Source organism: Chrysoperla carnea, chromosome 2 (genome assembly GCF_905475395.1).
Source record: "Chrysoperla carnea chromosome 2, inChrCarn1.1, whole genome shotgun sequence".
In the NCBI taxonomy this organism is placed as follows: Eukaryota; Metazoa; Arthropoda; class Insecta; order Neuroptera; family Chrysopidae; genus Chrysoperla; species Chrysoperla carnea.
The window spans coordinates 41134262-41422619 of record NC_058338.1 but is presented as its reverse complement, the minus strand read 5'-3'; the positions used below and the strand labels follow the sequence as shown (position 1 = coordinate 41422619).

The 288358-nt window shown below is 28.6% G+C and overlaps 15 protein-coding genes across 20 annotated transcripts; 9 read left to right on the top strand and 6 right to left on the bottom strand.

Annotated features, from left to right (window-relative positions):
• The first annotated feature begins 105937 nt into the window (after window positions 1–105937).
• LOC123292700 lies at window positions 105938–109812 on the top strand. Its single transcript, XM_044873414.1, has 12 exons — window positions 105938–106232; window positions 106291–106450; window positions 106508–106567; window positions 106638–106767; window positions 106838–107071; window positions 107130–107194; window positions 108050–108342; window positions 108400–108559; window positions 108616–108678; window positions 108760–108889; window positions 108957–109187; window positions 109700–109812. The coding sequence occupies exons 1-12, from the start codon at window positions 106022–106024 to the stop codon at window positions 109808–109810; spliced, it is 1848 nt and encodes a 615-aa protein (XP_044729349.1). The 5' UTR covers window positions 105938–106021; the 3' UTR covers window positions 109811–109812.
• A 1477-nt stretch (window positions 109813–111289) lies between these two features.
• On the top strand, window positions 111290–113797 carry LOC123293282 (7-methylguanosine phosphate-specific 5'-nucleotidase). Of its 2 annotated transcripts, none has more exons than XM_044874047.1 (6): window positions 111290–111557; window positions 111627–111786; window positions 113067–113129; window positions 113189–113318; window positions 113383–113616; window positions 113676–113797. In XM_044874047.1, exons 1-6 carry the CDS (start codon window positions 111344–111346, stop codon window positions 113781–113783), a joined length of 909 nt encoding a protein of 302 aa, XP_044729982.1. In that variant the 5' UTR covers window positions 111290–111343; the 3' UTR covers window positions 113784–113797. The 2 variants fall into 2 exon arrangements, with proteins under 2 accessions (XP_044729982.1, XP_044729981.1); XM_044874046.1 differs by having other exon boundaries at window positions 111297–111563.
• Window positions 113798–116860: 3063 nt separating this feature from the next.
• LOC123293161 lies at window positions 116861–187015 on the top strand. The gene is made up of 19 exons (XM_044873886.1): window positions 116861–116969; window positions 118106–118211; window positions 118274–118524; window positions 119594–119768; window positions 120176–120344; window positions 120421–120615; window positions 121466–121619; window positions 121824–121942; window positions 124828–124907; window positions 125598–125757; window positions 125917–126002; window positions 169819–170207; window positions 171762–172075; window positions 181003–181133; window positions 181197–181431; window positions 182657–182823; window positions 184886–185179; window positions 185249–185398; window positions 186706–187015. The coding sequence occupies exons 1-19, from the start codon at window positions 116876–116878 to the stop codon at window positions 186986–186988; spliced, it is 3552 nt and encodes a 1183-aa protein (XP_044729821.1). The 5' UTR covers window positions 116861–116875; the 3' UTR covers window positions 186989–187015.
• A 1274-nt stretch (window positions 187016–188289) lies between these two features.
• Window positions 188290–191079, top strand: LOC123293159 (splicing factor YJU2-like). Its single transcript, XM_044873881.1, has 3 exons — window positions 188290–188411; window positions 188486–189054; window positions 190417–191079. Exons 1-3 carry the CDS (start codon window positions 188388–188390, stop codon window positions 190841–190843), a joined length of 1020 nt encoding a protein of 339 aa, XP_044729816.1. The 5' UTR covers window positions 188290–188387; the 3' UTR covers window positions 190844–191079.
• Window positions 191080–192795: 1716 nt separating this feature from the next.
• LOC123292699 (myosin-13-like) lies at window positions 192796–202223 on the bottom strand. The gene is made up of 16 exons (XM_044873413.1): window positions 201991–202223; window positions 201267–201314; window positions 200651–200804; window positions 200455–200563; window positions 199976–200096; window positions 199775–199913; window positions 199272–199717; window positions 198281–198450; window positions 198093–198224; window positions 196999–197234; window positions 196787–196932; window positions 196388–196500; window positions 194763–194904; window positions 194417–194656; window positions 193464–193692; window positions 192796–192879 (listed from the first exon to the last, which is right to left on the bottom strand). Exons 1-16 carry the CDS (start codon window positions 202135–202137, stop codon window positions 192809–192811), a joined length of 2643 nt encoding a protein of 880 aa, XP_044729348.1. The 5' UTR covers window positions 202138–202223; the 3' UTR covers window positions 192796–192808.
• A 4568-nt stretch (window positions 202224–206791) lies between these two features.
• Window positions 206792–210755, top strand: LOC123291964 (speckle targeted PIP5K1A-regulated poly(A) polymerase-like). 2 transcript variants are annotated; one of them, XM_044872446.1, is made up of 3 exons: window positions 206792–206936; window positions 207802–207912; window positions 208475–210755. In XM_044872446.1, the coding sequence occupies exons 2-3, from the start codon at window positions 207831–207833 to the stop codon at window positions 210478–210480; spliced, it is 2088 nt and encodes a 695-aa protein (XP_044728381.1). In that variant the 5' UTR covers window positions 206792–206936; window positions 207802–207830; the 3' UTR covers window positions 210481–210755. The 2 variants fall into 2 exon arrangements, with proteins under 2 accessions (XP_044728381.1, XP_044728382.1); XM_044872447.1 differs by lacking the exon at window positions 206792–206936 and adding an exon at window positions 207685–207740.
• A 472-nt stretch (window positions 210756–211227) lies between these two features.
• On the bottom strand, window positions 211228–214943 carry LOC123292277. The gene is made up of 4 exons (XM_044872864.1): window positions 214753–214943; window positions 213338–213794; window positions 212601–212910; window positions 211228–211684 (listed from the first exon to the last, which is right to left on the bottom strand). The coding sequence occupies exons 1-4, from the start codon at window positions 214773–214775 to the stop codon at window positions 211524–211526; spliced, it is 951 nt and encodes a 316-aa protein (XP_044728799.1). The 5' UTR covers window positions 214776–214943; the 3' UTR covers window positions 211228–211523.
• A 101-nt stretch (window positions 214944–215044) lies between these two features.
• Window positions 215045–216580, top strand: LOC123292698 (tRNA 2'-phosphotransferase 1). The gene is made up of 4 exons (XM_044873412.1): window positions 215045–215056; window positions 215131–215409; window positions 216069–216408; window positions 216483–216580. Exons 1-4 carry the CDS (start codon window positions 215045–215047, stop codon window positions 216578–216580), a joined length of 729 nt encoding a protein of 242 aa, XP_044729347.1.
• On the top strand, window positions 216296–219795 carry LOC123292276 (poly(A) RNA polymerase, mitochondrial-like). Its single transcript, XM_044872863.1, has 3 exons — window positions 216296–216408; window positions 217153–217310; window positions 217682–219795. Exons 2-3 carry the CDS (start codon window positions 217187–217189, stop codon window positions 219652–219654), a joined length of 2097 nt encoding a protein of 698 aa, XP_044728798.1. The 5' UTR covers window positions 216296–216408; window positions 217153–217186; the 3' UTR covers window positions 219655–219795.
• A 1850-nt stretch (window positions 219796–221645) lies between these two features.
• Window positions 221646–226452, bottom strand: LOC123293255 (monocarboxylate transporter 6-like). Its single transcript, XM_044874014.1, has 8 exons — window positions 226161–226452; window positions 224903–225029; window positions 224695–224838; window positions 224285–224572; window positions 223708–223774; window positions 223359–223651; window positions 223088–223279; window positions 221646–222642 (listed from the first exon to the last, which is right to left on the bottom strand). Exons 1-8 carry the CDS (start codon window positions 226281–226283, stop codon window positions 222512–222514), a joined length of 1365 nt encoding a protein of 454 aa, XP_044729949.1. The 5' UTR covers window positions 226284–226452; the 3' UTR covers window positions 221646–222511.
• A 2973-nt stretch (window positions 226453–229425) lies between these two features.
• Window positions 229426–231998, bottom strand: LOC123294106 (N(4)-(Beta-N-acetylglucosaminyl)-L-asparaginase-like). The gene is made up of 5 exons (XM_044875192.1): window positions 231601–231998; window positions 231162–231544; window positions 230876–231081; window positions 230710–230817; window positions 229426–229707 (listed from the first exon to the last, which is right to left on the bottom strand). Exons 1-5 carry the CDS (start codon window positions 231827–231829, stop codon window positions 229470–229472), a joined length of 1164 nt encoding a protein of 387 aa, XP_044731127.1. The 5' UTR covers window positions 231830–231998; the 3' UTR covers window positions 229426–229469.
• A 1473-nt stretch (window positions 231999–233471) lies between these two features.
• LOC123294108 (clathrin light chain) lies at window positions 233472–240744 on the top strand. Of its 3 annotated transcripts, XM_044875194.1 has the most exons (7): window positions 233472–233654; window positions 234043–234150; window positions 234383–234436; window positions 237185–237280; window positions 237815–237926; window positions 238077–238088; window positions 240440–240744. In XM_044875194.1, exons 1-7 carry the CDS (start codon window positions 233516–233518, stop codon window positions 240627–240629), a joined length of 711 nt encoding a protein of 236 aa, XP_044731129.1. In that variant the 5' UTR covers window positions 233472–233515; the 3' UTR covers window positions 240630–240744. The 3 variants fall into 3 exon arrangements, with proteins under 3 accessions (XP_044731129.1, XP_044731131.1, XP_044731130.1); XM_044875196.1 differs by lacking the exon at window positions 234383–234436; XM_044875195.1 differs by lacking the exon at window positions 238077–238088 and having other exon boundaries at window positions 233473–233654; window positions 240440–240742.
• On the bottom strand, window positions 240677–245776 carry LOC123294107 (protein AMN1 homolog). The gene is made up of 5 exons (XM_044875193.1): window positions 245443–245776; window positions 243054–243328; window positions 242777–242994; window positions 242556–242721; window positions 240677–240913 (listed from the first exon to the last, which is right to left on the bottom strand). The coding sequence occupies exons 1-5, from the start codon at window positions 245484–245486 to the stop codon at window positions 240846–240848; spliced, it is 771 nt and encodes a 256-aa protein (XP_044731128.1). The 5' UTR covers window positions 245487–245776; the 3' UTR covers window positions 240677–240845.
• Window positions 245777–245834: 58 nt separating this feature from the next.
• LOC123294109 (mitochondrial import inner membrane translocase subunit Tim8) lies at window positions 245835–246319 on the top strand. The gene is made up of 2 exons (XM_044875197.1): window positions 245835–246044; window positions 246119–246319. The coding sequence occupies exons 1-2, from the start codon at window positions 245919–245921 to the stop codon at window positions 246284–246286; spliced, it is 294 nt and encodes a 97-aa protein (XP_044731132.1). The 5' UTR covers window positions 245835–245918; the 3' UTR covers window positions 246287–246319.
• Window positions 246320–251922: 5603 nt separating this feature from the next.
• On the bottom strand, window positions 251923–264402 carry LOC123293232 (LIRP-like). Of its 2 annotated transcripts, none has more exons than XM_044873981.1 (3): window positions 264256–264402; window positions 253242–253452; window positions 251923–252696 (listed from the first exon to the last, which is right to left on the bottom strand). In XM_044873981.1, exons 1-3 carry the CDS (start codon window positions 264328–264330, stop codon window positions 252485–252487), a joined length of 498 nt encoding a protein of 165 aa, XP_044729916.1. In that variant the 5' UTR covers window positions 264331–264402; the 3' UTR covers window positions 251923–252484. The 2 variants fall into 2 exon arrangements, with proteins under 2 accessions (XP_044729916.1, XP_044729917.1); XM_044873982.1 differs by having other exon boundaries at window positions 264251–264380.
• Window positions 264403–288358: the final 23956 nt, after the last annotated feature.

Below are 288358 nucleotides of genomic sequence, written 5' to 3'. Positions count from 1 at the left end.
GTTAAGCGAAGGCTTATGTACTTTTGTATATACAAACAATTTTTTTTTTCAAAGTGCAGGTAGTTTTTTACAGAAATATATTAAAAGTAGTATAAAAGAATCATTGCCTCATTTACTTATTTGATAATTGTAACGAAAAAGATAATTTCCGAGTCAATTTCCTGGGGGGTACAAAATGGATGCTACAAGGCTGGAATATTGAATATTTTAGATTAATAATTCGAATGACAGATATATTTCTACTATGTCAAACGGTTTATACTACGAGTTCGAGTACAAAAGTCTCCCAGGATAGGTCAGTGAATTACGGAAGACGAAAGAGTTTTAAGGAAAATACATTATGCAAGCGCAAAAAGCTCTGAGTTTGGAATTAGAAGCCGGTTCGATAGGGATTTTAGCGAGTTAAGTACAACAATAAAATTTAAGATGGAACAAAGAAGTATCAAGATAATAAATTAGCGACGCGTGATAGTTTTTTTTATAATAATTTTTAGTACAGAAATCTTTTAAATCTTTAAAAAGCTCAATAAACATGTAACACAATAGAGATTGATTAAATTTTCCCTAGTGTTCCGTCGCTTGTTTCATTTCAAATTAATAATTTCAAGAATTATTTTATAAAACAATACTATTATATGAATTGTAAACGCAGTGCACTAATTAACTTATTGTTCGATATTTACATTATGCCACGAGATGTTGGAATTTTACTGATGATAGAATACCTACAGATAGATGTAGATAGGTGGTCTTATAGATATTGTAAGATTGATAAAGTCAATACAGGTCGAAAATAATGTTTTGGAATAATTTACAACAAGTATTTGCATAGAAGTGTTCTTTGATGAGTCTCCCAACCAAAAAAAGGCAGTATTAAGAAAGCGTCGCGTTTTGAGTAGAAATCTAGTCAAATTCGAATTGCACGCTAACCTGAATATTAATGAATGTCAATTTTTGTTGTTGTCTTAATAAGCGGTGCGACAACAGATGCGCTGCTTTTTTTTTTTTTTTGTTCGGATAATTTTACCATTGCTATCTTTTTAATCTGCTAACATTTCAAGCCAACTAGCTTAATTTATTAGGACTAAAACTAAATATGCCGTATCTACTTTCCTGACGTGATATGATTATGACGTGATAGCATTTTTAAGAAAATTGCCTAAACTGAACTTAAACCTTTTTTTTTGTGTTTTCATTATGACTTTCAGCCGACTCCATAATTACAAAGTTTGTTTAATACCTACACTGTAAAATTTTTTGTATCATTTTGTCGAATTTTTGGACCGATTTAAAAAACTTTCCTAAACTAGGAGTTAAAAATCAGTCTGTATAATCAACTTTACGTTCTTCACACTAACAATAAGTTATATCAAAGATTAAATTCGTCGTTGTACCTATTATGATGGTTAGATACTGATGCTTATTCTTGTATTGTGTGACAAATATGATGATATAATAAGTTAAATTAAACATAGCGCTGACTCATATTCAGTGTCATACAAATTAAATTATTTACGAGTCTCTGTATTTTATACCAAACGGGAAATTTTGTATTCACACATTCTCGTTGTCGTCAATTAGGGTGAAAAAACACATTCCTACAAATTTAAAAAAGCATTCGATCATTTTCTATTGTTTGTAAGTATTTAGTTATTATTAATTTAAAAATCTCCGACTAACAAAACAGAGTATTTTTAGGCTGTATCCTAAATCACGCCGCATATCTTGGGAATAAGTTCAAGAAATTAAAAACTCTTTTTCGATTCGATGTACCATTGAGGTATGTATCATTGATAACCGAATGAGGCCTCGTTAATTATAATTTTAAATTTTACAAAATGGATCACAATAATTTGAACTGCGAATAATTTGAACATTTTAAGTGGGTACCAAAAATTCGGTTGAAGCCTGGACAAACAGTTAATATATCTTCCCAATTAACTAGAATACCAGAAAAAAGTGTAGTTAATTAGAACGATATTCAAATAAAAAAACTTTATCAGGTTTCAAAAATTATTGGTTATGAACGTCTTCCCAAGATTTTCTTGAAAAAATCGGATTTAATTAGCAGGTCTTTCTTTACTATGACTGCTGTTTGTGCTTAGAACAAAGTTTGGTTTGTACTTAGGTCCAGCCCACGAACAAAATCTGGCTTGTTTGGTATCTATATTTGAAAATTAGTTTGTTTTAACAACATACTGGAGCCTCATTTTACTTTTATATGATTTAAACTACTCTCGTGTCCATATTTCAATTAAAACCTCTCCAAAGGTATTTTTATTTTAGCTATTTTAGCAGGTAAAAAACGTTTTCTACCAACTTTCAGTCTGTTATCAATGTTCTATTTCATCACGTATTTTCATTTATATTACGCAGCTAGGTAAATGAAGTCATAACTTTATATTGCATTTACTTTTTTTTTACTTTCTCGAACTCACTTTCTGTCCAATATTCCAATATTCCATCAATTTTTAAAACTATCGACAATCAAAGTGAGGTCGAGTACGTAAATGGGCATACGTCAGTATAGGTCCATTCGGTCTTGGGTCCGAGGGACCCGTCTTGTAAACCGTTAGAAATAGAAAAAAAGTTTAAATGTAAAAAATGTCCTTCATAAAAAAATAAACAACTTTCGGTTGAATCATTTTTTCGTAAACATCACTGTTTACCCAGGAGTGTGCAAATGAGGCTCAAATTATATAGTAAGTATTATGTGGAAATTTCAGTTATGAATATGTGACATGTATGTATGTGTAATGTGACAGTGTAATCAACACTGTCTATGTAAGGTATTTCAACCATTAACTCATTCAATGGTAAGTTTTCATTTATTTTGTTTAATTTTCAACATTTAAAAGCTTAATAATTACGCCATAGAAATGACACTCACTGCAACGCTTTAATTTCAAATAGGTTAAATCATTTTTCAAATTCTTTTTTATTCTGTAGAGAGTGCAATAATATATTTATTTTGTTACACGAGATAATTGGTCAACTTCTGAATACATTCTCAATTGAAAATAATGTTTTAAAATGATGATTTGATTGAAGAATTTCATAAATCACAAAATTGTAAAAGTTTGTAGCAATAGCCTAGACTGTAACATTTAACTAACACCATCGTAGAGTATAGATAGAGTATTGAAATTAAATTATAAATGAAAGTATGTAATACTATGAAATAAACACATAGATTCATATATACATAGATTCATATATTATACGTTCACAAGTGTAATAATTTATAATATAGACATTGAGCATATTACATACACAAACATATACATGGTGGTTTTTTTACGAAAATATCCATAAGTTAAAGCTGATTTACACAAAATCTAACTTAGGCTTCGAGTTCCTATAGGGTCTTTTTAAAATCAACTCATGTTCATAACTGATAATCAAATAAATTTTTAATAGGGAACTAATTCTTTATAAATTAATCATCAACTTTTGTTGGAAACATTGGTTTGTATACATAAAAAATTAAAAAATTGGTTTGAAATAAATTTTTCGAACAAAAGTAGTTCATTTTTAAAATCAAACTTTGTAAGCACCCCTTAATATAAGATAGGAAAATGGCTGTCTGTGAACCTTTTTCTAACTCACCATAACATTTTCTTTAGATCATACTGATTAAAACCTTTAACGAGTAGTTTTCGAGCTACGGGTGTTCAAAGCTACACATGGCTTTTTATAATACTTTTTCAAACCGCCCCCAAAATGTTCTTTGGATCATTCTGATTAAAAGCTCTTAAGGCCACAGCTCGGGTATTTCGAAAACTATACGCTAAAGAATTTTTTCAGGGTGAAAGTTTTTGATCAGTAACGATCCGAAGAACATTTTGGGGGCGTTTTAAAAAAGTTTTACAGAAAGCCTTTTTCCTTACCAAACACTAAAACTATAACATATTCGTAGCTTTGATCACTGTAGCTCGAAAACTACTCGTTAAAAATTTTTGTGGCCGTGAGAGCTTTTGAGCAGAATGATCATTTCAAATAAGTATTTCAGACGACAAAATTTCTTCCAACAAAAGCTTTTTATTATTTTATAAAAAATAACTTCCTAATCTAAAATATCCCTTTATTTCCTGAGTTATGGACATGAGTTTTCAAAGCACTTCAAGCATGTTTAAAATGTAAGATTCCGAGTAGAACAATCTGGAGTTATGTTTTCCAAAAACAATTCATTTTTTAAATATTCAAGTGGATTATCAATATTCATATTTGATTACTTTACTGCGAAAAAGCAACTCATAAGTTTTTAGCCAATATAGATCTTTTTCTCAGGAATTTGATTAAGGCAAATTATTGTACTCAAAAATTCGAGACGCAAATAAAATTATCATTTTATTGCCCCTCTGCGCCAATACCACGCACCTGGAAGGGGAACCGATGGTATCAATAGATAGTATTTTAGAAGCTCACTTCCTATGGATAATTTTTCTTAAACGAAGTAAGTGAAAGCGGAAACATAACTTTAATTAACCTTGCGTATCTATATATACCGCTCGATCCACTAAAGATACATTCAGAGTTTCTGAAACTGTAAAAACTGCACTATCAATTGATAGCCACCACGTAACTCTCAAGCACATCGTTTTGGCACAGACAGGCTAAAAAAATTGTACGTTTTCGTACAATTTTTTCGTACAAAAAACTCGTGCCATTCGACACGGTCCATTAAAAAGAAGAGATTTACATGACTTAAAAAAATAAATAGCAAGTTATCAATTGGTATGGTCTTGCACCTCTCGGAAGTATTTTTACGTTAATTTTATTTGGAAACAGCCTGTATTATAAACACACATAAGGCATATAGTAATGTGTATGTATAAAGCGCATATAAGCACCAAGCACAAGCAAGTAAGCAAGTAAAGCATGGTTCTGTCTACAGTGCAAATTTAGACATTTCACACTTCAGTTAACTCGTTCAAATACCTCTTCTCTAAACTATGTATAGAGACTTCTCTATCATATTATTATATATGTATACAGTATACACATTAGGAGGATTGTATATGTAAAATCAACGAGATAGCTACCATCCGAATTACAAGGTGAGTCACCGCCAAACTATTTAGATTGGTGATAATATTTTGCCACTTTAAATCTTTGATTTAATTACAATGATTTTTAGTCATATGTAAATCGATTTGGTTAGATTTGTACATTTCTTCAATAGCGTTTTACTCAAAATACGATAAATAGCTTTTTCATAGAGAATTTAACGCATTCTAAATAAATAGAAATGTATTTGGAGTAAAAATAAACATAAAGAGCTTAGCTTGTTGCAGACGAAAGTCACTTGATTTTTAGTAGAGTTAAACCGATCGTCATTAAACGAGATTGCTTGCATTTTAGCTAGATTTAATTTTATGTGGTTATTACTAAACCAATTCAATAAACAAACAAACAGATATATAACCTATGTTTTAATATCAATGGATTTTGGAAATCTCAATATGACTGACGTATCGTCTGCATACAATACAGCCTTATACTTTGAATGATATCAGATATAATTTAATTATTTCCATTGATACACCTGGTATATTTAGAATGGTAAGGGATACAAACATAAAGTAACGAAGAACAAGGCAAGTTTAAAGCAAGCAGCAACAATTCAACCATTTCATGTAATATTGGACTATATACAACATACGAATGGCAAATGATGGAACACAAGGAGAATGTTCTCATTCTATAATAATATATACATACTTACACCTTAGTAGACAATTCTATATATGTACATGGTTCAAATATATCTATATATGTGTATTATACGTTATATTACGGTTAGCTTGTGCTAACTAAACTTTTAGCAGAAGACGGAAAACCACAATTGTTGACAGCTTAGCTTGACTGACAATCAAAAATTTAAATTAAAATTCGCACTGAATTATTTTCCATAATGCTTAGTTACCTCGTTATGCTACTACTGTAACTGAAACTTTTTATACATATTAATAAATTGTGTTTGGTTTGTACCAACGTACGACCGACACTGTAGCGATAGTGACATAACGATAGTGTACGTATGTAAGACAAGATTATTTTAACTAAAGTTATTTTAACAAATTTATATTTTATGGTTCTAGAACTGAAAAAGAAAAAATTAAAAATAAAGTGTTGATGGGCTACGTTAGGAATATAGTTGTCAAAAAGGCCCGCTACAAAAATATGTCGAATTATCATTTAATTGCGTTTTCTTTTTAATTGCCCAAAAAAGTGGGTGTAGGCCATCTTTGGCTTATCCAAACTCAAAATTGCTACAAAACATAAATTGTTTTCTTAAATCAAAAAAAATCACACACGGTAAGGTCTATTAGATATTATTGGAGGCCAATCAAATACAATACTAATTTTTTTATCATGGTTGAAGAGGTAGGCGGTGCCATTTGAAATTTAAAAGTTATTGTGGCTAGAGGTATATGTGAAACCTAAAATTCTCGAGGTACCATTTTTGAACTTCCCCTTCGATATCTAAGTCGACCTGTTTTCACTCAAAACAAAATTCACATCAGGTCAAGAGTTATTAAGGGTGGATACTTTTGAAATGAACACAGTGTATAATAATTAATAATCATTTTTGTTTTTATTTATATTAACATTTTTATTTGATTTGTCCATTTAAGAGTGAAAACACCGGTATAGTACAGTAGGATACAGGAAAGTAAATAAACTAGTTGAATATCTGCCATTTATAAACTCATATTCGATAATCATTGCTATTGAAGTTTTTTTCTCCTACTACCAATCACATTCTTCAGCGTTGGTTTTTTAAGGTCCCGTTTTTTTTGGGATGCGTCGTGCTCAGAAATTTTATAGGATCATGCTCATATATGTTTTGTTATCCATAAGTTAGGCAAAAACGAACAAAATTGAAAATTTAAAGAAAAAATTGTCGCCTGACGTGCTCATAAAATTTTATTAATTATTTAATGGGCTGAAAGGGGTCTGGAGTAGGAATGTAACATTTGAATCTACCTTTCTTTGCAAAAGTCTAAAGCTTGGAATAGTTAGAAATATTGAGTTAAGTATAAATAGAGACTGTTTATCAATTTCTACAGGCCTTCCAGCAGAAAAATGTCATTTTGATTTCGAAAACAAATCGAATTTGGCTATTTTGAGTGGCTATAAATGTCTTGTAGTAAATAACAATAAGAAAATACAATAACTTGCTTTAGAATCTCATAAGCTTCCAATTTTCCCAGAAATTTCTTCAAAAATGTTTGACTTCCAAGATATTCGCACCAGCTATATTTTCTTCCCCTAGTATTTTCTTTAAGGTAGAGATAATTTACAGCAAGCGAATTATTGAATTCTTCTTTAGTTAAATGGTATGAAATAAATTAATTTCTATTATGCTTTTTGAAAAAATAATTTGTAATGTTCACTAATATTATTAATGAAAATTTTTTTATGGAGGTTAATAAATGTGCCAGGGGTAGCTTAGGCTATATAGCGTTCCGGCAAATAGGACCTTCAATAGAATTAACTAGTGACGATAGTAGGCAACTAAAATTTAATAAAAAGCCCTACTATTATATCAGATCATCCGAGCTAAGTACTTACATTTTTGGGCTAAACGGGTTTCTTTTCACTCCCTCTAAAGCCTCCAGAAAGTTTTCGATTTATTTAAGAAACACTTATATAACACGTATTTAAAAATCAAATTAGTAATAATGATTTTGAAAAACTAAACTAACCTTAAGAGGTCCCTTATCTAAACTAAAAGATCCCAAAAATAAGAGATAATTAATTCTATACCAAATAAAAAAATAATATTTAGATAAAATAAACAGGACATAAGTGATTTTTGAACAGATTTGTTATCTCTGACTGATTATATTTATTATAGCTTCGTGAAATTTACCAACAATAATTTCTAATACAAACATTTCTTCCATCATGTTCAATTGTATGGCATATAAAAGTAAATGAAAAAACCTACTTTTTCACAATTCACACAAGACCAGTGTGTTATAGTTTGTAATCAGTTCTACAAGCTAATAGACAGTCAAGTGTATAATCAAATCATGTAATTAACAAACTTTTTAAATAAAAAAAGGTATAGGTGCCTACCTACCTACAATTGGTAAAGGCAATAATAACTTGTAGATACTGATACAGGTTTTTTTTTTTACTGAATTTTGTAAAAGTTTTCAAAATAAAAATTCAGTTAAGACTTGGCGGTTAAACTTCCTTTTATTAAGAGGCTAGGATTCAACTTTTTAAAAAGCAGCACATTTATATAGCAGATTCTTGTTTTTGTCTTTAAACAAGTGAAAACAAACAATTGACTGAGTTAACTGTTGAAATACCATGTATAGACAGTGTTGATGCGCAATCGTATAGACAGTGTTGATGCGCAATCGTTTGTTTTTTTGACGTCACGTAAATAATAAAAGATATTCACTTTTAAATACACAACACACACACAACTGATATTCCTATATTAATACATACTATAAAATTTGCACCTATTTAACGCCCTCGTGGGTAAACAGTGATGTTTACAAAAAAATGTTTCAAACAAAAGTTTTTTATTTTTTTATAAGGAACATTTTTTACATTTAAACTTGTGTTCTATCTCTAACGGTTTACAAGATGGGTCCTACGGACCCAAGACCCAATTGACCTATGATGCTCATTTACGAACTTGACCTCACTTTTTACGTCCTGAGTACGCTGTAAAAATTCAGCTCGATTTCTTTTTTCGTTTTTGAGTTATCGTGTCCACAGACGGACGGACGGACGGACAACCGGAAATGGATTAATTAGGTGATTCTATGAACACCTATACCAAAATTTTTTTCGTAGCATCAATATTTTTAAGCGTTACAAACTTGGGACGAAACTTAATATACTATGTATATTTCATATATACATGGTATAAAAACACTTTAGTTATGGTACCTGAATTAAGATGTTTCCATGTTAAGAAGATTTCTCAATGAACAGTTATAACCAGCAAATTCTCAAATTAATTTTTTTTTTTTTAACCAACAACATTTTTCGACAATTCTTAGGCTACAAAATCCGTAAAATTAAGTGCCGTAAATTTAGGTCTAAGAACAAGAAATGGTTATAAAAACATGTATTTCCATTTAAAAAAGCAAGGTTGGCTTGTGTTTAATCATGTTGGAATCCGTAACAAAAAACTGAATGGCATTATCAATTCCCCGAAAAATTATGTAATATATGCTAACGGGTCTATTGGTTTTCCACTGGGGTTTCGAAATGTTAGGGTAGAAACTTATTAAACAATCACCTCTATAAAATGGCTTTGAAATAAAATTTTCATTGGTTTCCTTCACTTTTTTATAATACAAATCTCTTTTTTTTTAATTACTTGAACATGGAATGATTTTTTAAAAGGAAAACTTGATAAAACAAAATTTTAAATACGAAATTATATAGGCTGTCACAGAAGACCTGACAAAACATGAAAAAATTAAATATTTTTAAATGTAATGCTAATCAGACTTGATTGCCATCATATAAGGGACACAGATTTTTCTGTTTAGATATTTCTGATCCAAAATAGCGGCAAACGCGTAAGCCAATATAAATATCTTAAAATAATATCTAGCAAATAATATTAAGCACATCAAATATTAGCTTTTGTTAAATAATGATGTTTTTTCATTTTTTGACGTTTCAAAAATGAAATTCTTAGTAAAAGAAAATTTTAACGAATTTTTGCTTAGTGAATTTTTTACAGACTTTACAGACTCCAAAATATCTTGGAACCTTGATTTGATCTTTTAAACAGTTTATGTAAGCATCGTAAGTGGATTGTTCTCTTTCTAAGTGACCTGATAATTGTCAATATTGGCAAGTATACAATGTTTGAGCATACGTTATTTTGTTTGTTCTAATCTTTTTTCCAATTAACCCTTGGAGGACGAAGAGTGTTCGTAGCTTTGTTTCAAGTGTTTCGTATCCGAAACATTAGTCATTATATTTGTTACGATATATAGTCTCCTTATAAGAACACTCATTTCAATAATACTTTATTATCAATGCATGCGAAATGTTTTTATTACTTTTATTTTTTCATCTAGCATAAGCAGTATTTATACTAGTTGTACCACAGGATACTTTTAAAGATTTTCATGAAAATAAATTGTTTTTGGTGGTGCCATGATTTTTTTCTTTCGTTAATAGCAAGAGACACTCTTGGGCAACAAATATTTGATAAACTTTTACTCTGTGTACCTGCCAGTAAAATTATTTAAACATTTTAGATGTCATTATAAACGAAAATATTTCATTTAAAAATGATAAGTAATTAATCGAAAAGATATTTCACATAACAAATTTTAGTTTCTCTTTTCTTATTTTTATTTCACTTGTTCTGAATCAAAAAATCCCTCAATTCACCCCATTTGATTTCGGATTATTTATTTATATTATTTATATAGCTATAGAAAATATAAAATATCACTAGTTGTTAGTAATAAGTATTTGTTTAAATCGACGAAATAGTCTCGAGTTGACTTCTTGGACCGCACAGCCCTATCTATGTGTATTGTGTATGTTTATGTGTATGAGCGTAGATGTATATGTGTCTATATGATAAAGGTGCTGTGATGAGCCTCCTGGTAATGGAACTCGTATCTCATGGTTATTCGTGCGTATGTCCAGTGAAACGTGTTTAGTTTTCAAACATATAAGGAGATTCTATTCGTATACAAGATGATTTTAGGAAAGTAGTAAAATTACATAGACTTCTTGGGCATTCTTTTAGTATATCATGCAAAGACAAGTTCAGAAAATTTTCTGTAGTTTCGATAATTTTAGGGATAACGCTCGCCATTCTACTTATAATGTCTCTTGTATTGCCTGGACTGTTACCACAATTCCACCGATATCTCATTTGTTAAAATACAATCATGTATTTGTTCTCCACTTCAACTGAACTGGCCTTTCAGACATTTGAAACACAAACATCCACAGTAAGTTGGATAAAAATTGAATTACTTCATTTAAATATGAAATAGAACGTATTTTGAATAAAGCATGAATCATAGCTTCACATTTCGAAATGAAAAGAAATATAATTTTACCATGTACTAAGCATAGTTTGTCGATTCTAATGCCGACAACCAAATATTATTAAAGTGGCACACCATCGCTACATGAGTAACGGTGAATTGATTGGTGTTTGCGAAAATTTTCCATAGTTTATCTTTACGACAGAAATATATATTTGTACTAAGAAAGGGTAATGAACTCAAGTTCAAATCTTCCACTCACCAAGATCACTTTATAGACATTTCAACGCGTATACATGTAGAATTGACTTTCATTTTGTTTTGATTTGTCAATAATTTAAAGGGAAAGGCACTTTATAAGGTATTAAGACTGAGCTCATTATCGATCACTATTTTTTACTCAGATTAGCCATTACTTATCATCCGACAAACATTAACAAAAGAAGAAAAATATTTTTAATAGCTCATTATAATTCGTACTCTGGGGCTGAAAACCGAAGGGAGGAAGACTACTTGTCATTCCCGACCCTCTTTGAAATATTGTTAGGGTTTTAAACTTAAATTTAAAACGAAGGGTTTTAAACCGAAGACCGGCATCAGTTTCACCGAAATTATTTATGCTGTCAAAAAGATGAAATTCAAGGAAGCCCTTCGGAATTAAAAAAACAAAGAGAAATATTTTGTAAAACGAGTAAAACAACTTATGATTTTGTGACCTCGAGCATTAAAAATTTGATCAATTAATTTTTTACATAAAAATCCATTCCAAAAAATTCTAAAGAAAGAGTGTGGATTGAAAGTAAATCATTCTGTACATATTTTGCAGTAATATGTTAGATCTTTTCTTTTCTGTATGTAGCTACGTAGTACCTACACTATTTACGATGGAACTAGTTGGTCGAATGGACCAGAGTATTAGTTCTATTGATGATTATTCAACCTTAAAAATTTCATAAGATACATTTATAAATACAAATGAAACTTTATGTAATTAATTTAATATATATCTTCTATTTTATTTTCAATGTATATCGTCTGTCAGAAATGAAAGTTGTTGTACCCTCATTAATTAATTTTGCATAAAATGACCAGCCATTATATTTAATTGCGGACTTTCAAGTTTTCAACTATTATCATTTTTGCAAAAGGAAATTTTGTTATATAAATATATATTTGAATTATTTTGTAAGTAAAAGTGTATTTAGTTTCTCAACCAATTATATAGTTAATAACAATCTCAATACTGAGGAAGAATCATCTGAATTTTTTGTCAAGATCGAAGGTACTGTTAGGTATAGGTACACAAAAGCTCCTTTTACCGATTCATTAATAATATACTACTAAAATAATTTGTAATTTAATTTTTATACCATGCATATATGTAATATGCAAGGTATACTAAATTTAGTCCCAAGTTTGTAACGCTTAAAAATATTGATGCTACCAACAAAATTTGGGTATAGGTGTTCATAAAATCACCTAATTAGTCCATTTCCGGTTGTCCGTCCGTCCGTCCGTCTGTAGGCACGATAACTGAAAAATGAAAAAATTATCAAGCTGAAATTTTTACAGCGTACTCAGGACGTAAAAAGTGAAGTAAATGAGCAACATAGGTCAATTGGGTCCGTAGGACCCATCTTGTGAACCGTTAGAGATAGAACAAAAGTTTAAATGTAAAAATTGTTCCTTATAAAAAAATAAACAACTTTTACGTAAACATCACTGTTTACCCGTGAGGGCGTAAATTGTATAGTATGTATTATATAAATTGTATATGTATGTGCAATGTGGTAGAGTAATCAACACTATTTATGCATAGTATTTCTACAATTAACTCAGTCAATTGTTTGTTTTCACTTGCTTAAAGTAGTATTTCATTAAAATAATTCTGGCTAGATACGCAGTAGACCTATCTAACACCCCAATTGTCAGTGCATTTTAACGAATTGCCGAATAAAATGAAGCTATTGCTTTTGTACTGATGGTGGAATTCGGGAAAATTTCTTCAAATGTCGATCCTATATATTATATATACAATGTATGTATGTATATAGATATGTATCGATACGTTTATGTGTCTGTAAACTCTCTAGCGGTCGCAATTTAAGTTCGATTTGAATAAAATTTGGTATTTGAAAGGTCAAAAGGTCACAAGGCTTTTGGTATTTGAAAGGTCAAGTTCGTTAATGAGAAAACTCGACCGACAAGCAAGGTGGGAGCATGCGCAAAGTACAAATTATTTTTATATTTTTTAGTCAGTTTTAAGCAAAAAAGTACTCTTGTGATTTTTTCTCAAGACGCATAGTTTTCGAACTGAAAATTCTTGAAAAATTAAAAATGCCATATTCGATTTTAAGAAATATGTGTTATTTTTGAATTTTGTTTAATAATTTAAGCGTCTATTATTAGGTCTGAGCATCAGTAATTCATTTTGATTACGTCCATCCAAGCGTTAATTACCTTTAGGTGATTAGTTTAATAGTTGACCCACCGAGAATACCCCAACGGATTACAAATTTTCAATGCTACGTTTTTAGTATTTTGATCAATACAATTTTCTTGGTGTTAATATTGAACATTTTAATACTTTTCAAAACTAATTTTTAATATTTTCTAACATTAATTGAGTTATTGAGTGTATCATCGCTAATCGACTCATTTCTATCACTGGGAAAATAATACTGAATTCCTGTCACTTGACGACCTCGGCTTAGAGCTCCGAATGATGAAATAACCGCCACTGTAATAATGAATCCAAATAATATGCCTCATCCTATACGTTTAAAAAGAAAACTATTTTTATTGCTATCTTCCTGCATTACCGCAACTTGAATGTTCCCTTACATAATATTATAAGAAGGGTAACAAGTAAATAGATACACAAAAACCCATTAGATAATATTGTTATAAAGAATAATAATTTTAAAATCATAAGACATAAATCTAAGAATTGTTTTTTTCTATTCTTAGAAAACAAAGAAAAAAGTATTTAAAATTTATATTCAAATGAAAGATTTGGATAGATTGCATGAATCATTTTAATTTTTATTTACTACCACTTTAAAAAAATATATAGATAATAAAAAGAGAAACAAACAAAAAAGTATAATTACATGCTAAATGATTCAATTTTAGCTTTTAGGGTAGGAAAAAAAGATTAAAAATATAAATTATTACGGAACATTAAAGGAAAGCTTCAATTTTCCATAAACTTTTGGTAATACTTAAAAAAGCACATATAATTTCGACAGTCAAAATAGAAAAATAAGAAACATCAACATCAAGTTGATTTATTCCCACCGTGTGTGAGTTTTATTAGAGGCATTTCCATGGTAACGTTAACTATTTTAATTATAGAATTGTATGGATGCATATATAATTGTATGGATTGCATTTTTGATCTACATTGAAAATTTAATCTTTTAGTGTCTCAAAAATTTAAATTAATAATTATGATAATTTACATCTGAAAAATAATATTTGTGCAATTTGATTTCTTATTTTCACAATTTTAAATATGTACAAGTTTAATTAATTAGTGTTTTTCAATAATTTTAATTTGACATTTTCTATAACATTAACATGTAAAGAATTGCAAATTAGTCATAACAGCCTCCTTTATCGCCAAAATTTTTCACTGGAAGCGCTGGCATCGATTTTATTGTCCCTACCTTGACTACGCACACAATGAATTCGATTTCTTCAATAATTCAAGTAAAGTAAGTGGGTTTGTGCATATTTCAAATGTATTTTTTATCATATTTACTTATTCTGAAATCCAATTTATAGTGTATAATAAGCAAAAAAATTTTTATATGCCTACGATATACATTTAATTTTGTAAAAACAAAATTTTTGTAAATAATGAACTAAAGCCCAGCATTCACTGGCGAACCATCCACGAGGCGATTGTACTCGCCCAACACCCGCCAATCCGAACTCGTGCCAAACCGAAGTTTGTCTGGCGTAATCTTGGTTGCATATATAAATAAACTTTTTAATTATATTTTAAACGTCTATCTGTCTTATAGCATGTACATTAGATATAATACAGTAGAACCTCGATAACTTAAACCTCGGTAACATAAAAACCTCTGTTACTTCAAAAAATACTATGCTCCCTTCCCATCAGAGCCCAAAACCTCTATAACTTAAAATACGCAACCTCTATAACTTAAATAAATAATCTCTGTATAGGCCCTCAGTAACTACATAGAAACATGTACATACCTCTATATTAACTAGGGTACATAGAAACATGTACCTCTATAAAACCTCTATAACTTAAAATATTTTGTGTTTCCCTTGGACTTTAACTTATCGAGGTTCTACTGTATACAGTAGAGAGTGGGACTATCTATGAACTTGATTTAACTATCAGGTACAGGCAAGTCAAAAATTGAATAAAAATTTTTTAAGTTTTTGTTTATTTGAGACTAAAAGATTCTAATAATAAGCCATAAAATATTAAAATTTGTAAACCACTCATATTTTTCATATTATATTTTAACTAATAATATTGTATTTTCTTCATAAATAACAATATAAGGTAATTTTCATTATAAAGATTTTTAAAACTATTGACCTCTTTAACCGCTAGTGTAGTTTACAATCGTTTTGCTTGATTGCCAACCGCAATTATTAACAAGAGCACTTTATTTTAATTTTTTACACATTCGTGCCTTTTTTTAATTTTTATCACAGCCATTTTTTTCAAATTTTATCATGGAATTATTATTTTATTTTCAATTTTTTTCATCTATTTTTACGTATCTACACGGTAAGAAATTTTTTGTAGATATTCCTATGTCAGTATCGTTGTGAATAAAATACTGCATCGGTGTAAACGCCATATTGTGTGCCATACTGTATAAGGGAAATAGTAACCTTAGCAATAGTTATGGTAGGCGAGTCAATGCAGTCAGGTCCAAACTGGTTGTCGAGACACGCAATACTTCTGGTGGATAGATCTATTTAATTTGCCTTTATACCATGCTAGCATTGCAGTAAACGCCATGCATTTCTTACCGTGTACATTTTATCATTCCTACTTTCCACTCCATTACACGAAACGGTGTATAATTATGATTGTTTTAATATAATATGAAAGCTTTACGAAGCACAAGCATTCACTACTTAAACAAAAAATGAAAACAACATACACAAATAATATACAAACAAGAACAACAACAATTTTTCAAAATTTATATCGCTTTCTTTCCAGTTTTTATATTTTGTAACTTTATCCATTTTATATACAAGTTATTTCTTTTGTTGTGTGTCTATACATATTTACAAATATTTTCTAACATTTTAACTATTCCGTGTTTGTATATTTTATACGATACTGGATGTCAACACAATATAATTATGATATTTTCTCCAACAAGAAGTATTTACCTATGGATGCATAAATTTAAGTTTTGAAAAAGTGTACCCCTTACTTAATTATCCCTGTTAATTTACATCAGGTTTCACGCATACCATTTCTCTTTCTCATCTCTATGTATTTAACTTAAAAATGTCAAACACAAACCATGATGGGGTTGCATTTAGGAAAGTATTATAAAATAAGAAACACCTTTACAAAGATCTGCAATCACGTCGTTTATTCCTTGGCGGTCACGTGTAGTGATTAATCATGCGTTAAAAGATTTACTTAGAGAAATGCACATGGCTTTTTTTCAAAAGCGCAAGTATTTATTTATGAAGCGCAAGAAAGGAGTTGCGTTAGATAAGCAAATTCCCTCAGAGATTGAAAAAGTAACACATTTATCTTAAAATCGAATATTGCATTTTTAGTTTTCCAAGAATTTTGGTTTCGAAAACTAAGTGCCTAGAGAAAAAACACAAGAGTAGTTTTTTGCTTAAATTCATCCCCTCTACCCGCCTCTTGTTTATCTTTAAATTTTTCTCATCAGTGCCTTGACCTTTAAAGTACAAAACCCTTCTTGATACCAATTATTATTCAAATCGGACTTAAATTGCGACCTCTACAGAAGGGAAAGGAACAATAAAAACATAGATACACCGTATATATATATATATATATATATATATATATATATATATATATATATGACAGAGATATATATATATTTTTATTTTTGACATCTATAAGGTAGGATCGATGAACATTTAATGAAATTTTTCAAAATTCCACAATCAGTATTAAAGCTATTCATATTCTATCACCAGCTAACAAGTGTGAAACGCATGAAAGGTTCACGCCTCGAGTAAATGTTTCGAGAGCGGTCGATTATATCATATTCCGACTGCAGACTGGAAACTGCTTGAACTTTAGCGTAAATGTATTTGATGTATTTTTTAAACGCTAAATTTTCCAATTTAATTGCTAATTACATGAACCCAAATATTTGATTTGAAAAACTTTGAAAATTTTCGCTTTTGGAAACTTTTCTCATTACTTTAAAATGATAAATAATAGTAAAAAACAAGTGAAAACTATCAATTGACTGAGTTAATGTTTTAAATACCATGTATAGATAGTGTTGATTACTCTGTCACATTACACATGCATACATATCACACACATATAATTGATATACCCATATAATACATACTATATAATTTGCGCTCTCACGGGTAAACAGTGATGTTTACGAAAAAATATTTCAAACAAAAGTTGTTTATTTTTTTATGAGGTTCATTTTTTTACATTTAAATTTTTGTTCTATCTCTAACAGTTTACAAGATGGGTCTTACGGACCCAAGACCCAATTGACATATGTTACTCATTTACGCTATAAAAATTTCAGCTTTTTATCTCTTTTCGTTTTTGAGTAATCGTGATGACAGACGGACAGACGACAGACGACAAACAGTCAGACAACCGGAAATGGACTAATTAGGTGATTTCATGAACACCTATACCAAATTTTGTTCATAGCATCAATGTTTTTAAGCGTTACAAACTTGGGACTAAACTTAATATACTATGTATATTTCATATATACATGGTATAAACATTCTTAACGAGTAGTACATTTTTTTTCAACCCAAGCCGAGTTCTGTTGGTTGCAAACACAACAACCCTTTTTTCACACTGTAAATATACAACAAGTACTTATAATATTTCTTTATATATTTTTTCTGTCATCTGATAATTATTATGGCTTTCCATTGTTTTTTAACGCCATCTAAAAAACCAACTTTTTTTTTGTTTTTACTATATCTTTTTGTATTTGTATTGTTTTTTTTATTTTCATAAGAGTTATATTTTCACGATAAGCGTGAACAATATTCTTTTTTTTCTGTATGATGACCTGTTTTAAATTTATAAGAACCATAATTTATTGTAAATAAATTACTTTTTATTATTGTTTGTTTGTTTTCAAATTCCTTTTATTATTTTCAATTGTGTTGTTTTTTTTATCACTTTATGAATAAGTTAAAAAATTTGTAAAAAAAAGTAAGTATTATCTACAATTGATAGTGATTATTTTTAACGTTATTTAAAACCAGTGAAAACAAGCACTTGACTGACTTAATTGTTGAAATACCATGCATAGACAGTGTTGATTATTCTATCACATTACGCATACATATAACACATACATAACTAATATAACTGATATTCCCATATAATACATACTATACAATTTACGCCTAATTTGCGCCCTCATTGGTAAACAGTGATGTTTACGAAAAAACGTATCGAGCAAAAGTTGTTTTATTTTTTATAAGAAACATTTTTTATATTTAAACTTTTGTTCTATCTCTAACGGTTTACAAGGGACCAAAGACCCAATTGACCTATGTTGCTCATTTACGAAATCGACCTCGCTTTTTACGTCCTGAGTACGCTGTAAAAATTTCTGCTTGATATCTTTTTTCGTTTTTGAGTTATCATCTTGACAGACGGACGGTCAACCGGAAATGAACTAATTAGTTGATTTTATAAACACCTATACCAAAATTTTGTTCGTAGCATCAATATTTTTAAGCGTTACAAACTTATACATATATGCATGGTAGAAAATTATATAAAACGTAAGATTTCATTGCCGGTGTTGGCAGTTCAGAAAAATTGATCGGTATTCAGTGAAATGATGAATTTTATTTATGGCCATGAAAAAAAGGTTTAAGTAATAAAAATTCGTAGCGCAGAAACTGCGTTAGCTATGCGAATTCCCTCAGAGATTGAAAAAATACCACATTTTTCTTAAAATCGAATATTGTATTTTTAATTTTTCAATAATTTTTATTTTGAAAACTAAGCGTCTAGACCAAAAGAGTACTTTTTTGCTTAAAACTGGTCAAAAAATACAATAATACCCCTGTTTTTTTATGGGGCGATTTTTCACATTAATGAACTCGATCTTTCAAATAACGAAACACTTTTCTTGACACCAAATTTTATTCAAATCGGACTTAAATACCGACCGCTAGAGCTAGGGTACAGACACATAAACGAATGGATACATGTACATACAAACATACATACATATGCAGGATATCTAGCTAAGTTGATTTCTTGAACCGTTTCCCTTATTATCTGTTCAAAATACTCTACATTTCGAAACGAACATTAACATGCCTATCGAACTTTCTCAATTTGCGGACACCCTGTATTTTCGAAGTCAAAAGTAAATAGCTGAATGTTAAGCAGAGCTTTTTATTAAAGAATAAATTTTGATCAAAACCTTATAATAAAAAAGTTTTCTATATGTAGCCAAGTTAAAGGTTTTCAAAATAAGCTATATATAAGCTTGTATATTATTCCTTTAAAACATAATCGAAAGTCCCCGAAAATTTAAAATTTTAATTAATCATGTTACCTACAAAATATACCCATTTTTCGCATATCGCACTTTTACCGATACATTTAAATACAGCTGACACGTATCGATATGAATTCATGTTTAGATTTCAATAGAATATTTTATTAGAATATCTTTGAATCCATTTTAACTAGTTAAAAATTTTAAGAAGTTTCCATATAATTTTATGTGTTAAACAAAAACAAACAAAAAAATCCGATTTTATCTTCAAAATTCTGAAGTTAGTTAAAAAAACATACAATTTGTACTTGAACAAAAAGATTACATTGAACATTGTTTGTGTCAATATAAATAATAATCTGCCAAATTATGATTTACGGACAAACAAAATATGATTTTCAAAAAATAAAATGACGACAAAAAAACCAGTTTATATCCTTGACAAGAACTTGGCTGTTACAAGCCACCCATATGAATACATCCCATCACTACACTGCTATACTTTTTTTTATACAAACAATATCTCATTCTACTTATGTAAAGTGGTCCCATGGGTTATGAACTATAACAGTGAATATAATTCAGTTGGTCGATGGGAGGAATAGATGGTATATGTTGTAAATAGGGTAAAATTTAGTACCTTGGGAACAATGTATCTTCGATCAATCTTCATTTTTTTGAAAGGTATTGATATCTGAAACAGTAAATAATTGGTTTTAATGTATTGGGTTTCTGTATTAAATTTGACTTTGAAAAGGCTGCTTATCAAGGGGCATTTTTTACGTCATATATTTCAAAAATAACATAAAATATGAGGAGATAAAGTTGGAGTAGACAAATCCATAATCATACATGTAAACACTAACATTAATAGGTTAACGGCCATTTAATGTTCACCGGAGTCAATAATAATTATAATAAATTTATTTCTTATTTGTTATAATATGGATCTGCGTTTATCATGCATTGAAGGAATGTAGATATATTTTAATACTAAAAGAAACAAGCCTTCATGAGTTTGTCGAGGGGCTTTTTGTAGTGAGTGAACTTCATGGTATAAAGTATAAATGGATTAACGAAATGTAATAAAATAATAAATATAGCATTAGAGTCAAATATAATAAAAATTAATATGTACCTACCGGTGGAGTGAAGTCGCAATTACCAGACATTCATTTAGAACCAACCCTCTTGAACATGGTTTTCAAGAAATTTTTTTTTTCGCATGAACAACAGTACTGTCTGATTTTAAACAACATTTGAAGACTTGATGTCTGATTTACCCATCCAACAGAAGTTTAGCATTTATTGTGTATCCATAAGCGAGGTGCAGGATCGTAGTTAAAGGGTTTATTTAAATTTCAATCACGTATCTTCTGCACTCCTTGTCCTCGCAATCAGTGGAGGCGATCCAATGTCTATCGATAGATGTTCACAAAAATTACATGGCGTACTAAACCGACAGAACTGTGAATGTAAAAAAACCCTATTTTCATTTATTATGTTTTATAGTTTTTTGAAATTTAAATAAATATAAATGTTGGTCTAAGGCACGATACTCTTTCCTATATGCTGTATAGCTCCTGATGTTTGAGTTGAGCTGCTTGTTGGCCCAGAAGGTTACCCTAATAAACTTTGAACTAGCAATAAAACAAATTTGCATATGAATAGGAGATTAAAAGCGGTATGATTCTGTATGTATGTATGTATGTATGTATGTATAGACTTGTATATATAATGTTATCACTGTATTTCTATATACTCGTATTTATATATACATTCAAAATTGACCTCATCGCTTATATTCATTCAACTTTCTTATTTCATTCGAAATGAATAATTTTACCAAAATTGCATTTATATAAGAGAAATTCAATTTTTGTTTATTATAAAATATATAATAGTAATTGTATGCATAAAACTAAAAGCTACACCTACTAGAATAATGCATCAAAAATGCTATTTCGAATAATTAAGGATGAATTACAATCTGACGCTCAATATAAAAGTAAAACATCATTGAAGTAGTTTAGATAAAACGTTATACTGAGACATTATACACTAGTAAAATCTTATTTCAAAAACAGCTAAAATCGTAAATCGCGACGTAAAGCTGTTTTTTTTTATATGTTATTTAGACCCCTTAGAGGAGTGTAAAACTATGCTTTGAAAGGAAAGCAAAAAGTTGTGATACCTGCGTTACCCGTAAAACACTGCAAAATTTTCGAAATGTTAAAACTTGAGTTTTACTTAAGTAAAACCGTTAGAGATAGAGCAAATGTTTGCGATTTTAATGTAGAATTAGACTGGCGTAGTATTATTACTTCTTAAACATAGAAAAACAATCTTTTTTTTATCATTACGATCACAAGAACATATGCAGAAATTTCCCACACTGTAGTTAATTTTTGAAGTACCCTATATAGACAGTGTTATATGGGTGCTTGATTTATTTTTATAAATGAGATAAGTTCATAAAAACAAAAAGATCCATGTAGGGCTAATAAGTGATCCATTTTTGTCCCGAAAATTTTGAAAGTTTTTGTTTTGTTTCGTTTTTTTTTTTTTTTTGTAATAGGCATGATTTAAAACGAATTATTAAAAATTTCACCAGGATAATTGATCTTTTCCACCCTCTTATTACTATCGGATAAATGTAATATGAAATAAATTAAAATAGAGTAACTATTTGAGGCTACCTACAAATTTTCAACATGATGGATAGCGATTTAATTTTCTTTAGCGAACGTTGCTCTAGTTGATGTCAAAGGCCACATTAATACACTGTTTCTTAAATCGTCTCTTAAAGGACCTTTTTGATTTACAGAAACTCTATCTTTAGTGTATATGTGTACCTTTAAGATTCTGTCTTTGTATATTTAACTATCCTTTTGTACAGTTTTATGCAGATTATCTTTTTACCCTAATCCAAATTCCAAAATCAGTATCTTTTAGCTGTTAAGTCAAAAATAACGAATGCGAACGTTACAATTACAAAAAAGTACTATGTTAATAATACTGTGTCCAAAACATAAGGTGAAGTTTGAATTTAAACTGCGCGCGTTTGTTGTGCATTATTAATTCCTTCCGCCCGGCCAAACAGCCAACAAGGAATATTATTTGAACGTTATCCGTCATTTGTTATCCGCCTAAAAGGCCAGAATTGTGGAAAGACCATTCATGGATTTTACACCACGATAATGCACCATCCCATATAACTGACTAATTCGTGATCATTTCGTCAAAAACTCAACCCATATCGTTCTGCAACCACCGTATTCACCTAATCTGACGCCTTTCGACTTCTGGATTTTTAATAAGCTCAAAAGAATAGAGGAGATTCAATTCCCGGAAATTGACTACAACCAGTGTTTCGAAAATTGGAAAATCCGTTGGCATAAGTGCATTGCATCGGGAGGGGATTACTTTGAAGGGGATGAAATTGATTTGAAAGAATAAATAAAGAATTTTCAAAATAAATGTCACCTTATTTTTTGGTCACAGTAGTATGTTCTTACCAAGATAGCTATTACATATTTTCTAGATTCAAGAAAATATTTACTTGTTATATTCACTTTAGTTTTTAATCAGTCTAATTTTTTATTGATGTTAAGTTAATATGCACACCTAGGCTTGCATACGGAAAGTTTTGCATATTATTAGTATAAAAACTGCGCAAACCTTGAATTATATCGCAAGCTTGTGGGAAATTACTAAAAATTTCCTTTTTTTGCAGTCTTTACTCTAACAAGCTGTTATTTGGTACGTATACTCTTTAAGCATTTTTAGTAGGTTCATAATTACCATTACACTTAATAAATAGTTTTGAGCCGAGAAGCCGTGAATGTTTTATTAGTTTCCAAAAATTTATAACCTTGTATACATTTTATATAAGATAGTTTTTAGGAAAATTATTCATCGCCACATCTTTTTAAGATAGGAATATAACAATTTCATACATAAATTTAGTACTCAGTATGAGAACGTTTTGAATGAATTTTCAAATCAGCAATTTGTAGTTACTTCCGTAGAATCTTTTACACACCTATATGTGTATTTATGTCTCAATTTCAGTTTATAATGAAATCTAGAAAACATGTCATCCGCACCGATGTCTACCGTGAAGTATAAAAACGACAAATTTATACATAGGGAATGAAACGCAAAAAGGTTATTGAGAAGGACGATGGCGTAAAGGCACAAGCAGTCGTGGATATGATCTTAAAAGCCCAACCGTCTTCTTCCTGATTAAGGGATGGAACTAACCCTACACAAGTTGATGAATAAAACAATTTATTTTTCAATCTCATTTCCAACTTATTCAGAAAAATAATTATTTAGCATAAATTAATAATAATTTTCAGCTTTTTAAATTAAATGTTTAATCTTGACTCGACAAAAAATTGATGTAAACAAAAAATAACTGTTTTATCAATCTTAATTATAAACCCAATAGTTCAATAATCTTACAAAACTGAAAGTTCGGCATTCAGGAAATATGACACTTTTTATGCTAGTTCGATAATTTAAAACCAAACGTAATTGTAACACATATGTGAAAAAAAATTTCATAAAAATTAATATTAAAAGTTTGATTCATCCTGTATTTATTTTGCACTACACATATAATGCACTGAACTAAAATCACTAAGGACTGTTAAGAATGTTTGTATATTAGATAATTTTTAGCCTAATTGAATACGTTTTCTAAGCTGAGACAGCTAATACGTGGAATAATATGTGGAGCTATCGGAATCGAGCGTTTTTTGAATTCATGAGTTTTTGAAGTAATCGGAATTAAATAATCAATTAGTGTGTTTTTTGATGGCATCTTATAAAGTATGACTTAATTAAAAAGAAAATTAAGATATCCAAATCTTTAATATAAGAACTTTTTAAAATCATATGGTGTTCTGGTATATTAATCGAGAAATTTTAACTTCTGTGTTTTCTTCTACCAAAAAATTAACTCTTGTTCCACACCGCAACTTGAATTTAAATAAACAGTATAAAATTTTCAAATCGGGGGTTGAAAATGTTCACAAAGGTAGATTTTCAGGTTCAGAAAGTGTTGCAGATACCTCAAAATTTAACGTACAAAATTTTTGTTTTTCCATTTTCGAGGCGAATTCTATAACTTTCTTTCCTAAATTTAAAACGAATATATAACATACGGAAGTAGTAGACACGGTTAGTTAACGCTCTATACCTGTGATGATGATGCTGATCACTGTTTGCAGATTCAATATTCATAATGCAAATACTTGAATATAGCGTTTTCTCTAAACTGGTTGTGCTACTCAACTTGGAGGTATAGTGTAGTATAGGAATATATATCTACCTGCTTGCTTTCGAAATGAATATGAAGGCCTTTTCAATTCCATATATTTGTACAACTAACTCTCTAGAATAGTTTAAATTATTCGTCCCGTTCGTTATTCGTTCATTTGTCCGTTTCCTTTCTCAAAGTAAAAGATTTAAGCTAGGTAGATACATGCACATATGAAATAAATAGATTCTAGCTACACTACCGATGGAAAATATACTTTTGAATCGAATATTATAACATAATGTTATTAGCCCAATTTTTATCCCCTATACATTAAATATATCAGAGAATATTCACTTTAATCTCACTCACTGTAACGCTTAGAAATATTGGTGCTACAAACAAAAATTTGGTACACCTATGTATAAAATCACCTTATAAATCCATTTATTTGTCCGGCCATCTATCATCACGATAAATCAAAAACGTAAACAGATATCGAGCTTAAATTTTGATAGCGTGTTCAGAACGTTAAAAATGAGTTTAAATTCCTAAATGAGCAACATAGATTTATTGAGTTTTGGGTCCTTAGAACCCATCTTGTAAACTGTAAGAGATAGAAAAAAATTTCAATACAAAAACAGTTTCTTATGAAAAAATGCATAACTTTTAATTTATTTTTTTTTTAAATAATTTTTTTGTAATTATCTTTGTTTTCTTTTGGGGGTCCAATTTGGACAAAAATTTGGTTTTCATTTTCTCAAAAAACAATAGAGACAGAAAAAAATAGAAAACTAGAAACGGGCAGTTTATCACAGTGTCATAAGATCTTTTTAAAACACTTTTTTTTAAATTCGTAATTGCACAAATCAGAAATGGAACTGCACAATTTGTGTAGAGATGGACGTTAAAAATCGTGGCTTTTCAAGTGGCCTAGTTAGTTAGCCCCAGTAACAATATTTAATAGCTTTTGAGCACATTATTAATTTTATTTAATGTTAATTAATGTATGGCGGACACACTCTTACTCCTAAGTGTATAAAATGTATGTTGATGGAAAATCAAATTAAAAGTTAAGAAAATTAATTGCAAAAAAAAGTTTACTTTATATCAAAGTACAAAAGTACAAAATATAATAGATAAAACTCTAATAAATAGACAATTTTTTACTTTCCATTTTCATGGAAAAAGATTAAAGATCAAGTGACATTTCAATGGTTTTCTCAAACGAACAGTTTAAAAATAATTATTGTTGTCCATAAGAATAAAAATAAATTTCCATTCGACAAATCGAAGCTGAACTGCGCATTCAACAACTTTCTGAACCGCATGAAAAAGAACATCCCATTAACCAGAGCACAGCAATTAACTGTATTGTCTGGAACTTTGTCTTTGTGGAAAATATTTATAAAAAGGGTATGTTAAAAAAATATAGCAATATCATTATTTTTTAAACATTCCATATTACACAGCAATTTCTTAAGATGTATTTATCAATAACACTGAATACTTGCTGATGGGTATGCTATCCACCACTAAATGTCTTGCGCTTAAAATCGACTAGTGTCTCGAAGAAAAATATTTTCTCATTAAAATGTTTCATTTTAAATTCTATAATGATTTCGAGGAAATAAATTGATTTAATATGATACGTTAGTTGCCAAAACATGGATCAAAATAGTTAATTTCCCTATCAGCATTACAAAATCAAATATTCGTACTGGCTCAATTTAAGTATTTATTTCCAACAGCAGGGTAAATAATACTTACTTAGGAAGGTACTTGTTTGATGATACCATCTTCAAATGTATTTGTATTGTATAAAATATATAATTTCTAATTCATATTTGTAAAGGTAATTTATAATTTTAGAATTGCATGTATATACTTTTGATTTCATTGAATAAATTCTCATGTTTGATGTAATTTATGTAGGAAACCAATTCTGATTTTAGGTATAAACATACATAAAATACAATGTAGGTACTAAGAAGACATTCAAAAAAGCTCTTTTTGTAACCTATTATAATCTTTATATTTTTTTGTTACAAACTCCATATGTTATAAGAGCATGGCTGGAAACATATAACATATTAACCGGAACAAAACGTATTATTAATTATCCATTTGTCCGAGTGGAATCTTTCGACTCTATTACGACGCTTCCACCATATTTGACTGAAGTTTCGGGCTCTAAAAAATTTGTTCTAGGAGTCCTGAAACGGATTTATAACACACCCTAACCATTTTTTTATTGTGCTTCGATACAGTTTATGTTATTTTAACGTCCGAATTTTAAAAAAAATGTGTCTGTCTGTGGCGTCGTAGCGCTTAAACAGATGAACCGATTTTGATTTTTTGAAAGATAATTTAATGGAGAGTGTTCTTAGCTATGTTTAATGTGCAAATTAAGGGTTCCGTATCCGAAAAAACTAAAAATTAGCGATTATCTTCCAAATCGGCTCAATTTGGAGAAGGATTTAAGGAAAAAGGCAATTTAATGAAGAGTGTTCTAAGATATGTTTCAAATATGAGTTTAGGGTTAAGTACCCGAAAAATTTGTGGGGGGTTTTAAAAATTTTGTTAATTTCACTTGTGCAGACTATTCAAAATGAAATCATAAATTTTTCGGTCACGTTTTTGGAAGTGAAAAGTAACAACTTTCTATGTTATATCAGAGAGCTGACAAGGACATTTGAAATTATTACTGGAAGTAAATAGAATCATCAAACGGTTAAACACTTTGAATAAAAAAATGTTTGCTTTATACACATAAAAGAGAATTTTAAATTGTGTTTGTATTTCATAAATACGAAATCCTTATCAAAAGTTTTTCTAATGTTCCATTGAAATAGTAATACAGAAGATTGCTATTGATAGTTTATAATTTAAAAATTTGACTATCGTTGATGTTGCACTCTCCAAAAAATGGTCAATATTACAATAGTCCTGCAAGTGCTCTAGAAAGAATTAACAACTTTTCCTTAAGGTGTTTCTATTGTTAACCAAATATTTTAGACAATTAAATTTGGTACACAAATAAAATTTAATCTTTCAAATTTGTTTGCTGGTTACTTATTGCAATAAGACAGACTTTTTTGAGAAAATTAATGAAGCTTAACAAATTTTTGTTTCAACACACGTTCTTTTGCGAAAACGTCATTTCGTGGCTCCGTATAGCATTTGTAAAAGAAGTACAAGATTAGATGGAAAGATATTGGTTTGACAAGAAATTATAAAATAGAAATAACTTTTATAATTTCTTGCCAAAAAAGTTGTTAATTTGTGTATAGAGAATGATTCGGGGGTAAGGGGTTGGTTTTTTTAATGCAAAAAATTTGTCGTGTTTAAATTTCCAAACTATCAAAAACTATAAAAGATAAAAAAAAGAGTTGAAAATTTGTAGGTAGCTTCAAATAGTGAGTCTTTTGATTCTACTTTCACTCAAAACCCATCATCAACACTGTCTAACCAGATTATTTCAGCAATTATTCCTTGTTGCTACTAGGTTGAACGGTATTTCCGACTTCTATAATTACTGTTACACTACCAAGACTACCAAGACTACTTCCCTCTCAACCAACATGGCATGTATTTTAGAATATTATTTCAAATCATATTTTTGAAAAAACATTACCTACCCTTTTTACCGAAAATAAATAAATACCTTCTTTAACGAAAATAAATAAATAAGTTTTTTTATTTTATTTAATAATTTCAATTCACTCAAACCCAAATTGAATACCCAAAAGATATTATTATTGTTTTATATTCTTACTTCTTTCTATAAAGATTGGACAATCTCGTTTGTAATATTCTATAAAAGAAATGGCCCGAATATGATTTGATTTAAAGATGAAAATAGTTTTCATCAAATAATATTTTTATCTTTGTGTATTCTCTAACATTACATACAGTAAGTATAGCTACACAAATTGTTATTGTAGACAAACGATGAAAATAAAAGGACATCAGCATTATCTATCTTCTCACGGTCAAACAAAATATATAAATTTGTCTGATGAAACTATAGACTAGCATTATATGCATTATATCCATTTTATCCAGAAAAAGACACATAAATTTTAACACATTATCATATATCAGTCAAATTGGATATGGACACACCCTATGTTTTAAAAATATGTAAAAACAAGTGAAAACAAACAATTGGCTGAGTTAACTGTTGAAATACCATGTAAAGACTGTGTTAATTACTCTATCACATTACACATATAGATACATGTCACACATACATAACTGGTTATCCCATATTAATACATATTATAAAATTTGCATCTAATGTGCGCCCTCGTGAGTAAACAGTGTTGTTTACAAAAAAATGTTTCAGGGAACGAATTATTATTATTTTTTAAAGAGGGGTAAGGTTGGATATATTAATTTCATGGAAACGCATTCAAATTCTATTTAACGAGTACAAAGGCTTAGAAAATTCTCAAAGATAATTGTGCCCAAACTGTTTTCACAAACTGAAAAAAATAAATATTCATTAGTATATACGCATTTATCAAAATAGAAAGGTCAACATTGTAAAATATCAACTTTGTTCATCATTGGCAACAATTTAACATCGAGTCAACAACACAACTTGTGATAATATTTAATTTTAAAACGTGCATTATTAAAAAAAAAAACAATTAGTTCCATTAAAACAACATATTAATATTTATTTTAAAACATATGTGAATGTATGTAAATCACCTAGTTTAGTAGAAAAAAAAGTGCTTGTCAATTGTGAAGAATGCTCATGTAGAAAATGGTTCGAAGCATGAATTACAAAATTTATTTAGAATGAATGGCTGACCTGATAATGAGTATTAACATACCTGATATCAGTACATGATAAGAAGATAATGTTCTCGACAAACGATTCTAAAGAACCGCATACGCAATGCTAGTCTTACTTTGGCTTCTACTTAGATGTGTAAATACTTACTCTGTATTGCACCTTTGCTTATCTTCAAAAACCCAATATTATAATTAACAAAAAGAATATTCAGAAGGAACTGAAATTTTCCTACAATTTTTGCAATTTAGTTTGCATTCTGTAATATTAAGTAAATCGTAGCAATATTTTTATTTATTTATTTATTTGATATGCCCTATTGGGCTAATCAATCCATACATAAGTACATAAGCTCTGATAAAACAATAAAAAAGTATATTTACATCACAAAAAAGGAAACTTCAAATTATTGAAACAATTAATTAATAAATACTACTAAAAATATCGAAACAATGGATTTCGGAATTATATTAACTAAATGAAATGAAACGTTGGGGAAAGAGTGTCAAGTTATTTTCCCCCGTTTTATTAATCATAAATTATTTTCCCCGTTAATCTTGCTGCTCTGTTGCTGCTCTAGCAATATAAAAACAGCGACCTGAGGCAATTATGGTTTATAATTTGGGCTCTATCCACAACACTTATAAGACTAGTTGCTAGATGTTATTTTCTATGAAGAACGTCATTGTGGCTACCAAGGTTTATTATATAAATGACCTTAGGTAAAATCACTTTGGTAAAAACCACAGCCGAGAATAAATTAATTTCAGCCCATACACAAAATATTTTCATTTTTTGCTTATTCTATGGCAGAGAACACAAACCAAAAAAATAGTGTCAGGCATTTATGAAAAACCCTATTTATAAGATAAAGGACAATATTACAAAGAAGAATGTTCAATGCCTTAAATTAGTTTTTTACAATTGCATTCCGTTTTACCATCTTTTGAAATTTACAGTACCGTCTCATAGTTTTACCTATTTTTACATTGAACTTCCTTTCAAATATGGCAGCAAAACATTGTATTGTTACAAAGTACAAAAAGCAAAAAAACTCAATTACAAGTAGGACTACTCTCGATTCAAAGTCAAGTTCTCAATTTTCGAAAATAGCGGACAAATCTTTACTAACCTTCAGAAAAACAGACAAAAAGAACCTCATAGATCCCAAGTATCTACCAATCTTTCGATCTAAAACACAAGATATCTGAAAAAATGAAAACATTTTGTATATGGACTGAAATTAATTTTATTGCCGAGATAATGGGGCTTGAACATGTTGATTTAACAACGTATCATTCAGAGTAAATGTTGTTACTTCTGCAACCCGACCTTCCTAAGCACCTTTTGTGGGCCAATAGATGAATATACATAGAGACTTAAAAAATGCCTACCGGCGATAAATCGTGATTGGTGGTGGCCATTTAAGAGGTAGACAAAAGTTTATTTGAACTTAATTATTTATTTTGTAGTAGTAATTAAATACCTAAAATAGAACAATGAAATTCTGAAAATTTATTTATCAATCTTCTAAACTAACATTTATTGACTTATTATGTCACAGTTGCGTCTGTTTTATGTTGCGTCTGTTTACTTCGAATTTTATTCTAATTCATTGTAAAATATTTCTTAGTGAACCCTGATTCTCTTCTAATAACCCACTTATTGATTTGCCTGATAATTATTGAAATTTGACGATTAATTTAAGTAATCGATAAAGTCAAACATTTTTTGAGAGTGATAGTAGGGATATAGTAATTGATTATTTTAATACAGATATGTCATTTCGTAAATATTATCTTGCGAAATTTAGTATATTATTTCCATTCAACTTAGATCATTCATTAAAGCCCTGTACACTGCATATTCTGTGTATTGTTATTGCGGTACTTAATCACAGTGAATCAATTTAGGACCAGAATTAATTATATGTAGAAACAATAAATTATGTTGCGGAATACTAAAAAAAAGTTGCAATTTATTTTCAATAGGTTATGTTTAAAATGTAGTAGTAGTTAGAGTTAGAGCTATACTACCCAACTAATGAACGTACCCTACCACATTGTACATACATATACATACATAGGTATATACGTACCTTTGACTAAATGTAGGTGTACAACTACACTAACCAGTTAACTTAATTAGTATAGTAAATCATGTTAAAGTTTGCTAGTGAATGAAATACCAATGATTTCATTAACGCAATGCTACCAAATTAACATGAACGATGAATGTATATATATTTTTGAGAATGTTATCAACGCCAGTCATATTTTTAATTATATTCGTTATCTTCGTTTCGTTTTCGAGCATCAAAAAAAATGGACACACATTCACCATAAAATGGATTAAGCTGGGAATCAGGAATTCTGTTTTCTTTGGCAAAAGTATTACGCAATCGGCATTGTCTTGGTATATTATTACCGCTTTGTATATTTTCAAACATGTAGCCCAATATTCATTTACAACGGTACTCATGACAATTACTTGTTTCTGCATCACTTAAATCTTAGTTTACACCTGACTTAAAATACATGCATTGCTAAAACTTTCCAATTTTTTATGAGAAGTAAAAAGGTAATTCACTTGTGAAATGATTTTTTTTAGGAATTCAATAAAATATTAACGGAAATATAACATTAAGAAAGTAGTCCAGGAGACTAGGTCGCCCTTCACCCATTTTATACCCAGAAGAGTCATATTTTTAGCCTCCCAACTAAAAAAAGGAGTGTTTGACCGCTATGTGTGTCTGTCTGTGACATAGTAGCGTTTAAACGGATGAATCGATGATGATTTTTTTGATTCGTTTGAAAGATAATTTAATGGGGAGTATACCGTAATAAAGAAGGTAATTTAATTACAAAAATAATGGCAATTAAATGGTACTTTGACTAAAAGTATTCTGTATTTAATAGAAAATAATAATTTTTTCTCCTTCTGTGGAGTGATGTCTTGGTACCAAGAAAATGAGGGTCTAATTTTTGGAATAGATAAGCAAAATAGCAAATAGATACAATGTCTTCATATTGTGTCGATACAATGTTTGCTGTGATACAATGTCTTAATTTGTTGTCGCTATGTAGTGCACGATTATAAGAGCACGTTTTTATAGCCTTGACTATAACGACTCAACTATACCTCAATCAAACAAACCAATAGTTTTGTGGTTGAAAAACAAAAAGATTGCGCTGGGTCTATCTGGAAAGTGGACAAACCTAAGCAGCTTTCCTCTACATAATATGTTATATATATATACAATTATATAAATGAATATATTGTACAATTATATGTAATATTATGTGTATAAATGTTATTAATAAATTATATATACATGTACACGATGGTATTTACAAAGTGTCCACATTATTTTATAAAAACCCGATATGAACATAATAACTTCAACTTCTAAATTCGTAGGTTTGATGTTTTCATTACCCACAATGCTTAGAATAGCTAACGCGAATTCAAGTATAATAAAAGAGGTAATAAGTATACCTCCTCGTTAAACTTTGTACTTATATAGCAGGGTGTAAAGAATAATTCGACCCCCAGAAAAATAATGACTTTAGGAAAAATCAAATGGGTTTGTACAGCAATTGAAATCTTTCAGATTTTCTATTCCATATTCTATTTTAATAGATTGCCTGAATCAGATGGCACCTTTATTTGCCCAAAACTTTTAAATAGTTCCTACATGAAATTATTAGTGCTGAAAAAATAGGTTATTATGTGAAAACCCTTGAAGTGCATCCAGTTAAATCTCGGTACGAAATAACCAATTTTCGCCTGTCTGAATAAGTTAGCTTCTTATCAGTAACATTTTGCACCCAAGTTCTGATAATCGAAATAGCGAGAGAAAAACTTTACATCACAGTTGTTTTGCATTAAAAGGTTTTATATTAGAAACATTTGTTTTTTTTGTTTTTTTGTAAAAATTTAAGAATAATACATTTATTTCTTAAAGTTTTCGACATATTTTCAGTTATAAACATTCTTAAGACTGCTTCCATTGAAACATACAGCTGTTGTAGTATCAAGGTTTTCGAAAGCATATTCAGTTATTCATAAAAACGAGTATTTGATAACGTGCAATTGTAGTCAAAGTAACGAGCTATTATTTTCCACTTTTTCTAAACTCATTATTTTTTCTCAAAAACATACATTGTAAAAAAATTGTTTTTCTAATATTTTGCAGAATTTTTTGTAGATATTGTAAAAAAAGAAGGAGTGTGCTTTAGACTGCACGACTCAAGTAAAACTTCTTTAGCTCCACCTTTATGTATATACATGTATATGTTTATATATGTATATATGCATATACATAAATATTATTTATAAGATTATTGAGTAATAAAAACAAAAATAATTTTTTAATAAAAACGGTTTGGTTACGAACGCTGGTCTGCGGTATCGGAGTACAGTGTTCTGCCGCTAAGCTACTGGGTCTCTGTGTAAAATTATAATATTTTATATACTTATAACATTGATGTTGTTATGCTGTTGAGATGTAACTCTCTCTTTCTCTCGTTCTATCTTCACTAACTTATATCTCCCTCTTAACTTGATCATACTTTTTGTAACAAGCTTGATCACACATTTTCATAACATTCTGATCGTATATTCTCCAGTTTACTCCTCAAGTCTCTAGTTACTAAAAAAGCATACTGTAGATATCGATTATATAATAGTATTTCTATTTATCTGTTGTATTTGGCTCCCAAACAAATTAAGAGATTGTGATCTGCTTTTTTTCAAGCGGGATCATTTGTATTCTAAAGAAATAAAACATTACAAACATTATAGGACAAACTAAAAAATGCTAACCACTGTGTGTTTGAAGTTCTCGCTAAGATTATGTTTAAAAAAACTAGATTCACCTCAAGGTACATAAAAAAAAAGATGATTTGTTTTCCCAATGAAAATGAATAATTCAAATGATTTTTCAATACCAAACAGTATTAGATAAACCATTTGAATGTAGTATTTGTATACTTAATGAATAAATGAGTAGAAATGTCCATTTTTCATGTGCGCGGTGAAACATGGTGGGCAGGACAGACGCTATGGACAGGACTTGTAACATATGTACAGATAAATATATAAAGAGGACCGAGAAATGTGTGTGTATAATCGCATATAGAATTGTGTGAATATATTTTTCATGTTTGTCATTCCAACCTGTGTGTTATAATTGAGCACCTCTTCCAACGAACATAAATCACTTTTTTTGTTCCTAGAGTGGAATTATAATAAAAACGTCATCTTTTTATTTTTTATTTTAATGTTTCTTTCTATTTAAAAAACTGTTACTTTATCTTAAAATAAAACAAATTATATGCTAAGTGGATTACATATATTACAGTACTGGGTTATTCGTCATATAACCCGATATTGAAATTAATGAAACTTTTTCATCAGAACTATCCTTGTAGTTGATTATATCAGTCAGTACTTACTTGTGGTGAGTGCAAGCGTTTTTTACTCCAGATTTAACAATTGACGAGCTAGAGCAAAGTAAAATTCACCACTATCTTGCACTTTTTGCTATCTGCGTATGATTGGGACCAAATGTCGAGTACATAAATAAAAAGATGCAACTTACTTCAGTTCCAGGCAGCAACGAAGGATTTTTCGCCACCTTTTACCTTGCACTCTTATGATATCATGAAACAGCTTCGCATTCTCACTCCTTAATCCGCATACATTAAATTATTACCAAATTACAAAATGCGGAGAAATTAAAGCAGTGGTGTTAAATAATCTACTCTTCAATTTTCTGATTCCTTTACATAAAAATTTATGCATCTTAGGACCCAAGACGTCGGAAGAAGATTTAACTAGCTTTTTATGATAACAAAGTTTCTATAAATTACAAATATTTATGATTAATTGTTAAATTTTTGTACACACGCACTATCTGTGAACGGCAAAACGAGCTTTTATTAATTTCAGAACACGAGTGGCACTTGTAAATGGAAAATGAGGAGAAACCAAACACAAATTTCGTTGCATTCCATTGTGATGACAACAGGTTTTTACTTATTCGCTCTCTGTAATCTTCACTTCAAAAATACTGTTGCATTTACTTTCTTAAAAATCGGGACAGGATCCAACGATGAATGAAATATCTAATTTCATTAAACATCATCGTCAAATCGCAAATAATTTTAATTTTGCATTTTTATTCTTTCTATTTATTCTGTTCAGCGCTTTTATCAACATCAAACCATGTGGTTCTAAAAAAAGAAATCATTATTTTGGCTGAATAGATTTACATAAAAAAGAACTGCATAAAATATAAAATATAACCATCTACACCACCTGAATCAACTTGCAAATAATTGAAACTTTTGAAATCGGACAGTCCATTCGGAAGATTTTAGAGATTCAAACAAATTTGTCCGAATTCCTTCTTATTACCAAAGGTTAACAAATATACCATTTCTCAGATTCTATTTACAGAAAATTTTTTCAACATCGTTGGTAAGTTAATCTACATATACGTTTTCGTTCATATAGAACATCAGTCCTATGTAGGTATGCTATTTTATATCCTGTTCCTATATATTTAGAATGTGAATTCATTTATCTAGGCACTTTTGATTGTAATATGGAGGATATTTAACATTTGCCCACCACATCAATATTTTACCTCACATACATGTATATTACGAATACAAAATGATAAATGTGAACTGATATTAGGTTATATAAAATTACTATAAAATTTAAAAATTTTAATAAATATAGGTACCATGTTATTTATTATTAAATATATAATATATAAGGTGACTCAATTTAATTTACCTAACTGAATATTATTTGAAGGGAAAGTTTTGGTAAAATGACGTCGAAATTGGCCTTAATTAAGGAGAGGAACATCTCAATCGGACCTTGATTTTCAACTGCTCGTTAAGGTAAGGCAGTCGTAACTGATGAGAGATAGTGGAAATAAATGCTTTAAAAAGAAAATTATATTTAATAAAAACTTTAAAAATCAGTCAACTAAGATGGCGAACAAACGATATTTTGGGTGAACAAATAATGAACAAACGAATCCAATTTCATAAAAACTCGCATTTGTGGTTGCCGATATCAAATTTTAACTTCCTCAAAGTTTATAATTGAAGGGTAAGCAAAGGATTATTTTGGGTGGACAAACGTGAACAAACCATGGTCTAATAAATGACATTTGCACTTTGTGAAAATTCGCGGTTGAGGGAGTCAGGGGGCTGAACCAAATTTTAAATTCCTCATCACTTAAAATTGAAAGGTGGATAAATAAAAAATTTAGATTGACAAAAGTGAACAAATAATTTTCAAACGAACGCATTTACATTTATGAAAATTTGCATCTAGGGTGGACAAACGAAAATTTTAGGTAGGCAAATGTGTACAAATGATGGACAAATAAAACCTATCAGCATTTTATAAAAATTAGCATTTGGGGGTAATATTTCCAAAATTGTAAAATTTTTTTATTTTGATATTTTTAATATTTAGATTAGTCATTCAACCTTTAATTTGATACATTAATCATTAAATTCGTATTAAAAGACCCAAAAAGCCTCCGAAGAGTATTAATTAAGTTATTAAAAAATCTTAAAATTGGTTATCTTCGTATTTTAAGGGCTTTAAGCAAGAGATTATTTAAGACTGCTTTATTTTGAAAAACAATTGAGATTGTGTGATGACTAATTACAATTTTATTAGGCAATAAGGCCATTCATTTATAAAAATTGAGTTAATTGTAATTGGGTTATGTTATTTAATTACAAGAAATTTGATTATTATAACAAAGTTTTATGGAATCGATTGTGATGTATTTTAAATCCTGTTAATTAAACTAATTGTTGACTAATTTTATATTTGCATATCAATTTATGTGGTAAGAATATTCATTTATGCGAATATTCTATTTAAGGAAATAAAGCTATTGCTATTGATGTTGTACTTTTTTTCACGAAAATTTTTTCAAATCTCCATCGATTGATTCTTCCTAATTTATAAGTTTATAAGAAGGTTTATAAAAACATTTCTTCTTATTTTTGTACGATAAATCTTATTCATAAGATTGTAAATGTTTGCACTATTAGTGATACACCTTGTATGATTAATATTGCAATTAGTGTAAATATGAAATTCCTTGCACAAAAACTTGAAAAAGTTCTAATAAACGAATGACTTTTTATATTTTCGATTCCGAGATATACGATGATAGAATTTAAATTCAAAAACATTTCATTTTATAATTGGGTAGTAATCTCATAAGTTGTTTTAATTTAAGATGAAATTTATTTCATGGAAATAACGAAAAGGTGTAAACGATTAGTCAATGGTTTAGCAATTTGAATAAATATGATTGAAAAATTGGTGCCGTGGTTTAGAAAAAATATTTAGTGTTGGTATATCATGTGTATAAAAGCAGAATGATAAGCAGAAAAGACTCAAAGGAGAAAATGTTTTGGATTCTTTGAATTTGATCTTGACTTTCAGAGTCATTTAAATGTTACCTCGATCTTCATATTGATAAGATAAAAACATCTTCATATCCATCTTTATATTGATAATAATTTGATTGTCCTAATTTGTGGATGTTTTCGAAAAAATGTTTCAAATGAAAGTTGTTTTTAGTTTCATAAAAACATATAAACTTTTGTTCTATATCTTTAACGGTTTACAAGATGGTTCCGTCCCAAGACAATTGACCTATATTGTTCATTTACGAATTCAAACTAACTTTTTTCGTCCTGGGATTGATATCTTTTTTCGTTTTTGAGTCATCGTGTAGAGGGACGGGCGGACGGACGGACAAATGGAAATGAACTAATTAGGTGATTTTATGAACACCATATTTCTAAGCGTTATAAATTTGGGACTAAAATTAGTATTAATATATATACACGGTATAAAAATTGTATTTTCATGAATAGGTTAACTGATTTTCTTAGATTCTATGAAAGTCGCCTGCAGGAGCATTCTAAACATCGCCCACTATTCTTTCTTCCGTGTAGCCTCTGCTATAAACGGATGTGACATATTATAATAATTACATGGAAAGTACTCTTTTATTTTTTAATACAAACGATCTAATCGAATAAATTTGCAATTAATTAATATTAAAATTATAATTCGTTTTTGATACAAAATAATAAATGAATTTTTCACAGCATAAAAATTAAATGTAGTAATATTATCTACAAATCTGCTACCATATCAGAATATCAAAACTATTATTTTACAATTCAAAACTAATTTATACCAAATGAGTATCTAACTAGTACATATAAATATCAGTTATCTGTTAATACCAAACAATTTATTATAATAAAATGTTATTATTATTATTATTATTATTATTATTAACATATATTTTAATACATACAGTGTGTCAATGCATGAGTGTGTTAAGACGACAAAAGGAAATTTTATGGCAAACAGTTATTCTTTATTGAAATTCCTGCTTGCAAAACAATTTAGATTGTCATTCATAAATTCTTGATACAGAGAACCATAAAAACCATTCAAAGAGAAGTGAAAATAAACTATTGTGTCTTTATTATTGAATACCCTGTATAGATAGTTGTTCTTGTATTATTTTTTATGAATTAGAAAAGTTTAAAAACCAACCCAGTTATGGCGGTCTTTCTATTATGGCTCATTTGGTAGTCTGATTTATGAGCAATATTATTGTACAGTTTCATTTAAACCCATTCGCTAGTTTTTGCGTGTAATCGTAACAAACACACAAAAAACATCCATACTTTCAAATTTATAATACAAGTGATACACAGAGTATAATTACGGGTGTTCAGATGTCGTGTGAATAGTCCCTAAGGTGATTATAACAAAGAAAAATTTATTCTTGTTTTTGAATTTGACAGATAAAATAATGATTCAAACATGACTCCCACAGCTAAGAATAACATTTGTAAATTTTATTTTAAAGAATCAGAATGATTTAAATTCTTTTTGATCTTGATTCCTATATTATTATTTAGGGCTAAACTTTGAGATAAAACGTATTTCTTGTTATTACTGTATGTACTGTAATATGTTGTATCGGGTCAGCAAAAATTTTGATGCGCTTATACGAATCATAAGTTTCAAGATTCGCAGATTCGAATACCGAGCTTTGTTAAGAGCTCCAAATTCATTTGGTGCTTGTTTAAGCAGGTTTAGGCAGAATTAAAATGCATAGATACATTCTATGATCCATATCAAGTAATTTTTATTGACTTATGTATTGGCACAATATAAAACAAAGAATAATTTTTGAAATTTTCTGAGGCATTTCAATTTTAATTTCTTTTACAAGGTCAGCACAAGGAAAGGAACACATACGAATATTTTGTTCATGGCGAATATTCGTGGATAAGGATACGGATATCCGGTACCTTTTGTAGGTATATAGCGTAGTGTGAAGTGAGTATGTAATGAGGAGTAGGTATAAAAATTATTAACCAGTATATACTAATCATGTTAAGTAATATATTATAAAATTTGTCATTTAAAAATGACGATTTGTACAATATTTAAATATTAAAACACAATCCAAATAAATTCTCTACACAATTTTTTTATTTTTTGAGTTATAGACCTCTAGTGGTTTATATAATGAATATTCAGCATGCAGTTTGAAAATACTCAAAGAAATATTTATTGCATTAAAATAAGTTTATTATATTATAATAATATTTATTGCAAAATATTTTATAAAACCAAAAAGAATTAGGTTGTAATAAATTATTTATAGTTTTATTTGAATAAAAATAATTTAGTAAAAAATTTTCTTTTTTAATTTAATGAAAAATATTAAATACCTACAACATTTATTTTAATGAAATTAAAAGCATGAGTATTTGACTGTACATAAAACCATGAGACGTTCGGGTTAAAAATGATTAGAATGTTCATGGGCATGCAGTAATTATAAGTACATATCGATTATATATTTAATAGAATCCTCACATTCTCGAAATATAGCCATTTTCCATATTTATTCTTTCGGCGTAATATGTAAAGAATGACAACTTATCATGTTACCAATGTATAAACAAACATGCTTTTAAATTCCTTTCACTTAGGTAGTAATCGTGAAAATGGTTCAATTAGAGCTTTTTGTAATTTTCATTTCCAGATTTGAAATAATAATGCAAAGAATTTATGAACCAAAAATATTTTGGTAGCTTCCATAATGTTTATTTTTACCGATCCTCCCCCACCCTCAAAATGTGAATTTAACAAACGAATGATTAATAAAATTTCTTTTATACCATGTATATATGAAATATACATAGTATATTAAGTTTAGTCCCAAGTTTGTAACGATTAAAAATAATGATGCTAGGAAAACAATTTTGTCATAGGTGTTCATAAAATCACCTAATTAGTCCATTTCCGGTTGTCCGTCCGTCCGTCCGTCCGTCTGTGGACACGATAACTCAAAAACGAAGCTTATTTGACCCCAAATATTCAAGTTTTATTTGACGATAGAGCAAATAAATTTTAAGATATCGCTCAATTCAATGCAATTTCATAAAATATCTCGAAAATTACTCATTTAATGGTCAAATAAACACGATTTTTGTAATTTTCGGGTCAAAATTACCTTAAAAACTTAGTTTTATCGAAATCGGAAGCAAAAACTTTTTTACATTTTTTGCAATTTGTAAAAATCGAAAAAATCATAAAAAATTCAAAAAAACACAATTTTTGTAATTTTTGGTTAGGTTGGGTTGGGTTGGGTTGGGTTGGGTTGGGTTAGGTTGGGTTAGGTTGGGTTAGGTTGGGTTAGGTTGGGTTAGGTTGGGTTAGGCTGGGTTAGGTTGGGTTAGGTTGGGTTAGGCTGGGTTAGGTTGGGTTAGGTTGGGTTAGGCTGGGTTAGGTTGGGTTGGGTTGGGTTGGGTTGGGTTAGGTATGGGTGTGGGTGTGGGAGTGGGAGTGGGAGTGGGAGTGGGAGTAGGAATGGGAGTGGGAGTGGGAGTGGGTGTGGGAGTGAGTGTGGGAGTGGGAGTGGGTGTGGGAGTGAGTGTGGGAGTGGGAGTGGGAGTGGGAGTGGGAGTGGGAGTGGGAGTGAGTGTGGGAGTGGGAGTGAGAGTGGGAGTGGGAGTGGGAGTGGGAGTGGGAGTGGGAGTGGGAGTGGGAGTGGGAGTGGGTGTTGGAGTGAGTGTGGGAGTGGGAGTGGGAGTGGTAGTGGGAGTGGGAGTGGGAGTGGGAGTGGGAGTGGGAGTGGGAGTGGGAGTGGGAGTGGGAGTGGGAGTGGGAGTGGGAGTGGGAGTGGGAGTGGGAACTATTTGCTCTATCGTCAAATAAACCTTTTAACTGATTAGAATTTAGGATTAACATTCTTTTTAATCTGTGGATTCACCAAAATTAAAAAGAAGCGTAGGTGTTTGCATTGCATCATTATTCTAACAAAGCCTTTGTAAGTATGGTAATATATTATCTAATAATATTTATTACATCGAAGAAAAATTTTGCGTTACGGACGACTCATATTTACGGAGGTTGTAAAGTAATATTCAAAATAGTTTATGGTTTGAAAATTTTAATTTATGGTCGGAAAATGTATTCCTATAAATACTCCAATTATTTTTATGGTTCTCATACGCAAAGCAACGCACTTAAATTTATTCTAGATTTAGATTATGGGATGCGTATCTGTACGCGAATATGTTCGAGAACAGCTTACGTTTTTTTTAAACACTCATCAACATATCACTCAATCGGTGGCGGCTTTCATACTACTTATAGGTATGTAATAGCTGTTCATAACATCCCCTAAAGAGTCTATTTCTGGTTTTCCAAAGAGTTAATTTCAGGATGAAAAAAGTGAGATTGAAGTTTTAAATAAGCAACATAGTTCAATTGGATCTTGGGTCCGTAGACTCATTTTGTAAACCGTTAGAGATAGAACTAAAGTTAACTACTTTTTTTTCGTAAGCATCACCGTCTACTCGTGAAAATTAGGTTAGAACATTATATGGGAATATCAGTTATATGTGTGTGACACCACAGTCGTGTTATATTCACACAACTGTAGCTATCTATGAGTGACTATCTTTCTTTACTTACATGACGTAAAAAAAAACGATTGCATAATCAACACTTTCTATACATGGTATTTTAACAATTAACTCAGTCAATTGTTTGTTTTTACTTGTTTAATATAAATTATGTTTAAATTTACTAAGAAACGTGCAAGATTGCATAAATAATAAATAAACAAGTGAAAACAAACAATTGACTGAGTTAATTGTTGAAATACCAAACATAGACAATATACATACTGTACAATTTACGAAAAATTTGCACCCTCACGGGTAAACAGTGATGTTTACGAAAAAATGTTTCCAACAAAAATTGTTTATTTTTTGATAAGGAACATTTTTTACTTTTAAACTTTGGTCTATCTCTAACGGTTTACAAGATGGATCCTACGGATTCAAGACCCAATTGACTTATGTTGCTCATTTACGAACTCGACCCCAATTTTTACGTCTTGAGTACATTGTAAAATTCAGCTTGATATCTTTTTTTCATTTTTGAGCTATCGTGTCCACAGACGGACGGTCGGACGGGCGGACAGCCGGAAATGGACTAATTAGGTGATTTTATGAACACCTATATCAAAATTTTGTTCGTAGCATCAATATATTTAAGTGTTTCAAACTGGGAACTAAACTTAGTATACCTTGCATATTACATATATGCATGGTATAATAAACAAAACAAAAGACCATGCTTTTTGGAAGTGATTTTTTCAGAGTTAGCATTTTACTCTAACATTTTGCTCTACTTATATTTAGCATTAACACGGCTTATGAAAGTCTTAATGACTGCAGCAATTCCTACTAACACACATAATATTGAATCTTGAATGAGCTGTTATGTTATACATACTAAAGGGAAATATTTATTCTTTCAGATCCACAAAACAACATAAATCCAGAATTAGTGCAAAAGTACGCTTTCTTAAAAACAAATTACCTTAAATAGAACATTTTCACAATAAACAAAATTTCAAGTAAGTATGACATCCTATATATCACAGGTTGATCCTATTTTAAAATGAAAATTGTTACACAAAATAAAGTAAATTGTTTAAATGTTTTTTTTTTGTTTTTGTTCAAAAGAATTTCAAATGTAGGTGTAAAAAAATAATTAAATAATGCCAGATTTGTTTAAAGTTGTTATGTTTTTTTTTTTTTTTTTGGAATAATTAATTAAATTAGTTTTTTAATAATATAATAAAAAAATTTTCCTCAATATAAAAGAAACCATTCTTTGTGATTTGAATTTTTAGTTACAAACTTTTTTTAATTAAATAAAAAACAAAATGTATTTAATTTGACTTTTATAGAGAAAACAATTTAAATTTTCAATGTATTATTTCCCTGTATCAGGTTTGTTTATCAGAAATTTTGTAAAGTATTCTGTAGATGTATTTTATTACATGGCTTTAATACTTGTAGTGATAAAAATATTATTTTTCAAAATATGAATATACACATCATTTTATAAATTTGGTTCATACGCATCGATCGACATCTCAACGAAGTCGATTTCATTTTTTGTTCGCGCGATATCGACGACGAAAAAAATGTCTACGAACGTATACTCAGTGTCACAAAAAGTGCTACGGATTACACATAGTATTATATGTAACCTGTGCATTTTTTGTGACATTAAGATACGTACTTCTTCTCCAAATTAGTGCTTATACCTTGTTCTAACCATGAAACGTAGAGATATGCGGAAAATTCGATTTCGAAAATCGGACCCATTACAAAAACTTCCTATAGTAAAGTTAAACAATGATGGCACTTCCTCCCTCCAAATTTGTAAGAATTTTGTGCATTTACATTCAGTACGTAATATTGAATCTATTTAAATAAATAAAAATCACTCCTGTAATTTAGTGCATTATGTACTAGAGTAACGAGCTTCTCTATAGCCTGTATTATAAGTATGTATCTTTCAACTAATAAAAATCTTATAGGACCTGTGCAAGTTCGATTGACGAAAGATTTCTGTTAGTAGTGGCCGATTTAAGTAGAATTCATAACCTCCCAGCGAATAAACAAATACAATCTTTTTTGGGAAATTTAAAATTTGGAAAATTCATAATATACAAATTAGCATTTATGTATCAAAAATTGTGGTTAAAAATAAAAAAGAGGTTAAAAATAAAAGAACACAGTTGATTTCACGCATGATAATTTAATAATCATATAATAATTATTATATTTTTAATACCCATTTAATATGCAGAATTAATTTTATTCTACAAAAATAATTTTACTGCATACCGTAGTGAAACAAAACAAATTGTACAGCGTGTTCCACGGTTTTACCTATATAAAATATACAATAGGACAATTAAGTTTTCATACTGTAAACTAAATGGAAACGAAATGTAGAACACGGAAAAGTTTATCATGATTCTGAAGATAATGAGGACGAATTCTAAAAATTGTTGGAATTGTTAAATGTTGTCAAATATTCAAGTTTCGATATGAAACGCTATCAAAATGATCTCTACAAAATTTATACAATTATGGAATGCGTGTTGTCTATACATTGATTGGTATTTAACAAACTGTTACTTAAATTAATCCCAGTTTTAAAATATCAATGAACATACACCAAATAGATACATTGTCGTAAATTTTTTTGTTCTTTTTATCAATACATAATATAAAACAAAGTCGCTTCCGTCTGTCTGCCCCTAATCCTTATGTATGCCTAGATCTTTAAAACTGATATAGTAAATTAAGAGAGGAAGGTTTTCATGTATAATAGGTTCATGCAAAATAGTAGAGGACCACTGATAATTTTAGAGGGTAAAGGAAATTGTGAACAAAAGCAGGGTAAGTGAAGGTTATGACACAATCAATAATCTTTGTGTTTAACTTTTGGGTCTGGAAAAATTTAAATTTCTATGCCTGGTTAGAATTGTTGAATATTTACCTTTTTCCCATGTTAATAGAAACATAATCGACTCTCTGGCGCATTTTGGTCCAATACTCAACAAACTAGTAAATAATCATCAATTAGAACGTGCCAGGGTAATTAAAATTTTGATGGACCTATAACATAAGAGGTGCAGTTTTCTTTCTACCTGCCTTATTTAGTGTTGTCAATGAAAAATAAATCCAGATAATATATGCTGGCTCTGAGGCTGGATTTGTTTAGCTCTATTATAAATATTTGATTCATTCTGTATGTATAATATGTATTTTTTAATTTGCAGAATAATATCTCTCAACATCCAATGAATAAAAATTGAATAACCGTTTGGTAGCGGTAGGTTAAATAGAAATTAATTATAATGGTTTTATAGATCTATCGTTATGTTGTGTTATATTGTGCTGTAAAATCATATTAAAATGTAAATAACGTTACATGGTTTATGATGATGAAAAATTCAACATAGTTATAATATATATATATATGTATATATATGAAGAATTATTGTTATTCGTTATACATAAAACTACATTCATTTTTTAACTGTTTTCACTTCAGATGTTTATATCTTGGCTGATATATGGTCGTATGGTTCCGTAAATTGTCGTAATTACGTCCGCAGACATTATTTTCGTCGTCAATATCGCACTAAAGAAATAATTAAATTATATTGACTTCGTTGAGATGTCGATCGAAGTATATTAAAAATATTATGATACGAAAAGAATTTCATAACATTCGATCGAGTCGTTTCAAGCTGGGCGAGATTTTTCTTAAATTTTTTCCTGACCGATATCATGCGAACAAAAAATGATATCAACTTCGGGCCGATCGAAGTGTATTAATAGCAATATGATCCGAAAAGAATTTCATAACATTCGATAGAATCGTTTCAAGTTACGCGAGATTTTTCTTAAATTTTTTTCTGACCGATTTCGTGCACACAAATAATGACATCGACTTCGTTGGATTGCCGATCGAAAAGTATTAACGGCATTATGATCGGAAAAGAATTTCATAACATTCGGAAAATAAGGTACAAATAATTACAACCCTAAGTCTAAAATTGCGTTTTTACTACCTTAACTAACGATTTTTTTGATTGTAATTGCATGATACACATAGTACATTGATTCCTATTGCACGAAGCACTTGGCATATGAATTAGGCAACCGATGTAACAAAAAAAATTTTGCTTCATTAATACGCGACTTACTTTAATAGTTAAGAGAAAACAATTCTATATTTAAATATTGCTAACGTATACATGAAAATCTAAAAATCACACAGTCCAGCACCAACGGTAGATAGTTACCAACCAACAACCAACGCCATGCCATGCCACACCACCTCATTTTCATCATCATCAGAATCAAATAAAATTACAATTAACAATTTACTCTATACGATTGGCATCAAAGTGCTATACATAAATTAAATATATAATTTTGATACGGCCACAAAATTTCTATCAATACCTTTGCGTTATCTTAATTTTTCCAGGAAAATGACATTCAAGATAGTCAGTCATGGCGACGGAAGTTAAAACATAAAGCTTTGGGCTAACTGTGTTTTTTAATTTTAATTATAGAATAAATAATTTCAATTTCATAGCTTGTAGACTGAAATTATAAACGTGTGTATAAATAAAATAATCTTTTAACAAAAAGAAAATCGACTTCGAAAGAAAAACTTTCCCAAAACATTAATATGCACTAAAAAGCAAAAAATAACGCTAGTATAATGAAGTTAAATTATTGTTATTTTTGGAGTCGGTGTCAGCCAAGGAAACAGCTCTGACAGAACAGTTTGCTACCTTAGCTTGGCTGACACCGACTCCAAAAATAACAATAATTTACCTACATTATATTCTCGTTATGTTTTTTACTTCTTAATGCATATTAATTTCTTTTGGAAAAGTTTTTCTTTTGAAGTCGGTTTTCTTTTGTTCAAAGTTTTTTTTTTATTTTGTGATTTTTAGTGAATCTGAAGTACACTAACTAATTTGTCACTATAAAAAGAATTATCGAAATCGGTTGGCGTGATTTTGATTTATTCGTCCTCTTCACGGGCGTACTTAATGCAAATTTAAGACTTTTATGGTTTTCTCATGGATGCCGTTGTCAGATCCAAAATGAGATGGGACCACACGGGAAGCACCAGCTTTCAAATAGAATAAATCGGTTTACTCAGTCAAAAGTGCTGAGATAACAAACATTTTTTTTTAAAAACAGTGGAATTGATACCCTCTTCCTTCTTTGTTTGAAGTCTGTTAAAAATTATTATGAATAATAAAAAAGCTTTACATTAAATAACAAAGGCGCATTTCGATAGTGCTACAACGGATCAAAAAACCAAAAAGATGGAAATTTTTTGTACAATTGATTGTGCCCAGCGCCTTCACCATAATTTTAGTATACATCAACCTTAAATTGTTTGTTCCGAACGTCTCTAATTGATCCTTTCGTAATATCTTTTTAGTAAATGAAATATAGGTCGTTAAAATGATCCCTATTATAAGATCAAATGACACTACGTCATATTTCTAAAACAATCGGAGATAATTTTATATCGAGGAATCTTATTCTCTCGCCTTGCCCCATAGATTCAAAAACATGTTTTACTTTTTCAAGGTTTTTTGATTGTTGAATTTTTTAATTTTGTAAATTTCAGATATAGGTATATTTCATTTTTAACCCGCAAACTAAAAAAAGGGGTGTTATAAGTTTGACCGCTATGTGTGTGTGTTTCTGTGTGTTTGTCTGTTTGTGTTCAAGTGCGAGATTAGTGTTCTGTACTCGAAAAAAATAAAAAATTGGATATGATCTTCAAAATCGATTCCGTTTGAAAAAGGCATGACATATAATTTTAACATACTATGGAAATAATTACTATGGAAAAGAATCGTCAAAATAACCTGACTGCATTCATTTCGAAAAGTGAAATGGTCAAATAATTAATAAATTAAAAATAACAAAGTCAACTCAAATATTTCAATTTTAATTAAAATATTTCCTAAAATTTGTCCCAAAAAATGATCGATTGAGAACATTTTTACTACCGAGCTAAAAGAAAGGAGTGTTATAAGTTTGACTGCTATGTGTGTGTGTCTGTCTGTGGCATCATAGCGCCTAAACGGATGAACCGACTTTAATTTTTTTGGTTTCGTTTGAAAGGTAATTTAACAGAGAGTGTTCTTAGCTATCAAGTGCGAGTTTAATGGAGAGTGTTCTTATATATGTTTCAAATTCGAGTTTAGAGTTCCGTAACCAAAAACTATCTCGGGGGTTTTTTATATTTTGTAAATTTCACTTGTTAATTCAACGTGAAAAGTGAATGGGGATTATTTTAAGGAAGATTAAATTTTTTAATATAGCAAGAAATGTAAAATGTAATAATAATAAATACTACACCTATAATAAAAATGTAAATTTGTAAAACTATCTTTACGGTATAATAAGGGACATGAAAAATAGTATAGCACAAATTAAGATAATAAAAAGTAAATATATTAAAAAGGAACACACTGGATATGTACATACATACATACAGTATGTATGTATATCATCGGTGTAAAAAATATAATAATAATATCAATATGATATTATTATACTTTCATGTTTTATAAAAAAAAATTGAGAACTTAAGATAGAATTGTTTGGATAGGCAATTTGATCCTTCAAAATACCGATGATTTGCTCAATGAGATCAAGACCATCATCAAGATATTCCTTTTACTAGGAAATTCAATGTAGTTTATTTTCTGCTGGCAGTTACCCCATACGCTTGGCAATTTCAACTTAAATCAAAAATTACTGTTACTATAACGTGCGGAACAGTATTTATTTTTTAAGTAGAATACGTTATTCTTACCAAATTCATTCCAAATTTCAGACAGATGCGTCCTGTAGTTTGTTTTTTAATTAATCCACTAAATCCTAACATTTTTCCACGATAAAAAAGTATCGTATGTGTTAATGCAGTTAACATGCTCCCTGTTTGCCAAATTTCACCCTAATAAGTATAAACGTTTTAGCGTGATTGAGTAACAAATATCCAAACTAACAAACATTCAAAATTTCACTTTTATACAATTCTGTTAAGTACAAAATTTTGAATTTTTTCAAAATAAAAAATATTTTTTTATTTTTCGATTAAAATATATTAAAAAAAAACCTTATATGGAAATAGTGGCTTTGTGAACTGTTATCGTATTAAGATTAATTAAAAAGATATAAGAAAATTTTTTTTCTAGATTCCAATCGAACTTTGGCATCAAATGATCATGTAATGCATAAAACTCGTATACATCCGTGAAAAGTTATCGGATGCGACCCACCATCGCCACTATTTTAAATAACGTATCCAACCAGCCAAGAAAATTTATATGAATAGGTATAATAAACAGATTCAAGTTAAGGCAATAAATCCAAAAAAATTGGCAGATCTGTATATTAATTATTTGTCTACGGTTTTTTGCAAATCTACATGAAACATACGAATGTAACGTGATGCATATCGACATCACTAGTTTTTTTCTGCATACATGAATAATTTCAAATGACACAAAACCACTCACGAACAATATTATTATCCAAATTAAATTAGATAATACACATATCCGGCAACCATCTTTCGTTAAAAAAAAGTTAATATTTTCTCTCCTAATCGTATAATAACAATAATACTAAATAATGTTACTATATGTATTGTATTCAGGTACTCTTTTTTTTGTCCGCATTGGGAACGTTTACTGCAGCATAAATTGCATATAAATGTGAGTGGTGTGAATAAAATTTAAATTCTAATATAGAAAGTAGCTACATATATATACAGAATAAATTGTTGGGTCCATTCACATATAATATTTATATGTACATATAAAGGGCGTTCTGTTATTAACTGCAGATCTTGGGCCTACAGAATTAACTGATAAAGACGAAGGAAAAAGTTATTTATCAATTTTGGATCTGAGCCCTAATTTGAGCGCTACAGCCAATGATAATCAGTAGATATTAGTAAATCTCATTTAATAATATTCAACTAAAGAAGGGATATGAACCGATTTCAATTGGATTATATTATTTTGAAAAAAACATTTAAAAAAAAATATTATATTATTTCATTGTTTTTGGTCAAATCCCACTATTTTTTATTATTATATTTTTGCAAGAAATCATTACATTATTAGGAAAAAAACAAATTACCTCACAAAAGGCGTATTTTGTTTGTTTACGTTAAATTAAAAATACTCCTTTTATGACGTAATTTGTTTTTTTACTAATAATGTAATGATTTCTTGCAAAAATATAATAATAAAAAAAAAATTAGGGCTCAGATCCAAAATTGGTAAATAACTTTTTCCTTCGTCTTTATGAGCTTATTCTGTAGGCACACGATCTGCAGTTAATAACAGAACGGCCTGTATGTACCTATCCTTGTATGTGTGTGAGCCTGCATGTGTATAATATTATATAGATACACTTATACGATCAAACGCTATGCACCATAGAGAGGTAGGTGTTAAATCGATCGTTAATCCTTCCAATTATTGGTGGAAAATCGTCTATAGTTTTACACATAGATATAATATTAGCTCGACTAACCGTTTATCAATTCACTGTAAAATGACTTTTGATTTTCATTCGTAGCATTATTTAGCAACAATTTCACTATATTTAGAAACAACAATTCATAATTTGTATATTTAAAAACAAGATCACTTATAAATGACTACCGACCGCCTTGCTCTTTTAAGTTATAAACAATGCGTTGATTTATTAGAATATTATTCGGTGTTACAGAAAAGAGAAAGAAACACATGTGATATCTGTCGAGAAACTATTGGATTTTTAAATTAATATTTTAGCGCAATTATATCAGATATATCAATCATCATCGAAAATTATTTTCAACCTTTTAGTTCAGCTACTTATAAAAGCGTGTTTTTCAGTTTTTTCAAATTTTTAGTTAATTCGGCGTTTTGAGGGGGTTTAAAATCTAAGAAGCTAATAAAAGCGTAATAAAAAACTGCAACATCGATCCAAGTAGCCATGGATTTTGAGAAAATGCAAAAATCTTTTTATAACTGTCAATTTATATTTTTTGTCAAAATTTTATGTTTTATCATTTAAAAAAATTGAGTAAAGTCATCGGAAGTTAAAGAAAACAAAGATAATTTAAAGTAAATACAATGCAATTTTTATGTTATGTCATAATAAATATCCTAATCAAACCAAGTGTAATGAAATCACATATTGGGTTGACTACTAAATCAGAAGTATGTCTTTTTTAAACTAACACTGCAATTATTTCATACAGTAAAAACTAAAAGTAGCTTAAATACTTTTAAACTAATAATTTTATTTTTCAGAAGAATATCTTATAAATACAAAAATTAAGCGATGCAATTTTAATGTACCAAATTGCGGAAGTAATATAGTAGCTACTGGGTGTGCCACGACTTCTCGATCTTTTTTATTTTTTTTAAGTCGCTTATCCTATATTTCATAACGCACTTTCCAGATAGCAGATATAATCGCCAAAGCCTGATAATCAGTATACAAAACAAAGTAACCCCCTCCACGTTGTTGAAGTCTAAAGATTTCTTTTATAAAGAACTATGAGCTATTACTATTATTTTTGCGTTCGATTTGGAATAGACCATAATCAATATTAAACTTCACACTACCAACAGCCTAAACGATTATCTAGTTATTGTTGTGATTTGGAGGCAACACATTTTAGAGCAGCTTCTCACAACATAAATCAAAATATTTAAAATTATGACTGTTACGGCATTTTGTCATTCAAATATGAATACCTGATAAATTTTATTTATTATATCGAAAAATTGTAAAAATATAAAGATATCACATACGTTTGATAAATGTTCCATAAATATTCATATGCAACAAATTTATATAGTTTTATAAAGAGGAATGTCGGTACCATTGTAACAATCAAGACCCATAACCAGTGGGAATTGATTCTGGCTAAAAATAAAAGCGCGTATCGATTGGGAACTTATAAATCCAATCCCGAGCCAATATCGATACTAACTCCAAACATTATGTAGTATGTATCTAGGTATCTCATTAATTTTTTTATAAGAGTGGCTATCTATCTTTCCTTACATGACAATTGTAAGTGTAGTGTTTTCACTTGTGTTATATTTTTATTTATTTATTTTTTTCTATTTTTGAATAAGGTTGGAATTTTATAGCGAAGGAAGCGGGTAATATAACAATCTATATTCATCTGCTCCTTAATGTTTATCGTTATTATTCATTAGAGCGGATTTTTTGGTTCTTTCGTTCCTAAACTGTTGATTGGGATTACGTTTATGGTGAAATGAAGACTGAAGTATAGATATCAGCAATTATACCAAAACGTTTTGTTTCTCCAGCACTAATTTATAAATGTGTCCAACAAATATAGTATTACGCTTTATTATTATATTTACGGTATGTTTTTAATTAAATGTTTATTAAATTAAGAAAAAACCACCAATTCAAATGTATAAAATGGGGATGAAACACATATAAATATAAAAATAAAATAAAATAAAAGTGGTAATCACAATCAATTTTTTATGTAAATATAAATACACTGTTTACCCATATCTCACCGTATATATACATTCAAAATATTCCAGCACCCTCATTTTCAAAGAATAAAAATGTTTAAAAAAATTATGCAAATAATTTGGTAATTTTTTTAATAAACATTACCGTTAAAATATTGCATACATACCTATGTTTAATTGAATCAGATATAAAAAGGGTTACCCAAACATGCGAATGTGTGATTTAAGAAGTAAGTGAGTTGGCATTTTTAGATTTTTGACAAGCAGTATAAAACTGACAACAGTATATATTTATCTATTCAATACTATAAACCTGTAACTTCTCGAAACTAAGAGGTCTCACTTGATGCATGTGCTGCTAAAAATTTTACGTGCGCTGAAAGTGTCAAATTTCATTCATAAACTAAATTTTTTTTTATATTTTTTGTCTAGGATATGATCAAAATTCCTGTAACAAGATATTTTTTTAATTAATTCCCCCGCATTTATGAAATCTTTTGAGCAGAAAAACGAGTTAGGTGAATATAATTGCCTCTATGTAGGTTTTTCCACTATTGAAAGCCGTATCGAAATACGGACGTTTGCTATCGTGATTGTGGTCTACTTATACTTAATCACATTCAGACGAAACAAAGAACGTCACTTTTACAAAAGTTTTAAAATTGCTCTGACGCGAGAGCGGTGCTTTTTCATTCGGCTAATTTTTTCAGTCCCTTCAATTAGATAAACATTAAATTTCCAACTCTCTGTATTTGATACACGACACTCATAAATAGAATTGTTGGTACTTATCCTGGTTAGGCCTGATTTAGGCCCATTATCCTCATGTATCTCTTTTATCAACATCCGAGCCTAGTGTACACTCTTACCCTTAATTGCAGCATTAACCGCGCTTGAAATATGTTTGGCTTTGCCACTAAGTTTGTCTTTTCGAATTTTTAGCAGGCTATTATTAATTCTAAATAATACAATAATTATAATTATTTAATTATCTGTGGTTATATTGCTATAACCCTAAAAGCAAAGAACTTCTTGAATAGTCCCACCTTACCTTTACAATTATTGATATTATTATTATCTTTATTCAATAATATTTTACTAAACTACAGAATACAAACTCTTTGCCAATAATAACAAAAAAATAATAAATAATCTCAAACAAATCCTAAATACAAAAAAAGATGAAACTGAATTGAAATTGAATTTTGTATATACTACATACATGAATGGAACGATGAAACGTTGAAACGATGGAACACATAATATGAGAGAGAATAACACGAATAACGACATATCTTATAAGAAATAAATACCACACACTGAAAAACATATAGACACATGTGTGTTGTGTTGTGTTGTGTTGTGTTACAGTGTAATCACAAAGAAGATTTCCAATATAGATTCTATTTTAAGACGAAGAATCTTTAAGACGAGCGAAGATGATGATGAGTTCTCAGTGTGAATGTTATTCGCTCGATTCGTTTATGAAATGAATTGCTATATTCTATGTTCTAAATATTCTACCTACAGTCAATACAAAAATTCTATTCATACTTTCAAATTTTGATGGGTATAACGAAAGGGTAAAGAATTAAAATGTTTCTCTTCGGGCTATGCAAGGGTTCATAATCAGAAAGATTCAATTCAATTTAATCTGTAACGGGCACATCTTTCCGTTAGCTATTAATTATTCAAGTATAATAATTAATTGTACAAGGAAGGCTGTTGCATTTACCATAACAACATAATTTGTATAAATTATTATTCAATTAACAAATTTTTGGGGGTAGTTATAGATGAAAATCTTAATTTTAGAGGACACTGCAACGGCTTAGCTAAAAAACTAAAAAGTATTATTTATTTGTTTAGATACTTAAGACATAGCTTCAACAAAATAATTATGAGCAACCTCTACTTTGCTTAAGTTGATAGCAGGCTTAAATAAGGAGTTATCTTTGGGGAAACTCCACGCAAGCAGTTCAAATTTTTATTCTACTAAAACGTATAGTCAGAGTTATAGCAAACATTGATCAGCAAACATTATGCAAAGAATTTGTTAAAGAGCTCAACGCAAAATAAAATTTAAGTACAGTAAATAGAAATAACTACAATCACGACTATGATATGCATCCCAATTTAGAACTCCAAGCATAATTTAACCTTGTTTGAACGTGGTCCAATATACAATGCGTCTAAGCTGTACAACAATTTGCCCTAAAGCATAAAAAATATTGTAAGTTTTAACAAATTTAAAATAGCGTCTAGAAAGTTGATACTGAATTAAATTAGAATACGTCGAACTGCGAATTTTTTATCAGGAGTGTAATGAGTATGTTTGGCAGTCATACCGTATGTACAGACTCATGGACGTGTTTTTCTTATCACAATCATCATCGTCAGAGGTTGACTTCCTCTGCTGGTTCTGCTGCTATTCACTTGGTTAAATGAATTCCTTTGATAACTGTTGTATGTGATGTGATCGAATAGTTATTTCTTAACACCTTACATGAGCCTATATATCCAAGTACTTTCTACTCGTTGAAACTCTATACACTGATTTATTAGTTCCCATTAAAACAAATGCAGCATGTCAATCAATATAAGTAAACGAGTAAATCAACATATTATACCTCTTCTAAGTTTATTTCAGAATTTAATAACTCAATTTCAAAAAAACGTCAAATATTTTTCAGATAAGTAAGTTTTATTTCAGAAAGAATCATTTGTGTTTCAGATTAACGATTCTTATTTATAAAACATTAATGGTATTTCCGATATGTAATTTGAATTTCAAAAACATCATTTCTATTTCAGTTTTGTAAGTTTTAGCTCAGAAAATATAAATTGTATTTCATATTAATAGTAATTTTTATATTTTAATTTAATTTTAAATTTTAATTCTAAGAAATATCTTATGCAGATAATATCTAGAAAACAATTATAGGCTCTTTAACAAATAAAATAGAAAATTATTAGTTCCTCGTTAGGTGATATTACAGTCAATCTCCGTTCATTATGCAAATGTTATTACATTTTCATAATATTTTAACATAAATAGAAGGAACGGGTCTAAGAAGTTGATATAATCAAAAAGCACAAACTTTAATCTATGTACCCCTTTTCAACACTATATAGCTCAATTTGGCTGTATAATGATCAAAGTCCCAAAAGCTTCGAAAAAACCATCCCCTGTGAATTCCCTCCAAATTTCTTAATTTCCTATGTACCGAATTTTAGCTCATTTAAACTAAAAGGAACTTCTGTTAAAATGTTGTTTTAGAAGTCATGAAACGGATTTATAATATATCCCTACCCTTTCTCCTTGACTTTCCTTACAATTCATAAGTACATATTTTCGTCATATAAGGAAATATAACTAAAAACGATGGTTTTGTGCTTCTATCAATAAAAAGGTTTTTCAATTAGGACTTTTAAACTTGAAGTATGTAGCAATTTCTCAGCCTCATTCTTCCCTTTTATTATGTGTAAAATGTTTCTACTTTACAGTTTTTAAGGCATTGAACATTTGCACAGCTCCCAAATTGAGTTTTTTCAATATATTTCATATTTTTCCAAAATATGAAAAAATCTCATGTCAGTCAAAAGTAGCCAATAATAAGGAATGTAATGTAATGAAGGGATAAGGAAAAATGACTTGAAAGATTTCTGCTGGTTATCAGTTTTTTTTAAATATTAATTGTTTTTCGTCTTCGTAGTTCTGTAAATTTCATAAAAGCAGATTTACCCAGAAGCAAAAGATTTTGTTTTGTTTATTTATTTACTTTTGTTTCTGCGAAAAATACTTGACAAAATATTTTGACCACTAATACACATGTTTGCTTCATATTCAGCGAAATATTTCTCATATTAAGAAAATTTCCACAAACAGTTCTGTCGCGTAGTGAAATCTAGTAAAGTCATTACTAGAATTTAATAGACAATATCAATATTTTTGATAGAAATAATAATAACCATTTTATAAACCTATGTGTGTAGTTTTATATCTACTTGCTTTATAACTATTCTATTACCTTATTACCCTTCAGGTAAAGATGATTACATGTCACTATAATATATAAACACTATTTCCTTTCATACTTTAGATTCTGTGTTTGAATGTTATAAACTTCCATTTATGTTTTTGCTTCCATAGTTTGATTTTATGAGATAATTTAGTCAACGTAAGCCTGTTGAAAGTAGTACGAACGCCAAGGCAAGTTTAAACGGTTTTTTTAAAGTATTATTTATTTTGTGTTTTTTGTTATTTATTAAAAATTCAGTATAAATATGGTGGGGGCGCAAATAAATGAACATTCTTCAGATATGGAAATCGTTATTCTTGAAAATGCTGATCAGGATAATCAAATAAACTTATTAAAATTATTGTATTGTCATCAGTCTTTGATAATTGTGCCAAATTTCGAATTAATCCGACGTTTTGAAGGGGATCAAAATAAGGTTCAAAGTTTTCGTTACATACTGACATACCAACATACTACGTATGAAGCTATGAAGCTGAAGCTATACGTATGAAGCTAATAAAAGCGTGTTAAAAAATCAAGCTTTTTATTCTTACTAGAATATTCTTAACAGAGCGCCATCACACTGTTTTTGTGAATGGCTGAATATTCCCCAGAATATTCCCCCATATCATTGCAATTATTAGGAACATATTATTCAGAAAAGCGCATGTTTATGGATGATTTAGCAAATTATTAATCAGGAAGACAAATTTCAAAATTATGCATGCCGTTCTTTCTGAAAGCTCAACCACGTTGAACAATAAACAAACAGTGTCGGAGTCGGAGGCATTTGGTCCAAACAGTGAAAATTGCGCCTCTAGTCTTGTTTTTACCCACTTTACAGGTCTTTGTATAGAAAAAATATAAACATACAAAAATTGCAATGAACCGATCTGGACAATCAGCTTATCTTGACAACTTTCTCTTACTATTTGGAAGACATAATATCACTGGAATCGAATCCCCAACCCCAGATTATGTTGAAACACTGTAAATATAAATAATAATAACTTGATATGGAGTTCGGTATACTTATTTTATAGTTGAGAGCATTATCTAGTAATAATATTCTTTCACTGTACATATATCATACACAATATTTTCTTATTAATTTTGCTATTAAATTACTGTTTATGAAGATTGAGGCTACTTAATTACATGGTTTAAAAAAACTATACTTACAAGAGATATGTAATTATATGAGTAGTTCATTTATTTTTATTATGCAACTAGTAGTCTCTATAGTAGATTTTCTGTGCCATTATGTGATATGTTCAAATATTGTATTTAATATAATGGTCTCATAAAATATATTATATTTTATGATAGGTGTGAATGACTACTAACTGCTGTAGTATATCGTCCTTCATCATCATACTCTCGTAGTCATGTTTTTGATGATCGTTTACGTAACGATATAAAATTAAATCTCTACTAACTACTACGCCAGTAAAATTTTACAAAAAAAACAAGGAAAAACTAACAATTGACTAAGTTAATTGTTGAAATACCATGTATCGCTACACACGATGTGAACCTGCATTTATGGTATGTTATTTGAACCCCTGAAGGGCGTGTGAAACTACGTTTTGCAAGCAAAAAAAAGTTGTGCCACCTGTGTAATACGTGAAAACTCCAAATTTTTCTCGTATACTAACGCAGATAGCATCTCTTTTTGTTGTTTGCAAAACGTAGTTTCACACTCAACTAAGCGATCCAAATAACATACCATAAATGCAGCAGCCCTACACCACCATTTGTACTAGTTCAAACAAAAGTTCTTTATTTATTTATAAGGAACATTTTTTACTTTAAATCTTTTGTTCTACATATATAAAAAAAAAAAAAATGGTCCGAGAATTTTGCAGTATTTCACGTATTACAAAGATACCCAGCTTTTTTTTTTTGCTTGCAAAACGTAGTTTTACACTCCCCTAAGGGGTCCAAATTACATTACAAACAAGTGAAAACAAACAATTGACTGAGTTAATTGTTGAAATACCATGCATAGTCAGTGTTGATTTCTTTATCATATTACACATACAAACATGTGACACATACATAACTGATAATCAAGTATAGTACATATTATATTTCCACCTAATTGGCGCCCTCACGGGTAAACAGTGATGTTTACGAAAAAATTTTTCAAACAAAAGTTGTTTAATTTTTGATAAGGAACATTTTTTAAACTTAAACTTTTGTTCTATCTCTAACGGTTTACAAGATGGGTCCTACAGATCCAAGACCCAATTGACCTATGATGCTCATTTACGAACTCGACCTCACTTTTTACGTCCTGAGTACGCTGTAAAAATTTCAGCTCGATATCTTTTTTCGTTTTTTAGTTATCGTGTCCACAGACGGACGTACGGACGAACGGACGGTCAACCGGAAATGGACTAATTAGGTGATTCTATGAACATCTATACCAAAATTGTGTTCATAGCATTAATATTTTTAAGCGTTACAAAGTTGGGACTAAACTTAGTATACCTTGCATATAACATATATGCATGGTATAAAAATCAGCTTTACATTGCGCCTTGCGATTTTTACGTTAAATTTGACTGGCATTTACAGTGACTAAAATATTATTTTGAATTTTTTTTTTTAATATAATTTCGATAAATTTGTTCAACACAAATTTTATTAGAGTGAAGTATCAAACGTTTTGTAATCTGTAGTTTATTTTTAAAGATGTTATTAAAAATGGCTTTTAATTAGTGTTTAGTGTTTAGGCACTTGAAATAATAATATTTACAAACCCAATAGTAAAAAAGTGTAGAATTTAGAATAGAAATTTTCATTTATGTTTTTTTTAAAGTAGGTTCCTTAAGTTACGTAAGTGTGCACTAAGAAAGGATTTTCGGAAATTAATCCCGCAAGGAGTTAAATTGAATGTTGGAAGTGTGTATGAAACTTGGTCAATTTTGAAGTTACATATAAATGTAAAAAAAAAATATATATATGAGCATGGTTCACTGCAAAAGTTTTCTGTATTACTATTTTCAAGAAACTCATTCTTCAAGAGGATAAAGTTTATATGAAACGATGTCATTTTTGAAGTTAGAAATATAATACTTGATATATGAGCTCATGGTTTGAGAGAAAAGTTTTTACTTTCTTCATAAATTTCACCGATTTTTAAAATTATTTCACCTATAGTAAGTTACAATGCTGAGTTTCTGAGATTTCGCAATATTCGGTTCGATTTTAGTCCGTATCTCAAAAACTATTCGACCAGAAATCAAACGCAACCGATTTTTGTAATTTTTCTGTCAAAATTACTTCATATACTGATTTTTATCAAAATTGGAGATAAAAATACTTCTCGATTTTTTTGCAATTTTTTTAAGGGGACCCCTTTGATAAAATCGAGGAAATCGCAAAAAAAAAATTTCTTTTGGAATTTGATGAAACTCGGTGGATGGGGTAATTTTGATCCAAAAAGTATAAAAATCATTTTCAAAAAATGTTAACAGTTCCCCAACAAAAAATTAAAATGCATAAAGTTGTGAACAAAAGGTGGATAAGTGAGGGCTATAACGTGATAGTCTAAAGGAGAAATTGCCCAGCAAAGCGGGCGGGTATCTGCTAGTTTACATATTAAATTCTCTCAATTTTGACTCGGTTTGTACGGTTGCAGGTCCTTTTCAAGACATAACTAAACCAACTCAATGCCATAAAATTAAGAAACAGAAAGCTAGTTAAAGAAATAATTTGATATACATCGAAATAAGTGTTTCAAAGTGTTACAAAAAATATTTCATAAAATATTAAAATTAATTTCAACAAAATTTCTTTGTTTAAAAATAAAAAATTAAATCTTAAATATATTCATAAATATTGTAAAAAATAAGATCATTAAACCCATTCAAAAGAAATAATTGCTATAAAATATTGTATTATAAACTTAAAATGATTTCTTCAACCAATACAAGCACCCAATATACTAAAATAATGTTTTTAGGCGAACCATATGAAAAATCATTATGAAAATTTTAAAATATACATCCACACATAAAAGTTACAAATTAAATTTTGTGCGAATAAAGTGAAATTATTAAACTTGATTTAAGCACTTTTTTTAATTAAACCTTCTTCGTACATTTCATTTACATCTCATTAACAACAAATATATATCCGTAATATAAACAATGAATAAGAAAATTATATAAAAGGGAAGAAATAGGGATAATGAAAGATTTATAGGTTCTTAAGAAGATTCACTCATACCATTTACACTTTGAAGAATATTGTGTGCATTTATATTCGTATATACTTATATGGGTACACACTTTTATAAATTGAGGTGTGTTCAAGTAAAATTATGTACCAAAAATAACCATAATGGCAGTTTGAAGCAGAGAATTGTAAAAGGAACCATAAAGTCTTAATTGAGTGGCTTAGAAATAGTAAAGAAACCTGGAAATATTCCAAGCAAAACGTTACCACTGTATCTCTCTTGTCATTGGGATAGCTAGCTATACGTAATAAAAAAACCGGAATATAATATAGAATATAAACAATAATATAGACCAGAGATCGGAAAGCAAGGCAGAATGTATGAGTTTTAACTCTGGCGAGGAGTGCTACCGGACGATGATAAGCAATGATGTGTCAGCTTGCTTAATGGTACGAGAGCTGGCATCGTTTTCGAGATTTTTGTTTAAGTTTTTTCGAGATGGCTGAATTTCGGGAATTTGTTTGTATTGAAATTAGGAAGGGATGACTTACGTCTTGCATGTGAGAGCGGTTGCGTTAATTAACGATGTATTCGTGCTAGAACCAACCGAATTTCTGTCTCACAAATTAAATCATGTTAAAATTAATAAAATGATTTTCAATAAAAATTTTTTTAAATTATTTGATTGACACTTAGCGCGGTGTTAGCGGTCTTATTTATATTGCTAAAAGGGCATGAAAAATAATTTGATAAAAATTGTCTGAATATGATTTTAAATTTAGCAAACGAAGTCGTTCTCATATCCTAAGCATACTTCATTCCTACTTTACTTCAAATACAAAAATAATACAGACTAGTGAAAACAAACGATTGAGTTAATTTTTTAAATACTCTGTATAGAAAGTATTGAAAAAGTATTTGTTCTATGTCTAACGGTTTACAAGTCCCAGTTGATCTTTGATCTTTGAATTTTGTTCTTAGCATCAATAATTTTAAGCCTTACAAACTTTAGGCTAAGCTTAGTATACCTTAGTATGTCTTCAACTTAAGTATACGTCTTAAAATCATCTTTTTCGTAACGTTGCTATCTCTTATACTACAAGTTGTTACGATGGACTTTGTGATGTATATATCATTCTCTAACAGCTGATACAACCCAACATAGCCTTACTTACTAGATTTTCTGCTCTACTAGCTACTTTAAAATGAGTGACACCAAAAACTATTTAATGAACTTCCTCTTGAGTTTACCACACTACTACGAGAATAAAAAGTAGATTTTCTTTACTTTTTCAATATAATTGTAATGAAAATTTATAAATGAAAAATTACAACCTTCCCTCAGGTTTAATATACAGAGAGTCTCAAAAGTATGGATACAGGAGAAAAAATCAGGAGGGTAATAGATATACCGAAAAATGACTTCAATATTTATGAAGAGGCTAAGTGGCCGAGGGAGCTAAAGCGTAATCGACTTTAGCCATTTGACTACTTGGACGTACGTTGCGGCAGTCTAATTAATTATAATTATTGGGGTGGTAAATTTATCACACTGTCGTCACACAAAAAATCGACTCCATCCACATCATAAAAGCTTAATGGTAACGGAGGTTAAATCCCATGATTATTATTAATATTTTTATTTAATATTAATAATTTTGACTCTCAATGTCAGCGATAAAATTTTTTGCTGTCTCATCAAAACGTATCATTTCAATTGTAAATTTGAGTCAAACTTTATTCTTAATTCATAAAAAAAGTTTTCTTGCTGCAACCGTAACCATTTTCCACTGTTTCACTGTTCAACTAAAATGATCGTATAATACGAATCACACTACTTGAACATATCTAAAGCCTGAAGAATACGTAACTAATGTCTATAAAAGGAACCACAATGTTTTAGAAGTCGATTGTAATTAAACTGGGTAAGGTATATATATATATATATATATATATATATATATATATATATATATATATATATATTGTTCAATGTACATCAACTCGATTTGATTGTCGATGTGAAACGTAATAATTTCTCTAGAGAGCCTTCTACTAACACCAATATACAGTATAATATTATTATATAATGTATTATATGTATCTAACATAGGTAAAAGGTACCTTAAAGATATACACATGTCGAAGTAAATTGTTGACTTATAGTCAGTTATAGACGCATCAAGACATGATGTATAGCATGAAAGCATACTGGAAGAAGGCAATGAAACTAGCACGTTTAAACCTTTATGTTTAAGTTTGATAGTATAATCAACACAATATTACTATCGAAGTACTTATTCACTAGAGGATATCCACTTTTATTTTAATGAATTTTAAAACTAATACTAACTATATTTGTTTAAAAGGATGAAGCATTTTGTACAAAAACACAAAATACCATTTTAAACAATATAAAACTCGATATCTAAGCGTCGTTCATCAGCTCTAAAAATGAACTGCAAAAGCATATCATCATGTATTTTCATATACTCTTGTTCTTGTCCAGCGATACGCGTCTTTGTTTCGCTCATTGTTTTAATATGACGTTATACAAACGTATATCCTTTTATGCAGATAATTTTAATAGAAACAAGTGAAAACAAACAATTGACTGAGTTAATTGTTGAAATACCATGTATAGTCAGTGTTGGTTTCTTTATCACATTACATATACCAACATGTGACACATACATAACTGATAATCAAGTATAGTACATATTATAAAATTTCCGCCCTAATTGTCGCCCTCACGGGTAAACAGTGATGTTTACGAAAAAATGTTTCAAACTAAAGTTGGTTAATTTTTGGTAAGAAACATTTTTTACATTTAAAATTTTGTTCTATCTCTAACGGTTTACAAGATGGGTCCTACGGACCCCAGTCCCAATTGACCTATGATGCCCATTTACGAACTTGACCTCACTTTTTACGTCCTGAGTACGCTGTAAAAATTTCAGCTTGATATCTCTTTTCGTTTTTGAGTAATCGTGACCACAGACGGACTGACAACCGGAAATGGATTAATTAGGTGATTTTATGAACACCTATACCAATTTTTTTTTTGTAGCATCAATATTTTTAGGCGTTACAAACTTGGGACTAAACTTATAATACTATGTATATTTCATATATACATGGTATAAAAATAGAGAAAATGTGAGTGAGATATTCTTAAAATTATTATAATTTTAAATTTTAATTTTTTCCCCAATTCTGAACCTTCGAAAAAACAACTCATTCATAACTTTCATCAAAACATGAGATTTATATACTGAGTAATTTTTGGATCAAACTTTACTACGAACCTTACCATCAGATATTAATTAAATACTCACAGCAAAATATTTTACGTTATCACCAACCAAGTCTTTTTTTTAATGATCTAAATTCTTCATAAACTTCAAATAGGCTTAACCCGGAAAATTTTGTTTAAATTCGTGTTTTTTTTTCCTTGCTTAGACTAATTAGCACAAACTATTTTTACAAGTTAATTTATTGTAAAAATAATCTACTGTGTAAAATTTATAATTTCCTCAATTCATATTCGTTAAAATATTTTTCCACTTCTTACAAATACAATTAGAGTATGCATTTATATTAAGCATCACATCGGCCATAAACAAACCATCATCGTAGTATGTAGTGAACCATCATCGTCTCTGGTGCGTTGTATAAGATGGATATTATAAAGAGTACTAACAACATTGAAAATTATTTGTTTACAAATCCATTTGTGATTTGAGAGCTTGACTATCATCCATCGTCAATATTATTCCCTATTTAATTTGAACTTAAAAACAGAAACGCAATATTATTTTCACTCCCATTAAAATTATTTTATTTGTGAAGGAGATGTAAAGCTTTTATGATTTTTAAAGCAAGATTTTTAAAAGTTAAATAGATAAAGAAACAGATAATTTTTTGCTTGTTTTTAAAAAGTTTATTTGAAAACAAATTAGTAACCGAATATGCTATTTGAAATCTATATTATTTACCAATTTGGTTAATATACATGTTATCTTTTTTTGCTTGAATACTGGTCTTTCTAGGTCTACTTTAATAATTCCAGCACTGCCTTTGATAACACAAAATGCAAATTAGCTTCATCTTAAGGCGTTTCGATACCAAAACGAAAATGATACCCAAAAACTGTAATTTTGTGTGTCAATTAATGAGTATTTAATACGCTTCCTGTATAAAATTCATGTCGATTCTCTTTATAGTTTACGATAAATTAATTATTGAAAAAAACCCTTTTTACATGGTGGTTTATGAAAAAGTCGTAATAAATGTTGATTTCTTAGTCAATAAGTGCCTTTAAAAGTGTTATCTTTTATATATAAAACTTTTATCAATACTCCCCAATTTTAAACTTTATTATTGGTCAGAAACCGTACTGATAATCGATAGGAACTTTTCACAAAAGACGTATAAAAGCATGATTGATTGATAAATAGAATTTCAAATTTTTGGTATCATTTTCATTTTTACGGTATCGAAATACCGTAATTAATTGGGTCCGAGGTCGATTCCCAACTTGTGTGTAATTTATTCTCTTATTTTCTGTACAGTCTTGTCCTCAAATGATACGTAGAATAAATTGTTAATATGGACTTTTAAAAAATTTGAAACAACTTTGTACATTTAATTTCATAAGAAAAATACTAAAATATCCATTTGTTTTTCATTAATAACGAAAGTAGTCTGATGTGTTTAAAAAAACAATTGATTCCAATGTATATGTATACTACTGCTATAATACATATCTGATACGAATTAACGAATGCCACCCTACACAACAAACACCGCCCAACCAACTAACGAATATTATATTATAGTTATAGGCTACTACAATATAGCTTGCATTGCATATTTCCCCATATCCATTCTATTACTATTGCTACTTTGTATCTGTATCTATCTGTATGTATAGCTATCCTCTTCCCCTTAATGGATTCAATTTAAATATGCAATTTACATTTTGATTTCACTTTTATTATTTACTTTATTTGTATTTAAAATACATTATCAATTTATTACAAAGTGTATTTTTATGTTATGTATATATTATAATACCATATCTTGAATTTATTTTAACATAAAAAAGAATACAGGCCAGGTTAGCACCAAAAACTTTGCGTCTGTAAGCAAACATAAATAACACGGAATAAACCTGATATATTATAAATGTGAAATTTTGTGAGTATGAATGAATGTATCAAACTAATTTAAACTGCTAAATAAATTTTAAAGGATGTTTGTTTGTTTGTTACGCTTTCACGCATAAACTGTAGAACAATATAGCTCATACATAAGAATAACACATAACCTATAATTTATAAAGATATATAAAAAAATTTGGAAAACGGTTGACCCTGCAGGTCATCCCTGTAACTTCCCGCTAAGTATTGACTCATAACGTGTAAAAAATTATACAGACTCCTTCGCGGAAGTAGTCAGGGAAGCTTCCTGACACCTTAAAACGTCGAGATCTGATGAAAACTCGATTTTGGCAAAACGGGGTGAAAACAATAACTTCCCTATTTTCTTAGCGGGAAGTTAAAAAAAATTAAATTTAATCTGGCATTTTACTGCTCCATCTATGGTCATCATTTTGAACCATAAATTAAAGATTTCTGTTAACATTTAAAATAATAAGTGTATTTAGATAAATTTACGGACATCTTTTCTGATATACTCAATGAATTATGACTCTTTTATACTTAAAAATATTGAAAGCTGCTCGTATATTTCAGCTGTGTAAAACAATCTCTTCGAGTGTTATGGAAGAGGGATAAGTGAGATCAAGAGAGGTGAAGACTATAAAGCGGTGGATTTAACTTTTAAGTCCAGTGAAGCGGACAGGTATCAAGCTAGTTTTAAATAATTTTTACTGACTAAAAACGTAGTCTTTTAAGACGCCTCGCCTCAACAAGTCCGAACTGATTTACTTGAAACATAGCTAAGAACACTTTCAAATAAGCACTAAATACGCTTGAATTCTAAACATTGTTGAGCTGGCTTAACAAACTTCTTATAATTTGGCCAAATTCGAGTCTGACTCGAACACGATAGGTTCCATGCCATCCTACAAGATATAACACTACATACTTTTTATTATACACTTTCGTAAAAGAATAAAAAGTAAGTACGGAACTCTAAGCTTGAACTTTTCTTGATTTTTTTTTATATACTACTATGTACTTTTTAATAAATACTTCGAACAAGAAAAACCGATTATTAAAGTCGCAGTTGACTGATTTTTTAAGTGTACATAGTGGCCATCTTTAGCTTTTTTGGCTATAACAAACATTTATAACAAGAACTATCATTTTAAAGCCATCTTTATGATTATAGACAATTATAATCATCTATTATTATAAATAAAACCAACTATCATTGCCCTCTTTGATTATAGGAAAATCATCTTTTTTTTTATAAATACAAACTACTCATAGGTACATACATACAATTTTTAAGCCTTGGACAAGTATGGTTTTAAAAATAAACCTTATATCCTATAAGAGTATCCTGTAAAAATATCAAAATTTGTAGTAATTATAGAGCTTTTACCAATTTCATCAGAAATATCTTCTTCTTTCATTTTAGCTCAATTTACCTCTTGGTTTTCATTCAAAAGTTTCAACACATTCAGTCACGACCCTATTCGACCGCACGCTCTTCACTCATTGTACTAATGTGCCATTGCTTTCCATTTTCGAGATTTAAAAACAAAATCTGGATTAATTTATATTGTATTTTTTATCGTTTAAAAACAATCAAAAACAATCACAGTTTGTATATGAAATTTTCTGTACTTTCTTTTATAGTGCAGAGATATATATATACACAAAAATTATGCCTTGAATTTTTTCCAGGAATACCTCTATTCGTGTAAAATTAACGTATAAATGCAAAGGCCAAAATGAATAATACAAATTAATATTTGTATGTAATTGTATATTTCTACATACCTCTTCGAAGGTTCTTGACATACATGCCTTACTTTAAAGGTGAGAAACTATAAACCTGATTTAATAAGTTTAAGTACAAACACTAAATTGCAAGGCCATCCGGTTACCCCTTTCCTGAGTTTTAAATTCCATATTGCGAGTATAGCATGCTCCTAGGAAGAAGTTTACCCGAATGGTATTTGAAAGATAACAAATTTCTGAAACAGCTGGAAAGAATTCACCTTTTTGTATTAATAATAAAATAAGTATCATTTTTAAATTTTTACACTGTTAATAAAACAGTAACTAACCAAAAATTTATATGTGTAATATATTTAATACTTTAATAACATAAACATGTTACACATTACACTACAATTTTAATATCACAAATTACACTGAAAATTTACACCCTTAAATATTTAATAGCTACCTTGAAAACAATAACATACTTCTGGGTAAATTGTACCCAGTAATTGTTAATGAGTTATTCTTAACATAGAGTGTTTTACAGTACCTAAAATTAAACTATAGCAGAAGTTGTAGTATCTTGAATCAAAATTTAAATTTACATATTTTTGAAAATCACAATGGAGAAAAAAATTAAAATGTCACAATATAAATTGTATCTGATTTTAGCACTGTTAATCTCTAACATTATGTATTTTTAAGAATTTAAATATTAAATAACTAGCGATAAAAACGTGGGAGCCATGATTGAGACTTTGAAAACCATACATATTTCTCTTACAGGCATCCAGTACTCTGAACGTAAAGCAACAACTTCTACTGGTATTTTTAATAACTAAGAGTGAATGAGACTTCTTTTTTCCCAATTATACTGATTACCAAATATAAATTGTTGCATTCGAAATACATTATGTAGTAAGATTCAAGGTATATCACTTTGAAACTCTTCCTCAAAATTTAACGTTTAGAACTGGAATTTTTTCCCAAAAAGTTGTATTTTTAATTTACTTGAAAACAAACTCACTCATTAGTCTTCAAGTTTCCTGCTTTCTGATTAAATATCCTTATTTCAATACAAATGCCGTCCAGTAATTATCAATAAATGCGTAGAAACAACGAATGATTCAAGTTACATTTGACTCTAGGTAATAATCTTATCCTACTAGAGATTGTCTATTTCAATTAAAATAACTATTTCACTGAATAAAATAATGAATTCTTGTTGTTTTTATAAAAATGAGAATTATTCTAAAAATTTGCTAGACTACTTAAAGTCACAGGGCGGATGTAAATCTGATTGTTAAGTGTTATTTTCGGTTACAGCTTAAAAGTTGTTTTAATCGATGGAGGGGGGGGGTACTTATACAGTGGACCTGTCGAGTCCAATCGCCCGGAACTTGGGGACTGGAGTTTTAAACAAATTCAGTTACAAATTTTGTTTTGCTTACTTGTAGGCGATATAACTCCTAAGTGGAGAGCTGGTCCTATGGAACTTTTTGTTCTTTAAATGTTTTCCGGTAACTTAAAAAAACTGGTAAATGGTACTTCATCTAAGTGCCATTTGTATCCCATATCCTAAACCGAATCACACTATGAGCGATACTCGGAAAGCATTTGATCTTTAGTATCAAGTGCCGGCTGTCCTACTTAAGGTTTTCTATGGTTTTTCATTAGGTTTTCACAAAGGGAAACGCCGGGATAGTTTCTAGCTGCATTCCTCGCCCTTCCTTACATTTTCTCGATACCTTTTTTTATGACATGTTCTGTACAATGCTTGTATTGTTTAAAGTAAAAATGAATTAAATTTAAAATTAAATTGAATTGAATCTATGACTACAATAATCTAATGAATCCAAAAGAAACTGGGCCTTAAAAACCATTCCAAACGGCAGCTTTTATATCTTTAATATTCCTGTAAATTTAATTACAATTCAAGCATTTCATACTTTCTGAAACTGTGATTAAAGATAATAAATCACTGTGTAATATAAACTTTAGAGTCTAGATTGTAAGATCGTATTATGTCTACTCAACTAACTAACCCTTCTTGTAGCGAGTTAAACTCTTAAACATGTATGTATATTACTTAATACGTTAAATAGACAAATAATAAATAAATACAAATTATAGAGTTGCCAGGAGGTTCAATGTTACCGCGTTATAACGACTATTCATGTAATACCTACTATATTGTTTACATAATTCGCTGTATAATAAATCCCACCAAAAACATAAATGTGTAAAAAGGCGTAGATGAATTCCAATAAACTCAATTACGTCAGCCCAAAAAAGTTGTGAAATCCCGTAGAGAAAAAAATTATTCGAAAAAAAATTATAAAAATGGCATAAATTTATTGAGTAACTTTTCCGTAAAGAAACATTAAAGTATTACATTAGCAACTTTTCGGTGACTTCATACCTACACGCACCTGTATAGGAGAACAAAAGATAATCGTTAACCCCCTACTATCTCCCTCCTCCCCTCTAATGTTATGACGTTATAATTTTTTCACAACTTTTATTAAACATCAAAATTTAAATTTAAACAATCAAAGTATTCTTTAGATTAAAGTCAAGCACCTACTTAACAAAGGCCTAATTTTTTTACTAAAGTACGAAAATTGTTGGTTTAAATTTCTTGTGTAAGTTTCTCCTTAGTACGTATTTATTTAATATTTTACTTCGCAAGTTTTCGGAATACAAAAAACGAATCTAAAAATAAAAAACTTGCGAAGTAAAATATTAAATAAATACGTACTAAGGAGAAACTTACACAAGAAATTTAAACCAACAATTTTCGTACTTTAGTAAAAAAATTAGGCCTTTGTTAAGTAGGTGCTTGACTTTAATCTAAAGAATACTTTGATTGTTTAAATTTAAATTTTGATGTTTAATAAAAGTTGTGAAAAAATTATAACGTCATAACATTAGAGGGGAGGAGGGAGATAGTAGGGGGTTAACGATTATCTTTTGTTCTCCTATACAGGTGCGTGTAGGTATGAAGTCACCGAAAAGTTGCTAATGTAATACTTTAATGTTTCTTTACGGAAAAGTTACTCAATAAATTTATGCCATTTTTATAATTTTTTTTCGAATAATTTTTTTCTCTACGGGATTTCACAACTTTTTTGGGCTGACGTAATTGAGTTTATTGGAATTCATCTACGCCTTTTTACACATTTATGTTTTTGGTGGGATATCACTTCTTTTTGCCAGGCAATAGTATTTAAGTTGAAAGTGTTTGTAACAATTTTAACTCACCATTATGCATACATTGAATTACTGTTGAATACTGAGCCTCGTACGTCAAGAAATATGCCGAACAAGATGTCATCAAAATAGTGTTATTTATAAATATTATAATGAAAATTTCCTTTTCATATAACTGATATTGATTATTATATAATGCATTCTATATAATTTACGCCTAATTTGCGTCCGCATGGGTAAACAGTCATGTTTTCGAAAAAATGTTTTATGCAAAAGTTGGTTATTTCTTTATAAGGAATATTTTTTACATTAAAATTTTTGTTATATCTCTAACGGTTTACAAGATGGGTTCCACAGACCCAGAAATCAATTGACGTATAATGATCATTTACGAACTTGACCTCACTTTTTACGTCCTGAGTACGCTATAAAAATTTCATCTTAATATCTCTTTTCGTTTTTGAGTTATCGTGTTGGCAGACAGATGTGCATATGGACAGACAGATATTATGTAACTGCAAATATTTAGGCCTTATTTATGGGTAATACGCACAGCTTGATTTCATAAAATAGTTCTGCACATGGATTGATCCTGAATATTACAACGGCTCATACAGGGGCCTTATATTTTGTAAGTGCGCATATTTGGGTCTTATATATTGGTATTGCGCACACTTTGATCCCATATAATTGTTCTGCGCATGGGATAATCTGGAATACAACAACTGCGCACACATTGACCTTAAATTTTGTAAGTGTGCATATTTGGGTCTTATATATTGGAAGTACGTACAGATTTATCACAAATTATAGTTCGGCCCATGCATTTATCCTAAATCTTACAACCACGCATACGCTGAATTTATATTTTGTTACTGCGCGTATGTAGGCCTAATACATTGCTAGTGCACGCATTTGGATTACATGAAATATTACTGCACATGGGTTGATTCTAAATATTACAACTGCGCAAACAGGGACCTTATATTTTGTTAATGGGCATATTTGGTCCTTAAATATTGAAAATGCGCATAAATTAATCTCAAATTATAGTTCTGCGCATGCATTTTACCTGAATCTTAGAACTGCGCATTAGTTTCATTAATATTTTGCTACTGCGCATATGTTGGCCTTATATATTGCTAGTGCGCACATGTGGATTACATGTAATAGTACTGCGCATGGGTTGATCCTGAATATTACAACTGCGCATACAGGGACTTTATATTTTGTTAGTGCGCATATTTGAGTATTATATCCGGCAAGTGCGCACAGATTAATCAATAATTATAGTTGTGCGTATGCATTTATCCTGAATCTTACAACTACGCATACGCTGAATTTATATTTTGTTACTGCGCGTATATAGGCCTTATATATTGCTAGTACACGCATGTGGATTACATGATGTAGTACTGCGCATGGGTTGATTCTAAATATTACAACTGCGCAAACGGGAACCCTATATTTTGTAAATGGGCATATTTGGTCCTTAAATATTGAAAATGCGCATAAATTAATCACAAATGATAGTTCTGCGCATGCATTTTACCTGAATCTTAGAACTGCGCATTAGCTTGGTTAATATTTTGCTACTGCGCATATGTAGGCCTTATATATTGCATGTGCGCACATGTGGATTACATGTAATAATACTGCGCATGGGTTGATCCTGAATATTACAACTGCACATACAGGGACTTTATATTTTGTTAGTGCGCATATTTGGGTATTATATCCGGGAAGTGCCCACAGATTAATCAATAATTATAGTGGTGCGCATGCATTTATCCTGAATCTTGCAACTGCGCATACGCTAAATTTATATTTTGTTACTGCGCACATGTAGGCCTTAAAAATTGCTTGTGCGCACACGAGGATTACATGTAATAGTACTGCGCATAGGTTGACCCTCAATTCAAGCAAGTCTCTGTCGAATGTCCAAAATCGCATCTTTCTATAATTTAGAAGTCCCTTAGAATCGGTATAGCTGAATCATTTATAGATAAATCAATTATAGTGGAAGTGATGGAAAAATAATAACGCCACTAACCTTACCATGTTTTGTTATCAAATCTAAACGTGTATACAAAATTTCAACTCAATCGGTTGAAGATATCTGCTTTAAAATTGAGTAATAACATCCCCCCCCCCATTTAACAAAATATGGCGGAAGCGAAGAGAAAATTTGATCAAGTCAACCATAAAAATTCAATGTCATTCAAAGTCAGCGTGCTTACAAAATTTCAACGTAATCGATTGAGGGTGTCGGCTTCAAAATTGGGTTGCAAGATTTATATTGTTGAACATAACAATACCATTGTTTTTAAGAAAATAAAATTCGTTGTCATTGCAACAATTAGTAGTAAACACTACAAGCCATTTAAGCAAAATGGTTTAAAACTTCTTGTAAAATTATATTTATACTTTTTTTAAATTTAAGGACAAAAATAGTTGGATTTTGCATTAACGAAAAAAACAGGACTGGTTATTTACTTTCTCGAGGGAAAATGATTGTTTTTTCGAAAAAATGTTTCAAACAAAAGTTGTTTATTTTTATGTAAGGAACATTTTTTACATTTAAACTTTTGTTCTATCTCTTACCGTTTTTCCGAAAATTGCAATTTAATTTTTTACTTTATTTGCTTTTCACGGGAAAACAATTACCTTTACAACAAAATTTTTCATACAGAATTGTTTAATTTTATGCAAGGAACATTTTTTGCATTTAAACTTTTGTTCTATCTCTTACAGTTTTCGCTATAAAAGCAAATTAAAATTTTCCTAATTAATGTAACATAATAATTTTAATATGTTTTCTACATGGTACTTTGAATTTCATAGGGTCTTAGTAATAAGATATATTTTATTTAATTTTTATAATATTTTAAGTTGGAAATATTGAAATACACAATTAATTTTTGAATATTTATTTAATATTTATTCAAATTTAATCAATATTTAATTAAAATTATATAAATAACAAATTTTTAAGCGTATTTAAGTTTTACCATACAAATTGTATAGGAAAAAAAACTAGCCTTCTGATTGGTTCATATTTTACCATGTATTTTTAAATGGGGAAAAAATGCACCTTCAATTAGCGAAATTTCCCATTTCCCGTTAAAAATTTTGATATTTGGAAGTTTTTCTGGGGTATGATTTTTCTCTAATTTATTTTAATGAAAACCGCATCTTTCTACCATTTCTCAGTTTTGCTGTGAATTTATGTCAGTGAGTAACAAAATTTCGGGGCGTGGCCGTTTTTTGACGCGTTATTGCTCGGAAACGATGAGAGCCGTGAACGTGACCTTTGATTTACGGCGTCCCAGGGTCAATATCTACTTAAGTTGAAAGTTTCAACATTATAGCTCCAGTAGTTTCTGAGATATAAGGGTGTGAAAAAGGGCTATTTTATGTCCTGTATATATAGTCACAACAAAAACATTGACATTTCACATATACATTCATCATACATTATACATTACCCTTTCAATTTTCCATTTTACTTATTCTACGCTTACGCACTGTTGTGCTATATGATATAATAAATTAAACGAATTTATGAATAGGAAATAGGCTATGACAAACTTGATTTGCCACTTACACTATTCGGATCCCATCATTTTCTGACCGAAAAAATAATGAAAATTTTACTATTTAAAAATTATTACTTGTATCGGATAATAATCTGAGATGATTTCTGATGATTTTTTTTTAAGTTTACTGCTTATTTTTACCTATTTTCTAAAACTTTACTGCTTTTATGCTTGTCAATTTAATAAATATGGTGGAAGCGCAAATAAACGAATAGTACCAAATAAAAATGCATGTGTTATATAATTTACTTGCGCTTCCACCTGTATTTTACTGCAGCTATTCACATCAATAACTCCCATCGAGTGGACCTTACTTTAAAATACAAAATTTGAACCAGAAAAACATATGAAGAATTTCAAAATTTGCAAAAATTATGAAAACACTGATTATATAAAGTAGGGGTAAGCCGTAGGCACACAAGGGTTATTTATAAAATTATTTTTATTCAAGTTTGACTTTCAGATAAAATTCGAGATAACATTTTTTGGACTTATTTGCAGCAAGTCTATAATTTTTACATACGTAGTTCTTAAGTAGTTTAACAACAATGAGTAAATACGTTATTCAGAAATCTGTTTTAAGTTCTGGGGATGAAAAATTATAAATCTTTCTATTATAATAATAAAAATAACGTTCATTAATTTTAAGCTGACGGAATAACCGAATAATTAAAAATTTTCCAAGCCCAGAAAACCTTTCTCAAAGAAAATCCTGCTCAGTGGTATAAAACAATCAAATAACTACGTACCCACAAATATGTGACTTCTTGCAAATAAGTCCAAAAAATGTACTCTACCCTTATGCCTATATTTCAGTAATCGATAAAGACACCAGCAGCCTTAATTTATACTCATTCAGCCGCCTTAATTTATACTCACACATCTACGAGCATCGAATTCAATCGTACTTTTCACGCTCAATTCAAAGCTCATTCTGATTCATAATTAAAAAATTGTTCTTTAAAAATATGCAAACATTTTTTGTTTGAAAGATTTGTTTGTAAAGTGAATAGTTAAGACAGTAATTAACAGAAAAAATTTAGCTTTTTGCGCATTTGTTCATTCAATTTGAACCTGAATGCTCTTTGTAGAGAAACAAACCACTTTTATTGGATTTATTGGAAAATTTTTCGCATTTTGACTATAACTTTTCAGTCCGTTTTTCCTATACTGCACGGATTGAGGAAAAAGGTTTGAACAACAAATTTTACTTTTTCAATAAAAAAAACAACTTTGTAATTTATTGTGTTCACCTATCGATTGCCAGTTATGGAGTAGAGTGAGCTTTTCATTGAGCTACACACCCAACATTTTTCGCTTGAAGCATTTTTATTCATATTTTTCGAATTTCAAGCATATGTCAACTTAAAAAAGAATGACACTCTGTATATTCACGCAAGTAGATTCCATATAAAATACATTTCATGTATAAATTTTACTAAACAAATACTATAAACAAAAATGTTATCAAGAAAACTATTTTCAAATATTTTATAAAGTTGAACGGTTTCTATATAATATAGGTAGTACTTTGCTATACTTGGTGTAGTAAGGACGACTTTAGGACGTAAAACCAGTAGGTTTTTTTTTATTAACTATTGGATAATTTATAGTCATTAATAAATTATACATTGTACAAACTTTTAATCTTTTATGGCTAATTATGGCTTGTTTTGTAATTAACCAATAAAAAAATAATTTAAACAAAGATGCTAATCTATCTATCCAGAACATCAAGTTCTGATATTAAATTGGATCTAGTTCTCCGGGTTGTTTTAACTCCTGGTTGTTTTAGTTAATTTAGATCCTAAAACGTATAAGAGGCAGAATTAAATTTTAAATTAGAAAGTTGATCTTCATAAAAAAGCTAACATTTTTATTTAAAACATTTGTTCGAAAATATTTGTTCGACTTGGTATATTATGGTATATTACACTACAAGGGCGGAAGTTCAGGGATCTTCTGTTTGGAGGCCGAAAGTCCCACATTTATGCTTTGTTACCAAAGTATGTACTTTGGGCCATGAATAAAGAAAATCATGTGACTGTAAACTCTCTAACGAAAGAAAAATTCTTGGAAAAGTAAAAATGCAATATTCGATTTGAAGAAAAATGTGTGATTTTTTCAATCTCTAAGGGAATTCGTTTAGCTAATGCAGCTCCTGCGCAACGAATTTTTTCTATGTTTTTCAGATGTTTTTCCAATGCAAAATTTACAATCAAACAATGACCCCTATTACTCAAAGCAACAATATCTAGTCAAGACATAGTTATCATTTGAAATTGATTAATGAATCTTTTTTGTCTTTTCTACTTACACCTCCTCCTTCTCTGCAGATGCTTCCAATTAATCATTAATTGGTCGTAAGTAGTCTCTTAAGGAATGAGACCGTTATAGAAACGTCATGAAACTTCTGATTTCAATTTTCAGGGAGAAATTAATGTTTCTATCAGATAGCTAAAAATGTTTGATATACTAAACCCATAAATCATTTGAAATAATAGAAAGATTATTATTATTCGACAAGAGTATGAATCATGACAGCAACAGTGCAAAAGAGAAAGGAACTAAAAACTTTTAGTATAAAATACCAAAAATTTTCTTTTGTATGCATAAATTATAATAACGAAGTATGAGAGGTGAATAATATCATGTTAAAATTTAATAGGTACTAGAGGTACATACATGCATACATATTACATACATCTCTATCTCTATATATTATAAATGCGAAAGTAAGTACGTTTGTTTGTTACTTTTTCACGCTAAAACTAGCGAATAATTTTTAATGAAACTGTACAGTAGTATAGCTCATACTTCAGAATAACACATGAGATATAATTTATAAAGATATATTAATAAGAAATCAAAAAAAAAATTCAAAATTAATTTAATTTGACATTACCATAAATTACAGATTTCTGTAAAAATATTCAATATAAAATATTTCACGACCATCTTTCTGATATACTCAATGAATAATTACTATTATACATTTTAAAAAATAGAAAACCATACATATATTTTACCTGTTCAAAACAATCCTTACCATTTTTTTGAGTGTTATAGAAAGAGGATAAACGAGAGGAATCTTTATCAATCTTTGCTTTTAAACCCAGCGAAGCGAGTGGGTATCACTCTAGTATAAACATAAGTAATAACGTAATAGGTAAATGTATAGCACTTACTTACTACTAAACGCATAGTTTCTCAAACAATGATAACAACCAAGGTTATATTTTAATAGGTGTAAATTACGCATTGAAGACGTTGATCGCTTTCAACCAAAATGAATGCAACTAAAGGTGTTATTTATACACATAATTCATATTATAGACAGAGTATTCGACAGATTTCTTCGAAAGGAATAATATATTACAATAATACTAGCCGAAATTCTATGTAGTAAATTACATTTTTAGGGAAGTTCTCATTTTTTGGTTACGGTTAGGATGGTCAAAGATAAGTTTAAATTTGAAAAGGTGAGTTTTTTTTTGCAATAACTGCTACACTATTGATTTTAGCGCAAAACGTGTCGGCAGTATTTTTGTAGAGAATAACATTTTGTACAAAAAAGGTCCCATGCGTTTTTTGCGTAAGGCGCATACTAAATAATCTACTAAAAACTAAGTGCAAAATATTAGACAAACAATTTTCCTTTTTGTGATTTAAGCATTTTCGGCAAAAGGAATGAAAAAACGTTTCAATGAAAGTTACGCATTTGTCTAAACAATTGTTTACTATGACTCATTGTTCTCGCGCCCGAGGTCGGCAAAGTTAGAATTACGTTAATGCAGTGAATGCCTGGCTTGCATTACCATAAAATATTTTCTAAACCAAACATCCAATATTTCACACTGTCGGTAGACAGTTAATGTGAGCACCACAGAACTAAGAAGAAAAGTCGTATAGACTATCTTAACCCAAGAAAACATAGACACACACATACACACAATTAAATATGAACATGAAAACATAAATGTTTGCATATACAACTCATAAACCATTTGAACTTTGAAACAAGCAACGTAAGAATGTGGTTATTTAACTGCAGTCAAGATGTGTGAGTTGTACCCATCTAGTACCACCATTCACCATCATCAACAACTCCAAAATGAATTCATACTATATAGGCTCTATAACTGCCTGTTGTACAGAATAATTCAACTTTAATTGGGCAGCAAAACTTGTATTCGAAATTATTCATTTAAAAAATAGAAATAACTTCACTTGCTATCTTTACTATCAACCATTAGATGAGACAGTAACGTATTTACCTGCAACGATGAAATAAAAAATATTGGTGAGGATTATTTTACTCAGTTAAAATATATGTACAGATTAAAATTTTAAATGTTATATAATCTTGATTCATTGAGTGTATCAGAGTAGATGCCTATGAATTGTAACTCGTTCAACATTTTTACAGAATTCTTTAATTTATAGTTCAAAATGATGTTCATGAATGGTGCAGTGAAATATCATAGACTGAATTTAATTTTTTGTTTAAAGTATCTTTATAAATTATAGCCCATGTATTATTCTGATGTATGACCTATATTAATATTAAGTTTCATTCAAATCCATTCATTAGTTTTTGCGTGAAAGCAGTTTTATTAAAGTTATAACGTCTGCTGAGTGTAACATTTTTTTCGATAAATTCAGAGTCACGTTTAAAAAGCTTATTGCTCAATCAACCCTGTATACAACCCTTAGAACATCATCGCCTACTTGTGTTTTATGTTGTTATTATTATATTCATTGCAAACGTATAACATTGAAAACACCCTTTGACTTTTCTTCTATATAAACAACCATATAACCAACACCAAAGAGTATAAATTAAGCAGGCGAAACAAGAAATTAATTGCAATATCATCTCGTTCCTCTATTCGTCTGCCACGATTACTTCTTATTTTCTCCTTCCTTTCGGTCGAAGTTTTGTTCTTCTCAAGTATGTTATACATGCAATAAAATACATTTAACACACATGCTATTTTGAATTGGGTATGTATTTATGTCGTCTTATGTTGGTATGTATCCTAATATCCATAGGCTTTTAATATGCAACCTGTAAAATTTATCTAGCACTCTCTAATAACGCAAGTCTGCAACTAAAAATAGCACAGTATTTGTTAACTACTTTTTATAGATCTTTACCCGCCGAACCTGGGAGAAGCATATTAATAAAACTTCCATTAGGTGATGTTTTCTTGCAAAACTACTTTGAAAAAAAAATTTCGAGAAAAAAATTTCTACTTTCAAAAAATGAAATTTCCCAAATCTCCAGTTAATATCATCCCTACTAACTCCAATTAATCAATAGAGAATCTTCGCTTGTTTAAAAGAGTTTTGCAAGAAAAGCTAACCTGATAGAAGGAAAAGCAGCCGAAAAATATATTTTTTTAATAAAATTATTAAGTGATCTAGCAAAGTTTTTCTATTCCAACTAGCGCAGATAAGGATAGAGCTCATTAAAATAAGCAGCTTTTAAACATAGGGATTTAAAGGCTCCATACACTGTCAATTAAATATCAAGCTTTTCTTATCTCGTTTAATGAGCATTTTACTTTCATTAAACGTCTGACATGGTTTGTCTAGTAATAATAATATTTCATAAACTGTTGTTTCTTTTTTAGCGAATGGATAAAATAGGTTCTTATAGGGTATTTTTACGGAAAATTCATCATTTTTTAAAAAGACTTATCAACCAATTTCATGTGGTAGTATGTTAATATGATTTTATTAAAATGTATAATTTTGATAAAATTTAAAAATTTTGAACATTTCAAAACTTACATAGCATGATAATAGTTCACCTGAAGTTGTTGTAATGTTTGTGAATTTCATCACTATTAATGCTTTTATTATACTTAAAAACTTTCAAACCAAATACAGGTTGTTAAATAGCAATATAAAAAATAAAGATATTACAGAAACTGTTTAAAAACTTCGATAAAAGTACTTGAAATTTCAACGTTGACTTATTACGATAATTGGCATATAAAAGAGTTGGTGAAAATAAGTTTGAACTACTTAACCCATAATAACATAGAAATATTTTCTTGTGTAAGCTACATATTTTTAACCCAGTATATATGAAATATATCAGAGTACATTCAGTTTAGTTCCATGTTTGTAACGCTTGGAATTTATATACAAAGAAATTATACTATAATATATTACATTGGTACTAAAAATAAAAATTGTTTATGAGTGTTCATAAAATCCCTCACTTAATTTGTTCATTTCTAATTTTTCGTCCGTCCATGAAAACGAAAATATATTAAGCTAAAATCTAAATAGATAATAACGGACCCGATTATGCGTAACTCCAATTCATTAATACCAATACTATTCTTAGTCTGCCAGCTTAACCCATCTTGCTTAACCCATCCCGCTAAACCTAAATTTTACTATCTACTGGACAGGCTGCGGTCTGACCTTCGGCCTTTGGCTTGGCCTTCAACCTATTAACAATCTCTGAATAATAATAAATAACACCTCAATAATATTAAAAATACACAGTGCATAGTAATATATTGTAATATATAATTTTTATGCGCTCCCACCATTTAACGAAATTTAATTTTTTTGGTACGGAACCTTCTAAAAGTAGTCGTAGTTGACCGAATGGTAATTCTAAACTATCATCGAAACCACTTGAACACATACTAAAAATTTCAACTTAATCGGTCCGTCCGTTTAAGAGTAGTACAGTGACTAACATCTATACACTCGAAATCCCAACGCTGCCACCAACATATGTTGTGCCTCCTCTGGTTGTAAGGTCTGTAAGCTGCCACCACCGAAAGTCTAATATTTTATAAGGCAGACTTGGAGATCTTTGAATGTTATTGTTGTAGAAATAAAACACCAATTTGCACTTAATGAAATCTTTGATTTAGTTGTTGAATATTTGTATTTCAATTATCGTTTCAGAATTTAGAGTTGTCATATTTAGCGTTGTAGAATGATGAAGGTGGACGTGGCTTAATTAATAGACATTGTAGATCTTTAAATGCTCTATTAACAGTATTTTTAGATATAAAAAGCAATTTTTTTGTTGAAACTGCTTCCCCTGATTGAAACCATTCTTGACTACCTTTTTGAATTACATAATTTACTGAATCTTAATTCAACACTTTCAATCATTTTCTTCCATGGGTGCATTAAGGGGGCTTCAAATCTAAAAACACTACATTCTAGGTCAATATAAATTTATATTAACATATCCAATTTCAGCAAAATTGCATTTCACGTGTAAAGCTATGATAAAAAAATCCGATTTTCAAATTTCAACTTTAAAACCACCTAGCTTCCGCACGAAGCAACTTGATACAAAGGCAAGTTCGCTAAAGCGACTTATTTTGAGCCGTACTATATCTGATATAGCGTTGTAAATACATTTTATAGACACTCTGTTTAATAAAATTAAACTAAGAGTTCTTTTTTTGACAAAAAATTTTCGATTTACTTACTTTTCAATAATAATGTCGAAGGCAGTAACATAGCAAATTCAAATATTATCGACAAAAAAAAATCTTTAAAAAAAAACCTTTATACATTTTAAATTAAATATTATCGGAAAAAAACATTAAGACTCGAGGGAAATTATAATTTTAATGAAAAATAAAATAATCAATAATTTCAATATATTTATATGAATAAAGAACAAATAAAAGACAATTTTTTTAAATATCAATCTCCTTCATACAAAAAAAATAACTAATATTATATCATCGATATACCTAATTTCAATTATAAAAATATTAGTCAAGCACATATACAATCTTCACGCTAGAGATTCGAAGGACATTGGTATTCGATACAAGTTTTAAAATAAGCCACTTTTAATAAGTTTTTATTGACTGGGCTTATATGCATGTAATGGAATAATGGCAATATGTTTTGAATATTCTTAAATTTTTATCAAGCATTAATAACCGATGACGATACAATAATATGGGCCATCCATCTACTTGATATCATAAAGGAAATCGAAAATACGATTTGTGCTAGAAATAATGGTGGAGGTGACCGGATGGCATGAGTATTTTTAAGAATTAAAGCTGATTATTAGTCTTTAATTTACTTTAGAATTTTAGAAAATAATAATAATGGAATGAGAACGAAGAATTAAAAAAATACAAATTATAGCTTTAAACAAACCAAGACAACAACATACATATTGTTGTTGTTGATTCTTTGCAAAGTAAATATGGCCAATAAATAGATTCACTGCAAAAAAATTTCCGAAATATTCCTTACTATTCTTAAATTTTTCAGGTTTTTGCATGCAATTCTTTAACATACATGATGATCGAAGTTGGCTGACTAGTGGTTTTCGTAAAACTTTTGTTTTAGAGTTAAAATTGCGAAAAAACACAGGTTTGAGCTACCTCGGCAATCGTGTTGTTTGGATGTATGTAAATACGAGCATATTTAGTCAGACGTTAAAACGAAAATTACTTTGTTTTTATTACTTAACTTTTCATTTACTCTGTTGGGGACTATTAGGTGTATTCTAAGAGCCTCTATCAACCAAAATTTGTTATGATAATACTTATATTACTTCCTTGAGTTTTACCCACAATAAAAATTAAGTAACACTCAGCATAATAAATATTTACTCATACTTTACTTCAAAAAAAGGAATCGAAGGAACAAAACATTATTACTTAAAGTATATATATTTATTTGATACGGAATTCTAATGTAGAATGAGAATAGGTCTCGTTGGTTGCTTATATTTCTATTGAGGTAAAAAATCAAATCTGCGTATTCGATTTAATCAAATCATATTTGTTCATTTAATACTTTTTTTCCATTTTATTTTCATATAATCAAAATTGAAATTTAATTAAACTTTATCAGAGATTCAGGAGTTTTGTGTTGCAGTATATATCGCTCTGACTATCATATCGTTCTTTTATTTATTTTGTATTGGCAACTGGCTAATAAGTATTTTATAAGAACATAGGCAATAATAATTAATTATCTTATAGAATTAAATATTTTCTAGAAATTTTTTTTTTCAACCTTCCAGTTTTATAAATTTTAAGTTTTTATTCGATATTCTTGAGGTTCTAATTTTTTGACAGAAACTCGCTTTTGAAAGAACATTTTCATGTAAGAATATGCCTGTATTTTTAAAGCTAATAAATTCTTTCTTCCGATTAAACATTAAAATAAGTGTTCTTCAAAATGTTCAACAAAACACTTATAGTCAAATATTTTATGAAAGTGTTGCAAGTTGTCAGTTCTTCCAATTGAAAGACTAGAATAATAGACTAATTAGAAACTTTCAATATTTAACATCTCACGAAACCAATGTAAAAAAAATTGTTCAATTGGTCTAAGAGATATAAGGTCGATCTTCATCCATCTCATAACCAGATGACACATAATTTTTATGAAATTTTATTGATTTCATATAACGGTTTCATATAACAGATATAAAGGTTTTTTCAGGCAAGCCTGTACCATTATTTTCGTAAATAAAGTATCTTTCTACTGATGCTAATTTTGATTGGTTAACAAATCAGTGTAGTTACCTAAATTTTCTTACCTCTTCATATGATATCACCGATCTGTTATCCAATCGAAATCGGTATCAGAAGAAACATAATTCATAAAAGATAAGAAAGAAAGATAAAAATTTGGAATTTTTACACAATTAAAATCCCTTATTTGCACAAGAAAGTGAAGAAAAGTCCTTTCTTTAATAAGGATTTTTGAATGAGGTAAACAATGCTCCTTGTTTCTTATATGAACTAATATGAACTAAGAACATATAAAGTTAATTTTATATACAAATTGTAGTATGATTAAGAAAATTTTAATCTTAAAACGTAGCAACAGTAAATGTCATAATGGGCGATATTCAACGAGAAAATTTACCAGCTGCAAGGTACATTACGTTCAACCGTGGAGGTACCATGAATTAGACACCCTTGTGTATTGGAAGTTCTCTATTACTCTGTCTCTTTCACTCTATTTCTCTTCGATAAGGTTATGAAGAATATAAAATACATGTCAGCAAAGAATATTAAATTTGACAGAGCTTGTAATGTCTGCAAACATTAATTGTTTCGATCAGAATCAGCTTACTCTATCAATATGAAAATTCACAAATTGTCCTCCATTATTTAAAAAGTTTTACATTTTGATGGCATCGCCAATGTGGAGTGGAAAACGCAAGGAAAAAAAAAAAAAAAAAAAACTTTTCAGTACTTTAATTAAGTCATCTAAAATTTAGAATTTAAAAAAAAATCACCTCTAATTTTTGTATCGCAACAAGATAAAAGATCATAAAGATTCATAAAGAAACCACACCAGAATTGAATACTGAGTCTTAATCAATTTTCAAAGTAACGAATACAGCCTTAGATCATTTAATATAATAAAGCCTCTAACTGGGTGCTCTCACTTAGGTACTGTACCTAACGAATGTGGAAAAAAAAATAGTAATCTAGACTTATTGTCTGAAAACATAATTTCAAAAAAATAATTTAACAGTATGAAATAATATGTTGGTTGATTAATACATTGTCTAGTCATTAAAAAAAATGAGAAATTTCACTTTTTATTTATCTTAAGTTTACACTTTCTAAATATTACGAATACAATAATATTCTTGTTTAATTTCATTATATTTAGAATTCAATTTTACAAACTTTAATATTAACTAATTTTATGATTTTATTAGTCTATGATATGAAGAAAATTGTTTATGAAAAACATTTTATTTTAAACAGCTACATTTAACTACATAGCTATTCTACTACTATTGTAGTTTTTCTGCAAGTAGTTTGGAATAACATCCCATAATTTAATTTTTAAGAGTGTACTAAATAACTAAAGTTTGCTTATTAATTGCAAAGTTGTTTTATAACTTTTAAAGGAAAAACAGAGATAAAAATTTTTAGTGTTTTAACCAAAAAATATTTTTTTGAATTTTGCAAATAACGTCCATCCAAGAGGGTGTTGTACCCACAATTCCATATTCAAAGTTTGATTAAAACACACCAATGTAAGATAATTTTACTCACCAACATTCGATGAAAGTTTCCTTCAAATGAAAGATATACGTTATTATGATGACGAATGTAGGAAAATACATGTGAGACCCACTTTTTATCTTAGTTCACAACAGGAAATTCAAAATAACGAAGATTTGCACTTTTTAACCGACTGTCAAGGAGTAGCTATGTTTTTCGCGGTTTCTTATATACAGAATGTTCGATTTACATGTAGGCATTTAAATATCACGAGTATGACAGAATACATGCGTTAAGCAATGCATCTAAGTGAGAGGTATGATACACATGTGTTGAAGCTTCGATATGCGTAGCGATAGTTGTAAGACGCTTTTTTGGGTTTTGGTCATTCCATAGAGATATTGCAATTGCAAATCGTTAAGTATTTGCCTAAGTTGCGAGTTTGATTCTGATCCAGGTCTAATTATCTGTTGTAAAAAATTTTGTGTTATCTTAGGTTAGGTTAGGTTAGATTAACATATTTATTCGTATTCGTATGTGTAACTTTTAAGATATTTTAATGTTAACAATTGAAAGAGCATAGTATATTCGTTTATATTTGACAAATAAAAATATTTTTCTTATTACAACCATGTCTTACAACCTTAAAAATTCCAAATAAAACATTTAGAACAGTTAATTTTATGCACATTATCAGTATGAGGACAAATAGGACACAATATTAAAGCTTATACAAAATTTTGACATTAGAAACCTACATAGGAAAAAACCTTCTGAATAAATTATAATATACACAAGCATTTAAAAAGTACTTAATAGTCGGATTTAAAAATGGACGAAATCAATTATTGTCGATTATGGCGTTATTACCAGTGTTCGTTGTTCGTTGTTCATATTTGTTCGTAGAGAGAGTATTAAATCTTTCCCATTTTCTTTAATACAATGAAAAGGTGATTATAAAACTTTCCATTATGCATACAATAAAATAATAATCATCATCATCCCATGCCCGGTTCAGTTTCATATACTATTCATAGACTTACGAAAATTCATTTAGACGTAGTTTGCTATTTGTTGCGTGCAGAGCCGAATTCACTACCACTACAAGAAAATAGTTATAATCTTGAACATTCACTACTTAGTATAGTACTTAAGGAGGATTTGGAAGCCACACGTACAAAAAATTATTTTTTAAATTCAAATTTCAACAAATAGTCCAAGATCTCTCAGGCATAGTATATTTTCTAATAGACAAAATGTGGGGCTCCGATTAGTGAACATAACTACATTGAATGCTAGCATTCGTGCTAAGCTGGTTAGAACGCTAATAAGCCGGTTGAAGGGTGTTGTCATCAAATGCACCCGATTTTTGTACTTTTTGGGTCAAAATTACCTTACATACTGAGTTTTATCAAAATTGGAGATACCAAAAATTTCTCGAGCTTTTGCAATTTTTTAAGGGGTACACGTACTTGAAAAAATCGAGAAAAACGCAATTTTTGTTTTGGAATTTGATGAAACTCGGTGGATGGAGTAATTTTGATCCAAAAAGTATAAAAATCAGGTTAATTTAATGAGTGGACCTATAGAAAGTTACAATGTCAGCGAGTATCATGGGCAAAACTTTTCAAAAATTAAAGTCCGTAAAATTGTGAACAAAAAAAAGGGTGGATAAGTGAGGGCTATAACGTGATAGTCTAAAGGAGAAATTGCACAGCAAAGCGGGTGGGTTATAAATAAATCTGCTAGTTTATAAATAAATATTTCAACTCAACATTTTTAATTTTAATTATAAACTAAATGAAATTAAAACCAAAATGTAAAAATATTTTTTTTAATTTTCGTAAAAACTCGATTTGTGGTTTTCAGCCCAACTAAATAACTGTTGAAAATTTTAACTGCAAAGTGAAAGATTTTAGTGTGGTAATCAGCACCAGTTATTATGCATGTCTATAGTATATAGTGATGCTTTTACTGTATTTTCTATTTACCAACCAACACCAAACATTCCAAAAATGGTTTCTAAAAAAAGAATTCACCATGTTATCCATTGTATAATGGGATATAAAAGTCAATATCAAATATTATTAATAATAATTTTAAAAAATAGAAGACTTTTTTTAATTAAATTTCAAGCATTTTTCATTCGTTTTATTAATTTTTTTTAATTATTTAAATTATTTATTATATTCAATGTGATTTTTTATGAATATTTGGATAATGAAAAGAAAGTGAATTTATTTTAGTTTGCAGGATAAGTACTCACTTTTCGCACGACAAACAGTAAATTACTAATTGCGTGCGCCTTATATTTTTGTAGCTCTACTATTACCGTTCCCACTCAGTGGGCAATGGAAATATTGAATTCTTTTATCACTTCAGGTAAAGAATTCTCACTGCACGACGGAAAAGATGATTTTGGGAAATTTTTAGAAGTATGCAAAATATGAAAAACTACTACACACATTACTAGTGATTTGTGAAAATTTCATAGAACTTTGGCTGCGGAAAACAAAGGCTCTATTATTAAATAAGTGGAAAAAAAACAATAGTTAATTGTGGAAATACCATGTATAAACAGTGTTGTATTGTTTTTTTACGTCATGTAAGTAAAGAGAGATAGTAACTCTTGCATCCAATAAAGAGAGTATCTTTCTTCTCACTTCGTCAGTGGACAAATTAACTAACACATACCTATAGCATTCATGTGATAAACAAACACCTACATACTTACAATAAATGTATACTTCATACAATATCTCCTCTCAAAGAAGATTGAGAAGGATAAGAAATGCGAGATCAGATTATTGTCATGTCGTAATATACAAATAATATCCTGGCGAGTATTTACAACATAATAATGGCCATTTAATAATTATTATTTAATAATCAAACTTTGCTAACCTGTGATACATGTCTACTTTAAAATATTCCTTGCAAATAAAACAATATCTAACCATTTTTTAGAACTTTTACACCGAATTACAGTAACTATTGAAGCAGCTGATTTCCTCCAATACGATTATGCGTATTGGATACCATGCTCTGGTATTATGTTTCTCTGTCAGTTGTTTGAATATTGTATTGTTATCTTTGTTAATCTTCTCTGTGAAGTAAAAATGTACAAAGCATACTTGGTGCACGTTGGGCTTATCTAGTAATAGATGATCTAAGTACAATACAATGCAATACATGTATGTTACAGTTATGGAGTGTAGAGTAAAAGGAGAACCATCTCTGTATATAAAAAGTGTCCGTAGTAAAGCATGAAATAAGGATAGCGCTGTTGTATCAAAAGTGTATATTTTAAAACATTTGCTCAAAGTAATAAGAGTAGGATAGAAAACTAAACAAGTTATTAGAGTAGGATAGAGAAACTTACATCAAACACCCTTTTGCTACACAAGCGCCATTATAGCAACTTTATTTAATGCTATTTTGTGGACAATTTTTTGATCAAACAGTCATAAGAGATGATTCTCCTTTTACTCTACACTCCATAGTTACAGTACAATACATCTAATGTATATTACTTAATGTTCTAACCTAATTTGCGCCATCACGTAGAAACAGTTATGTTTACGAAAAAATGTTACAAATAAAATATGTTAATTTTTTTATAAGAAACATTTTTTACATTTAAATTTTTGTTCTACCTCTAACAGTTTACAAGATGGTTCCTACGGACCCAAGACCTTATCCTCTGTTACTCATTTACGAACTGAACTTCACTTTTTACGCCTTGAGCAGGCTATAAAAATTTCAGCTTGATATCTTTTATCGTTTTTGAGTTATGGTGTTGACAGGCGGACAAAAAGACAGACAACCGGAAATGGCTCTTTGGCTGATTTTATGAACACCTCTACCAAAATTTTGTTCGTACCATCAATATTTGCAAGCGTTACAAACTTGGAACTAAACTTGGTATACCTTGATATATTTCACATATACATGGTAAAAAAACTAAAAAATTGCCTAAATGTTTCTTTGAGTATCAAAAGTTTTGTGTTGAGCTTCTAGACTTCTAGACTTCTATTGAAATTGCCTTGAAAAACACGATATTCTATTAAATAATAAACGAAATTAAAAAAGAAATTTTATTATGAAATGGAGAATTTCCAAAAGTTAGCTTCTGGATTAGTAAATTTCAAATATTAAAAGATAGAGGTAAAGAGAGATATAATGGTAGCCAAATTTTCTTGTTTAATATACTTTAACACAGACAACTTTCTTACCTACTTGGTTGATAGCCATGACTATAAGATATTATTTACGATTGTTATCTCCCTGACGTACTACAATTTATTCATAAATTTTTAAGTAGACAGATATGCTTTTTTTTTATTTTAACACGTTTACAAAGGTATTATAATCGAGAAAATAAACCTGTCTGTGTTGATTAAAAACAAACATATTATTTGTAGCCAATTTTGTTGCAACAGTACAGAATGTTCAAATATCTTTTGATAATAATTTACTGTCTTATAAAATAACTCATTAATCTCATAAATAAATTAAATAACCCAGGTTAATTGAACAATCCCCAAAAATAGATATCAGATGTTAAAAAATTTGGCATTTGGCGTGTACAATCTGAATTTCAAAAAAATGAAAGACAGGCATAAAACATTTTTACTTCAAGTAAAAAATGAAAATAAATTTGAACCGCCCGTAAATTGGATTTGTTTTTATTTAACTCGGAAAATTTGGTACGTATTCAAGAGAGGTTGAAATACCCTTTCTTTAATGAATCGTCTAATATTAATTGAAATTTGATTAAAGATTATAAATTTTGCTTACTACCTGATTATGTAGATTATAAATTTTGCTTATTACCTGGCAATTTCAAATTAAGTTAACAAAAATCGTTAGTTGTATACCATAGTACGTTTAAAAACGTATACTGTCTGAAGTTATATCAAAGAAACGGTGTTCAAACTCAAATCTAATATCTCCAAAAATTTACCACAAGTGAAAACAAACAATTGACTGAGTTAATTGTTTAAATACCATGTATAGACAGTGTTGATTACACTATCACATTACACATACATATAACATGTATGTGTAATGTAACATACATGTAACATGTAACATACATGTCACACATATAACTTATAACTAACACACATATAACTGATATACCCATATAATATACAATTTGCGCATTATTTGCTCTCTCGCGGGTAAACAGTGACGTTTACGAAAAAATATTTTAAACAAAAGTTTATTTTTGGATAAGGATGGTTTTTTTCTATTTAAACTTTTGTTCTATCTCTAACGGATTACTATATGGGTCCTACGGATCCACGACCCAATTGACCTATGTTGCTCATTTACGAACTTGACCTCACTTTTTACATCCTCAGCACGCTATAAAAATTTCAGCTAGATCTCTTTTCGTTTTTGAGTAATCGTGATAACAGACGGACAGACAACCAAAAATGGACTAATTAGTTGATTTTATGAACATCTATACCAAAATTTTGTTCATAGCATCAGTATTTTTAAGCGTTACAAACTTGGGACTAAACTTAGTATACTTTTGTATATTTCATATACATGGTATAAAATTAGATTACGAATATTTGTTATCATAAATATTATCCATTATACGATTAACTAGTAATGATATCTGGATAAAATTTTTAGAACACGCAGTACATACTTTTTTTAAACTCTCCAGTTTTTATAATAATATTTGTCTGAACATTATTATTTTCTTGAACATCATAATACTATACAGCATACTATTTTCTTACTTTAATATCAAAAACTCAATAAACATATTATTTATGTTATGTAAATTTCATCATAAACGAAAAGATAAGAAAGAAGAACTCACCACTTCTACTTATACAGCATTCAACTACCTATTCACTCATTCAGCTACAATGAAATGAAAACATGACCATCATTTTAGTCCGCCACTTTTGTATGGATTCAAATTATCCTGAACATTTCTTGAAATTATAGATTTAAATAGATTGTCGTCCACCAAAAGTTGTAATGGCGGAGGGGGGACCCTATAAAATCATTTATTTCAAAATTACACCCTTAAAAAAACCCTTAAAATTGCAGCTCAGAAAACTACTTCCAAGTATTTCATGTCCAATAATAGCGTATGCAGGTACTTTTTGAAGCCCTGTCTAGTCATTCATTTAAATATAACAAGCAAAAAAGTGTCAAAGCTTTTACCTATTTTCAAATATAGATGATATTTTTATTCCAGGACTTATTTCAGCTTAATAAAAAGTAATCTAGGTGCATACTTTATGATCAAAGTTATGTTCAAAGCTACATATTTTATGGCTTGTCTTTTCATCGGATTTTCAAATTCTAAATCACTTTACAGGGATTTTTTACTTAATATTATTACTTCATAATTTTTTCTTTCCGCTAATTAGCTAAGAACTGTAGATCTTGCAGGTTCTAACATTATGAGTAACAACTTCATGAAATGTTATTTAGCAGCTGCTTTAAAAATACATACAAAATCTCTGAAGAAAACATAATCTGTTTTGTGTATGTCATTAAAAATCATTCGCTATTTTTCCCGTGAAAGCGTAACAAACAAACAAACATCCTTACTTTCACATTTATAATAAAATTAAATAAATTAAATTTAATCTGACATTTACTATTTTAAATTTTTACAGAAATCTATTTTTACAGAAATTTATGGTTTAAAATGATGATCACAGATGGAGCAGATCTATGATAGTATGTCAAACAATTCATGGTTACCTTTTCTGATATACTCAATGAATTATGACTATTTTACAATTTAAAAAATTGAAAACTGCACATTTCTTTTAGCTGCGTAAAACAATCCCTTTACGTGTTATGGAAGGGGGCTAAAAGTGATCAAGAGGGGTGGAGGCTATAAAGCGCTGGTTTTTATTATTAAGCCCAATGAAGCGGGTGGGTATGAAGCTAGTTTTATTATAAAAATTTATTACAATATTAAATGTTAAAATTATTTGAACAAACCAATTGAAATAAAAACAAAATTTTCAGAAATCTTTGCTGTTAGTTATTTTATTCGATATTCAAATATTCTATTCTGTTGGTTTTGATTTGAAGTGGTCTAAAACCATATACTTACTACATACATGGTTATGTGTTTAGATATATAAAATAATTATATTCATAAGGTAAAAAGCAAATAATAAAAAAGTGGTATATTTTATACAAGTAATTTCCTTAGTTTGATGTTAGTATCACTACATAACATATATTATATAAATTGTGTGTCGTACTCGACATATCTCATACACATATTTAGTAGTAGCTAGCTATCTTATACCTTAGCAATAGTATTAGATGAAGGAAAATTACATTTCCAATTCATGAAATAATGTGGTGAACTATCATGTTCAAATGTGTGAATTAAGATGATGGGCTTTGATTAATGGCTTTATGGTAGTTAAGGTAATACTAAGAAAGCACTTGGGCCGAAAAAGGTGAAATGAATATGGAGCAAATCGGGGCTGTTGTGGGTACTATGTATATGAATTTATAAATGTAGGAGCAGCATCACATACTTATGCACATTAAAAGTACCCTAATAAAACAATTTTTGTTGATTAGATCTTTTCTGTATTTCTCACTTTTTTTTTTAAATTGAAAGAACAAAAACGCAAACGTGTAGATTGTTTTGCAATAAAATTCTAAGCAGCTTTTTCCATTAGTTTTTTTCGATATCTCTAACCATCTCTGACGCCAGGCAAAATATTAAGAATCGGGCCTATTTGTCAATTTGTAGTAGGCTGAGTTTAAGTTCTGATTTCGGTTTAGTATCTTATTAAATGAGACCGATCACCATAGATGACTGTTTCAAATCGACATTCCTATTAATAACGAAAATACGAGGATGTCTTCATCTTAAATGCGACACACTGTAGATACAATAGTATTTGTCTCTATATCATACCAGCATAGAACTTTCCGTGTACTGTGTAGACAAAAAATAATTTAAAGATGTTCTTATAAAAGGCTTGCAAACATACAACTTGGACGACAGAAATAATTTCGAGAAATAATCGAGCCTTTCTATTTGTTCCAGAGAAGGTATACATAAAAAGGAAGGTATGTGTGTTATACTAGCGTGATACCCACCCGCTTCGCTGGATTTAAAAGTTAAGATTGATAAAGACCACCGTTTTAAAACCTCCACTTTTCTTGCTCTCACTTAACCCCTTTCTATAACCCTCGAAATAATAACAGGAATTCTTTTACACAAATAATATATATGTACGGTTTTCAGCAAATATGGCCATAATATGTTTTATATTGACCATTTTTACAGAAATCTGTAATTTATGGTAATGCCAAATTAAATTAAATTTTTTTTCTTCTAATATATCTTTACAAATTATAGCTCATGTGTTATTCTGATAAATGAGTTATATGTATTATTGTTAAGTTTTATTTAAATTAGTTTTTGTGTGAAAGTGTAACAAACAAACAAACATCCTTACTTTCACATTTATAACATAAATAGGGAATAGGGATATGGGCACCTACTAATATTAGTATATATACGTTTAATAACCATCTTAGTCAAAATAAGTGATAAACCTCGGAATCTAACGGAATAAGCTGAATTTTTGTACAAACCTTTAATTTGTAAGTACAAATGTTGTCTCAAGTCACATATGGTTACGCGTGCCCGTCGTTAGATTCGGGGTCAATTGTCTCGAAAATCAATTTTTTGTGAATATCTCATTTCTTAAAAGTTGTAGAAGATAAAATTTTCTACAAATTTTGCCTGAAACTTTTTTTTGTATGTTGGACCGTTTTTGAAATAGAGGGCACAGAAGGTGTTGCGCTCAGCTTAACGTACTTCAGTGCTGAATATATATAACTATTAAATAATTATTTAAGTAGTATTTAATGAATAATTATGGAAAACCCGTATAATAGACTGGGTTTTACGATGGACCCTGTCTATTATACTACTTACTTTTAGATTAAATACTATTTAAATAATTTTTTAATACCATATATTTAAATAAAAATTGACCCACTATCTCAGCTATACGTACCCTAGTGTAGGGTCAATATTTATAAATATTTGGTAATAAAAAAATTATTTAACGTAGTTCCAGCATGGTATTTGCAGTTTCTATGTTAAAGCAATGGTACAATTTTTTTTTCGACAGAATTTAACGAAAAATTAAATTTAAGAATTTAATAATGCTTACTATTAATTCCCAAAGTTTCAGAAATTTTAACCGTTTAAAATGGGAAATAATTATGCCAACGTCCCAATTTCGATCAATTTATGTCAAAATTAATATCTCGAAAGGGAAAATTAATTTCTAAATTTTTTTTTAGAATTTTATTGTATAAACATTTTTTTCTACTTTTTCTTCAATATATAATAATATCATAAAAAATAGTTGGAGAGACCGGACATTTTACATGCTTTAAATGGGACATGACCCTCAAAATCGCGAACTTTGTCTTTAAATATCTCGCGATCTAAACGGTCAAAAATTATGAAATTTTAGGAATTCATAAATAAAGCTATTATAAACCCGAGAAAAAAAATTCGGCCAAATCTGTCGAAAAGTGATTTCATGCTGGTACTACCTTAAGCGGTATTTAATCGATAATTAGGTGAAAAAACTGTCTAATAGACAAGGTAAATCGTGAATTCCAGTCTATCATGCGATTTTTTTCCATAATTATTCATTTAACACTACTTAAATATTAATTTAATACCTTATATTTATAAATATTGGGTTGATCATTTATTTTGCATAAGATGATCGGGTTATCACTATATTCATGTTAATTGGAACAATGAATAAGAACAAAAGAATTTAACATCCATGGACCACTACTCAATGTCGATTTCCTAACAACTAAAACTTTTCTGTATGTCTAACAATAAGTTGCATCATAGGTATGTACACAGATATAGCAATATAACCATATTGTTAATTTTCAATTAAATACTAATGAATTGTATGATTGCATTAGTATATGAATATCAGTAACAATGTGCCCAATTTTACTTACCACTTAAATACTTCTTACTCATCCCATCCAATTATTTTAATAATACCGCCTTTAAAATAATTGTAGACTAACTGAGATTATTGTACGTGTTGTATTAGTTAGGTAGATTCGAAGATATTACATAGAAGTAAAGCACCATGTGTAATTTACCTAGAACATATAAGAAGCGATTCGGGTAGTATAGAGTCATTCAGGAAAATAGAACCAATCATCCCATTGGGTATGTTAGGTACCAAAAAAAAAGGTTTGCGTCTGTTTACTAAATAACATCAATCGTGGTAAAAAGTCACTTTTATGGTAAGGATACTATAGACATACTGTAGAATTTTGGGTAAAAAGCGGATATAATTTAGAAGCATTAACAAGTGGTTTCATTAATAATATTTCCGAAAGTTCGTTTTTTTTTTTCTAGGAATGAAAATTGTAATGATTTTTATATTTTCTAAATATTTAACAAAAAATTTCAAAAATTAAAATAGTGACATTTTGAAGAGTTAAAAATTAGAACAAAATATTAATTTGAAATAAAATTACCAGCTCTCGTACCATAATGGATTAATTTTTGTACCTATATCTAAAAAAGTTTTCGGGATTATTCCGTACTGTACATGTACTACTACTAGGACTTTGTATACTAACTACTGTAAGAAATAAAGCCGGAAAAGGTTCAAAAGATTGCAATTCTATGGAACAATATGACTTTTTATGGGACCCGACTCGAAATGTTCGTACGAGTGTGTAGAGCAAAGTCATTTTGTTTTGCGCGCTTAGAAGTTCGCCCAAGCTAGTTATACTGAAAAATCATGGAATTTGAGAAAACGTCATTGTATATATTTTAGTATTTTCTAAGCATTTTTAGTCTCGTAGCCTTTTTTTTCCTAAAACTCACCGTTTTTGAGATACAAGTGATTGGAAAAAGACAAAATCAAAGTTTCATGGAAATTTCATATTGTCGAATTTAACGATTATTGTGTGGTTTTGTTCTAATATTTGACTTGAAATTATTGTAATCTTATATTTTGTCTCTTGACTCTTATCCCCTCTCCTCACCGTTTTTGAGATACAGGCGTTATAAACATAAATTCGCATTTTTATGCTAAAATTTTGTAATCAACAAAATTGGCGATTATCATATGACTGTGATCAAATATTTGATATAAAAAAGATTGAAATATATTTTGGACTATTGTAAGAACATTTTGTGTCTAGTAATTTTTGAACTTATCTCATCGTTTCCGCGATTTTTTCGAGATTTAAGCGCTTTACGCTTCTTATTAACGCTTGTATCTCGAAAAAGGTACCTTAAGGTGAAAAATGACAAGATACAAAAAGTTCTTTGAATAGTCCAAAATACAAATTTCAATCGTTTTTAAATCAAATATTTGATAACATTCAAAAATCGTCAATTTGGATAATGACAAAATTTTAGCTCAAAAATGCGAATAGATAAAACTATATCTTTTTAAATTTGCAAAATTTCCACTATATTTTTTAATTTTAAATAAATTAAAATAATATTATTACAATTGTTTCAACCATTTCGGTCATTATCAAAAACGGTGAGGAGACGTGAAAAGAGTCAAGAGACAAAAATTGTTTCAATGCATCCACAACATGAGACACAATTAGGCAAATATTCAAGTCAAATATTTGATTGAAACCACACAAATCGTTAGTTTCGACAATATTAAATTTGCATCGAAATTAGGTTTTATTTTTTTTTTTAATCACTTATATCTCATAAACGATGAGTTTACCCCGAAATATACGGTACAATGACTGTTTTCTCAAATTTTATGATTTTTCAGCAGAATTAGCTTGGGTGAACTTCCAAGTGCGCGTTAGTGCGCATAGTAAAAGCACACTTTCTAATCAATATGACTTTGTTTTACACACTCATACGAACATTTTGAGCCGGGTTCCATAAAAAGTAATATTGTTCCATAGAATTTTAACCTTAAATGCTTCATTTTCTACATTATACAGCAAATACATGTTATTATTGCTAATATAACTTCTAGATATATCTATCTATCTATGGATATAGGAAGAATATTCAACCATTTATTAGTTAGTATAAATGTAATGCACCACAATCTACGTTTGTACCATAATACAATGTCTTCATATGGTATACGAATAATATAATTCCATGAACTTATTTTTCCTTAATCCGTTCAAATAAAATAACAACTAACAATTCTAATTTCACGTAAATAGTGGAAGATTTTTTAAGTTGTAACATTTGCACGGAATACAACTATATTTAAGGTTATTCGATTAATAAATAGATTACCATAGATTAAAGTCAACGGAAACAACTTACAGTTTACTTTTAAATTTACCTACACTAATATATGCGTATAAAATGCTTTGTCCTCAATGGCTGATTGCACAGCCTAAACCGCTGATCGTAGATACGTGTAACTTGGAGGGAATGTTTCCGAAATTCTACCCCAAAGGAGGAGTAGAAGATTCCTTGATCCAATCTACTTCAAATTTTGCATAAACATTCTTTAACAGAATTAATGGAAGTATTTTTATGTTCTTAAAATACAAGTTACTCAGCGCAGCAGATTGATTGATATTTACTCTTTATTATGCTCCAATAAAAAAGGATATTGACCTTAAAACTCTCTTGACTATTGTCTGACATAATCAGCCATTTTTAAAGGTTTAATTTCAAAATTTCGGACTACGAATACGTCCAGTGGAGGATGATCCATACGACTAAGTAGGCACGTACCTACAGGGGGGGGGGGGTTACAAAGGAGCACACATGTGAAAGTTTTTAAACAAACATAAAAATAAATTGTGTAAGTATGCAAAAAAAACAGTCCGTTTATATTGAAATTTGAACAGATATTCAAATGTATGACAGTTTTTTACAATTTCATTGTTAATAAATTTAAATTTATTATGAACAATTCATAATGCACAATTTGAGCTCAATTGCTCTAAGATCTCTAGGAGCGGAAAAATGACGATTTGAAATCAAGTCCATGTGTGATCAAAGCAAAAAATTTTCCCGAATTACAGAAGAAATTCTGCTGACAATAATCTTTTTTGAGATTTTCCCAACTTTGTCCGAAAAATCTTAACTATATGAACCTGGGATACCGGTCTAGCTCTAAATTTAGATAAAATCCAAAAGTAACTGGGTTTTTTTTTTAAACATTAGTTTAGGTACTGATTGCAAACTAAAATTAAATGAAGTTTCTGTATTGAAAATTTGACTAGGTGATGCTAACTAGTTAATAGTAAAGCTAACAGATGTGATAGAAGAAGAGTTAACTCAACAACAAACTATAAGGGTACACATATAGGGATGACTTTGTCTTTATATTATATACGACAGACGGTTTCTAATTTGTAAATGCCGCAATTTCAATAGAAGTTTGTTGTCCTGGCAACATATTAGTAGAAATTTCATTACTGAATACCAAAATCCAAGTAGTTGTGAGTAGTTTTATTCGCTTGTGTTACTATTATACTATGTATACAGTGTGAAGCATTAGTTGATATACAATTATAAAAATTATTTGTTTCTTTACAGTATTGTCGGAAGGTTTCATTTCTTACATTTTACTAACTTTTCATTCGCTTATGTAGTTTGTATGTAAGAATAAATTTTAGGAAACTTTTGTGTAACTCTAATATATTTTCTTGTTATCAATCGCCGTCACAACAAAAATTAATTTTATTAATAGTTGTGATGGGCTGGTTTAGTGCATCGTATATGCATGAAGGAGGTGTACTCAACCTCTGAAAATAATTGAAGAGCTGATAAATGAAATTATCAACGGAAAAGGTGGTCAAACACATGTATGATAGCATATATGATATCTATAGCCTAAGTGTGTTCTTCGCGGACAGCCATTTTAACCTAACCTAGCTTACAAAAATAATAATTTATGGTAGATAAATATCAAAATGTAATTTTGAGTCTAAAAATTTAATTTTCGGGCATGCCTTAGTAACTTTTGATAGGGCCACGATCGGCAACACTGGAAGATTGATAAAACGTGAAAACATGTTAAAAATTCAGGTTAGGTTAGGTATCCGAGTTAGATAAACTTACACCATAAGGTCCAATGTTATACCTGTTTCGCTAATTACTTCGGTTTCACATTAGTTTTGAGAGGCTGAGTGCACCTCTCTCATACATATATTATCCAAGGTAGACTATTGAAAAGCACACGGCCCAGCGCAACTATTTCTTCTTTCTGGGTACATCTACTTATGTCCCTGTCTGTACATATATAAGTATTATAGGTAGGTAGATGGTTATCAGATAGAGGTAGGTTATAAGGTGTATAGTTACTATCCACTATTATACCTTGCTATTGAATACATTTGTTTGTATTTTGTTTGTAAATTAACTTTTTATATCAAATTCATTAAAAACAACTTGAAACCCAAATAATAGAAATTTTATTCAATCATACTATGAATTTATTTAGTACGTTTTATTAATGTAAAAATCTATAATTATTGTCGTCAGTACATTGTTGTTCTTATAACAAATGAATGATTATACAAAACTTTTTTGCCTGTATACTTGGATGGGAAAACCCAGCCTTTTCGAGTTATTGTGCTTTTAAGATACTGAACTAGAAATGAACTTCATGATAAAATTAAAATATTAGCAATTTAGTTAGAAGTTGATAAAAGTCAAAGATAAAAAATGACACAACACAAAAATTTCTGTAGTGACACTGCGTAGTGATTCATCACATTTTCAGTGTAAATTTATGTTTGAAGAGATCTACGTAGATTTGGTCTAAGAGCCCTATACTGCTCTAATAAGAGCATGGTATGGCAAAGTCTAAGTTAAGTGTAAGCAGTTCTCTAAAGTTTCCTGTAGCTTGAGTAATAATCGCTTTAAGTAGATAATCGCTCTAAATGCAGTTAATAATGTGTGACAAATCCATAAAGTAGTGAATTCTAAAACATCTATCTATTCAACCTGTAAAGCATAGTTTCAACTGTTTATGATTTCTATATTATCTGTGTAAATGTAAAAACTCGCTTTGCTCGCAAGATGGTTCTCCGTACGGTTGACCCCCGTAGTGACTTTCGGCCTTGGCTCCGCGTCACAGAAAATAACATTAAATGAATAGCAAGAAAACTTGAAGAAATATTTAACAAAAAATAATGGAACTTAAAAGCGTAATTGGGGGGGGGGGGGTTGCTTCCGATTTTCCTGGGGAGTTCGATGTAGGTTATGAATTTTTTCGATCTATTCTGTTAATCTTTCTAGCATGTATTCGCATCGTGCGTGAGTTTTTTTGGAGGCACTACTTTAATTATAGAATTGTATGGAATATGGATGCATATATAATTGTATGGATTGCATTTATGGCTTACATTGAAAATTTAATATTATTGTCTCACAAATTAAATAAATAATTATGATAATTTAAATTTGAAGAATAATTAATTTAATGCATTAAGTTTAATTAGTGTTTTTCAATAATTTTAATTTGACATTTTCTATAATATTAACATGTAAAGAATTCCAAATTAGTCGTAACAGCCTCCTTTAACGCCAAAATATTTCACTGGAAGCGCTGGCGTCGATTTTATTGTCAAAAAATCCCATCTTCCTAGCAAATATAGGATAGAAATCTTTCTATCTCGTTTAGAAGTCCCTTAGAATTTATAGATCAGTGTGTGAGCCAGCTTTGAATAGGGCTATATGGTATTTTACACTCGAGGGTAGCAGAGCTTCGTCGCTTAGGTCAAATTTCCCCTTCATTTAAAGTTTCTTATTATGTATTAAATGTTTCTCATTGAAATGGGATTTTTGTCTTATTATGTTTTTCAACACACAACATATGAATATAAAAGAGTTGGAAAAGGGGTCGGGGACACTAACAAAAGACTTTTTTTTAACATAAGCTTAATTTTTAACCCTCTATAGCTAAATTTGGAATAGCTTTGAATTTGGCGCAAATCCTAAAAAAATCGCTAAAATCCACGTTTTCTCGACATTAAAAAGGGGAAGGTGGTTTGTAAGTTGACACCCCCAAAAATACTTTCTTGACACTAATTCAACCCACATAATCATAATCTACCTTCTAGACCAAAGGCTGTAAAAGCTCGCAAAGCCTCAAAAATTTTAAAAACCATGATATCTTGATACAGGAAATTGGGATGTTGATACCACCAACAGGTACTTCTTTAGCATTAACCCCAACCTACATACCGATTGTCAACTTTCTAACTGAATTCAGAGGAGCTATAGAGATGAGCAAGTCTATAAAAACGTCGAAATAATGGGTTTTTGACTTTGAAATCCCCTCTCAAATCATGAAAATCGACTAAATACTTTTATAACATCACCTAATATACAACCCTACATACCGAATATCAGCTCAATGAACCAAATGGAGGGACCTAAGCGTTCGGGAAGCAAATAGGGTGGTCCAATATATAACAAATGAGCTTCATCAAATGGTAGATAAAACAATGATAATTGACAAAAAATTGAAATTTTGGAAAAAAAGTAAATTTTTTGCTATATTACCAAAACGCTAACTTAAAATAATTGAAAGTTTGACAGAATGAGCTTCATGATTTAAAGCTTATGATGATAAATTGCAAAAACAAGCGGTAGGGTTATCAGTGTGTCATCATTCCCTGTAAAAAAAATTTCACCCAGGCAAATACAGTACCTGAATGACCGAGCTTTGCTCGTTATTCATTTTAAAGGAAACCTAGCTAGATCGATTTTTTTGCACCCAAAACCCCCTGCATACTATATTTCATGAAAATTTTTGGACCCGTTTTAAGATTAAGTTTCCAAGAGAAAACGATGTTGTCTTAAAATAAAACTTAGCGAGATCGATTTTTCGCCCCTAAAACCTACAGAACATTAAACGTGTGTTACTTAACAACGCCATCTACTGAAACCTAGCTTAAGTGTTTCAGGGTCGGCAAAATAATAGTATTAATACTCGCCAATAGATGGCAGTAAGAATCACATTTTTTAGTTTTTCCTGAAATCACGGATAAAACAACATTTTCTCAAAATGAAACCTAGCTAGATCGGCTTTCGCCCTAAAAACCTCCTGCATATTATTTTCATTAAAATCGTTGGAGCCGTTTCCGAGATTATAAACGTTATAGGTTATACGATGCTTGGGATATTGATGACTAATAAAACATTCAGTTCATACAAACATTCAGTATGGATAACTTAGTTAACCCTCCTTAATTATGTCTATAGAAAACAAACCAACAACTTTATTATCGATAAATATGATAAAATTAACGCATTATCTAAATACGAAGATATCACATAATAAAACAATTCTTATACAAGTTTATATGATACAAACATACCATTCAATATGATACAAACAGTTAGGAACTGCCAGTAAAATGGTAGTAAGTAATACGAATGTTTAATAAAATATATCAAACAACGAATATATTTAAAATAGAATATAATACATTTAACTATATTATATACTACTTGTTAAATGTGCTCAGTTCATATCTTACATGTAAAGTTTTGTTGAATATAATTATACGCAGAGTTTGTGATTAATGAATCTCTAGAGAGGTAATTAGACAGAGAACCTTTTGCCTACATCTTTACTTTCTCATTCGAAAATGATTGCATTCTAGGAAAATTAAATTTTATATTACCTGGATAATAGAAAAAATCATAAACTTACATTAAGAAATGTTTAAGGCTATACGATCACTGCCATATCATGTTCAATAATTTCCGTTTTATACAGTTGATGATATAGACGAGGAAATTTTACATTTTACCGCGAAAATTTCTTAGATCGTGGTGCGGTTTTTTGCATTAGGTTCTAGAATGTATTTATTAACTTTGTGAAAATTGCAAAATTATGGGGAGATAATTTTCCTCGTTTGTGCATTAAAAAATACATTTTTTGTACATATTACAAAATAAACTAAAAAAATGAGCAGAAAAAAAAAACAAAATCTCTTGTTTATCCTTTAGATCAAAAGTTATATGATATTTAGTGCTGCTTTTACCCACGAGGTGGTAACCACTGTTTCTAGTAGGTGGAAAAATATATGTTGAAAATGGCAACGGGAATAGATATAGCGATTTAATCTAAACAAAAAGTGTCATTCAAGTATATTCCGAAAGCAGTATTTAACGTTAAATAACTGAAAAAATGGCGTTTTTTGAAAAAAATATATCGTATCTACACTTTTTAAAGTAGGTACTATAAAAAAACCTTGAAAATGACAAAAGTTATAAGTTATTTGCACGAAAATTAACTGAGTTATAATGAAAAGAAAGTATCTCGTATCTTTTCTTATTCAGCACAAAACCCGATGAATTTACCACGGGAACTAAAATTTCTACTTGCCGCTTTTCAATTTACTTTTAAAAAAAAAAGTACGATAAACTTTTCTTTCATTATAACTCCTTTAATTTTCGTGCAAATGACTTGAAACTTTTTTCATTTTCAAGGTTTTTTATAATACATTAGAAAGTGTATAAAATACTTTTTTCCAAAAACGTCCAATTTTTCAGATTCCGAACTTCAATCGCCAATAACTCGGAAAGTATTGACTTTTCGAAATATACTTGAATAACACTTTTTGCTTAGATTTCATCGCTCTATCATTACCATTTTCAACATATATTTTCCACCCGTTTATAAGGAGTGGTTACCACCCCGTGGGAAAATCTCCAATAGGCATCAAATAACTTTTGGTCTGCAGGGGGGACAGTTCTTAATCTCAAATTTTCAGGCCAGTCGGGAGCTATAGGAAAGAATTCAGAGGTTTAATATTGGAGTATTATTTTAGTATTAAATTTAACGTAAAAATATATAGTAATTTTGGATATAACAATATTTTCACTTTATATTAATTAATCCGTAAACCCTGAAATACCTACACTTTGTAATTCAATCTAAGATAAAACCTTTCACCCCAAATTTTTTGATAACTTTTTACCCAAAAACTATTTTTATAAGAATTTTATATCCTTATTGTAGGCAAAAATTTTCTAAGGGGAAAAATCTAAAAAAAGATTGGACCGAAATTGGAGCGAAATTTTTTTACAATTTCAAAATTTTACGGAAATAAATTCTTGAACTAAAATCCAAAAAAAAATTATTTAAACAAAATGAAAATATGAGTGTAATCTCAGATTATAATTTATTACATAAGTTAAAGCTATAATCTGTGAGTGTAATGATTTACAGTGTTTTTATAATTATATGACAACCAAAAGAAAAAAACATTTGAAATTTTAACTTATATTTGACGTGAAATTTTTGTAAATTTAAGAATTTAAAATTGTTTGTGGAATTTTGAAATTATCGAATTGTTTCTCTATGCGCATACTTAAACATCTTTGTGCCATCTTACAAATAAAGAGTGAATTAGGTATGAATAACTAAATTTTAAAACTTAATAAAATCATAGTATATTTTAAAAAATTGCGGTAGTTTAAAGAAATTGATTGTTTAATGACCTTCGCATTTGACCACTAAAAAATAATATTGTTATCTTAAATTACATCATGAAGATTCATAAAACGTTCGTCACTTATACAAAATTTACTTTGTTTATCTATTCACAAATATTGCATCTTAATCTTTAGTGAGACCGGAAATACATGAGATAGTTTGAAGAATGACAGCAAAAAAAGTGGTACAGTTTATTTTAAAAGACATTCCCGAATTACAACGGAAAAATGTGTCCATCAAAGATGTTAAACGAGTTGAAGGAAAGATTAAAGCATTAGTCTCAGGTGGTTTTAAACAATTACAAATCGTTTCAGATTTTGATGAAACATTGACGAAACAACGGAGTGATGACAACAAAAAATTACTCACAAGTTTTGGTACGTCTCTAAAGAACATGAATAAAGTACTTGCGTTATTAAAATTTTTTGTTATTAGGATTATTATATGCATGCCCATCTGTACCTGAAAACTATAAAATAGAATCCCAAAAATTATATAACACGTATCGACCTTTTGAATTGGATGAAACTATTAATAAAACGAAAAAATCAGAAATTATGCTTAAATGGTGGGAAGCAAAAAATCAAATACTAAGGTAGAGTCATTCTTACACAAATTGAAGAATATTTTATATTTCTTTTACATTTTTCAGAAACTTTCGATTACCACCAGAAGAATTAGAAACAGTTGCGAAGTCAAACATAATCTTAAGGTTCTTACAATTTAATCGAACTTAAAATGATATTTAGAATTTTTATAATATTGAGTTTAAATTTTCTTAGAGATGGTGTTTTAGAAATGTTTAGAAGTACCTATGAAAATAATGTACCGGTTTTAATATTTTCCGCTGGATTAGGCAATTCAATAAATGCGGTTTTAAAGAAAAATGAAATTGACTTTCCAAATGTTAAGGTATCTATTACGAAATACGGAAAAGAGGGAAATTAATGTTAAATTGCATTGAAAAATATTTAAATTGTAGATAATATCAAATTTTTTGAATTATGGTCAAAATGATATGCTGGAAGGTATTCAACAACCGATAATTCATACTTTAAACAAAAATGAACAAGCTTTACATGGAACGGAATATTATGATTTAGTTAAATCACGGGGTAACATTATTTTAATGGGAGATACACTTAGTGATATTGGCATGTCAACGGGAGTACCAAATGCTCAAGAAATATTAAAAATTGGATTCGTTTACCAAAAGGTACAAAAATGTGTTTTTTTAATTATGAAATTTATTAACAGACACAATTTTTTTTTAGGATGACGAAACACTTGAAAAATATAGGAATGCATTCGATATTATTTTAATTGACGATCAAACAATGCATGTGCCTGCGGCTATTTTAAAAACAATTTCTAAGAATTGATATAACAGTAAAAATTTTGAATTTTTATCGAATAATGTATAAAATAAGAAAATATTTTTTTATTACATTAGACAAAAGATATGTTTTATTTTTATAAAATTTACCTTATGTATTCAAATTACATAATTCCTTGTGCTCTAACAAAATTGGTGTCAGATACTATAAACAGGTAAATGAGTTCGTCGTGTGTTATTTTATTTCTTAAAAAATTCAAAAGATAAAAATTTTTACAATTTATATTTTCTTGGATTAACATCAATAATATAACAATTTTAAATCGGAGATTAGACGTAGGATCTATATCCTCTCATGATTAATAAATTATTAAACGACAGTGCTGACAACATCAAAGTACTGGAATTTATCTATATGCTTACCTTTGGCTAATCTAGATGGCGCCCTACAATTTTTGTTTTTAATTTAAAAAGAATACATTTAAATTACAAATCAAAAAATAAAATATTATCTTCGAAGGATATTTCATTTTATACATTTACGTCATACCACAGATGATAGTTTTTAATTTAAAACAGATCTGCAACTCCCTGTAAACTTTTGCTAGTTTACCATATTTTATAGCAGATTTGCTGAAGTCAGATTTAATAAAATAAAAAAAAGACAGTGCTGACATCATTATTAAATTACTGGAATTTATTTATAAGCCTATCTTTGACTAATCTAGATGGCACCTTACAAGTTGATAATTATTAAAAATTTGTTTAATTAATAATAATTTTTTCGTACCCGAGACTATATTATATCATTTTACTCTGTTCGTACCTACTATTTTCAAAATAATTTGAAACTTCAAGAAAAAGTGAAATGGTAAGTCAAAAACTCAGAAGTACAGAATCCATTTTAAAAAGCAGTGATGCTCAATATGTTTACCGCTCCACTGTGTCAATGATGTCTACTAAATTTTTATTAAATAAAATTCCAGAGTTAAAAGCATCACATGTAATAATTAAAAATCCAGAAGTGGTTGAAAAAAAAATTCAAGCTTTAATTGATGGTGGCTTAAAAAGATTACAAATAGTTTCTGATTTCGATAGAACTTTAACAAGGCAAAGAAATGAAGATGACACAACACCTCTTACAAGTTTCGGTAAGTTAAATTAGAAATATAAATCAAACTATTTTGATATTAATGAATTGTTTGAAGGACTTTTACATCTATGTCCTTCGTTCCCCGAAAGCTCAAAAATTGAAGCTGTAAAATTGTATAAAAAGTATAGACCATGTGAGTTGGATGAAACTTTAAGCCGAAAAGAAAAATGCGATATTATGTTAAAATGGTGGACTGAAGAAGAAAATTTGCTTAGGTTTGCATCGAAGCAGTTTTTATTTAAGTTTGAACTAATAAAAATTACATTTGTAGAGGCTTTCGTTTACCTCCTGAAGAATTTGAAGAAACCGCTAAGCATTCACACACACATTTAAGGTAGGTTTTAAAGGGCTTCTAGCGTATCCATAGCCCTATTGTTTTATAAAATCAAATCTAATGTAAAAATTCGGTTTACAGAGATGGTGCTTTAGAAATGCTTAAATTGATGAACAGTTATAATGTTCCCGTTTTAATATTTTCTGCGGGTATAGGCAATTCAATCGAGGCAGTACTTAAAGTAAATAATATTAATTTCCCTAATGTAAAAGTAGGTATCGTTATTTCGAATTATATTTCTATGATAAGATTTTATACAAACTTTCGTTTTATTTAAGATTGTATCCAATTTTTTAAAATTCAAAGACGGGGACATACTGGATGGAATGACACGTCCAATGATTCATATTCTAAATAAAAATGAGCAAGCTATTCATGAAACAGAATATTTTGATTTGGTTCGTGATAGAGATAATGTTATATTAATGGGAGATGCGATCGGTGACTCAGAAATGTCAGAAGGTGTTCCCCACAATACAGTTCTTAAAATTGGATTTGTGTATGAAGAGGTATGATAATTCGATATGTATTTATAAAAATAGTATTTTTAGTTAGAATATTCACGAACGACCAAAAATTGCAAACTTGACGAAATTTCATCATCATTGATGGATTAATTTAGTACCCACTTTTCTTGCTCGATATTTAATATGATATCTAAGTTCCATCAATTTATTTTGTTATTTTTTAACAAAATTGTTTCAATTCCTAGAAGTAAATTTACATTGAAACTAACGTAAACAATGTAAACATACAGTCAAGTAATAATAATTATTGTCTATAGTTAGAGAGATGTACATATGATTTACTGATGGTCATGGTAACCGTCTGCTGAGCCTTAAATATGATAGTAGGTAATGTTCCAAGTCGTCCTGTAAGGTCCCTCGAATTTCTATGTGTTTTAAACCTCATTAAATCAAATGTGTTATTTTGAATAAGATTTTAAAGGCAAACCTATTTTGATTCCTAAACATTTATACTAGATAATCAAAAGTTTGATTTATTTTTTTATATTTTATAGGCTGACCAAGTTCTTTCAATTTTTTGTGATTCATTCGATATCGTATTAGTAGATGATCAAACTATGAATATACCTTCGACAATCTTAGAATTAATTTCTAAAAATATTTAATACAATTTGTTTAAGTTGATTTGTTTAAATACTTTTGTAAAAAATATTTCAACATTAATGAATAAAGATTTTTAATTTAAGTTATTGGTTAATGTACAGTTAAAAGTTAAGAAAAAAAATTCGATTAAACGTTACAAATATCAATAAGTGAATAATAAACTAAATATTCGGTTTTTGTTTTTTTTTTGTTTTTTTTTATTTAATTTATGAGAAATTTACAAGAGGGTAGATAGGGGCATCTGGAGCCTCCCCCTAGAGACTCGAAAAAGTTAAATGAAATATCCATCTATGTAATATAGAAGCTAAAAGGATGCTTTCGTTGATCGTTAACTGATCTATCTTTTTTTATGAGAAAGAACTTCGATAGTCTTGCAGTGTTTAGTTTTTTTTCGCCCGAAAATAATGCCAAAGAAAATGCTTATTTCACTTGATGTGCTTTTATATCAATCATGAACCCTTAGGTTTTTATTTCTTACAATTCAGATTCTGTATCTTTCCTCTTACCCTTCCCTGACTCATTGGTTGGTGATTTGCTTATTACGTTATGCTTTGGTTGTGATTTATGAATGATTTTATTATGAAATCTCTGCGAATCATTTTATTAATTAAATACAAAAGTTTTTTTAATATCTGGATATTTTTCGTACATGTGCATTTTTAGGGACTACATTTAACATTCTTAAGAGAGTCCAATGATGATCGGTTTATAATGCAGGAGATTTTACGTAATGTTAAACAAATATACATAAATTAATAATTGGCCCCTATTTTCTTCGACCTTTGAGAAATTTACAGAATGTTTACAACAAAATTGGTTAGTTCTTTACACCAATTTAAAATTTTCCTCTCAAGCTCTTTTTTTTTCAAGTCAGGCTGATTTTTTAATTAATGCTTTAATGATTAAATGAATTCATTATAAAAGTATTGGATTAAAAATGTGTATCGAACTAAAAAATCTACTTGACCTTGAAGTGATCCACAACTTTTGTCTGTATCTTTTTCTGTTTGTTTGTTTTTTTTTTGTGTCGGAAGGGTAGGAGTGTCTCCAATTTTTGATCAGACTGTAGGTATGTGTCTTGATAAAAAATGTATCGAATTTATTGGTTTATAATCGAAAACTTACACCCGTTGTTGACAAATTATATTATTATCAGAATTTCATATTATATTCTCAGAAATTATATTATTTTCGGAGATTTTTGTCAAGGAAAAAAGAGGTTATGAAAAAATTGCACTACTAAAATGCATTAGAACTTTTGGAACACACATCGACGTCAGTCATCACTATTGTTTATCATCTAACATATTAAATGTAAGTAAAATGACATGGCTTACCATACACTTAAAATTATAAATAATTTTTAATCAGCAGATATCAACGTGTGATATACCTTATACAAAGGTCTCTCTCAATGTATTGTTTGTTACACATGAAATTGGTATTATTCAAATATAAATATGTAGGTACCGACTAGACGATTCAAACAAAAAATTTCAGAATAGAGCCACACTTCTTACAACAATTAACAAGGAATGTTTTTAAATTTGTGTAAAATGGCTGAACAATTATTATTTAAAAGTATGTCGGTTTTAAAATGTCCCAATGTTTTTATGAAAAATTCGACTGAAGTTGAAAAAAAATTACTAGCGTTCATCCAAGGAGGTGTAAACCAGTTGCAAATTATCACAGATTTTGATGAAACGATTACGAAACAGAAACCTTTGAGTGGGAAAAGTGTATTAACAAGTATCGGTAACACCAATTTTCAACTTTTTAAAAATATTATAATAAAAGGCTTGTTGTTTATTTTAATAGGCGTATTACATGCTTGTCCATCACTTCCCGATAGTTACAAAATTCAATCAAAAGCGTTATACGATAAATACCACCCTTATGAATGTGATCATAAATTAGATAAAACAATAAAAACAAATATTATGTTAAAATGGTGGGAAGAGGAAAGTGAAATTTTAAAGTATGTATCATAAAATTTTATTAATAATATATTATCCAGTCAAATTAGTCCATAAAATATAAGTAAGGTTACAAAAATTCCCATAGAGCTAAAAATTGGTATGAATGTTCAGAATACTATTATAAATGAATTGTAAAAAGTCCCCACCAATCCCCCTTTTATTTAAAAAAAAAAATTTATTGAGGGGGGAAGTTTGCAAAAATAGGCTTTCCGCGTTTTTCAGCAAAACGATGAGTTTCACAGCAAAAATAGTACAGACAAAAATTATAGATAATCCGATTCTCTACCAAAAGTGTCTTGCCACCTTTTTTCATAAGTATTGCCGTTTTCGTGATATAACGGTTCAAAGAATTGAACAAATTATTTTTTCGTAATATATTTTTGAACCGTTATACGAGTAATAATATGAGGACTTATTTTTGATGAATCAGCTTCTTCTTCTTGGCGCTGTCTTTTCACAGCATCAATGCTACTTTTTCGAGTATAATTTTTTCGACACTGCACATGAATTTTTACAGATGTCTGGTCTTTCAGGTACTCCGAAAATTCACCACCTCTTTCAATACTTACGACTAACAGTATTTTGTGGAGTATGAGACCTTTGAAACGAGGCAGGTATACGAGCATCACCACGCTGATAATTGAATGGAAGACAGATGTTACTCAGGCCATGCTACTAAATAAAAATAGGGACGGAGTACTTGACGTTGATTTATATTCTAAAATTTCTATGTATAAGATATAGGGACTCATATTTTTACTCGTATAACGGTTGAAAAATGTATATAAACGTGCATATTACGAATAAAATAATTTTTTCAATTCTTTGAACCGCTATATCACGAAAATGGCAGTACTTATGAAAAAAAAGGTACAGAGATACATTTTGTAGCAAATTGAATGATCTACAATGTTTGCTGAACTATTTTTGGTGTTAAACTCACCGTTTTGCTGAAAAACGCGAAAAACCTATTTTTGCACTTCCCCCCTCAATAAATTTTTTTTCACAAGTGGCATTGGTGGGGACTTTTCACAATTCATTTATAATAATATTCTGAACATTCATACCAATTTTTAGTTCTATGGGAATTTTTGTAACCTTCAACAGTAATTTGACTGGATAAATACTTTAGAATAAATTACGTAATGTTGTATGAAAAGATATCAAAGAATCTTTGCTTCTTTGCACACGGTAGGTAAGAACGCTGTTTCACCAATCTTATTATGTATTTCATTTTATTTTTGAATAGTTAACTACTTTGTATATTTTATTTTTAAAGGAATATTTTTTTGCCACAACAAGAGTTTGAAGACGTCGCTCAAAATTCATATGATAAACTAAGGTAAGACTTTCGTTTTTTAATAACGAAAATTAAATTAATCTTAAAATAAATTTTTCTAGGGATAATACTTTTGAAATGTTAAATTATGCAAAGGAACACAAAATACCTGTCCTTATATTTTCAGCTGGTGTCGGAAATTCCATCATTGCCATATTAAAAGTTAATAGACTGATGTTAAAAAATATCACGGTAGGTAAATATATGCAAATGTGAAGTTTGGCTATAAAAAAAAAGACATTAATTACTTTTTCAGATTGTTTCCAACTTCCTAAAATATAAAACAGGAGATATTATCGATGGATTTCAAAACCCTCTTATTCACATTCTAAACAAAAATGACTACATTTTAAAGAATTCGAATCATTATCAACAAGTATATGAAGAGAAACCCAATATTTTATTATTGGGAGATGCCATAGGTGATGCTGAAATGGCTGCAGATAAACCAAAGCAAACTGTATTGCGTATAGGTTTCATAAAGGGAAATGTAATATTTCATTTGGTTTTCACATTGACATATAATAATCTGAATTTTTTTATTTTTAGGATAAACGAACAATTGAATTATTTTCTAATGAATTCGATATTCTGTTAATTGATGACCAATCTATGAATGTTCCGCTTGAATTATTGAAATTAATTCCTAAAAAATAATAAAATGTAAAATAAAGTATTATTAAATTTATGAAGTATTGGTGTAATAATGTATTTTATTATATTTTTATTATGATAAAGATAATATTAGAGTTGAAATTTTGCGTTAGTTTCTTTTTTAACAAATATTTACTAATGTTTTAAGTGTTTTCTTTTTTTAAGCATAATTGGCGCTCACAATTCGTTATGTTCCGAGTTGATCTTGTTATTTCAAACGGTTCAAACCCAACCTGACTTGGGATGAGTCTGTACGGCTTTGCTTTTTCTAATTAGTTCGCATTTGGTTCCGTACCTATTCATTCGATTGAAATCCATTCCTAATATTAAATCGTAATGAACGTGAATGAATCGAAAAAATAAATTTAATATTTCTATTTACTCTGATTGAAATCTATTCATTTTGAGTCCGTCAATTGGCGTAATAATTTTTTATAAGATATCTGTTTATTTCTAAATTAAAGTTAACTTACCAAATTAATTTTTGTAAAAATTATTTTTCAACGCCTAATATAAAATAAAAGTTAAAATTTATTTACCTAGCAAAAAATAATACAAAGTTTTCGAGTTATTCACCTAAGCTGCAATATTTAGTGTATCAAACCGATTTACAAAAATCATTCATCTGTGTAATATGTATTGCATATGTTCGAATTGATGTTTAAAAATCGAAATAATGAAAGAATAATCGGTAGCCTAAATACATAGTATAGGCGTGTACTTTTTTTATAGACACTTGGTTTGATATCGAAATAATGGTAAGAACAGATACTGTATTCTTTAACAATAGCCAATAAGTCACGATACCGTAGAAAACTGTGCTGGTCAGTATTCAGTATTACGAACAAAATATTTAAAGTACTTAAATGAATGCATTTAAGCATCTTCAATTACTTTTAGGCGAGTGTACTACGGTTCTACCTTTGCCATTTGATACCTGAGAAACATCAGCATAACTTTATCTACAGGCAGCGGCAGTGTTAACAATTATAATTAATATGACGGTAAAATTGATCACTGTCGTCGCTTGGATAAGAATGAAGTAACCGACTCCATTCACATCATAAATTCAATTGTATACGGATGTATTTGAATAAATAAAGATTAAAATTAATGATGTGGGTGGCTTCTATTACAGACGTATATGCCAGAGAAACGGAGGTTAAACTCCATTATTATTATAAATTAATGCAAGCGTTTTTTTTTTTTTTTTTTTGAACGCAAATTTATGAACAAAATATTTAAGTAATGGAGCTACTCGGAAATATTATCACATCAAAATCTCACAAAAATTATTCATTAATTCATTAGAAAAATCTACATTTGTATGTAATGATCGTTTTCAACAAATTATTAAAAATAAATTATACTATAAATTGCTGAACTTTTGCCTGTTGTTCGAACTGGTACAAACCTTAAAATTCATAAAAGAAACTAAGTCGGTATAATCTACATGGAAATCACCAGACGAATTTTTGAAGATAGTCAGACTTCTTGAAATATCGAATATTTAACGTATGTCTGCGTCACAAAATGTGCACGTGTTTTACCATTCTAAGTGATATAGCTATAACATCATATGGTAATATCACTTAGAATGCGTACAATGATATTACTATATGATATGTTATAGTCTTATAGCTATATCACTTAGAATGGTACAACAAGTGCACATTCTGTGACGCAGATAGTCAAAAACGTTAAAATAGTCAAAAATTAACTCAATGTTCAGTCATAGTGAGTGTATTGTCCAAAATAAAATTATAAATTTCGCAAACAGTGAATGTGAATGACTTTTATATACACTAACAAAATTTTAAAAACGTGCAAAACAACTCAGCACATGCGCACTTATGTACCTTATAAACCGTGCATGCGCAAATGACTATACAAAAACATAAGTGAAGCCTGCAGCTGCGTGCTGGTTTCAAAAAATAAGGTTTTTGTTTATTTCAAATTTAATTTCTTTTCAGCATTGAAAATCTTTTTATTAGGTAAGTTGAAAAATAAAATAAATTGGTAAAGTAATCTTATTTGGATATAGTACTCGTTCTTTTTTTACGACATTATTTCCTATTGCTTAAAATAAGATCAAACTTTGAAACCATGCTAGTTTATACCATTTTATAAATCGTTAACGTAACAATTGGTAAAAATTTCATACAAGAATTTTTGTAACGAAAATATTTGAATTCTAGAAATAAAATATATTTTTTAACAGATACCTGCTTCTCGAGAGAAATGGACAAGTCCAAACTGCAAATTATTTTAATAAGTCATGTTCATTATTTCAATGTCAATCGTGTATTTACATGCTTTCTGTAGCGCTTGTTTACTAGTTAAATGATTCTTCCCATTGATTACAATTAGTTTTAAATAATTAATAATCACTTAATTAAAATCAGTTTTTGCAAATTACTATCAATTAAAGCCTAGATGTTGAAGAAATGAAATTAGTATAATTCAACGTAGAAAGGGATATTAAAGTGTTATATTGATATCTTATCGATAATAGATATTTTGATAAACTGAAATAAATCCTTATTTTTGGCATTTGTTGATACATTTTTCTAAGTAATTCAATAAGTAATTATACCTATTGTATTTAAGTTCTCGGTAATTCAAATTAACTCATTGTTGATTATACATAGTTTCGAAGTTACTATAATAAAAAAAATAGTTGTTTACCTGATAAAATATTGAAAATTGGAAGTTGATTATATAATTAAAGTAAATTATAATTTTGGAATCACAGAAGTATCGGTAAATATAAAGGTAAACACTATTTTCGTCTAAAAAAACAAATGTTTGTGAATTCAGTTAACATCTGAACATTTTTGACATCTTATCACTAATTTTACTAATAAAATTTTTATCAATCATAGTACTTATTTTTATCAAGGTGAAAACACTATTTGAAGGTAAATTATTAGTAGAAAAATTGCCAATTGAGTAAATGTTTAATAAAATTATACAAATAATATCAATATTTTAATGTTTGTTATATAAATTTTTCCGATTATGTAATTAATTAAAAGTGTTGTGTGTTGTTAAGTTTATACCGTTTCGTTTGATTAACTTTATAGTTTAAAAATATGTTTTCTGAAGAATTTAATAATAATAAAAAAAATAATGATTGCGACGAAGAAAATTTGGATTGCGAAAATACAGCAGATTCTGATATGACTGGTAAGTGAAACATAATGCTTATACTGACGTAATTCTATATAGCCATGAAAACTAAAGTTTTATTGATGTTGTTACAAATCCTACTCAATTCATTAAAAGTTTGGGAGTCTCAAAAGTCAAAACAACGATTAATTGGAAATAAAATTAAATATAATACAGTAACCTGGTCGTTTGAAAGTACGGGGTGATCTGCATCCGGTAGTTTCGATTTTTGCAGACTTTTTTATGATGTTGGTCTAATGAATAATCCAAGTTTGTGACATCGAACGCCGAACGCAACTTTGTCAAAAATCGAAAAATCCGGGAAAATTTTGGATTTTTGCTATTATAACCCTCAAGGACTTGATTAATCTTTTTCACATTTTTAAAGTAGACTAAATTTGCTACATTTGCTTAAATTTTTCTAATTGATGAAACTAGAATGAAATCTTGTAATTCGCTTTATTTTTTAACCAATATTATGGTTTTTTATTTTTAAGTTTACAGTCAGTGACCTCTAAATAAGTTGCCTTAGCTGCGTTTACAGCTGAGATTAGTGCTCAATTAATTTAGCTTGAGTGCTCATAGTTAATTATTGCTCATTAGTCCAAAGATGAAGCAGGTGCATAAGGTTTCATTAAGAACGCAGATTTAAGATATCAATGCATTTTTATCTTCTACTAATATTATAACAATAAAAACGAAATTGTTCTTCCTTATTTTCGAATTTGCAGAAAATTTTTACCAATTTTCAGTTTAATTGTATGGGTAAAATTTTTGATCAAATGTCTCCAACACACCCTAGCATAGTATATTTCCAACTCTTTTCTAAATAAGTTAATTAATAATAATCTCATTTCGGATAGGATGATTTGAAAAAGCTTCAAATATGCAGTTTTTTCGAAATTCTTTCTTCTATGCCTCAACGGTTGTTACGAACATTTACAGCGCTTGTGTACATATACAGGATAAGTTTGAGGCCCTCTTTCGCCCTCTCTATTCTAAAAAATATTTATAAAGCAGGATTTTTTTACATAATGAATTCTAAAAATTGGATCTCAAAATGCTTTGTTTACAAAAATTGAGTTATTTGTACCCTCGAATACTTATATTTTACTTTAAGACTCCAAATTAAAACATTTTTAATTATTTTACAGAAGGTCACTTTGAAAGTATTTTCGTTAATTGTGACGTAGAAAATACTGGATACGTATGTGTGTCGACATTATTAAAATTCATGGAGCCTTTTTTACAGGAAAATTTGTAAGTTTCATAATATTTTCAAATTTTCAAAACATTACGGTTTTTTTTATTGAATTGTATAGGGATGAATTAGAGAAAATAAAATCATTATTGGATCCAATTGGAATTGATCCAAAAATCGATAAAAAGAAATTTTGTTCAGAAATGTGTAAGTGGACGGAACATAAAAAATTGGAGGAATCCACTTCTCCACAAAGTACACCGAGATTAAGTACTAGTAGTAGGACTTCACCACTCAGTAAATTTTTACAATGCAGTTTTGAACAGAACTTGAATACGACGTATAGTTGTGGTAGTACACCATCACCTTTAAGTAAGTTTTTCTTTTGATCTATAGGTCTTGTTGTATATATTGATTGATAATAATTTGATGTAATTTGATGCTCTTTGCGGCCTCTTTGTATTTCATCCTGTGTAGATATACAGGCTGTAACTTGAAGGCTTATAAAAAATTTAACTACTAACGAACTCAGTAAAATATTTAAAAAAGTTTATGGAAACACTAGCAGTTCAGTTACCCAAGCACTTTGCTGGGAAATTTCAACTTTAAAAACAATAAGTTATCCCTCAATTTGTTCATAATTGCATGGGCCTTAATTTTTGGTAAGGAACCCGAATTCTTTTTTTAAAATTATCTAAGTTATTCTTTAATATTCCATAAGATACATCTTTACCAAACTTCACATAGATATGTCTTGTAGTTCGTTTTTATGATTACTCCACAGCAAAAGGCAGACAGACTGTATTCTACCATTCCATTTTTATCTGTGTGTCTGCGGCTTCGTAGATCCTAAACGGATGAACCGATTTTGATTTATTTTGTTTTGAAAGGTAATTTGACGGAGAATGTTCTTATAGCTATGTTTCAAGAAAATCGGTTCAGTTTGTAGAGATCTACAAGGAAAAAAATCGCATTTGTTGGGGATTATTAAATTTTGTAAATTTCACTTATTTTTGTTAAAATCGCCCTACCTATTAGTACTAATATACATATTTATGCAATAATGTAAAAAAATTAACGATGTTACATACATCGAAACTTTATGTTATCAGTCCACCATTGGATTTTATTTAAATAATTATGTTATCGGGTAAAACAATTTAAAAAATAAATTGAAAATTTATTTCGATTTTATATTGAAAAATATACGGATCCATAGTTCTACAAGATTAGTTTTCTTTTACATTATTATTGATATTTTATCGCAATTGTTGAGTAGATATTTCTTGCGTTGTACCTGTATACAGAGGTCAATTTTACTAAAAAAACGTGTGTTTTGAATGTTTTTGCAATAAACATTTTATCTTCAAATATTAAATTCCATTTATACCTTTATTTATAAAAAACATAATAAGTGTATAAAATTTCAAAAATTTTGCAGCACATCATTATTTTGAAAGGAGCCTTGAAATACAAGAAGAAATTGATAATTTAAAACAACAAAATCGTAAACTCAACGATGATTTACAAGATTTACAATCGCAGTTGCTTTTATCAGAAGAGTGCAACATTAACTTACAAGCTGATTTTTCAAGAATTACGAAACGATTAGAAGTGTATGTAGTATATTGAATTAACCAAAATTTTTATATTTTTGAGCACAATTAAGTCTACATTATATAACTCAGGTTTAAAAGATGAGTCCTACGGACTCAAAAGCTAATTGGCCTGTTTTGCTCATTTACGAACTCAAACTCACTTTTTACGACCTGAGTACGCTATAAAAATTTTAGTTCGATATCTATTTGCTTTTTTGAGATGATTTTATACCAAACTTTTTTTCGTATCATCAATATTTCTCAGCGTTACAAACTTGGAACCAAAATTAGTATACCTTGATATTATATATATCATATATATAGGGTATACAAATTCTGTCTAGTAGGAATCAATCATAAATCCCAACTATTTAAAAGTTTATAAATAAAATTTTAAAAATTGGTTTTAATATTATTTTACATAGAGAACAACAATTGAATCAAAATTTACAAAAATTTCAACTTGAATGTGAAGAGCTGCGAGAATCTGAAATATCTTTAAAACGGGACATGGAGCGTTTAATCAACAACAACAATACTTTAAAATGTGAAAATAATCAACTAAAACAAAATTTTGAAGAATTACAAGACGAGGTTGTTTTTATTATTTTTTTACAAATTGTAATTAGAACTAAAAATTGATCGACAATTAATATTAATTAATTCTTAGAAAATACAATTGTGTGAAGAAATAGAACTGTATCGTACGAAAAATAATGAGAATAATCGTTTACTATTTGAAGCTCGATATAAAATTGATGAGCTTAGAGAACAATTAAGTTTGAAAGAAGATAGTTTGAAAGCCGTTGAAGATAATTTTAACACTTTCGAGGAAAAAATTAAAGATTATGAAAATACCATAGCTGTAAGTATATAATATACTATCGAAATTATCGATTTCTTATTTTTTTCCCATTTCTAGTGTTTCGTAAAAGTTTTAAGAGACGGAACACATAATAGATTTGTTTATGTCTGTCTGCTGCTTTTATCAGAATTATCAATTTATTTCACGGAGATACAATTTTCCTCATAATATTGGCTGTAAAAAGCAGTTCTCTAAACACAATGTTAGGTTTGAAGGCCGATTTTTCTATAAGGAGGGTTTTTTGTGGAGTGTGGAATGCTTTTAAAGCTATTTGAAACACTAGCTGTTCGAAGCTATATTTTAAAAATGTTTCAATTTAAGTGTAGATTTCAGATTTTTATTTTCTTATCTGTACTAATCCCTGGAATGTGGCCGTAGCAGCTCCATTACTTTGTTAATTCCTGTTTATGCTTAGATATATGATGTGGGTTTCTAAACATAACTGCTAGAATTGTTTTCTGAATTATGTTCTGAAATTTTAAATGTTGTTGTTAGTAAAACGGTATAGTTTTATTTAAGCTAACTCATTCAAAAAGCTCGAAAAAAAACTTTATATTGAGTGAAGTTTCGAAGAAAAGTTGTTTAACGTACGATAATTTTAAATTTGATACACTTTTGAAGTTATTTTAAAGTTAGTTCTTCAGTTAATATTGCATGTTTTCATTAACTCTTCAAAGTTTAACAAACGCATATTTCAAAGAAAATAGTTAAATTTAGAGTTTCTTTTTTTTTTTTAATGGAAATTAAAGACTAGCTAATGATTTATTATTTGTTTGTGAAAGCACCAAAAAATGATTTTCCCCACCTATTTTGTAAATACAGATAATGCAGTTATTATTAATTATTTTAGTTTTTGCGAGCAGAAAAAGAAAAATGCAAGAATACATCAAAATCAGAGAAGAGTTTCAAGGAAAACATCGATCATACTCAGAATATTCGATACATTGACTCAAATATGAACATTGACCAGAACAATGCAACGATAAACACTTCATATCCATACCGTAATAAAATATTTCGTAATATATAACTATAATTGACGTAACAATAAAATTTGAAGTACCTGTTAAATTTGCCATGTCGACATTTTTTATTTGTCATGTGTTCTTAGTCTTATACCAACCTTCATCATTTTATTGCTATGTCATTAGTTCAATATTTTCAGTATGTTCTAAAATTTTAAAATGATTTTTCTAATTTTTCTTCAGCTATTCAAGATGAAATTGTACGAGACATGCCATCTACCAAAACACTGTATTCTATGGTTTTCGACCCAAAAGTACTACAAAATAATTCATTATTAAATGAACTGAAAGAAGTAACAAGTGTAAGTATAATCTTTTTATCTGTTAATAAATTTTTTGGGCTTTTGCTTATGTATGAATAATTCTTCATGGATTTCTTAAATACATTCAGATAGGAGCTTTCATATTTTATCATTTATTCTTATTTTCGAAGTTAATATACTCTTGCTAAAAAAACTATCCCTAGCTTTTAATTTTTTGATGTAGGTTGTTAATTTATATTTTCTAATTTTTCTTTATTTGGGTAAGTTAAGAAGAAATTTAAGACCTCTGTAAAACAAACAATTACTGGGATAGTGTAAAAGCTTTTTTTCTTCTCGATGTTCTATTCAAAATAACGAAATAAACTTGTAAATGTGTGGTGGATGGTTAATTTTGCCTTTGATTGCATCATTCAGATAGCTAAAATTAAATTGTAGATTCAATAAATAATTACTTTTTCCCTTCTGCTTAATAATTTCTCTTGATATTTTTATTCAATTATCAATATAGGATGAAATTGACTATCATATAAAATGTTCGAATAAAATCAAATGTTTAGAAGGCGCACTAAGCAGTTTGGAAGAAGAATATAATTTGAATTTAAATTCATTAAAGTTAAAAGATGCAGCCATTAAAAAATATGAAGCGCAATCGAATGAATTAGAAATTATAATAAAAAGTTTACATAGTGAAGTGAAAAATACGAATGTTAAAATTCTTCAACAAGAAAATTTAATTTCTGAAAAAGATATTAAAATTCATGAAATACAAAATGAAATGCTAAATTTGATAGAAATCAGTAATAATTTGAAACATGAAAAAGAAATATTAATTGAAGAAAAAAGTTGCTATGCGAGGAAAATAGATGGTATGAAAGAAGAATATGAACAAGAAATCCATAATTTACAAGTTAATTTACATGGTGTTGAAATAAATATGAAATATTTTTCAGAAGATTCACGCAAATATCACAATTTAAAAAATAAATTAGAAACTGTTACCAATGACCTAAATCACGTAATTGAAAAATACGAGGTACTAAAACGAGAAAATTTTGATATGAATTCATCCGAAGAAAACTCTGATGATGTGGATATTGAAAACAAAATATCCAATTTCAAATTTGTAATAGAAAATTTCAAAAAAGACTATGATGAAAAATGTTCACTAATTACAAAATTAAATGAACAAATTGATAAAAAATCAAAAGTAATCGCAGATTTGAATAAGTCGACTTTAAATTCAAGTCGAATTGAAGAAGAAAATAGAAATTTAAAGAATCAATTAAAACAGAAAGAAAATGAATTTATTCAACAATCTCATTTATTGGAGGTTCAGAGAAATGAAATTGAACAACTGAAAAATACATTAAAAGATTTTACAAACTTGACTAAAGAAGTTGAAAGACTACACGAAATTGAAAAAGTGCATAATCAGTGTCCACGTGATTACGTTAAAAAACTCGAGAGTTTACAAAATCAATGTTATCAACAGGAAGTTGAGATTGAAAAATTATTAAAAAATGAGTCATCTAAACATCAAATAGAAATGTTAATATTGGAAAATAATCAATTGAAAACCGATTACGAAGAAATGCTCATTTCGTTAAAACATGCAAATTTAGAATTAGAAACTAAAGTTGAAAATGAACAAAAAGAAACGGAAAAATTTAAAGAAAATGTTGTTTCATTAAAACATTTAGTTAAAGATTTACAAAATGAACTAGTTATAATTAAAAAAAATTATGAAAGTTTACAATTTCATTTGAATGAATTACAAACTGAAAATGATCAATTGAAAATTGAAAAAGAAAATATGATGAAATTTGGAATTCAATCTTTGGAAGATTGCACTCAAATCGAAATTATAAATACCCAGTTACAAGAATCACTTATAAGTCCCACATCAAGTAGAAAAATTGTCGAAAATACTATTTGCAAACAATGTCTGCATTTAAAATCGGAGATATCTAAATATGAAATAATATGTGCAAAACAGCAACAACACTTAGATCAGTTACAATCAGAATATCATGAACTAAATCCCAGACCGGATGTACCACGATTAAAACAAGATTGGTCGAAAATTAATCCATTAAAGAAATCACATCGAATAATTGAAAAACTTCAACACCAACTAGAAGCGGAAACAATCAAGAATGAAGAGCTATGTAAACTTTTGGAGAAAAATAAGAGTGATAAATCTCAAACGGAATTACAAATGGCACAGGTAAAAATTTACTAGTACAAAATATTGCCGAAAATATATTAATTTTTTCAATTACTGTTTATCAATTATTTGAACATTTGTATTAATGTCTTCTCTCATTCAAAGCTGCTTATTGTAATTAATAATGTCTTGCAAATAGCTATTAACATATTTTTGATGTCTATATTTTATCTAACATACAGGGCTTTCAAAAAGTGTCCTCCCCTGATGTAGAAAATTAAAAAGGATATACAGGAGAATTAAAAAATTTGTATTGGATAAACTGGAGAAGTGGATGCTCCGTTACTTTTTGGAAGCCTTTTGTATTTTACATAAGTCAAATGTCACTCATGAATTGAAGATAAAACAGAACTAGCAATTCTTAGTACTCGTAACTATACGCTTATGATGACTAGGGTTAACAATCGCAAAAAATATTATCTATTCTGAAATGGTTCCATTTTCTCTTACGTCCGATCGTATCTAAATTTATAAGGCTCAAAAATATTTTGGCGCCTCGATAATTAAACTATTATTCTCTTTATGTACATGTTGAAGGTGGTCTGTCTCTTTCTTTCTCTAATGGAGGTTTGTTACATGATTTATGATTGACTCATTTCACCGTAAACATGACATCTCAAGAGCTCAAGATATTGAGTGACATTAGATTTAAATTATTGTGTATTTATGATTTTTTATTGAGTATTCCATTTTTTAGAATGACCATGTAGTGAAATATCAAGAAGAAATAGCCAAATTCAAATCGTATTTAGAAGAAACTTCAACTTATTTAAAAAAGTAGGTGATTATCTTTTAATTGATGTATGTTCTTTTAGCCTACGAGTTGTTAACACACTTTTGAGTATTTTAGGTACTCTAAATTTTAGTACAATTATTCCTGCTTAGTAATTTGATCGGGAACAAAAGGACTCCTTGTGAGTTAGTATCAGCATATTAAGCTATATTTTTATTTCCATTTCGGCAATTGTTTAAAATTGTCGTGTTTTTTTTATTTTTCCAGATATACCCTCTGTATTTTTTGTCAATACATTTAAAAAAAATTTTGTTTGTTTTTATTTCGGGCAATTTATAAACATGGAATTTTTTGCGAAAATATTCATTTCATAGAAAAGTTAGGCAAAAACTTGAACACTATTTTTAAATTCCACAATTTGGAATACACAAAATTTATCCCACCAAACTGAGGCTACCCATTGTTTAACAGTTTAAAGTGGAATGGATGGTTAAATGGAAGTTTTTCTGTGACTTTATAAACGATAAACGAAAGTATGAGGAAGATAATGTGTTAAACATTTTTTTTATAACAGCCTAAAAATTAAACCATTATTATATTAATAATCCCTATTTTCCATTCCTTTTTTTTTCTGGTATGGAAATAAATTATTCTATTTTTATGGTGCCTAAAATACCAAATAAAGCATCAAATCTTGGGTTATTCCGGTTTATTTATTTAAATGTTTGTTTCAGTTTGACCCGTAAAATATGCAGTCAATCGACATCAATAGAAAATATTTTTGTTGGCTGGGAAGAAGATAAAAGTACTGTACCATTAAAAAAGGAGAGATATTATGAGAATCATTACTACAATTTTAATCGAAATTTAAGCCGTTGTATATTCTTACTAATGGTTAGTAGATTACATCAGTATTTTGTGTGTGTATTTTTTGTGTTGTTTTATTTAACACGTTTCATAAAAAGCATATGCAACCATATTATTAAAAACAAAAAAATATAATTGTTTACGCCAAGTTTTTACATAGTTTTTTTCTATGTGTTTGTTTTCTAGAACAGAGATAAAATAACCAAAGAAATATCTCATAAATCAACTCAAATGAGTCCGGATTCTTTACGAGATGGAAAAAGCTACGAAAGGTCAGTTTTTTATTATATTATTTAAAAGTTTATGTTTTTACTGATTCTTTACTTGAATATATAATAACAATGAATTGTTAGTATTAAACCTCCTTTTTTGAGATAATTTTAAAGTTTGGTCAGAATGCTGTTTTACTTAATAGTATTATATATAGGCTCAATAATACAAGGTTTATAGGCAGGGCCTGATTAACTGATAAAATTAAATTTGGATCCTCAATGACAATAGATATTATTGCTTTTTTTCAACACATGCTAAAAATTGATGAAATACTCCATAATCACAGAACAGAACAATCGAGTACGAATATTAGAACTAATAAGTGGGATGCGTTACGCTACCTAATTCAATTACGTTCGTGAATATCTCAGAACCGTTTATATTATTTCAATAATGGTGATTAAAAATGACGTATTCGTTGTGTGCGTAGTCATGGTAGGGACAATAAAATCGACGCCAGTGCTACCAGTGGATAATTTTGGCGTTAAAGAGGGCTGTTGATTAATTTGCAATTCTTTACATGTAAATGTTATAGTAAATGACAAATTAAAATTATTGATAAATAACAAAAATAATATTATTTTTTAAATGTAAATTATCATAATTACTTATTTAAATTTGCTAGAAAATAATATTAGATTTTCAATGTAAGTCATAAATGCAATCCATACTTAAAAAAGGGATGTTAATCATATATTTGTAATTAATCTGGTTGGCAATGTTTCGCAGCTTATTACTGTTACTAAATTTTTAAAAAAAATGCTTGTGCCGCATCTTGAAGAATTTTTCGATTCGACATTGATTGGCTTTGATGAGTTCTATATTACTCTTTAAAATTCCCTAATGTTTTTAAAATATTATCCTGTGCGTTTTTATATGTATCATATTTTTTATCGATAGTGGAGTACATATTCGATTACGTTTAAAACATGCTTATTTTTAGAAGGTCAAATACAGGTAGCAAGTAAATGACTTTTTCTCATTTCAGTGCACATGAGATGATACTTTTATAATATTACTATTACTTATATAAATTCATTCTCCATGATATAGTTTTGTTTACGTATAATAATTAGATTTATAAATAGTTGTTTGTATACTGTATAGAAAATTCAATACAGGTATAACAGAACGAAACCTAACCGGATTGAAGTGTGCAAAAATCGGTGAATAGAATGAATGAATCCTATATAAAGTTTTTGAATTATCGGTTTTGAAAATTGAAATAAATTTTGTTAATTACAAAGACTCGAAAGTTAAAAATGGGATGTTTTAAAATTGGTGAATCGATTACAGTGATAATCATTTTGTTATTAATAATAAGGCAGCTGAATTTAACCCAACTCTTCCAATAATTATGTATGCATTTTGCTAAAAATCGATAAATTTACCATAAAACTTACTAGCAAAATTTCAAGACAAAAAATGCTACTGTTAAAATAGCAGGGAATTTTCCCTTCGTAAACTTGAGATGAATATTAGCATAATTCTTAGCAAAAGTTTTGTTTGAAGACATTTCATGCTTTTGGTCAAAGACCATCTCATCTCAATAAAAAGCATCTAACAGTAAGAAACATTAAATGGTGGGGGAATATGACTTTAGTGAAGGAGCTAGGTTGTTTCATACCCTGCGCTTTTAGCATAAAAATTTAAGGCAGATTTACTAACATGGTTAATGTTTTTATTCAGAGTACAAAAATAATTTAGGAAGTAGTGTAGGGAATAGGGAATGGATGACTTGTACTCCCGTTACTTGTATTACAAGTTGATATATTATTCTCACCGATTTCTACATACTCAATCACACCTAGTGCTAGTTATACTTATAAATTCAATTTATAGATAGATGGAAAACTAATCATGGATGAACAGTTTATATTTTGCGTGCTCGGACAACTTTTAATTATCTATCGAAGCTGTGTTAAATATAGTAGTAAATAAATCTATCATATATTATTATAGTACACATGGCTACTATAAATAATAGCAAAAATATCATCTTGAGATTAGAAAATTTCCTAGAAACAAAATACACCACATATTTAACATTGATTTTATATTTTTGTTATAAATTCTTTTGATTTACGAATAAGTCTACAAATTTGGAAAGTGAAAATAGATTTAAGGGGGTAGTTAAGTATATTTATTAAGTGAATCAAGATAAATTTGGAAGAGGAAAATTTACCGTATTGATATTTGGATCGTTACACTCCCTTCTTTTAGAGCGTTGCAATTACAGTCAAACCTGAGTAAGAGAGAACTGGGTAAGCGAAAAACTCTACAAGTGAGAATATTTCAAAAACCTCTATAAGTGAGAAACAAAAACCTGAATAAGTGACAGTCGTTTTTCCTATCCTGACCCTCTATAACTGAGAGTCTCTCTCTTCTACCTCTATAAGCGACAATTTAACATTTGCTAAGTATGACAATAAATTATGTTTATAACTAAATATTTTGAATATTATTAATAGACCTCGATAAGCTAGAAACGAATTACTGAGAAACCTGTAAAAGCGAAAAAAAATTCACGGTCCCTTCAACTCTCTCTTAGCCTGGTGTGACTGTATTTGATAAGGATGATAAAATCTGTCCAAATTTAAAATTTAATGAAATTTTACCCATGTCGAAAACCCTAGGCAATACAATACTCTTCGGAGTACCTAGCGGTGTAGTTTTTTTTTTTTGTCTTCGTAAATCACTGGGATACCCTTTATGTGCGTCTCTTCTCATAAAAATTTGTCCGCCCCCACTTTTTCTCTTTTTAAGCTCTTGTTTATTCAAAAGCCAAGGGTATCGTTAAATGTGCGGATTCTTTCAGCTCATTTTAAAAGCTATTAAAACTTTTATTTTAACTTAAATAGAATTTTATTTTGTTCTTTGGTATAATTAGCCTTTTTGGTTTTACAAATTCTTATTTTTTGTAGTTTATTATGCCGTATTAACTTGAGTCAAGTAAGTAATCCGCTATATAACAGATAGACTACCTTTAAGGAATTAATTTCAAAAAGAAATTTATACTCTCGAAGAACAATAGTATAAATAAATTATTGATGTTGTTAAAAAAATTAAAATATATAAAAATTGTACAGCTTAACTAATTGTTTTTTTTTTTTATTAAATAATTTTCTAAAGTCTAATTAATTGCCTGACTACACAACGGAAGAGTAATAAATTTTACAGTCCATGTACATCTATGTGTGTGTATGGATGTGTGTAAAAAGCACTGCTACATGTAATATATATCAAGGTATACTAAGTTCATGTCCAAGTTTGTAACGCTTAAAAATATTGATGCTACGAAAAAAAATTCTGAAATTTCCATGAGTTCAATGTAAAGCTGAAATTTTGAAATTGTTTTTTGTAATTTAAAGGTGTTATTTACAAATTTTTTATTGGCGTGAAACATTCTTTGATTGTCGTGAAACTTTATAACTTTTTTAAGAATCCTCTTAAATATTCATTGGTGGAAAAAAATTAAAAAGGAAAGCGGTTTTCCAGATAAGAAATTTACTCTATCGATTTCAAATTTGGATATGTTATTTGGTATTCATATTCTATCTGCCTTGGGTGCTTTTAACATATAAATATTATCGAATATAATAAATAAAAACTCTAGGATATTTCGAAATAAATTTCGATTTTTGCCACCAATTTCCTAGATTAGTTTTTAATTAGCAAAGAGTAACATTCATAATAAGAGTAATCACGAGTAGCTAATTCTTACTGATGATGACTACTTGGTAGTCGAAATACGTATTTATAAAATACAAAAAACTGATCTAGGAAATTGAGGCAAAAATCGAAATTTACTTTTAACATATCTCAATTTCAAATCGATAGAGTAGAGGGTATAATCACGGTGCTTGAAATTCAATTGTAACTTAAACCATTCTTATCTGGAAAACCGCTTTTCTATATAAATTTTTTTTTCCACAATGAATATTTAAAATTTGTACGTAACAGCCTTAAATCTAAAAGAAAAATGCTATTTTGATAAAATTGGGTTCGTGAACATTAAATAAGCACAACCTGTCAAAAAAGACTGGTTTCTGAGTGATCTTTAGTTCAAAAGTTTTCATTTAAAAAAAAGTCTTATCTGTCGGCAGCAATTTTAAAATATTTTTCTCAAGTGATAGAGAGGCATTTTCAATTGTACAAAACTTTACTAGCTTTTGGTGTATAATTATAATGGACAAACTTACACTGTTTGAAATCGAACCCGTAACTATTCATATCAAAGCATGCAATATTGTATTTTAGCTCTCGGGTGGTCGCAATATCTCGTGACGTATTACGATATTATCACGGAAAAGAAATACATATTTGCTATAATAATAATATTGTACATATATGTAAATAACAAACAACTCATGGTCATTTTCGTAAACTAATTTATGGTAATTTCTTTTATTAGGGTTTTCAAAGTTAATAACTGTTATTATATACAAAAATAATGAAAACAAAATTGATTAAGATTGCATTTTTTTTATATTGTTAGCATATAATTCTTTTGTTCCTCCTACGACAATACCCTAAATGGAAATGCAATGACAATTATTGTAATTGTATAAAAGTGAAACAGTGGCGGTAAAATTTATTTGATTATATCTTTAAGAAAAAAAAGGTAAATATACATATAAATAAATTATAAGAGACATTGAGGAAATGATTTACATATAGAGAATAAGTTTTTTTTTGTAAAAGAGAGGATTTTTACATTTTAACACATAAAATATTGATTGTTTTGTTATTCTAATTTGACGGGTCATCATATTTGGTTATCGTTAATCTTACAAAAGAATTTGGAATGTTGACTAAATAACGTGACTTTAATAAAATTTTTAAATTTTTAGGCTATATATATGCAGTATGTCGCATTTAAGATGAAGACACCCTTATGCTTCGTATAAAGGAATATCGATTTGAAATTTTGCCCAGTCATACAGGGTTCTAGGTGCATAGTCATATGGGGGTAAAGGTGATGGGTCACACATCACATTAAGATACTAAACCGAAATCAGAATTTTAAACTACTACTACCTACTACAAATTTTCAAATATGGCCAATTGTTAATATTTTGCCTAGCGTCAGAGATGGTTAGAGATATCGAAAAAAAAAAACTATCAGAAAAAGTTGCTTGAAACATTTTTATGTACCCATATAATGATTTTCATGACAAAATTCCCATTTTGAATTTTTTTCATCATTTGGCCTTTGCTCAAATTTATTACAATTGAAATATTTGAATACATAACATTATTAAATTATCAATTTGTTCGGTTTTTCTAATGATTTTTTTGTTGTTGATATCTCTAATCATCTCTGATGCTAGGCAAAATATAAAAAATCGGCCCTATTTGATAATTTGTAGTGGCTGAGTTTAAAATTCTAATTTCGGTTATGTCTTTTAAAAAATGTGACCCATCACCCGTATGATTGTGCCAAATTTCATTCTTATTATTTCTCATTCTTATTATATTCCTATATAAATATCGAAAATATAAGGTTGCCTTCATCTTAAATGAGACACACTGTACATTTTTATACCATGTATATTAGAAATATATCAAGGTATATAAAGTTTAGTCCCAAATTTGTGACGCCTAAAAATATTGATGCTACGAACAGAATTTTGGTATAGGCGTTCATAAAATCATCTATAGAGTCCATTTTGGGTTGTATGTCTGTCTGTCTGTCATGACGATAAGTCAAAAACGAAGAGATATCAAGCTGAAATTTTTGTACCGTGCTCAGGACGTAAAAAGTGAGGTCAAGTTTGTAAATAAGCAACATAGATCGTTTGGGTCTTGGGTCCGTAGCCCCCTTCTTGTAAACCGTTAGTAGTAGAACAAAAGTGTAAATATAAAAAATATTCCTTCTAACAACTTTTGTTTGAAACATTTTTTCGTAAACATCACTGTGTACCCGTAAAGGCGCAAATAACGAGCAAATTGTTTAGTATGTACTATATGGAAATATCAGATATTTTTTTTAATTTTTTTTCTAAAAAATATAAACGTTTTACCTAAAATATAGTTTTCCTAGATTTGAATTTTTTTCATATTTATTTTTTAAATTTCTGTCTTTTTTTTTTTAAATAGTTAAAAAACGATTTATGGAATATTATTTAATACATTAAAAGTTAAAAGTGTAATACATATTGGAGAATATGCAAATCTGCATACTAAACACAAAACTGCATATAATCTCTTTGTAAAAAACAAATATAATAGCAGACACAAAAACTATATGCATCATATGATTATGACATATGATTATGACAAGGACACAAGGGAACTCACTGACAGTCTTCTCTCTCGTTCGTCATATCGCATCCACTTAAAGGCTAGCAGATATAACCTCTTTGCTTATAACACATCTTTCTTACACGCATGTACGGGGAGATGCCTATGCCAACACGTAAATTAACGCATGTCTCAATCAGAAAATCTGTATACCTACTCGGCAACACTGGTTTTATTATTAATATGAAAGTCCATTCATTGTATAAATTTCTATGATTATTTATATTGGTTACATAAAATTGTAAATATTATCATAGAATTAAAATTTAAAAAAAATTCAAGATTATTAGTAATAATCGTATATGCAGAGGAGCTGAAGATAATTACTCTAAATGAGGGAGTTTACAATAAAGGTCAAGTAAATTGTTTTGATTCAGTAGCATTGTAACAGACATAATAAGCAAAGAACACCAGCTGTGCATCAAAATGCTTATACAAATTATTAGAATATTTATGCTTTTGTGTTACCAAACTGTTAGATGGGAAGTGTGTTGGATTATTATTGATCAACTTTGAAACAGGAATTAATTCAATTACTTGAATTTATGAGCGATTTATTTTCCATAAGATTTTAATTTTATGCGAAACTTAAATTTATTAAGGATGTATGAGCATGACAACAATATTTCATTTAAAGGCTCAAAATTTTTTTATAGGTAGACTTATACTCAAAGAATATGAGGTTAAAATTATAATAAATAGATATCTATGCAAATTTTTAAGAAAAAAATCGTTGAAAATCGATATAAATTTCGAGAATGTGGAGACCTGGTCCCGGAATTAATCACATATGTGATAGCTAGCGAAAAACTGACATCACAGCTGAAAAGAATGACCCAAAATTAGTGGGTTTCAAAAAAAATTCCAATAATATCGGATAAAAATTGCCTGTGTTATTAAAAAAATTGAATTTTTGAACTTTATGACGTCATCAGAATCCAAAAAATTTAATTTTGCTCTATCACATCCAAATTTTATTCAATTTTGATAAACCAAGTATGTAATCCTACTAAATTTGGGCCATACTTTTCAAATTTACGGTCAAAATTAATCTAGCTCTATTAGGTTTCAAGATTGTGGAGGTCTGGTAATGGAATTAAGCACATATGTGATAGCTAGCGAAAAACTGACATTACAGCTGAAAAGAATGACCCAAAGTTAGTTGGTTTCAAAAAAAATTCCAAGAAGATCGGATAACAATTGCCTGTGTTATCAAAAAAAATCGAATTTTTGAGCTTTATGACGTCATCAGAATCCAAAAAATTTAATTTTGCTCTATCACATCCAAATTTTATCCAATTTTGATAAACCAAGTATGTAATCCTACTAAATTTGGGCCATACTTTTCAAATTTACGGTCAAAATTAATCTAGCTCTATTAGGTTTCAAGATTGTGGAGGTCTGGTCCTGGAATTAGGCACATATGTGATAGCTAGCGAAAAACTGACATCACAGCTGAAAAGAATGACCCAAAATTAGTGGGTTTCAAAAAAAATTCCAATAAGATCGGATAAAAATTGCCTGTGTTATTAAAAAAATTGAATTTTTGAACTTTATGACGTCATCAGAATCCAAAAAATTTAATTTTGCTCTATCACATCCAAATTTTATTCAATTTTGATAAACCAAGTATGTAATCCTACTAAATTTGGGCCATACTTTTCAAATTTACGGTCAAAATTAGTCTAGCTCTATTAGGTTTCAAGATTGTGGAGGTCTGGTAATGGAATTAAGCACATATGTGATAGCTAGCGAAAAACTGACATCACAGCTGAAAAGAATGACCCAAAATTAGTGGGTTTCAAAAAAAATTCCAATAAGATCGGATAAAAATTGCCTGTGTTATTAAAAAAATTGAATTTTTGAACTTTATGACGTCATCAGAATCCAAAAAATTTAATTTTGCTCTATCACATCCAAATTTTATTCAATTTTGATAAACCAAGTATGTAATCCTACTAAATTTGGGCCATACTTTTCAAATTTTTGGTCAAAATTAACCTAGCTCTATTAGGTTTCGAGCAGGATTCGAGGATATATATCATGATAATATATATCCGATATATATCACGTGAATTTTTATGATGAAGGACAATTATGAAACGACATTTTTTTTTTTTTTTATAATTAACAGTTTATTACGAATGTCTGATGACTGATTTGATAATTAAAAGACTGATTATACTCTAGAGTTATTATTTGTAATGTTTATTGTTTTGTTGCCTAAGTGTAGGTATGACCATTGACTGATAACAATTTATAAATTTTTTGTTTGTTTTAAAGTTGATTTTTATTTATAAAAATATTATTTTTTATTGATTTTGCCTGATCTAGAAGAATATTTTATGTTTTGGTTTCATTTGTCTGATTTGAAGCGCCTAAGTAAATAAAACCTTTAAAACATTTTAGTTTTTTTTAAATATCAAAATTTTTATATATATCGGATATATATCAGATATATATCAAAAATATCCGATATTTTGATATTTATAATAAATATCGGATATTTTCGAACCCTGTAAAATACATTGGCTCTTATGGAAGAATCTCAAAAAACGATATATTTTGAAAGTTTTTGATAATTTTCACTTGAGTAAAAGTAGTTGGGTTTAATGAGCTAATTCTTGAAGCTTCGGTGGTTATGCCACCAAACCTACATTAGCTAATTTTCCAATCCTTCGAACCAAAAAATGCAGAATCAAAAAACCATATTAGCCAATCAAGTTGGATAGAAATCAAAAATAAATTGTCTTCAAAATCAGTGTTGTTTAGTCCACCACTACCTACTATAAATTTTAACAATGTTTGCGCTTCGTAACTATTGCTAATGTCATGTGTATATTGTATTCTCTACAAAAATATACTAGTCACTTAGTGAGAATCAATGTGGAATCAGTCTACTTATGGCAAGGTCGTTTTCATTTAATAATCATATTTCTAAATAGATGTGTTCTTATACAACTTAATTATATATTATGTGGCATTAAATATAAATTTATGACTTATTTAAATATAATAAACCTCCCAAATTTTTGTGGACCTACAATTACAATAGTTTGTAAAAAATTTAAATAAATAAAATGATTTGTAGACCGTAAGCCCATATAATGGATTGTTTTTTGTATAAAGGTACCTTTTATACAAAAAATGACAGAAAACAGTAAAATCGAAAAACCCGATTTCCATTCCAAAAAATAATCATGAAAATTTCCCTTCGTTATGGGTTTTCGGTCTAATCGTCTATCGTAAGTGCAAGTACACATTCTTACAGTAAATTTTCTTTCTAGAATATAAAAAAATGTGCTAGTACACTCCTCAATTTTAGAAATACATTTTTTCGTTTGAATTCAAATTTACCAAATGCAAGTTTACATTGTCGTGTCTGTTCGCAGGTATTTATTTACACTCCTCTTGCTAAGAAGTTGCTAAATATGCAACCTTGGAATCTTAGACAAATAGCTGATAATGCAAAAAAACAGAATCTTTTTTTGCATTATCAGCTGGATATCTCTTTTCATTTTTGACTTATCGTCATGACCACCAGACAGACAGACAGAAATGGACTAATTAATTGATTTTATGAACACCTATACCAAAATTGTGTTCATAGCATAAATATTTTTAAGCGTTACAAACTTGGGACTCAACTTAGTATACTTTGATATATTTCATATACATGGTATAAAAATATAGATACCAATATTGTTTTGGCACCAACAAATAGATCGAATATTGATGAGGAAGGTTAATTTAAAAAGTGAGAATGAATAATCGATTATTTTCAAATATACCCAAGTGGTGTATCAAATAAAAGAGCATGACGTGTACATTACAAAACTGTTACCCCTACGTGAGGGAGTGAAAGTGGGAATGTTTCCCAGCAAAGCAGGTAATTGACATCTAGTATATAATAACGTAGTACCTATACGCTTTTATTGGAAAATATTTTTTAATTTGACTATTAAGAATCACTATGGAATTGAGTTCACTAGTTCTGGTTATGGTAATTGTTAGTAATATTTGACATGACAGCTGCGGGGTAACAATAATGGCATAAAATATTACTTTGGCAGATAATTGATAGTTTTGATAAATTAATAAAACACTTTTAATACAATAAAAAATTATGAAATACTTTAAAAAAAACATTTTTTTTTAGTTTTTTTTATTATGCCCCCCTACTGAGCACAGGCCTACCCTTTGGTATCAGCACTTACAAATACTTGAATAAAATTTATTTCTTATTAAAATATATTTGCTGCTTAACAAGTGATCAATAAATATAAATCAGGTTTCTTAATTTATAATTTACATATAAATCAATTTTTGTTGGAAAGTCTACTGTGTACGGGTATTCCACGATAATAAGTTCAAAAATAATTCTCCTTAGTTTATAGTTTATAAACTTAACGATTTAATTTTCAAAATAAAAATTTTATTTGCGCAAAACGTTTTTATACCATGTATATATGGAATATACATAGTATATTAAATTTAGTCCCAAGTTTGTAACGCTTAAAAATATTGATGCTACGAAAAAATTTGGGTATAGCTGTTCCTAGAATCAATCGCCTAATTAGTTCATTTCTGGTTTTCTGCCCGTCTGTCTGTCAACACGATAACTCAAAAACGAAAAGAAATATCAAGATGATATTTTTATAGCGTACTCAGGACGCAATAAATGAGGTCAAGTTCGTAAATGAGCAACATAGGTCAAATGGATCTTGGGTACGTAGGACCCATCTTGTAAATTAATTGAAATTGAAAATTATTTTGCTTCATCTATTTTACAGATATCAACATTGGATTTTACATACATTATATAATTAAAATTATGTAAAATTTTTAAAACTATATTTCTAAGTAACCTTATTTTGTATCGTGTTTTTAATTTCCGTAAACTTTCTTTCTGTAAGCCATATTTCTTTATATCATTATAAACACTAGATTAAACTTTTAATACCCATATATATATTGCATAAATACACTGTGGGGGCGAGAATGAACAATGATATTTAGTTTGCATTGTATTTGGCCACTAATTTACCAATTATTAAAAAAATTTCCGTAATAACGATGTTTTGATTCGTTAATTATAAAATTTTTTTTTAAATAATTGATTATACAGTAGCGGTAGCAAAAAATCCCAATAAATAAATTATATCATTACTACGATTAAAAATAATTTGAGCTAATTTTGCGAGCTATTGCTAAGCCAAGGTAATTATGAAAATGCTAGTAGGGTGTACTCCACGCGTTATGCATTGAATTTTACACTCAAATTAAAAATTGCTTTATAATTTTAATAAAAGTGTGTTGTTTTTATACCATGCATATATATAATATGCAAGGTATACTAAGTTTAGTCCCAAGTTTGTAACGCTTAAAAATATTGATGCCACGCACAAAATTTTGATATAGGTGTTCATAGAATCACCTAATTAGTCCATTTCCAGTTGTCCGTCCGTCCGTCTGTGGACACGATAACTCAAAAACGAAAAAAGATATCGAGCTGAAATTTTTACGGCGTACTCAGGACGTAAAAAGTGAGGTCGAGTTCGTAAATGAGCATCATAGGTCAATTGGGTCTTGGGTCCGTATGATTCATCTTTTAAACCGTTACAAATAGAACAAAAGTTTAAATGTAAAAAGTGTTACTTATCAAAAAAATAAACAACTTTTGCTTGAAACATTTCTTCGTAAACATCACTGTTTACCCGTGAGGGCGCCAATTAGGCGGAAATTTTATAGTATGTACCATACTTGAATATCAGTTATGTATGTGTCGCATGTATGTATGTGTTATGTGATAAAGAAATCAACACTTGCTATGCATGGTATTTCAACAATTAATTCAGTCAATTGTTTGTTTTCACTTGTTTTAAACTACATTTTGTAGATTAATTCAAACTTTATCAATTTCAGCTAATCGCAACTTATGATGAGGCTAGATATTTCTGAACCAAAAATTATCTTGTATTGGATTATCTCTCTCTTGAATAATTCTAATATTGAACAAATCCAAATCGTTTTCGATGTCTTGATAGCAGCTATAAAAATTCAAATTTTTTGATTTTTTTAATAAATAAGCATTTTTTGTCACATTACAAAAAGATGATTTTAAAACACGTAATCTATGCAGATATCTCTAATTATGACAGTATTTTTCAAATAGCTCTTTGTTCATATTTTAAATGTTTTCAACTGAAAAAAGTAAGATTTTTCGGTATGACAATCGGAAGAGGTTAAAATAGAATTAAAGAGATAAATATTATATTTACTTTTAAATTCTGATAATGGTATTCCGATTTATCAAATTATCTTTGTATTGAAAAAATTAATACTTACAGATGTAAGTATACTATAACTCCGTCACTGCTATTTAACTTGGATATGGTAATAATTATTAAATTAAATTTTATTCTGTGTAACCGGTTTAGAAGCCGTCTTTAATAACCAGCGAACATTTAATTCATGGTTGCAAAAATTGACCTTACCTCTTAAGTTGCATTAAATTTATAATTTTATTATCATTTTTTTCACAAAATCACAAAAGAAATTCCATAAACGATGTTTGATCTCGTACCAAATATAGAAATAAAAAACAGCGACAAATTGTTCATATAAATTTTATCTAATATTCAGTTTTATAATTACTGTTGTAATCGTTTATGGCTTCGCTAATTGTTTATCCATAAATGTAATAATATAATTTTTTATTTCAATATTTTTAAAAGAAATTAATTATACAGCTATTTACTTTTTAATTTCAAACAATGTTTCTTACAAAAATGAAAGAATCTATTTTTTAAGGTTGTATAAAGACAAAATACAAAGTATTAACGTTTTTTTGCAATGTAAAATTTTGCGAAATTTTTTTTTCTCTTCAAAGTTGCTTGTGTCTTTTGTTTAACTGTTCAAAAATGCGATTTATAAATAAACAATAACAATGTACTCTTACTTTATAAATACTTTAAGCGAAAATTATTTCGAATACGAGAAGTTAATTGTGTTGCTACGGTATGTTAGGGGTCGCACATTGTAAACTATTATAAAAATTTTTTATTTTTTTGTACTCTATTTTTTGGGTTATCGTTTAGAGCAGTGCTGGGCAAGCTTTGACTTTGCTTTACTCTTTAGACTTTTAACAAGAAAAGTATGTTCCGAAGTGTTATAAATAGTTTAAATACAGAGTGGCTATCTGTTTGAATCTAAACAGAAAATTGTTTACTGTTGTTAAAAGGATTACAAGAGGAATTTTAATTTACTCTACACATGCTAATGATACGATTTGGGGGTGAGGATAATGTTTTTGGGAATAATTTTGATTGGCTATTAATTAATCACTAAATTTCTTCGAGGGTTACTTTGAATTGAAAAAGTAATTTTTTTTTGTAAGTGATTTTAATAATGGGTAATTGCTTTTCAGTCTATAAAAATAATTAAATTTATATTACATTATTATATTCTTTTCCAGATAAATGTTGTAATTTAAAAAAAATAGTTGGTAGGTACTCTGTATTTACACTGAGGGGTCTCACCTCAGAACATACCTCTCTTGCTTACTATTAATCAATTGGAGGACACGAAAACTATCTTGAGTGCTTACTGAGTATAAGGAGTAACCGGTGCGCACAAGTGATTTGTAGGTCAAAAAGGAGAAAAATCAATTATTTTATGTCCTGAGAAGGAATAAATTGTGTAAAATGCAAAAGTTCTTAGATATAGGCATATAATAAACTCGCTAAATGTATGAGAAGTCCAAATTGAGGAAAAGGCAGCAGTTCCTTCCCCCTTTGATATACATATTTAGGCTATTATGATGCGAAATCCTATTCCTGTGCTTCTTAGGAATCGCGTTAGTGATATTAGGAGTCTTTAGTGATACTAAAATACTTAGTGATAATAAATTTTTAAAATTTTTTTTTTTGCCTTTTGAATATGGAAGTAACAGAGATATTGGCATATTTAACGGCGGACTTGTAAAGTGGTAGACCTAAATTAAATAGTTGTGTGTTAAGTAAAAATATTCATTTGTGTGGTATTTTGAGAAATATTTATGTATTTTATATAAAATAATATTTTGATAATATATGACCTGAGGCATCTTAATGATTAGTTTTGGGGTCATTAATATATATAATAAATGAATACATAAACTACAAGCCACATTTGGTTTTTAAAAAAGCATTGCCATAGATACCAAAATAAATTTTCATAGTAACCATATTTTTTAATAGGCCACAAAATTGAATTCATTGAAGGCTGTATGTAATGCCGGTTTTTCCACTAAATGGACAAACAAAAACAAAACTGGAACTCGAGTCGAAAAAAACAAAACTTTTTTACAACCTTTCTTGGATAGTGGCAATGTATTAGCCAATTGCTATTACAGTTTTAGTTTTTTTTTTTTTTTTGCAGTTTGTGTTTTGTTTTTGTTTTCCCGTTTAGTGGAAAAATTAAAAAATTAAAATTTTATATTGTATTATAACTTCTTACTTCTATATTACGTGCTATAGGATATAGCACGTAAAAAAATCCATGAACCCTAACTTTCTGCCACGTAGTAAATAAGCTTCTGAGTCGATGTGCAGCATTTTCTCTCGTAGGTCATATATATGGTAGATCTGCCATTTTTGAGATAGAGGAAGGTGTAGAAATCTGGGAGAAAAAGTTGACCAATACCGTCTGGAAGCAACGGTAAGTCAAAGCATCTATTTTTATAAACTGGGAAGAGTAGTGGGTGACAATTTTTGGCTACTATTGACTAAATTACTAAATTTTATTGGCTACTAAAGTATCATTGTGTTCGTGAAAATACAGTTGATTTTGACAAAAAAATTTTGTTTTGCTCGCCTTTTGACAAAAAATTCGTGCGTCAACGCCAACAATATTCAAGTCATTATTTTTGAAAAAGGTACACAGAAATTATTTATAAATATGAATTTGTTAGCAAAATCTTGTTAACTTTAATAACATTTGTTAGCTTTTCGTTGTTCCCATTCTTTTAAAACAAAAATCCTTACAGGCTATAACAAAGAATTTGCACTATTCGCACCGTGCGTGAGTTTTATTGGAGGCTTTCCATGGTAACGATACACTGCTTTAATTATAGAATTGTATGGATGCATATATAATTTTATGGATTGGATTTGTGATTTACATTGAAAATTTAATATTATTGTCTCACAAATTTAAATAAATATTTATGATAATTTACATTTGAAAAATAATATTTGTGGAATTTGATTTCTTATTTTCACAATTTTCAATGCATTAAGTTTAATTAAATAGTGTTTTTCAATAATATTAATTTGACAGTTTCTATAACATTAACATGTAAAGAATTGCAAATTAGTCATAACAGAGTCCTATCGCCAAAATTTTTCACTAGAAGCACTGGCATCAATTTTATTGTCCCTACCATGACTACGCACACAACGAATACAAAATTATATTTATATTCATTACTTATCCGAAATTACCTGTACTATTTCTTTTGGTATTTAATTTACTGCTTATGTAATAAAAAATTGATTGGCTGTAATTGTAAGTTTGTTATTCAACATCGAATAAACTTAATAATTGAGTAATGAATTAATTGCTTTGGTATGTCTATGATTAATAAAATGAGTTGAAAAGAAATCTTTAGTCAAGAAATCTAAGCATAGCATACCTTTGGAAAAATTAGCGTTTATTTTAATCTCTATTACGAAACGAGTTCATGAAAGTACAAAATATTTATTATGTATAACAATTTCAAATTGGATTTTCCCGAATGGTTTACATAAAAAAATTATAGAAAATGCGTCATAAACAGGTTAACATATTTTTATTTTAAGGTTGTACGATCAATGTGCTCTCAATAAAATAAAATTTAAAAAAAAAAAAGAAAAAAAAAAAATTATTATGATGCTATATAAATGTAGACCAAAGGGTGCAAAATAGTTTTCTTCAAAATAATTTTTTTAATTTAAGATCAAAAGCCAATTCTCACGCTAACCAAATATATGTTGCAATTATTTGCGACTGTTCATCCAATTGAATTCAATCGTTTCTTTTTATACCATGTATATATGAAATTTACATAGTATATTAAGTTTAGTCCCAAGTTTGTAATGCTTTAAAAAATATTGACGCTACGAAAAAAAAATGGTATAGATGTTCATAAAATCACCTATTAGTCTAGTTGTCTGCCCGTCTGCCTGTCTTTTGCCTGTCAACACGATAACTGAATAACGAAAAATGATATCAAGCTTAAACTTTTACAGCGTGCTCAGGACATAAAAAGTGTGGTCGAGTTCGTAAATGGGCAACATAGGTCAAATGTTTTTTTCCCTTGTTTTTTGTATTTATTTGTTACACATATTCTCAACTATTCTCAACTGTAAATTTGTATAAATCCTCAATTGTAAAATGAGGTTTTAACCGTGAGGTATGAATACGACATTCATATTTATAGTAATGGAAGTTATTAATTTTCGTATTCGAGGAATTTTTCTTCCCTAACGGTTAATTGAAACCAGTATGTAGAAACAAACAACAAAAAACTGACACTGCCAAAATAGTTGAAAAATTATTTCGAAAAATAAACCTAGCAGTTCGCTTAACCTAGGATATGTTATTCCCAAAAAAAAAAAAAAACTAATATTGTTTACGTGAAGCTCCGTAATGCCTATCACGTTGTTATAGTGTGAAGACCAAACACCTTAACCAATTCATTTGCTTCAGGAACGTGAGAACAGTCCGGGTAACATAAGATAGGTTAACTATCCGAAACTAATATTTTGGTTATGTTAGCGGTCATATTATCCACGCCATGTGCAGAAGTCTTAAAGGGATCGCAACTACTAAGATGCCGTTAGCTAATCTTCAAAAGGGCACGGTCTATATTACCCAGTACTGAACAGGTACAATTACTTAGAAAAATTTATTAATCATTTTGTTTAGGTTTAATTAAAATTAAATATCATCAGAAAACTAATTAATTAAATATAAATCAACAGTTTATTTATAGAACTATAAGTAATAAAACAATTAAAACAAAAAATACCAATAAAACAATAATTTTAAGTGAAAAAATTGTTTTGTTATAAATTTTTGTTATCTACTACAAAAGTCCGTAAACAAGAAATTTAGCAAATACGAAATTTGAAAATTTAAATCATCGAAAGACGAAATTGTGATTTTCTGAATAATAAAACAGCAATTTAATCATTTAAGTCTCTATATTTTGACATTCTTGAAGGTTATTAAATTAAATTGACATAAATTTATTAATGGCATTTTGGGAACCACCCAAAATATGACCCATATGTCCATTTTTACGCGTTTTATTGAATAATTTTACCATATCTTTTTTTTTCATCTTGGGCAGTAAAATGTCCCAAAAATTCATGATCAATGCACAAAATAACCCCTTAGAAAAGTACTTTCAGCCATTCTCAATTTTTTGCGAAACGGACTTGATTTTGACTAAATATTATGACACTAGCTTATTGGTACATGTTAAGATGTACTAAAAGATACTACTAACATTATACGGACTTGTATGGTACCATAATATAAATAAAATGTTTATACCGGCATAAAAAAAGGTAAATAATAAACGCATTTATATAAATATTAAATAACATATTTAATTAATGAGTTAAATAATTGTGGTTTTAAATAATTATTGTACATAAACATTTGAATATTTTCTACATATATGAAAGAAATTATTATTCACGTTATGTTAACATGCTCGCGCTCATTATTTCCATAAATATAATCAAAATAATAAATTTATAAAAGAACTAAGACCGTCTCATTTCTTTTTGAATGACTTATAAACACATTTATCTAACTAAGAGTCATATTAATATACATTTTCCAAACAAAAGCAAATGAACAATCAAATAATTAAAGCAATCCTCTCGATTGGTTAGTTTCTGATTCCATTGCTTAGCATCAATAATTATTTAAAACTGTACTATAATCAAGGTACATCACTTTACCTTTCTAATCACTGATCGGTGGAAATTTTTTTAAAAATATGGTTTCGGTTTTGTATTGAAAGAAGTCATTAATCTTAAATAATATTAGGTATAAGCGCCAAGAAAAAAGCAAAAAGATTAATTTATTGTTAAAAATATGTAACCATTGTTGCCAAAAAATGTATTTTAAATTTTGTGTTTGAAAATTTGTTATTAATTTTCTTTTTTTTCAAAGTAATTATTTGTTTACAAAGATTCCAATTAAAAGAAACATATTTCAAAATAATTTTGTGAATATATCATCAACTCGTATGAGACATCACACAAATCAATTTATTTCGGAGTAGGTATATCATTTTTTTAATGGCATTATATACCAGGTGTCTTAAAAATGATAAAACACATAAGAGTTGAATTATAATTTACATTTAAAGTCTATACTTCTATGTAATAATATTAATTAAACGCCTCTATCAACTTCGAAAATTTAACATTTTTATACCCTATATATATTAAATATACAGGGTGGGTCATTTTAATCTACAATGGATTATAGCTCGTTTTGTACTTATAACCCATCAAAAAATAACTTTAAAAGTTGCTGAGTTTGATGGGGGGCATCATGTTCTGACATCAGATTGGCCCTAGTTCCTTGGGTATCTTTAATATCCAATTTTTATCTAAAATAACACTTTAAATTAGAAAGTTGATCCTCATAAAAAAACTAATATTTTTAATTTAAACTTTTTTGTTTTTCGAAAATCGTCCGCTTTCTGAGGAAATGCGACTTAAAAATATGTTATTATTCCATTTAATCGAAAGAAAATGCGCTTAAAGTATATCGATGATTGTAAGTCAAAGTCGGAGAAACAAGCGAATGTCCTCTATTGTGCTTGGTAACTTTTGATTTGAGCATTTTTTCGCAGTTAGAGTGTTTTCTTTCGATTAAATGCAATAATGACATATTTTTAAGTCGCATTTCTTCCGAAAGCTGACGATTTTCGAAAAAATGGTTTTTAATGGTTAAAAATGTTAGTTTTTTTATGAGAATCAACTTTTTCCCCAAAATGTAATAGGGAGATCCTCAAAAATTAGTTGCACCAAGTATATGATTCACAATACTTCACCGCACCATGTTATGAGGTCTTTTTGGGTTTTTTGCTCATTTTTCATGTTATCTATGTGCATAGTTTGAAGCAATTTCACTTATTTTATGGACACACCATTTGACTGTTAGCAATATAATTCAATATATACATAATGAATAATGAAACGATCTATTGGTTTTGGACAAAAATCGAAAAAGGGGTGGGAGGCAGTTTATAGGAGGCCACAAATTGAAAACTTTTAAAAGGTGAGAGGTACGGAAAATTTTTAAGAACAAGAATTGTTTACTATTTAAATGCAAACAACTTTTATTTGAAAGCTTTTTCGACGATCAAATAATTCAATTTTCAACTGAAATAAATTTTTTCCTTTCGCACGCAGTATGTTAAAATTCATGTAATAATATTAAGTTGTAATTTAATTCGCTTAAAATGAAAAATGGCGATTAAAATGAATATGGGTTGAATCATAAAGCTCACAGGAACCAAATTGCTTCAAACTAATATTAAAAGCATTTAATTTTTAAATTTTATTATAATCGATTTTGATATTTAATTTATGTAGGGTAAAATCGATTGTAGCCCCGACGTCATTGTTGTCTGATTACTGATTCAATTTTTTTTATTACAATCACAATATTGTGCCGAGTGCGATGCTTTGATGGAGAGTGTATGCGAGCATCATAATGAAATTTTAATATTGTAAGTAATAAAACGGGAACTAATAAATAAAAGCATGAAACTATATAAGGAAAAAACTGTTACGTAATTACTATCATTCATTACAATTGAATAGGTAAAAGTAACGTCATTTTAATTAACAAACTGGTTTATTTTGACGTAAATAAAAGAAAACTTTTTTTTAACATCATTGCAGATTGTGTCATTGTGTGTAAATTAATGTGAATATTATAGCTGGAGAGCTGAATGGCTTTTTTGAATACATATTTGAGGCACAGCTATTTTAGCTGCCAGGCTATTTTAGCCCCCACCAAATCATGCCAGGCGATGATAACTCGTCTAATTGAATATGAGACTTTAAAATGGTGTAGGTTTCAAAGTGCCTCAAGAATATTTTTTGCATAGGAAAAATTGCAAATTAAAAATTTCATAGGTCACTAACGCCCCCATCCTCCCAGACAGGTTGTCGGTTTCACCATCTACACATTCGTAAGTTATCAACTTTAATATATTTTCAATGTGCCTCAAATATGTACTCAAAAAAGCCACTCAGCTCTTAGACTATTAGAGTAATACGGGTATTCCATTGCATTCCAAGCTAGAAATCTAATTCTTACGTCATTAATATGGAATAGTCTTCATGAAAATATTTTCAAGGGAAAATCAATAGGTATTATTCCCTAAACCTAACCGTGAGTCCTCTTTTCGAGGAAGATATTTTCCTCTTAAAACTTTTCTTTAAAATATTTCGAATATTTTTTAATGAAATTCATTTTGTCCCAACAGAATCTTTTTGATTAGATACTATTAGACTAGCCAACAAGTTCAAATTGGTGAAATATAGAAATAATGGTCGTAAAAATACGTGTTGATTCGAATATCTCGTTGGATTCGAAATGATGCGTAGAAAAATGTGTCAGAAGCGTTTTTCAGCTTATAAAAAATTAAAAAAGTTATGGACAATTATAGGTGAAAAAAAGGTATTTCGTTTTTCGTCAATATTTCATAAAATATTATAATATTAAGGAAATTTTAAAAAAATATTCTTAAATAGAAGGAAATTTCCAATAAAAAACTCCCACTACTCATCCACTTAGGAGAGTATTTCATTCAATTTGAACTAAAATGGTCTGTATAGAAAAACGAACCACTTATTGGATTTATTGGAAATTTCTTTTCGAAGAGTGCCTAGAATTCGCAGAAACAATTATACGAAAGAACAATTTTGGTACAAAACAAGTGAAATTAACAAAATTTGAAAAACCCCCGAGAAACTTTTTGGGTTAGGAACCCTAAACATAGCCAAGAACCCCATTAAATTACCTTTCAAACAAAACAAAAAAAAAATCGAAAATCGCTTCATCCGTTTAGGCGCCACAATGCGACAGACAGACAGATAGACACACACACATAGCGGTCAAACTTATAACACCCCTTTTTTTGGTTCAGGGGTAAAAATTTGGTTTTCCCATTCTATCATTAATAAGAATGCAAACTTAGCTAACGGTTCTCATATTTACAGGCGAAACTCTTTTTAGCACCTGCTGTATTAATAATTCGTGGCGTCCCAATTTTTAAAAACTATTTCTTAAAACCTAAAAAATCACCATCAATGCCGTATTTTGGAACTCAACTATGATATGGTTATTATACATAAAAGTCAAGCGTATAAAAAACGCGGGAAAATAATATTTCAAATCAATGAATTTTCTTACAAAATGAAAACTTTTCCAAAACCAACTAAAGGATTATTTTTCCCCATTTGTTGTCATACACTTTAATTTCTCATCATAAATATTGTTTGCTATGGCATTATTTTAGGAAATTCAAAAGGATAAAATTAACGTCAACAATTAAATCATAAAATAATTTTAAATCAATGAATCATTACATTAAAAAAAAACTTGTCCAGGACATATGAAAGGAATATTTTTGATTATAATATTTTAACTATCATAAATAATAATATTGGAATAACCAATCAACACTTTACACTGGAATCAAAAAGTTTCTTCAATTATTAATTCTTTAATTTTAAATTTGAAATACTACTATCATAAAAAAATTATACATATACATATACTAGAGTGATACCCACCCGCTTCGCTGGGTTTAAAAGTAAAGATTGATCAAGATTGCTCTCGCTTATCCCCTTTCGATAACACTCGAAATAATGGTAAGGATTGTTTTACAAACGTAAAATATATGCATGGTTTTCTATTTTTTTAAATTTATAATAATAATGTAATTATTCATTGAGTATATCAGAGAAGATGGCTTTGAAATGTTTTATATTGACTATGTTTACAGAAATCTGTAATTTATGGTAATGGCAAATGACTACTTTCACAGAAATCTGTAATTTATGGTAATGTCGAATTAAATTAAGCGTAACAAACAAACAAACATGCTTACTTTCGCATTTATAATATATAGAGATTTACTTATAAATTATTGAAATTCCATGCTAGTAATTTTATGTATAGATGCGAGAAAAATTTTTTTGTCTTGAGGCAGTGGTTGTGTGTATATTCAACCAACACTGAACAACACAGTGTTCAAAAGAGTGTCAAACACTCAACAGTCGGAGAGATACGCGCGGATATATATTTCATACTTTGTTTCACTAACAAACAGTTTATGTAGTTAATTAAAGCAAAGTGATATCGCAATATCAATGATATAAATCTTACGATACTTTCCCTTTGTAATAAATTGATAGGCGATTTTAAATTCTTTTTTGAATTGGTCACTGGCGCGCATTAACAAAATATAAAATTGTGTTTATTGAAATTAAATAAGTGTGAAAAGCATGTTTTAATATTGTGATAACTTTTGTGTGTTTGTGATTAACGAGTTTTGGTTAAAAATCGTATCAAAAGGATTTCCGTTAATGGTAAAATTATTTAATCTATTTATTTATGAATTGAAGGTCTTTTCATAAGAAGGTCGAAAACTTAACGCACACCCATTCAAAATTGATTTACTTAGATTTTTGATCTTTTCAAGCTAGAAGAAATTTAATTATTATTTCAAGTTTTTAACCTTTCCATATAAACAGATAAAAAGTTTACTTTTACTAAGATCTTCAATATTTATTTAAAAAAAAAAAACTTAATCAGAATGAGCAATTCGACTTTAGAATTTCAACATTTTCACAAACAGTGATTATGTTTAAATGTATTTAATTTTTTTTAAATTTTATAATAAAGTAGATAATAAAGTTGACCATGAATTAGTTCATAATTTTTGCTCCGCTGTCTTTTGTTAATAAAATATTTAAATAATAGTGTTGTTATTGTGCTAAAAATTTAAGTTTCTGTTATCTCGTTTTATGAATTTGTTTGGAGATTAGTCTTATTACACGATTATAAAAAATGTAATATTGCGTTTCGTGTGGATTTTTAGGATTGAGCGACCTCGAAAAGTTACTATTCGTATACGCTCTTCAAGACCTTTGATTTAATACCCTACACGATACAATTAATGGAAAGTTTTATTTTTAGACTCATAACTTTATGGATCTGCCTCACAGAGCTCACACCAGAAAGCTCAGGAGCCTGAAAAATATTAGTATATGTTTAAACGGCTCAAATCTATCCTAACATTTCGTGGGTTCTATATATGCCCCATTGAAGGATATTTGAAATCTATTGTAAAAATGGTGGAAGTCTTGGGAAATTAGTTTTTAAATTAAATTTATAAAAAATTAATTAAAAGCTTTTATTTAATGGACTGAAGAGTAGAAAGAAAATAAACTTTTTTAAAACTTTATTTAAATTAAACTATTTAAAAATATTATTTTTAAACTAATTAAAAAAATTAATTAAAAGCTTTATTTAATAAACTGAAGAGTTGAAAAAAATTAAACTTTTTAAAAAATTAATTAAAATCTTTTATTTAATGAACTGAAGAGTAGAAAGAAATTAAAATTTCCAAAAAATTAATTAAAAGCTTTTATTTAATGAACTGAAGAGTAGAAAGAAATTAAACTTTTTAAAAACCGACTTCCAAGTAAAATTGCACTAATATAAAATTTAAATAAAAATTAATTTTTAAAAGACAAGCCGATGAGTCACTCAACACTTCAAGCTTTTATAGTTTTTAATTCAAAACTAAAAGACGTATCAAATATGGTGGAAGCGTTGAGAAAAGCAGGTCATATTGCCATCAAATGAAGTGGGTCAAATTTATCTTTCAAGATTTAATTACAGACATTGGGACCGGTGAAAATTAATAGAAACTTCTATAATTTTAAATATATTTAATTAATATTTAATATATTTTTATACAATTTTTTTAAATCAGCATAAAAGATTTAAGATATTTTTATTTTTATTGTTGCTATGGTTTGTAACAGAATTTCAAATTGCGAATCAATTCTAATTGAATTTAAAAATAAATTGAAGACTATGTAGACATTTTTATTTAGTACACAGGTCTGCTTCTTTTTTCAAAAAAGAAAATAAACCTGCCATGTGTCTAAAAACTGTCTAACATGATTTGTTAAATTTTTGTTGAAAATCACACCAGCAGAATTTTTAATTGATTTGTTTGTGTTAATAAATTATCTTTTCAGTACATTAAACTACAGATACTGTATAGTATATTTTATCCGCATATTTCATATAGTAAGTTTACAATAAATCCAAAGGTGAAAGCAAGGGGAAGTTCGATAATGGCTCCTATACTCTTTAAACTTTTAAAGCCTTTCAAAAGAGTAAATCAAACCTTTCAAAGTAAAGTATATATTTCCGCCTCATTAGATGCTTTTTAAAAAAATGCGATTTTTTGTCTTTTCATGTGTTTGAAATAATCCACATGAAATATTTATACCTAATTTACAACTCTGTCAAGAGTTACAAATTTTTATATTGTTAAAATAAGATTAAATTTGCTAAAAATGAGATGAAAAATGAAGGCCGTTTTCCTAAGTAAGATAGTTTTAGAGATATGACTCTTAAAATAAACATTCGCATCGTTTTGTTGCGAATGCGAATGTGAATATTCGTCACATCACTAATTGAGCATTCGTTTTCATTTTACAACCTTTTCAAATTTTCTTATTTCTTTGTATTTCAGCACCTGAAATAAAATTACCTTTCACAGTCAATCTACGATCTAATTCATCAAAGCTATTTATTATATTCGATATAACGTTTTAAATTTCGATATTTTGATACGCCGGACATCGTATATTTCTGTAATTACTGGAAATTTATTATTTAATTTAAATTATAATTTATAAAATGTCAAAACAATTCATTTTCCTTGTAATCGCGGAAATAACTTTTTTCAATTAAATTTTGTTGAAGTAAGACTTATGCGTGAATGATATCAATTAAAAAACAGAACAAAAGTTTTTTTTATACAAAACAGAAGAAAATTAAAGTAAAGTTACTTGTTTATTATAATTTTTTTGTTGTTCAATAATAAGTGTTTAATCAATTTCCATTGTTTTTCATGTAAACATATTGATATGTAAAACTGAATTCATTGAACAGAAAGTTAAATATTAATAAAAAGTTTTCGATTTCTAAATTCTTATTCAAGGAACTAATTCTAGTTAGTATTAATTTTTTTCCGAAGGGTGTTTTAAGAATGTTAAAAATTTGATAACTTGATTGAAAAAAGAATCTATTTGTATTTAAAAAGCTAGTTTTTAAGATCAAGAGCTGCCCCAAGTGTTCATAAAATCATCTAATTTTTCCATTTCCGGTTGTCTGTTCTGTCTGTCGTCTGCCGTCTGTCCGTCTGTCATCACGATTACTCAAAAAGGAAAAGAGATATCAAGCTGAAATTTTAATTGCGTGCTAAGGGCGTAAAATTGAGGTCAAGTTCCTAAATGAGCAACATAGGTCAATTGGGTCTTGGGTCCGTAGGACGCATCTTGTAAATCGTTAGCGAAAAAACAAAAGTTTAAAAATAAAAAATGTTCCTTATAAAAAAATAAACCTACTTTTGTTTGAAACATTTTTTTGTAATCATCACTGTTTACCCGTGAGAGCGCAAATTATGCGCAAATTGTATAGTATGTATTATATGTGAATATCAGTTATATGTGTTTCATGTATGTATGTGTAATGTGACAGAGTAATCAACACTGTCCATACATGGTATTTCAATAATTAACTCAGTCAATTGTTTGTTTTCACTTTTTATATTTTAAATGACAATAAGTACGTATTAAAATGGGATATGCGAAAAAGCTTTGAAGTAGAGACAGATATGCGTAACCAAATTTAAAGAATAACTTTTTTTATCGTTTAGCATCTAATTATTTAATTTCCCTGTTTTTGTGTAGGTTCCGGATGTGACAATCAATTGCAAAAAAATATTTTTGATTTAAAATTTGTTTAAATAAAATTGATTACGTCAATGTCGCTTCCAATAAATTCGCGTCATTATTATTGACAATTAAGAATCACTATCGAGAGTCGTATGTTATTAAATTAAAAATGAATCAAAAATACTGGTTATTGTTTATAAATATTTATATTAATACGAAGTGTGAATTAAATCCCATTTATAATATCTAAAACTTAATAATACTAACTTGATACTCGCCTCCATCATTCTTGATCTTGCTTATCCTACGTCCATAATACTCAAAATAGGGGTAGGGATTGTTTTACAATGGTAAAATATATGTATATAATTCAATTTTTTTAAATGTTTTATTGTCTTGATTCATTGAATGTATCAGAACAGGTGTGTCCATGAATTGTATCTCTTTCACCATTTTTACAGAAGTCTTTAATTTATGGTTCAAAAGGATGCTCGTAGTGAAATGCCATAGACTAAAATATATATATCTTTATAAAGAGCTCGTGTGTTATTCTGATGATAACAAACAAACAAACAAATTTTTTTCACATTTATAATATATAGAGATAAAAGAGGAATTACACGATGTGACAAATATCGATGAAAGAACATTGGACTTATCATAGTTTATTCTACAAGTCGACCAGTAGTTTGATTGCATAGTCCAAAGCTATTGGGTAATTCGAAAATACTTCTTCAAATAGTGTTTGCTTATACCATTTTTAGTCATTTCTTGAAACAATTTTTGCTATTCTACAAATACAATATACCTACCGTGTCACAAATCCAACGCGACGAGGACAAAATGGCATCATTTAAAGTAATTACTTTTGGAATAAATAGGAGGTAGATGGTGATTCTATTTTCAATTATTATCAAAATAAGCCTCCGAAAAATATTAATTTTATTTCTATAGTCAGCTATTTAAAATCTTGTAATTTTAACATCGACATCCTCAATTATCATCTCCGACCCTTAATATTTTCGTGCATATTTCTTAAGTATTTTACGAAGTTTCAGACGGTTTGCACATTTTCAATATTTTCGAAATCTTCGAGTGCTGATTAAAAACTTAATTGCTTTTCCATCCAGCGTATTCTCTAGAAATCAGCGAATAGATCCCTGTTGGTGGGGATCAAACCTGAATGAAAGTGGAATTGAATATATTGAAATATATAGGACTTAACTTGCCGTATCTACAATACGTAAATACTACAGCAATGAAATTATCACGTGAACATTAACTTCAAGGATTACAATATAATTACGGAATAATTAAAGGCAATCAAACACTTCATTTGCACATAATATATTCCATAATTTATGCAGTAAGGTTCAAAACGTGTATTTTTAACCTCTATCGTAGAAGTAGTTAGAGAATACTATAAATAGACCAGTCGTTACCTGTAAGCTTTGCTATTAACATATTATTCCCTTTTGCCCTCTGAACTCCTTTAAGGTCACCCTATAGCCCAAGAGTTTGTGACACAAATTTGGGAAGGTGTTTTAGGCAAGTTAAAAATTATAAAAAATAAAATTTTAATAAGTAGTGAATCCATAATTGAGTCGATACTGCGCAGTCTATGACATTTGCGAAAAAAACAATCAAAAAAATATGTTTTAGGCACCTTGATATTTATTTAATATGGTATTTTAGCATCTATTTAATCCAGAATTTTTTTTGTATTATGATCCCCTGAATATGTGTAATAAAAATGCCTAAAAAATATACTTAAGGCAACTTGAAATTTGTGTAATATATAATTTTAGTATCTTTTTAAGCCAGAAATGATCATGTCAGAATTTTTTTGGGTTATAAAGTACAACGCGACCCTCTGAATATGTGTAATAATGGTAGCTCAAAAATAGGTTTTAGGCAACTTGATATTTGTTTAATATGTAATTTTAGCATCTATTTAAGTAAGAAATAATAATGCCAGAGCATTAATCCTAAAGCTAATAAAGCGTTTAATTTTTTAAAAGTGTATTTAAAAAATGACTAAAATCAACTCTCCCACGTTCTAAAAATATATCTTCCCGTGACCTCCTCCACCATTTCAAATTTCTTTTCAAATTTTGCTATAAAATCTGGTAGATGCTGTCGTAGTATTGTATTGTCATCGATTTTTACCGTGTGCATAATTTCAGATCATTCAGACACCTTCCAGGAAGTAGATCAAAGATGATTTAATAATTCTGTTACATTCATTCCTTTATAATCATGTCAAGCCGATAAAAGTGTGTTAATATTAATAATTTTCGTTTTAGATAATATTTGTTTTTTTACTAGGGATCCATTATAAAATAATGTTAAAAAACGTATTTTTTTAAATGTTAGCATGCAAATGTATACTTTTTTTTTATTAATTACTTTCTTTATAAGAACAATTTAGAGGTTTTTTTCTTAAAAATTTGGTAACATGCGGATTTGATAACATTTAACAAATGTTTTGGCTTCTTTTTTAATTAAGAAGATTAATTTATTTTTGTAAAATAAATATTAATTAACTGTTAAACAGATACTTTTTAATTATTTTTTTATTATTCTTATTGAAAAGATATGAATAATAATCGTCTGAGGGTTTGGGAAATTGATAAGATATAACTTGTCTAATTTTCTCAAGTTCTACCAGAAGTCATTTTTTAAATTTGAAACGTAAGTCTCAAATATTGTATTACACTCATTTTTGGGGAACATCCTTAAACGGTAAATTTTGTTGGTTATTTTACTTAGGTAGTATTAACGCTTGAGCGAAAATTGGCTCATATAGTTTGTATTTACGGACGTATGAGCATGACAACAGTGTTTGGTTTAAAGGCTCAAAATTTTTTTATAGGCAGACTTTTACTGAAAGAATATATTGTTAAAATTTCAGCATAGGTATCCGTGCAAATTTTTAAGAAAAAAGTTATTGAAAATCGATATAAAATACATTGGCTCTTATTGAGGAAACTCAAAAAACGACATATTTTGAAAGTTTTTGATAATTTTCATTTGGAATGAATGAAAACAAATTAAAAAAAAAAAAAACTTTTTAATAAAAAAGTAAACACATAATCAATGAAATAAGGGATGTAAGAGCACAGTATATTTAGGGATGAAATTATTTTTAACTTATTGTCAACTTTGATGATGAATTTTGTTATAACTTCATAAATACGAAAGCTGAATAATTTAACAAAATTTTTAATTTTCGATATTTTGAAAATTACGTCAGATATCGAAAAATTTTACTCTTACTTTTCGTCTTATGTCGTCAAGTTATAATATAATTTATTATCAAAATTGAAAATATATATTTTTTAAATTTGTGCACCCACTACCGTGCTCATACTTCCTTAATTTCCCGAAATTTTTAAATGTACCTTTTATATCAATACAATGTAAGTGTAATTTTTGTTCATTATTGGAAAGTTTTAAATGTTCTTGAAATTTTACTAAAAAGGTATTAATTTGATTTATTTTGGAGGCTATTTAAGAGTATTTTAATGCCATTTTTTAAATTAATAACGTCCTACGCTACTTTTAATACAATTTGTCTAATTAAGAACTTTAATATTAGTAAATTAATTACTAAATTTTAATTATATATTTAAGGCATACCTGCCATATGTTCAATTATTTTTATCCAGTTATTGTAAGCAGCTGAATTTATTATTGGACAAAAATGATGCAATTATTCATACAAATTATATTTATTATCTATATCTAATATTGCATTGATTTGGCAGTTATTTCAGTTTCATATGTTGTCAATATTTATTTAGTTTTTTTTTTCAGAGATACTCTATTAAACTAGCTGACCCGACGAACTTCGTACCGCCTAACAGTCGAGACGTTTACATTTCAATTGACATTTAACCAGACAATTTACATTTTAATTCATACTGAGTAACTCTTAGAATTATCATTTTCTCAGAGAATGCGTAAAACCCACTCGTTGATATTTTTTGGAAAAATTCTGATGAAAGTTTCTACCGACAGATATACATATATATACATCTACTTTTCTATAAGAATATTCATTTCAGCAACAACTTAGATATAACGTAAAATTGAACGTAAAATGGTAAGCTATGATGTATAGTCCAGTGCATTTACAAAAATTGAAGAGAGATGACTCAAAAGTTTGGCGCAAAAATTTGATGATTTTGGTGTCGTTGGACTTATGGCTGCGTTTTATCTTCAAACCGATTTATGTCAAAGTTCACGCTACGATTGACAGAAAAAAAGTTATTCCTGTTCAAAGCTAAAAAATTTTTTCGTGAGTTTCTTTTCGTAACAAAAATGGTGGCGAAAGGGTTATATCGCGAATACGCAAAATCAAATTTAAGTTCTCCAAACAACCTCTTATCGAATGAATGAATAAAAAAAATATAATGTCACAATTTGGGCCAGTCCGTAATTGCACTGGACTACTATCCGAAATTAGAATTTATTATTTCTGAGATTGGACAGTGTAAGTGTAAGTTTGGCTATGATTTTTATCGGAATCCAAAACTAATATATTTTTCACTTTTTAAGGGATCTTAAGTATCCATTAGACAGTATTTTCAAAATTTTTTGAACTCCTGTACCAAAATTTGGTTCCTTGCATCAATATTTTTAAGCGTTATATACTTAGTATACCTTGGTATATTTCATATACATGGTATAAAAAATTCACGTTATATTAAAATTTTTCTAGTAGTAAAAACAAGTGGTAAATAATCATTTTATTTAGTTTCTCGTGTTTTTAAAAGTTTCGAAGCAAATCTTAATTGTATTTTGTATATTTTTCAAAATTACATTCGATAATTCTTATACAAATTATAATTTTACCAGTGGGGGAATATTTTAAATTCGATAAAAATCTTACATGTATTTTGTTATGGCTACAATCTACAACATGCAGATTCGTTCTTCAAATTAATAATTAGTTTTAACATTAATTACAATCTTATTTAATAAATTTTGTTTAATTATTAAAATATATAATATTTATTTAAAAATAGATAAGGTGATAGACACTTATAAATTACTCACACACAGCACGTGGTTCATTAATTAGCATAAATAAATACTTAATAAACTTTTTTACATTGTATGTATGATCATCGTTTATAATGGATCAAATATACAACTCGATTCATACATTGAACCACGTGGAAGATTTAATATAGTTGATATTTCGTTGCCGGCAACAAATATGTTCCAAAATATACGCCAGTAAAATCTTATAAATAATACACAACTACAATCGCAAAATGCGATGTAAAGCTGATTTTTTGTTATGTTATTTGGATCCTTTTTCAAGCGTCATGTCTCAAAAACTATTAGACATACGGAGCCGGGGATTAATTTTAATTGCTCAAATTTAATATATTCTCAAATTGATAATGTCATATGCCAATTTTTTTTAATTGTAAAAACTTAAAAAAATCCGAATATTTTGAAGTTTTTCACGGATTACGCAGGTAGCACAACTTTTTTTTTGCTTGAAAAACGTAGTTTCACACTCTCCAAAGGGGTCCAAATAACATACCACAAAAGTAGCTTTACATCGCGCTCTACGATTTTAATGTTGAATTTGACTTTAGCGTATTACCTATTGAAAATATTATGGATAGTCGCGGAAACGAAGCACTGAAGTTGGATAATTTGAACAGAAAGACGAATTTGAATGCGGTTTTCCGCAATGCGAGCGTCAGGAAATTTTATGACTTAAATTGATTTATAAGAAATTAAAAATATGCATTAATAATATACATTTGCATTAATAATATACATTTATAACTAATTTTCGAACAGTTATGCAGGAAATCATCATGCTACAACTTCTCAGCGACGATAATTACGTCCATTATTTTTCCAACCAATTAATTGATGGAATGTGTATCCTACATGGATTGTAAACCTCACTCGGCACTTATTGTACCCGATGGAGCACTGTTAAGAATCTAATTATTAGTGAAAAAAACACTTTAATATTTCGTAACAATTTTTGATTGAAAAGCTATAATAGCGTCATATTATGGCATAAAAATTGACACAAATTTGCAATTGTATGGTAATTGCTCGCATTAATTTTCTTCATAGCCTTTTGTTCAAAAAAAAATTCCCATTGTCATATAATTTATTTATGAACTATACTACCTTGTTTATACAATAGAGCTGATTAAAGACATGAGCTGAAAGATAATAGTGTTAAAATAATTATTTTTATTTTCGGGGTGGAAACAGTTTCTAAATTGTAAAACTCAATTTCTCGAGAGATATTATATATAAGGTTCATTTTATCAAGTTTCCTGCCCTCATGTCACCTACTCAGTTTCTTACGATTTCAACATTCCTAAAGTTCTGAATGATGAAACAAAATAACTGTAGCGCGCAATATTTCTATTGCGTCTATTTTCTCAAAAATCCTTCTGGGAAGTTTTATTTTAGTATCATACATAAATTAAAATTAATTCGACAGTAACCGAAATTTTACAGTACACAAATTTTTTAACAGTAATTTTATTGGTAAATTAATTATTTAAATTTAGATAGCATTTAACATCACTAGTAATCGGATTAGGTAATTATTTAACTAAATACAATAAATAATCGTTTTTTTGACTCTACTCTGCCCGTCTTGACGGATAAAATTTGCATGAATTTTTTTCTTTTTTAATTAAGTTATTTACAAAACTCTTCGCTAGACTATTTTTTTAACGTAATGTACGAGCTTTAACTTATAAAAGTAGAAGATTTTGCTTTTTGATCCATAGAAGGAGGATCATTTTTTGATCCATAGGAACAACATTAACGAATATGTTCATTCATGGGTTCATTCAACATTTGCTATTCACAATTTTCAATTTTTATTTAAATAAAAACTCCTTGTTAGATTTTTTAAAATTATTTTGTTTGAATAAGCAATGAATAACATTTCATATATATACAATATACATGGCCTTAGTGTCCAATCAACCTCAATTACAAATGCAACGAATATTTCCCAACGATTAATACGTACTTTAGTTTCAAGAGTAAGGAATGTAATAGTATTATTCAAATAATTGCCTCGATTTTTTTATTTCATTATTAATACATTGCACTTCTGTTCCGTTTAATCTTTGTTTAGTCTCTTTAATTACGTACTTCAAAGTATTCATTGTGTTTGAATGATTCGCGAAACGTTTGTACTCATTATAAAAATAGTTCGATGGATAATAAATAATAAGTTTTCAACACTCAGTTTTTAATATTTTGATCAATAAAGTTTTTGTAAATATTAACCATCAGCCTGTATGTAAATATAAACCATTGCAATACTTTCAATAACACGTTTTCAATAAAAAGTTGAAAATCGTACCAAAATATGCCTTAGCCTATGCAGATTATTTATACATCAAAATGATAAATTAAAGAAAAAAGAAAAAATTATATTATATTAGATAACAAAATTAAAATAAAAAATAAAAACAAATAAATAAATAATATCATCTTTGTAATTATTATTACAAAGAGATAATAATGTTTTTACACAATAATATAATTAAATTTTAACATAAGAATATAATTAAGTTCGTGTATAGGACTACAAGAGTTTAGTATAGCTACCGAATAAAAATAAAAGTTTTTATTTTTGAGTTTAATGTCAAATTCTTTTTGTTTAGAGTTTATTAAATAGGGCTTCTATACATCCCAAACCACATAATCACATTTGAATAAATTTGACGTCGTCAATTATACTATTTTATGAGGGCTAAATAGACACAGATTTTCTAAATCTTCTCGAAGAGGCGGTGAAACGTACCCAACTAAATCTCCTTCAACATCCATTTTCTCCAAAAATATGAAAATTTGTAGGTAGCTTCAACTAGTAAGCTTTATAGAAAAAATTATTACAAAAAAAAAAAAAATTTTGTAGAAAATACTTTCAAAATTTCCAAAATTAGTACAAATGGCGACCGGAAGGCCATGTAAAGCAGCTATTTGACCCTTTGAGAGTGTGTGTGAAACTATGTTTGCAAGTTCTTAGTTCTAAGCAGTGTACGTTCCTTGATGTGAAACTACGTTTTGCAAGTAAAAAAAAGTGTGCTACCTGCGTAATACGTGAAAAACTGAAAAAAACTCCGAAAATTTGAAGCACAACTTTTGTTTGCATACAAAACGTAGTTTCACAACCCCCTACAAGAGGCCCAAATAACACAACGAAAAAGCAGTTTTATATCGCGTTTTGTGATTTTAATGTTGAATTTAACTGATGTAAAGCTATGATTAATATGATGTGACGATTATTGTTATTTTAGTATTTTTATGTATGATCTTTTCCATTATAAAAATGAAGAAAGGTCAAGAATTAAAAGAGAATTATTGATTATTTTACCTTTGATTTTTTCAATGAGTACTTGAAACGAAATCTTTAAAAAAATGACAAGGTTTTAGTTTACCTTATGTGTATTTTAAGTATAAATTATTATTTAATTTGTGTTAATTTATTTTTTCGTGCACACAATTATCGTTTTATAGATCATTATGCGATACAATATAGGATAGCCATCGAAAAATTATTTACACTTAAGCATCTATTTGTACGACGTGGTATTTCAAACCCTGATATTTGAAGAACCATTAAGAATACGGAAAAATTGAATAGAAAATCATTTTTGCCTAAAATAAGTCAATAAATTCATAATAGAAGTATATTGGATACCGCGGCGAACAACATTCTGTACACAAGCAAGTTCGATCATAAGAAATAAATGAAACGTCTCTTATAGATTTCATAGTGACCAACTATTTTATCATTCAAGCAGACATCCGTAGTGGTTTAGCGCAAATACGAGTTACAAATTTTTCTTTAAACTACGAATAACAAAATCATCCCTAGCCATAATAGTATGAGATACATTAATATAAGATCGACCTTCACCGATTTGATAACTGAAATGCAATTTTATTGATTGATAAAAATGTCTGATAGTTTATCTATCGAAAAGTGTTCATGGCTATTTTTAATTAAATTAATTTTAATAAATTTATAACCATTTTTGCAAGCATTCCTTTAACATTATTTTCGTAATTAATCAAGTTAACTTGGCTTGTTTATCAACCAATAAAATTTCATTAAACATATTTCTTATCTAGTTAGTTATCAGCTTGAAGGTCGATCTTATACCGTCTCCTGACTCCTGTACTACAACTAGACAATTCATTTGTGCTCCGTTAAAACAAAGAAGATGGGTTGAGAATACGGTATTTGCCTGACGTCGATTTTGCCATATTATCCATCAAAAATGTAAAACTAGAAATAACAAAATTTGAAAATGAAATTAAAATTGATTAAAAAACGAAGAAGCTATAAGCATTCATAGATTGTTGCTCACCTCCTTTTAGCAAAACAAAGTTTTATATGTAATCTCTATGATGATATTGTGTAATGGCGTCACTAAACTATATCTTCCTCTTTGATTAATTATAAATTTTAAACGTTCATATGTTGCATATTAAAGATTTTTAGATTTTTATTACTATTAAAGATTTTTAAAAACCAATTTCACTTTTCTACCCGCCCAGTGAGAATTCTTCACCTGAAGTGATTTAAAAAAAAATTAGTCAATATTCCTATTATGGTGGACCTTTTCATTGCACTTGCCGATTTGTCTACGTCCGTGGTTATCTACCTGTTATCGGCAATCCTATATTTGTGATATGAACGGAAAAAGATTAATCCTTTTTTGTATACCTGCATAAGACCAAAAGCTTGCAATTACCAGCCAGCTAGGTATACGTCGTTTGTTTCGAAAGCTTTGAAGCCATCTATTTTGGGAAAAATCACACTATAAAAGCTTTTTTGTTCTGTTTTTCTTTATAAATTTATCTTCATTTTCTTCTAATAGAACCTGCTTCTAATAGAACCTGAGGATTTGACCCCAAAAAAAAAACATCCAGTTTCGTAGATAATGAAGTTATTAATTTGTTAAAAAACGTGGACGCCTCAAGCTCATAACAATGTAAGAAAAATGAACCTGAACCATTAATCTCTTTTACTTATTTTTTGCATTATTCTTTACCATTAATTAAAGCATCATTTTAATTTATTGAATGCATTAATTTATTTCTTGGTTGCTAGCGCAGCGCATCTTTTATGAAACAATCTATACATCAGTATATTTATTTTTGTAAATAAATAAGTGTGCATGTGATTTTTACTTGATAAACTGAAGTTGGTTGTAGTTACTTCAAGATTTTTTGAAAAAAAAGTTTAGAATAAAATTTTATTTTCTTTTTTCTTTTAACTACGAATTTATTGTGTTCCAATACGTTGCAAAAGTTTTGCTTTTAGTTTAGAAACGTGACCTTTCTTTATGTTGACTGATGTAGATAATTGCCGTCTTATCGAATAAGTATTTAAAATAGTAGGTAAACCCAAGGTTAAAAAAAATACATTGCATGTTTGATTGTTTACAAAATTTGCTTTCTAATTTTAATAATTAACTTATCAATGTTGTAAATATGATTTCCTATGATAATTAACATATTGTATGCATGATTATTCTGTTTCAAATAACCATTGTATTTTATTTATGGGATACCTTACTAAAAGAACTTTTTTATTTAAAAAAATACCCGAAATGTTTTATTTTTACTTTTTTTACTTATATTACATTAAAAATAAGTTCATATGTAATCGAATCAGGGGAAAAATATTAATAACCCCTGAAATTTTATGTTTAATATATACTATGTACGATTTTCTCCGAAACTATAAATTATAGAAACTTGAAAATTACTATTAGTAAGTATCTCCCAGTTATTTTCCTATAGTGTACAATTTAATACCACCCCCATCTTATATTATGAGGATTGGTATAAGCTGTGCAAGGAAATTGATATGAACTAAAGACAAAATAACTCAATAACAAGTGAAAACAAACAATTGACTGAGTTAATTTTTCAAATACCATGTATAGACAGTGTTGATTACTCTTTCACATTACAAATATACATGTCAAACATACATAACTTATAATCAATATTAATACATATTAATACATACTATAAAATTTGCATCTAATGTGCGCCCTCGTGAGTAAACAGTGATGTTTACAAAAAATTGTTTCAAACAAAAGTTTATTATTTGATAAGGAACATTTTTTACATTTAAACTTTTGTTCTATCTCTAATGGTTTACAAGATTGGTTCTACGGACCCAAGATCCAGTTGACTTATGTTGCTCATTTACGAACTTCACCTCACTTTTTACGTCTTGAGTACGCTGTAAAAATTTCAGCTTGATAGTTTTTTTCGTTTTTAACAGACGACAGACATTCAACCGGACAGACGACAGACGACAGACATTCAACCGGAAATGGACTAATTAGGTGATTTTATGACCACCTATACCAAAATTTTGTTCATAGCATCAATATTTTTAAGCGTTACAAACTTGGGACTAAACTAAAATAAATTACAGGGCACTTAGTTTTCCGGAATTATAAGTAACGTTTTGTATACCATGCATATGAAATATACCAAGGTATACAAAACGTTACTTATAGTTAAACTAAGTGCCCTGTAATACAGAACATAATTTTATACCAATCCCATCTGATTTACGTCATTAAAAGAGTACATTCCACGAACAGTTAACTATCCACTACCCCTATGTTAGTAGTAGCTCTTTAGCTTCCATTAATACTGATTGTAGTAAATTTTCTTTTCAACTCAAGGGTGGAAGCGGCGTAAAGTAAATTTACACATTTTTATACTTTGAGTGACAAAAGTAATGCTTCCAAACCAATTTTCTGTTTATAAGTGTGGCTAGGCGGTGACAATCTCTTCTTTACACATTAGTTTCTTCTGAGAAGTCTCAAAATGGCCAACTACATATGCGAGCAACGTTGAGCATTATAGACAGCTAAGAGTAAAAAAAATATACCAAAATTCACATTATATGTTTTAAATATATTTTTTCAGTTTACAAAAGCAAGTTTCTGGAGGATTATTTGTTTATTACCCAATTTTTTTAAATGTTATTTTTGAAAATTTGGTCCGTCAAGCTGTTTTTTTCGAAAATTTGGATTATATAGTACTTGGTTATTTTCGTCTACGACCGTATATTCAGTGGCGGATTTAGAGATTTGCCGCTCGTAGGCTATTCAATTTTTGCCGCCTCTAAATTTTGATATCTTAGTTCACAATCATATCAATTATCTATCAATAAAATTGCAACTTTATGATTTGTGCTCCATTATCCTCATTACATCAACTTTTCCCGTATGGTTAGTATCATCGAGAACTATGGTACCGTGTTAGATCCTTGATTATTTTTACAACAAAGAATTATCAAAAAACAATATTTTATGCAAAAAATATCTCAAACATGTACCAATTTTAAAGTAAGTTAAGGTATGTGTTAAAACTATACAATACTTATGTAATAGGAATAAAGCTTACACAAAAAATCTAGATTTGGCGAACGTTGATAAATATTTAGTAGAGGGAATTTTTTTATTGTCATGTTGCAATCGTTCAAATATCAGTTATTCGATTGATTTAAACAAAAAGACTATACTTATTCTGAATCTCTATAAGATATCGAACTAGTTTTTTATTTAATAAAAATTAGTCAGTATTTTTTACGCATAAAGAAATAACTTTCTGGAATAGAATTTGACAATTTGCAAACTTGCTGCAGCAATCATGATTAGACCATCGATATTGTATCAAGATTGAATTGTGTAAGGAGATCTCATAATTATTAGGTACACGGAGAAAAAATTATAGTAATTATCAGTGAAGAAAATATGTAAAAATAACTAAATTTCGACTATAATATGGAATCGCTATTGCGATATTCTAAAAATTCATGATCATTACATTATAATCAAAAGCGTTTAGCAATTGTTTATGCAGAGATTTTGAGATATTTATTATTTAGCACTGTATATAGGACTATATTTCGGTTTTATTTTGTGTGTGTATTATAATTTTTTCTAAATTTTGTCAATCGAAATAAAAAATTTATGAACTAAATTTGCCGCCCCTTAAAATTTGCCGCCCTAGGCTCCAGCCTACTCAGCCTGCTGGTAAATCCGCCACTGCGTATATTAGAAACAGTTTATTTTGTCAATGTGAAAAAAAAGTATCATCTTAATTGACGACCTTAACTTTTTCAGCTGTTTAAATTATTTTAAAATAAACATCAGATATACAAAAATAATATCCTTATTATTATAAATATAATCTGTATCGCGTGTATCAATACTAATCCATAAAATCGCAGAGGGACTTTAATTTATTCTCAGTGAAATGAGATAAATTTAGAATGAGAATATTCTCAAGAAATTTAAAGGTTGGTTGGTATTTACGGAATCTTTTGAATGTTAAACAAGACTTTCATATAAAAAAATATATACTTATAACCATTTGATATAAGTTTGTTGTTTATTGTCTGGAAATATCTCAACCCCCGACAAATGCGATTTAATTCTTGTAGATCGAATTTTGGAAACTTAGCTATAAAATGTTCTCAATTAAGTCGGTTCGACCGTTTAGGGGCTACAATGCCTCTGAGAACCACATAGACGCACAGATAAACACTTTAAACATATAACACTCCTTCTTAAATCAAAATCAAAAATAATGGTCAAGGATATCGGATGAGATGAAAAGGATACTTAGAGAGCTATCATTTTTTGGGACCAACATTGGAAACTACTATAAAATTCTTTGGTATTTTATCTACGGAATCAGAAAAACAAAACTGTTTATAATTTAAATGATTTGCGCATTAATAACAAAAATTTTTGAATTTGTTTCATTTCATTCATCAAATTTGATTTCGAATACTTGTATATGATATTCAAAATATTGTTTATAGTAATGAATAAATATAAATTATGCTATTATTAATAACAATTTGATAATTTATAATATTTTGAGAGACATAATTTGTGTGGTTAAAGCCCATAAATAAATAAATGTGACCTTTGAACGTCACATTAATCATAAATGTATTAATGTTTATTAATTTTGTATTAGGATAAAGAATAATCTTGAAATTAATTATTACTATGTTCGCCTGTTGTTTTCCTAAAAAATTAGAAGATTTTTTTTAAATTTTAGTACCATTTTTTATTTCCTATGCGAAGTAAAGGAAGTAAGATTCATTGTAATCACTATATACAATCGGCATAGAAATAATATGTAATTTAGGTAACTTTAGGAGAAAGGCATACGAGATAATTTTTATACCATGTATATATGAAATATATCAAGGTATACTAAGTTTAGTCCCAAGTTTGCAACGCATAAAAATATTGATGCTATGAACAAAAATTTTGGTATAGGTGTTCATAAAATCGCTTAATTAATCCATTTCCGGTTGTCCATCTGTCTGTCTGTCCGTCTGTCAACACGATAACTCAAAAATGAAAAGAGATATCAACCTGAAATTTTTATAGCGTGTTCAGGGCATAAAAAGTGAAGCTAAGTTCATAAATGAACAACATAGGTCAATCCGGTCTTGCGTCCGTAAGACCCATCGTAATTGCCTATACAAGGTATTTCAACAATTAACTCAGTCAATTGTTTTCACTTGTTTTAAAATGTTTTTTTAACTCTAAAAAAATTTTGGTGGTAGTATCAATATTTTTAAGCGATATATATATATATATATATATATATATATATATATATATATATACTAGGGTATAAAAAAATCCAATCCAAGGAATAAAGTTCGAAATTTTAACATTCAGTTGGATTTGAGTGCGGTTTTCGGCATTAGATTCGTTAGAGCGTCAGAAAATTTTGTGCCCTAATTGATTTATAAGAAATAAAAAATATACAGTTAGCATAAATAATATTTTATAGGTATTTGCATTTTAAATTGACCGTAATTATTAAATTCACAATTCGGTTAATAGTGATGAAAATGATTTCAAACTTGTTACATGAGGGTTTTTGGGGGCCATTGAACACGAATATTGCGACGGAATCGGTCTCCGAGATACCTGGCAACCAGAGTGAATGGTATTCTCGTAGTGAAGATTTTGGACCGAATATAAAAAGAATTTCCCTAAACTCCCGGAGACGGCGGAGAACTGTTTACCCTTGGCATCAGGTACCACTGAGACCAATTTTGTCGCAATATTCGTGTTCAGTTATCCCCCGAGAAACAAGTTTGGACTGATTATATGACGAGTTGCTCGAAAAATCTAGGAGGCGACCGGGATACCGTTCATCTTGGGCGCCAGGTACCTCTGAGACCAATTCTGTCACGATATTTCCTGACGTTCTAACGAAGCTATTGCCGAAAACTGCATTAAAATCTGATTTACTGCTCAAATTTTTCGATCTTGGATCATTTTTAGTGCTTCGTTTCTTCGTCGAACGTTTTAAAGATGTTTTACAATCACTCTACTAGACAAACTAATATTACTAAGAAGGTCTAATTGAAAAGTATAATGAGAATATTACACAAGGACTAGATAAGAATGTATAAGAGAAAGATTGATAGTTTAGATAAATGAAGGATGGTGTGTGTTGATAATATCAAGTTATTAATTAGCGTTTATTAATAATATTTTTGTTGACCTAAAATATCATGTAAATTGTGTGTTTGTTTTATAAATAAATATATTCATTACGATTTATTTAGTTGTCGACTTGTACAATTTAAAAATAATATTTATTTAAAATCATCAAACAAATATAATAATATTCAAAGTTTATTTTTAATAAAAAAAATGTATTTTTAATTTACACACAAAATATTCATTCAATTTCTTCTATAGTTTGTTAATAGTTAATAGTAGGATGAGATATAGTACCTATAGAGTCAAATGTGAGTAAGTTGTTATATCATATTAAAATTTTAATTATAATGTTAAGGTATAGTACTATCGGTAATAGACTTTGCATTCAGAAGTTAATGAAATTTGCCATAGTTGTCCATTATTATATCATAATTAACCAGTTCAATTTTTAGGGGCCTTCAGAGAACTAATAAAAAGATATTTTAACATTGATCCTTATGGGAAATCACAGATTTTATTTTATTTAAAAAAACTGGACGTTCAGATTTTCTAATTCTCTGAAAGCCCCAAAAAATTTAACTGGTTAATTATGATATAATAATGGACAACTATGCCAAGTTTCATTAAATTCTGAATGCAAAGTCTATTACCGATAGTACTACCTTAAAGCTAGTACTATCGGAGATAAACTTTTAAATATACAAGGTGATGTGATGTACCTTAAATCTAACAACATAATTGTATAATATTGATAGGGAAAAGTGTTCTATAACAATCTCTTAGAGTAAAATGATCCCTCGTTGTTTTAAGTGAACCATTAAAGCCATCTAGTATATTTATCAATAGATGGCTTCCACGTGATCAAATTAATTGTTCAACAAAGACTTATTGCGATGTATAAGCTATTTTGTGTTTCCTAGGAAAAATATTAATTTTACTGCTTATGATCTATGGTAGGACAAATTTCCCGGTAAATTTCTTTTTTTTACGTTTTTACTCTTGGCTTTTAATAATATTATAACACATTTTGATAGCGTATAATAAATTTTAAGATCACTTTTTATGACGATAATCAAATATGTCGTTACGGGTAAAATGATCCCCTTTATATACGCTAAAATGATTTCTATTTTGTGTTTAAAATTATAATAGGTAAAATGATCCCCCATCATGTGACGAGTCTTGAATGTGTTGATTAAGTTGATTTTACCAGTGATTTTTATTTTCGTACTAATCGTTCATGCAATGTAAACAAACAATTAATATTTTATGTGAACGGTTTGTTAAAAAATGCAATGGGATCATTTTACCCACCTATTCTTACAAGTCAGTTAAAGGATCCCTTTTGAGAAGTATTGAATAGTTCTAAAAATTTGAAAAAAACAAAAGAAATTCGCATGCCATTATTGCAACAATAATTAGTCAATTATTGAATAAAGAAACCAAAAATATTTCGACGTTATACATTTCTAGAATAGTTGGCTGTAAATTACATACTTTCTTAGGGTGATCATTATAGGACACCTTACCCTACATGGTAATATATAGTGTAAAATATAGTACCTAAAAATAAAATAATTAAATACGTACACTTATGCTGAATTGTTTAATAATTATTAATGCTATCAAGTGGTCATATTTTCCGAAAAATTCCCTGCTGCGGTTTTTCAAAACGATAACTCATTTATGACGCCATCATACTTATCTGAAAACACAGACTTTTCGAAAAAATACGTACAGGAAAATTTGATCCCACGGTCTATTTTTATGTTGCCTCTGGCATTTTGTGTACCCTGTACAGTATGAAATTTATTCTAAAATAAACAAAAATTCTATGAACAAATTTTGCTTCTCTTGATAAAATGATAAGATTTTAAAATAAAGTTTTTATTCTGTTACAGAACACTGTCATCACTTCCACCAACCCATACTATAACTCTACAACCTTCAAAACTGTCTCATCATCATTCAAACTTCAATCAACATCACAGTGCACCACCTACACCAAAATTAAGATCAAAATTTGGATATCGATCTCAAAGTCCCGAAATTTCGGGTGGTTTTGCTGGATACAACGAAAAACAGACTATGGCAGAACCTTGTTCGTTTGAAACACCAAAACTAGATGTTCAACTAAATAAAGCAATTATTGAAATGAATAATAATGTTTCACCAGATAGTCCAGCTGCATTAGTCTACCCAACAGTACCTACAGTATCCATAAATCGAAATAATCAAAATAAAAATGAAAATAACGTAATTCCTTCATCTAGTCACATGGAGTCAAAAGGTGAGTCAAATAGTATTCATTTATTGAATAATTTAAAATTTAAAATAATATTGAATTGTATGTTAGAATAAGAGTAGGCGCTGGATAGAGTTAAATGTGCAAAATTCGAGGACCGCATTTTGTCAATTGATTCTTGTCCAGAAAAGCTTACAGATTAATATTTCGGATGTTGCCAGAAACCCTAATGGTTCAATTTTTGTATATCCCTCCCTACCACAGAAACAATCAAATGTCAATAATGAAACAATCAAATGACAATCAATTTTGAATCAAATAAAGCTACTCGATTATTTTTCGGTAATTTTATGTAAAATAGGCTCCTTGTGATTTTTTCCTCAAGTTCTCCGTTTTTTAGTTATTAACAGTTTAATGTTTGGAAAAACTCCAGAAAGGTTATTTTCAAAATTAAAAATTAATGCAATTAAATTAAATTTTTGAGCTTTTCAAAATTTTAAAATTATCGTTGAACATCTTTTATAAAGTTCTGGAGAATAATTACAGATGGTTTGATTCTAAAACCCCAATTTTTTTTAATTGTTAAAAATTGTTTAATCGCGTATTTAGGTGATCACCAATAGTTAGATTACCGTTCAAGTTAACATTTTAGTCACTAGATCTATTTATAGCTCTTTTAAGAACTGATAATAGAAAATAGAAAAAAATCGTAATATTTTATTTTATCATTATAACATATTTAGTTCCTATCACAATCTGTTCTTTTCTGCATATTACTTTTACAAAATAATGTCGATGTTTCACATCTCGTGACGGCTCACATTTTTTTTAGATGTATTTTATGCAATTCCCAAAAATTAATTTTTTTCACAGAAAATAAACTTTTTAAGATTATTTTCTCAAATATTTGTTCCGTAACAAATAATTTTATTCAAACATAAAAAAGTTATATCAAAAAATTATTAAGCTTTTGGAAATTTTACAAAGATAGATTATATTAACGATTCTATGGATTATTAAATTTACAAGTATCCGACAGAACAATATTCATAAAAAATAAAAAAAATATCATTAAAAATAATTTTATTGATGTACACAATTTTTACAACCTACTGAATATTTTCACGATGATTTAATTCGTTAACACGATAATGACAATGACCAACAACATTTTAATGTCCCCAAAATTTTATTTTTAAAACCGAACTAAATATATCTAACAAAAAATTTCTTTAATTATTTAAATTTTTTCTTTCCTTATATCTTAGAGAGTACTGTAGGAAATGAAGTATTTGACTTAAGATAAAGTATGCACCTTAACGGGGATTGAACTCAATATCTATGAATTGAACTCAACATCTATGGATATGGTTGGTGCTTTTTTTTGCTTACCTTGCTATCTTTTGATTTTAAATGTTTTAAGTTGTTTAAAAATAGCCGGAAATAAATCAAAACCTCTATTGGTTAATGGGCTGACCCAGAATGTCAAAGTTGGGTTCATCCCCGGATAGGTGTAGTTTATTTTTTCCTATAAAAATATTGGCATCTAAAATGTGATTATTTCTTGTCACAAAAATTTATATTTGTCTCTATTTACAGTGGAGAGTACAACCTCTAATGAAGTGAGTGGTAATAACGTATATGTTCCTGACACGCCTGAGATTCATGTGCCTGAGATTCGTCATGAAAATTGGTCAAATATAATGAGACGATTTTCGAATATGTCGATAAGTGCTTCCAGCACAAATAGTGGATCTACAGAATCACTTAGTATCGATAATGAACACACTCTTAATGGAGAAGATAGGCATCAATTAAAAATTGCCTTAGATATGGCAATTGCAAATAGAAACAGTGAGCACCCACAGAGTCTCCAAGCAACGCCAGCAACTGATAACGAAAAAATTACAACAGTAAGTAATAAATAATTAATATTATTTATAATTCGAAGTAAAAATATTTTTCGCAATTATATAAAGTTAAAAAAAAGTACAAAAACTAAAGCCCGGAGAATACAAATCACGCTCTAAAAAAGAAAAAAATTTTGGTATAGGTGTTCATAGAATCACCTAATTAGTCCATTTCCGGTTGTGCCTGTCGTCTGTCCGCCTGTCATTACCATTACTCAAAAACGAAAAGAGATATCAAGATGAAATTTTTATAGCGTGCTGAGGACGTAAAAAGTGAGTTCAAGTTCGTAAATGAGCTACATAGATATTTTCGTTAATTGAAGAAAAAGTGAAAATTTTTCATCATTTTCGCAAACGGATTCGTAATCAAAAATCATTTTTAAGAAGTCACTAAACTGAACTTTTACCAATGTTTGCAATAAAATATCTCATTTAAATTTCGTATCGGTAAATGATATGTTCTTCTCAAACAGCCAGCCAACTAGACTGCTAGTAAAGACAGACAAATTCAATTTTTCCCGTTATCTACTATTTTGACTAAGTAAATAATTTTTTCAAACTTGGTTTTACCATGATAAAATGTATCATATGCAATTAATTCAAACAAAGTTCCATAAATTCATAAAGCAAAGTGACATCAGAATAAGATTATACAAACTAAGGTCAAAACCTAAAATTTAATAACCGAGTACTGATTTGATAACAAATTTGATAAGCCGACATCATAAATCGTTTTCAATAATAACAAAAAGATTATATTTTTTGTATAAAATAATACTTGGTTAAAGTTTCCATTTTTTTTAAAGAATATTTATAAAATGTTTACAAGGAATTTGCAATACCAATCAATTTATTTACACGAGTTATTGACAATTTTAATTCATGCTACCTACAGTGTCTTCAAAATAATAAAGTTGATCAATTTTTTAAGTGTTTCATATAATTCGACTATTAGCCCTAGGTCGTGCTTATTGTGCACTCTGCCATATTGCAGTATATGGGTTCCCGCGCCAGATGGCATAAAGTAGAATTAAATTTAAATTACTAGGCTAGGCAAATAGTTAAACGTTATTGATACAAGCCATTTGCGTAGCTGTTTGATAGAATGGCTGTAAACCCCCCAGACTCAGAGTGCGGCCGAAGGCCAAAATTCCGGATAAAATTCGATAGTTTAAGTAATTGAGGTAAAAGTAGCAGATAGTTGCAACTGAATTTTGCAGCATCCAACAACATGTTATTACTTTTTCAATTAACATCTTGAATTTTGTTAAAAAAAGAAATTTTCTACAATTTTTCTTTTGCAATTTTGATATTCATAATTGGTTCCACTTGGTTTTGATGGATTTCCTTTACACGCAGTATTTTCACACGTATATGACTTTTCTCTTTGTGTCTACAATAAGGTTGTTTTTGGGCAAAGGCCACATTCCGACTGAAATTAAAGAGAAGAATTAGGGTACATGACGTTACTGTGCACGGTTTTCATTTCTTAGAGGATCGCTGTAGCAAACTGAATGATGAAAAAGCCTTATCCAGAAACATTTTTTTTTCGAATTTTGGCAGCACTGTGCAGTTAAACTGCGCTGTTAGTAAAAAGGTTAGACTGTTAAGTTACAATTAATTAAGCTAGTTGGCTGCTATATATACATAATAATGAGAGTAAAAAAGATCAGCGTAGCAAAATTTTAATCACCATTTTAATTTCTTTTGGAACATGTTGTAAATTAAATACGACAGAATGATATTCCATTACAAAATCATTAAAATTAAGTATCAAGCCAAACTGGTTATAAAAAATGGGAGTTCACTTTATATGATATATTGCTCTCAATTACAACACTTTCATTATGTGTACATGCAGGCTGATTTTATATAATTACATCCATAGTTCACGGACACCACTATTTAATTATCCAACTTCGTGTCCTACTCGGCTACATCCCAACAAGGACCCGCTTATTGCTATGACGAAAGTATTCAAATCGGTTATTTTAATTGTATCACTGTTTTTATTAAGTACATAACGGTAATATGAAGGTGTCAAAACGACCTTAAGAGCGTATTTTGTCTTAATTCTAAAATAATGTTTTCAAACTAATTCATTTCAGTTTTCATCCACTTCCTTTTGTGATATTCTGTGCACTAAATAGAATACGATATATATTTTTATATTTTGACTACTTGTTATATGAAATGTCTTCTGAAAACAATTAAACAAGTGTTAAAAATGTTCATTGTTAATAGCATTTGTTATTTATAAAACAACTTCTCGCGACTTCATTTATTTCTTATGACTATAAATATTAATGTATATTTATAAATTTTATTTATATTTTATTGAAATACCGTGTAAATTTTTAGTCCTATTTTTCCCAAAAATGTAGGCTTATGCACTGTATCAAAAGTCAATGGAGATAGGGAATGCATTTGAAACCTTTTTATAATCCTTACAAAAGGGGATTTTGGATAAGTCCCATATTAAAATATATATTTCTAGCGATATTTGGGCACATCCGGAGCCCCCCTTTAGGTCAAACCTCTTTGCTGAAATAGGGCTAAAACTTCCTTTGTTTTATTGAAATACTTTGTTAAATAATAATAATTCGTTGTAGAGGAGCTACGTTAGCTAAGCGAATTCCCTCAGAGATTAAAAAATTACACATATTTCTTAAAATCGTATAATGCATTTATAATTTTTCGAGAATTTTTATTTCTAAAACCAAGCTCCTAGAGAAAAAAATCAAAGAGTACTTTTTTGCTTAAAACTGATCAAAAAATACATAAATATTTTTTATTTTGAATAAAATCAAAATTTTATATTTGGGTACACCAGCACACATATTAATTATACTTTTGTAATTAATTTTTTTAAATTTAATATGATTTGTTTTGTATATAATCATTAATCGTTTACACATAACTTTACGTGAATTTACGATTAGTGTCAATAACCCTATTAAGCCAGGTATACATTTGCTATAGGTTAGGTTAGGTTATATTGGCTCATTCAAATACATTTGCTATTAACTCTCCGTTTTTATATGCCACTAGATAGCATATGCAAATGATAGGCTTCACTTGCAGATGACAGGCTGCTAGTCAGGGGCGTAGCCACCACCGTATCAGCCGTATCAATGATACGGGGCCTCTGGGCTACAGAGTCACCTAACGTGTGTAATATTTAATTTGAATTATTTTGCTACCGTCAATTTCTAGGAGGAAGTGATAACTTATAATCAAAAAATATTTATTTTAATTTAATGCAAGCATTTTTGTTTCTTTTGTAAGAAATTTTTACCTTTTAATTGGGCCCCCAAATAATTTTAACAACCTACGCCACTGAATGTAGCATACATTATATTTAATATATTCGCTACTTAATGTTCCTGCTCCAAGGATGCACCAAGTGTTAATACGAGAGGGCTTATTTAGCCTAGTGTGGCAATATATATACTGGGTGGTCAGGTAAATAAATAAATTTGCATACTTGGGTGATACCTACTTGGGATTGTGAAAATCTTAGGTCATCTAGTCTTAATGGAGTATAGTTATGCTGTAGATATGTCACCAACCCCCACTTTTCAGGTAAAAATACTTTGTAAGAATTTATTGTAAAATGTTACATAGCAAATTACATAATAATAAAAAACGTTTACTGGATATGTACTTTCGATTAACATTGAATTCGATGGTTAGCTAAATTTCTAGAAGATATTCCAAAAGAAGAAATTTTTTCTCTAATAGCTATATGCTGCTTGCTTGGTAAGTACAGGCAGAGTGAACTTGTTTGCATACTACCTGAGAAGCATGTCTATTCTGAGCCTAACATACAATCAATAGATTTAAGATTGTTATTTTATCATTTATGTAAAAAAATAATGATAAAAACCAGATATATAAAATAGTCATAAATGATCATAAGAACGCGTAGGTAGATGAATTTTTAGAATACTGTTTGTTTCGTTGGGATTATTTTATTTTTGTATATAAAAATTCCTAAAAATAATAAATTCATAATGTAAATTTATTATGCTTTTTATTTTTTGTTCACATTTAAATTCATTTGGGTCATTAGTGTATACTTACTTAATCCGATATTATTTAAAGAACTCGTGAAAAAAAGAGTGTCTTTTAAACAATCACTAAATCTTAATCGTTTATTAAAATATGATACTGTTGTCAATTTTAATTAAAACAAGCTGAATTTATATCAACAAATATTTGAGACAGTGCCAACCACATTTTTAATTCTCATATATTTTGACTCTCAAAACTTATTTTAGAAAATTGCTTTTAATCAATTAAAAAAAAAAGATTTCGAGATTTAAGGATGTATAAGCATGACAACAATGTTTGATTTTAAGGCTCAAAATTTTTTATCAATAGACTTTTACTCAAAGAATATGTGGTTAAAATTTCAGCTTAAGTAGGTATCCATGCAAATTTTTAAGAAAAAAATCATTGAAAATCAGTATAAAATACATTGCTCTTATCGAGAAATCTCATAAAAACGACATATTTGGAAAGTTATTGATAATTGTCACTTAGAACGAATTAAAACATATAAAAAAAAAACTTTTTAATAGAAACCAAACATATTAGCAATGACATAGAAAAAAAATCATATGTCTCCATCCATATAAGGGATGTACGGGCAGGGTAGTATTATGGTTGAAATTATTTTTATCTTATTTTCAACTTTGATGATAAATTTTGTTATAACTTCATGAATATAGTAATAATAATAATATATCAAGTCCTGGTTCGAGTGTATTTTTTTCAATTCTGTTTAATTAAGATTACTAGACAAGATATTTGTCAATATTTAGTTTACGCTTTATGTATCATATTAAAAACCATCAATTATAATCGAGAGACCATGATGTAAATAAATATCGTATACATGATTAAAAGTAAACAAAAACAAAAAGTAATAATAATAAGAAACATAATTGTAATTGGTGTGAATACAGCCTAAGAATGAAGAAAACAATAGTTGTACATGTCTATGAGTAGTTTATTCCAATTATAGTAATTTATTTTAGCACATAAAATTAATTTATATTAATATTTACTAGCATTTAATTTGTTTTCTTTTATTACTCATTAATTTATTTGTCAATAGAATTTGCTTTTTTATATTTTCTACATACCATGCATTTTTAAATCGTTTAACACATTCATTCCATAAGCAATTCATTTGTCTCTCACCTGTAGGATCAAAAATGTGTTACCATGATTTGACTGAAATAGTTTGTCTATCCACTATTGTGAAATTTTTTTATGGTTATACAAGGTGTCCAATATTTTTAAAAAAGCTATTTAATGAAATTGAAATCGGATACCCCCTCCACTTCTTGGTCGGGGTATCATTTTTTATTACCTACAGATTTAGAATCTCCATGTTTAAAACGTTATTATTACTCGAAACATTTTTTTCGTAATTTACGGAGAAATTCTTTAGAGGATTAAAAACTAATAATTTATCACGGAAACAAAAAAATTTATTAATTTGTAGAGGTAATAATCTTATCGAGGTTCTACTGTATTTAAAACTTTTCCAACGATTAAAGATATAACCGAATACCGAATGTCTTAGACCATCTGTACACCCCTCTAAAATCCAAAATATGTTGTTGAATGTGGAATTCCAAATCTCTTTTGACTGAATGGATTGAATATATTTGACAGGTTAACTTCAACTTGTGGTTTTGTGAAACATACTAGAAAAACAAACAAAAAATTCCAGAAAATACTTTCGAAATTTTTGAAAGTATTTTGGAGACGCCCTCGCGGATAAGAAGAGATGTTTAGAAAAAAATATTTCAAACAAAAATTGTTTATTTTTTTTATAAAAAATAACTTTTACATTTAAAGATTTTTCCATCTCTAACGTTTACAAGATGGATATTTTTTTATTTGATTGAATGAGCAAAAAATTCCATTTTAAAATTGGCATATCTCGATCAATTTTGAAGCTAGAAAGTCGAAAAAAAAAAACAAAAATGTGCACAATTAAATCAACCAAAATTTTTTTGTAATTTGTAAAAAACTGATTAAAACTTCCCAACTACCTCCCAAGAAAGGTGATTAGACGCGCCCCTGGGAAGCAGACTTTTTGGTACGATGTTTTTACAACCTAATAAACAACTGTGGAAAATTTCAAAGATGCATCAACTTTTTCTTTATTACCATGATATTTTATTTTATTTGTTTGTGCTACAACTTGTAAAGATTTAAAACCACTAATTTATTGAAAATTACTATTCTCAATTTTCAATCATTTTACATGCGATTGTTTGGGACATATAGTACTCATACTTGTAGTTGTAAGTACTACTTAAAAGTATATATCATATAATTGCATAAATAAAGTAATGATTTTTTTATAAAATTTGCACCAATTACAATAAATTATGTCAATCAGCAATAATTAACATTAAGTAGATATTTAAATGAAAAGGTTAATAAATAATTGTCAATACGATCATTTTAGATTAATTAATTTAACTATTATATTAAATACACAAAAAATTTCTTATTAATTTTTCGACGGAAAATTTCTAGGAAATTAATAAAACTTTTGCAACTGGAAAAACGAAATACCCTAGAGCTCAGTGGCTCATGACATTACACACATACGCAAGTTATCAACTTTAATATTTTCAATGTACCTCAAATATGTACTCAAAAAAGCCACAAAGCTTTCCGAGTTACATTCAAGAAGTATGTTTTGATTTTACTACAAATTTTCCATGCCTTTTTAAATAAATTTCCCACTTATTATTCGTTTGTTTCATTATGCCATCAGTACATAATTAATTATTTGATAATAATCGCGGAGCGATTCGAGGTAAAGTACTATTTAATTGTATAAAATATTACTCCCATTAATTATAAATTGTTCACACTGCCTGGATTCGAACCCGAAACCTAAGTCTAAATGGTCCAACGTTCTAAGACTAGCGCCTTAGACCGCTCGGCCATTTAGATAAGTATTGACCCAAGTAGCACTATTTTTTCTTTTCTTTTTTCGAATTCAAGATAGTAAAGCTTGATTAATACTTAACTCTTAAGAAGACATGCAATTAAATTATTCAAAAAAGGCATGTACCTACAGGCATTTTAACTTTTTTTTATCTATCGGTCGATGATCATGGTTTCGATGGTTTCTGTGCTTTGAGAAGAAAATAAATCTGCTCGAAGGCAAAATTTTTTTTCTTCTCAAAATTTATCCAATATCTCAGAATTCAAATATAAGATCTCAGAAATCATGTTTCGTGAATTCGATTTACCTTGGTAATTTTTATAAAATTGCAAAAATACTATAATTTAAATGAGAAAGAAACCTTCTTTTATCGATGTTATCGATATCATGGTTAGTTACATAATATTAATATTATTGAATAAATAATAATAATTATATACAATTATTTGTAAAATTTCCTTGATTTTCTTATTAAGGTGTTCATTTATTAATAAAAATATTTTTTCCCATTATTGTTATAATTCCCATATTGTAATTTCTTTGTATGATTGAAGGCTAACATCATATCAAAATTGAAATTTATTTAGTATAAATATTTTATAATAACTCAAATAAAATATTAAAAAAGTTATGAGACCGTTATTAAATTTTAAAACAAAGAAGTGAAAATTATCCAATTTGTGAATTTTTTCATTCTCTTGCAGTTAATTATATTTGTTATCAATGTTTCGAAAAATATTTATTCATTGCTGGTGCTGATTCCAGGTGATATTCGTAAAATTGTTTATCAAATTTTTGGAGATTATAAAAAAAAAATCAACATTGAAAATTATATTATTTAGTGCTCTCCAGCCATTAATTTTGTAACGGAAGTGCATATACTAAGTGACTGTTTCTCCGCGAATTCATCAAGAGATTTTCAGAATAATTGTTTAAGTTTTTATTATAAATTAAATAATGATCATATAGTATTTGAGTTATAAATTTGTATTAAAGTTGATTTTCTACAACTACAAATTTTTAATTTAGAACATTAAACGTAAATCTTCCTCTAAATATTCAACTTAGAAAGATAATAAATAAACGATTGTAAATAAATTGTATTATTATAATTAGAAAATTATTATAAACATATTTATTTTATAATAAAATTATATTAATCATGAAGTGAGTTAAATATTATAATTAACAGGCTTGGTTTTATATATTGGACACGTGGGCCATGGCCTTAGTCGCACAAATCTTCGAGGCGGCAAATTTACCGTCATAGTATTTTTACGTACATGTGAATTTGATCTTAAACATGACAAAAAATGTTGACGATGTTGAAAAATTTTATACTTTCGAATTTCACAAAAATTTTCTCAAACAAGCATATAATTTTTAAATCCTGATTCATTCGCTTTCTGAAATAATGACGAATTCTTAAGCATAATAGCATCGATAAAAAAGATTTACGTGAAATTTTTCTATTCAGTTCAAACAGTATATATTTTATTGTATTAAAACTTGCTGAAGAAACTTAGGGCGGCATCTTTTGCAATTGTCCAAGGATGGCGTTTTGTTTAAATTCAGCCCTGCATTAACAAATTAATGTAAAGTCAGACCACGGAAAGAAAAAATTACCCCAAAAATATTAACAAATACAAATAATTTGCTGCGTCAAAACGAACCGTGCGCTTGCGAGCCCTGACTTAATACTGGCAGCCCATCTTTCGATAATCTATTTTTTTCTTAAAGATATATGAGATACCGAAACTAACTTAGCAATACTGATTGATCACATCAGCTAGATGCAGCCATTCTAGAAAGTTAGGCACTTATGAAAGTATATGGCATTAAATTAAAATCTATAATATCATCATAATATTTTATTTATCTTCTTAATCCCATAAAATTGGAATGTCTAAAACAATCTGATTAAAATTTCTCATTATTTTAGGATGCTCTCCGACGGAGAAGTAAATCAGAAAGATCACATGAAGAACCTGAACAAATAGAATCATTTCCAAGTATTCCAGATACTTTACTAGAAGATTTAAATTTATTAACAAAACCTGAGGAGGAATCAAAGTATGTATTAAACTAAAATCGCTTTCAAACGATCAGTACTTTGTAATTATTTACTATTTACAGAGAAGATTTATGCGAGCAAGATGAAATAGAAAGAAAATTTATGGCGTTATCGCTTGCGTTTATGACCGATGGCACAACATTAACCACTCGAAGAGAGCGATTACAAAAGTTCCGGGATCAAGCAGAAAAAAATTTATTAAGTGAAGTAGAACAGTTAATGGCAGCCATTCATAAACTTAATCCATTATGCATAGATGCTGAACGAACAGAACTAGTCACAAGTCTTATAACACAAGTAAGTATGTAAACATGTATAATGGGTTCTTATTTCCTGCTAGAGTAATTTATCTTATCAATACATAGTATAAAACAAAGTCGCTCCCGCCTGCCTATCCCTAAACCCTATGTATGCTTAGATCTTTAAAATTACGCAACGGATTTGGATGCGGATTTTATAACACATGCATATGATAAAGTAGAGTAAGGGGTTGAAATAGGGGTTAAAAGTGATGTGCTGGTTTTTTTTTTTTTTTTTTGCTTAAAATTAGTTCTTGTGTCGATTTCAGACCTCAAAAAAATGTTTTTCCTCTTAGAAAATAATAATAAAAGGACCACTTCTAAATCTTTCCAGTTAACAATACAATATGTTTAGCCTCTGTTTATTAATTGCACTGTTACTGTATTAATCCAATTAAGTAATCCGGATACTGAAAACAACACCGTTTGAAGATGTACATTAATTTTGACGATTTCGAACATCAGCGACACGTTGCAATGCCATTCGAGCGACACGTTTCAATACGATTCGCAGAAGATAAATCTGCAAAGTAGCCAGGAGAAATACAGAGAACTAAAATCTGTTTCAACCTCGCATAGAGAATGTAAATAAACTCTATACATGTGAAAGACTAGAACATAAATTGATATACATTTTAAAAAATTGTGTCTTTATTATAAGTTGTTGATTAGAAACATGCCTTGGTTGTATCGATTTGTAAAGTATCCAAATAAGACCCTGTGGATTTCGCGATGATCAAATTCATAAATAATTATTTTAAAGTTATTTTCTTGTGGGATTATGAAGTAGCCTTCCCTACACCAACATCAAAAATATATGATATTTCTGTATTTACATTCTGCATGCGCCTTTATATCGACATGTACCGACAGTGAATTTATCTTTAACGGAGAACGCTTTTATGAAAAATATGATAACTTTTTGGACTTCATTTCGTAAAATAATACTTTTAACTTCAAACAGTTCTTAATCACTAATGAAAAATTCGTTCCGAGCACTAAAACTAAGTCACTTCTCCGTATGTGCGAAATTCATCCGCAAAAACTCACGGTGAATCATAGTCCATCACCTTCCAATCATTCCAAAAAAACATCCCACTGACCAAATTAATTGTTAAAGGTAACTGCTCTAAATATCGAAGATTAACCAAGCTATCCTAAGCAAGCTTCAAGGTGCATAGCTTTCTTGATGAAATGTTAACTATCATACATCTTTTTTGTAGGTTGATGTTTTAAAAAAAGCAGCCAAACAATCATGGAATATGTCTCAATGTTTTGGAGCCGTGCAGCAAGAATGGCGTCTAAATGAATCCGTAAAATTAATGCTAAAATACGTAGAAAGTGTAAAGTTGCAGCGAGACACAGCCCGAAGACACTTTCAATATACAAGGTAAAATTATAAATTATAACTTCAAAATTTTGAATGAAAAAATATCAAGTTTAAATTTTATGAAATTGGTGAAAAATCTTGAATTTTCACAGGTCATACGATATTTCTGATATTGCGATCAGGTAAATTTGTAGGCTTCAAATATTGCCTGTATTGTAGATGTTTGTGATATATTACAAAAATATACCACTTTAATTCACGTAAACATTAATTTTCCACGCAAATTAGTAACATAAGTCTCACCGTATTTACTTACAAAAGTTTTTAATACCCTGTATACCGGTTGTATAAATACACGTTAGGGATATTTGCATAAGAACTTACGGACATAAATGTGTAAAACAAAGAAAGAGAGACAGAGATTATGTGTGTGAAGTTTGTTGTGCTTGATACTTGTGCCCTCACTGCTTGTGTTCGTTCAAGGCGCCTATCTGGACTGGGTGTTGTCGTCGGTCGTTGCGTACTTGTACTGCGCTTCAGGCTGTCTAAGTGATTGAAAACAATTGAATTGTTAAATTGATTGAAAACAAAAGACAACCTGATGCGCAGTACAAAGTACGCAACGACCGACTCTCCACTAAACTAATTTTACATCCTTAATATATATGTTCTTGCCCTAACGTGTATTTATACAATCAGTATATAAAATTAGTCTAAAGTTTGTAAAGTCAAAGTTTAGAAATATAATGGTACAACAAAATTTTTGGACAGGTGTTCATAAAATCACATGATTAGTCCATTCCCGTCTGGCTGTCTTTGAACACGATAATTTAAAAACGAAAATAGAATAAACTGAAATGTTTATTCAAAAATCGGTCATTTTTCCTATAAAAAAACATTAATTCAATTTGTATGGATATATTTCATTTGCTCTGACGGATATGCAGGGTAATTTTAACAATTAACTAAGTTGTTTTTTCACTTTTTATAAATAGGTTTAATACTTGATGTTGTATTTCCTAGCATGATAATTTGACACTTAAGCACTGCTGTAGTTTATTATTAGATCAATCGCAAGGCGGGGCTTTATAGTTTTTTAAGCCTTCGATACTATACTGATTATGTTATCAGAATTGGTAACATGATCAAATTATAATTGTTTATGAAAATTAACCATGTTTTCGAGATACTTTTAATAAAGAGGATCAAATCAAAACCTCGCCTAGCCATCAGATTACTTATAGGATAAAGATTGCAATCCTTATTTAATTCCATCATGATACCATCACGGTTTTACATCATCGTTAATAATGTTAAATTAAATGTACGGTATTTGTGAAAATTGTTGACATCATATCGAAATGCCATCACACATGCTATTATTTAAAGAACGCAAAATAAAAAACTATTCATAATAATATGCACCTCAGTTTATCTCTTTTCATTTTTCCAAGTTTTTACTGCACCAAAATTACACATAAATTTTTGTAAATATTAAATGCCAACCAACAGTGCATCTTATAAAAAAAATCTTATTAAGTTGCATTCAATTTCTTAAGAAACTCTTAAGGTATAGTCTGGTCAAAAGTCCCATAGGTATGAAAAGTGGTTATCGCACTCACAGGAGTGTTTTACCGCTTTATTCTCTTTAATATGCATATAACGAAAGACCACTAAATACAAAATCCTTATAAAAGTATTTTGGCAACCGCGCACGAAGCAGCTTTGATGCGTTAGTAAATTTGCCATCCAATAAAAATTTTCGCGCACATTTATCAGATAAAAATGTATGGCTGGAACAGCTAATATAACATGTAGTTTACGCTAATGTCAACTGGATAAGAGCCAGTCAGGCTGTATTATCCAGATGTATTAGTTTTCTTTATCTATCTTAATCGAATCAATGGTCGCTTAATCTTCATGGCAGCTGCAACGACATCTTAAACGCGTAAATTTTGTTTAGTTCAAACACATAAAATTTTATACCAGCAAAATTAGCGTGACTTTCTTCAATTTAATAAACTTAACTATCATTTTTACTTGTATCTTAGCATACAATTACATAAAAGCCAAAGTTAATGAAAACAAAAAGAAATTTTATTGATCTATTTTAAATTTTTAGGAGAATGTTACAAGAAACAACGAGTGCCGAAACTCCAAAAACATCAACTCAACCAAAGACTGTCTTATCAAATAGTAGTAATAGTTCTAGTAATAGTAATAATAGTAGACTTATGACCCGTAGACGCGCAAGTATAGCAACAATATCTCGACCAGCAACACCTACAGAAACGCTACGTACTCTAGCAAATAGACGACCCTCACCATCACATACAGATCCAATTGTACGTCGATTAGAACTACCCGAACGATTGAGTCCTGCAATAATTAGGTCTACGCGTCAAAGTAGAGCTGAGTAAGTAACAAAATGTAAATAATTTTTCGTTAGCATTATAAAATAAATAATTTTAAAATTTTATTTTAGATTGGGTGTAGGAGTCGAACAGCTACAAAATATACGTGAAAATATGGAAGCAGAAAGTTCAGATGTTTCAGACTATGAATGCAGTGAAGTATCGAGTAAAACAACAAATAGATTAAATAATACAGAAAATTCTCAGATAAATGACACATGGTAATTTTTAAAATTTTATTAATGGAAATGCTTAAATGGCGTCCCAAGTTACGACAATTTTATTTTTGCATTAACTTTTTACTGCATGTTTCACGAAAGAAAATAGCAAAAATAAAAAATTATTTTTCTAAATTATATTACTTACGGTTAATTATAATAACAAAATTTTTAATAATTAAGATAGATTTTTTTAAATCAAAAATTTTTTTAATTAGTTGATACATTTTTTTTTAAATAAAATACTTTTATAAATAAATAATTTAAATAATCGTTATAATTGAATGTATTTTAAAAATTCCTATTTATTAACCGAGATGCTATTTTTGATTACAAATTTGTTAATATACAAATGTTTTAGGTACCATTGTGCCGTTGTTGTTAGATAAGCACCGATCCTCGGTCTTGCAAATCATACGACTATAATTCCATAAGAGCATAAAAAACATAAACAATAAATACGGACGAGAGTGGAATAGCCTGTTGAACCACTCAGGATCTTTCAAAAAAAATTAGGTTGTAACATCCCTTACTGAACTGTTTTTTTCAAAAGTGTTTCCTCTTGGTCATAACTCGGCGGCTAAATCCGTTTTATAACCTCTAGCGGTTTCCTTTTGATCAAGTGAAATGAAATTCGGTATATATGGTTGTTTACTAGGCAGAACGATGTTATAAAAGTGGCGGCTGATTTCATCAATTTGTAGGGGATTCTCAGGGGGAAAACTGCATCAGAGTTTCAAGTTATCAGTCCCCCTTTCTTCACTTTAATGTCAAAAAATCAGGGTTATTAAGCTGGAGAGTTTAATATTTACCGAAGAAAAAAATTGAGTTAATGTTAATGAAGCACCTTTTGGAATATATTTTGGCATCCTTTTTAACACTTTTATCTAAATATTTCATATGAAAAATATATTATAAAAGTATGAAAAGACAAAAATCTCATTTCAATAGAAAACATTAAATTATAATAAGCATCTAAAGGAAGGGAAATATATGACCTCACAGCTAAAAACTCTTTAACGTTAGTCTAAAATTGAACTTTTACAAACCGCATGCAAATGTAATTTACATGTAAGAGACACAAAGTGTTCTTTGGAAAGGTTATTTGCATCCTAGGTAGACAGGAGGTGGGGGTTGTAGGATGTAATCAGCGCCTACAAATTTTGGAAAGTCTAAACGTTGCATCTGGCTTACATAATTCAAAATTTTGAAATTAGATCTTAGTTTATTACATTTTACAAAAAAGTAGCATGGCTTTTCAGAATATCACCCTTGATCCTAAATTTAATTTTTTAAACTTCTATTTCCAGCGCACCAAATCCATATGCCTTAATGGTATGTAATTTCTTTCGCCGTTATTGTGGTGACAGTTTACATTCAAGTGGATTACTTCATGAAATATGTGTAACAGGTGCTTTAGTTTTCTTTTTCATAGCAGCTATGCAATTAGGTTCGGTGTTATTGGAGGTTGAATATGCACGACGCGGCGTATCTGTAAATCATATACCATGGTCGTGGGCTAATTGGGATGAAGTATTACAAGTATTGTTTAATTGGAATTCATCGAACGATAATGGACCAAGGCCATATTAAAAGTTAAATTATATATTTAAATTATAATATTTTGTATTACGTTATTTATTACATAAATGAATTTATCACTATCCACTACCCATTTCCAAAATATTACTCCATAGAAAGTACGATCGCTAGGAGTATTATACAGTTATTTATAAAAAAAAAATGTAAATTAGTTCTATAAGTATAAATGTTTATACAAGTGTTAATATTACATTAAAAATATATTTGAAAATTTTCATTTTTTCTTTTTTGTAAATTTTTTATATAAGTACAGAATAACGACAAAATACAGGTGGTGTCTTTACCAGAGGATGAAATTTTAAAAGATGCACTAGACATATACTGCACTAGAAATGTATCAGGATTTCACCATATTTTAAAAAATTGTAGTAAATTTTTATTACACATATATCAAAGCTCGATCCTAATTTTTGTTTTTGAGTTATCGTGATGACGGGCGGACAGACGGACAAAAATCTCTTGAAAAACATAAGTACACAGACTATTTTAGTTAAATTCCTATCTTATAATATAACCTGGAGTTGATTTATTTAGTACAAACAAGGATTTTATAAAGTTAACTTGCACTTGTTAAATGATATCAGGGTATGAAAGCGTCCATATTTCTGAGCAATATAAGAGAACATTCAAAATTAGGGAATCATACAGGTATAAATGAGTCTCATTTGAGTCGGCTTGAAATTTTGATAAAATAATTTTCAAATTTTGAAGTGCCACATTAGCTTTAGAAACCATATTTTTAGTCACTCCTAGATAATTGATATTATTTACTATTTCTAACCGTTTCGATTTGTATGAGAAAGATGTTCCCGTTTTAATTTTACCTCCACGTCTAAAAATCATAATTTTTGTTTTGGATGTGCTAACTTCAAGAAAGTTTCTATCGCAATATAGAGCCAAAGCGCCCAGAGCTTTTTGGAGTTTGTAGGGATTATCCGCTAGCATAATTAGATCATCCGCCATTAAAATGCATATAATATCGTTTCTCGAGTCTAACGTTTTAATTAGACTACTAATCAATGTCTAACCACCACCAAACTTTTCGATGAAGCTCAAATGTAAAAAGTTATTAAATTTGTTTGGCTCCTTGACATAGGTAGGTAAGTAGGTTGACATAGATTGGCGTTGAGATTTTGTGAAATACGCGATATAATGTCATCCATTAAGTTTTACTATTCTATGATCATGACTCATGACCTTAAGATAATATATAAGAATGACCTATGAAATCTATGGTCCGTGATTGCGCATGTTTGATTTATTTATGTCAACAAACATGAAGGTTATAAAGAAAATTTGACAAAAAAAACATAACCTTAAACTTCAAAACAACGTTTCTCTTCAATTAAATATCTAGTCTAATCGATTTTGTTATTTATTTTTATAAAATATGTCAGAAAGAAAAGTATTAAATGTAAGTATTTTAAAATCTTTGCAGATAATTGAAATAATTAAATACTATTCTTAACATTGATGATTACGTTTTAGAAATACTATCCTCCGGATTTTGATCCATCGAAAATACCGCGTATGAAATTACCTCGTAATCGACAATATACTGTACGATTAATGGCTCCATTTAATATGCGTTGCAAAACTTGTGGCGAATATATTTACAAGGGTAAAAAATTCAATGCTCGTAAAGAAGACGTAGAAAACGAGGATTATTTAGGAATACGAATTTATAGGTTTTATATCAAATGTACTAGATGTTTACAAGAAATATCCTTTAAAACTGATCCAAAAAATACTGATTATGAAATAGAGGCTGGTGCGACGAGAAATTTTATGGCATTGAAACTAGCTGAAGAGCAAGCTCAAAAAGAAGAAGATGAATTAAAAGATGAAGAAGCAAATAATCCAATGAAGCTTTTAGAAAATCGTACTGAACAATCTAAAAATGAAATTGAATTATTAGAATCACTAGAAGAATTAAAAGATTTAAATCGAAGGCATCAAAATATTGATTATGATTCTATGTTGCAGCAATATGATACCCGAGAAACAGCCCGAGAGCGTGAGGAAAGATTACAAAAAATGGATGAAGAATTTATAAAGTAAGATCTTTTTTCATTTTTTTGAATCCATACACCGAACCTCGATAAAAACCACATTTTTGATTTTTATTTTGGTAGACTTGAAAATATTGCTTTAGTTATATTTAGGATCTATAAATCAGTGATTTAAAATCACAATCACCAAAATTATGCGCGCATCCGTAGATAACCTTATTTTTTACGAAAGAAGTTATTAGTCTCCTGAAAACCCTAGCAACTTTAGTGCAGGTGTTGGCCATTCAAATCCACCACAGAAAATTTCACTTCACAGATCACAAAAACTTTTTATTAAAAATAAGTTGAAGAAGTATACAACAACATTTTTCAAGGTTTAAGTACATCCCAGTATAAAGGTACCCCGGATGATCCTCCACACTTATCCAGCTTTCTTTATTAAAAACTTCCATGTGTGCATAAAAATGTAAAAAACTCATAAATTCATCACATTATCTTTTAGTTTATTGTAAATCTGACCCAAATTTGTTGCGAACTGGATAATGAAACTATTATGTTAATTTGACTTTATTTCGAGTCTATTGTGGAAAATCCTACCTTTATTGCATGTTTAGAACTGAAAAAGGTAATTTTGGATGTTTTTTCCGAGGGATTCCGAATGGTCAATTTTGTAGGAAACTGTTTTAAAACATATATTATCGAGTTGAATTGTTTTTGTGCGGTTGCCAAGATTCAATGTTTTTTGCTTTCGATATTTAAAGTGTCTGGCAATAAATACTGCCGACAAGAGGTGTCTGACAAAAAATACTGCCGATAGGAGGTATCTGGCAGTATTAATTTCAAATATTTTACAATATTCCCTACAAGAATCAGTCCTCTGACTGTAAGTAAAGTGAGTACAATTTTTACGTGCCTGGTACCTGAGAATTGGCTGTCGGAATAAGCTAACGGGTGTATACGGTCACTGTAGACACTAATACTACTACATATATTGTACATATTTTGGCCATCAGAAAATAAGTAGGCTCTGGGGACCCTGGGATCTTAGACCATATATACATTGTAAGTAAATTTTCTAAATTTCAATTTTTTTTTAAGTAGTTTTGGTTAAAATTAACCATAACAGACGGACAGATCGAGAGACAGACACTAGAATGACCCTATAGGTATAGAGGTTCCATTTTTTATCAGATGACAGAACCCTACAAAACAGATAATATTACCTATTTAATAACTTAGTCTTGTCCTTTTTTAAATAAAGATTTCTGCATGTAAAATCATTCATAAAACACGTTACGTAATACTGAAAATTACCTCGAATTTTGCAAAATATCATTTACTAAACTTACCTGGTAAACTTGCATTAAACACCCTCATGCATTAAAATTTTTTTTTTTCTATTTTTAGAAGTATTAAATTTTCTAATTCAAATAAACGAAAATTGGTTGTAGAAGAAGAAATTATTGAAGATATGCCAGAACCTTTATCTAAAGAAATAAAATCGTTATCCAAAGAGAATGATTCTGATATGCAAAAAAATATTGACAAACCTAAGGTTGAAAATAAATTGTCTAATTGGTCTTTTAAAAGTATTGGTGGATTATCATCTAAAAAAGTTTTAAACTCTGGACTGGTGAAAATAAAAAAAGTAGATAACACTATAAATAAAGCATCAACTTCCGAACAGTCAATCAACGACGATAATACATCTTCGCAACACAAAGACGTAGATAGTTCGATTCAATTACAACCTAAAATAACTACGACGAATCATGGAGGTGGTTTATCATTAGTAGGGGATTATAGCAGTAGTGATGATAATGATTCTTCATAGAATTTATTGAAAATTTGGTGTCATTAAAAAGTATAATTGGTTCTTCCAAGTTATATATGTATTGTGAAATAAAATTCAAACCACATTATCGACTCGGTATCAGTAAGTGTTTGTAAGATACAAATAAATACACATCGTGCAAGTTGAGGTAAGGGTACAATGTTCATTTCATATTTTTAAAATAATCGCTACTTAATGAACGAAAGTGCATTATTAATTGTTATATAAAAATAGTTAAGACGCATAATTTTTAATAACTTGTAGTTTAAACAAATTTAATAAATGATAAATATTTTAATTTGAGTATTGTGGTATTTATCTGCTATTCGTATAATAATTATATCTCCAATTTAAATGTAAATCAACAATTGTGAGCGCTCACTAAAATAAACAATTGGCTGGTTGAATAAAAAATAATAATCAATTTTTACCTTATTTAATTATTTATCATGCACAATATTGAATGAAATTCGTCAAGAAAATATGTATGTTAATTAATTAAAATGAAATAAAATTTAAAAGTGAAATCACAGATTACAAACGTTTTTTGAGTACAGTGTGCATTGCTTTATGTGCGTGCTAGCCTATCATAGATTATAGATTTATTACATAAAAGGATAGGCAACTCTACTGAATATGAACTGTTACTACCGAACTAAAAAAAAGAGGTGTTCTAAGTTTGACGGCTAAGTGTGTGTGAGAGTCTTTCTGTGGCATCGTAGCGTCTAAACGGATGAACCCACAGATTATAATTTATTACATAAATAGATAGGAAACTCTACTGTACATGAAATGTTGTCCAAAAAGCCCCCTGGAGAAAGGCACTTACAATAAACTATTATTTTTTTTAAATGGCGGGAATTAGGTACTATTTCTATTCAGTTTATCTTTTTTTTTTAATTTTTTTGTATTTATTTGTCTTCTAATTAAATAAAGTGAAGTTTTTTTAAATAAAATAACAAATATTAATAAAATAATAATTTATTGCAATATTTGAAATAAAATAGCATATATTAACATTTTAATATTAACATTAATAATAACAATTAATTATTAGTTTGATGTAAGTTAAATGCAATGTAAAACCATTTTATTTCGTTAACAGTCAATTAAAATCACAATTAAACACTACCTAAATGTAATCAACACGATTAACAAGACCTAATCGCTAAAATAAACTCAGTACATGCCATAAAAAAATCGGAAAATAATATAAACACACCTAAAACGACTAAATTACACTAGTTAGTTAATGAACAGGGGCACAATGAAAATGGCCAAAATACTTAAATAATTCCACTATTCAAATAATCCACAAAATGTTAATAAAGACAATCAATTGAGAATACACACAAAGAAATTTAACGAATTTTAATGACATTCAAACAAATTTTGAAAGACGTATTGTTTATTTATTTAAAAATATTTAAAATATTGTTTCCCCAACAACCATTGAAATAGATAAATTATCAAAACTAATAGATGGCCCTACACGAATATAACGTGTAGAGCCACCTGGAGAAAGGCACCTTCAGAGAACAAAAATAGTAAAAATTTTACAGGGAGTTGCAAATCTGTTTTAAATTAAAAACTAGAATCTGTGGATGAACCGAATTTAATTTTTTTGTTTCGTTTGAAAAGTAATATAATGAAGTGTGTTCTTAGCTATGTTTCAAGTGCGAGTTTAGGATTCCTTAGCCGGAATAACTAAAAAATAGACCATGATCCTCAGATGTTTCAACTTTCACGGCTTGGTTTACTGTCTTCATTTCAATAAACTTTTATACAGAATAAAACCGTAAAAAATTAACTTAAGTACTGAAAATATTTTCTTAAAAAAAATAAAATAAAAATGAATTATATTTATTTCAATATTACAAAAAACAGATAACACAAGCCACAATAAAAAATTAGAAAACAAATATCTTAAATTAAATAATATTCGATGATTCCGAAAAATAAAAATTATACAGGTGGTGGTGATGCAAGAATGTAAGAATTCCCTTCGGTTGGTTTGTAAAAAATTCCAACTGTCCCTAAATATTAAGAAAATGTATTAATAAAAAACGTTTAAGAAAGATTAAACATAATTTTTAAAATTATACCCGAAGGAAAATCTTACCTTTTTTGGGAATAGGATTACATTTAATGTTTATAAAACTAACTTAATTTATACAAAACTTAAAATAGAATAGAAGAAATAATAATAAATAATAGAAGAAAAGCATCATATATTGCAATAGTAAGAGTGAAAACAAAATCAAACAAAATAAGATTGTTTTGCGGAAATTTTCATCTCAAAATACAGTAACAATTTTATTTGATTAAAAGAAATTTTACTGTTATTATTATTATATATCTCAGTTTTCATTAAAACTACTTTGTATTTGTGTCGAATGGTTTATAAACTCCCGTTGAATAATATTTTTAACTTGGGTCACAAACTGTTGTCTTAGTAAAATATTATCCAGCAAAGATAAATTTTTATTATGGTACCAGTGGTTTGCAATATTTTGTAGGCTTTTTTCAATCCATTGGGTACAACAATTTGGATTATTGTTATAGCAAATATGATAATTGGGTGGTATGTAGACTGGTGTTTTTGTATTATATTCAATACCTTGCATATCCGCGGCTGGACGTGCAACACTCATTTGATATTCTTCAAATTGTTTTTGATAAAATTTAATTCTTTCTTGCAATTCTAAGTTTGTTTTATTCGTTTCTTGGCATAGATCTTCCATTGATTTTACTGTTTTTTCTAAACGTTCAATTTGCATTGTTTTACATTCAATTGAAGTACGTAAATCATCAATTTTGGTAGATTTCGCTTCATATTTTGTATTTAACTAAAAGAAAAGAGTTAAATATATACCATTTCATTACTTTTACTGAGACTACTAATTTTTCGGGCTAGTTTCTGAAAAATGGGTTGGGACTCTGTTGTGGACGCCACTCACACCAATTTTTAGAATCCCTCCAAATAACACATATATAGTCTACTCTGATAATCTCTCTTTTTGTACATATTTCAGGGTGAATCGGGACTATTAGACAAAAGCCTGGTAAACCAAATTCCTCCCTCCTTTTCGAATTGGTTTTAAAGTGTGATTGCAAGCACTATCAGTTTTTTATTGTCATAAATGGCGCCCAGAATCTATTTTTTGAAATGCCATGTCATCTGGTGCTACTTTTTTTGGAGGTCACTATCATTTTATCCCCTCCTTTCACTTGAAATTAAGAAAGGAATATTAACAAATTGTAAAAAACTAACATTCTTTACATATTGTTTACATTTTAATCAAAATATTTATTCATTCTTATACAACATCACACTGATTGTGATCCGCTATTTAAGGGTTAATGCATGTGTTCATAATGCCGGTTTTCCACTAAGCGGGCAAACAAATATGCCTGTAACAAAAACTCAACTGTCCGTTTAGTGGGAAACCGGCATCAAAAACTAACAAAGTTTAATGGAAACATTTTAATGCCTCTGTAACGGGCGTGAGGTGAAAACGTCTAAAAGTGAGAAAGTAATATATAACTCAAACGATAAAAAAAATTGTTTACCTCATTATATTGAAGTAATAGATCATTAACATACATTTGCAACTCATCATGTTTAGTCAGTGTCATATCTTTTTTCGATTTCAGAATTCCAATTAAACCATCACGTACTTTTAGCGTTTTTTCCAAATCTTTAATTTTAGCATGCATTTGTCCCATTTTAGCTTCACATTCACGTAGCTTGTCTTCCAATTCGTGTGTCTTTTTATGTTCTTTTTCCCATTTCGCTTTCATTTCCAATGACTGTTTTATAAATAATATGATAAAATTAAGAATTATAATAAAAAATATAACTTAAGAGTTAACGGCAGCATTTGTTGAAGCCAATATATTTTAGAAAAAAACATACATTTTGATCTGTTTCTTTTTTATTCGTACTTGCAGCTGTAGTGGCAGCGGCGGCAGCAGCAGCAGCTTCATTGGTCACTAAGGAATCTAATGCTTTTTTCAAATCGGAAATTTTTTTTTCTTGTTTGGCCGCTAAATCTCGACTGAATAATTATCGTATTACTATTATTACATGTTAAAAAGTTCATATGTACACATACGCAATAGAGAAATTGCATTATTTTTTTTATTTTATAAATGAGAGAATAATTTATCTAAATTATATTTAATTTTTATACCATGTATATATGAAATATATCAATGTATACTAAGTTAAGTTTCAAGTTTGTAACGCTTAAAAATATTGATGCTACGAAAAAAAATTTGGTATAGGTGTTCATAAAATCACCTAATTAGTCCACTTTCGGTTGTCTGCCCGCCCGTCTGCCTAACAACAAGATACACCAAATTTTACAGCGAGCATACCAAATAACATAGCAAAATATCAGCTTTTCATCGCGCTTTACGATTTTAATGTAGAATTTAAGTGGCGTGTTGTTTCTATAGAAAATTAGTAATTTTTGGTAAATTTTCGAAAATAAAATTAAAAAACATGCAAATTCTCTATTATATCTACCATTAATTATTAATAAGACAATTTCACCTACGCAAAATTCGACATTTTTTAATGTACCTCACGTCAGTGTTATTATTCTTTGGCGTGACAACTGCGCTACTTATTGATAACAATTCACTCAGCGCCTACCTTTAATCCCTTGTTAGTATGGCGAATGAAATACTATTGTCTACTATTGTGATAAACAAATAGGTTAGGTTAGGTTAGAGTGTCTGTCCTGGAGTGAGATATAGTTAGATCATAGGGTTCGTTGTGATACCAAAAAAGGGTTGATTCATCTACTCCACGAACCATTTGAAGCTGTTTAAGAACAGCAGGACTGCAGAAGTGCTTTGACGTCAACGGATTTCAGGTCGGAGAGGTCGACAAAGAAAGGCTGTCTCAAGTGAGTCCACATCCTCGTGGCAAAAACTGGGCAGTGGCAGAGAAGATGAGACATTTCTTCCTCTTCCTTAATGTGACAGCTCCTCCAATAGTCATGATACACTGTGAGGCCCAGACGTTCAGCGTCTTCGGTACGCCTACGATTTTACTCAGGCCATATCTGTCTTGTAGTACCACAAGTACGTTCCTGCCTCCATCTAAGATTGGCCTTTATGCTCTCTTTGAGGAACAACTTGCACTTGGTACTCCCGGATGTCTATTGATGCTTGTGTCTGACAGCAATTTGCCATTTCTAGCAAGCTCGTCGGCTTTACAATTTCCCGGAATGTATCCATACTAGGTTTACATTATTTTTTTTCCGCCTGTTCGTTTAAGGACGTTCGGCAGTCCATTGCTACCTTTGAGGTTAGATAGACCTAAAAGCAATAATAAACAAATACTTTAAAGTAACAGCCCTTAAATTCCTGAATCACAAATATTTGGACTAAAAATTAATTTGCATTATATAACAGTTGAAAGTTAAGGTCTATATATCGTTAACTACTTATCGATACCTACTTCTTTACTATACTAGCTATTGTATGTGTTCAGCTTTCGATTTTAAAAAAATTCCGTAAATATAATACCTGTATACAATCGTATCTGAAAGTTTTTCTATTTGATGTTTTAAACCTTCAATTTCTTCATCTTTTAAAACCAATTTAGCTGTCCACCCTTCGCTCGATAGTTGATCTTTTTCCTAGAAATAAAAATCTGATATAACACAATTATCTATCGTAGGTTTTCAAAATTACTTTTACATCCTTTGTTTACATGTGCTACGTCAAAAAATTAAATTTTGGGAATTACTATGATGATAATTCAACACTGAATCGATCTGTTCACAGATGTAAATTACCATGATTAGATAAAGTGCAGTAAATGATGCTATTTGTTTTTTAATAACTTAATTTTAATAATTTATTAATTTAAGAAACCATTAAGATTCATAAAGATTTGGTTCGAAAATATAATATAAAACTAACTGAAACTGCTTTTTCAATAGTTTGTAAAAATCTTTCTCTCTCTTCATTATTACGTTGAAGTTTCTCTTCAGCTGCTTTTAGTGCTACTCTTGTTGCCTGTAATTCTGTCCACATATCCATTTCAGTTTGAGTATTAATACCTGGTCCTAGGAAGTATATTTTTAATGACTAAAACTTCTTTTCTGTTTAAAATCGTAAAGAAAAATATTTACCACCAGGTTCAGTAGCGAATTTTCTTTTTTTCATTATTTCATTATCCTGATGACATTTCATTTGCAATTTAACTAATTCGTTACGTACATCAGAATATTTTTTCTCGTAGGTATCGATTTCCTTCTGCATTGTTATAATTTTACTTTCAAATGTTTGTATGGAACTTTTATATTCTTTTAAATTATTTTCATACTCTAATTCACGAGAATCAAGTAATTGTTGCAAATCTTTTATCCTATAAAATAATTATTCGATAATTTAAAAGCATAGATAAAAAATTTAAGTCAAAATTACCTTCAAAAGAAAGCTTATTTAACATAATGAAGTACAAAGTAAATTTGAGCTAAGTTACTAATGGGAAATATATACGTTTTTCAAACTCAAATTTTTAATACAAAAAGACATGGACACAGAGTTGAAAGAATCTGTTCTTTCAGACCAGCGTGCCTCGTGATACTTTAAATCAAGGGATTCAGATTAGGTTAGGGTGTAGTGACTCGTCGAGTGGGATATACTTTGGTTATGAGGCCATCCATGACATCTGAAGAATTCCTAGGTTCAAAGTAGGTGTAGTCGAAATTTTCTTAAGAAAAAAAGCGTTAACTTTTAAACATAAACTTGTACTGCGAGGCAAATTTGATGATAAATCGTTCTGCAAGGCAGATATCTGCCGACCAATCCGATAAATTTTCTTCTGCTTGTTCGAAAAAATTCAGAGATAAAACGTAAGTACAAGTCTGGAGATGTGTCTTTTCGCAAGATTTAGGTGCGACCTCAATGCATTTCTGTCCAAGTTGAGGCTAAATTTAACCTGAGAACAATACTTGCAAGTATTGCGACTAAAATTTTCACCGAGATAAATCGCGAAATACACTCATTCTACAGGCAAATTTTTTTATAAACATAATTATGACGATTATGGTGGAGTTAAAAAGGTAGTAAATCGTCTTATGACTAGATACTGATCATCTTCTGAAATATTTCAAAATAACATCTGTAAATAGCAGTAACATCTGGAAGCTACCACCGTTGAAAAAATTATTCTGTGAACATTGGACGTTAAGTCATAGATTTATTTAAAGAAAATATCTACCTCATATCAAGACCAATTCGTTCTTTCTCCAATTTAGCTACTAATGCTTCATTTAACTTTGAAGATTTAACTAGTTCTTTCGTTTTACTATCAAATGAAGTACCTTTATTCTTAAGCTCTTCATCCATTTTTCTAAATAATGATTTCGAATAAAAAAATTTTAATTCATTCAAAAATTTAAATTTTACCTGTTAATTGTATTTAAAGATTCTACTTTTTGTTCAAGAGTTTTAATTTTTGACTCCATTTCTTTTTGTTTTTGTTTTCGCAATTTCAATTTAGCTTCATAATTGCATATGGTTTGTTTTTCAATATATTTAGTTTTATTTTCCATATTTTCTAAGTCTTTTTCTTTTTCCTGCAAATATCAAGCATCTTAATTTAATAATAAATGAAATAGGAATTAATAATGCCCTACTTAAAAGCATTCAGTAATCTATAAGTAAAGGGAAGTGCCAAGGATTCTACTAAAAATCAGCTGGCCCCTACACGTACAAATAATTTCTAAAGTTTTCATCATCCTTCGTAAATTCTTACAATTCTATTTTCAACTATCCTTACCTTCAAGTCAGTTTTGGTGGGGCGCTGTTAAATTTTAATTTATATATCATGTATATATGAAATATACATAGTATATTAAGTTTAGTCCCAAGTTTGTAACGCTTAAAAATAATGATGCTAGGAAAAAAATTTTGTCATAGGTGTTCATTAAATCACCTAATTAGTCCATTTCCGGTTGTCTGTCCGTCTGTAGACACGATAACTCAAAAATGAAAAAAGATATCGAGCTGAAATTTTTACAGCGTACTCAGGACGTAAAAAGTGAGGTGAAATTCCTAATGCGCATCATAGGCCAATTGGGTCTTTGGTTCGTAGGACCCATCATGTAAACCGTTAGAGATAGAACAAAAGTTTAAATGTAATAAATGTTCCTTATCAAAAATTAAACAACTTTTGTTTGAAACATTTTTTCGTAAACATCACTGTTTACCCGTGAGGGCGCCAATTAGGCGGAAATTTTATAATATGTACTATACTTGATTATCAGTTATGTATGTGTCACATGTTTGTATGTGTAATGTGATAAAGAAATCAACACTGACTATGCATGGTATTTCAACAATTAACTCAGTCAATTGTTTGATTTCACTTGTCCAATATATTTTATGACTGCCTTACCTCAATTTTTTTTCTCATAATTACTAAATTACTTTCAGCTTCAATTAGTTTTTTTTCTAAATCGGCTTTAGCAGATCGAAATTTGTCCAACTCAGATGTTAAATTATTAACCATATCTTTTACGTTACGATTTTCGGTTTCTAATTCTGTAAATCGATCATTTATACAAGTTTCTTTCCATACCCATAAAGCTTTCCAACTTTCAAGCAATTCATATATAATTGTTTGTTGTGCTGTATCACATTCTAAGACTAATTGTCGATATTTATCGGTTTCTTTCTTATATAAATCGAGTTGTTTGGAAACAACGTGATTCTTACAGGCGTGTTGCATTGAAAGCCAATGAATTATATCTGATCTGTTTTCTAAAAGACTTTCACATACCGCTTGATACGCGACAGGAATTTGCGATAACTTTTGTTCCATTTGTTGAACGAAATCATTATCTTAAAAATAAGATAATTTTATTAAACAATTAAGAAATGCTTTTAACAAAAAAATACCAATTTGAGGTTTTTCTCTTTCAGTTTCTTTTTCAATTTTCATTAAATCAAAGTTTTCCACTTCAACTGTTTTTCCAGTTTTTTGTTCAATTAATTTCTTAGTCTCTAAGATACTTGAATAAGCTTCCATAACTTGTTTCTGAAAAGGGATTAAGTTTTATATAAAAAAATACAAACAAGAAGAAGTTTAAGTTTATTAACCTGTTTTGCCTGCAACTCAGTTTTAAGTTGTTCCAATTTTTTCTTTTTTGCAATGAAAGCTGAGTGAGAAACTACTTGAGGAGTACGTAAATTTTTTTTCCTCTGTACTATGGACGTAGCACTAAAAATTATTTTAAAATCGTTATTTGAAATGAAGGACTTCTCATTTATTATATGTAAAATGAGTTTCGCTCAAAACTTCCGAAACATGGATATGAAAAATAAAGATTATTTTTGACAAATAATTAAATCTTCAAAGGCGCTAAGCCTTGAGAACTCGGATTTTTAAGATATGCGGAGAGAAGGGCAGGAAACTCTAAGACTCATATAACATACTAAAAAAATAGCTTTACATCTCACATTCTCTTTGTTTAACATTAAAAAAAAACTATTTAATTTTATATTTTGGAAGTATTTTTTTACCGTAAATATCTAGACACAAATCAAATACATGTTGAATGATTATTTTAAGTTCTTACGTTGTTGTGCGTAAGTCGAGCTGCGTTAGTCGAATGCATGTTTCACTTGGAGAAGCAGATGTAGCGTTTGGAGTACTTTTGCTAGTGGAAGTTGGTCGTCTATGCGCATCTTAAAAGTGTAAATATATCAACAGTTAAAATCCGATTAATAATTAGAATTTTGTAACAAAAATAATCTACAATCTACATTTATTACCTAAAGCATATCTTGGTAGACTTGATCCTCGTGAAACAGCACCTCCAGAACGTTTTGCTCTTGCAAAATGGTCTTCTAAATTGGTATTCGAAACTTGTTTTTTTAATTGACTCTTACCATTTGTCATCATTTCAAATCTTCTAGATGCAGTTCTCTGTTCAAAATTGACTTACTAAATTGCATTCGTTACTTATAGCTTTGGAAGCGATGTCATAAAGAGACGATAATTTTAAGCCTTTGTATTCAATTGAAAAGCTCTTAAGGAAACGAAACATCTATCCATCAACAAACAACTGATGCGTGGCTTTGCGATCATTATTTTAATGTTAAATGTTATTATTACCTATCAGCTAGAAGGATCATATAACAAAAATGGAACATGTAGATATACAGGTGATGATCTTTTAAAGTTCATACTTAGGCCGCTGGTGTCAATTTTTCAAGTACAGTAACCCTGATAATGATCTAATTACAATAACAGCAATAGGGATCAGCAAAGTTGACCGCGGAATATCTTTTTAAAGGCTTTTCAATCGAACACTAGCTAATTCAAATGGCTTCAAATCCTCTACCCTTTTTATGATGGCCTTCCGGAATATGAATCAAATTAAATTACCTCATCAAAGCTTTTTGAACGTAAATTGTTTTGCTTCGTTTGCTCAAACTGAAATATTAAAAAATCAATCAAATTAGTTTGACCACACCGATAACTTTTCCAACTTCAGAATTTAACCAGTTATTTTTTATTATTTTATTTATACATTTTTATACCATGTATATATGAAATATATCAAGGTATATTAACTTTAATCCCAAGTTTGTAACGTTTAAAAATATTGATGCTAAGAACAAAATTTTGGTATAGGTTTTCATAAAATCACCTAATTAGTCCATTTACGATTGTCTGCCCGTCTATTGGACTAAACTACACTTGGTTTAAAAAATATGCAATAAATTCCGAGCTGGATTTCAAAATTTTGGAATCTGCTCTTTGTTTATAATGACTCAAAATCTATTACCTATAAGTCTTAGAAACTCTGAAAAGTCTTAGGAACCCTGAATAACTCTGAATTTATGAACGTTTTTGGAATGTCTAATTCAGACAGTTCAAAAGATTGTTCGGGCTTAATAAGTCTGGATAACTCCAAATTAGAAAGTTCAAAAACGATGAGAAAGAGTTATTAAAACTTAATATTTCTCTTACTGATTTATTTAGAGTTCCTAAGACTTTTTCAGAGATTCTAAGAAGTTATTAAAACTTCAAATATTTTTTCCACCAGGGAAAGAGACCTATAGGTCTTATGTTTATTATAATAACCCCAAGACATATAGTAAGTAACCTGTTGTATCATTCGCGTTTGTAATCGTGGTATGGCTGAACGACAAGATGGTTCTGAATTTGTGTTTGAAGCATTTTTTCCTTTTGATATTATAGGTATACCACTTTTAATACTTAAATTATCACTTGCTGTTTGTGGACGCTCCATTATATGTACTTAAACTGTTTTCATGAATCGAAATTTTTATGTATTTAAACGTTTTTTTTTTTAATTCCAAGTAACTCAAAATGTTCCTCTTCTTTGATTATATGAAATGTATATAATAATAATATACGATATCAATAATGTATATAATCTTCTATAAATAATTACAACAACAACACTAAGACAGTTGGAAATTTAAAATACTAAAAAATATAATTCATTTAAAACAATTCACTATAATTTAATCTATAGTAAAGAATAATTTATAGGATACAATATTTTATTATTAGGGAAGCCTAAGACGCTAAATTTGTAGTAACCTCAGCGTCGTTGAGATCTATTGGATTTTTTTGCTTAGATGATTTTAAGAAAAAAAGATCCTATAAATCTTTTTAATTTATCAATGAGGGAGAACATATAGACGAGCTACGGGCGATCAAAGCTACACATGCATTATAGTTATATTGCCCGTTGCTCGAAAATAACCCGTTAAAAAATTTTGTGGCTGTGAGACCTTTTTATCAGAACGATCCAAAGAACATTTTGAGAGCGGTTTAAAAGTTTCACAGCAAGCCATTTTCTTAGTCATATAGGTACTATAACATATGTGTAGCTTTGATCGCCCATAGCTCGAAAACTACTCGTTAAAAGAACATTTTAGAGACGATTTAAAAAAATTTCACAGAAAGCAGTTTCCCTACTCATATAAGTACTATATATATAATGTACCTACCTATGTGTAGCTTCGAAAACTACTCGTTAAATGTTTTAGGGCCGTGAGAGTTTTTGATCAGAGCGATCTGAAGACCATTTTGAGGATAGTTTGAAAATGTTTCACAGAAAGCCATTCTTCTAGTCATATACTAAAACTATAATATATTCGTAGCTTTGATCGCCTGTAGCTCAAAAACTATTCGTTAAAAATTTTTGTGGCGTGAGAGCTCTTGATCAAAATGACTGGGTTAGAAAGTTTAGAAAGCCACTTTCCTACCTAACATTGCAGGGTCCTTTCTAGTGTAATTAAAAAGTAAAAAATAGTTATTTTTCTAACTATTCATCGAATTTTTTCACATTTTAATTGAACTAATATAATGGTATTCACACGAGCAGCAGTCTCAAACGAACAATCAAAATTACTGGTTTTAGTAGTAAAACTGCTAACAAAGCTGGGAACAGCTTTGTTTGTACCGCTGAGCTATCAGCTCAGCGGTACTCAGATTGCACAGGTGAAGTTCAAACGATCACCTGTCCAAATGTGCAAACATCACATGTGCAAACGATCACCCTACGGTTTTAGGTATTGATACTATACACATTTGTCAAGTAGTAGACATATCGGTACTACAAATATTCGTTTCATGTGGAATTTGTGGAATGTAACAACGTCACCTTTCTATAATAGCTCCATGGATGAACTCATACCATTTGTCACGTGTACTACTTTTGTTACCTCTCTAATAGAATAAATCAAGCTTAATGAGTATAAATTAAAATTACCTTATGTTATGTAAAACATTCGTGCAATAATAAATACATTTACCATATTTATTTATAAATTATAGCTAAATTTCGATTTTAAATTCAAAATAAATTTTGGTATTTTTTAATGATTTTGCGTTACATAAAACCCGACCCGATACCCTTAAAATATCATAATTAATAAACTAACAATAGAATAATATATTTTACAATTTAAATTTGTCATAGTAATATGACGTTTTATGTACAATATTCATGGATTTCTCTGATTTTGACAATGACGAAAAAATCTACGAATGAGAAGTTCTGTAAATAATAATATGTTAAAAGAAAATGTGATCTGCAATGAAACATTCGCTTTAAGAATGCCGCTGAAAGTGAAATAAATACCCTGTAGAAAAGAGGTTCTTTTCTGTTAATAGCATTAGACCACAAGCCCATACTGAAATTTTTCGAGTGAAATGGCCCATTTGGAATCATGTTGAAAAAGATGCTACTATATTTAAAGGTAAATAGCACCATATCGTTAGCTTTGCGCGGTACAGGTGAGTATAGGTGATATGAATGTCACACCCCTTGGCGTCTCACCCCTGCACCAGAAAAGATGTACGGCGTTGGTTGATAGTAACTCTGCATAGGCGAAAGCGAATTACATAAATGTCGTACATAAATAAATCCGGTAACTTCGGTATCGAAAGTTAAAAAAAAAAATTATTTCCCGTGAACAATCAATAACTCTTTAAAATACATTGAATAAAGAGGAAAAAGTGGAAATCAATATTATGGGGGGAGGGGGGCTAACTTAATAACAAATGTTTTAAAAATATAATATCAAAGGCAGAAACCCAATTCAATTTCATGAAAATTTAAAACATTTTTTTGTCGTTATGAATAAGTAAAAATCGTTCAGAACAAAATTATCAATTAATGAATTATTTAGTAAAGGTAAGTATTAAGTTAATTATAGTGTTAAAAGTAAGCCAGGTGGCTGTGTGGGTATGGGCACTTGCCTATGAATTCAAGATGCGCTGGTTCGTACCGTGGTGTAGTTAATATTTTTACTGTTATTAAATTTAATGGATTTTTCCTGATGTTTAAATTTTCCACTCTTTTTATAGTTTAAATAATCTATATAACTCGCCTTCTTGCTATAAATAACGTCAATTATACGTATGTCATAAATCACTATTCTGTCAGGGGGTGGGAATTTAAATAATCATAAATATATCTCACTCTTTAAAATCATGTTCTACTGTTACAAAATATTAAATATATCTTGGTTATGCTATGAAACAAAGACTATAGGACTTTGCTATGAAACTCTTTAATAAGAGAACATATGCTAAAATAAGAATCTTTTTAATGGGAGAAAAATATGTATTTATAAAATTAAAAAATCGCTCGTTAAGAATAAAATTTGAAATTTTGTAACAGGAGAACATGTCATATATTTTATCCCACTTTTTTATAACATATTCGCCCATTACAAAATATTAAAAACTGACTTATTTTGCTTGCTTTTTTGTTGTACAATTTATTCTTGTTAAATGAGATTTTATAAGATTTTGTAATAGGAGAACATATTATTTCACAAAAAAAAAATTAATTATGTTAGTCCCAATTTCCTACTTATGTCACAAATCATTCTTCTGCCAGGGGTGGGAATTAAAATAACATAAAATATTCCTCGCTCTCTTACTTATTTGTCGCTTTTGGTTCTCATAACCAAAATTTTCTAAAAAAATGACTTTCTGTTGGAATAATTACTTATTTAATTAAAAATTAATCAGTACAATGCTATACACGAACCGAGGTACTCTCGAACCGGAGGCGACTGGGCTAACCACTTCTCCAACTTTGACTCATTATAATTACTCATATTATATAAAGTTAGCTATAAATAATAATTGTAGTAATATGTAGTAATATTGTGTTATAAAATGTAGGTTCTGTTTGATATTCCTGAAATCGATGTAAAGGATAAAAGATAAGGTAGGTATAATATTGAATAATAATAATTAAATCAGAAAAATAAATATGAATGAATAATGGTTATTTTATAAAGTATAAAATCATTTTTCGGGACAACGTTTTCATTTCTTCTGAATTTTAAACAATTTTATCATTAAATTTTTTATCATTTCTTTGTTAAGTTTTATATACAAAAAAATTCATTGATATAAAGCTAACGTAATTTGGCCCCCCACAAAAATTTCTTTTCGGATTAATTAATTATAATCTTTTTTAGTCTATTGTTCGTCGTTTGTTCATCATTTGAGCATTAAAATTATTTGTTCGATTGTTGTTTATTTATTATTTACTTAACAATTATTTGTTATTAAGTTAACCCCCCATAATATTGATTTCCACTTTTTCCTCTTTATTCAATGTATTTTAAGGAGTTATTGATTGTTCTTTTATTATTAGCAATTGTTGGATTATAAATATTTCACATTAATTTTTAATTAATTCAATTCCTTCTCAGGTATTATTAAATTATATTAAATGACATTCTTTCTTAGATATTATATTTTTAAAACAAAATTCCGTTTTCTATGATTTGATAGACCAATATATTGTTAGGCCTGGACGGTGTACGACAATATATCATTTATTTTAAGAAAATAAGTAATGCTCAAATGATCATTTTAAGCGTGTAAAGACTCTGAGGCATTTTTAGTTATCTCAGAAGAAGAATATTAATTTTACAGATCAAAACAAAGACATAAATATTCAAATATAAATCTACATAATGATATGATACATAATATATAGACGATGCGCGCATGCGCAATAAAAGAGGAAAGCATCTGCAATTGAATAAATGAAAAAAATTAATTAATGTGAAATATTTATAATCCAACAATTGCTTATAATAAACGAACAATCAATAATTACTTAAAATACATTGATTAAGAAAGTAAAAAGTGGAAATCAATAGTATGGGGAGCTAACTTAATGGCAAATAATTGTGTAATAAATAATAAATAAACAACGATCGAGCAAATAATTTTAATAATCAAACAATGGGGGACAAACGACGAACAATGGATTAAAAAAGATTTATAATTAATTATAATTAATTAACCCGAAATAAAATTTTGTAAGAGGCCTATTAGCTTTTTAAATCAAATCTACCACTTAGACAGATTTTGGGTTGGCAACGCTGATAATATATTATTAATATTAATATGAAACAGAAGTCAAAACAAATTTTGACACCGGTCATAACACTAAATGAAAAGTTAAAATTGATTTGACAAATTTAGTGAAACAAGTTAATATTTACTCAACAAACGTAAATAAAGCATAAATAACCCGAGGTAAATTATTAAATTTGAATATATTTGTACAGTTATTAATTCTGAAAAATAGATTTTTATAAAGTAGTTTTTTAATAAATAAGTAGAAGACGCGAATTCTTTAATTTTACGATACGTGCACATAAAATGCAATATATGGTGTAAAATTAAAATAGAGTTAAAAAAACGGTAAAACTCTCTTATTTAAAATAAATGTAATATAAGTAAGATTTGTAAACAATAATGATAAACAAAGCTTTACATTACGGTAGAATTTAGTACAGTAAAACTAGTAAGCTATAAGGGAAAAAGTTGTGTATCTTATCTTTGAAAATTTTTTTATTTGGTTGTAACAACTTACTGAAAAATCGACTGCTCATGGAGGAGGTTTCGAACCCCTTTTTGGAAGATAAAAAAAGTTATTTTTTTTACTAATTACTAAGAAAACCCTGTAAATTTAAACAAAAAATAAATAAATAAAAGTTGTAGCTGAAGCAATTATGTACACACTTTCGTTTTTTATTTGACTTTCTAACTTCAAAATTGATCGTGATATGATGCTGTTTTAAAATTAACACACAATCACCGCGAATCACAACGTGAAACGATTATTTTTCTGTGAATTTGTGAGTATGAGTTCTGTGAGTTCACGATTTTGCTCATTTACGAAGCGGAGTCACTCCAAACTGACGGAAATTCACGAATTAGATATTTTATGAATGCTGATTCTTGTATTATGTTTCTTTCATTCGTTTCATTCGTGGCTATGGTCAGAATAATATAATATTTATCGCTTTCAATCAAAAAGATGAAGAGTTCCTCGCTGTAAGAAACTTTCTATTTTTTTAAAAAGAAGTTTGTATCAATTGTTAAATTTTTGTTTCAGGATCATAAAAAGAATAATATTTCGGAACTATGAATATTAATCCAAACCAAACCAAAATCAAATCACCTTACAAGCCGGGAACTGCAACGAAGCCTCTTATAATAATCAGGGGTAAATTAATAAAAATTTAAAAAAATTATGCATGATTATTGTGTTTCAGGAATATGTTTCGATTCGGAATTATCAGTAAAATCTAAAAAATATGAAAGAATCAAATATATTATCGAATATACCTCATTAAATTTGTGAAAATGACCATTTAATTATTGCGTTGAATTTTTGGACTATTATTTTATAGTTTAAATGAAATTGGATAAACTATGGTGGTCAGCTGTAATAGTTAAATTTGTTTATTCATACCAAGCAAAAGGAACCTAGCAATTTATATGGTTATAAGATGGCTAATGCAACGTTTTGTTATTTTTGTTTAGTAATACTTTAAATTGAAGAAATACTATACTACTTTTTAACATGTTTGGCTTTCCACTCAGACTTACCTGGCTAATGTTTTTAACATTCTGACATAACATAACCCACGTACCTGTTCGCTGCGAAAAAAAAATATTACTGAAAAATTAGTTCTACTATATTTCGGAAATAGTGTTCTAAATTGTTATTATTTTATTGAAATGTTTACTCTAAATCGTGCTGTAATTTTTTTATTTTTAAATAGGATATCGTCAACCGGTAAACCGAAAAGCCATTCAAGAATATTTAGAATCATTTGGAGGATTAGATCAGATTATTTTTCATAATTCACATATAACAATACAATTTGCAACAGATAATTTTCATGAAACATTTCGAAAGAATAAATTACGCTTTGAAAATAAATCTCTATCTATAAAAATTATTAAACCAAATAATCAAAAAAAGGCAAAACGTATAAAGGTGCTAAAAAACAAAAATGTAAAACTAAAAGATACAAATTTTAAACCAAAAGATAAAAACATTCAGCCAAAAAATAAAAATGAAAATACTCCAGCCAAAAATCTAGAAAGATCAATGAATATCATCAATCCATTACAATTGATAAATGAAATAACTAAATTAAGGACGGCGGACGAGCAATTAATGCATTTAATGAAAGAAATACAGCTTCCTTATCAAGAAGTTGAAACAAATCATTTGTCACTTTGTCAATATTTAGAATCTGCTTTAAGTAATTATGTATTTGTAACGAGAGGATGTCGTGCGATGCCCTTTGGATCAACTATCACAGGATTAGCTTTTAAATGGGCTGAGTTAGATGTATTCATTCAAAATATCAACATACCCGATAATGCAACAAACGACTCAGGAACAATAGCACAGTATATAACTCAATCCAAAATAGCCTTACAACGTACAGGCTCGTTATATAGTATTCAAGAGAAACAATCAAAATATTTAAACACGCAATATATAAGATGTACTCATGAATCAACCAAAATCATTTGTAATATTTATTTTAAAAATGCGTTAGGCGTTTGTAATAGCAATTTAGTCTATTTTTTATTAAATAGTGATGTTCGATTACGACCAATGATGATGGTCATTAAATATTGGGCGAAAATTAATGATATTGCTGGACCCAAGAAAATATCAAATTATGCGTTAGTAATGTTACTAATATTTTATTTACAACAGAATCCAAAACCAATATTACCAAATATTTCGATGCTACAAGATCCATTTTTCGAAAAAATTATTAATGGATGGAATGCTGGCTATAATAATAAATTTAATTTTCAGACATTAAATGATTATTCGATACCTTATTTATTACATGGTTTTTTTGAATTTTATAGCACCTATGACTTTTTAACTCAAGTTTTATCACCATTCACGGGTACGAGCATTTCTAAAACAATGTTTCATAATGCTAATGAATTAGATAATATTCTGTGGTTATACAAAAAAAATTTTTTGAGTAATCATTGTACTAAATTGGAGGTAGATTATCTTATGTGTATACAAGACCCATTTGAGCATAATCACAACTTAACAAAACCTGTAAATTTGACAACAATCAAAGTTTTTCAACAATGTTGTACATCGGCTGCTCTCATCTGCCGAAAAGCAATCGATTCACAATCAATAATAAGTTTATTACCACAGCTATTGAAAGTTACAAATTGCAAATATGAAATAACTATATTACCTACTTCTTCATTAAATCAAAATATTGATTTAATGGATATTGCTGAAAGAAACAATTGGTACGGGCGGGTAAACGAAATTCTTTTGATAATATTAAAAAAAGTCATGAAATTTGACATAAGATTAGCAAAACATGATCAAACCACAGATATACATGACAATATTGTTGAATCATTTAACATCTCATGCATAGGGTACTTCGAAATACATCATAACCGTTCAAAAGTTTCAAAAAAAATTGGTACATCGGTGGGTTTAAAACATGAAATTGCAATTTCTGATTATATAGTTGAAAATTTTAATAAATCACGCCTTTTAAATAAAAAGCCAATATTGGAAATGGATATTTTATTTATCGCATGTCGTAATCCAACCAGAATTGTTTTAGAACTTAGGAATCGACAGGATGAATTAAAAAATTGCTTCTCAATATACGAACACTATTTACAAAAATGGTTGCCTATATGGATAGATAAATATTTGCAAGAAAAAGCCGAGGATATTTTAGCTGCAAGTACATCTTCAAGGTGCAAATGAAGTGTGTCGCTGTAATTACATCTTCAGAATGCAGATGAATAATTATAATTTAGAGAAACGAAACCGTTAAAATAAAATATTAATATTAAAAATTAGTTAATTTTTTAAGTCGATTCATTAAAAGGCTTAGTAACGGTTTACTAGATACAGTGCAGCCCTATTTAGTCAAGCTAAAGATGCAAACAATTTTGAATTTGGATTTTTTTTAAGTAGTTAATCATTTTATACTAATCTTGAATATTTTGTTTACTTGGCTATTCTTTATTACTTTTTTCCTAAGCATATCTCTTTTCGTTTTTGAGTTATCGTGCTGACAGACGGACAACCGAAAATGGACTAATTAGGTGGTTTTATGAATACTAACACCAAAATTTTGTTCGTAGCACCAATATTTTTAAGCGTTACAAACTTGGGAATAAACTTAGTATACATTGATGTATTTCATATATACATGGTATAAAAATGAAGCTGTTAAAAATTGTATTAAGATTGAATTTAACTAAATCAGCTCATTTAAGCTTCTCTGTATCTGGTAGAACGTTGTAAAGAATAGGAATACACAGTCGTATCTAAGATATTAAAAAGTGTTTGTTTTAATGTATTTAATGATTAAACGAATCCTGTTTGTTTTAAACCACAGACGATATATGACTCTATAGTCAGATTAATTAAGTTCAAAGAACACAATATTAAAAAATAAATTTTTGAAAAACGTACATGATTTTTTATTTGTTAAACTTCCTTTTAGTTACATATGATTTATTCGAATTTTTAGCAAAATATAAAACCGTCTTTTATTCAGTCCGAAAAATATACACATGTATTTTTTTATACAATCCTACTAATCCGAAACCGTCAGGTTTTATCGATAATCGTAGTGTCCCCGTTGCTGTTTAGTAACGTGCCACAATCCAAAATCATCTTTTCCGCACAATTTCACCAAATCTTCAAGTTTATTTTACCACAAATAACAACTTAATTATATTATAATAATTTATTAATAGAATAATTTTACACGAAAAATGTGCTGAAATGAATTAATTTTAATCATCTAATATATTGTCCAACCATTGTTCCAGATCTACAGTTGTATTGGTCATCTTTTTGGGTTCTTTACAGGCAGGTTCTTCATGAAAATTTCTCTCCGTAACGTTACCCATTATCGAATTGTCGTCAATATAGTTTGGCTCCGATATATCGTGTTCTACACATAATAAAACTGATCGTTAATAGGTGTTTAATTTGTGACTGTAAAGGTTGTTAAAGCAGGCTAAATTCTTATGTCGACAAAAATGTCAAAAATAGACGTATTTTTATTACTCTTATACAAATTACAAGTGTAATTTTCAATTTTCCTTAATATGCATTCATTCACACATAAAAATTCAACATTTTATTAATGTTCAAAAATGAATTTTATAATATGACAGTGTAACTAAAATATGAATTATATAAAAAAAAATTTGAAAAAATAAATTCAAAAATAGACGTATTTTTATTACTCTTAGACAAATTACAAGTGTAATTTTCAATTTTCCTTAATATGCATTCATTCACACATAAAAATTCAACATTTTATTAACGTTCAAAAATAAATTTTATAATATGACAGTGTAACTAAAATATGAATTATATAAAAAAAATTTGAAAAAATAAATTCAAGGTAATATTGTCATTTATTATCATATTAAAAAAAGTACAATCGTGTCATGTACAACTTCTAAAAATAATTGTCAATTATTTTTTTGGTTCAATTATTCAAATTATTAGTCTTGTTTGTGCCTTCAAAAGCTATCAAATCATAAATAAGTATAGCCACCTAAGTTCGAATTAAATGTTATATAATTCCACAAATGACGTGAAACAAGTGTTTCTCGATATGTATGACGTGACATAATTGTAGTTTTTTGCTGACTATGCAAAGCAACATAGGTGTAGTTTTTCGCCCGGCTACACGGACAATACAAAGAAAGAATAATTCGTAAGTGAAGAGCTTACGAATGTATTATTCCAAAAGCTAGCTAACTAATTTGATCCAAGCAATTACCTCAGATGTTGGCACACTTAAAATTGCTTTACGCTCAGTCTATGTAACTTAATGGTCTAAGCTTTTAACTTACGTTTAATTTTTAATTCATTATTTTCTTGATCAATTGACTTTGAATCTTCAGTTAATTCTAATAAATCATCAACATTTAGTAATGTATTAACTTTATGAACAAATTTTTCTGCAATTTCATCAATATCTACAAATTCATCTTTGTTATCATTATTCAACTGATCGTCTTCAATTGATTGATCACTAATTATTATGCCTTTATCAGCTGTTGTTTCTGTAGTCGCAGCTTGTTTTGATTTTTTCTTTTCATTAATATTTAATTTATTTTGATAACGTAGTGCATCATTATTCATATGAATAATTTGATTATCCTAGAAAAAATCAATCCAAAAATATTATATCTACAATTTAATTTTTTTAACGAATTTATTTAATTTTTTTATTTTTAAAACCAAATATTTAAAAATTTGTGCCTGATCTTCGATACATAAGTACAGTCACTCAAGTTACAAATATGTAAAACTTGTAGCACCGATGTTAAAATATTTGAAGAAAGAATAAGTCTTAAAAACTATTAAAATGTCTTACAAACTCTGAAAAAGTCTTAAGAACTCTGAATTTCTAACGGAATAAGTCTGAATAACTCTGAATTAGACAGTCCAAAAACGTTATATATATATAACACTGTAATTTTAACAAAATATAACTTTGTACCGATATTACTTCGTTGCAAAGCAATTTTTATAGCAAATTGTTTTTTATTACATAATTTTTTGGTTTAATTAACTTGGTGCTTACATTTAATAAAGCAGAATTAATACAATGCCTCTCATAAAATGGGATACTTAAAATACCATCATTAATTGTTTTTAAATTTAAAGAAAAATATTCACTATAGTGCGATTTAATTTTTTCATCCCAATGTTTTTCTGATTTAAATTGAAAATGGCCACCGCCGGATACTGGAGCTTGCAATAGTGAAGAAAAATCAGCCGCTGAAGTAAATTCATCTTCATATTCATTTTTTTCATATCTCGACCAATTACTAGAAATTTCTCGTTTTGAATATTTCGACGGCTCGGTTAATCTCTTTATTTCGTCAGTTTCTTTTTTAAGATTTGAAAAGTCAACTTCAACTGTTTCATTTTTTGGATTTATAGTGACGTTTGTTGGAATTACTGGTCTTGGTTTCCGTTCACGTTGGTCTTTAGGATTCCCTTCTGTAGATTTAGAATCTTTTGAGCTCTTATTTTCTCTAAAAGTTCCGAAATTATAATTAATATAATCAAATTAGACAAAATATTATTGTATTTTAAATTTAATTAAAGAGAATTAAAAAAATATACACATATACCAGGAATTGAACCCAGGAGTCTTGGTATGATTAAGTTTTATTCAATTTAATGTTCTTTTTTAATGATACTATTTCTGAGTCATATTTTAAAGTTTTGATATTATCATTTCTCTAAGGTCGACTTTGATTACATAAGGTATATTCGTTGCGTCTAGAATTGCATTTTGTCCATCCTATATGTCGAGAACAAATGATCTTTAACTATAGGTTTATATTATCTTCTTCCGAAGCGTTGTGTAAAAAATCTCTTTGAATTTATTTGCTGAACTATTTTTGCTGTGAAACTCATCTTTTTGCTGAAAAACGCGAAAAGCCTATTTTTGCAAACTTCCCCCCTCTATAAATTTTTTCGCACAAGGGGGATTGATGGGGACTTTTCACAATTCATTTATAATAGTATTCTGAACATTCATACCAATTTTTAGCTCTATGGGAATTTTTGTAATCTTACTTATATTTTATGGACTAATTTGACTGGATAAATTACCAATGATTGGTACCTATGCGGATTATTTTATTACCATACTTGGAGAATGGAGATATAAGTTACAAAAAAGGATGTGTTCATTTGCGTTTAATCTTCATGAATTGAACTTTCATATGAAATGCACTTATTTCTATCCAAAATAAATTTTAGCTTTCTATACTTATTCCCCCCGATTAGCACGAATAAGTACCTATGCGGATAATTTTATTGACATACTTGGATATAAATATAAATTATATATAGAAAAAGGATATGTATTCATTCATTGTTCATTTAAATCGTGGCACGTTAAGTTCATCAACTTGAATTACAATATTTCATCATGTTTGAATTACTATGATGCAAACAAAAAAAATACGTTAAGATTTTTACCGTTTTTTATTGGATTTATTCATAATTTAAAGCTAAAAAATTTATCTTAAAAATTGTTTATTAATTATTTAAATAAAATCAACAACTTAAATCATATTTTACAAACAAAAATGCACACTAGGTTATGGACACAAAACTTAAATTACCAATCAACGTAAATATTCTATTCTAACCAAATTTATGCTAATGCTAATCGAAATTGATTTGACAAGTTGAGTGAAAAAAATACATAAAAACGATATTTAGTTAACAATTTTGAATATTTTCATTGCAGCAAATAAAGCATAATTTTATGACGACTAAGGTAAATTACATAAGTTTATTTTAAGTTTACCCGTATATTTGTATAATTCAGTATAAAAATTCTTTATTTTAAAGAGGTTATTCTTATCGAAAAAGGATGATTTCGATACACAAATAAGTAAAAGTTTGTCATGGATTTTACGCCACGGTGCACATAAATTACAATTACCCATTGATAGTGAAGGATTTATTGACTTAGTTGCTGTAATTTCATCAGAGTCTCTTCAAGGTAAATGTACCCTTGAAGATATACAAAGAATTGTAAAAAATAATGATAAACAACGCTTTACGATAAGGCGGAATTGTTTTACAAACAAGTTAGAAATACGAGCAAATCAAGGACATTCTATTCAGGTAAATATGAGGTTTTTTTTAAAAATTATTTTCCATAAACGTCAGCAGTAATGTTGTATATCAGAAGACACAATTAAAGATACATAGAGGGAAAAAGGGCAATTCTTAAGGTGATGAATCGGGGGACAATATATACAAGCCCCCTATAATTTTAATAGTAACTCAAGATATGGGCATATCTGCCGTTTTGCACCAAGATTCGATTTCGTAACCCCAATAGGCAAGAGCTATAAATTGCCAGAATTGAAAGCCCTCCTCTAGAAAGTTTGTCGGCATAACTGCATCGTGAAACATGTACAGATAGGCAGCGTTATGTATATCTATGAAATTTTAAGAAATGCTTTTCGGACATCAATATCTCCTCTGATTGAAGGTAGGTAAATGAAATTAAGTGCAAAATTACCTATAGGTCCTTCGCTACTTATCTGTTCATTTGTCGGAATTATTTTAATTTAGAGGATTTATATCTTCCTCCTGGTTGATTTAATGCTTTCGAATCTTGATGCAAAATATCAGATAAAACAATATCTTTGACTGGTATTAAAATCTCTACACAATCACTACACATAGATTTTTGGCATATATCTCCCAAATATTAATTTCGCAACATTTGCATTTAAAAATAGTTTTAAGCATTAATATTTATGTAATATTTTTAGACCGTAACTTCGTTAGAATTAATACCGATTAAACCTGATTTTAAATCAGATATAATTCACGGTACATATCACAGGTTCTGGCCAAAAATTAAAGAAATTGGACTAAGTCGAATGAATAGAGTCCATATACATTTTACAACCGCTATACCAAAAGGCAAAGAACATGTAATTAGTGGAATGCGAAATAATTGTGGTATTTATATTTATATTGATTTTCCTAAAGCATTCGAAAGTGGTCTACAATTTTTTATGTCTTCAAATAAAGTGATTTTAAGCCCTGGTAATGATAATGGAATTATTGAACCAAAATATTTTTTAAAAATTATTGACGTGAAAACAGGTAAATATACTTTTTCAATTTCACACTAAAAGTAGAATAAAATGGCACAAAATTGTTTACTAAATTTTCAATAGCTGCAGCTATGGCCGTTGTTTATGACATATTTCGCCCCACTCTGAACGATGAGCAAGTTGAAAATTCGGATTCAGCAGGAAAAAATATGTCGAAATAAATTCCTTGTTCGTTAGGATCTTTAAATGCATACGAAACCCATTCAGCGCCTGCACTATAAACAAATAATCAATATGGCGGCGACTGGGTACCGTGCGAGAGAGATTACCGAGAGTGAATGTCCCCATCCTGCTCCTACCTGCGCCAGAGAATTCCTTGTTTAATTTTATTATGTGTGTGGCTATCTCATAGGGTATAAACCCGCTTAGTCGTTGTCTCCCATCACTCATTTTAAACGATTAAAATACTTCAGTACAGTCTCTGACATGGTACAGTTGACCAAAACAAGACGGAAGGTTAGGTTATAGTATTTCTGAGAAACGTTCTAAAACTTCCAGGATAGTGACATTCGCGAACATAGTGACTAAATATAGTTTAAGTGAAGTGGCGACTTTTTCGAATAATTGTTTCACGCAAAATTGACTAAAATTGAAAAAAATTCACATTTTTATTAAACAGAAAAATTTTTAATAATTGAAACGAATTTTTTGCTGCCGTAGGCACAGGCCTACTTTGCCTACGCATAAATCCGCTCCTGTATATAGGGTATTTCGACAAGTATTTTTGTTCCAGGACTAGAATTATAATTGGAAAAAATATCAAAATTATGAGTGCAAATTCGAAGGAAAACAAGTTTGTTGAGAATCGTACGGAAAACGGAGGGGGCGGAAAACCTAAACCATTTCACAAGTCAGGATCTTTGTGTAAAGGTCCTACTTTAATAATCACAGGTAAAATTAATTAATGTATTTAAGTAAAATATTATAAATTGATTAATATGTGCGCCAAAAATATATTGTTGAATGTTACACACATCTATCAGATCTCGGTGATTACATTTTTGAAAATAATGCTAAAATATTTTAAGAGAAAAATCAAAATAAGTTGTAAAATACTTTGTTGTTAAATAAGTTCTGTAGACTTTTTAAAATTATTTGAAGTAAGTATATTTACTTATTGTTATATTTAGATTTTGTTAATTTACGTTATAAGAATTTTGATGACAAAAAAAAAGATAATCTGGCAAGTAGTGTTGTAAATTATAATTATTTTGAAAAAAATTTTTAATTGAATTATACTAAAAGTTTTTAATTTTAATTAGGATATCCTAGAACTGTTAAACGAGCAGCTTTTCAAAAATTTCTTGCATCATTTGGAAAAGTACATAAATGTTATTTTTATCGAGATTATACAACAATACAATATGCGACAGAGAATACATATAAAACACTTTTACAAAGTCCATTACGCTATGAAAATAATTTTCTAAAGATAAAAATTGCCTCCCCAAGTGAAATACCAAAAAATAAAAATGAAAATGATCTCACCAAAAATCTGAATAATGGAATGAATATAATTGATCCATTACAATTGGTGAATAAATTAACTGAATGTAAAACGGCGGATGAGCAATTAATGTATTTTATGAAAGAATTACAACTTCCATATCAAGAAATTAAAACAAATTACTCAGCACTTTGTCAACATTTGGAATTGGCATTAAATACATCATTATTTAAAGGATGTCGCGCAATGCCGTTTGGATCAACTGTAACAGGCTTAGCATTTAAATGGAGTGATTTAGATGTATTCATACAAATTTCTAATATATCCAATAATTTAACAAACGCAACAACATTAGCCGCAATGTATGTAAATGAATCCAGAAAACCATTACAACGTCGTTCAGACTTATTTACAAAAATTATAACAATCACAAAAGCAAAAACACCAATTGTGAAATGTATTCATAAACCAACAGGAATTAATTGTGATATTAACTTTAAAAATATGTTGGGCGTTTGTAATAGCAGTTTAGTCAATTTCTTATTAAATAGTGATGTTCGATTACGACCAATGATGATGGTGATCAAATATTGGGCGAAAATTAATGATATTACTGGACCCGGGAAAATATCAAATTATGCGTTAGTAATGTTACTGATATTTTATTTACAACAGAATCCAAAACCAATATTACCAAATATTTCGATGTTACAACATCCATCATTTGATAAAATTATAGAGGGCTGGAATGCGGGCTATAATCACAACTTTTATTTCCACACAATAAATGAAGATTCAATACCTTATTTATTACATGGTTTTTACGAATTTTATAGCACGTATGAATTTTCAATGAAAGTTATATCACCATTCACGGCTACAAGCATTTCTAAAGCAATGTTTCATGATACTGAAAAATTAGAAAATATTTTTTGGCGATACAAAGCGATCATATTAAAAGATGGCGTTAATAAATTACATGTGGATTCTTGTATGTGTATACAAGACCCATTTGAACATAACCACAATCTAACGAAATGTGTAAATAATACAACAATTAAACATTTACAAACGTGTTGCACAGCATCAGCTCTTATCTGTCGAAAAGCAATCGATTCACAATCGATAATAAGTTTATTACCACAACTTTTCAAAGAAACACCTTTAACCACTAATTTACCTACCCAAACAAGTAATTATGAAATAACAATATTACCCGGTTCTTTAATAGAACAAAACACCGCTTGCTCGTCAAATCTGATAAATTCAGAAGAACACCAGAGGAAAATTTGGTATGAGCGTGTAAACGAAATTCTTATGTTAATATTAAAAAAAGTCATGAAATTTGACATAAGTTTAACAAAATGTGAACAAATCAGTAAAGCACAAAGAACTGGTCAATCCACGGATGTACATGACGATATTGTTGAATCGTTTAAAATTTCATGTACAGGTTACTATGTGTTACACAGTGGCCGTAAAAAGATTTCCAAGAAAATTGATAAAACAACACCGAGCTTAAAACATGAAATAGCTATTTCTGAATATATTCTTGAAAAGTATTATAAAACACCCATTATTGATAAAAAACCAATATTAGAATTGGATATTGAATTTATGGCACGCCGTAAACCAACCAGAATTGTTTTGGAAGTTATAAATCGGCAAGAAAAATTAAAAAATTATTTCATACCATGTGCACAATATCTACAAAGATGGTTGCCTTCATGGATGGAAAAACATTTACAAGAAAATACTGAGGATATTTTCACTCCCACTACATCTTAGCAACATAAATTTATGGCTAACGTGTTAACATAAATATAATTTTACCGCTTTCAAAATATTACAAAAGAACGTGATAGATTATCATTAAAAACCGGTACCGTTAAGAAAAAATATTAAAAAAAAAAAAATTGTAATTTTAAGACCTCAAAGTGTGTGTTTGTTTTTAAATATTTTCATTTGGACGAAAAAAAAAATTTTAGTACAATATTTAAAAATTGTATATAGAATAAATAAATTCGTTTACGTAAAAATAAATATCTCTTTACTGACTACTTAAACTTAATTGTTGAAATATTCTATGGAATAACTATGTGCTTATGATGCGTGTATAATTTTTTTTAATCTTTAACTTCTATAATACGTCTCATAACACGACTCTTCTCCGAAGAATACTTATTTAAACTTCTTGATTGATGATTTATGATAAGGTTTGAGAAATTTTTTAGTCTGAATCGTAATTCCGAGCGGATGTCAAATCTAACTAAAATAAATATATATTTTTCCACCTTTGAAAAACCTAAAAAAGTGACTTATACTGAATAAGTTATATACAAAATCAGGTCATTAGATTTTTCGTAAATTTTTTACAATCGTCAAATAATGATTGTTTTTCAAATTGTAATATAATCATAATAACATAATTAAGTTGTATTATTAACAATAATTAAGAACATAATTATTTATAATTAATTATAAATAAAAGTAGCTACAACTTGTATGCTAACAGATACAAAGTTTTTAAAAATATGATTCTACATTAAAATGCTCTTCGAAAAATCGCAGTTTCAGATTCTTCTTTGAAGAATGCTTCCCTCTCCTGGACCTGGATTGACCATTGATTTAAGGCTAAGGCTAAGGCTAAGTATGTGTATATACCAAAAACTGTTGAATTTTAGACCAACATTTATGATTTGCCCCTCGCTATAACTTCATTCATTAATAGACCTTTTCACCGATTTGCTTTTGTTTCGGACAGTTGTCAAAAAACTATTCAACCTAAGAAAGTTAAATTTATTTTATCTTTTTCAAGCAGCGCTTTTTGAGCTTTTTGAGAAGGATAGAAGATATAAGATATGTTTTTACTTGATTGAAAACAGTCCGAAACAAAAAAGAATCATTTTGTAAATGAAAAGCCCTATAAGCATGTCGTGGTAAAGAGAAAATCATTGATTTAGGAAAATTGTTTTTATAAGCTGGTTTATTCAAGAATTTTATATTAGAAATCAAACTGAACACGATGTTGATAATAAAAAATTTGTAAATTGAAAATTCATCGTTAGAGACAATTTTTTAAAACCGCTTTCTTCTCTTTAACAAAAAGTCGTTTGGAGATTTACTTGGACAAAAATGTTTAATTTAGTTTATTTTAATTGATTAATTTGTGTATTAAGAATTTGCAGCTTTCCATGAAAGTTTTAGCATTCTATATATGTTATAAATTAATGACATCATACCGTGATGTTATTAAATAACAAAAGCAGTTTTATAGTAGTGGAAACCTTTTATGTTTAAATTTTGGAACAAACTGAAATTTATTGGCGATTTATATATTATAGTAGAAATCACTCTGAACACGATGGTGATGATAAAAAAAATTTAAACCACCGATTTTTATCTAGTTTTATTTCATAAACAATGTTTTTTTAGCTAATTTTTTCCACTCAACAAAAATATAAGCTAAGATATAGGTTAATAAACAAACAAATGTTTCAAGATCGTTTCGAAAATTAATAAGTTTAAATTAATTTATATTTATAAAATAAATGGTAATACAATTTTACATCTATTCAAATTGGCTCAATTGATACAATGATTTAATTTATTTTTGGTATCTGTATTCGAAAATTCTTAAACATATATAAATGTGTATGGCAAATATAGATATTAATTACATATTAATAAATTTCATACAATATTTATTTTTTTGTCATATTTTTCCTCTATTTTTTATGCTTTAAAAAAGAAGAATGTTAAAAATTTAGTGTTGTAGAACGATATTTAATTGCTGAGTACACTTACGAAAAGTGTCGTTTATATACCGTTGCAGGAGAATCATTATTCAGATTACTTTAAAAGACAACAGTTCATTTATATCTTAGATTTAGATTTTTTTTTTTAAATTTGAGGTCCGCTATTCAAGGCGCAGGAAAGTAATTTCTTATTTAACATACTATTTATATTTCAAAAGAATTTCGATCAACGAACATTAAAATCAGTTACTTTAATGTTACTTATTTATTACGATGCAAACTGATTTTTAAAATGCTCAATTATTCTTATCAAGGGGATAATGAGTTCTTTTTCAAACTATCCCTAACAGCAGCGATGTCTCGACTCAAGCGTTCGAGCGGTCGCTAATTTGGGCAGTTGTTCGCATAGTCGCTAATTTGGGCAGTTGTTCGAGTAGTCAATAATTTGGAAAAATCATGGAAAATCCCAAAAGATATTTTTTTTCTCCAGTGTTAAAGTGAAATTTAGTAACTTTGACGCGATATTTTATCACATGTAACTTCAAAGCGATGAATGGTAAACATGCAACTAATATAACGCCATTTGTATAACAAAATGAAAGATGACAAGAAATAAAAACGGCGTTACTGTTGAACTACCGCTCACTCTCTAGCATCTTAAATGACGAACTCTGTTTAATGAATTTTAATATATTTTGGATTGACAATTCTTATACGATCATCAATTTTTCGCTCAACTTTAAGAATTTCAGATTTGAATAAGCCATCTTCATTTTTTACCACATAGCCATTAACGGTAAGCATAAACCGGAAATCTTGACTTATAATGAAATAACGAATTTGTCTTTGGTATCGATAATTAACTTAAGAGAGCCATAACTGAGTTATCATTTTATGTCATTATTTTTAACTTGGCAACCTTTTAACCACATTATTTCGATTGTCCATGATATTCCACCAATTAAAATTAACGCAGCCAAAATAATCACAGTTGTTGTATCGGTTTGAGAAATAACGGCTGAAATAAAATTATTTAAACTAATAATTGCTATTCCCTTCAATCGATTAAAATAGGCAATGTATACAATATGTTTAATTTTGAATTTCCTATACAGTTTTCAAATTTAAAGTGGCAGAGACTATAGAAATTTGACCAAATGAATATTTAATTCTTTTTATACTTTTATGCTTTTGCTCTTCTAAAAAACTTGGAAATTTATATTGTACTTCTCAATTTCTAATAAACCTGAAACTGTTCATGACGGAAATCAAATGTGAAGGGATTATTTTATGCTTGAACTAAAAATTTAATGATGAAATATTCCCTTTCTCAAATTTATAAGAAGTGCACCACTTTAACAATGACAACAGATTATAAAATTCAATTATGTATACTTTCAATTCCTTATTAAACGTAAAGTGTAAAATGACTATAATTGATATTTTAATCTTTTCATATTTACCTAATAAAATTGGTAACAAAATATTGAATATTCCGGTTGTGATCATGTAAAGTCCATAAGCTGCAGGAAATCGTTTTGAAGAACAACTTTCAGCTATCGCAAGTGGTAATGGAACATGTATCCAACTGCGGAAGAAACCTACTGCAATTATTGCAATTGCAGCTACCATTAAATCTTCATCAAGTGCAAAAACTAAAAGAAAATATTGATTAATGTTAATTTAATAAAATCAGAAAGTTTTATAAAATTAACATTTACGATAAATATTTACCAAGTCGCATGATTCCTGCTGATATTAATCCCAGTAAAACTAAATAGCGGCTTTTTACGGTAATAAAAACATTAAAAATAGTTTGAATAATTCTTGAAACAAAATCGCCACATACTACCAAAGTAAGAATAAATGCTGTAGTTTGCGAAGAAAATCCTCGATTTAGAAGTAATAGTGGCGTTAAATTTATTAAACAAATATCTGTCACATACGCAAGCGCACATCCAACGATTAAATTTACAAACTTCAAATCACATAATAATGTTAAATCCAAAGTATCAACAATCACTTGTCTAAAAATGAAATAGGTATGATCGATTGAAAATATATTTGCGTAAAAAGAACTTACAAAAATGTGATGCTTTCCTGATGTTTTTCATTGTTTTTTTCATTTGTAATCGATATTTGTTTGAATTCTGAAATTGTAATTAATTTTAGACGTTTTGGATTATTTTTTTGAAGATCAAATAAGAAGGGTGCTTTTTCTAACAAGTTTATAATTTGAGGCGGAAAAAAAAAAAGATTTCAAAGGCAGATTCCTTATGTAGAATGGGCATGGTTCAAATTTTTTGAAACGGTGATCAACGTTAGAGCATAAAGACTTTGACGGTATAATAGAAAATGAACTTTAAATGGTTTAAAAGATTATTTGAAAGTCAACTTATGTTTTTTAACCCTCGACACAAAAAAAGCGTTGTAAAAGTGCAAATCTCTACGTTTATATGTAAATCCATGGCAAAGAACAAAAGGATCGCTACTGCAAAGTCGTACATTCAGAGATATTTTTAAACAAGTTTTTAAATCTCAACTTTTGGAAAAAACACATCGAAAGCTAAGAAATTTGAGCTTTGTGATTAAGGAGACTTTTGTTCTACGCTTCAAAAATTAATATTTTTCAAGAATTCCCAAATTTATATATAATTCACCTGTTTTTAAATTCGGTGCTTCAGAATCTTGTACTTTTTTAACCATATGCTTCTCAACGGGTTGAATTAATACCACGGCAAAAAATGCATTTAAACTTCCAGCAGCAAATATAGCAGCCGTTCCTCGTTGTCCGAAATTTTCTACTAAATATTGAGTAATTACGGGATATGTCAATGTTAAAGCGGTAATCATGCCTTGGGATATGCTATTGACTAATGATCGTTTTTTAACAAAATATTGATTAAAGGCTGTAAAAACAACAGGAACCATCAAACCATAACCAACTCCTAAAATTTTTAAATGTGTTTAATCAATATATTTATCAATTAATAATGACCTGAAAGTCCATTGTATAAGATTTCCCACTTGGAATCTTATCCAAGACCAAGTGTTTAAATTTATTACAAACCTTGTAAAAATCCAAATGTAAAAACTAGTTGTGATACATTTTGCACAAATATACTTAAAAATGCTCCAGAAAAATAAATAATTGAGCCAATAATTCCGATTAAACGTAATGAATAATATGATAAAAGTCGATTTGTAAGTAATCCTGAAACGTTAATGTAAATGAAAAATTAGAATCCATATGCCAATTATTAAATATATTATTTTACCCATAAATGAGAATGTGACACCAAAAACACCATGAATATAAGTAGTTGACGTAATTTCGTCACCACGTTCTTTTAGAAATTTCCCATAGACTAATCCAAAACATACGAAGGTACTCATTGTGAATGACTAGAAGAAAATAAAAATAAATTTACAGAAATCTAATGTTAGGTGATAGCTTGCTTAGATGGTCTGGTTCGGCAATGCCGATACTCGCTGACAGGCCTGAGACTCAATATGTTTTACCACGTTTTTCGCTGAATGTTTTATTCATCACAAAAACTGAAGAATTTATGGAACAAACATTAATACTTGCCACTTTTTAATTTACTTTATTTAGATACTGATAACATACTCAAAATGTTCTAGCAATTTTGGATACATATTTTTTTAAATATTGGAATTGAAATGCAAAAAAAATTTTCGAAGGAAACAAAAAAATGTCTATCGTTAAATAACTCGAAAAATAATAAAGTTACAAAAAAAAGTTTGTTCAATGTTTTTTTATAGCACTTTAAAAAGTGTATGGTATAAATTATAAGATCTCTCTCTTAAATGGTTACTTAGTGATTTTTCAAGGTAAAAAAAAAGTAATCCCGTCTTTGTGGAAGATACAATTGATACAACATTTGTGGAAGAGAAACGAAGAAACAAATAAATATACATTTACATTTAAAATGTTACTATTAATATGCATGATTTATACAAGGTGATACAAGTTATAAGAGCAGGACTTAATGACAATTTCTCAATACATTTATAGCCGGGAAGAATTCTTTTCTAGGTACAAAATGTTTAAATTTTGGAAAAAGGATATTTTTGTGAATATTGCCAAAACGCCTACTTAGAAATAGAATAATTAAAAGCTTGTGATAAATTACGAAAATCACTGGTAGAAATATGAGTGTGAAAATTGGCATTGTGAAACAAAGTTCCAATTTGTCTAAGTAGCCGTTTTGACAATACGTTTACAAAATAATATCTTTTTCTTCTTAAATTTCTAAATACATCCTGTATCTAGAAAAGGACGCTTCCTCGGCTAAAAGTATATCAAGAAATAGTTACTATCGTAACGTTATTTAACATTTGTCTAACTGTTTCAGAATTTTCGGGAAATAATTATTGATCCACCGTAAGACACTAGTAGAATTACAGTCAACTATAAAAATATTGATAATATTAAGAATCACTTATGTTCGACACGACTTTTGAAAAGCTATTAAAGAATTTTTATTAGAGAATATATTGAAAAATACTTACAAACATTAAAACAAAACCCAAAGCAACCATGTAGCCCCATCCACCATCTGGAGCTTCCCAAGTATATGTGAGTTTTTCACTCCTTTTTGAGTTACTTTTTAACTCCATGTTGATATTAGTCATTGTTGTTGCGTGTATTGCAATGGCAATTTGATAGAAAACTAATTGAAAATTTCGAATTCAACTCTTTTTAACTCGTTGTCATTAAACATAAATTATTGGAAGTGGTTAGTTATTATTTAGTTTTCTCCTACTGCACGTGATCAATCCTCTTTTTCCCAATCAAAAATTAATATCTAATTGTCACGTTTATTCACAAAAATAAATAGAGACCTATTTTTAAATACAATACGACATTGTCACGATAATTTAAATATTGAAAAAGTAAAACAATAGAAAAGACAGAATTTGGAAGGGTAAAATTGTGGATGTAATTTATGAGTCTTAAAATATATATAAAAGTTGCAAAATTAGTTGACAAGCCTCTCATTAAGAGTTATATTTTCACATGCTCCAAATACTTGTACTTAGTCATTGTGTTTAACTCGACGATAAATCTTAGAATATGTTTAATCACTTCCAAGTCTAAGCAAGTGACGGCGATAAACTCAATAAATGTTACTCGCTTAAATTTTCAGTTGGATAAAAGTAATTTGATATTCTCTCTAAATATATTTTGGAAAATCTTGGATAAATATATATTAGTATCTTGGATATTAATTAGTTATCAAAGTGGAAACAATGGAAGCGGCCTTGGAATCAAGATCTACTCAATTTTTCGTCCTTTCTTGGAACCTATCTGTACGCCGATATGTTAGGGGGTAGACTACCAGTCTAAAGCATGCATTAATGGGCCAGGAAGAAAAGAAGCAATACTCTTGATCAATATGCGGCGGTTTTTATAGCAGAAATCTTCATTTTATTGAAATGCGCCCAAGTTTGAATTACAAGTGCGTACACTGGTATTATTGACTCTTAAATAGTTAATATTGAAAGATGATGATCATCTTAAAAAAAGGGTACAACGAACTGAATCGCCTAGCATTGAAAAACACAGTCAAGCTAATATGGTCACCTAGTCATTTTAGTGTGTAGGGAATGAAGCAGAAACTCACTGATCGAGGAATCGAACTAAACGCTTCTATCGACCTGTAATTAGTTATTATTAAAATGTGTTGTGGTGTTTTTTATGACACAGGAATGGTGATTGGATCTGAAAATTTAGAAGAAAACTTCTTCATCGTAAGAAGTCCTGGCAGACTAAATTTGAATTTAGAACATGGCTTTGATGGAATACTAAACTACAAACTATCTCCTTACCGAACTTCTTCAATGTATCTATTAATCTATTTTTCCGTAAAGACATACAAATATATATAGACATGATTTCACATTTATATTAGTATGGGTTGCTCATTGCTGTAGAAATGCGATAATGTTTTTCGCAAAACAATTTAAAATTACCAATATAGAAATTTTTCAACCCGCCTGTGCCTCCACATTTTTATCTTTCATAAAATCCATACACAACTGGGAAACAGAAATGATTTTTCAAAAATCTTATCCGCTTTTCATCAAACAGGAAACATCTTCGACTGAAAAATTACAATTGAGATTGGTTTATTAAATTAAACAAAACCCAGTTATAAACGGACTGACAGACAATGTATGTAAACGTATAGTCATATTTTTGGGTTAAAAATAAAAAATTTAGTTAAACTTATCCTATGAATTAAATATTATGTAATTTTTATTTGAATTTTATTATGACGTTTAATGTGCGTCTAATATTTTACTATAAAATAATAAATCACCATTTTATTTCATTGAATTTACAAGGGACTTATAATATTGTACGTAAATTCATTGTTCAACTTAAATTTTGAACATTCCTTATCAATTGTTTAAAATGTTATACAATTATTATTTACAATTGTTTATTTAAATAATATTAAAGTTGTAAGATGTTAAATCAAATAGTTTTTTCCTATGACTTCGCATGTATAGGTATATATACAGTTTGTTATTTATTTAATTTATTTATAGGATTCCGCGATCAAAAGAAAAATAATTTGTGAGCTGCAGAATTCCAACATTAAAGTCATATTTTCCATGTTTTATATATTATTATTCTATCAAGTTTTTTTTCTGTCCTACTTTATCTTCCTTATATCTTTATCAAATTCCATGATTCACCCCTCATTTTCAAAGCTATTTATTATGTCTAGGTTTGACGAAAAATATACTCACGCTCTAAAAATGTACCGCTTAGGAAAAAACACGCTAGACAAATAATTTGAACGAAAAAATATCATAAATTTAAATAATAGGTTTATTAGACAAACATGTTAGTTTTTATTTATGTTCTCCTAATACAGAGGACATCATTAAACCGGAAGATATGTTTTTCAAAACTATTAAGCTATTTTTATATAAAATATTTTTTAAACCTGTTCTCCTAATACTAATTTAAACATATTGTGTCGAGCTTTACTTTGTGGAATTGCATTTTAATAATTAAAAAATATACACGTAATATATTTTTAAAATTTTTTTATTTACCATAAAATTTAAGATTTTTTAATTAAAATCTATTGTAACATATGTTTTGTCTTGATTTAAGACATTTTCAAACGAACATTGTTAAATTTTATAGTGGATATATATACTGCAAAGTATAATAAGAAAATTGAAAAATTTATTACGTATATATTTTAATTCCGGGGTTCCGGTAGCACGGGAGTGGAATTCCTCACGAGTCAAGCTAGTATTTGTTCTTAAAAGACTCTTTTTATTGAAACGAGATTCATGTCCTTTCAAGTTTTTGAAGAGGAAAAATTTGAAAAAAGGAGCTCAGTTTGTCAGTCTATTTTCTTCGAATTCACTTGATGAAAAAGCTGAAATTTTGATACATATGCAGAGTTTGGTGTCTAATCAATGAGGAATTTATCATATGAGGAATCCAAATATATATTTTTTATAACTTTAAAATGAATAATTTGAAAAATATAAAAGAAAATTTGCAAAAATTGATCATTCTGCCTGCTTCATCTTCAAAACTACTTCATAAATTTTGAGAAAAATGCAGAATTTGGTTTACATAAAAATCTAGCCGAAAATCGTATGACTTTAAATTTCCGAAACAAACTACAAGAAATGAAAAAGTTAATTTTTTTTAATACGAAAAGTCGAAAACCTTCCACATTTTTCTCTGCCTACTAGTTGGCGTACGTTAACTGATTATGATATTGAAGAAACAACCAAATTTATGAAAAAATATTATTTTATAAAATATCACAATAAGAAATTTTACAGTTCAGTATTTATACAATCTACAGTATTAACAGTTGCTTGTCCTAAAAATTTATTACTAACAGTATATGGAAAAGATTTAAGCCCATGGCATGCTGCGCCGTAAGTACCTTCTTTGTTAACAACTACTATTCCGCCCACAAATGAGGGATATTTTTCAGCAATTCTATTTATTGCAGTAGCCGCAGCAGCACCTGGCAGTGAACCTCTTCTTAATTCTTCGACAGCTAAGAAGCTGTAATTAAATAAACCCAACAGTTTAATTTTATTTATTAATGTTTCAGTGATATTTTGTTGTTGTTGCATCTTAAAAAACACATTTTTAAACAATCCTCCTTTGGCTTTTAAAGAACGAATTTCCTTCAATAAAGTAAAGTTGATTATGATCTACCTAGTATTTTGTTTCCTTGAAATGACAGATCAGTAACTTCGCATGGTTATATTCTCCAGCGAAAACAAGACATTGCCAAGCAAGATAAAAACAGAGAGGACAATTGAATCGTTTGGAACCGAAGCAACAAACAGGGACAAATGAGCAATTGTGGAAAGAGCTGATTAAGCCCTAGAAAAAAACAGAGTTCGATGTCGTACGTTTGTTGATGGTCGATGCCTTATGCTCCACTTAGTTGGTCAAGTACTTATTTCACAGAATGAGTTGGGTGGACTGGGCCAACTTCAGAAGTAGATTGTATGCAAGAAAATAATATAGAAAAATTTAAAAAAATGTTAGTCGATTGTGATTTGTTTGTAAGGTACAGCAATTTTGTATCTTAGAACATTATTTGCTGTAAATATTAAACTTAAAGAAAAAATTATCAGACGATAAATAAAAATTATTGTAAAATTTGCTTTCTAAAATTTTGCTTATTATAAAATTTCCCTAATATTAATCAAAAAATTAAATTCTATGTAGATAAATTAATAGTCTACAATAATAATAAATATTCCAATATGTTATACCATTAATGAGAATAACCCTCGTTTTATATATAATAACAAGCGACTCAGCGTGGCTTCGAACGCTTTTAAATTAGGATGTAATTTACATATAAACCTTCCAGAAAAAATTATCTACATGAGAGTTGTAGATTGTAGATCCAAAAACATTTCATTTAGCTTGTTAGTACAATCCACTCTCCTAGATCTAGATCCATACCTTCTAACTCATCCTGTACATAACTTGCAATCGTTGCATTCTTACACTACTGCTTTTATTACTAATTTAGAAAATCAATACCTTGGTAAAAATCTTAACATTATATCTCCATCTCCGGTACATGCAGCAGCTCCAACATCATTATCCGCATATGCTCCTGCTCCAGGAATTGGAGAATCTCCGACTCGTCTGCAAAATGGTTTGTATTTTAATAAGTTTACTAATACAATATTTATTATATTATTACCCAGGAATTTTATATTTTGCACCATTTGTTGAAGTCCCAGCAGCAATATTGTTATCACCATCTATTACAATTATTCCAATAGTATCATGGTTGCCTCTACCAAATATATGAAATTGTTTATTTTGTTCATTATCAACATGCCACCAGTTTGATAGTCGTTTCGGACTATATGGACCACAACTTGTCGTTGGATCTGGTGATACATTCTAAAAATTATTATAAAAACGCCATTACAATTTAAGTACCTATTATTTTAATCATTCCGTGATTCAGTATACGTACTTACCGTCCAAAAATTGGGTTGGCATTTATTTTCTTTCCATTCTTTCCACAAAGATGTTGAAGTATTAGTAGATAATGGTTCTTCTTTAAAATTCATTTTTATGGCAAATTCTGTAGCTAAATCACCAGCTAAAATAGAATGTTGTGTGTAATGCAAAACATGGCGGGCAACGCCGATAACATTTTTAACACGTCTTAAATTTGCAACAGCTCCCACATTCATTGTAGCTCCATCCATAATCATAGCTTCCAAAGTAGTTTCTCCATTTTCATCAGGACTCCCACCATATCCCACGGTTCCGTCACACTGCAATTCTTGACAAACTTTACAACCCTCTTCAACAGCATCAAGTGCCGAACTTTTATCAGCATATACCTTTTCCCATGCTTAAACATCGATTTAATTAAATTTAAAAATAACTATTTATTTATAACAAAGTTACCTTTCTCTGTAGACTTAACAAAATCCCATGTAGCTATTACCATTGGATAATAATAAGTATTGTTTTTGGAGGCGTTATTAGAATGTAATATAGCTAAAAATATCAAAAATATTGCGTACGTAATGGAAAACACACAAATTGCTGCCATTATAACTATTGGTGTTTTGCTTTTCGTTCGTGGTGGACGAATTCCTCCTAATTTAAAATAAGATTGGTTATTTCTGTTCATTGGTAAATTTAAAAACAGCGGTTTTTCTATAATACTACTTCGTCACATATTTTGGGTATACCATATTTTGTAACTTCCTGTACGTGTATTGAAATGAAAATAATGTAAAAGCGTAAACACGAAAATTATTTTTGTTTCCTTTCTGGATAATTTTTAAAATGAAAATAATTAAAAGATAACTTTTTTAAATGTCTAACTTATTATAATTTTTTTTCTTAGTAAGAAATAAATATAGGTAATAAATGTTTTTATTTTTTATTTAACTCAAATTTTATTAAACGTAATTTTAATATTTTTAGCACTATGAATCAACAAAATAATTTGTACGAAATTTTAAATTGTAATGAAAATTCGACATTGGATGATTTAAGGAAATCATATCATAAGTTACTAAAAATTTATCACCCTGATAAAGACAAAAACACTGATAGTGTACATTTTTTAAACATACAAAGTGCTTGGGAAATTTTAAGTGACAGTGAAAAAAGAAAACAATATAATGCTAGAATTTTTCAAAATAAATTATGTGATCAATCACTTATTTATAGTACTTTAACTTTAGGTGAAATGGAATTGGATTCAGATGCAAATTTGTATTGTTATCAATGTAGATGTGGGGGAATTTATGAAATTTCCAAGCAGGAAATTGAGGAAAATACTGGAGATACTTTATTTAATTGTAATGAATGTTCGTTAGCTATTATAGTTAAACTTTAGTTAAAAATTGTATTTTGTTAAATTAACTTTAATATTAAGATTAATATGTTATATTTCATAATTGAATAAACCGCGTCATGTACATGCGTTTTGTTTTTCTAAAACTGAATAGTGAATAATAAATTCCCATTCACAGACTTATACTAAAGTCAGATTACAAACAATTAAAACTAGAAGCCAGCTGTTTCAAAACCCTGCATACCAACTTTTTAAGTTACTATTAAAGCGAAAAATCATTGATTTACATACCATACTCAGTATACTAGAGATTAACTTAGATTAGACTAACCTTAAAAAAGTTGTTCGCAACATTATTTTAATTGAAAGTTTTTTTTTTTCTTGCGGTTATAATTTTGTTGGTCCCACAGATTTACGACCCATGATAATAGGTATCAATTATATATAATTGCTGTCTTTTTTTATACAAGTAGGTCGTATATAAAAAAGTCAATCTTTATGATCAAGCTTCATTTCTATACTTGAATAGTATAATGATATTTTTTTATCACTTCAGGTGAAGAATTCTTACTTCACGGACAGAAAAGTGAAGTTGCTTTTTTAAAATCTTAAGAAATATACAAAATATGAACGCTTAAAGCCCTTAATTATCAAAACAAAGAGGTTGTATATGAAAGCAGCTTATTAATTCTTCGTTTTTCAACCAGTTTAAATTTAATTTCCAAATTTTATGATATAAAATCTAGTTTTATAGTTTGATGTGTAGCATTGGTATTACACTCATCTATATTAGTATTACCGAATATTACACTCCATATTTTTAAATTAAAAACTATAATCTGTGCTCTATATAAAAGCTAATAATAATAATCACGGACATGTGGCTGATCTATTTTTTTGATGCAGGTCTGTGCTCCCACTCTTCTAGACAAATGATGACGTTTATAAAATTGACGCAAGCGTGTATGTCAACTATAATTTGTCATTCTTGTCAAATTTATTCTTAATACAATGGACGCGTTTGGTGATAATTTTGATCAAAATGACATTGATCCAGCTGCAGAATTTTTAGCTCGAGAACAAGACCAACTTGCAGGTTTAGAAGATGAATTAAAACCAGCAAGTACAACTATTCCTACGGCTTCACAAGGTATATATTTAATTTGTATTTTGTATTCAACATTTAAAGGGGCGTTACAACGTATCGTTTTTATATTATTTTATTATTTTCTGTTTAAATAATTGGACTATTTTCTTATTATTTTGATTCGATTATAGGAAAAGTAAATCCATTTTTATTAAAAAAAAATGTAGAACATGAAATAAAGGGTTGTAAGTAGGCATGTTATGTGTGTTTCATTTTCTTATGCGCACGTTTTTTATGTGTGTTTATTTAAAATGAAATTCTTTTGTTTTCTTTTTTTATTCAGCAAAAATTGTTAATTAAGCCGTAATTTTTTTCATTTGCAATTAACTTTTCGGTTTTTTTTTCTGTTGATGTGTTGTTATATGTCGTTATTTCGTTGCTCTTCCTACAGATGACTCGCAAACATCTGATTCTGTGAAAGGTGAACATAGCGGGAGCTTTGAAATGATTGATAATCTGGGTCAACCTGAAAGTGAATCTGTACAAAATATTAACTCTGGTAAGTTTTATTTTGCACTCTCTATTGAGTGTTTTTTCTGTGGCAAGGATTTTTCTTTTAGTTTCAATTCAGTAACATTAATTTTGGTGGTGCACGATGTTTAAAAATATATGCCTTCTTATAATGTATCTTTGAATAATTTTGTTTACCGTTCGATTATTCTTAAAAATTGCTTTTATTTTATTTGGGAAGCATGCATAATTATTAGCTTATGTTTTTATTTATTTCTCAGAAATCGTAGATTCAACTAATGATGGGCTCGATTTTGGTTATGATGCGGGTAGAGGTAAGTTAATTATGGGTTGAATAAATTGTATCATATTTTATTACCAATGGGCAATGTGTGTGTTTTCTTGTAAAACAATTTTCACGTATTTAAGTATTTGGTTTGATTTCAGGTTCTTTAGTTAAAAAAAATGATTTTACTGTTTTCTATAAATTTTCAATTCCTATCCAATCTTCTCTCAGACTTTTACTTAGTAAATAATTTTAATTTCTTTCTTCTCTAACATGAATTTCGTTTTTGTATTTAACGTTTTTACTAGTCGGTGGACCATTGTAATAGATAATGGGAAGAATGTTGTAAGATAACTGAAATTAAAAAAAAGTTACACCTTGTATATGACATTGATTTTATGGTAATCTCAAAACCATTTTTGGTTCGTTACTGATAAAGAGACAGAAGAACACTTTAAATTAGAAAGTTGCTCTTTATGAAAAAGTAAACATCGATTTTTCGAAACATTTTTACGAGAATCATATATCTTCGGCAAAAATTTAACACAGTAATTTCTTTATTAAGTAAAAGATAATACCAGCCCGGGACGATAAAATGTTTCCAACAAACTTTTTTCCTTATAAACACCTCTCCGAGTACCAGCAATTGAATTTAAAAAATCATGTACAGTTTGGTTTTTAAATTAAATTGTTAATCCCTAAGCTATTCGATTTGGAAAAAAAAAAATGGAACCAAAAACGAAATAATTGTCTAGTTTAAAAAGTTCTACTATCAATTATTAGTAACCAGTTCGAGGTAACTTAGATTATTCTGAAGTTCAAGGTGTTTAAATAATGTTTCTTCTTCAATTCAATATCTTCTGTTTGAAAATTTTTTTCTATATTTTAGTTACCCAACAAGATTTTTCCCATAATTAAATGGTTCATCCTGTATATTTATTTTTATATAAAAGTAAATTTTTATGTTTAGGAAAAAAAAATATTTTTTATAGTTTGAATCTTTTTTTATGTTATGTAAGATGTTTCCTTGTTTGTTTAACTGTCTGCCTAGAAGTTGACTTGTTAAATCTTCATATATAGGATCACTAATTTAATTGCCTGAATTTGGTCGTTAATACTGTCGCAAATAGCTTCACAACACATGATTTTGATGAATCTATTAATCTTCAAGAAAAATGAGAGACTTAGTTTTTTTTTCAAAATAAAGAATTTGTTAATATATTTATGAAAATTTTACACACAAAAATATCGTGGTTTTTTCTCGTTTTCGAAATAAAAATTGTTACGGTATCTAAATAATATTTGTTCACAAGAAAAACACGGAGACGCATATTTTTCGAATTGGTTTTGAATTTAGTTTATAAATATATATTTTTGACTTTTTAAAATCTCCCCATTGAAAAATTGGAAAATATTTTCTGAATTAAAAATCAACTCTTTTACTAAAAAAAGTTTGTTAAGAACGGAAATTCAATGTACAAAAAAAACAGTGGTTCTATCTATAATATTGGCCATTGAGAATCTATTTGCACCAGTATTATATGTTTATCGTAATTAAAATTAGATTTCAAATAATATACATGTTCGTTATTTGTTAAATGTAAAGTGTCCATTATTTACTTAATTACAAAAAATTATCAATATTTAATTTAAATCCAATGAGATTTTTTATTTATCTTGAGGAAGTAAACGGAATACGTTCGTTGTCTCCGTCAAACGCTTTTTACAAAAATCTTTCTTTTGTAAATTTTTCTGATAATGAAATTTTTTTATTTCAAACCATTTATTTAAACATAAAAACTCTAGAGCAAAGTTATACACACTGCTAATTATTCATTCACTAGTTTAACTCGCAATATTTAAGTGTGTAATTTGACGTATAGTATAAGATTTCAACCTAAGTTTACCTACTTTGATAAAATTTCCTGATGAAATGAATATTTTATACAAGGGAAGGTGTTATTAAACAATACGTGCTAAGTTTGCCGCCCCATATCCCATAATTCAAGCTTGATGGATTGAATTATGCGTAATGAATAGTTATTTAAATTCGACGACTCCCATTGAGTTTCCTTATATTACACAAAAAAATGAAGTTAATAATATTACAAACACTATAAGCTTTAGAATAAGTAAGTTGAAAATTCATCAATTGTTGAAACTTAAAACAGCGCAACCCTGGGATTTGCTTATTTTTATTTGCTTATAATCCTATACCATCGTGTACGTTATTATTAGCTACATTTTTATATATGTATAATACATGTTGAGGCATAAAACTAGGTGGTTTTTGATCGAAAATACCTGGGCATTAGGAAACGGAGAGGTGTATGATTGGTTGCAATTTATTTCTTAACCTCGAAAAACTTCATCACTCCCTTTTCCAATGGCCAGGTAATTCCCGATAAAAAAACAGTTGGATTTTAAGCTCCTATCTGTATATGAGAAACCCGATGACGGTAAACGTCGAATATAATATAATATAATATAATAATTATTAATTACGCATATCCTTGTCATGATGTGGGGGCGGCTACACTGCAGTCTACACGTTTTGCTTAACTCTAACCTTGTATAAAATAGTACTTAGCGATCGGATCGGAATCTTGTACTATCATGATAATTACATTTATCCTACTTTTTGAAATAATTGAACCAACTAAAAAAAAAATAATGCTTAGTAAAGATGAAAACACGATTTTGATATCACCAGTATTCACCAAAAATTTAATACAGCTTTTACACTCGTAACCTTAAATATTTAGTCTTACGATTGATACAATCATTGTTTTTTTAGCTACACCTTCCCCACCAATGAACAAAGTTGTTAAAGAAGAACCAGAAAAAATAAAAAAATGGCGTGAGGAACAGAAAAAACGCCTTGAAGAGAAAGGTAAAATATTTATATACAGAGTGCTCCAAAGATATAAACAAAATAATACTAACAATTCTACATCAAATTTCTAGCAAAAAGTTCCTTTGCCGTTTTTAGATCCGGTATACCATTAACGAGATACACCTTCGTTAATTATCATTTGTAATTTATAATATCCTCTACGCAATTTTTTTTTGTAACTTTAATTATTTATGGAGATATTTGTACGTTTAAAGTTCTGAAATACAAAACTCTTAGAGTATTGATTGATCACAAATATATCCAAAATTAGAAAATTAGAAAACATGAATTATAATAAATTTTATTTTTTACAACTTTGATTAATATATAAAAATTTTAATTTGACTAATATTAATCGAAAAATTTCAAAATTACAAGCAATAATTAACGAAGTTAATTTATCTCGTAAATAGTACATCTTATCCATAAACTGCAAAGAATCTTTTCGAATGGAAATGTAGAATTGGTGTTATTTTATCTGTAGTTGTCTGGGCTATTCTTATTTTCTAATTTTTTAATAATCTTATTTAGATGCTGAAGAAGAAAAGAAAAAAGAAGAATGGCGAGAAATAGCAAAAAAAGAATTGGAGGATTGGTATCGCCATCACGAGGAACAAATTGCTAAAACTAAAGCAGCTAATAGGTAAAGTATTTGTTATTTCTGAGTACATTTAGAGTTTTTTTTTTTTTTTTTTTTTTTTTTTTTTAATTAATTATATAATGATCACTGTGATTCGTGTCGATTGTTTTTGAAATTGTTTTTAATTTCTTTTATTTTTTTCACGGCTCTCAGAGAATCAGCCAAGTAAGTAAAAAAAACATTAAATATATTTAATAGAGTATACAATGTCAGAACATTTTTTTAGTTGCTATTCGTTGCCTGTGGAAATAAATTTAGCGCCGCGCGTGATAATATTTATCAGTTTTATATATTTTCATTATATTATAATTATAGACTTCCGGAGGAAAATTTTTCCGTTAGGTTTTATGCCGATTCCGACTATTTGCATCCTAAAATTTAAAAAATTGAATTTTGCCTGGTAAGCAGTACAAATTTTGACATGAGATGAAATATAAGATGAGATGAAATACAAGATGAGATGAAATATAGGTATCATATAAATGATAAAAGAAAAAAATCACCTGACTATTTTTTGAAGTTTGAAATACTTCTCAAAATATCGAATATTAAACTAATGGACTAAGAGCCAGCGCCTGCCAGACACACATTAAAGTATAAAAGCTGAATTTTTTTTTGCGTATTCTCACTGGTGTAGGGACCAATCTTTGGGGGCTACAAACCTTGACTAACGGTTCCTTCGGTAGGTAGCAGGTAATCAGGGGCGCAGTACCCGAGCTCTCTCACGTTAAAGTATAAAAGCTGAAATTCACACAGAGTGTTCAAATGACCATTTTATGTCAATATTGAAAAAGACAGATCAATCCGAAGGGGCTAACACTCCCCCAGACGTAGTAGAAGGTCAAATGCAAAAATACACAATTATCTACATTTTCTTCCATGATTATGAACTTATTTCACTGCAAGAGTTATTTTATTATTTAAATATGTTCAGTATCACGTACTGAATGTAAAAGCACAAAATCCTTACAAAAAGTGCCTCCATTTTAAGGAAAACCGTTTTAGGCTATATCTCCATAACCGTGCGCTTTAGACCAAAAATGGTAATAACTTTTATTGTAGATAATTAAATTACCTACTTTTTTGTAAACTAATTTTTTTTGTATCACTAACCGTTTATGGCTTATACAACTATGACGATTTACTTATTGAATATTTGACCGATATGTCATCTAATGTTATTTGGATGGATTGATATGTCTTTTTCAATATTGACTTAAAATGGTCATTTGAACACTCTGTGTGAATTTCAGCTTTTATACTTTAACGTGAGCGAGCTCGGGTACTGCGCCCCTGATTACCTGCTACCTACCGAAGGAACCGTTAGTCAAGGTTTGTAGCCCCCAAAGATTGGTCCCTACACCAGTGAGAATACGCAAAAAAAATTTCAGCTTTTATACTTTAATGTGTGTCTGGCAGGCGCTGGCTCTTACTCTATAAATATAATTCAATATTTCGAGAAGTTTGATAATCTTCAAAAACTCGTCAGGTGATTTTTTTCCTTTCACCTTTCAGATGATACTTACCTAATTTCATCTCATTTCAATGTTTGTACCACTTAGAATTAATAAGGCAAAAATTTGATTTTTTTTAAACTTTAGGGTGAAATACCTTGAAAAGGGATCAATTTAGGATAAAATATTTCTGGAAACAGAGATTACGCATATCGATTTTTAGGTCAATCGAACACGAAGTGTATTTACAACATCCCCTCCTCTCCAAGGTCGTGTTGATAACCTGACTAATTTGTTACTTAAGAGTTTTTTGAATTTTTATTAATCCCTTAAAAAATCGCAAAGAATTTTCCCCTTCGTGCGCTATCGATATGCAATAATATTTATGTAACAATATGAATACATTTAACAGATAAGAACTTATATGATTTTCCTCGTATGCCGCTAAATTCAGTTCTGCACGCAACAAATTGGAAAGTGATCTGATTTAAGTAAATGTAAGACAAACATCATTGTATTTTTGATTTACTTTTGAGTCTGCTATATTATTATTCAATATAAACGAATTCTAATTGGTTAAAATCTTTTTTATTGCGTAAACGCAATCAAACTGTGGCAGTACATGACTAGGATAGGCAAGTAATTAAACGTTATTAATTCAAGTCATTAGCATAATTATTTGATTGAATAGCTGAATAAGTTGAGGCACCTAGTCAAATAGCGCCGTTTAGTGAAATGGCTAAACTGTTAATTGAACGGGTAATTCAGATAGTTGGCTGCGACATATACACTACATATTCATTTGCAAATTATATTTTTACTTGCATATAAAAAATCGAGATTATGAAAATGTTAAGTTATATTTCCTTTCAAAATTTTTTTTCAGTTTTTGCTATCCAAAATTATCAATTCTTTCAAAATTAATGATATATTTTAGTACTTCAAATTATTTCAAAATTATAATGTGTAATTTTGAAATTTTCCCGCCCGTAAAGCAAGTCTAGATTAGTATAAGTTTATTTGAAAATGCATCTACAATATTAATTTATTTTCGTTTTGTAGAAATGCCGAAAAACAATTTGTTGCTGAAGTTGATGAAATTGAACCAGGTACAGAATGGGAACGAATTGCTAAACTATGTGATTTTAATCCAAAGGCGAGTAAAACAAGCAAGGATGTGTCGAGAATGCGTTCAATAATTTTACAATTAAAACAAAATCCTCCACAACTATCAAGAGCAAAGAAGGCATAAATAATATATGTATTGTATATGTAAAACAAACAATAGTTTATAGGGAAAGCTGGAAAATTGTTGCTCTCATCATAATAAATAAAAAGTTATATTCTCTGATAAAAAATGTGTAAAACATTTGTATGTTATTTATATTTTTAGCAACATTAAATTACAATTACATATTATTAATAAAAATAGTACATTCCTGTTCATTAACAATTATTCTTATGTTATTTACCATGCAATCGTCCATGAAATTTGTTTTAGATTGGAATTGTTTTTGTCTATGGAGATCATATCATCTGTAAAAAGTATGATTAAATTTTAGTTAGCACTTCTATCCGCCTTTAAATTTCGGGAACGGAATGAAACAAAAAAAACGCTAAAACACGCATTGGCTCATTTTAGAGCGAATGTTTAGGTATTTAGTATTTTTTACGATGACGTTTCATGTTCAAATATGGATTAAATTTGTTTTTTTAAATTTTTATTTATTTTTTTACAAATTCTTATTGTTTGAAAAGAAAAGCAACATTTGTTTGAAATGTTTTTTCCTACACTTCGTGTTTTGGTACCTGATGTTAGATACAAAGAATTATATTCTATTCTTACAATTATAAGCACTAAAAATCGTAAAATCATTTACTGAAAATTGAGGTCTGGGAGAATCAAGAATCTGCAATAACAAATATATTGTTCAGTTTAAAAAAAGTAAATTGCCCTCTGTTTGACCAGATGTCTCCGATAAAAAAAACTATATGTGCAAGTACATATTGCTCACACAATCACCTAATTCATTCTTTATCTTTTGCCCGCCCATCAAATTATCGCAATTTTACTCCGAAAATAATGAATGTAAAATTATCAAAGAAAATTTGTGAGAATTTTACGTAATTGATACAAATTTTCAAAATTAAAACAGAATAAATTAACACAGAATATAGTTGCAAAAATTCCACTATTCGTAACATCTTATGTAATCATGATATTCAAGCGGCTTATAAACCAACTGTCACTTTTGGAAATATTTTGTTGAAAAAACAACAAAAATCTGGTGTCTATAGAATAGACGAACACAAACCATACAATCAAACGATTCAGCTTTGGCTAATCAATTCATATAATAGAATCTGAACATCTAAGAATACATTACTAGGAAACAAACCGAGACTGCTGATATCAAGAAATTTCCTTTAATTTTAATTTACTTAACGACTTATTTTTTACAAAAAAAATTTAAGTAATATTAGTTTATTAAATTCCTTATACCTGCTGTGTTAATTGTTAAATTTGTTGTTGTTTTACCTTTTAAAATTTAGTATAAATACAGATGAACCTGATTTTAGAACTTAATTGTCTGAAGATGGCCGTAAATATTATAAATAAAATTAGTGGAATTTTGCAAATTACATTCTGTATTCATTTAACATGGATTACCAAAAATTATCGCTCGACAAAATTAATAAAAATAAAATACCTAGATGAGTTTTTATATTATAAATACGTATTACGACTACAATGTAGTCATCATCAGTATGAAGTAGTTAATCATATTCTTCCGTGAGATGTTATTTGACGCTAAATTGGTGACTGTTTCACCTTAAACACACTAGTTCCATACACGATTTTTACCGGTTTAAGTAGAATGCAAGTAGCAAAGGATAATCTTATAACACTCATCGAGTGTAAATAGTGTAAGCAAAAAAGAAAAAACAAACGTAAAATTGATTTTGAAATTTTATTACAAATATTATTTTTTCAATTATTAAAATTGAAATATCAATTGTTTCCAAATTGTCGCAATTAGGTGTACCCAAACCGTCCTCTGAATTTGTTTTATTGCTATTAATAGTACACAAGGGCCGACACGGCAATATATATAATTGGTTAAATATTGATGTATTTTGACTGAAGTTTAAAATTATTAGAATTGCAGATACTAACCTTTTACATTACCACAATTGTTGTATAACAACATTTCTAGGTTTGGACATAAATCAAAAATTGCAACAATTGCTTCATCTGTAACACCATCACAATTATTAAGTCTTAAGTCTGTTAATTGAAATCCTAATTTATAGACAAAAATTTTAATTCCCTTTGTTGTGACCTAAAAATTGGAATGTATTGTACAAAAAGTTTTTCTTAGAAACTAAATGGCATACCTTTGAATAAGAAATATCAAGGGCTCTTAAATATTTACAACTCTCACACAATTCTAACAGACCTAGGTCTGAAACATTTTTACATCCACCAATGTTCAGTTGTACTAAATTAGGACAATCTTTTGCGATAACTTGTATTAAATCATCAGTAACTAAATCACAATTCCGTATCTCCAAATTTTTTAAATATGACAATTTTTTAAAACAATTTTCAAGATCTAAATATATAAAAAATTAGTTGTAAATTATAGTAAATATTTTTTTTATAAATTCTTACTTTGTTTATCTGAGTTAATTTGACTCAAGAATAAAGTGTTAAGTTCTTTACAAGTTGATATTATTTCCAAAATATCATTACAAACAGCTATAGATCGTAAATCAATAAACTTAGTTTGACCGTGTATAATAGATCTTAGGTAACCATTTTGAAAAAACGATTTTAAATTTGAATAGTGATCAATTCGCTTTAATATATTGTTTTTGATATATACAGGCAAGTATTTCAATTGGTCTTTGTGTAGTTCTATATTGAAAACCAAAACATCAATGCACCTAAAAATAAAATGTTTTCCCTTTAAGATAGTTTAAAATTTAATTTTTTTTTTTAGTTCTTATTTGGAGAAGGTGAAGAAGAGCACTTGAAAGAAAAATTTCTTTTTTGTTTCTTAATTGTAATATTTTAAGCGGAAAGAATATATTTATTTATTTACGGGTTTTTATCCCATGCACTAGTACATAGTATATAGAAAATATGTAAAAATTATATGCCCAATATTGAGCCATTTTATTACACTTATTTATCCTAAGAATTTATGGCAATTCTTGGACTTAATAGCGACAGTAAGTATTCAATTAAACGATGGTCATTAATTTTTCACTTTAAAACTAAGTGAGGTGATTTTAACATAGTTGCTTTGTCTTCTAACATAATAACATTCTAAAAAATAAAATGGAAAATAATACTAACCTAATGGGCTTTTGAGCTCTGTTAATTCAAATTTTATGTCTGAAAAATGCAATATTATGTCACCAAATACCACTTTCTAGAAATTCTGGGATATTATTGTAAAGGGCCATCTGAGTTTGGGAGGCTCCGGTGTATTAAACCATCTAGTCCTACGTTAGCTAATTCTTAACAAAAACAGATAACCCATTCTAAACAAAAACAGATAAAATGGAAACTAATAATTTATAATGGGTTTTCGTACTTACATATATTTTTACATACAAGTATCACAATTAAGAGTCAAAGAAAGTCAGAAAATTTTCTTACAAGCGCTCACTTCAATTCAATTGAATTTATTCATTCTTTTTTAAACAATACAAACATTGTACAGAACATGTCATAACAAGGGATAGGGAAAATGAAAGGAAGAGGGGGGGGTTTTTAGTTATGGTTGACTTAGTTAGGAACTATCCCAGCACCTGATATTAAGATCAAATGCCTCACGAGTATTACTCATAGTGTGATTCGGTTACGGATGTTTAGTTCATGTTGTAATATTTTAGAACCACTGATATCTAATATAAATAAAACAATCAAGTTTGCTAAAACTACGAAAAATATATATTGATCGGTTGCCATTGTAAAATTAGTAATTGTAATGTCATGTAACATTTTATTTCATCTTGTAATTTTACTATTTACAAGTTTTATACCCACAAAAGCCAAATTTTTTCTTCCACAAATAATAGTTCACACTAAGTGGATTTTTTTGAAACTTTGAAAAAACGTTCTCCTTAATGTCCTAATCAAAAGTTTGAAATTTTCTTTATCAAATCCAAAAAAGTTTGTATAGCACATGTGGTTGATTTTTTTATAAAGGCTAACTTTATAAACTAGTCATTTATCTGTCGTATGTTGTTTACTATAAAAGTACGGATTATTTGCCTTTTTGAATTATACCGAACTCATTTGATTTTATTTCTTTTTCGTTGCACTAAGGGGGAATTATTCACCTTACAGTATTTGATATGAGGATAATTTTCTAAAGTATAATAAATACTTCAATTCTTTTGACTACAAGATCTAGATATAGTGAAATTTAGTTTAATCATAGTGTCAAAGTTTAATGGTTACTTTTTCCTTTAGCATCTAGATATAGCAATGAAATTATAGGCCAGAGATTTCGCAATAAGCAAGGAAAGATGGGGTAGTTCCGAACAGTTTTTATATTTTTATGCATAAAATGTCCGTAGTAACTTTTACTTTGTCATTTTAAATCTATAAACGATTAACTAGTTCTACAAAAATAAATAATAATTTAACAAATTTTTATACATTGTATAAAACGTACAAAATTTACTTCCGCAACGTAAAAACACGTTAGCTCTTGCATCTGTATTAGCTGTATTACTGTAAAGGAAAAAGGAAATTCCGTATTAAATGAGCAAATAGATATATAAACTCGTTACATAGTGGGTATATATATATTTCATTCGCGGTTTGAGTAGCTTTGAGATTAATAATCTCTATGATTACGACAAAGGAAAAGCATAAAGGAACCTCCACAATAGAAACATCAGTTTTCATTCGTATTAATAAACAATAATCTTTTGTTTATACATTTATACTTTTCAAAAAATGAAGTTATTATTTGTTACTATTTGTCGAGGTATTCGGATTTCTAATTATTTTTAAATTATTAACAATGTAACTATGTTACCGTGTTACTAATCGTGGAACAATTGATTTATTCAAGTTTTCCATTTTTATTGTATTGTGATACTACTTCCATATAATTTTTATTACACTGTGATATTGTAATTATTATTTTATTTATAAAAATGTTTTTGTAAATTTTTAACACGGACGTGATGGGTACTCCGTAAGTTGTATTTGTTAGTTTTAATTTTTTAAGTTACGAAGAATTTCCATCAAAATTATATTTTGTACACTTATTAATTGCCAGAACCGAATAAATTGTTAATATTCTAACTATACGATTATTGCTGTCACACACAAACAAATTTTAATTGACACAAATTCAAGTTTCAATTTGTATTTTGTGTTTATTTCATCTGAGTCGATAAAACAGAGCTCTTACCGGCTCGTATAAAGAGAAGTGACAATAATAATTTTCTGACGAAAGATATTTAACAAATATTGAAATAAATTTATATTTAAAAATATAAACTAAAAATGTCTGATTTTTATAGTGAAGGTTATAATAATAATGTTGGATCAGCATCAGGAAGTAAAGGGGGTGATAATGAGCTACAAGAATTTTTGTTAATAGAAAAACAAAAAGCACAATTTCAAGCTCAGGTTAGTTTATCGATTATACAAAAATTTCACACGTTGTTTTGAAACTTTATTAACTGATTTTTTTATTTTAATAGATTAACGAATTCAATGATTTTTGTTGGGATAAATGTCTGGATAAACCTGGAAATAAATTGGATAGCAAAACTGAGACATGCATAACAAATTGTGTAAATCGATTTATAGATGTATCGTTGTTGGTTACCAAACGATTTGCACAAATTATTCAAAAGAATGGAGCATAAAGTTCCTATATTAAGATTTATTAAATTGTGAGTTAGCCATTGTAAATTAATGTTAATTTTTTTGTTTATTACATGAATCATGTATGTTATGTAATATATATCTTTTATTCGAGAAATGGTTTTTTGTTTTTCTTTATTTTAACAAATGAAAACAAACAATTGACTGAGTTAATTGTTGAAATACCATATATAGACAATGTTGATTACTCTATCACATTACACATACACCTATACATGTCACACACGTATAACTGATATACCCATATAATACATACTATACAATTTGCGCTCTCACGGGTAAACAGTGATGTTTACGAAAAAAATGTTTCAAACAAAAGTTGTTTATTTTATAAGGAACATTTTTTACATTATTTAAACTTTAGTTCTATCTCTAATAGTTTATAAGATGGGTCCTACGAGTCCCAATTGAGCTATGATGCTCATATACGAACTCGACCTAACTTTATAACTTTATAACCTAACTATATAGTATACCTTGGTATATTTCATATACATGGTATAAAAATGGTTTAAATGAATTGCTTCTTGTGAAAAAAACGGTCCAGTTATGCCAGCTCTAATAAATTGTTTAAAATATCGGATTTAATCGATAGCTATGAACTATTAACCTACTCATTTTAATTTAATTGAAAACTTCAAAAATGGTAGTTTGGGTCGTTCCAATTAAGGAATGGGCGGTTTTGCTAAAGGGTAGCAATGGGGTTAAATTTTTTAAATAAAGTGAAAATGTATGGTATCCGGTGTCCACCAGACATGGAAGGCCATGAAATTTGAGTTAATGTCTTGAAAAAATTTAATTAACCAAAAATATTATAACAATTATTTTATTTTTGAAAAAGACCAAATTTAATTGCAAATTGCAAGGTGTTTGTCAACACCCTGTTATATTGGATCGGAGAAAATGATTTTTCATTTGTTATTCGATTAAATTTTTGTTAGAAAAATAAAAAAAACGGTTGCCTTTCATTTGAAGATTATGGACGAAACAATTTTCTGAGCCCCGTGAAAAAAACGCTCTTTTACGGAGATTTTTTTTTTAATTATGTAAGACGCTGCCCGCAAGGATTTAAAGAACACATATACAAAGTCTCAGCGGTAATGTTGTTAGTAAGTTTTATTGGAGTGGAGTAATTCGTTCCTATGATAGATTAAGTAGCATACATACTCTCTCATTGTTCTTTTTCATGGTATTCCATCTAAAATTCTAAAGCCAGATATGTGAACATTAGCTATAAAACCGTTAGTCTATTTTATGTCAGTAGCTAGCACGATTAAGCTGGAAAATGATGGGTAAATAATGTAATTTGAAAAAGGGATAAGGAAGATATCGCGTGGAGTGGAAGAAAAACTGACTAGAGAAATAATATATAATGGATCGGAGAAGCTTCATTTTATAGAGTCTCTGATCTAAATCTTGACGGTTAACAAGTTAAAATCCTATGAAAATTTCTAAAAAGAAAAGAAAAAAATGTGTAGGTGGTATAACATTATGCATTAAAAAAACAATTTATTTAATAATTAATATAGATAAAAATTTTCAATATAATATTTTAGTTTATAATTTATTTAATTAGGTAATCACAGCATATTTGAGATTTTAATAATATTATTAACCAAATAAAAAATAAATTCAATAATATAATGTAAATTAAAAATTAAAAAAGTTTACATGTAATTTAATACGAACACAATAGTTAATTATTTAGGGATGTGACATTCAAGAAAAAAAAGTCGATTATTAAAAATAATCGATTATTTTCGTTTGTATTAAATTCAATAAAAACATTATGTTTTTGTGTAATAAATCAGTAAGTTTTTAAATTAATAAAATACAGTTCATGAGTAAAATGTCAACTTTTTATTACATTAATTTTTTGTGGCTTGAAAATTCGATTTTTTTTAATTAACTCAATTCATGATATTTATAAATCATTTTTTCACATCCCTAAATTATATCACAATCTAAATAATTTAGTACTAATTATATCAAATATTAATTACATACTTCCTTCAGTAGTTTTATGCATATTTCGAGATATAGATTAAGGAAGAATTCGTTTACACATTTACAAAATACTTTTCAAAATCTCTTGATGTCATCTTTTGTTCATATTTTATCACATAAATTGAAATTATACTAAAAAATCTACAAGTTTGAACATTTTTCACAGAGTTTCCTCTTGATATCAAATACGATGGCATATTTAAACACGATGGCGGAAAATGAACTTTACGCTTTCAATTCTTTTTTGTCTAGTTAAAAAAAATTTTTCATTAGTTTGTTAAGAGAACTTAAGCAATGTTAATCAATGTACCCCATTGTCTTTAGCCTTAGAGAAAACAATAAACCGCCAGGTACCGTCTGGACATTCTGTTAATTTATACCTAATGCCATAATTAGAAGTGTTGATTGCAATGTAATAATGTGATCAAGTCTTCGTTTTTATTGAATATATGAATGTTCAGTTAAACTGTGCTAACGATTTCTTCCTAAATTTTTTGCCAAATAAGCGATCCATTTGTCATGCTATTTGTTTTCATTAAAGTACAGAGAGAAACTTCCCAATTCTATTAAACTAAGCAATTGAATTATTTATCCTTCATTCATGATTACAAACAAAAAAATTCTTGAAGTCCTTTATTATTAAAGAACCTCGCACTTGCCTTATAGGAAATAGCGTTCGAGTCGAAATATCTAAAACTGAATTCTGATTGTCCTTGATCAGTTGATCAAAAGTCACCACAGGCACAAAGTCCAAAAAACTGAGCTTTGGATAGGCGTTAACAGTTGTGAAGGAATATTACGCGCCTTTGACATAGTACTCGCCTGACGAAAACAAAAACTGAAAAACTTGTATTCTATTTTTAATGACATATGTATTCAATATTAGTACTACGCACAATCGTGCTCGTGAAAAAGTTTTTTAGTAGCTCATTTAATGGCAAGAATTTTACTTTGAGGAACTTAGAACACAACGAAGGTAAGTTATTGATTTCACGTACCCCATTATCTAGAATATTGTTGGATTAGTTTTTTTTTTCTTAGGTTTTCGAAGGCGCGTGGTATTGCCTATTTTTGTACTTTGAATGCCTACTCAAAAAAGAGATTTTAGGACTTATTAACAGAATGTTAGACTGAAAGCCATTTACCATAAGGAAAGTATGTTTTTAATGGAATCATAAAAATATTTTATGAAATTATAATTTTTTCCCTTCATTTATCAGTAAACTGACGTATGTTTTAAAATTTCGTAAAAAATTTTAAAAAAATGGTGTAATGCGCCTCTTAAATGATACATGTATTGAAAACGGTATCTTTGATTTTGAAATACCTTATCATTAATACAATAATACTAAGGTTAAAAATTATTCATCGTTTTGTTAAATATTAAATCGTAGATCACCCGCCAGGTTCAAATTTCTGATTTCACTTCTTTGCTCATTCGAAAGAATAGTAAAAAGTCAAGACTTTAGGGTAAATAATCACTGCAATCACTTTCAAAGATTTTGTTAAGGGATGTTCAAAGATTATATTAGGATTTTGGTTTCGCAAAAATTTAGTTTTTTAGTTTTATTTTCAGCCTTCAAAGTGGTTTTTTTGATGTTTTTACAAACATTAACATTTAGTAACTCGGAAACGGTAAACTTTACATAACAATCACAAGAGATCTTTTCGATGTTAATTTGAAGAAAACGGGACCAGATTTTCGCTTGGAAAATTCTGGTTCAATATCGTCTTTCGAACGTGAATGCGGAAAGAAATTAAAATTCGAAATTTGTTCCCAGTGAATGATATAAATTTGAAAATATAAATTTGAAAGTTGGGATATTTATTTGAATACCTTCTTATCGAAGACCACAAGTGTTTGCATTTATCGTCTAGTTTAAGAAATTAAATTAATTTATCGAATCGGATGAAGTTAAAAAATAATACTATATTTTATTTTCGATGGAAATGATTTAATTAAATATGTTCACTATAAATCTATATAATTGTTTATGCCTTTCAATTTACCGTAGGGCTTAAAAGCAAAGACAATATAGAGAATATCAACGCCTTGAGGCTGAACACATAATGGAGGGACTAAGTGTCCAGAAACTAGGTACCTTCGTGCTCAGCCTAATAAAAAATTTAGAAAAATACAAGCCTGAAGACTTTTCCAAATTTTGTTTCCTAAGTTCATTGAGCTGATAATCTAGTAACGACAGTATCATGTCACTTTGTCGCTAGTGACGTAGCTATTCGCCTACATTATGTTTTTAGCCTAAATTTGGTGAAAGAAATATTTACATAAAACTAGATTCAATTTTAAAACAGAATGAGTTGAATCTACTCGGAGCTACATAAACTAGTCTGTGGAACAAATGATAATAAAAATTGATTAGGTAATACCATAGATATATACAACATATAGTAGATAGAGGATCCCATGTATTGAAATTTAACCCTTAAGGGGTTGAAATAGCGAAATGGTGAAATTGATTTTTTTTTGTATATATCTTTCCCATTCAAGTAATCAGAACAAAATTCATTTTAAAGATTTTGATTCGCTGAAAAATTACTCGAAAAGTTTCGCGGGTAAGGTAGAGTTGGGGCGGGGGTGATAGTTAACTATAAAAGTTCAATTTATGATTTTTAAAATCAATTTTGAGTCCTGTAGACCTCAGAAAATTATGAAGTGCTTCTATAGACCTTTTCATTTCAATTAGGTTTCATTATTGTTTCGGACACACAGTAATAAGGTGGACAAAGACACTAGATAGTTGTTATTCATTTTATCACATTAGTTTTTTAACAAACCGTCCGAAACAAAAGATAATCACTTTTTAAAATGAAAAGGTCTTTAGCTATAGCTACGGTTAAAATTAAAATCATTTGTATTTATTTCTGAAAGATGATGTTTACAAAATGGTGACTTTCAGAAAATATTTTGATTACAGGAAAATTTCTTAACATCGTATCGCATGTTAATATTTTGCCTTTGAACAGTATAAGTATACAAATAACATTTTTTATTGTTATTTTATCATTTTTTCAACAAAAATTGTACTTGTAACTTAATACTAACCAATTACGTATTTAATTTTAAAATAAAAATATAATATATTATCGATGAATACATAAATACATTTTATAATCCTTTTCTTTTGAGTTTAATTTTAAAAATATGCTACTTGATAAACATAAGGGCTGAGCTGTACTAAAGCCTGAATTTTGCCTATATAATATACAACAAATGTTTGGGAAATGATATTCGTGGAAGGGCTTAAACTAGAGCTCAAAGTTCACAAAAAACTATGATCCGGAAATGTATCGCGTTGGAGAAGTTAAAGTAAGATTTTTTTATGATTTTTATGTCATCATAATGGCACGAGTATCTTTGCCCAAACAGCTGTCTTATGTCGACAAAATTTTGTGCTTATGGCCAAGTATATTATCTTTATCAAATTATATCGGCAAAGATATAATTATATTGACAAATTATATTTTGAACACCATAAATAACAAACAATAAAAAATATTATTTATTTATGTCAATAGTAATTTTTTTTTAAAATTTTATACAGTTTCAAAATAGAGTTTAAATCTCACTTTTTTTATTTTTGACGTTGGAAACAAAAAATAACATAAAAAAATATTTTTAATAGAATTATAATGCGCCCTACGTACTGATGTTGATGGGAACATGTTGTTCGATGAGATGAGTTATTATTAAATACAATAGGTAGAGTCTGTATTTTTTAACTGGACACCCCAATACAGGGAACAGGGTGCAAAAAGTATTGAGCAGAAAAAAAAAAGAGAATGGAATTCTATGACGGAAAGTCCTAAGGCGTTGTAAACGTATCCAATAGGCTTTATTTATATCAAGTACTATAGTTTAAAAAATGTTCTTTGTTAATTATAGTTTATAAGATTTTGGATTTGTGCAATATAGCTCTTCGCCGAAAGATGTATTTGCGACAACCGCGCTGAGCCACATGTTGCACTTGTTAGCGTATATCTTTTTCAAAGAAGTACTATTTTCCGCACTAGTGTGCTAAAATCAAACATAGTCAAGTCAGGATGGTCAAAAATTAAAATCTATTAAAAAGTAGCAAATTCTTTTACATGAAATTTGTTTTTTAAGATACAAAGTAATTCCAGTCAGCAAAAAAGACTATCAAGTATTTTTTTTAATTTCGAGGGGCACAATAAGTCTTTAATTCACCAAGACTACACGGTTTATGACAACATTCAGCAATGATACCTCGTGTAAATCGTCGAAACTTTCTAGGATGCATACTGGCTGCAGCTTTTCGTGTACGAAATGGAAACGTGCTAGGTACAAATTCAACTGACGATAAATCCTCTTGATCTGATTGATATAAATAATCTTGATCATTTTCTGAGAAAAAACAAATTATTTAACAAATTTTATTAGTATTTGGACTGATTTATCGAAAAAAATTAGGCGGAGGTGGGACATAGTAGAACAACCGTAATATTTGTATCCAAGAAAATTTCTGAACAAATTACACAGAATTATTAAGTTAACCAGACTTAATAATTTTTTAAAATTTGTTTTTTTGGAATAAGGTATAAATATTTAGGTTATTCCACTGTTTTGCAGCCCGTGTTCCACTGCGTCCCACCTTATCTCACGTATTTCAATATGCAGCTACTTTGATAGTCGAAATGTATTGATATAGTAGCATTCTTCTCTTTTTTATAAAAGGTTAAAATGGTAGCAATCTCTTTAATGGGCCAAAAACAGTAATTATAAGAAAATAAGAGAAAGGAGTATCTTATTTCGATACGTTATATTGCAGAAAATGAATGTTGACACCGATATATTTCGACAATTAAAATGGGTGCAGGTTGAAATACGAGTAATTTTTTCGTTAGGCTGAGATACATTACAAGCCATAAAATTAAGATTTGTAAATTTACCTGATTTTTTGTACATTGCATTATAGGCACCTTCGCATGCCCATTGTAAAGTGTCGGCTAAACTTTTCCCACAAAGTTTTCTTTGTGGAAAATATTGTGTGGCTTTTTTCATTGTTGATAAATCTTGTATCGCTAAAACGTCAGCTTGTACGTTGATGAGGATGTGAATGCAAATAATGCTGATAATTATTGACCAGTAATGACTCTCCATCTGTAATAAATAATAGAGCATTATATTTGTAATTTTAACTTTAACATAATAGAATAAGCATTTAAAGCAGTCGATTAAACAGGCACGTTTTATGGACTTTTCTTAAAATTATATTAGCATTAATTTAGCTTTAATGCATTTCCTCTATGATGACGCCATCATATGATACATACAGACACGGTAGCTCCGCAGTGTTCTCTCTCATAGGAGCAGACACTCTCATTTATGGCTAACATAGGCACTCGTGCACTCTATTCTTATATTATTATATTATCTTTATGGTAGCGGTTCACTGTAACAACAAGTTTCCAAATCCTAGCACCTTTTTCCAGAAACTTGCACCGACTCAAGATCACTATTAGCTGATTTGTAATAGTTTTATATTTTGGGATATTGTAATACCTAGTAGTAATCTGCTTTTCGATTCAAGAGGTGTTATCACGATCTAGACTTCTAGGCACAATTTTCTAAGCTGGAAGACAATGATTGGAATAACTTTAAGGCAGTGCAAAATATAAAAGAAAACTAAAAGATACAAAACTTTAAAGATGTAAAATTAACTACAACAGGTGTAAATTTAGGGAAAAATTGAATATACCTCCGCCTTCAAAATTTAGAGAGGCCATTTTCGAAGCGCCATATCTCGGTAAAAAATTGACATACAAACATGTATGAATAGTCAAAAATGTAGAAAATTTAACCCTCTAAAAAAACATACAGGAATGCTTTTACCTTAGGACTTAAGAAAAAAAATTTATTGAGGAAAAACCGAAGGAAGGTCGAAAATTTTGCAAGTTTTTCCCCTTTTTCTTTTTTTGCGCAAAGTCCTCAAGATGGAAAACAGAAAAAATGTTAATTAACCATCCTTGAACATCATCTCAAAGTCTCATTAACTTCTGACCTTTTTCCATCTGAAACTACATGTCGACCGGAGTATTTCTGTAACTCTAAATTTAAAAGGTTGTAAAGGCTCATACACGTAGGTATTACGTAGTTAGTAGTTAGTTGGTGATTTATTTACTACTCAAATATCATACCATGGCAGTAAAAAAAATCAAAATTAAAATAACATTCATTATAATTTTTAATTGATATTTAAAATTGTCTACTTATTCATAAATTACAAAACTTGAAATCATAAATTGCAATTATTTAAAATGAATTAAATATCACGTGTTCCACAATTAAGTAATGTACCTCGACTCATTACTTTTCTGTCTAATCATTAATAGAGATTGAAGACAGACGCCACACATAGTTAAATTAATTATGAACAAATTGTCCTTGAAATATTTTCTATTTCTAGTAATGAGAATATCGTTTATGGATTACAACATGAATATTTTACAATTAGAGTAATTTTTAGCGTGTTTTTGGCAATACTGACTATGGAATTTTATTAATGTCAATTAATAGATTTCGAGATAGACTTTTTTATTGCTATCATATATCAATTGAAAATCTACAAAATATGAAATTATTCGGAATAAGCATAGATAATAGTAAAATGGAAAAATTATAAGCAAAGATAGAAAATAAATATTACTTCAATTTATCATTGAGAGCTAATTGGTAATGTGAGAACTAACGGAAACGCGTAAAACAAACTATTACACAAGGACTTTTCGATCAAATTTACAATCCTTTAAATATTTTAGGGCAAATCAATTATCTAAAATTTATTTTTGTGATTTTAATGTACTATTCCTTACAATTTGTAAAATTTTACTTAAAGTATTGCTATCGGTAATAGACTTTGCATTCAAAATTTAATGCAACTTGGCATAGTTGTCCATTATTATATCATAATTAACCAGTTAAATTTTTAGGGGCCTTCAGAGAACTGAAAATCTGAAGGTCCAGTTTTGTGAAATAAAATAAAATCTGTGATTTACCATAAGGATCAATGTTAAAATATATTTTTTCAGTTCTCTGAAGGCTCCTAAAAATTAAACTGGTTAATTATGATATAATAATGGACAACTATGCCAAGTTTCATTAAATTCTGGATGCAAAGTCTTACCGATAGTACTACCTTAAGCTTGTAATTCGTTCCTATGCAAGTTCATTAAAAAAGGCTAAGAAAATATTAAGCAGTACGTAGGTTCTAAGGAGAAAATTTATTTAATAAATTTATACCAATTAGTTTCTACTTGAAAAAAAAATTGGCCTTTATATAAGTAGGTAAGTGCTTTACTTTAACCTTGTAAATACTTTAATTTTTTACGTTTCAACTTTGATGTTTAAAAAAATTTGCGAAAAATTCTTACGTCTTATCATTTGAGGGAGGGTGGGGGTGTAAGGCAAGGGGTTAGATTTTCTTATTTTCTTTTAGAAATGTGGCGGGGGTCTAAAGACACCGAAAATTTGCGTACGTGAACTATATTTAAATGCTGTCTTATAGAAACCGTACTCAATAAATTTAGGTATATCATTCATATTAATTATTTGGGCTGACGTTAGCGAATAAATTCGTATTCCGTTACAACCTCGTTTTTATATATTTTTATTTTTGATAGGATATTATATCATTTCAATGGACATATTTGATGAAAGAATTGCCATACTTTATTTCAAAAGCACTCATTGTTGTTAGGTCCTATAACTATTTCAATAATGGTCGCCTAAAAGCGAAGTAAAGATGTTATTAAACACATTTTTATTTATTTTTACTATAAGCCTTGTATTTTCGTTTTCGTAAAGTTTAGTATTATGTTGGGTTAGTTTAAAGTGGCTGTCCTGGGATGGAACACAGTTAGACCATAGGGTTCGTTGTGATACTGAAAAAGGGTTGGCCCATCCCCGACCACTACTCCATGAACCATTTAGAGCTAGCTGTTTAAGAACTATTAAGATGTAGAAAAATAATTCGATTTAAGTTCGTCAAACTTTTGTGAGATCAATTCAAGAGTTTTGCTTACAAAATGAAACTATAATAACCAAAAAGGTATTTTTAAAATAATTATCAAATTGAGAATCTTTTTTGAAGTCGGCAAATAAAAATGTAATGACTTTTTAAACGTATTTAAATAGAAAAAAAGTAATTGTTTACGTTCAAATCAGTTATCACTGGATAAAAGAGCATTGACATAAGTGAAACAATAATTTATATATCTTACTATAATATTATGTCTAGTTGGATGAGAAATTACTGAGAAAACATTTAATTGATTTACAAAAAATTGATAATAAATCATTTTAAATAATTTGTTTTAATATGCAACTTCATTTTAGTTGACTGTAATAAAATTATTACATTTTAAATTGGTATTGTTACCTAAGAATTTGTTACCTAAGAATTTGAAGTTGAAGATTGCTTTCATTAAATTTTTGAAACAAATCGGTCAAGTAAGCGATGTCACTTTTGGATTGAATTAATTTGGATCGAAAATCCTCCTTTTTATCTTTCAAGAACTCCAGCACCAAGTTAAATAGCTTGTAAAACCTATCTAAACAGGCACCCTTTGACAATCATCGAATTTCTGTATGAAGCAGCAAACGATTAAATTCTTCATCGGGGTTACGGCCTTTTTAATTTTGTACTAATCAAAAGTTCACTGGTTTGGTTTACCCATATATAAATTAATTAAAAGTTTTTTTTAATTTAATTTCACTGGTTTTTGGCTCGCAAACAGCATTATCTGAATTGTTTCTAAATATCAATAATTATATATACCTAAACCACAAAACTTAATGAATTCTCTCTTAATAATTTTGGCGGTAAATGCACGGACACACACACATGGCGACGTATTTATTCTTCCTTATTATTTATATAAAAATAATAAGATTAATTAATTAACAATTAATAAATTATTAAAAACATAAAATATGTGGGTCGTGAATGACAGTTATTATTAGTTATAAATATAGATATTTTATTTTTATCAAAATAAAAATTAATAAACACCCGCAAAGCAGTAAACTACACATATTATCGTTCCAAAATTGAAAAAAAAAAATATTGAAAAGCCATGAACCTAATAATAAATTAACATTGATCCGTTAATAAGAATAAAAACATATTTTTTCATAAATTAGAGTGATGATTTTTAAATTTGATTTTAGAGTATTTTTTAAACTTATTTTCTACGTTTAGTTTTTACCCGACTGTCAAGGAATGGTTGTGTTTTTTACGCGTTATTTGTATGTATGTGTGTATGTATGTTTATTTGTTTGTAAATTTTCTTTATTACCTCGTACCATCCAAACGGCTCAATGGATTTCAACATTTAAGGTATCATTATATTTGTCTCAAAAGCCCAAGTGTTCTTAGAGGTATTTGAAAAAAACAAAGCAAAATGGCGGATTTTTGGAGCGAAGCAGTAATACGTTAATAAATAAATATTAACAAACTAAAATAAAATAAATAATTAAAAAAATCAAAAACGCGACTACGATGAATAACATCTGAAAAGAAAGAAACAAGTCCAGTAGTTTACATAGCTTTAACAGTCGGGGCCCATTAAAATCAAAACAGGCTCTTCCCAATAATGGGCCCTGACTGTTAAAGCTATGTAAACTACACAGTCGGGTTTTTGTTTGCCCAATATCGTGTGTGGAATCCCTCCGTTACTAGAGCCAAGAAGGACGTAAAGGGCTTAATTTTCGATGATATTGACAGAGCCAACCAATCATGTTAAAGATTGTTACTTTTGTTCTGTGTAAGTAAAAGGTATGAACCAGTACAAAAAAAGGTACTTGAATTTACCCTAATGTTAAATCGGCTAAGCCCCCAGTATTACACAGAATTGCAGAGCCATTTTGGCAGATTCCCGGAAAATCTGGGCGATTAGTGAGGAACAAGGAGAACGGTTCCACCAGGACATCGAACGATCGAGGAAAGATACCAAGGCGGATGGGACCGCCATGAACGAAAGTCAATTTGACAAGTCTGCTATTTTTTTCGTATTCAGCACACTGAATCTAAAAAAAAATTGTTTTCTATTTACCATGCCGCAAAATGATGCCTAGTGTTATCTATCAGAAATTATTTATCCCGTCAATTATATATACACACAAACCATTCTGCAATTTTTTTGAATAAAGTAATTTGAATTATAAATTTATAATTGAGATTAAAATTAAATTATTGATCGTTTGACAAAAGCCCGAATACGAAGCCACAGGCAGTTTCAGTTAATTTGTTATATAATTTATGTGAATATTATAAAGTAATTATAATATAAATAAAATAGTATTTGTATGCTATGCTATAAATAAAACTACTTACTATATTACATAAATTACCTACTTAAATAATAGTAATAAATACATTTTGTCTCAATTGTTTGAGATTATTATATCATACTAATGATTATTTTATTCAGAGTCGAGTCAATTACAGAGTGGTGCGACGTTTACATAACTACACTTTTGGCAACAATTAAAAGGAACGCTCAAATTGAACAAATTTTTAAAAGTTCGCATTAAGTCCACTTTTGAGCTATTTAAAAAAATTTTTATTTATTTATAAGCATGGATGGATTTATTTTTTATTGAAGTATAAGATATAGTAAAATTTGTTTATAGACTTTCATGTTTATAATCTACATAGCGAAATACCACCGACTGACTGATTCATCAAGAGATCTCTAAAACTATACACCCGATTGATTTGAAATTTAACATAGTTACTCATTTTGCGATGTAGACGCTTACTAAGAACGAATTTTTGAAAATTTAACTCCTAAGGTGCATGTAAAGAATTTTATAAGCAAATAGGTATAGATTAACGTTTGCTGTAATGTTAATGTTAATAATATTTTTTTTAACTTCATGTGGCTTATAATATTAAGGTTCCGCACCAAAAAATTAAAACCAACGGAATTATGAACAAAAAGAGGATAAGTGATAGAAAATGAAATGAAGGTTATAAACACAATAATCTTTGTATTTAAAATTAAAGTTGTCCAGCAAAGCAGGTGGTTAACAGCTAGTTATAATTATATTTGGAATTTAAAAAATTTAGTTCATCCCAAAATAAAATTTGGAGGTGTTATTTCATAAAAAATAAGCAATTTTTATACTTTGCATATTTTCCCCAATTGCGTTTTAGAAAAAATTATCCAAGAAAGGAATACAAAATACAGGATTTTGTCAACGTAAGCAAGCAAGTACGATAGTCCAAACATTCATTGATCTTCCTTTTTTCTTTATTAATTTTGTTCCTTTATTAAATTTTGCATATTTATATTTTAAAAACATTTTATTGCTACCATCGTGTAGTACCTACTGAATATAGTAGCCTTTGGCCAGCAGCAAATGAATAAGTGTAACTCTAAGTTCAAAGTTGTAAATGTTTTAAGGTAGTAAAGAATTGGCGAGATGGAAAAAATCATAGTGAAATTATCAATCATTTTTCAGTGGTTCTTTTTGGAACTAATGATATAAAAAATTTGATAATAAAATGCCTATTAAAAATAAATAGAAATCATAGTAAAAATTTATAAAAATTGAATTGACTAAAATTTAAAGTTCAAATTCAATTATCAGCTTTAATTCGTCTACATTACTTCAAATATAACCACTTTTTTCACAAAAATCAACGTAATTTTAAATTATATACTATTTTGATTATGAATAATATAAAATTTATAATATACATAATTAACATTTATTAATATTTGATAGAATTTAATTATTAAACCATTCATAAATGTGTTACATATAATCTAAGAATCTCTCCTGCATGTTTTCGAATTACAACGCCGACAGAAACTAATTTTTGATAATACAAATTAAATTAAATACGGTAAATCTATACTATACCAAAAACGATAAGGTAATACGCCTAGAACTTTTATCTACACCCGTGAGATAAGAAGTACTTTTCTCACTCTGTATGCGTGAGAAAAATAGTTTATTACCGCAATAGAGTGGTATTGAAATCATTACCGCACTAGTATCGTAATTAATTCATTACCACACTCCAAATAACTGTCAAAATGTAAACTGACAACAAGCTACTATAGTAAATTTTTTAATTTTCTATTTTTCTCAATAAACCATGAACAATATTAAATAATAATCATAGTTTATTTTCACATTTTAGAGGGATAGAGAAAATTTTGTGCGATACACGTGTTATAACGCAATATTAGGTATCGTACTTCTGAGATTGTCCAGCTACGCACTCGTTGGTCAAATTTCGCAGGCGTACGTTAATAATGCTGTTATCCACTAGTATCATAAATAACTAATTTTCAGTGTACGTTTGAAACATTGCTCTATCCAATGAACAGTTTTTTTTTTTTGAGATCAACTGTGGCATTTTTGAGCAGAGACACTTATAAGAGCATATGTAATTTTGCATAGTTTGAATTAATTATATCTCTTAAGCGATGTGGTATACATATTTGATTATTTCTATTTATTAACGGAATTGTGATCTTTTATTAGTTAACTAGGAACCTTGCCAATGCCATACTACCTTAAGTACTTATACATATGATGCACGTGATGTAATAAGGTACTTATATTTTGTTATTACTATATTTGTATGCAACATTCATAGACAATAATAAACAACTGTAAAAATTACAACAATATTTTAATATTAATACAGAGCTGGTAACTCTTTTGGAGGAAAATTATTATTTCAATTACATATTTTCAAACAAAAGAATCTTCAAAGAAAAGAAAGCCATACTATGATCCATGTGTGATGGGATAAGTGGAGAGAGCTGGCTGGTCAGTATGAGGGACGGGTAGGACATTTCGAATTTCGCATTTTCCTCGAACGATTTTTTCGTACTGACACATACCTGTTAAAAGTATTAACTATCATAACCATTTTATTAAAATTTTCTTTTTTAACACATTTTAATAATTGATTGATAAAAATTGATACGGCATAAACAACTAACCAGCATGATAGATTTTTGAGATCCAAAATTCTAACCTTCGTCCTGGTATGGATCCAGTTCAACGATATATCTAGCAATTTTGTTAATTTATTTGAGAAAAGAGTTCACATTACCGTTAGGTTTAAGTTTATATTCAAATAGAATTTAATTGGCTTTTAGATCTTTTTATGGTAGATTATTTTAGGATCTTTTACATGGATATTTCTTTAAGGATCTTTTTTCGGCGATCTGTAGTCCTATATAGTAGGTTATTGAGTATGTAGGAGCTTTTACCCAGATATAAAGATGAATAGCAGACGTGAATAAAAAGCAATCATTATCGTGTATTTGAGTACACTTTCTGAGGGTAATTGCTTTTTAGCGTAACCAAAGTAATATATGTAAGATGGTGACTATGGATCTAATTGATCTTTTATAAGACGAATTAAAAGCAGTAATTGGGTACTTGGATGAAATTTATTTTTCGAATTTCCTGACAAAATTTCAATAAAACCATAAGCGCGATGATAAAAAGTGAAATTAAAATTAAAATCGGCCAAGAAATACGGATGATATTAGCACACAGGTATTAAACAGAGAGATCCAATAAGAAAAATGACGTCAGTGTGTCTATCAGCCATATGATATAGCATAGCTACTTATGGTATACCATGGCTACTCCATGTTAAATTCTTTTTTGCTAGAATGAGATAAAAACAAAACTTTGATGGCTTTTATCTTGGCTGTTTTTATTGTTATTCGAAAAACAAAATTTTCTCGGCTGTTTATCTTACTAGACTTATTATAAACTAACGATACTTAAATAAAACGGTGATATATAAACTGATATTTACTAGTCTATTTTTGTTGTTGTTTGGTGTTCGCCTTCGCTTCGTTTTAGATAGTTTATTTACTAATAACTTCAATTGTTTTATCTATCTCTCTATGAACAAGACAGTAACATTATAGTTTATATATGTAGTTAAATAATGGGGCTATGTTAGTCATCATTTGCACATGTGAAAATGATACTGAAATGAACATCCCAGCAGAATTCCAATGTTCCGAAAACATTGGATCAAATTGAGAAATATGGATGAGAATACTGTAGAAATAGTAGAATACAGTCCTGATTCGGTACATTCATATTATTAAAATTTGTTTACCAAATATATGTAACGAGATGATTATTGTTACGTGAATAAATAAATACACACGCGTTTTCAACATGATTTCAATCAAGTTAATATTATTTAATTTTAAAATTATAAACACACATAGCTGTTTTAAAAACTTACTTTGTTTTGAATATATGTCAATCATTTTATATTTTTCTTATTTTCATAAAATTGTAATAAATGATAAATTTATAAATTCATTTGTTGGTTTAATACAAATAAGATATTTTCCACTCCATAACAAACTGTATCGCTTTTAAAAAGAAGGTTATTCACTATAGGTGATATTGTAATGAGCCTGTTCATCAAATTTTTATATGAAATCTATTAAGGATGTATGAGAATGACAGCAATGTTTGATTTAAAGGCTGAAAATTTTTTTATTGGTAGAATTTTACTCAAAGAATTTGTAGTTAAAATTTCCGCATAGGGATCCGCGCAAATTTTTAAAGAAAAAAGTCATTGATATAAACTACATTGGCTCTTATGGAGGAATCTCAAAAAACGACATATTTTGAAAGTTTTTGATAATTTCACTTGGAATGAATGAAAAGAAATTAAAAAAAAATTTTTTTAATAGAAAGTAAATCAGTGTCTCCGCCCATATATCTATGGACAGGGTAGATTTAGGGTTGAAATTATTTTTTCCTATTTTCAACTTGATGAATTTTACTTTTGAATTTTTTGATAATGTTTATATTTGAAAATGAATTTTATCGAAATTTTGTTGGAATTTCTTTAAAAATCATGAATTTATTAATATAAATATAAAATGAAATTTTGGTGAACGGCTCATTAGCCGATAATAAAAATAACACAAAATATTTAATACATATATTATATTATATTTATTGTGGGGAATTTATTTATTTATTTATTTATTAATATCTGGAAATTTTTTATTTATGATATTATATTATATGCTGTTGTATTTAATAAATTTGCATATAAATAAATTTATTATGTTTCAGATTACAACTTTAACGAAATTTAAGCCCTTCATATATTTTTACCTATACATATCAAGAATGTACTGTTATTAATTTTTTGATTTTTTAACAGATCCTTATGTTTTAAAATACGAAATATGAATTTCTTACAAAAACTTTAAAAGGCACTTAAAAATTAACGTAAATTCATTTAATTTAAAGTTGGCACTTTTCAGTTTTCATTACAATCCGAATCACAATCATTAGGTACAATTTTATAATACACCGTATATTTCAGAACTATAGATACATAATTTAAATAGTTTTTAAATTAACATAAATTCTTTTATATTCTATGTGAAGTTTCAAATTTTTTTATATAGACGAGGAAATCTAACACAAAAAAAAGTCAAAATCGTAAAAATTTCTAAAGTAAGATGGATCGACGATGTATACCGTTTTTTTGCATTAGGTTCTAGAAGGTATTTACAAACTTTGTGAACATTGAAAATTACGGAGAGATAATTTTCCTCGTTTCTGCATTAAAAATGCATTTTGTGATGCACTATTTTAGGCAATTGAAAAAAAATTATTACTTATTTCGTTAAATGTATCAAGTGGGCTGAAAATAGTTACTCATGGGTTTTTGGTTTCTCTGAACACAAATACGATGTTAAAAAAATTCGTCGAAGTACCTGGGAACCTGGGAATCCTGATTTCAAAAGCAGGACTTATTTTGTCATAAAAAGCTTGTAATAATCATGAAACGTAAAGATATTGAAAAAAATTTCAAACAAATACATTTTCTGATCATTGTTTAATATAAATATATATGTATAGGTACCTTACTTTAGATTTTTGTAGTAACCACAAAATTTCAATAACTATAATTTTTCTTTCAAACAAATAGAATAACGAACTCATTCGAATTTGTTTACGCACTGTTTAAATGAAAACAATGATTTTTTTTAAACACCAAACGATAAATAAACCAAAAATTTTAATCAAACTCTAATCTTCATTTTGTAAATATATTACTAAAATATTTTTGATTAGGTCTATATTGTTTTTAACTCCAAATTGTACTAAATGTTTATGAAATTAGAACTACGGCTAATGTTTTGTTTACTTAAATATATTTATTTATCATGTTATTGTGTCTCCTTCTTGATGAGCTTATTTTTTTCTGTTTTAAAGTGGGGAATACAATAATTATAGCATATTTAAAAAAAATAATAATTATCTATAATATAATTGTTCAATATGTTTAACAATGTTAACTTGGGATTGGGGATTTCTTTTGTAGGGGTCAAAACATTTCATTGGGTATTTATACAATTTTTGATTTGGTGGTAAGTTTGTTTCAAATTTTGAATACAATTGGAGGATTTAAAACAAATAAATGAGATTTCAATCAGTCTGTTATATCATATTTGATTTTTCCATAAAAATAATGTAATTTGTTGATTTTTAAATAACAAAAGCCCAGAAATATGAAAATTTATTTATTTTTTTTTAATTGACTGATATTTGGAATTATTTAGAGGAAATTTTCTACCAAGCTCTTTAATGTGAAGAGTAACTGTTAATTATCGTTTTGCTATCCAAATGAATTTTTTCTAGTAATATTTTTCTTACAATATCTAGTTTACTTGAATTGGGGGCTAATTTTTTTGACCGTTGTCTGAGTTTCAATCACGCTAGAAAAGTATAAAATTTCTACTAAGCTCAACTCTGTTATTTCAAAGCTGGAATATTTTATGATACTTGGTATGAGCGAAAAATAAAAGATATTTGAATAAAGCTTTTAAGTAGCATTATTTCTACAAAATAAAAATTTTCGAGATGGTGATTTATGTGCGAGCCATAAGCAAGCAAACACAAAAGATAGTAATGAGTAAAAAAAATTGTCTATGATCGTGTTGTTCCTGTAGTTTTTCAAGAAAATAATATCTTGGGTTGTAAAACCAAACCTAAGATACTATGCTCTGAACTTTTCAAGATTCGTGCGAATTTTTTCCACAAAATTTTTGCTGAAATACTATAATAGTTTCTATAGTTCTTGATTAATAAGAAAAGTGCATATAACTAAGTAAATTTATTTATAAAAAACTAAAAATCAAGACACTTTCAAGAGTCTTGCATGCTAGATCAAGACGAAGACTTAATGTGCAAGACCAAGACCGAGACCTTCGAGTCTTGATCTTGCCGATCACTACTTTAAAATATTGTATTGGACAAAAAATAACACGATTCAAATGCGTGATACATTTTAAAACAATGTATACAGATTGTTTATGTATAAATTATACCAAGTTTCCGTATATGTTTATTTTGGGCGCCACCACTCGGTCACTGGTTCATACTGATAATAACAAAAATAAATAATTTAATTCAAAACAAAATAAATAAAATGAAATATTTTTAAATGTTGCTTCAAAAATTAAAAACAAAAAATCCTCATATATAAAATTTAAAAATATAACATTTTTTTTATTTATAATGGGGAATTTAGAACATAACATGATTTTGGTAAAATAACTGACCGACATTTTGTAAATTAAAACTATAGAAAAACAAAGTCAAAAGTCAAAACAAAAATAAATATTAATAATTAATAGAATATAGACTTTGATATATTTGAAAGTCTTTGAAGACAAATGGTTGATTCATGTATTTTTTATTTTATTTAAAAAAATATGTTTTTATTTGATAAATAATCAATTAATTAATTCATCGACTATCTTCGAAATTGTTGTCGCTAATTAAATCATACCAATTGTATTCGTTATATAATATACTTTGAATTTATTCTCTTTTAAAGAAAATCAAATCTAAAAATATAGTCTTTCAGTCTTAAGTACAAAAATAATCCTCATACAATTCCACATAGAGATTTCTAATTTCAGATTTTGGTCAGATATTTAATTGACTCTTAATTATTAAAAATATTTCACTGACTCTTAATCATATTATATATTAGTTTTGACTCTTAAATCTTTTTTCAAAAATTTGAAACTAATCTGCACTAATAGAATAAATATTTTGTAAATACTTAATGAAAATAATAAGGAATAAGATATTTAGTTGGAGGAAGTAAAGTATTACCGATGATAAACTTTCTTGCAGAGTTAATATTTCACGAAATTTAAACTTCTGTAGTTTGTAAGGGTAAAGTTGTAAAATTGTAAGGGTTCTTTTATTGCCATGTTGTAACTATTGATATAGCTTATCCAGTTTGATATTGTTATCACATTGAAAATAAATACATAATTCTTTTAGGAAAATTTGTGTAACGAATGTTGCTAGTGATCATTTGTATTGCAAAATATTCCGACTGTTCATCTGATCAATACATGTATACTGAATGAGTGGTCTTACTTTCAAAGTTACTTGTCGGTAGCAATTGGCGTTTCCTATCATCCAAATTCTAAAATATTAAAAATCAAAAGAATTTTTAAGATTATTCTTTTTTGCTTTTTCTTTAACCATTAACCACCACTTACTGACCCATTTCTGTGTGAAATTATTAACCAAAAAAAATTTTATTTTTTTTAAATATAATTTTTGTCTACAAAGTTTCTAACTCTAATTGGCCACTACTTGCAAGCATAATAAAAAATATAGCTTATAAAAAAAATTCATACGGTAAAAAAAAAATTTGCCACGCGAAAATTTCAGTTCAAAAGCATGACATACCCACATTAATTTCAATTTCTGATCGTTGAATATTTCTAAAAGGCAGATTTATTATATTAAAATTTAAAATTGAAAGCATCCGACGGGACATGGTTTTTTTGGTTTTGCTTAGACACTAATTTGATTTCATGTTTCAAATTTTTAGCCATTAGATTTAAAAAAAAATTTTTAATTAAGTTTTAATTAATACCATTTTTATGTGAAATTTTAAATTGTTTTACTAAATATTTTTTGTCATGACAAATTGAAAAGTTTATGAGAAAATAAAATGACAAAAATTATTCTATTTATATTAAAATTTTTTCAGTGTCATCGCCGAGGGATTCAACATTTTGAAGATCTAATAACTTATACCTAATAATTATCACCGTAATTCCATAAAATAATCTGATTTTAATTTTTGCATATATTTTTTAATAATATTCAAAAAATGTGTTAAACATTGTTAATGTCAAATTGTTATGCATCGAAACAAAACTTTTTATTGTTTCAGGACAGGATTATGTTAATTATTTTAAATGTAAAGTAAAATATTAAAATAAGTAATTTTTAAGGAATTTTAATTAAATAAAAATTTAAAAAAGCGCTTACCTTTAATTAATTTGGATAAAAAAATTAATGACTTTTTTCGTTTAAAATTTAAACGCCCCCCGTTAAAATACGGGTGAGTATAAAAACAGAAAAATAATTTATTATCCGTGGTGACGAATACTTTAAAATACTTTATTTTTGAAAAAATTGTGCTCTGTTTTCGTTTCTTTGGACTAATCAAAGCAGTTTACTTTTTCATTTTATAAAATCGATATTTATTTAATATTTCGATATATTTGCGAATTATAAAATACTTTTACAACAAATGAACACTTATTGTTTTATTACAGTTTATATAATAATTTTATACTGGTGGTTATGTGAGAAGGTTTAAGTATAAACTGAAACACGTTGGTAGTGTTTCGAGAATAATGTGGCTGGTATTAAGTAGGTACTCATATTTGTATTACAATTAGGTAATGTTGGAGTAATTCATAATAGACGATTGATTATTATTTCAATTATTACTAGTAGGTACTACAGTACCTACATGATAAATGGATAACATTCTTATTTTAATCATGTGTTTTACTAAAAATAGACTTACCCCTATCTAAATGGAATTAATTAAAACAAAAAAGATTTATAGATGTTATTCAATTTTATTTCCATTTAAATACAAATATATCATATATTTTGCTTATCAGTTATTTAAGGAGATATCATACAGTTCACCATAGGGGGCTGGCCGCTGGATTTATCATAAGGTAAATGGAACTATAATCTGTTTCTACCAGTTCAACTGTTTCTGCTTGATTTTATAAAAAAATAAAATGTGTATTTTTATGTAAAAACTATTGATTTATAAAAATAATAATATATAATAATATTTATCTAAATATCAAAAATATTAAAATTAGAATTAGATTAAATATTAAAAATTAAAATCTAATCGTAATATAAAATAAAAACTAGTCGTTATCCGCCGATTGCACTGGACAATTTCAATTTTCTTCAAAACTAATATTCAAAATTATTGTAATTAAATGGGGATTATACGGAAATATATGATTAAAAAAAATTTCCCCGATGCTTTCGGTACTATGTTTCTATTTACAACATACAAATCCTGAACTTGTATATTAACAGCACAATCAGTGGCGGATCCACCCATATGGGCATGTCCATCACCTAAATAGACTTATGATTTAAAAAAACTAAAAAAAAATCAACAATAAATCGCTTCAAATAATTAGTCTCTTGTTCCTAATTTCAAACTAAAATTAGAACAATAGAAAATTAGGTTTCAGAGTGTGTAAATTTTAAAAATTGAAAAAAAATCCTAGCGAAATCGGTGAAAGAGTACCTACATTCGGGAATCAATTTACATAACCCTATTAGATACCGTTATCAATGATTTGGGGCACAGATTTTCTCAAGAGGTACTCGACCAATTTCAGTTGGGAGACTACGTGAACCAAATGTCGGTGTCAAAGACTTGACTATTGATATCCAGGTAGTGAAAAAAGTGGTGTAGCTATACCGACGATTCATTAATGATAGTAAATCAACTATTATAAATGAATACCGAGTCTGGATAGCGAAATAGAAAACAGAATGTGAAAACAATTTCGCCATACCAGAGTCAGTAGCTCATCTCATTGAAACATGCGATTATGCTTTGTACAGGAACTCTTTAGACCAGCGTCGAAACTGCAGAGAGATCGTTTTCTACACTTCAGGGGGTAAAATCTTAGTTTCGTGCCTCAATGGAACAAGAAAGATTATTCGGGATAGCTCTCCTAAACATCTGGATATCGATGATATTATCAACGCTTTCGTGAAAAGAAAACGAAAGCTTGAAGTAAGAACCTACTTAATTAAAATTATTTAATGTAAAATGTATACTGGCGTTTAATTTAATTTGAAGTTGTGAAAATTGGTTCAATAGTTTGGAGTCTAAATGCGACACTGTAATGTACAACAAATCACACATTTACTTTTGTAATTTTTGTACTTTGTTAATTTACTAATGTTCACCCCATGGCTTTAACCACGTGGGAATACACTGTACAAAACCTTCGAGCCCACCATTCTATTTTTGTTTTTTGCACAGCAACCTTAGATGTCAGACTTAATTAGAAACGACCTACACAGCACTTAAAAAACATTTAATTTGAAATTAAAAGACATTGGGGTTATTACTCGAGATATAAACTACCTTATGGACCAAATTGGACTAAATTATATACTATAGTGCTCTAAATTTCATTAAGATCAGTTAAATTGTTTTGGAGTCCCTCGGAGATAAACATCGGAACTTGGTATTAGCAAAATACAAAATTTAAAATTTTTTCAAAATATAAAATATTTTTGTATTTTTTGACCAATATTAAGCAAAAAAGAATACTTGTGATTTTTTATCTAGACGCTTAATTTTCTAAATAAAAATTCTTGAAAAATTAAAAATAGAATATTCGATTTTAAGAAAATTATTAAAAAATTCAATTTTCAATCTTTGCAGGAATTCGCTTAGCTAATGCAGCTCCTGCGTTACGAATTTTTTTATATATATAAACATAAAATTTACTAAAAATATTCTAAGCAGCTGAAAAAATACTTTTTTGCAGACCTATATAACCGTTTGCATTCTAGTAACAAAAAATCACTATTTGTTAAATTATTTGAAAGTTTTGAACTTAGGTAATTGAAAAGCACCATTATCATAATAAAATAAATAAATAAAATATTTTAAAATTTATCATGTAATGATTAAAATTATATACATTGTATGCATGATGATTATTAATACTATGTAAATTATTATCAATTATTTTAAAAATAGTTACAGTTGTAGAAAAAAATTATTTCATTTTATTCTAAAAATAAATAAAGAAATTTAATATATACAAGCTGTGGTAGAGAATTGTGCGATTTTAAAAACGTTGTGACACAAGAACCTATCAGTTTTTCCTTATTATATTTTTACCATCTTAAACTGCATAAAAAAGTACTTATATTTTTTGTAAATTTTGTATTGCATAAATAAGTAAATTAATTTAATTAGGTAAGTTATAAATAAGTAGGATCAAATCGCTAGTGGCTTTTTCTTCTTAGTTTTACCTGAAAATAAGAATATAAAAAGAAACAGAATTTACGGAATGTGATGAATAATCTATTTTCCTGGAAAAATTAGTACCCCTAAATGGCCGCCATCTTACTGAAGTTATTCTTTTAACTTTTGTAAATAAATTAAAATACAACTTGTGTAATTTTTTTAAATTTTGTTTTGTATTTTAAGATAGTAAAAATAAAATTTTAAACAATTGATAAGTTTTTTTTAACAGCGTTTTCAAAATCACACACTTCTGTACCCCACTCTGTATTATTATTGTTATTAATATTATATTTTTATCAACATTTGTCACTAACATTTCACTATTATATTATATACAATGCTGTGGCTATGATCTTTATGAAAAAGAACCAATAACTAACTGAAAAATGCTTTTGACATGATGAAGAAAAAAAAGTTCACTTCAGTAGGAATTGGACTCACAATCTCTGGCCAACTTTCCGGCTTCCATTCCGCCAAAAATCTAAAACAAGGCAAAAAACCCATTTCAATAGACAATATTGACTAGTAAGAACCATCTTTTGAGGGGAGAAATGTAACTTTCGTGGAGCTGCCGAATTTTTTTCCATAAATTTTAACAAAAAATTTTGTATGTAAAATTACTTTCAAAACATTTGATGTATAATGAGCCGGAAATAACTTTTCTCATAAATTTTTCGACCGGAAAAAATCGTTTTATCTTCCAGATTTTGATTTTAATTAAATATGAAAATACTACTTTGTTGATGACAAATACGTTCATATTATTAACATAATCATATTAATAAGAATAACCGAGAATAGCGAGAAATTACAAATTTGGTTTCTCCAAAAACTCTAAATATTTCGGTAAATTTTATATTATTTACATCCAGGAAAAATAGTTTCATTAGAAATCCTACAAAAATTGATTGCCTGCGGCCTTGTTCATTATTATTAAATGCATTGTTATAATATGAATCAAAAGGTTCCAGGATCGATTTACCATCAGTTCAAGTTTCAAGTTGATTGCATAATTTTTTCGGGTTTTAGGTACGCACGAAAATGTGGCGACTCAGACTCAGAAATTTACACAGAAAACAGATAAATATACAGATTCTGTTTGTTTATTGATGCCATAAGCTAAGATAAGATGGTATCAAACTAATATATGATGGAGAAAAATGACAGGAAATTTGTAACTGCCAAAAAGGGTGTAAATTGGAATAGTTTTTTACAATTAGCTCCTATTTCAACCTGTTCAAAAGTGGCAATTTTTCTGCTATTTTTTTGCTTTGTATCCCAACAATTATTGCGATTTCCATAAATTCCTTTCTCAATGCTTATAAGAAAGTAGAAAAAAGAATCGTGGTAATTTAGATTCATTTGGAGCTAACGCTCTGTAATTATGTATTTGTGATTTCATTTTTCGAGGTGAAATCGATAACTTTCATTCAAGAAATTAAAGTACATATACACTCGTAGCTCAATGTTGTAATAATAAGAAGTTCATAGGGTCATTGTTTCTTAAGAATAAACAACATTTTAATGCTTACATATAGAATACAGAATGGAACTGCATGTGTTTCTATAGAATTGCTCATAATAGTAATTAGACCACGAAAATAAAGGTCTTTCTGCTTAAAAAATCCAGTGATGTTTTTTCACCGGGATGTTTATTCGAAATCTTTATTTGGATACAAGAAATGAGCTATGAAAAGTTTGTTTCAAAACCATGTGCACAAAAAAAAATATTAAAGGTCAAATGTCGCGAAAATTACAAAAATATTAGATAGGAAAATTATATTAGATAGGAAAATGTATTTTTGTGAAATTTTTGTAACCCCATCCTTAAATGTTCTTTGGATCAATCTGATCAAAAGATCTCACTGACACAATAATTTTTAACGAGTAGTTTTCGAGCAATGAGCGATCAAAGCTACACATATATTATATTTGAAGTACCAATATGACTAGGAAAAAAGCTTCCTATGAAACTTCTCCAAATCGCCCCCAAAATGTTCTTCCGATAGTTCTGCTCTATAAAAGCTCTCACGGCCACAAAATTTTTCAACGGATAGTTTTTGAGCTACGGACTGTGTGTACTCCTTATCCACGACTGAATAGATCTGATACTCAATTAGATACAAACCTGATTTAACACAATGATTTAATTATAAGCTAATGTTTAGTATCCCGAGTAGAATATACCTTGAATGACTCTATAGAAAGTCTTTCGACAGAGAGACTTTGTGAAAATGAAGTTTGTTTAAGAGTCTTAAAAGGAGGCAAGAAAATAGAAATCACATTTTAGTAGCGTTTCAAAGTAAAAAATATTGCTTAATTTTTCATGTATATATTTATAAATTCACTATTGTGATTTTTTTTAAAATCATATTTTATCTAAATCACTGCCTATTAATGGGTTTTTGGTTTTAACAAGCACAAGTACAATGATGACGGGGTAAAGTTTGATAAGACCCTCAATTACGTACCTTTAAACAAAACAACGTACTGTTCTCTGATACTGACACCAGTTTAAATACCATTTCGATAAAGTAGATTATTAACAATGGTTGTCTCACTGTATTTCTAGTCATCAAGAAGAATTCCCATATAATAAAATCATCAAAATATTTACAACTAAATTCCACATCATCGAATCGCATATCCTTTACTGGTTATTATCTTATATTGTTTACTATAATCCTAATCTTTAAGGTTCAGTAACAAAATAACATTGAAAACTATTGCGATAAAATATTAACACATTTCATAAAAGTAAATAAAATACAAAATTGTAAACGTGTTATTTTGCATTCACATAATTGGCGTATCTAGCGGTGATGCATACCGGGTAAATTTTGAAGAAGAAAGTTATTTTGCAGTTTTTGGACCCAATGTAAGTATCAGCGATATAGCATTTCGTAATTTTTTTCGAAAATATCAGGGCATTATGCAGCATTAAAAAAATTTTTTTTTGAAGAAAATGAAACCGTTTACTATCAAATCCGCCCATCGATACATCAGGAAAAAGAACAATATCTTGTTACCATAAACAGTGGTTATGTTTTTTGAACGTATCTTGTATGTATGTAGGTATATTTGTTTATAAATTTCCTTATTACATCGTATCTTCCAAACGTCTCAATGGATTTTAACATTTAAGGTATCACTATATTTGTCTCAAAAACCCAAGTGTTCTTAGATAGGTGTTTGAAAAAACAATACAAAATGGCAGATTTTGGAAGTGTAATGGTAATACTTTAATACAAAAAAATTAACAAAACCTATCGGGTAGGGTATCAAAATAAAGGAAATTAAAAGGGGATTACAAAATTATATAAGTCATACTTTTAAATTTAATTAGGAATAATAAATTGGTTTACAAGCTTTAATATAGTATAATATAAGAGCGAGTTTTTAGTGCAGGGGCACTAAAAATTCTAAAATAAAATAAAGCATTAAAAAAATAAAAAGATTCCATTAAAATCTAGACCTACTCAAGTCTTCCCAACAATGATCCCCGACTGTTAAAGTCGCTATTTTAACTATTGGACTTCTTTCTTTCTTTTCCGATTTTATTTAACGCAGGCGAGTCTTTTATTTTTTTTGGTTAGACTATGTTGATTTATTATCAACCTTAAGTTTGTTGCATTTTATAAACACCCGAAAAAGAACATAAAAATTAGTGTTCTCCTTTTTTGAAATTGATTTCATTTGATTTGACCGGCAAATGATATAGCCCAATCAGTAAAGTTATTTGATATCAATTCCCTTCGAATTTCTAAAGGGGGAAGAAAGAAGAAATATTTTTTCATACATACCCGAATTTTAGTTTCTGCTTTTATGATAATTGTATCAATTTGATACTTAAATAATTATAGGTAAAATAATAAATGAAAATAATTATCCAATTAATTATATAAATCTATAGTAGTTTTAATTCAAGATGATAAATGTTTTTATTTAATTTGTAAGTCTACCAACAATATATTATCTTATATACTAGATGATTTAAAAAAAAGTTATCATCTAATTTTTTCATTTTTCTGCAAGTTGGAATAGAATTGAATTTATGGGTGAAACACGCCAATTCTTTTAAATAAATTTTGTTTATTAATCTTATTTCAGTGATCGAATATTTCAGAAAAAAATTAGAAAGAATTTCAGGCCAACAGGATGTGTTTCACGGTGAGGTCCATATTACAGTTATTATACACTTGGTTCGCTGCTCTTTAGCCGATGGTCATTGCTGTTCTTTATTCAATAGCTATTAATGTGATATAAAAGTGTGTCTTATGCGAAGCCTATTGATTATTTCATGATCCATTCGGGATACATAGAAATCGGGGAGTTTTCTTTGTAGCGAGTCACTCATTTCATAAAGTTTGATGTTCCTGAAATCTAACCACTTATCCTCACAGTTTTTGAAAGTCGAAGTTTATTCTGATCATTATTTAATATTTTTAATAAAATTAATTAAAAAATTTATTAATAAAGATAAAAATAATAACGAAAAATTTAATTATTTCTATTATTTTCCTTTTTCAAATTTTGTATTTTTTACTGGTTTGGAAATTAATTTATTTGATATTACAAAAATCTATTATATTGAAAGTAATTGCGTTGTTATATTTACATTAAATTTTATAGCATTTTAAATGAGTATAAAATATATAATTACTTTATTACATGGAGTCAGACGATGATTTATTTATTAATTAATAACTACTGCGTTTTTTCTAGGTAATTCTGTTTAAATATTATATGGGTCTAGTAGCTATAGTTCAAAATGTTAGATACGTATTTGTATGTAGAAATGTAACAATTTACAATTTAATGACGTGCAATGCAATTATTATATTAAATGTTTTTTCTTAGTAATATGATTATAATCCATTTTCTTCATTCTAGTAAAATGTGATTACTATTTCTAGTGCGCATACTTTTAATTGAATTTCAGTTGAATTCATCAATTATACTTTAATAATCATTTACCTGATTAAAGTGACTTGTTAGTCATCACTCGTACTTGCAGAAACGAAACACTAAAAACGATCAAAGTTCGAAAAATTAGAACAGTAAGTCGGATTTGAATGCGGTTTTTGACATTCGATTCGTTAGAGTGTCATGAAATTTTGTGACCTAAATTGATTTATAAGAAATTAAATATAATGAATTTGCATAAATAATATGCGTTTTATTATTTCATTTTAAATTAACCGTAAATATACTAAATTCGCAATTCGGTTAATAGTGATGAAAATGATTCAAAACTTGTTACTCGGGGTTTTTTGGGATCGCTGAACACGAATGACAGACAGAATCGGGCACCAGGTACCCAGTGCCCAAGGTACCCATTGTATAAGAAGTACCTTTGGCACCAGGTACCTCGAAGGCCAATTCTGACACGATATTCGTGTTAAGCGATCCCCAAAACATAATTTAAAATAATTTTATAAAATGGATATTATTTATGCAAATTGCATATTTTTAATTTCTTATAAATCAAGTTAGGTCACAAAACTTGACGCCCTAACGAATAGAATGCCGAAAACGGTTTTCAAATCCGACTTACTGTTCAAATTTTTCGAACTTCATTGCACTCAAAATAAATGAAAAGCTAAAATAGTCAGCAAAATAGTCATCACAATTTATATTTATGTCCTAAGTTTGTACAATCCAAATTAAAATACATTTTTTGACTGGGAAAATTTTTTTTGGACCATTTTAAACAAAAAAGTTGTCCATATAAAACTTGCTGAATTAGCATAGAGTTTCAGTAAACAAAAAAGGACAAAATGTATACCCGAAGATTAGATTTAAAAAAAAAAACTTCAATTTCAAACTAAATTATTATTGAATTAATTAACTGTCATATTAACTCCAGACATAAGCAACAGACATAAATGAAGCGGGCGTATGATATGTATTATAAGTAATAACAACTTTATTAAAAATATATAATTTTTAATTCATTTAACACAAATTCGTAGACAATTGTTACTGCACTCTGTTATTTTAATAAAAATATTATTACTTAATTTTTTTTTGTAAACAACTAAGGCTCTTCTTCATAAATATTATTAGACATATCAGGTCACACGTCCAAATATAATTGACAAAAATTAAATACATGTCATCTGTAGTATCATATATGATTAATAGTTACAAATTGTTTTTAAAAAAGGTCTTTCCTTTCTATATACATATTATGTATAATCGTTCGTTCATTTTGAAAAGGTCATTTATGTTTTTGTTTTTAATAATCATTTTACTAACTTTGACTTGTGGCTCCAGTAAGATATTTAACATTTCAACAGTCGCTATTGGGCATATTGGATTCAGTCTTTTGTATTTTGCTCGATAAATTTGAAAATATTTAACTTTGCACAGTTTGATGATTTTCGTAGCTTCAAAATATTTCTATACAAAATTAACTCTCATTACTAGAATTTTTGGTCGATAGTAGTAAGTTTCATTTGTATTTTAGGCTATTTTTATCCAAATTTAAAGAAAATAAAATTGATTTTCTCGAAATAATTTCGACTTAATATTTTAGGATGGCTCAAGTATTTTAGAATTGAAACAATAAAATAAAACTAAAAGTAAAATGAGGTAAATATGACAAAAGTGATCAGTTTATTTAAAAAAAAAAACTAACAAAAACCTATTTAGATGTAAAAATAGAAACTGAAATAATGATACCAGAATAAAACGTAAATAACGTTAAAATTAAGTCATTAGATTAGGTAATTATTGTCCTATAAATTGATCATTTTAGGATAAGAAGGGTTTAAAAAGTATCGGAACCATCTCTGATTTTAGAAATTGAGGAGAACTTGAGACAAATATTTCGAATAAAAATGGAACAGGGTTTGACCTTAAAAATGACTTTAGATAAAAATGAATGTGATCTTGACCGTCAAGGTATTTTAAAAAGCAACTTATACTCAAAACTTACAGAGGAAAACTTAATTATGTATTATATTGACAGCGAATAAAATATGAAATATAAAAAGAATAATGGTGGAAGCGCTGTGAAACTGAAATGACATTACTTTTTATTTTAAATTTAAGTTTACTTTTAAAATGTTACAAGTTGCTTTAATGAATTAGAAAGGAGAACATTCATTTTCTCTAGGTACTTAATAATTTACAATTATAAAAAGTTCATTAATCGTCTAGTGATGAAACAATGAACCCAGGAAACAATTAAATAGACAGTCTACATTGACTATTTTACAATTATCCAAAATTATTATTAATTATAAAATAATTAACTGATTTAAATAACATTAAATACTAAAGTATTTTGCAGAGTTGAATGAACATTTTAGTTATAGTCTGGTATTTTAATAGACGTGCTGCCTATTATAAATTATTTTTATCAAAACTTTCAAACGATTTTGCTCATAAAATGTTTTGTGGTACCTTACATACGAAATTAAAAGTATTTATAATCATATTTATGATGAATAATGTTTAAGTTGAACTGTAAACAAACAAGGCCATTAATGTTTACAATCATAAAAAATAATTTTCTAATGAAGTGTTATTTAATTTTTGAAAATAAATAGCGTGTAATCTTACGTATACTATAATATATTGTTTGTAGTACTCGTATTCAGGACAGTTTTATTCACATAATATTTGAGTATGTCGATTGTATTAACAATTTATGTCAGAATTAATTGAAATAAACGCCAGTAGATAAATTACACGAATTTTGTCTACGCCTTTTTGTGTGTGTAATTACAACTGTATATGTAGGCACGCTTTCAGCTTTCTATTATACAATATCATCCGAAAAACATAGAAAAATTAAAACTAGTTAGTTTAATATACAGTGGGTTCATTTCAAAAGTATCCACCCATAATAAGTTTTGGTCTGATGTGATTACTGTTTTGAGTGAAAACACGTCGATTAAGATATCGAAGGGTTAGTTCAAAAATGGTACCGAGAGAATTTTAAGTATCATCCCTTCAAACTCAGAACTCAGAAACTTTTAAATTTTAAATGGTACCTTGTGATTTAATTATTTCATCATAGTTAAAGAGAATTTTATGTCCTTTCAAATGATGTATCACAAGGTAGGAGGTGCCATTTAAAATTTCGAAGTTAAGGTTTCAGAGTTTGAAAGGATGCTACTTAAAATTCTCTAGGTACCATTTTTGAACTTTTTTTTGATATCTAAATCGATGTGTTTTCACTCAAGACAATTTCATCAGATCAAGAGTTATTAAGGGTGGATACCTCCAATCTTCTGTGTGGTGTTTTTTTGCCAGTTATTATTATTGAATACAGAATTTTATGCTCTTTCCAATGATGTATTGCAAGGTAGTGGAAGTCATTTGAACTTACAAAGTTAGGGTTGCTGGGGATGAATTATCTAGGTACCATTTTTGAAATTCCCCCTCGATGTCTAAATCGACATGTTTTTACTCAAAACAATAATCACATCAAGTCAAAAGTTATTAGGTTTTGATACTTTTGAAATGAACACAATGTATCAACTATGACAAAAAATTTTTTTAACAATTAATTAATAATTAATTGAGACGACAAACGCAAAATATTCAAAATCGCTGGTTCTACTGGTCGAATTAAGATTAGTCAAAAATTTAAAATTTTCCTTATGTATTATCAATCTCTGTTAATTTGTTTTATGAAAATGTACAATATGATTTTTCATGAAAATTTAAAACATTTTTTTTTGTTATAAATAAATAAAAATTGTTATATATTTTAAATTTTGTTTTATTTTTAAAATTTTCTATCCTATTTTTTCTTTCAGAACAAAATTATCAATTAATTAATTATTTAGTAAAGCTAAGTATTAAGTTAATTATATTGTTATTATAATACGGGTGGCAGAGTGGATATAGCACTTGCCGATAAAACCAAGGTACGCTGGTTCGTATCCTGGTGTAGATAATATTTTTAATTTTAAATAAAAGTAATTTTTCCTTATGTATAAATTTTCCACTCCTTTTATAGTTAAAATTATCTATATAACCCACCCTCTTGCCATAAATAATGTCAATTATACATATGTCATAAATCACTATTCTGTCAGGGGGTGGGAATTTAAATAATCATAAATTAATCTCACTCTTTAAAATCATATTCTCCTGTTACAAAATGTTAAAAATATGTACAAAAATGAATAGGCGAATATGTTCTAAAAAAGTGAGATAAAGTTATAACATATACTCCTGTTACAAAATTTCAAATTTTAGTCTTAAGGAGCGATTTTTAAATTTTATAAATACAAATTTTAATATTATGTTATAGGAGAATATGAGTGAGATAAACTATATGACATGTTCTCCTATTAAAAAGTTTCTTATTTTGGCATAACCAAGCCATTTTTGTACATATTTTTAACATTTTGTAACAGGAGAACATGCTTTTAAAGAGTGAAATAAATTTATGATTATTTAAATTCCCACCCCTTGACAGAATAGTGATTTATGACATATAACATTTTGTAACAGGAGTACATGCTTTTAAAGAGTGAAATAAATTTATGATTATTTAAATTCCCACCCCTTGACAGAATAGTGATTTATGACATATGCATAATTGACGTTATTTATAGCAAGAAGGCGGGGTTATATAGATTATTTAAACTATGAAAAGAGTCGAAAATTTAAACATCAGGGAAAATTCATTTACTTTAAAAGTAAAAATATTATCCACACCAGGATACGAACCAGCGTACCTTGGTTTCATAGGCAAGTGCTATATTTTCTCTGCCACTCGTATTATAATAACAATATAATTAACTTAATACTTACCTTTACTAAATAATTAATTAATTGATAATTTTGTTCTGATAGAAAAAATAGGATAGAAAATTTTAAAAATAAAATAAAATTTAAAATATATACAACTTTTATTTATTTATAACAAAAAAAAAAAAAAAAAGGTTTTAAATTTTCATGAATAATCATATTGTACATTTTCGATTCTTTTTTTTCTAATTAAATTTTTTATATAAAATAAGTAAAATTCTATCACTTTTTTATATAAAAATAATAATAATAAAGGTCCCAAAATTAACGTCTGATTCGAGCTGCTTGAGTTAATTTTGGAACGCATAGTCTTAGTATTGTACACTGTTCACACAAATAGCGCACGAAGATATGAGTATGTTATTATGGACTTGACTATAACGATTAAAGAGTGAACTAATTTAAATAGGTTTCGTCATATTTTTATTCATAATTACATAAAAAGTCACATCATTTGACAAAAAACTTATTTCTACAAAGCAAAAACACTGGCAAGTTTCGAATTCCGAGACATGAACTTATTCATCAATTTTTGTAAATCAGCAACGTTGTTGTCTTTTTGAGCCAATATTGGAAAATTGTTGATATTAAATGTGTCTTAAGTAAAAAGAGAAAAAAAAAACTTAGTAATCGTGATGAACAAACGAAAGTGAAAGCTTACGAATACTGGGATTAACCTTCTAACCTATTTGTATTTTTGAAGAAATCAACGACACATCCTAAATTGTTTCCTTGCTCATTTTAATTACGTAAAAGTTGCAAATGTCTCTATCGCTCTACAATCTTAAGTTGTCAAAATGATCTTTATAAAACTTAATATCGACATCGCCGAAATATTCAATCAATAATCCATTTATTTGATCGAAAATAAGATTTCTTAAAATAATCTTTAGGATAAGTATCGATTTTAAAACCGTTGATTTTAAAGTTAGAATTTGAATATAGTCGATAATTTTATGAGGTTCGATTAATCTTGTTTTTACCAATTTATATCTTTTTTTGGCATGCAGTTAATTGATCAATGATCAGTCAATGGATAATATTGTAGTACAGTATTATAAGAGTTATTAGTTCTTAGAAGCTACCGCAGCCAAATCACTCCACCAAAAAATATTTAGATAGAGTTCCATACTTTCCTATTGTCTGATCTATAAAAGGCGATTAAGTAAAGTTATATATTTTTTGCATATTGTAAATTTTAATCTCTTAAATAAATCTAATTTGAACAATTTTTGATATTTAAATAATAGGTTATGATTAACGATAAAATAAGTACCTACATCATATATGAAAATTTTTACAAATTGCGTTAATTAATTTTTAAATAAAATGCGGGCTAACTTAACAGGGTGTTATTTTAAGTTCTCGGCTTAATATTACGGAAATGGGATGTAAAAATAAAAACGCAAAAACACGTTTGGTGTCCTTTAGGGCGAATGAAAATTCAGTTTTTTTTAATGGAAAAACCATGTTCTTTTAAACAAAATCTTATTTTTTGCACCTAAAAAGCAACTTTGTTTGAAAAAAGCTTCACCTTAATTTTTGATTTTGAAGTTAGTTTAGTAGAAAACAATAACTTGTTTTCAGAGAAAAAAATCGAATAACAAATTATTATTTTGAGCATTTGATGTTTAAAAATTTTCCACAGTTAAATTTTTTAAGTAAGTTAAGTACTAGTCTCCAAAATTTCCCCATGGGTTAGTTCGGACCTGATCCAATTATTAATAATAATAGAATAATATATTCATTATTACATGTTATATTTTATAATTACATTTAATTATAAATAGAAAAAGCATAGTAACTAACGAATATTTTAAAAGTATAAAATACAGCTGCACGTGAACAGATAAAATATTTCTAACCAGACGATAAAAAGGGCTTTTATTATTATATTCTTAAACATACAAATACGTATACGTATATACAGTATGATGGGTATTATGACTGTTTCTACAAGTTAGTGTAAGAGGTGAATAAAAATTTAATGATTTTTGGATGGGACCCCCAAATTTGGTTTTGCCCCGGAGGAAATTTTAAGCTCTTTTTTCGGACTGGGTAGTCTTAAAGTAACCTTTGTTTGATCCGAAACCCGGCAAAGTACAACTAGCCACTTCATACTTCCCGAAAACAAAAATACCTTTCTTTTACCTTTTTTTTAAATTCCAATCCGTTTTTGAAAAAATTTGCTGGAAATATTTAAAAAAATCTGTATATATATAATTAAGTAGGTAGTGAGTGATACACGATACGGGTACAACGAGTATGTATATATACAAGGTGGAATATAATTCAAGGTGGAATTTTAATTCCAACGGCGCTGAAATGAATTTTTCAATTTACTTACTTTATAAACACTAAGTGGGACAGAGAAGTGTTTGATTTTGAAAAGCTAAAAAAAAGAAAAACCCTCAATTAAAGAAATTTTTATCTTAAAACAAATTAAAAAAGCAAACTTTGAAAAGTTTGCTATACTAAGTAAGTTAAAAATTAGCCGAATTTAGCAATTTGCTACTTTTTATTTAATTTATCTGAAAAGAAATGTATAAGTAGACTAGCGGACCCGACAGACGTTGTCCTGTACACACGTCCCGCTACTCGTCCCGCTCACGTCCCGCTACACTCATCCCGCTAAACCCCAATTTAACTCCCATTTATTGGACCGGCCTGAGCTTCGACCTTTGGCCTGGCCTTCGGCAGTGGAGCTCGCTGCGCTCGCATATGGCTCTAATAAATGCCGCTCACGTCCCGCTACACTCATCCCGCTAAACCCCAATTTAACTCCCATTTATTGGACCGGCCTGAGCTTCGACCTTTGGCCTGGCCTTCGGCAGTGGAGCTCGCTGCGCTCGCATATGGCTCTAATAAATGCCGCTCACGTCCCGCTACACTCATCCCGCTAAACCCCAATTTAACTCCCATTTATTGGACCGGCCTGAGCTTCGACCTTTGGCCTGGCCTTCGGCAGTGGAGCTCGCTGCGCTCGCATATGGCTCTAATAAATGCCGCTCACGTCCCGCTACACTCATCCCGCTAAACCCCAATTTAACTCCCATTTATTGGACCGGCCTGAGCTTCGACCTTTGGCCTGGCCTTCGGCAGTGGAGCTCGCTGCGCTCGCATATGGCTCTAATAAATGCCTATTGACAATAAAAAATACATAGTACACATAGAGCTCGCTGCGCTCGCATATGGCTCTAAAAAATGCCTATTGACAATAAAAAATACATAGTACACATAGTAAGTTGTAATATAATGTGATATCATTTATATGCGCTCCCACCATTTAATGAAATTTCATTTTTTTGGTACGGAGCCCTCAAAAACAGTTGTACTGGACCAAATTGTAAATCTAAACCATTCTCCAATCCCCTTGAACTCACACAAAAAATTTCATCGAAATCGGTCCAGCCGTCTAGGAGGAGTTCAGTCACATACAAACACACACAAGAAATATATATATTAAGATAGAGAAACTGTACCAGGATAAAGAATCATTACCAGCTGTAAAAGCTCTCAAAGAATGGAACTGACAAAAGATGGCTCAAATCCTGCGGAATGTTATGAATAATTTGCCCGTCGGCCTTATTCCGTCTCTTGGACTATTATTATTTCCATATTACAAGGAGAAAGAAGTATATAACAGTTAAATTATTTACCTAGTTTTGTGTTTATTATATTGGATTGTTGGAAAGAGCTTATCTATTAAGTGCATAAGTATTCTGGTGTTTACAGGAAAATTGCGCAATACATATTATAATATATCAGGAACGTATTTATTTATAACTTTCAATTGGGAAAAATTTTCAATTTATTTTAATAAAAAAATATCAATTCTCAAGTTTTGGCTTTATTGGAAAGATAATTTTAACCAATTGCAATTAATACATGGTCTAAGGCATTTAGACGTTTGTTGCTGGGATGTCAATTATACAAAAACGTTATATTATGGAAAGACTGTTTCAAATATATTTTGTGTTTGATTATGTTTCATATAATCAAACTCATTAGCAGTGTGTTTAAGCAATTTTTAAAATAGCACATTAAGCCTTTTATAGCATTAATGTGCCAGTACTCACTAATGCGCACCGTTGCCCTTAATCTGCTACACAATGTCTTAAATAGCAGAATATATACTTTTACCCGGGTCTTATTAGTGCGCAAAGTTTTTGCATTATATAGGTTTTTAAAATTATAATTCTTTTCGAATCATATTGTCGTTAATACGCTTCGATATACATTTCAACGAAGACGAAATCATTTTTTGTTCTCGTGATATTGATCAATAATGAATTTTAAAAAAAACTTCGAAACGATTCGACCGAATGTTATAAAATACTTTCGGATCATATTTCTGTTAATACGCTTCGATTGACACCTCAATGTCGATGACAAAAAAGTGACCACGAATGTCCGAACGTACGTACACACACACACATACTTCTCCAAATTGGTAATAATGCCTTGTTCTAAGCATGAAACGTAAAGATATGTTTAAAATTTCGATTTCGAAAATCGGACCCATTGCAATAACTTCCTATAGTGGGAAGTCACCAATTTAGAACTTCACAGAACAGAAATAGAGCTTCACAATTTGTGGAGAACTGCACTAATAACTTAATAATAGTCAATAGTCACTAATAACTACGTATTACTTATGCCTGGTGATCTTATGGTTTCATTACAAGACTAGGCATAAATAGACCTACGCCACGAACCACATTTCTATATGGTGAAAACTTTCACAATTTGTGTGAAAGACTTCTTCCATTTATGGATTATTTCTTGCAACGAAATGCGTAGTTACTAGTAAATGTCAATGAATCGCAAACAGTACTTGCTAGTACCATATAACTCCAGCTGTTCCATAAAGAAGACCAAAATTTGTCTTTGTATTACGTTTCATGCGAATCAACCGCGGTATTTTCATACACGTATTTCGTGTATGAACGTGCAAACATAGTTCGAAGTATACATCTTTTTAGCTCTATTAGTCGCAGAAACGAAGAAATGAAGTTCGAAAAATTTGGAGCGTCAGAAAATTTTTTGGCCTAAATTGATTTAAAAGAAATTAAAAATATGCAATTTGCATAAATAATATTGTAAATTGTAAACTTTGCTATTGTAATGCTTGAGGTATAGGACTAAAAGCACTTATACGTTGCAGTACTCAATAAAGTGTACTTTTAGAGGGGGGGGGGGGCAATGTTCCAACTGATTTATGATTTAAGTTTGAAATTATACATACCATCATTTTTGGGTTTACTACTTAACCGATTTAAAAAATTTATTTTCAAAAAAAGTAGTGTTCCGCACCAAAAGTTAAAAATCCCAATTTGATTATCCAAACACGAGGTATATCTTTAGTTAATTAAATTAAATCCCTAGTTCTTAGACGCACGTATCATCAATATAACAAAGAACTAAAATATGAATACTTTGACATATATTTCATATATACAGGATATAAAAATTTAACTTCCGTTATTGTTAAGGATTTACAATAAATAAAAACACAAAAAATTTATAAATAATGTAGTTTTTTTTTCTTTATTGTTATTAACACAGATAAACTACTCCTAATTGCTAATTACAGCACAACATTGTTTTATATAAAACACACTGATTTTTTTTTCATAACAGCTCGATTTAATTTTCATTTCAAAAAATTTGATAGAGAAAATTTCTTAAATAAATTTTCAAAATGTAAAAGATTTGTATGAAAAACACATTTTTCGATTTTTATGTCAAATATTCTTTCTATACAAAAATATCAAAAAATATTCTCTTTAACGAAAATTTTGGCCATTATCAAATCAGCTGTATTTTATTTCGGTTTGATTTTTCGATTCAGTTCGTTTCGGTTTGATTATTCTAAATACAAGAGATAACTCTGAATTAATTGTGTTCGTAGATTCACAAAATTTGTTTTTCATAATAATTTTTTCTTTTCAATTTTTCTATCAAATTTTTTAAGTTTTTTTTTTTTTATTTATTTTTTTTTTATTTTATTTATTTTAAATACAATTATACTTATAATCTAAATTTTTTTTTTTTTCATTTATATATATTTTAATATAATTTCTTACATTTATTTATTAAATTTTATTTTACTTTCTTATAAATATCCAGAAACATCATATTTGTTTTTATTATGTTATTATGGGATGAACATAGAAAAATATTATCATTATTATTATTTTTTTTGAATTACTTTTTTCGCATATTTTTTTTTTAAATATCTTTTAAAAAAATCATCTGCCTTAAAATTACTCTTTTTTTTGTACAAGGCACCTTTATATACTTTTCATGTACATACGCGTGTACATTTTTAAACCACACACAACGAAAGGTGTCATTTCAGTTCGATTATTTTTTTTAAAATATTAATTTTAGGTTTTTTTTTTAACGTTAATGCATAAAATTTTCAGAGATTTCTATGAAAATTTGTTAAGTTTTTGAATAAAATTGTGTGAAAATGTTTTTAATTTAAACTTAGAAATATTTAATATTGAAGATGCTATATTTGAAATTTACAGGATAATTTTCGGTTGAAATAATACTGAGGTAAAATTAATTCAATGTGACTCAATAATTTAAAAAAATGAACTTTATATAAAGAACCAAATATTGAAGAGTATCTAAAATTATTTTCGTTTGAATTGAATTTTTGTTTCAGCAAATCAGTTTTACTAAATTTAATATGTAAGGAGCGCAAAAAAATGATAAGCCGTTGTACGCTTGTAAGAAGTTTCTTTGTACGTTTTTCTTCGGGAATAAAAAATATAATAATTTAGTAGTATTGCTAAGAAATAATACAAACTCCAATTTACCTATCTATTGTGTTCATAGATGACATTTAATTTGTAACCTATCTATCCTTTTATAAAGGACTTTTCATTTAAAAAATGACAATTTTTTGTTTTGGACAGACATCAATCAAGTAAAGACATATCACATATCTTCTATATTTGTTAAGAACCTTTGTCTGATAAAGGTAAAATATGTTAGATTTTCTTTAGTTGAATAGTTTTTTGATAACTGTCCGAAACAAAAGCAAGTAGATGAAAAGGCCTATTGTGAGTGTCATTTTGTTTATAGACTAACTTCATGGTGTTAAAAAATTGTAACTAACTTCAACATGTAGTTGTCGTGTTAGCTGTGCGCGCGCATCATAAACATAACGCGCCTAAAGAAGTAGGTATAACTTCAAAAATTAACCAATGGCTTTATACCTAACAGCGCAACGGCGAAGAAAACATTTATGAAAAAAATTATTTCTTATATACATTTTAACATAAGGACAAAAGGTTAATATATATTTTTTTCAAATTTTCACAAAAATAATTCCATTAAAAACTAATTAATTTTAGGTGATTGTCATAAAAATTTAATAACTAAAAGTTTTTAATTTATAAAGTTTTGAAGTTATTTATTTTAAAATGTGATAATTATTTAGTAATATTTAATTTCATTGAAAATATTTCAAAATATTACAAAAATTTTATGCATCAATCGTGTATAGTCAACACTATAAATTTCATTTTTTTTTTCAGGAGACCAATATTAAAATTACTTATGATTAATTTTTTTCATCTGTACATATACATCATTTTTATTTATTTAAAATATGAACAAATGTAATACAAAGTTGCTTAAAATATATTAAATAAATGTAAAATAAAATGGTTTCGAAAATATGGTGTTTAGATTTGAAAATTTATTCATTTAGAATTCATCATGGTTATGAAAAAACAATGTCTTGACTCGTTTTAAAAAAAATCATAAAGATTTTGTTAAAAAAAATTTATTTACGTATATTTT

Bases quoted from the DNA above. Each gene is read 5' to 3' on its own strand.
- LOC123292700 (XM_044873414.1), top strand. From the start codon at position 106,022: ATGACAGCAAAAAAAGTGGTACAGTTTATTTTAAAAGACATTCCCGAA. The intron at 108,560-108,615 runs GTTTGCATCGAA...TTACATTTGTAG, and splicing joins GAAGAAGAAAATTTGCTTAG to AGGCTTTCGTTTACCTCCTG. The intron at 109,188-109,699 runs GTATGATAATTC...TATATTTTATAG, and splicing joins TTGGATTTGTGTATGAAGAG to GCTGACCAAGTTCTTTCAAT.
- LOC123293282 (XM_044874046.1), top strand. From the start codon at position 111,344: ATGTTTTTAAATTTGTGTAAAATGGCTGAACAATTATTATTTAAAAGT. The intron at 111,564-111,626 runs GTAACACCAATT...TTATTTTAATAG, and splicing joins AAGTGTATTAACAAGTATCG to GCGTATTACATGCTTGTCCA. The intron at 111,787-113,066 runs GTATGTATCATA...TTATTTTTAAAG, and splicing joins GAGGAAAGTGAAATTTTAAA to GAATATTTTTTTGCCACAAC.
- LOC123293161 (XM_044873886.1), top strand. From the start codon at position 116,876: ATGTTTTCTGAAGAATTTAATAATAATAAAAAAAATAATGATTGCGAC. The intron at 181,432-182,656 runs GTAAGTATGTAA...TCTTTTTTGTAG, and splicing joins TCACAAGTCTTATAACACAA to GTTGATGTTTTAAAAAAAGC. The intron at 182,824-184,885 runs GTAAAATTATAA...TTAAATTTTTAG, and splicing joins AGACACTTTCAATATACAAG to GAGAATGTTACAAGAAACAA.
- LOC123293159 (XM_044873881.1), top strand. From the start codon at position 188,388: ATGTCAGAAAGAAAAGTATTAAAT. The intron at 188,412-188,485 runs GTAAGTATTTTA...ATTACGTTTTAG, and splicing joins CAGAAAGAAAAGTATTAAAT to AAATACTATCCTCCGGATTT. The intron at 189,055-190,416 runs GTAAGATCTTTT...TTCTATTTTTAG, and splicing joins ATGGATGAAGAATTTATAAA to AAGTATTAAATTTTCTAATT.
- LOC123292699 (XM_044873413.1), bottom strand. From the start codon at position 202,137: ATGGAGCGTCCACAAACAGCAAGTGATAATTTAAGTATTAAAAGTGGT. The intron at 199,718-199,774 runs GTATTTTTTTGT...CTTATTTTTAAG, and splicing joins AAGAGAAAAACCTCAAATTG to ATAATGATTTCGTTCAACAA. The intron at 196,501-196,786 runs GTTAGTTTTATA...TTTTATTTCTAG, and splicing joins CTATTGAAAAAGCAGTTTCA to GAAAAAGATCAACTATCGAG.
- LOC123291964 (XM_044872446.1), top strand. From the start codon at position 207,831: ATGAATATTAATCCAAACCAAACCAAAATCAAATCACCTTACAAGCCG. The intron at 207,913-208,474 runs GTAAATTAATAA...ATTTTTAAATAG, and splicing joins GCCTCTTATAATAATCAGGG to GATATCGTCAACCGGTAAAC.
- LOC123292277 (XM_044872864.1), bottom strand. From the start codon at position 214,775: ATGAATAAATCCAATAAAAAACG. The intron at 213,795-214,752 runs GTAAAAATCTTA...CGGAACTTTTAG, and splicing joins AATAAATCCAATAAAAAACG to AGAAAATAAGAGCTCAAAAG. The intron at 211,685-212,600 runs GTAAGTTAAAAG...TATTATGTGTAG, and splicing joins TAATGAATTAAAAATTAAAC to AACACGATATATCGGAGCCA.
- LOC123292698 (XM_044873412.1), top strand. The intron at 215,410-216,068 runs GTAAATATGAGG...TAATATTTTTAG, and splicing joins ATCAAGGACATTCTATTCAG to ACCGTAACTTCGTTAGAATT. The intron at 216,409-216,482 runs GTAAATATACTT...AATTTTCAATAG, and splicing joins AATTATTGACGTGAAAACAG to CTGCAGCTATGGCCGTTGTT.
- LOC123292276 (XM_044872863.1), top strand. From the start codon at position 217,187: ATGAGTGCAAATTCGAAGGAAAACAAGTTTGTTGAGAATCGTACGGAA. The intron at 217,311-217,681 runs GTAAAATTAATT...AATTTTAATTAG, and splicing joins TCCTACTTTAATAATCACAG to GATATCCTAGAACTGTTAAA.
- LOC123293255 (XM_044874014.1), bottom strand. From the start codon at position 226,283: ATGACTAATATCAACATGGAGTTAAAAAGTAACTCAAAAAGGAGTGAA. The intron at 224,839-224,902 runs GTAAAATAATAT...TTAACGTTTCAG, and splicing joins TGTCACATTCTCATTTATGG to GATTACTTACAAATCGACTT. The intron at 222,643-223,087 runs GTAAATATGAAA...ATTTTATTTCAG, and splicing joins TTTGTTACCAATTTTATTAG to CCGTTATTTCTCAAACCGAT.
- LOC123294106 (XM_044875192.1), bottom strand. From the start codon at position 231,829: ATGAACAGAAATAACCAATCTTATTTTAAATTAGGAGGAATTCGTCCA. The intron at 231,082-231,161 runs GTAAGTACGTAT...AATAATTTTTAG, and splicing joins GCCAACCCAATTTTTGGACG to AATGTATCACCAGATCCAAC. The intron at 230,818-230,875 runs GTAATAATATAA...ACCATTTTGCAG, and splicing joins GCAAAATATAAAATTCCTGG to ACGAGTCGGAGATTCTCCAA.
- LOC123294108 (XM_044875194.1), top strand. From the start codon at position 233,516: ATGGACGCGTTTGGTGATAATTTTGATCAAAATGACATTGATCCAGCT. The intron at 233,655-234,042 runs GTATATATTTAA...CTCTTCCTACAG, and splicing joins TATTCCTACGGCTTCACAAG to ATGACTCGCAAACATCTGAT. The intron at 234,151-234,382 runs GTAAGTTTTATT...TTTATTTCTCAG, and splicing joins TGTACAAAATATTAACTCTG to AAATCGTAGATTCAACTAAT.
- LOC123294107 (XM_044875193.1), bottom strand. From the start codon at position 245,486: ATGGAAAACTTGAATAAATCAATTGTTCCACGATTAGTAACACG. The intron at 242,995-243,053 runs GTAAGAATTTAT...TTATATATTTAG, and splicing joins AATTAACTCAGATAAACAAA to ATCTTGAAAATTGTTTTAAA. The intron at 242,722-242,776 runs GTATGCCATTTA...TCCAATTTTTAG, and splicing joins TTGATATTTCTTATTCAAAG to GTCACAACAAAGGGAATTAA.
- LOC123294109 (XM_044875197.1), top strand. From the start codon at position 245,919: ATGTCTGATTTTTATAGTGAAGGTTATAATAATAATGTTGGATCAGCA. The intron at 246,045-246,118 runs GTTAGTTTATCG...TTATTTTAATAG, and splicing joins AAGCACAATTTCAAGCTCAG to ATTAACGAATTCAATGATTT.
- LOC123293232 (XM_044873981.1), bottom strand. From the start codon at position 264,330: ATGAGTTCGTTATTCTATTTGTTTGAAAGAAAAATTATAGTTATTGAA. The intron at 253,453-264,255 runs GTAAGGTACCTA...TATTTATTACAG, and splicing joins GGTTACTACAAAAATCTAAA to ATGGAGAGTCATTACTGGTC. The intron at 252,697-253,241 runs GTAAATTTACAA...GTTTTTTCTCAG, and splicing joins TGCAATGTACAAAAAATCAG to AAAATGATCAAGATTATTTA.